The sequence below is a fragment of the Astyanax mexicanus genome, chromosome 16 (genome assembly GCF_023375975.1).
Source record: "Astyanax mexicanus isolate ESR-SI-001 chromosome 16, AstMex3_surface, whole genome shotgun sequence".
NCBI classification, from domain to species: domain Eukaryota; kingdom Metazoa; phylum Chordata; class Actinopteri; order Characiformes; family Acestrorhamphidae; genus Astyanax; species Astyanax mexicanus.
Window position 1 is genome coordinate 41,974,423 of NC_064423.1, and position 230,012 is coordinate 42,204,434.

At 38.9% G+C, this 230,012-nt stretch overlaps 1 protein-coding gene and 1 long non-coding RNA gene across 3 annotated transcripts; one reads left to right on the forward strand and one right to left on the reverse strand.

Moving 5' to 3' along the window:
- Positions 1 to 31,789: 31,789 nt before the first annotated feature.
- On the forward strand, positions 31,790 to 166,455 carry ccdc102a (coiled-coil domain containing 102A). 2 transcript variants are annotated; one of them, XM_022667390.2, is made up of 10 exons: positions 31,790 to 31,927; positions 65,986 to 66,148; positions 91,812 to 92,577; positions 105,556 to 105,773; positions 107,525 to 107,633; positions 111,509 to 111,625; positions 112,853 to 113,062; positions 145,452 to 145,622; positions 149,503 to 149,606; positions 163,595 to 166,455. In XM_022667390.2, exons 3-10 carry the CDS (start codon positions 91,897 to 91,899, stop codon positions 163,731 to 163,733), a joined length of 1,749 nt encoding a protein of 582 aa, XP_022523111.2. In that variant the 5' UTR covers positions 31,790 to 31,927; positions 65,986 to 66,148; positions 91,812 to 91,896; the 3' UTR covers positions 163,734 to 166,455. The 2 variants fall into 2 exon arrangements, with proteins under 2 accessions (XP_022523111.2, XP_022523112.2); XM_022667391.2 differs by lacking the exon at positions 65,986 to 66,148.
- Positions 153,520 to 185,982, reverse strand: LOC125782182 (uncharacterized). The gene is made up of 4 exons (XR_007424768.1): positions 185,895 to 185,982; positions 185,174 to 185,291; positions 183,692 to 183,824; positions 153,520 to 153,554 (listed from the first exon to the last, which is right to left on the reverse strand). It is a non-coding gene; the product is annotated as an uncharacterized LOC125782182 (long non-coding RNA).
- Between the last annotated feature and the right edge of the window lie 44,030 nt (positions 185,983 to 230,012).

Here is a 230,012-nt window from a genome sequence, read left to right on the forward strand (position 1 = left end):
TGTATTAGATTGTCATGGTCAGAACAGAATAGCAGACAAGCGCAGATACTGATAAAAACAAAGTATGTTTATTATAATAATAAACAGATGTAATCAGGGTCGATACAGAAACAAGGTTGATCACCAGTAGACAGAGCAATGAAGACAAAACCATACCATAAACGAGAGACAGTCCAGAGTTCATACACAAGCAATCCAGTATCAGAGATAATCCAAGAGGCGGTGGTGAAAGTACAGTCCAGGTCATACACAAACAATCCAATATCAAAGGCAGAGGCAAAAATCGGCGTCGGGAAACAAAAAGCAAGGTCATACACAAAGTAAACTGAGACAAGAGATAAGTAACGCTTTGTACGAGGATAACCTACAATACGCGGCGTGGTAGTCTGTTTGGCGTGCACCTTTATAGTGCCAGTAATCAGTATTCGGGGCTTCCTGGTGGAAGCAGGTGAGGTGTCACGTGATCAGGTGAGTGCGTGATGTCAGCGGGTGGTGCATTCTGGGTAGTGTAGTTGTTAACCTGAGAACCTCCGTTAGAGCTGGGTGTGGAAGGGACAGAGGAGCTAACAGCACCAGACGTGACATAGATCTATTTTTTGCATACGTTTTAACATTTTGCCTCCTATCTTTTAATAATTAAATCTTAATTTGATAATTTTATATTAGCTATGCTTAACTTTGTTTCCAAAAGCAGTGTGTAAGACTGGTGGAGGAGAACATGATGCCAAGATGCATGAAAAAAAACTGTGATTAAAAACCACCAGAATTATTCCACCAAATATTGATTATTTCTGAACTCTTAAAACTTTATGAATATGAACTTGTTTTCTTTGTATTATTTGAGGTCTGAAAGCTCTGCGTCTTTTTTGTTATTTCAGTCATTTCTCATTTTCTGTAAATAAATGCTCTAAATGAGAATATTTTTATTTGGAATTTGGGAGAAATGTTGTCTGTAGTTTATAGAATAAAACAACAATGTTCATTTTACTCAAACATAAACATATAAATAGCAAAATCAGAGAAACTGATTCAGAAACTGAAGTGATCTCTACATTTTTTTTACAGAGCTGTATATTTCACAGAGCTCAGTATTTCAGAATGTCCATCTCGTGCCTGGCCCCGCCCTCTTCCCGCCTCGCTTCCTCTTTCTCTGCTCTACTTTCTCTTTCTGTAGGCTCTCTCATGCTCCTGTGGTGGGGAATTAGTCAGTGTGATGCTGTGGTGTCTGCGGTGGCTCTCCAGTCCGTCACCGTCAGCTGATGAATGGGTGGGGGCTTAGCCCTGACCCCAGAGCAGATGGCCCCGCCCCCTCCATGCATTATTAACACCCAATCAGGAGGAGGTCAGTGTATAATCAGATGTGAGGTCGTGCTGATTACAGGGGGGGAGTGTGTGAGGGGGTGGTTTACGGGGTGTTGCGCCGCTGATGAGCTGGTGAAAGCTGGTCCCGGGGGAACAGAACCAGTGCTGTTGCTGATTAATAGCCCAGAGTAAATGGTTACCAGTGTGCAGAGTGGCCTTACTGGACCATTAGAGACTATAAAACAGTATACTAACAATATTAGATACATATTAAAAAGCTATATACCATAACCTGCATCACTGTATCTGTTACTCTATATACTTTATTATTATTCTCTTTATTTTTTCCCTGTTCTTCAATACTCAGAACCCACAGGATAGATCTATAGGCGAGCCGTCAACCCTGTGCACTGTGCAGCTTGATTTAAGGCGTGTCAGTGTGTCTTTCCTATCGTAATGACGGGAAAAGTACACCATGTGCATCTCGGAATGCAAAGCAAAAGTCATGTACTACTTCTCTTATTTAATCATGGGTGTGGTTAAAAATTAGGGCGTAGCATGAAATAGACCAATCAGAGTGTCATTTTAGGAGCTCATCATTCTCTTTAAGAGTAGATCAGGTGAGCTCTGTCTTTGGTGGATTGCTATTTTAACGGTGCAGCTACCTGGACGTGTCCAACAAACTCTTCTCAGCAGAGGAAACTGAGCTGCTGGTTGACGCTGTGAAGGAGCTCCAGCAGCTCATTTACGGAAACAGCAATGTTATTTTATTTACTATTCTGTTTATTGTTGATGTGAAAGTTGGTCTGTGTTACCGAGATAGCGATGAACGTCTGACTGTTGGCGTCTGTCTAGGTTGTAGTCAGTCAGTGGAGCTCCTGTGTTTTCTGTTACCAAGATAAACAAGCAAAACTCCAGAAATTTACATTTAAATGAGTGAAAATAGACTGTTGTATTCTGAGTTTAACTAAAGATTGTTTGATTGGTTGATTGATGTTTTTTTTACAGTGATTGGATGCTATTAAAACAGGAGTAAACCTGTGTGGAGGTGCTTTAGAAGCAGCGTTCGTCTGATTGTCTGATTATGTAACCTCAATCAGATGTTTGTTGTCTTGTTCCTCCCTGTAATGAAGCCGTGTCAGAACGAGAGAACCAGGCCAAACAGGAAGTAAGGAAACAGAACGAGGAGATAAAAGACTCTATCTCCTACAAATGCTCACTTTTATTATTCACTCAGCAACAGTAAAAACACTTAGAAAACTGAGTTATAACTTAAATATATCCATAAATATATATTCTGTACACTATAATGTATATACAAGTGTTTGTGGACACTACTGTATTTTTTGCCTAAAGATATAATGAATAGATATACTGACCACTCATTATTTCTTCTGAAATCAAAGCAATTAAAATGTCTCCTGCTTTTGTTGCAGTAGCTGTCTCTACTGTCCAGGGTGATTGTATTCACCTATGTCTGTCATTATGACCAATTGTTTAGATGATATATTGTTGCAGAAATAAGTAAGATAATCTTAATGTAATTTTTAGATCATCATAATGCAAATAAACAGTTTTGAGATATTAACTTTTAATAAATAAGAATTTTCAGGCACTGGATCTTGAAAATACTAAATATACCCACTAAACAAAGACATGTTGAAATAGTGTCTTTTCTAGATCATTTTTGCATGTCCAAATTGTGTCTTCTGAAGGTGCAGACTGTGACGCCAGATGACGTATTTTTTCCAAATCAGGTCATTGTGGATCTTTTCCATGTAAAATTTATGGATAATAACAATGTTTATATGTTACAAATTAAAAAAGAAATATACTGTTTAACAATGTCCATTTCCTGCGCCTGTCCCCATGACGTCCAAAAAAAAGTTATCTATTGCGACTTTCAAGTGTTTAACTGCATCTTAATGTCCACAAGCTTCTGTCCATTCACAGGGTTCTGCCCATTCACAGGCACCTGCCTATTCACAGGCTTCTGCCCATTCACAGGCTCCTGCCCAGTCACAGTCTTCTGCCCATTCCCAGGCTTCTGCCCAGTCACAGGCTTCTGCCCATTCACAGGCTTCTGCCCATTCACAGGCTTCTGCCCATTCACAGGCTCCTGCCCAGTCACAGTCTTCTGCCCATTCCCAGGCTTCTGCCCATTCACAGGCTTCTGCCCATTCACAGGCTTCTGCCCATTCACAGGCTTCTGCCCAGTCACAGGCTTCTGCTCAGTCACAGGATTCTGCCCAGTCACAGGCTTCTGCCCATTCACAGGCTTCTGCCCATTCACAGGCTTATTATAGTATACACAGTTTTAATACTCTTGATTTAAGAAGAACAATTTCAGAAGATTTTAGCAGGTGTTCCAATACTTTTGTCCACAATGTTTAGCCTAATGATCACAGTGTGCAGCTGCAGTCAGACAGCTGTCTCTCTGTATCTGTATCTGTGAAACCATTTGCTATTTTCATTCAACCCAAAAACACCCAACAAACGCAACTTTCAGGTCTTTTGTTTTTCTCACGCAGTGATATATATATACAGTATATAGACACAGACCTGTGAGAAAATATTTCCCTCCCTACAGGTTTCTTTTGATATTTTTTGTCATTTTTTTGATTATCAAATTAACTTTAATATCCGGCAAAAATAACCTAAATAAACATGAAAAGCATTTTCTAAATGATGATTTATTTATTAAGGGAAAAAAAACTAGAACAGATGAGAACTTAGTCACTTTTTCACTTTTGTCTCATGATTTTGTCTTTGATGTATCGGTTTATTATTTTTCTGATTTTTGTCCATTGCATGTATTATGACTACTCTCTAGATTTTGGTCCTATAGTATTAAAAATCATCTACTATTTACTGCAAGTTTCTGAATCTCCAGATCTATTCCTGATCTATTAAATTCTTAAAAGTGATTTTGTGTTTTAGTTAAAACAATTAATATTATCAAGTTGAGTAAATTTACCGTCCAGAACAACTTAATAAAATGAGTTCAAAGAAATTCAACCTGAAAACTTAAAAATTTGATTTCAACCAACTTTTAATTATACTGCCAGTGTCAATGCACTTTCTACAGTGTTGGTTCATACAGCTTTCCTATAGGCTCCTGTCACCTTAAATTTGCATATTGGGCGTACTCCTTTAGCATCTTTGTGTTTTCTGTTTCCCAAAGTTACCTTATCCTAGTTGTGCATTAGTGTAATATATATGTGTTGGTTGCCAGGTCTTAGTGTTGTAGGCTGTGAGAGCAAGTTACCTTTATTCTGTATTCCTATTGCTCACAGTATGTTGGTTTGGAGCTACAGTGTTTATTCCTGTGCTGCTGCAGAATAATACTGTCAGTATTGTTGAGAACTATATTAGATAACTATATAAAAAAAACTAAATTCTTTAAACCCACAATACTTGAAAAAGTTGTGTAGTAGTTAATTAAACTATTGTTGTGTAAACAAAACTAAGTAAAGTTGAATGAATTTAAAATGTTATATATTTAAAACTTACTTGAGTTAAGGTGAATAAACTCAAATATGTAACATATAAATGATGACTTGACTAAGTTAAGTTGAATTAATTTAAAATGTTATATATTTACAACTTAACTGATTCAAAGCAAAATGATGACTTGACTGAGTTAAGTTGAATGAACTTAAAATGTTATATATTTACAACTTAACTAAGTCAAATGTAAATGATAAATCGACTGAGTTAAGTTGAATTAAATAAAAATTCTATATATTTACAACTTAACTGAATCAAAGCAAAATGATGACTTGACTGAGTTAAGTTGAATGAACTTAAAATGTTATATATTTACAACTTAACTGAGTCAAATATAAATCATAATTTGACTGAGTCAAGTTGAATGAACTTAAAATGTTATATATTTACAACTTAACTAAGTCAAATGTAAATGATAAATCGACTGAGTTAAGTTGAATTAAATAAAAATTCTATATATTTACAACTTAACTGAATCAAAGCAAAATGATGACTTGACTGAGTCAAGTTGAATGAACTTAAAATGTTATATATTTACAACTTAACTAAGTCAAATATAAATGATAACTTGACTGAGTTAAGTCTTCAGTTTCGTTGGTGTATACAGTGCCAATAAAGACATTCATTCATTGAATGAACTGAAAATGTTATATATTTACAACTTAACTGAGTCAAATATAAATTATAATTTGTCTGAGTTATAATTTGTAAGAGTTATTTTTTTCAGGGTATAGAAAATGTGTTGGATGCTATTGGATGCACTATTAACACTCTTATACCCCTATCACATAATCTGCAGCTACTGTGTATAGAGAATATTGGAGTTATTATGGGGTGTACTGTATTATCACAGGAGGAACATTAGGAACCTCTACAACTTTTTACATGCTGAGACATCCGGCATGTTGCAGCTTTACACATGAATTACACACTACTACTGTATGTTTAGATCAATCAATATTACCCTAAATTTACCATAATTTATCTTCCTTCTGAATAGAATCTAGTAAATCCCTCGTTTACTATAATACTGATCCAGTCTGTCTTACAATCCGAAAAAAAAAATGTTTCATAAGTGTCTCTTAAAGCTCCAATGTTTCATCACCTCACAGTCATAACAAAACCACGTATCTCTCATGTGCTGTTTTTTATAGGAAGGGGTTTCTTGTGTTTACTGTTCGTTATTTCTCAAGGTTTGGTTTGTGTTTCAGCTGATTTCCAAGAACTAAAACCAAACCATCACTTAAAGCTCATCACATCCTGCCACAACCAATCAGAAACTAACCAAACCCGTCACTTACGAATACGATTTTAACCCCAGCGCAGCATCAGGACCGACTCATAACCAAGAAAACAGCAAGAGAAATGAATCAGATTCAGCAGGAGAGAGTGTATAAACTCAACAGAGCTCTTTATATAACACTTCTCCTGATATCTAATAACAGAAAGTGAGATCTGATCTGAGGCTCTCTCTATTTTAAGACTGTCTGTAAACAGAGTGAGCTGGTGTATAGTGCCCCCTGCTGGCACAGGGTACTGAGGACTGGCTACTGAGGACTGTATTCCTTTTTTATTGTTTTATTGTTTTATTTTATAGCAATAGCAGCTATTCCTCCTGAGGTCCAACCAACATGTCATACATAACAAATATATAAAAAAAGTTCTATACAAATGAAGAAATAAACAAAACAAAGCAAAAAGCAACAGAAAAAAAGACAGTTACAACCTATAGTTATACTAGATACTAGATTTACACACATTCATACACAATACATACACAAAATAATGGTAGTGGGATTAAGACACTTTTTAATGAAACTGAATAACTGGTATGATTGCTAATTACTATTTTAAATCCATCCCTTATAAGCCCCATTCTGCATGTAGACAGATATTCATCTACCGTCCATAACATTTAGATAATGCCTTTTTAATACTTTTTTTAAAGCTTGTATTTGTTTCAGCTCTTGGTGGTTTAAAATATTTTTTGTTGAGTGTCTCATAGTATTAGTTTCTCAAATCTCTTATTTTTTTGTAATTGATCATAAAAGACCACTGGATATTTGGATATTTTAGATCAATAGTGTTCTTTATGAGTCCCACAAGGTTTGCTCTAAACTTGTCTTTAAAGGCCCTGTCCCACTACGATTGCGTCTAAATATCCACTAAAGTACGTCCAAATTTCAGTGGACGCACTTTAGTGGATATTTAGTGGATATTTCGACGCAATATGGACGTAGTTTAGTGGATATTTGGACGGCACCGTCCAAGTGGACGTAGTTTAGACGTTGCCGTCCACTTTAGACACAAAAGCGGTTTTGGTACCTCCCAAAATTTTCGGAATAGACGGCGACTAATATGGACGTAATTTAGTGGATATTTAGACGGCACGTACAGTGGACGTCGACGTCCATAAAAATATTTTTGCCGCCTCCTCCTCCTCCCGGTCTGGTCCAGCACATGGAGGAGTATGTTCTGCTGCTGCACCATCACTGCAAGGAATCTGTGGTCCATGGTTGTGTAGAAGAGAATAGATGTGCTCTCTCTTGTAGCTGAAGAAGAAATGATGATTTACTAGAAAAAACAACCATATATAGTTGGAAGTCGACGTCCAAAGAGTGGAAGTCGACGTACAAATTTGGAAGTCGGCGTCCAACTTCAATTTAGACGGAATATGGACGTAATTTGGACGCACTGCGTCTATATTTTGGACGCAGCGCGTTTACTCAGTGGACGCAGTGTTTTCTGATAAATTTGGACGTACTTTAGTGGATATTTAGACGCAATCGCAGTGGGACAGGGCCTTAACCTTCAGCCATTCTTTGGTCAGAAAAACTGCTGAAAAACATGAAGATCTACTGCCCTGAATAAATAATAATAATAAAAATAAAAATAATAATAAACTCTATTTATACAGCACCTTTCACACATTTAAACGCATCTCAAATTGCTGTACATACAAACAAAAACCCAGTAACAAGCAAAATAAAACAATTTAGATTATTAAGTAAAATCAGGTATTTGACCACTAAAGGTACACTCTGTAGGAAATGAGAGCCAGGGTGTGAAACAGCTACAGCAATCCAATTTCACAACACCACAGAAAGCAGTCTGCCCCGCCCACTCCTCCCCAGACACTACGCTACCTCGGGTTGCCAAGTTGGGCCAGGATGAATCTACACAATCCAGTGAAAGACACGTTCAGTATCTTCTACCATGTCATATTATAAACCGGCTCATGTGAACTTTATCCGTAGCTAGCTAAACTAGCCTCGTGCACCGCTAGCTGCGTTAGCCTAAGCCAAGCTTAACTACTGCTTAGCTTAGCAAAGCCAGTTTAGACTGGTAGGAGAGACAGAGAACGAATAGGGACTCTTCTAAAATCTGTATATAGAGTTATCTATATGCTAAACAGCTAAATACTAGCTATTAGATAGATAGATAGTTGCTAGGGGTGGCCATAAGTAACGTTTACCATTAATCATTTTGGACGTAAAACAAATCACTCAATATATAATTAAACACATTCAGAACTAAACTGAGTCACTATAGAGATTAACTATCAGTTAATGGCGTATATTCAGGAGGAGTTACTCATTACTGCCGAGTTATTAATCAGATGTGACACGGCTGCTCCCCCGTTGTGACTGATTGCAGTTCAGGTTATTATGTGTAGCATATTCAGATCACTTTAGCTAACTTTGCTAACAGATCTATCTCTCTCAGATACCCTCTGACTTTTAATCCCAGCTGCACACAGATCACTGATATGAATGTGAACACATTCCTTCTTTGGTCACTGAGCTTTTTTGAGACATGCTGAGGCTTTTTTTAAGCTGTGTAGCAGCTGAGGTTTAACTGAACCAGCCCTGCTAGCTTCCATGCTGCAGCACCGACCGCTGTAGTATAGTGTGGGTGCTGGTAACCTCGGGGGTGGAGTTAGTGTTGGGTAAGAGCAGCACGAGGAGACAGAGGACAAAACTGACACAAAACTCAACAGAAAAATAGGAAAGTACTGCTGAAGCCCTGCTGACAAAAGCTGCCAGTGCTTTTACTCAACATGTTTCCTTAATATCTGATGATACATCCTGATCATTTTATCATTTAATACTGAAAATTAGTTACATAGTGGTCCTTTAAGATAAGACAATTTATTTAGGATCAAAATAAACTTGTCTGGCTCAGGTAAGTGGCGGCATCCTGGCGAGGATTACCAAGACAACTGTCCCTTGCCTACAGTCAAGCATGGTGGTGGTAGCATCACAGACATCCCAAGTTGCAAAAGTTGATTTTTTTTTTTTATTTGACAAAAAATGACAGTAACAATATCACAAGAAATTGCACAAAATCAAAAACATTTCATATCATATTACAATAATTATTAATATTGCCTCTGCCATGATCTGCTTTCTCTCACTCTCTGAACAAATCCCGTCCGGGAGGGGGGAAAACACTGCCCGCCCACACTAAAAACTGATTGGCTGTCTTGCAGACTCTTTGCAGAGAACAGGCCAATCAGAATCCCTGTCTGTTTTCTCTCTCTCCTTCCCACACGCGATTCGAGAAAAAAGGCACATGCCTGTGTGCGCGTTTGGTTCTGAATTCCGGGAGATTACATGTGACTCGCGGGCATCCGGGAGCCACTGCCGAAATGCGGGAGACTCCCACAGCTTCAGGGAGACTTGGTTTGTCTGGCATCACAACATGATAACAACTCCAAACACAAACACACATAACGAACGGTCTCGTCTTGTCTCGTCTCGGACTCCAAATCCTCTGTCTTAGGTGAAGTTCATTAAAAATGTAACATTTTTTCTATCATTACTGAACATCAACAATTCATTCAAACAAACCCAATCAGTCCTTTTACTGTGTGTCTAAAATCCGCACACTGATTGGCTAACAATAAAACAAGCTCCTCCTGCTTTCATTTAGTATCCAATCAATGCACTTTTAATTTTAAATAGTCTGATATTACAGTAAGTTAAATGTGCTCTTTTTTACACCTGCTCGCTGGAGTTATACTCTTTGTTTATGTGAATCATTGTGAATTTGGGGACCACCATTAATTTTTCAGACATCTAGAAAGAACTCACAAGCAGAAGTAAGTGCAAACTAGCGAGATAACTAACGTTAGCAGCAGGCTAGCTAAAATACTAATGTTATCGGGGAGAGAACTAAAGTTAGCAACAAGCTAGATATAACCTTAGCGATGAGATAACTAAAATACTAATGTTTTCGGGGAGAGAACTAAGGCTAGCCACAAGCTAGCTAATCTTAGTGACGAGCTAGCTAAAATACTAATGTTACCTTCTATATTACTAAAGCTAGTGACAAGCTAGCTAACCTTAGAAAAAAGCTAAATTACACACTAATGTTACTGGGAATTAAACTGAAGCTAAAAAAAAAAAAAAAAAAAAAAGGAAGAGCATAGAGTTAACTCTGAAGTGATGTCGTCATTTTGAGATCACGAGCTCTGTACATTTTATTCTGTGTACATTGACCTCCTAAACACCACTGGATCCTCTGAATTATGAGATCGTTTAAGAGTAGTAATGAGAAAAATGCTAACTTTAAGCTAATGCTAAACTGACGTCACAGCACAGCAGCAGCGAATAACACCGGACTGGATTCTGCACAACACCACTGAACTCCGGTCAGATCACGATCGCAGATTCTTCACAGAGGATTATTAAAGCATTTAAACAGGTGAAAACTCTTATATTCTGTTATGTTAAAGCAGTGTAGCCTGTGTTAGAGATTTAAAACGGTAGATAATAAGAGAAAATGAGCTTTAGCTGCTCAGTGCTTCTTAGTTCAGAAGTAGTGCTTCTGAAGTAGTGCTTCTGTTTAGTATTTAATTACGATCATTAGTTTATACTAATTACAGCACAGCTGATCCAAATAATCAACTAACTAATCAACTAACTATCTGCCCTCGCTGATAAGCTGAGTGATAAAGCAGTCTAAAGAGTCTAAAGCTACGGTGGCCGAGAAAGCCCAGCGCAGTGCAAATTGAAAAGCGCTGCAAAAGCACAAAACACATCCATCAAAATTACAACACAGGCACAGCAAATAGAAAAACGCGCTGCAAATACAACCACAACACAATGGAAGTGAGTCACAACACAACGGAATTTTCCCGGGGGACCTTAAAAGATGCTGTACCAGCTGTATACAAAGGACAATAAGTGGCAAACAAGCTTCTGAAAAGTAAGTTATGTTTATTAAAAGTTCTGCTTCACAAAACGCCTTGTTTGCCACTTATTGTCCTTTGTACACATAGTGAAGTCCGAGACGTTACTGAAGACGCAGCTTAGCTGGTACAGCATCTTTTAAGGTCCCCCGGGAAAATTCCGTTGTGTTGTGACTCACTTCCGTTGTGTTGTGGTTCTATTTGCAGCGCGTTTTTCTATTTGCAGCACGTTTTTCTATTTGCAGCGAGTTTTTCTATTTGCTGCGCCTGTGTTGTAATTTTGATGGATGTGTTTTGTGCTTTTGCAGCGCTTTTCAATTTGCACTGCGTTGGGCTTTCTCGGCCACCATATAAAGCCAGGCGGACACTGTGCGATTTTTGTAATCGGATGCGTTCTGGAGAGCTCACACTGCACGTTTGAATCGTTTGTCGTGTATGACCAACGCCTGCAATTCATCTGCACACACTGTACGCTCCGACTGACCTGCTGCGACGGGGGAGCTTACACTGCACGTCTAAACGCAGCCCGTAGGCGGAGCTTTCTTTGCGTACAAACTCTCGCTTGCAAAAGAAAAAGAAAAGCAGCTTAAATAAAATAAAATGATTTTATTTTTTATTCTGTTTATTGTTTATGTAAAAACTGGTTTTGCAACACTGAATATTAAACAAGCAATCGATTATTCACACTGGATAGGGACCCTCATTTACAGTGCCGCTGAGCATTAACAGTTTAAAAGGGATTAAAAATATATATAAAAAATAGAAATAAAAACTGACATTTATTGTAGACGAATAAAATATATACGTAAAAAAGGAAAAAGAGGACCTTTTAAAAAGATCATAAAAATTGACATAAAAGGTAAAAAAATTATATCTTATTTATCTTTTCAAAAACTCCAGCTATTGACTGAGAATAAGCATCTGTTGAAATTATTAAACAGCAGAATGCCTGTGTCTGCTATATTAAGCTATAAGTCTGTGTACCGAACATAAATATAAATCCTTATAACTGACAGAAATAAACATGACTAATAATTATTTATAGTTACTGTGCAGATTTTTGGGAAAACAGGTCGTGACGTTAAGAAATCGGCCCGCAAAACAGCTCACACTGTGAGACAAGCGACCAAAATTTCTGGCATGTCAGAAATCCCTGGTCGCGTCCGACTGCTCATTCGCAGCTCGTATGGGCAATTAATCGGACATCGCTTCCCCTCTCACACTGCACGACAAACGACGCACGATCAAGCTAAAATTCGGCCCGATCATGAAATTCAGTCGCATCCGACCAGATCGGGCTTAAAATCGGGCTAAAATCGCACAGTGTCCGCCTGGCTTTACTGTGGCTTCATGTAGTAAAACAACGAGCCAGAAGAATGACACACAACTTCAGTGGTCTATATTACTGGGAGGTGAACTGAAGCTAAAAAAAAGAAGGAAGAGCACAGTGTTAATAAGGAGACGCTTAGCCGTCACTTTGAGTTTGGTTGAGTCAAGTTTCACATGTCATTTAGAAAGTTTGCTTTAGTGGCTTTAATTCGCAGTACAGCTACCGGTTCTCAGTAAAGAAAAAAAATGGATCATAGAAACCAAACGCCACTTGTTCTTGAAAATGTTTTATGGGGTGGTCTGAAAAAATACTGCCTGAAAGGTCCAAATTATCATGTGGAATAATAGTTAATTAAAACCGATTTATTTTATGATTTGTTGTACTTTTTTACATCAAATAATTAAAAGTAACTATATAACTTTTACTCAAAGTAAATTTTTAAATTAAGTACTTTTTACTTTTACTCGAGTAGATTTTTAGATAGGTATTTTTACTTTTACTTTACTAAATTTTAGTGAGTTAAAACTCATTTAATTCCCCTTAATTTTAGAAGAAACGTTGACTAAATGATCAGGTGTTCCAAAACTTTTGTCCACATAGTTTAGCCTCATTATCACAGTGTGCAGCTGCAGTCAGACAGCTGTCTCTCTGTATCTGTATCTGTGAAACCATTTGCTATTTTCATTCAACCCAAAAACACCCAACAAACGCAACTTTCAGGTCTTTTGGTTTTTTTCACGCAGTGATATATATACAGTATATAGACACAGACCTGTGAGAAAATATTTCCCTCCCAACAGATTTCTTCTGATTTCCCTTGTTTTCATACTAACATTTTCCTGATTATCAAACAAACTTTAACATCAGACAAAGATTACCTGAGTAAATATAAAAAGCAGCTTCTAAATTATGATTTCATTTATTAAGGGGAAAAAACAAAATCATTGACATCTATCAGCCACCTTTTCACTTTTGTCTCATGATTTTGGCTTTGATTTATCTGTTTAATCTCTTTCTGTTTTTGTCCGTCGCCTGCATTATGACTACACTCTAAATCAGAGGTCCGCAATTAAGTTTGGTCGCAGGTCAAATATTTTCCAAGCCATTACGTGGCCACAAAAAATGTATATTTTTTGTAAAATGAAGTGTAATGGGATGGAGCTACTAGTAGCTCTCCAGCTCAGAGGGTTGTTGAACCCAATGGCAGAACAGTTGATCTTAAAGCAGGTAAACCCAAGAAGAAAGGAAAAATAAATAAATAAATAAACACACCGCTCCTCACACAGGATCAAACCCGCGTCGTCAGGGTCGCGCTCCAATACACTACCACTGTAGTGATAAATAGAGAGCCCAAGAACGGGCAGAAACTAAAGTCATGCTGAGCGTGACAGAAGTGAACTGAAGCTAGCGACGAGCATGCTAACCTTAGCGATGAGCTAGCTAAAATACTAATGCTACCGGGGAGAGAACTACAGTTAGTGACAAGCTAACTAACCTTAGCGATGAGCTAGCTAATCTTAGCAACAAGCTAGCTAACCTTAGTGACAAGCTAGCTAAAATACTAATGCTACGGGGAAAGAACTACAGTTAGTGACGAGCTAGCTAACCTTAGCAACAAGCTAACTATCCTCAGTGACAAGCTAGCTAAAATACTAATGCTACCGGGGAGAGAACTACAGTTAGTGACAAGCTAACTAACCTTGGTTATGAGCTGTTTAAGGGCAATTTGTGATTGTTTTTTTTTTTTACATTTTAGAATAAAAATGAATATAATATGAAGTTAAATATTTAGTTTTAAATCTTAATCTGGTCTCAGTCTTGGACTTAGTCTTGGTTTTTCCCAGACTCGGCTCTAGCGGTTTTGACTACAACACTAGTTTAAATATCCACTATAAAAACTTGCGTCTTTAGAAGAACAAGTGTGATTAATCGCAATTAATCACAGAATATTGTTTTGATTAATCTAATAAAATGTTTTAATCGATTGACACCACTAATAATAATATAAAAGACTTGCAGAAATGTGAGGAGTGTGCTCACTATTGGGAAATACTGCATATGTACTGTAATCGCTGATTGTGAACTTTTAAACAGTAGTGTGGTGAAACTCGATGGTGTTTGAGGAGCAGATTTGGAGATGAAGCTGGAGTTTTGCTGCAGAACAGATTGCACTATCGTCAGCAAATGTTCTCTGATCTGCAGCTTCTGTTCTAACACAGTGAACATGGTGAACACAGTGAACATGCCCCACATACTGTACGATCTGCATAAGCAGCCACTTCCTTTTGAAGTGCAAATTTGAAGAGAGGAAATGCAGTGAAGAGTCTGAGGTTTTTACTGTCTGCACTCTGAAAACACGGCTTTATAAAGGTCACCTTTGTTCTACTTTCTCAATGGATAACCTGCTTTACTTTAACTTTTACATTTAAAGGGAACAAATTCTACATATTTTACACAAGTTAGAAAACTGTAGGTCTATGTTCTATACAAAACATGAAACTGAAGTTCTTTAAACTAAATCACTCTCACATAAAAATAAAGATCTCACTAGCTCTATTCTTACCAGAATGTGCCGTTTAAGGGCTCTGTCACTTTTATGCAAATGTGCTGCTGAGCGTTCACCATACGTTAGAGTAAGTTTGTAAATGGCAACTAACAAACAAGCTAGTTTATGCTTAACTGCAACAGAAGCACAACACTTATTATTTGAAAGTTCTTACATCTCCTTCTTACATCTGCTGACTTACCACAGACAGTAGTTACAGATCCCTCCCTCAGACAAAGTCTGCTTGCTAATCCTGCTGTGTACTGTCTGAGGTTCTCACCCAGCAGACAGAAATGGAAACATTTCTTCAACTGATCTAGTGGGCGGGGCTCTGGAGGGGTTGACCGGTGAAGGGCGGAGCCAGGGTGCTTCTATGCAGTTTCTGATTGTCTTATTGTAATACTTTTAGCATTAAAATTAATACGTACTTAAATATATACTAAATATACTATTTTGGAACAACTTACTGCAACTTAAGAATATTTAAATAGTAATTAGGCTATATTTAAACAAAACATAAAAGCATTAGGTTGTGCTTTTGAGTGCTATTTTGGGGTATCTTCTGTGAAGTTAAGTAGATTTGTTCTACTTTGAATATTGAAGCCCATTTTGTGTATACCTTAATGTTACTGAAAAAACACATACAGCTCTGGAAAAAAATAAAAGGCCACCTAAAAATGATGAGTTTCTTTGATTTTACCAAATTGAAAACCTCTGGAATATAATCAAGAGTTAAATGCATGATCACAAGCCATCAAACCACCAAACTGAACTGCTTGAATTTCTGCACCAGGAGTAAAGCAGCATAAAGTTATCCAAAAGCAGTGTGTAAGACTGGTGGAGGAGAACATGATGCCAAGATGCATAAAAACTGTGATTAAAAACCAACCAGGGTTATTCCACCAAATATTGATTATTTCTGAACTCTTAAAACTTTATGAATATGAACTTGTTGTTTTCTTTGCATTATTTGAGGTCTGAAAGTTCTGCATCTTTTTGTTATTTCAGTCATTTCTCATTTTCTGTAAATAAATGCTCTAAATGAGAATATTTTTAATGAGAATTTGGGAGAAATGTTGTATTTTATAGAATAAAACAACAATGTTCATTTAACTCAAACATGAACCTATAAATAGCAAAATCAGACAAACTGATTCAGAAACTGAAGTGCTCTCTTCATTTTTCTTTCTAGAGCTGTATATTTGCTTAAAATAAATTATTTTCATAAAGTATATTACATAGAAAATGTACTTAAATTGAACATACGTTTAATGCTCTTAAGTAAACTTCCTTTTACCTCCAGAAGATGATTACTAACCAAAAAAAGTGTTAGATGTGAAGTAGCTGAACACATGCTTTCATTACAACATTAGAAGGGGAAGTTTATAACATTATTTCTGAGATAACAGGGCTGTAATATTGATTATTGCTGATTAATCTCAGAGGTTAAAGGGTTAATATGGGATGTGGGTGTCGGGGGAGTTAAAGAGGAAGGTGAAGTTAATATCAGAGAGTCAGTGGGAGTTAATGGACTGGGTGCAGTGTATAGTACTGGGCTGGTCCGTGGTGTTTTGCAGAAGCTGCAGTGCTGATGAATTGGTCTCGGTTCCTGTTCCCAGTGGGTGTGATCCAGTGGCAGATGCTCCCGTCCCACTAACCCAGTTAAACCAGCAGCAGCAGCAGCAGCCAAACCTGCAGTTATACTGGTAATGTGATCCATCTCACCTTTATAACACTAATAATTTAGTGTGTGTGTGTGTGTGTGTGTGTGTATCTGGGCGTTTGGATATGGAACTCCACACTTCTGTATTTTCAGTAGGTGGAACCAAGCCTCAACATCCTCAAACTCACACACACACACACACAAACCCAACTTTTACATCAACAATAAACAGAATAGTAAATAAAATAACATTGCTGTTCCCGTAAATGAGCTGCTGGAGCTCCTTCACAGCGTCAACCAGCAGCTCAGTTTCCTCTGCTGAGAAGAGTTTGTCGGACACGTCCAGGTAGCTGCACCGTTAAAATAGCAATCCACCAAAATCAGAGCTCACCTGACTCTTAAAGGGAATGATGAGCAAGAGACACTCTGATTGGTTTGTTTTATTAGACGCCCAAAATTAATTAATTAATTAACACTCATGAATAATTAAGAGAATTAGTACATGCCTTTTGCGTGAACGTTTTGAACTGCACAAGGTGTACTTTTCCCGTCGTTCTGATAGCAAAGACACACTGACACGGCCCCCTAAATCTCGTCTATAGATCACTAAAATAGGGCCCTTTAAGTTTAACTAGATTACTGAATGTGGACAAATGTTTTGGGACACCTATACATTACACCTAATACAGGTGCTTTTAGCCATCTTTATAACAGGCTTTTTAATTGTTCAATTTTTACTACTGTTTTGTTAATTTAATATGTTTATATAATATATTCCCTGAATGTATATAGTTTTGGTAATGCTTATTCAAATGTATATACAGCTCTGGAGAGCACCTAAAAATGATGAGTTTCTTTGATTTTACCAAATTGAAAACCTCTGGAATATAATCAAGAGGAAGATGGATGATCACAAGCCATCAAACCACCAAACTGAACTGCTTGAATTTTTTGCACCAGGAGTAAAGCAGCATAAAGTTATCCAAAAGCAGTGTGTAAGACTGGTGGAGGAGGACATGATGCCAAGATGCATGAAACCAACCAAGGTAATTCCACCAAATATTGATTATTTCTGAACTCTTAAAACTTTATGAATATGAACTTGTTTTCTTTGTATTATTTGAGGTCTGAAAGCTCTGCATCTTTTTTGTTATTTCAGACATTTCTCATTTTCTGTAAATAAATGCTCTAAATGAGAATATTTTTATTTGGAATTTGGGAGAAATGTTGTCTGTAGTTTATAGAATAAAACAACAATGTTCATTTTACTCAAACATAAACCTATAAATAGCAAAATTAGAGAGCTCTATTAATTTTTTTCAGAGCTGTATTTTAATTGTAATGCCATTATAAACAGAAAAAAAATAATATTAACCTATAGGCATTAGTATGAAGTTGTTCCGTATTATGTTCCAAAACAATTGGACACTTTGGGAAAATTACGGTCCACTAACATCAGTCAACAACTTTTGGGTAGTGAACCTCTTAGTGAGAAATTCATGGCATTGTTCATTTTCCATTTGACTTTAACTAAAGCCTACTTGTCTTTACACTATATGGACAAATGTATTGGGACAAGCTGTGTTTGTGCATTTGCACTTCTGTGTCAGCAATAGGTTAGACCTAAAATAGCTGAAGAAATGTGTTCATTTGGATGTATAATGTACTTGACCCTTATAAGGTATGCCACAAAAAAACTACAAATACTTTTTATTATTATGAATACGTTATTTTTATTATGAAGTTTTTTAAAAACAGCAGAGATATATTTATTTATGCTGGTTCTGTTGGTTCTGTTCAGGGGAAGTGATGTATGGGTGGCTGATGGTGATTTAATGGTGTATTTAAAAGTGTATTTTAATTACAGGCCCTTTACCGCACGCCAGTGAGCTGCTGGCTGTCATTCAAACTGCAGGGGTGACGGGAAGCCCGACTCACTCCAGATAAACACTCAGCAAAATCACCATCAGAGAAACACACTCACACACTCGTATTAGCTTAGCTCAACTGCTAATGTTTCTCTCATGTTTCCTCTTTCCCATCAGCCTGCCTTCATCAGCAATCTGCCTTTAAACAGTATGAACATGGCCTAATGATCCCACTGATCCATTGGGCGTAACATAAATTATACCACAGTTAGCTCCGACCCTGCAATGTGATTGGATGAGAGGCGTTTTATGAGGGACATTATAAGCCGGTGATGCACTGTAACCGAAGCTTTCCATGTATCACTCAACCACATACAGGTAACCTAGCAACAATGCAGCGCTTACAAAACAAATTCAAACCAAATGCAATGTCATTATAGACCACTGGGAGGCGCTGGATCCCATAGAGGCACAGTGCAGAAACGCTAAGCCATTCCTCCAATAGGTGGCGAAGGCAAAGGCGCGGTCCCACAAATAAATAAATAAGCCCAGCGATTTAAAATTATACATTATTACACACATTATCAGCCACCAATATCAGGTCAAAAGCTGTTATTATTAAAATAAAAGCTTAAATGTATATATTTTTCAGTTAATATGAGGTATTTTAAAATGAATGTAATGTGGACTCTTGTAATTCCGCAGGTTTAGCTGCTGGGGGCGCTGAAGTAACCAAAACTTTAATTCTTAAAAAAAAAAAAAACATTTTCTTTCAGTCAAACGAGTGCTGGACTTTAATGTACAGAGATTTTTCTCCTGAAAAATGTTTATTTGGGTGAGTAAAGCGCTTCTGTTTATTTACAGGAAGATTAGATTTCCACAATTTTGACTGAAATGGCCGATAATGCCAAAATAAATGGAACTATTTTAACTGGCGGAGTGTTTATAACAAAACCACTCGCATTTTTTCGTCCCCTTTAACTCAAAATCTTTCAATAAACAGTGAAAATGGAACTGTGGTATAATCACAATAATACACTCGAGGTGCGTGCTATAATATATATATATATATATATATATATATATATATATATATATATATATATATATATTAATATATATATTATATATTATAGCAGGAACCTCGAGTGTATTATTGCTTAATAAACCAATCAGAGTGTCTCTGGCTCATCATTCTCTTTAAGAGTAGATCAGGTGAGCTCTGTCTTTGGTGGATTGCTATTGTAACGGTGCAGCTACCTGGACGTGTTCAACAAACTCTTCTCAGCAGAGGAAACTGAGCTGCTGGTTGACGCTGTGAAGGAGCTCCAGCAGCTCATTTACGGGAACAGCAATGTTATTTTATTTACTATTCTGTTTATTGTTGATGTAAAAGTTGGGTTTGTGCTGCTGTGTGTTCATGTGTGTGTAATAAGTGGGGATGTACGCTCGGCTCGGCGCACCTGTGTTACCGAGATAGCGATGAACGTCTGACTGTTGGCGTCTGTCTAGGTTGTATTCAGTCAGTGGAGCTCCTGTGTTTTCTGTTACCAAGATAAACAAGATAAAACTCCAGAAATGTACCTGAACACACCTCCTTTCCAGAACACCACGCCCATCAGTGTAGATATATTCAGAAGATCTGCTGCTGTTTAAATGATGTTTATGTAATGTGCTTCGTCCTGATTCACTTCCTGTCCCTCTCAGCATCGACCTGCTTCAGCTGCAGCTAAATTAATGTAATATCTGGCTGGCAGCCTCACCTCTGAGTCTGTGCCTGCTTCCAATTACCGTCTCCTCGCACTGTTCCGACCACCCGCCGCCGCCGCGGGAGGGGGTGATTTTGTAGGCAGGGAGAGTGACGGGTTCCCGCTGATCAGCTGTCTGGGAGGGAGGGCGTGTGGTCGCTTTGCCAGACTGCTTTATCTGATTCACCCTCAGCTTTAACACAGTAATTCATGCCTGACATGGACACTTTAATCCAATACATACACTATGTGGACAAAAGTGTTGGGACGCCTGCTTGTTCATAGGCAAGGCAAGGCAAGTTTATTTATACAGCACCTTTCATACACAATGGTCATTCAAACGCTTTACAGATTAAAAACATGTAAAAACATGTAAAAGAATAATAGTAATTTGGGAAAATAAGTTAAGAACAAAGTTAAAAGAAAAAGAAAAGAAAATACAAGACATACTAATTAAAATAATATTCAACTAATGAAAAATTAAGAACAAAAAGCAGTACTAACAATTTGTAAAGATAAGCAAGTTACACACTGTGGGAAAAAAAATCTAAAATCAAAAGTATTCAAAGTCTCATTCCATCGATTTTTCATTCATTTTAAAATGTCTAGTTGTGTCTCTAGTATGAATAAATGCCACGTGAGCCGTTTTTTGTAAAAAAAAAAAAATGCTCAGGTGTTTCTATTTAGCCCTGCTTTAGTTCACTGAATTAGTGGTCTCTAAAGCAAGACAGGATTTCAGCTCTTGCTCACGAATATTCATACATGCAAATATATCGCCTCTGATTGGCAACAGAGAACGCCTACCTGCCTTTGCTCCCACCCACAGTGAATTTTACAGCTCAAAGGACAAAATGTTTTCAGAGATACAGTCTTAGTTATAAAGATACAGCACTAAATGCTCGGTAAAGTTTGTTAAACTTCGCTTCATCAGTCTTTAGCTAAACTAACGCTACCAAACTTTTACCTCAGACTTGGTGATTCAGTGTTTGGGCAGTTTTACCACGACCACTCTATATTATAAAATCTGTCGGGAACATTGCTCGCTTTGACCGGTGTTGTGGAGAATAGTGCTGTCTTGTCAAACTGTGCTTACCTAGTGTATATTTAATGTCTTGGTTAAATGCAGAATTAACAGGAGACCCTATTTAAACCTGCAGTTACTTACACAAGATAGTAGGGCTGTCACGATTCTCTAAATCCTCAATTTGATTTTATTTCCGATTTTAGGGTCACGTTTCAATTCGATACGATTCTCGATTTTCTTTTTTTTTTACAGCAGAGAGGTCTATGCCAGTTTTAGATTAGTCTTTGGTCAGTCATTGGTTTGATTCATCAAATTTACAATCTCTTATTTCAAAAGGTGGGCTTAAAGTGATGCAAAGTGATACAAGTGATCTGTAATACACCACATTAGGCACTAATGGTCAAATTTAAATAATTTAATTAAGATATATATGTAATGCCATCTAGTGGCTTTTTTTGGTAGCAGCGGTGTGCACTACTAAAACAGCAATGTGCAACATAACAAAATAAATAATAGAAAAATACAGGAACAGTCATGTACAAAATAATAGAACAATTAGAGCCTTAACAAACTGAACTCTATCCTACTATAACAGTTAAACATGAAAAATAAGACTCGGTCCCTGAGAATGAGAAGTTCTTTTCTTTAATAAAGATATATTATTAACTTTATCTGAGAGAAAGATGCTCCTTAAGGTACCAAAACTATTAACATATTTGAGGCTCGACAAAACAACTGTTATTTTTATATTTTCAAGTTTTTCTATAAGAAGATGAGAATGTCCACATTCTCTGGAGAAAGAGCTGCTCTTTCAGCAGTCACAATGTCCGCGGCGTCACTACAGTGTGCTGCACCGTTTGCAAAGAGCGTGCGTGTGTTTGTGTAACTTTAGGGAGGGATCGTCGATCCTCTTTTTGACTTCGAGGCTCGAGACCATGACATAATTTAGATCGATTTTGATGAAATATCGAAATCGTGACACCCCTTCAAAATAGCTAACATTAACTAGCTGCTGTAAACAGAGCTGTAAGCTCCTCCTTAGCTAACAAGACAGTGTCGACTCTAATGCACCTCGGGTTCAGCTCTGTCTGTGGGTGGTCGCGAGCCGAGGTGGGCGGGGCCATGAATACTAATTCACGGGTTGATGTAGACACGGTGCTTTTCCTGATCGACTCGTTTTTCTGAATATTTTCTTTTACTAGTTGCTGCAGAACAATGAGGAAGAGGAAGAGGAAGAGTTTCATCATGTGCAGCATCATAAATAACTCAGAGAGACCTACTGTATTTTACAAACAACAAGAACACGAGGATTTTAGCAGAAAGACACCTAGAGGCCTAGAGGCATTTTTACCTCTAACATTACTTTTATTACATTTTATACTTTAAATAGTTTTGAAACCAGTACTTTTACACTTTTACTTTTTAAGTCGATTCTTCTCCAAGAGATCAAATAAATATTGAGCCACATTGAGATGAGTCCCTTCTTAACAGTTCCAGGTTATCATGTGGCCCCTTGAGAAAATAAATATTGACTATCCCTGGTGTAGAGTGTTGAGTAAAGTGTTGATTGTAATGCATTTTTAGGTCACTTGAAAAGAGCAATATAAGCGTAGATCTATCATCCTCATACTGCTGTCCAATGACTTTTGGCACGTCAGTGTATATTGTAAATTAAATGCAGGATGAATCCAGATACAGAGTGTTAATCCAGCCTCTCTGACTGTATGAGAAGCTGAACTGTGAGTTGGATCTTCGGCTCTTTTGATTTGGGTCCAGTCGGTTCTGCTGCAGTTCACAGTTTTCCCAGTTCAGACTCTGATGACAGTTTAATGTTTGCAGTTGGACACCAGCGCGGCGCTTTCCTCTCTAAATGTTTCATCTGTTTTGTTTATTAAATTTCTTCCCTCACATAAATACAGCACAGTTTTATTGCTATTGGTGATGTCAGCTTTGTTTTTTTTTAGGGAAATGCAAATGCATTATGGGAAAACAAGGTTCGAGCCAAGAGGCTGGGGTGTAAGGAGTGGAAATATGCATTCAGAATACATTTTAATACAAGATACGTCGAATAAATTGTTGTATACTGTCAGAGTGCAGCCTGTTTACATTGTTTATTGAATATTTGGAGAATACTGGCAGAGAATCGTGAAGATAAAAGGAGGTATTGGGATTTTTGGGGTAGTTAAAATACTTAGGGGCTTTACTGTTATCCAGTTTACAAATAAAAAAAAATCTAAAAAAATTATTAAACATTATGCTTTTTTATACATTTGAAATCCATTACAATCCAGCAGTTTGTGCATTAGGGCTATAGGAGTGTTGATAAAGCGTGGACGTGTTGCATATCTTGAAATATACATTTCCGCTAATGAAAATTAATATGCAATCATGCATTTCTTTATTTTTAAGATTTAACCCTTTCAGACCTGACTTATGTTCTAGTGATGAAAAGATATAAAAAACTACTTTCTGCCTATAATGCAATAAACATTAATAATAATAACATAATATTTGTATTTTGTCAGTTTAGTGCAGATGAGTCATATGTTTAACACTGTAATTTTTTTTTATTTTATATCTCAATCTAAGTTGTTTTTTATTCTACTCACATGTTAATATATATTTATATATATTTTCACAAATTATTTCTAATTAGTATTGCATTACAGGAAACATAATGGGAAAAGGTGTTTTCTCTTACAAATTAGCCTACTAAATCAGCTGAAAAAACATTTTCATTTTGATTTGCTGGTTGAGAACCTCAGACAGTACACAGCAGGATTATCCAGTAGACTTTGTCTGAGGGATGGATCTGTATCTACTGTCCGTGGCGAGTCTGCAAATGAGGATGAGTTTTAATGTGTTTCTATCGCAGCTAAGCATGAACTACCTTGTTTGTGTTTTTCTATTTAGCACAAGCTAACACTAATGTGTGTTTAAGGTTCAGTGTAAACATGGGGCGTGGCCAACAACAGTTTATTTGCATAAAAGTCACAGAGCCCTCAGAGGCTCATTCTGAAAAAGATCGAAACTGGAAAGAATAGAGCTGGTAAGATCTTTATCTTTATGTGAGAGTGATTTTTTTTGTGTAGCCCATAGACCTATTCTAACTTCTAAAAAAATACAAGAAAAATATATCCCCTTTTAGTTCCAGATACAGACTTTATGAAAGATGTACATCTCCTCAAGGGGGAGTCTTTCTTTTATGCATTTTCTAGCTGTAACCACATGTTGAGGAATCACCTCTGATGATGAGATCATCGCCCTGAGGTCTTCAGTCTTCAGTGAGATCTACAGTACTGTGCAAAAGTTGTAGGCACCAAAGCAAATTACACTAATCCATTATCTCAGCAATATATAAGTGTTTTTACCTGAAAAAACACCATATATGATTTAAACAGATGCAAATAAATATACATACATTAAACATAACAAGGAATTCTCATTTTTAACTATAAGTATGTTTTATATCCTGTGAGCCGAGCTGAAGAACAAAGTGTAGAGATTCCAGATTTCTCCTGGATGCTCCTCAGCCAGCATGTGTTTATTATGTTCAGTTCTGTCAGCAGCTCACCTGATTTACCACATTTACCAGTAATTTACCAAACCAGCTGTTGATTAATATGATGAGAACTAGAAATAACTCTATTAAACTCAAATTAAGAGGAGAGATTAGGAGATGCCTTATGGAAAACTGTTGCTTTTTATGAAATTGCTGTTTGTATTTATTCTAATGCTGTAATGTGTTTTACTGAGATAATAAACACTTACTGCACAGATAAGAAGCTTTTTCTTTACTGAAATTCCCACAGGTGCCCAAAACATTTGCACAATACTGTATTTTCCGGAGAGGAAGTTCAGAAAAGAAAGATCTGGAAGTTAACAAAGGGAAAAATGAAATAATTCACTAATCTGACTCATTCGTTCACTAGTGCAGCAATGAGCAATAGCTGTAACTGATAACTACTCAGGTTCAGCCAGTCTCCTCCTGCACCAATCGCTTATATCATGCCCTCCTGCTGAAAGCCCTGGATTGCACTGGGTTGATTGATGCACGGCTCTTCTACAAAGTGATTCAGCAAACAAGCGTTTTACGTAAGTGCTGTTAATGAGTTTAGCAGCGATTTCAGATATAGCTGTGGATCATTGGCTGGAGGTTAGTAGGCACTAGAGATCTTTATGTAATGACGATAATGAGTAAAAATGACTGATCAAGCCCAATACGTCACTGCCTCTATGATCTGAGGATTGCAAGTTTGAGTCCAGAATTAGGCTGCTTCTCCATCAGCAGCCGGAGTCAGAGAGAGACAGAGAGTACAGTAGGTAATGCTGCTTCTCCATCAGCAGATGGAGTCTGAGAGAGAAAGTACAGTAGGTCAAGCTGCTTCTCCAGCATCAGCAACCAGAATCCAAGAGAGAGAGTACAGTAGGTCATGCTGCTTCTCCATCAGCAGCCGGAGTCTGAGAGAGAGAGAGAGAGAGTACAGTAGATCATGCTGTTTCTCCATCAGCAGCTGAAGTCTGAGAGAGAGTGTGAGAGAGAGAGTACAGTAGGTCATGCTGTTTCTCCATCAGCAGCAGGAATCTGAGAGAGAGAGAGAGAGAGAGTACAGTAGGTCATGCTGCTTCTCCATCAGCAGCCAGAGTCTGAGAGAGAGAGAGAGAGAGAGAGAGAGAGAGAGAGAGAGAGAGTACAGTAGGTCATGCTGTTTCTCCATCAGCAGCTGGAGTCTGAGAGAGAGAGAGAGTACAGTAGATCATGCTGTTTCTCCATCAGCAGCAGGAATCTGAGAGAGAGAGAGAGAGAGTACAGTAGGTCATGCTGCTTCTCCATCAGCAGCCAGAGTCTGAGAGAGAGAGAGAGAGAGAGAGAGTACAGTAGGTCATGCTGTTTCTCCATCAGCAGCCAGAGTCTGAGAGAGAGAGAGTACAGTAGGTCATGCTGCTTCTCCATCAGCAGCCAGAGTCTGAGAGAGAGAGAGAGAGAGAGAGAGAGTATAGTAAGCCATGCTGCTTCTTCAGCATCAGCAGCCAGAGTCCAAGAGAGAGAGTAGAGTAGGTCATACTTTTTTTCATCAGCAGCCGGAGTCTGAAAGAGACAGAGAGTATGGTGCATCTCCATCATCACCTACTGTACTCTCTCTCTCTCAGACTCTGGCTGCTGATGCTGGAGAAACAGCATGACCTACTGTACTCTCTCTCTTGGACTCCTAAGTGTTAACAGATCTGACCATTGCAGACTGGCAGATTATGATCTGTTCTGTGATGTAAATGCTTGCTCTGCTTGTGTGTGGGCAAAATTTTCACAAAAACAAAGTTTTATAATGTGTGATAATATTATATATAGATCAGGCTGCAGAGTCTGGACTCTATCAGATAAAACATGGTGTTCTGACTGGACAGTTAATAGAACATTGAGTTTAGAGCTGCAGATAAGAGTAATTTAGTCCAGACGGTGTTTAATTGGCTGAAAATGTGGTTTGAATGTGGGAATTTAATCATACATAGCTGCTGAACTGTCTGTGCTGTATTTTGTATTTGTATTTTTAGGAGACCACAAACCCTACCAAGTTCACACTTGTCATTCTGATGACAGTGTCGCTCTCTAAAATTAGCTAACCCTTTCACACAAAGGTCAGACAGATAAAGTTTACTTTTATCTGAAATTAAATACCTCACTAATCAACCGACAGGAATGAAACTCGGTGGGTAGTCATGCAAGATTGTGATGGATTTGTTTTTTTAAAGCACTAAAATTGCTCAAGGCTGGCATTTTTTATATATAATTATACCCCCAGTTAGTTCTGACCCTGCAGTGTAATTGCCTGAGAGGTGTTCTATAAGTGCCTTTATCAGCCGGTAATGCACTGTAACCGAAGCTCTCCATGTATTACTCCTCCCTATACAGGTAACCTAGCAATGATGCAGCGCTTACAAGCCAAACAGCGCAACTACAAACAGAGCAGCAATGGAACTATTTTAACTGGTGAAGTGTTTATAACCAAACAGACCCTATTTTCTCTTCCTCTTTAACACAAAATCGTTTAATAAACAACGATAATGGAACTGTGGTATAATCACAATAATACACTCGAGGTTTGTGCTATAATGTGTAATATTGGCACTGCTGTGCTGATCTACGACCGCAGCACAGTACCTATACAGTACCTATATTACACATTATAGCACGAACCTTGAGTGTATTATTGCTTAAATGTATTGCAGACAGTTGCAGTTCATTTTCATACATATTTTTAAATGTGTTTATTAATACTGCTCTGGAAAAAAATAAGAGACCACTTCAGTTTCTGCATCAGTTTCTCAGATTTAGCTATTTATAGGTTTATGTTTGAGTAAAATGAATATTGTTGTTTTATTCTATAAACTACGGACCTTATTTCTCCTAAATTCCAAACAATATTAAAACAATATTGTCATTTAGAGCATTTATTTGCAGAAAATGAGAAATGGCTGAAACACCTCTAACTAAGTTCCACTACCAGATCAGGAGCTTCTCTCTATATCTTTAATAAACTCCTGAAGACTGAGCTCTTCAAAGAGCACGTACTCTCCTAACACCTCTAACTAACTACCTTCTACTACCAGATCAGGAGAATCTCTCACTATCTTTAACAAACTCCTGAAGACTGAGCTCTTCAAAGAGCTCTTACTCTCCTAACACCTCTAACACACTAACGACTTCTAACCTCATTTCCTTCTTCCCCTCCTTCACTCCTCTATCCTATTATTTCCCTTTGACCTCCTCTAGGCCCTATATAAAAATGTTTTTTTACCTTTAACTTCTATTACTTTTGTACTTCACTATTGTAAGTCGCTTTGGACAAAAGTGTCTGCCAAATGTAATGTAATGTAATGAAATATTTTGTGTATAAAAAGTTCGATTTTGTAAGAGTATCCCTAATAGGTTGATAGACATGCCCATATGTTTATTGTCTGATTGTGACATTAAGCAGGACGCAGGTGAACAGTCTGATGTTTGACGTCTGTCTGATGTGCAGGACGCTGGTCCTGCTGGTGAAATTCGTGCATCATGCCGATCCGTTTCCCCGGACAGCTCAGCTCTGAGACCTGCTACACACGAAGGCCAGCTCCTGCTAAATTAATCCAATATCTCACTGGCAGAAACTCCTGAGTTTCTTTCCTGCTTCCAATTACCTGCTGCACTCCCACCGCCGGGCCTCCGACCAGCCGGGCCTGATTCTCCCCAGGCCCAGAATGGACCGGCACCCGGAGATTATACCAGGCCTTATTTCTTCCAGGCGTGGGCTGTTCTGGGGTTCCTTCAGCCTGTCAGGAACAGTTAAATCAGATGTTCAGATCTGAATCTGCTGGCGGACTTAGCAATTTGGGGGCTCAAGGCGAATTTAGCTTGGGGGCCCATCAATAAAAAAAAATATTGATCAATAAAATACTAAAAATATTTAAAATGAATAAAAAATAATTAATATAAAATAAAAACTAATTTAAAACACAATCAAAAGCTATCTAATAGTGTGCAGAATAATATCAGTTTCAGTTAGTTTCAGTTTCAAATAATTGAAACAGCTCCCCAAAACCTCAACCTATACTTTATATTTGACAATATTTGATTAACTTTACAGGTCCTCACTCATCTTAATTTATTTAACTAAACTGAGTTTTCAAATTATTTCTAGCCTCGCGCTGAATTCAGTTCCTCGCTGCGGAAGAGAGAGAGAGAGAGAGAGAGAGAGAGAGAGAGTGCGCGCAGCTCAGTGCGGCGCGGCGCAGTGCGGGGCATTTTGCCTGATTTCTCTTGTTTAAATATCAATAAATATGTGAATTTAATATTTTTTTACTACCATATATTTTACTTCACTTGATAGGATCTTATTTATTAATTTTTTTAAATGCAATGCCGCTCGTGCTTTCCATGTGACTGACGCTAAACTGTTTGATGCAGCTGTTATATTATATTATGTTATATCAATACCATTTTAACGTTTTTCGTTTCTATGTTTTGAAATTCGTTATATTATATTTTTGTCAACATTTTGGGTTTATTTTCGTTTGTTATTTTTCTAATAAAAATAATAGAATTTACATAATTTAAAGTAAGTCAATTACTTTTACCAGTTACATTTATAGTGGGGTAGCTCCGTTAGTAACTAGTAAATATAACTAATTTTTCAAATTAAGGTGCCCAACACTGGTTAACAATGAGTAAGTTTCCCGAAGCACAACGAGCATGCTTATTCTATTTGCCTGAATAACATGAAATGTTTAAAATTAATACAGACATGTAGTAAAAACGAAGACAAGCTGTAACCTAGATATAAATAATAATAGAATAATAATAATAAAATAATAATAAATAATATAATAATATGCCAATTAGGCATATTTGTAGCAGTAGGGTATTTTAATTTTCATCCCTGACTCTAATTCATTTATATACCTGATTTGATATTTTTCCATACAATCCCTGCTAAAGTTTTAGGTGAAGGAGACCCAAAGAAGGTAAGTGCATATTTCTGGAAAAACAAAAAAGTGGGGATGGTTCATAAATGACGATATGGCACCTCCTCGTCCTCCTCCTCCACCAAAACCTTCGGGTCCGGTGGTGCTGACACACTAAAAAAGCTTATCAGTTTTGAAAGAGCATCTGTTTTTAGTTTAGCCTCTTCCTTCTTTTTTCGCTCACATCCCACTTGTACACTTAATTTCACCTTAATTCTGTCTTTCACAAGCAGCGCGTTCGTGGTTCACCGACATGACCACATGGCATGGATGGAATATTCCATTTTAACGCGAAAGAGAGGGGGTGTGGACGGAATCTGTATTTCTTTGTAATTTATTGTGTTGTCTTTGTTTTAAACACACAAAAATCACCAATTATGAACTCACTATCTGTGAATTACTGTGCAAAAGGCCCCAATTACCAGCTGTAGGCCTATCGGAATTTGCAGCTAAGTATGGGGCCCCTACAGTGGGCTGCAGTGGGAGGGGCCCAAGGCAGTTGCCTAGCAATGCCTCTATGCAAAGACCGCCTCTGTGCACATGATCCTGTACTGAATGGATTTCCCCCAGTATTCCCAGTGTGTGTTACTCCCAGGCTGAGTTGGGTCCCAGCTTCTAGAAAGGTTAGCCTTTAATGTTACAGTAATAATATAAACATTTTCATAATAATGGTTTGCATCTTAGTTATTAGAATGTTTCTCACAAAATGTTCCAAGCTAGACGAAAACTAAAAATTAAAACATTGAAATAAGTGACATTAAATTAATAAAATTAAATTACATTTATTAAAATGTTCTAAAAACATCCAGAAAACTTGACAGAATAAATATTTAAAGAACTGTAATACAGTTATACTAACTAAACTTTGCTTGCTGGTTTGCACACTGACGTACTTTTATTTTTTTATATTTAGGCAGGCATGCAGAATCCTTTTTTTATACTCAAAGAAATATATACAGCGAAAATATGGGTGTGAGAACAAATAGACAGTTAAATGCTAAATTTGGCAACACCAAATTATTTACCTGGGATACAACAGCAACACCTGAGCTACAACCCGAGACACCATAGGTACCGTAGCAACTTTAAGCTGCACCCATTGCTGACACATCTATGTACAAATGTGCTTTGGTACAGTGGTGCTCCATCCTGTTCTTTAGATGAGATGAGTTATGATGTTATGATGGGATAAGTTGGGAGTTTGGGATGAGGTGGGTTGGTGATCCAGCCCATAAACAAAAATAAATATGAAATGTATTTTCCCATATTATTCTGCAATTGTTTCTGATAGATTTTAAAATAAAACAAAATACATTTGGAATGGATTTCACATATAAAGAAATACTTGCCCATGTATTGCTTTTCTGCTGTTGGTGGGAACATCCAACATCCTGATCTGATGCTGGTGCTGGTTGATGGTCACAAGCCATCAAACAAAACTGGAGCTTTTAGAATTTTTAGCCAGGAGTGGCATAAGGTCACCCAAAAGCAGTGTGTAAGACTGGTGGACAGCATGCTGAGACACATGAAAGCTGTGATTAAAAATCTGGGTTATTCTAACAATTATTGATTCTGAACTCTTCCTTTGATAAAACTTTAGTATTGTTGTTGTTTCTAAATTAATATGAACTGAATTGTTTTCTTTGCATTATTTGAGGTTTGAAAACTCTGCATTCTTTTTCTCATTTTCTGCAAATAAATGCTCTAAATTACAATGTTTTTGTTTGAAATTTGGGAGACATGTCATCAGTAGTTTATTAAATAAAACCACAGTGTTCTTTTTACTCATATGCATACACCTGCAAATAGTTAAATCAGATAAACCTTTTTATTTTGAAGTGGTCTCTTAATTTTTTTATTTATTAGTTTCACATTTGAACAGAATTACTAAAATAAAGTAACTTTTCAGTGATACTCAATTTTTGTAGATGCCCCTGTATATGTATTGGAGTTGGAAGTCGGTTATTTGACCTTCTAAATTGGGGATAAAACGGGATAAAATTAGAAATAAATTTAAGAAAAGGAAAAAATTTATTTAGCTCCGCCCATCTCACATCCCAAGCCACGCCCCCTGGTCTTCCAGCAGCACGGCTCAGCCGCTGGAAAAAATCCTGTAGGAACTCCGGAGCTGCTGCTGGAGCTGCGGGCCGGCGGAGCCGCGGAGCGGGGGAGTAGCAGCCGAGCAGCGGGGAGAGCGGGCTCCACAGCCGCTCCACCAGCCGTTCCTCCAGCTCTTCATCAGGTATGGGCTCGTTTTTACCTCAGAATGTGCATTTCTGTGCGGCTGGGTCCCGGTATTAACGGGAAAACTGCAGGGAAAGCTCGGTTAGCAGCGGAGCCGCGAGACGCTCAGCACGGCGGGAATGTGCAGCGCGCGAGCGGCTGATTGTGGGAATGTTAGCCACTTAGCTAACCTGCTAAACTTGTGGAGCGCTGCAGTTTTACCTCAGAAAAACCCGCATAAAAACGGAGTTAAACCCGGTTTATCCCCGGAGGAGCCGCGGGTCGGTGTGTTGTGGAGACGGTTAGCAGCTCGGCTGCCGGGGTGAGGCGGTCTCCGGGGTTTGGAGCAGTTCTGGAGGATTCTGAGGGGATTTCTGTGGGTTTGTGCTAATGAGCTAACTGACCCCAACCCTGAGATTTACCTTCAGATACAGCTGTATCTGATTTATTCACAGATAAAGTATAATGTAATATAGAGTAATTTCTTATGGAAGCCTATTTTCACCACCTGGAACAAATAAGGGTTCTTTACTAAGTTATAAACATGAGATACTAAGTCATAAAGATGAGATTTTAAGTCACAATTCTGAGATACTAAGTCATAAGTAAGATATACTAAATCTTAAATGAGATACTAAGTCATGAATATGAGATACTCAGTCATAATTGTGCGATACTGAGTTATACATTTGAGATACTAAGCAAAAAAATGTGATACTAAGTCATAAATAAGAGATACTAAATCTTAAATGAGATACTAAGTCATAAATATGACACACTGAGTTATGAATAGGAGATACTAAGTGATTAATATGAGATACTAAATCATAAATATGAGATACTAAGTCATAAAGAGGAGACTTTAAGTCACAATTCTGAGATACTAAGTCATAAGTAAGATACTAAATCTTAAATGAGATACTAAGTCATAAATATGACATACTAAGTTATTAATAGGAGATACTAAGTGATTAATATGAGATACTAAATCATAAATATGAGATACTAAGTCGTAAATATAAGATAGAAGACTTATCTCATTGTGGCTTACCATTTGTGAAAAATTACATATTAAGTTAGCTGAAGGAAGGATGTGCTGATTTAACCAATATGTTCAGTAACAGTTGTCTAGCTATTTTCCACAAAGTGGCCTGGTACAAAACTGTTAGTCCGCTAGTTTGCTATGTTAAAGGATGAGAAGAACCTTGAAGAACGTTTGGACATGTGGCCATGAAAATAATATATATGGCAATATAATTTATTAATAATATAAATGCATTAATAAAAACTACAGAAACGCTTCTCTGTAAACCAGTGGTCCAGTATGATATATAATATTAGTAATGCCCTCTTTGTGCTATGGTGTTGCTATGGTATCTGTGCTTATCCATGTACAGACTGTATAGATCATTGGAGTATTAACCCTAAATTCTTGGTGTAACCAATGGTGCTTTTTTACTCCTTAGTACTTGGACTGCTTGACTCCACTGTACTCTGTTTTTGCTTTTATATTTAGCATATTTTTGGTAACTGCTACCTGGAACTGAGTTCTGTTTTTAGTACCTTATCACCTGTGGTTCCAAAGAAGCAGAATATAGACTGAGACAGAATCATCACTTTACCTGATGCAAAGAGCCACAGAGAACACAGTTCCACTCCTCCACAGCTCAGTGTTTTTGGGCTTTATACCCCTCTAGCTAGTCCATGCATGGCATTACTCATGGTACCAATAGGTTCTATCTGTCCCATTCATTACTCAGGTAGAAGTTTAGACACTAATGTTTAATAAAATACTTCTGTAGAAATTAAAGTATCAAATCAAGCTTTTTACTCTTTAAGCGAAAATGTAAAAGTACTGGTTTCAAAACTACTTAAAGTGCACCCCCCCCCTCCCCAAAACACATTTTTCTAAAAGACGTAATGACTATAATGTTAAAATATTAAAATGTTAATGTTGCTAATATAATTTGGGATGCACTAGGCTATTCCTTCTTTCAGCTGCATATATGCTGATTGTAAATTAATGTATTTTAATGTATTTTATTTGGATGGAGATATTTATCTGGCTAGGGGTTTTATTGAATGATGAGAAGCCGAAATGAAAACCAGCTGATATGAAATAAGTGAGTAACGAGGCTGTTTTTAAAATGTAAGTAAAAAGTTTAGATTTAATTGTGTAAAAAGGTAAAAATAATTACTCCAGTGAAGTATAGATAACCAAAAATGTTACTTAATTAAGGAAACAAAGTATTTGTACTTAGTTACTTTACTCTCCTGGTTACAGGGACTACACAAGCTGTGTGTATGTATACTTAAAGCATTTATTAGAAGGGGTGTCCATAAACATGTGGACACACAGTGTCTGACCCGGTGCTCAGTGACGGAAGCAGGGCTTCTCCAAAACACAACATCTGTTTTCCTCCAGGCTGGGCTGTCCCCTTTTACGCCCAACTGTAAAACAAAAAGCACAGGGTATATACACACACACACACACACACACACACAGGCAGTGTTAATGGGAGGTCAGACAACTGTCATTAAGCCTCACATTTTCCGTTTTTGCAGTTACAAATTTGGAGCTGGAGCGAAATATCTGTTTGTAATAAATCCTATAATAGTCGTATGTGGAGGGTCCCTCTCTTGATTTATAGTTATCTGAGAATTTCGGGGTTTCCCTATTAAAAAAGGCAGCTCTAGACAGATTTGTGTTAATTTATGCAATGAAAGAAATAAAGAAATAGGTAATTCATTGGACATTCAGCACCTCAGTTTCGCTGTGCTGTGTATCTTTGTTTTTTTTTTTTCTTTTTTTTTTTTTTCCAGCAAAAGTTGTAGATCCCACATCTGGAGCTTTCTCTCTCTCTCTCTCGCTCGCTCTCTTGCTCTGTACTTCACCTCTGCAAGCTTTTATAGTAGAGGAACAGTCAAGGGCAGAACCTGGTTTTGTGGCCTCCCAAACCACGGACGAACGTCCCACTTTTGAATTTGGTGACCATATTTCTTCTCCCCAATATACCAAAACAGTGGATATGTAATTTTCAGTATTTACATATAATGTTTTCAAAGCACCCAATGTTTTTTGGAAAGCATTTTAAAGACTTCTTCTAGAACATGAGTATTTAGTGTTTAATCTAAAACAAACTATGGCTAGGCCTGTCACAATGATTAAGTTATTGATGTATCAATCATTTTTGATAACCTTGATATTTCATGCTGTGTATAAGTCCTTGCTTACACACTTTGCTCTTAGAAAGAACATTGCCATTGTTTTAGCCAGAATTAGCGTGCAATGAATCCAGTTTTTTGAGAAGACCAGAGTTTTCCTAATACTTAGCACAGAGTCTGTTTACTAATAAAGTCCTGTCTTTCAATAGAGCTAATCGGCTTGGTGGAAACACTCTGAAAGTAGGAGGGCCAATGTGGCGTTAAAATGGAACGCAAATAATTGTGGTTGGTGGATTGCCATGTCAGTCAACTGAGGAGCTTAAAAAGTGGCAAAAGTAAGCAGGGGAACTGCACTCCTCTGTGCTAATGTGAATAGATGTGGATGAACATCAACATACCAGAGAGTGCTGGCAGCCCTGCCTCTCCCCTACTGACCTTTCTGTATCTGGCACTTTGTGTAGTGTGTTTTTCAATTAATTAATTGACGCAGAAATTTTGAGTCGACAAATGTTTATAATCGTTGCAGCCGTAAAACAACTGTATAAAAGTGCCTGGCAGCATAAGCCACTCATGCAGGCTACACTTACATTCGGCATTTACTTTACGCAGAAGCATAAAGCAGCATTAAGTCTGGCGACCTTTCTCCTGTTAAAAGGGCAACAGTTCAAACTATTAAGTTAGGGGGCGAGGCTAGACTGATAAGAACGATAGAGAAAGGTTTAGTGGGGGAATACTAGCATGGGATGACCTACCTGATGCTGAAAGGAAACAGGAGGTTGGAAATGGCTTAGAGAGTGTGATGGATTCCATGACTTCAGGAATTCAACTACCTGTACTGCGTTTACCCCTGTTTAATTTACATTTCCACAGTTTTTGTTTGTATTTTTTGCACGGTTTGTAAATAAACACACACAGCTCTTGGTCTTAACCTACCCGGGAAACAGAGGGAAGGAAATGGAACTAAGGATGCACCAATCAAACTATGTTGTGCATTGTTAACGGTGTTTAATAAATTGCTTAAATTATGTGCGTTTTTAATTGCCTTTCCTTTAAGAACAGGGTTTGTACGGGTGCTTGAAATCCTGGAAAATGCTTGAATTTTAACATTCTGTTTTCCAGGCGTGGAAAGTGCTGGAATTTTGGAGAAAATGCTTGAAATTCTAACTACATTTACTTTACAATAAATAGCTATCTGACTAAATAAATTCGCTTAAAGAAGAAACTGCAGGGCGTGAATTAAAAAAAGGCTGTAATTTATTTTCCTTCCGCTGTTACCAAACACAATTCTGGTTGTGTTCAAGTACATATAATACCATCTCTTGCAGTGTGACGACAAAAAGCAAATCAATAATTTTGAGTATATGTATGTATAAATGCTCTCAACTCATCCCCAAGTTTTACATACTACAGTAACTCAATCAGCTCAAATGAATAGGACAAACGTGGTGAAGAACATTGGTATTTAAATTGTGTGAAACTGACACAAATAAATCCATAATTTCTGCTATTTACTTACTTAGAAGTATTTTTTTTTCTCAGTAGCGTAGAAGTAGCGTAGTCACTGTGAAGTGTGGAGAATAGTCTTACGATATATTGATTACCGCTGAATGGCAGTTTTGAGATATCACCATTTATTATTAAATTACCACAGCTGAAAGGTGCTGGAAAAACTTTGAAATGGTCCTAAAAATGCTTGCAAAAGTATATAAACCCTGTAAGAAACAAGATAAATACATTTCAGTTTTTTTATGAAGGAAAAAGTGGAAACATTTATGAAAAGGTGTGAAACAAACATATTTGTTATGGTCTATATTTAATCTGGTACATCCCTGAACTCCTGAATTCTAGTAAAATGTTGTAACCCTCTGGTTAAATGTTCGGATGTTGTTCAGTGCATTGTGGTGCACTACAGTAAAGGCATGCCAAACAAAGAATCTGACTTGTTGCCAGCCGACCGTGATTGGTTTCCCATTATCTCGGGTTAATTAACTGTCTGGTCTTGTTGTGGTCTTGAGGTCACGACCCCCTTCTCCCTTCCTGCACCTTGCCAGCCAGACGGTGGGCAGCAGATGGTAGATATCCATGTTAAACTACCCCCCCTCCCCTTCTCAATCCAACCCACCACCCCTCCCACCTCCAGGAGGAATTTGCCCGCCCCCTTTTTTCTGTTTCGTCTCTCTGAAAGAAGGAAACGGCGGATTCCCATGAGGTTGCTATGGCGACACTGCATTTTTAGAAGACTCGAATCCATCTGCCTGGTGTGTGTGTGTTTGCAAGTGTTAAAGTGTCTGTGTTTTTGTGTGTGTGAATGCGTGCTCGTGTGTAAGGGTTTGTGTAAGAGTGTGTGTAGGAGAGCAAGTAGGAGTGTGAGGTTGTGTGTTTGCAAGCGTGTTAGTGCAAAAGTGTTTGTGTGCATGGGTGTGCGTATGTGTGTATACTTGGGCTGCAATGATTAGTCAACATAATCCACAACGGCGACTAAAAGAAACGTAAACACTCCAGATAAGGGACAAGACAACAGCCGTACCCATTGTACATCAGCTCATTATACATTCAAAAATATTCTCAGCGTTCAAATCCCACATGTCGAGCTTCTGTTGTCTTCAGAGTGATAGAGAACAGCAGACAGCGACTTACCGCAAGCTGCAGCCAGGGTTGCCAGGTCCTGCAAAATATCCTCTCCAAAGTCTGTCTAAAACCTGCCAGTCAGAAACTTAAACCTTCCCTGTATCTAAGGTTTTTTTACCGACATTCACAATAAAGTACTTTTTCATTTTGACCAGTTTAAAATTAAGGTAATCGCTATATATATAAATGTATTTTCACCTGCAAGTGAAACCACAAACCTGACAGTTTGGATTACAGAGGCATTTCAAAAATTCAGTACAAAGGGAAATATTAATACTTAAAGAATAAATACTAATAAATGAATAAACAATACAGAAATAATAAACTGACTGAATGACAATGTATATTAATCCAAATTATTCAACCGAAAATGGCAAAAAAGCAGGAAAAAGGCAGAATAATTAATAGCCAACAATGACCCAACATTGCAGTATAGAGACTGGCTGCTGTTTCTTGCTCCCTTATTTCAAATCAAATGCCCTCTGTAGGATTTTGTAATTGCATTAAAGTTAATTTTGTAAATATCTTTTTTTTTTATGATGTAGACTATTTAATGTACTCAGTGGAGAGAAATGGCAAAATAAATGAAAATTTCGGGCAAAGTTTTAATTAGGTTTGGTTTTGTCTAAATGTTACATTTTGGTGTTTTAATAGCAAAATATTATCCTATTTCCTACACCCAGATACCAGTGCTGGAGATTTTTTTTTTATGAGCTTGCTGGTTAAAATATGATCGGGAGTTTTCTTATTGCTTATTGCAGAGCCTGTTTACATATATAGTCATGCCTTTTACCATACAGCCAATCATCTTTCTGGTAACATTGTAAGAAGAGGAGGGGCATACAGTTAAAAGTCCAAACTTTTTAAAAATAAAAAAGAATGCACAAATAAATACAACAATAATGATTAAAAAAATATATGTATACTGTCATTTAGGGGTGTGCCATATCATATTGTATGCAATAATATCGCCAACATTTTTGAATATCGTGAACGATATTAAACCCTAAAATATCGTGCCATATCACCCACGACTTTATTTTTTTGCTGTTTTTAACAAAAGAAAAATTCACACTGTTCTCGTTTCTCATTAAATATCTACTAGAGACAGATTATATCTGTCCAGTATCATTAATTTTACTGCAGCTCTGGACATATGTAGATATATGGAGTGCATTATTAGTATTGTGCAGTAGTGTATTCTTGAAAAAAAAACAAATTATTGTTTTGTCATATTGTCAAGAGTATCGTTGTCGCAAAAATACCATGAAATATCGTGATATTATTTTAGGGCCATATCGCACACCTCTTCTGTCAATTTTCAGATTGAGACGGCTGCCAGAAAGCTTCGGGACGGTTGTGAAAAGTTAGTCTGGAGCCCGGACTGGTACACACAGTTTATTACCCAGCACTGCTGCTTTTCTACAGAGTCTTTTTAGTCTTGTTTTACTGTAACGTCCTCTCTTGGGGAAGTAGCTTGTGTTTGGGTGGCAGGTCAGATTGACAGTTTACCTACAGTCAGTTCCTGCTAAACGCATTCCTTTCCTCCACACCCCAGCACTTTACCCCTCTCCCTCTGTTTACTCTCTCACTCCCATCACTCCGTCACTCCTCCAGCTCCCTAACTTAAACTAGAGTTCTGCTTTAGTCCTGACTGTCCGATACGGCCTGTTCTTCACAGCTTCACCAGCAGCCGATTTAAGATTTAAGCAGTGTCAGTAGAAACCCATCAGTCCTAAATTATTGACGGGGTCCTGAGTGTGAAAAACAACCCGTCTGATCTCTGATCAGCAGGAATCTGAGTCGTGCCTGATATCTGATTGCTGTTCTGCTGCGGTGTTTATCTACCACTGTGATAAATACAGCCAAAAAATCCAGCTGAGCTGAGGGTTGATGTGAAATTTGGGATGCACTGTAAGGTTCTTATTAGATTTCTAATATGCATATATTGTAATTATTAATATACTACTTATGGATGCACCAATTTTTCTGCCTATAACAAATTGTCAAGTATCTGGCGATACTTAGTACAGGTCACAATACCAACTATAACTCCTTGTGCTGTTAGCGTTGCATTTTTATAGGTTTTATTTCGGAAAAGGCATTGTTCTGTGTCCAAAATAAGAGAAATACATTTGAAAGCAGGGGAAATTTACAGTTTAAAGGTGTAATGAGCTGATGTACAGTAAATACAGCTGTTGTCTTGTCCCTTATCTGGTGTGTTTACATTTTTGGAGACATGGAGAGTGAGCCACTGGTAACTTTTGTTAGCCTGGATAAAGATGCTGTGTTCAGGTGTTTATCTACCACTGTGATAATTACAGCCAAAAAGTCCAGTTAAGTGGAGGGTTGATGTGTAATTTGGGATGCACCGTGATGTTCTCATCAGATTTCTAATATGTAAATGGCCTGGGTGATTATTAATATACTTATATTATGAATGCACAATACCAATTGTGTTCTGCCTATATCGGTACTGATGATAAATTGTCAAGTACCTGCTGATACTTAGTTCAGGTCACGATACCAACTGTAACTCAGCTCCTTGATAGGTGCCGTTACCGTTGCATTTTTGTAGGTTTTATTTCGGAAAAGACAGTGTTTTTTGTTCAAAATAAGATAAATAAATTGGAAAGAAATGCAATGTGTAATGGGTGGATGTACTTTGAATACAGCTGTTTTGTGTCTTGTCCCTTATCTAGTGTGTTTACATTTTTGAAGACATGGAAAGCGAGCCGCTACTGACGTTTGTTAGCCTGTTAGTTTGATAAAGATACTGTGTTCTGTGCCATGGTTCTGTTCCCCTCAGATTTTGCAACAGGCATGTTTACTAATGCAATCATCAGTAAGACTAACTAATATTTCTTATTTTTTGTCCTGTGCAATATAATTTCTCATATCTAAATGAACAGTATAATTCAAGCTACAGAAAAACTGCCACAATGCCCACATAAATAAATATTCGTTCCTGTATTTTCTGAAAAATGAATTTGTCAACTTGAATTTGTGTGTAATGTGCTCTATAATGAACATCAGTCAGTAACATATGTTGTGAATAACATATACTAAAATATGTGGCTAAAAATCGTCGTATCACGGTTTAGGGGTGTAAAAACATAGATATGGTATAAAAATGTTTTGATTTGCAATACTGTATCGATTTTCAAAAACACAGTATAGGTTTTTAGTTATTACTATTTAGATGTAAAGATTGGTGTCAGAAGTGGTTTGTTTTGTGTTGTGTGCTGTGTTTAAACCCCGCCCACTAGATGATAGTGTTGCATTATATTGACATTAGATCCCACTGTTCTAATTGGGTTAAAAGTAAAATTTCTTTCTTGACTTTTTTTCTATATGAAGACAGATTTTCTCTAAAATTTGATTTAATCGCCTTGCTTACAGTATTGCAATATTTTGTGGTACTTTGAATTGTAAGTTACCCCTGTATTGTATTTTGATGTGTAAGTTCCTGCCAATACACTGCACTATCACCTTTATTGAAAAAAAAATTTAACCCATTTTTTGCCTCTACTTTACTGATCAAATTGACCTACACACTCACCACCAATGCAATTTACTCCGCTCGCAATGATCCCAACACAATATATCAATACTGATATTTTTTTCCACCCCTAATCCGATCTAAGACTCAAAAACACACAATCTTTCTGCCTGGCAAAGCTCAGATTTCACATTTGTGTGGGCAGGATTTGTGCCAGCTAAAATATTAAACACTTAATGTCACACTGAGTAAAACACAGAATAAGCCTATATTTGCTGCTAATAGCTTAATAATGTTACAGTTCAGTGAATGAATGATGCTGAGATTGGCCTGCTTTTCTGTTCATGTAAGTTAAGAGTTAAGAGTATACAGCAGCAGCAGTAGTGAAGCTCCAAAACATGCCAGATGGGTACACAGTTCGAGCTCCATATTTTTGGGATGTGTAATTTTCTGGTACGAGGCCGAGTGGAGATGTGTAGCTGGCCTGGAATTTACATTTGCCCCACTGACAAAAATAATTTCATTCAAGTAGTGTAATGTAATGTAGCCTAAATTCAGCTTAATCTGTAAATTATTAGCCTGTGTCTGCAGTGTACACTTTGTGGTTCTTGGGGATTTAGTCCTTTTCCACTGTGTGCGGTATTATCAGTGAATACGTCTGTATGCTGTTGGAGGGGGAAATGACAGTGCAGTTTAATTTTTATGTAATGTATTGTAATATTACAAAATTAGGTATGTATTTTTCCTAGATGCTAGTGATGCAACATGTCAAAATATTAATAATGCAATCTGTGTATTAGGGCTGAAAACGATTAGTCGATATAACTGACAATTTTTTTAAATTTGTAACCCTAACACATTACACATTACATAAGTGCTGGAGACAGAAGCGCAATGAGAGATGGTTAAATGTCTCACACACTCAGTTTACACTTAACTTAGTCTGTGTCTCCAAAAGTGCCAAATATGTGCCATATCAGTGCCATATCAGTACTTTCCACATTTATTACAACATCTAGACAATTAAATACCTTTTATATCTCATGGTCAGCTATTTTTCTGTTGTTTTTAGAGATAGAGGACATGGCAGAAATATTAATTGACTAATCGATGAATCAAAAAAAATAATAATCAGATTAGTCGACTACAGAAATAGTCATAAGTTGGAACTCTACTGTGTATCCAATATTTATGTAAATGAAATGAAATTAGACAGATGTAATGTCTTTTAAAGAATGTTAAATCATTTTTTACATGTAAACTAATCCTTAAAAAATCAATACTGTTTTTAAAAATTGATACTATTGCTAAACAGAATCTTTTGTTTTATATTTTTTAAATATTGATATTTTATTAATGTAAAAACAAAAGTTTAATTTACTTTTTTTTTTTTTAAATATATTTTCATATTCATTCTTTGCTATGGAAAATGAGAACTGTATGAAATTGATTTCATTTACCATAAGGCTATTGGTTGTACTTGCTATGTGACTTTTGCTTAAGTGAACATTGCAATGAAATGTGGGATGCACTGTGATATTCTCATCAGATTTCTTGTGTATAAATAAGGCTGCACGGTGATTAATATAATATATTATACAATATACTAATATTAATAATTGCTTAAAGTTTTGGGTTTTAAATGTTCAATAAATCAGAGAAAAAACACATTATGGAGGACTGAAAAGGGCTGCTCAACCAGTTTCTTCTTTGTTTCCTCTCAGTTTTATTGCAGTGATGCTGCTAAAACAATATGTTGCATGTGGTACATAAAACCCATTGAATATGTCTTGCAATAATTATTATTGTGCCATGCAGAGACTGCCTAATTCCTACTTAAATTGTCCTTTTCTGCTTTTTTTTGGTCAGACCTTTTGTTCTTTACCACAAAGCTCTGCTCAGCTCCCTCCGCCTGACACCTTTATAACCTTTTAGTTTAATTGGGTGTTTAGAACCAATTAAAGAGGCTTAAAAAATAGAGACAGATCAGATCCTCTTGTGGCGTCTTGGTTGTGGCAGCCAAGGCTTTGTGTGAACTATAGCGTCTACATAGGCAAGTCAGTACTCTAAGCAGCCTGGCACTAACTAAGTTAAGTAAAGCTAAGCTAAGAGCTGGGTGTAAATTTACACAGATTTCTCTCCTGTTTATTTGGGTGAATAAAGCGCTTCCGTTTATTTACAGTAAGCTTAGATTCACAAATTTCTCCAGCACTAAGGCTGGAGCATTAGCGGCTAACCGCTCCAGCAGTGCTAGTCGGGGTTTTGGAGGAGACTACAGGCTGATAATTCTTTCTGCGCGGAAGAACTAAACTGAAATTTCTGAATAACACTGCAATTTGGGCTTTACTGCTCCTTACAACCTTGCTGGTAAAATTCATACATAAGACGCACTGGATTATAAAGTGCACTGTCGATTTGTGGGAAAATTAAAGGATTTTAGGTGCGCCTTATAGTAAAAAATATGGTTATTTGTTTGTTTGTGAAGTTTATAGTATTTGTGAATGTTGTAGTATGACTTATTTCACATAATTTGCTGTTTTAGACGTGACTGTTGTGCCTGTGCACACCGTGATGTGTTTTTTAGCCCAAACTCTACTAATCTTTCCTTTATTGGCTGGCTTGTGACATTTTCACATATTTCATTATTCACTCCATAATCTCCTAGGACACGTCTCCATGTGTACTCCTCTGTGTGCGGTGCAGAGAGAGAGTGCAGTGTTTGACCTTGCCTTTGGTCTGCTCATCTCTGAGGTCTTAGTGGGGCTTCTGTTCTTCTGTCACATTCTCCAGCTGTTGCTCTGGGCAGAAAATTGCGACATTGACTTTAGTGCAATAACTAACAATAAAGACTGACCATGGAACTGACCCAGATTTAACGGTTATAACCAAGTCCACATCACTTCTTTAATGGTGGGGGTTACGGCTGTGTGATTTATAAGCATTTTAAAAGCAATTTTAAAGACCGTTTTATTCCGTTTTTTTAGTTGTACTTGTGCTAAAGTAATAACAAGCACCACCTAGAGCTGAAATCAATTTGCTTGGTTATGTGGTTATGGCTATTTTTTGCAAGATTTGAGTATTATTAAATTGATGGTACGCTATGTATCAAAAGAGTTAGAATTTAATATATTGCAGTATATTGGGATACTATAAGTGAGGTGATGTATTGTGTTTGTTTAGGATACTTTTTTTGTAAAACTGTAAAGTATATGAACTTACACTATCATTGATAAAATCTAGTAAGTAAAAAAAGGGTAATATTTTATCGATTCAGAACAGAGCAGAACACACAGGAACCAGCATGTTAAAGGTCTACAGCATGTTAAAATCAATTTTTACAAGTAAACTAATACTTAATCAATACTGTTTTTAATCAATGCAAAATCAATGCAACATTGCTAAACAAAACATCTTAATTCTCCATATTTGAACAGATTGCAAAATTAATTACTCATTTTATATGTCAGAGCCCTCAGAATTCTATCAGTGTAGTTACTATGAGCTTGTTAATGGTGTAAAAATAGCCATTTTTTGCATGCACAACGCTATGCCCCAATCACTGGCAATGCTGGGGGGGAACGGAGGTGGACTTCAACATATTTCAATCCATGTCTCCTTTAAAAGCAGGTTTTATATTGGACATTGTGCTAAAATAACCTCCTTATATTTCAGTAAATATAAGGAAAAGTCAAAATATGAACTTCACTGCCACATAAGAGTTCTTTACAGGTTTCTGAGAGAAGCACAAGCCAATCTACTGCTTCAATCCTGAGAGAAGCATAACATTATTAGCATTAGCATTTTAAAGAACTGAATTAATCGTAAAAAACACCCAGCATTAGTTGGGACTGGTGAATAAAGCTGAGAGTAGTTTTGTTAAGCACAGCACTCGCTGATTGGGATCTCTGGCATTGTGGAGAAGGAACCTCAGGAAGGAAGTGTGATGGAATGGGGATTAGAGCACAGGGGGGAAGTGGTCTCAGGGGTCACTGACAAACCCAACGCCCCCCTCCCCGCTACGGCCTGGAAACAGTTCCATGTGCCGCCTCTCAGGAGTGACTTTACGTCACCTTTCGCCCTGTAGGAGGAGCCGGTCCAGCTGGGAATAAATGCACTACATCACTGGATTTCCTCCGCCTTTCTGCGGCCGGTTTCCCCTCACCCTGGACCCGTAAGCAGTCTGCCAGATGTACCCGGAGAGTGGTCTGTGGTTTCGGGAGGGACTGGCTGCAGTGTGCACTGCATGAGTGGTTATTAGGGGCCCTCTGTGAGTCCACACGACCCGCGGTTCTGCCCGCTCCCTTTATGGATCGCGTACATTAAAGGATTTTGGACTTTCTAGATAAAGAGGATGCTGGGCATTTTAACTGAGCCCATGTGTACAAACCAAACCGTGACTTTTTCCACTGCGGGGAAAAATGATAATTGGAGTGTAACAAAGCATCGTTGGACGATTCAACACGATTGAAAAAATTGATAAATGTGCATCGTGGGAACGTATACGATTCAATGTTCCGTGAAATGTTACACTGTTGCATTGTTTAAACACTAGAGGTTGCAATCTTGCTAGTGCAGGCCGGAGAACCAGTGGGCGTAAGCACAGGGCGGAGAATATGTCAATCTTTTTTTGCTAAAGCTTTGTACGCATTCTATAAACTGCATTATTTTGTTGAAAGTTCTTACTTGCCACGGACAGTAGGTACAGAGTCCTCCCTTAGGCAAAGTCTGCTGGCTAAGCCTACTAATTCTGTTCTTAACCATCAGACTGAAATGACGCTTTGCATAGTATGTCCACCTTATATAATGTCCACCTAATATAATTAATTTTAGGAAAACTAATATAATAAAGACATAAATCCAGCTACTTGTTACCATCTGTGTGTGACTTAATTCCAAAATAATGTGTTTGGGTCATTTGTTTGGCAATGGTCTGGTTTCCATAGGGATGATTGTACAAAATGTACAGTTTAATGCAAATTATGCTGTTGAAACATGGTAATTTTTAATCTTGAACAACACAAAAGCCAATGTGGTGGAAGAGAGTCCATTGTGAGTAACCTCTTCTTTTATAATTCAGACTGTATCCTGTCAGTCACAGAAATACGATGGAAATACGCTATTGTTCACATCGTTCACAGGGACAGTAAAAGCCGTCCTTCACCAGGCAGTATTTGGCACAGAGATGACAGATCTAGTGTGGGTTCATAAATGTAGGAATGCTTTTTATTATTGGTCCCGTTTCACCGCACAGCACAGATGAGAAAACCATGACTCCGCTTTATTTTGGGTTTGGCGTCGGCTCTGTTTTTAATAGCTGTATTACGAGACCCGCACCTTTAGATACGATCAGCTGACGGTCCCGGAGGTGCCCTCAGATTTCTCTTTAGTGACTCTGTGGTGAACTGGTGCACAGCCAGATACACCGCTCTGTCCGCCGGGATCATCAGGCTCATCCTATTACAATGCAAATTATCACCACAAATGGACCTCCTGACAGATTAAATATATCGAATGTCAGCTTCACATCAGAAATGGACCAGAGAAGACGACGTCCCACACAGGCTGAGTGGTGGAGGGGTGCCGTTACTTCGGTTTGCAGTCAGGAGTGATGATGTTCCTGGGAGAGATCAGATTGTAGTATATTTATCCTGTGGTTTCTCCACATCCGGCAATTAGTAGATTAGTTTTAAGGTTGTACTGTGTACAACTCGAATACACAAGATTAATCACAGAAAGGCTAAGAAAACGCATCACACAATATAAAACATTTTGCACAATTGGTGACTGACTAAATACTTTTCCCCCACTGCAAAATGTAAAGTGAGAGCAGTGAGGTAGTGCAGGACTGAGTCTGCCTGATTGCTGTATACGTTTGCAGTTCAGCATGCTCCTGTTGAAAACCCAGAACGCCACGTTTCTGCAAGTCTGTATCTGCTCTGATCCTCACGAGTAGGTGTGAAGGATCTGTGTGGGAGGAAGACTAAAATCATGAGCTTGTTTTAATAAAGCGTGAAAGAGTTTCTCTCCAACCAAGAGTGTCTGTGTTGGAGCCAAGGAATCAGTCTATAGCCAGAATCAAATCAAAGCAGTAACCCAAACTAACCTATTCATAAACCCAATATTATCTACTGCTCACGCACTGGAATGTTCGGTAGTATGTAAAGTTAAGGTTATACATTATATATGGCCAAAAGTGTGTGTTGCTTATTCTTTATTTCTGTGAAGGTTATTCAAAGAGGTCCAGGGGAAGACGAGTGAAAATGTTTTTAAAAATATAATCACCGAACTGAAACGACAACAAACTTTAAATACTCTCTTGATCAGCTGTAACATATGGACTACATTAAATATATAAATGGACTCAATCCCCCTTCTATAACTTGTACATTTAGATGAACTGTATTATGTAAATTTTGTGCTTTGAATATTGTGTGTTTTTGTATTTGTATATGTTCACAATAAAGGTGTTAAACTAGATTTTGGAATATTGCAGTGAGAAATTTATTGCATTTAGCAATAAAAGCATTAATGAGAACAGATTGTTAGATGATCACCCTACTTCATCACCAACTGCCAACTTATCCCATAGAAAAATAAAGTGCACCACTGCTCCACATCTTAATATTAGGGTCTTTTTACCCCCCTAGGGTCCATGATTGGCATCAGATTAGGCATGGTACCAATAGGTTCATGTTTGTTTTTATGCTTCAGAGAGTCCTATTCTATTGGCAGTACTTCTGTCTCTTCAGGGAGTAGAAAACACTGGACACTTTCTCTCCACTGCACACAAAGGACTGCCGTATTTTTCGGACTATAAGCCACACTAAAAATTCTTTAATCTTCCCAAAAATTGACAATGCGCCTTATAATCTGTTGCACTTTATGTATGAATTATACCAGTCAGGTCACGTACAGCAATATAAAGAGTGAGTTTTCAGTAAAGATTCTCCAGCAATAAGGCTAGGTGCAGCAGCATTAGCATTATAGCCACTAACCTCAGCTCTGTGTATCTGTGTATTTGACTTGTTAAAACAAGCTACATGGGACTAATTACTAGCTGCTAGTGCTGTGGTTAGCGACTTATGCTAATGCTGCTGCAACCAGCCTTAATGCTGGAGAAACTTCAATGAAAACTCACCCTTGGACAACGTATTGAACTTGAACTAACTAAAGCTTACTGTAAATAAATGGATGTGCTTTACTCACCCAAATAAATGTCTTTTAGGAGAGAAATCTGTGTAGATTAACATTCAGCGCTCGTTTGACTCTGAAAGAAAATGTTTTTATTTCTAAGAATTAAAGTTTTGTTTGCACTTCGATGTAGGCATCCTTACTAGTGTCGCTTAATGCTCTTTATAATCCGGTGTTAAATATGAAAATAGACCACAAAATAGAAGTTTATTGATGGCGTGCCTTATGATCTGATGCACTTTATAATCCGAAAAATGCGGTACACATGAAAATGGCTCAGTAATGCCCAAAAGTGTGATTTTTTTTTTCCGTCATTTTATGGCTACTGCGCTTGGGCAGATTTCCAGAGTGAGTGGAGGCTTTCCCATTAGCAAGAGCTGATTGGCTCTTTGCAGAAGAAATGACTAAGGCTACTAGAAAGCTCATTATGCAAATATTGTGCTCAGAATTTTCTAGTGCAACAGTATTATTGTGTCTCTGGAAGTGATGCATGCTTGCCGCCGTTCCCAGGCAGTGTTTATTACTAACAGCTCCCAGAGCCGGATTTTGAGTTTTGTGTACTTGTTATGATGAGTCATTTTCTTCATCTGATCCTCATTAGGACAGACGTTTGAGCAGTCTGTCTGAAGGAGGAATGAACAGTCTCGTCCCACTCCGGGTTTTTTCTCCGGATTATGTCGCCACATGGCACCTAAGAAATGACCTCAGTCCTCAGCAGATGGTCCGATATAAACCCTGTATGTCTGAGGGACAGAGGTCCGGGGCTTCCTTCCCGAAGCTGTTGAACTTGGCAGAGTGAGCTGGAAGTTTGTGGGAACCCTGAGGGAGCGTCCTACCCTTTCATTACATGTGCAGTGCAGACAGATTGACCCGGCTCTTGGGGTCAGCATGGATGACCAGTCTGGATAATTGAGGTGATTTTAGACCCATAACTGTGCAGCAGGGTCCAACTTTTCGGATCTTTTTCTTACTTATGATATATGATTGTGTTTGGAAACTCCATTTTCAGAGCAAAAATTTGGATATCATACAGTGGCATGCAAAAGTATTCTTACCTTGAAATTTTTCATGTTTTGTCACCTTTAAAAAACACAATCAAACAAATGTATTTTATTGAACTTTCTATGGTCCCTTTCTTTTGTTTTTTTCATTCATTTTAAAATGTCTGGTTTTGGTCTCTAGTATGAATGAATGCCATGTTAGCTGTTTTTTGGGGAAAAAAAAGTACTCCCGTGATTTGGTATATACATGCAGACATATCACCTCTGATTGGCTAACAGCACTGCAAGACCAGGAGGCAGCGAGATGGACAACTGTTAGACACATTTTAAAATAAAGACATTTTTACACTAATAACAGTCTTTGCAATGTCATATGTTACTTTACAACATGTGTAATAATAACCTGCTAAGTGCAGTTCAGCCACTACTGACCTTAGAGTCTCTGTAAAACGCCAAATCCACCGGAGATCCTATTTAAACCTATAGTATAAATTCTAACCATTTGTTACTTAGCTCTGAATTACTGGGTAAAGTATATAAACACTGATGTGTTATTCGCACAAATAACGCAGGAATTAACTGCATGCTGTTCCTAGCGCTGTTAGCTCCTATCTGAAGAGACAGCGTCACTGCCCGGCTTCAGCTCTGTCTGCGGGTGGTCCAGAGTCGACGTGGCCATGAATAATAATTTTTCTAAATATTCTCTTTTACTAGCTGCTGCAGACAATGGAGGTTGAGGGAGAGTTTCATCATGTGCAGCATCATAAACAACTCAGAGAGACCTGCTGTATTTCACAAACAACAAGAAAAGTGAATTTTAGCGGAAGGAGACCTTTAAGTGATGGAGGTACACAAAGTCAACAATAGTTTTCTTTTTGCCACTCTGCCCAGTTTCTCCCATGTGAAATGTGGATCTTTGCAGCTCCTCCAGAGTGACCATGGGTCTCTTTGCTGCTTCTCTGATTTGTCTGTCCTTCCTCGATCTGTCAGTTTGTCAGAGAAAACCCCACTAAAGAACAGTGAAAGATCAGTGAAAGCTGTGGTGAGGAATGTAAACTAAAGCCTTGTCCAGCTTGTTTTGTTTCTCGGAGTTAAAAATTGATCTGAGACTTTTTACAGAGAGCAGTAAGCTCCTTTGCTGCCCCCCAGATATGGATTAAAGTCTTAGATTGAGAGTCTCAGCAGCTCCGGAGCGCTGCTGGAGTGAAGCGGGAAACACTGCGCCCCCCGGTCCTTATTCTGAGGCTGATCTCTGCTTGTGAATTAATGATGGCCATTTGATACTGGTTCTGCTCTCTGGCCTTGGGCCTGAGACTCCCAGCAGAGACTGGTGCAGAGTGCAAGGTCACTTTGAATGAATGTGTGCACACAGCAGTACAGTACTGCCGGTCACTATCTGCATATTTCACTCAGTCAGCTGTAAGGCTTGGCTTTGATCTGTGTTGCTACTTGAACGCTTTACAAGGTTTTGGCAGGAGCAGCTTTCAACACTGCCCGACGTTTTGAGAATAAAGCAAGGCGTTTGGCGTTTGTGCCTAAAAACCCAGTTCACACCAGATGTGGGTAGGGTTGTATGTTGGCAAGAAGCTGGAAATACGGTGCTCATCAGGATACAGGGGTTACTGTTCATACTACTAAGAGTATTATATTAGACTGATATGCTAAATGTCATTAGACAGGAGCTTATATTATGTGCTATGACTTTTGCCATGATAAAGAACGCTGCACTGACCTGTAGGATATGTGTGCAAGTTTTCCTGCATTAAATGTTTATTTGAACTAGGGCTAATATGGGAAAAAAGTACATTGCAAATGTTGTTTTTCCGACAATATATATCACAATATTAAACAATGAAGGGCCCATGGTGTCACCAGCCCCGCCCCCATCCGTGCGCTGTCTCGCGTCTGTACCGATCAAGAGCCAGGTCAGCACCGAGCTCTCAAAACCAGAGGAGAACAGCTAAACAACAGTATTCTGCCCTTTAATCAGGCATTTAAATGACTTTTTAAAAGGTAAAAAAGATTAAAAAGCATGAATTCAGCTGTAACTGGAAATATCTGCTCCACAAAACTGTGCTGGACTGAGGAGCACAGCTTTCCACGCATGCTCACGTTTACAAGCGAGGTAACTGTATGACACTGTTCTAGCCAGACGCAGTCGTGGTGTGTGTTGTGATACTGTAAGAACTCCAATATGTTATGCTTTCAAGAAACATGATGGTTGGTGTGGTGCAGTGGATAACACCACAGCCTGCCTGCTAGCTACCACATCGTGTGGGAGTCTAGGGTTCAATTCCTAGTTTGTTTGACTGAATGCTGTGCTACACCAATAAGAGTCCTTGGGCAAGACTCCTAACACTATTTTGTCCCTCTTCTGTAATAGGAATAACCTTGTAAGTCGTTCTGGATAAGAATGTAAAACTAAATGCTGTAAATGTAAATGATCATAGTATAAAAACAGCTAAGCCTGTCACAATAGCATTTTTGTTTACGGTATATCATCCCCATTTCAAGACCATTTAAACATCACTGATTAATGATAATAGTACAGCATAACAAAGCAATTATACCCTTTTAAATACAAAGTATAAATATATATATTATATATATTTAATATTTATATAATTAATAATCATAGTTTGGGAAATGTTTACTTTTTTCTTTACCTCCTGCAGTCCACACTGTGTGTATTTTATTTTAGTTTCATCTTTTAGATCACGTGCATGGTGGTGGTGTAGTGGATTATGCCCAGTTGTGAAGTGTGTGTGCTCTATGTTGGTTCAAATTCTATAAAAAACTGTGTAGAATTTGCTTCCACATAAAGTTGTGTAGTGTTTTCCATTCTTTACATAGCATTTTTGCCAAGTGTACAATTTATTCCCATAGACATGTTGACGGACGAAGTTTTAGTATTTTTGTATTTACTCATATTCTGCAACAATAAGCTGCAGTATGAATATACACACATAAACAGATAAATTATAGTAACTGTTTTATATTGTTTAAATGCTAAGTGGGATAGATATATAGATCATCAGCAGCAGCATCAAGTCCCAATATTTTTGACTAAATCAAGCTTTTGCCTTCTGATACTATATAAAAAAACAGGTAGTTGACATCAGCACATGTGTTGTACAAAAACAGGTGGTGGGGGGAAACAAACAAAAAACAAACGGCTTGCGTTTTGCAGTGCATGTGTTGGAGGTATTAAACACATTTCACAGCAGATGTTTTGTACATAATTGTTTATTCAATCTTTGTATCTGTGTAAATTAAGATTGTATGATAGAGAAGTGTAAGTGTCTTTCTGGTGGAAAGTGCTCAGCCGGGTCGAGGTTGTCGGCAGGATGTAAGATGGTCTCAGTCTACTGCAGACAGAACAGTGATTGATGGCTGAAAATCAATAAACTGCTTACTGGGATATATGTAAATGACTCCGGGTCGATTCCATTGACAGCTCTGCCTCCAATTAGAGCCTGCTGTATTTCCATCACGACAGCTCTACTACGAGAAGGGTGGAGTGTGAAGGATACACTGCTGCACTGTAAGGGTTTATTACCAAGCCTCCTAAAGGCTTAGCTATTAGCTTAGCTTCAACTTTGACAAACTTGGAGATTTCGACACTTCTTGCGTATTAGTGTTGCAATCATTTTAACGTTTTGCGTCGATTGTGATTTAATGAACATTTGAGTTAGAATTGGTCTGTGTTCTACACAATACATGTTCATTAAGTTCTTTACACAGAATTACTCTCACTTAAAGATAAGATCTCACCAGCTTTATTCTCTTACTGGTTTTACGCTCCTTTAGAATGAGTTGTTTAAGGGCTCTGTCACTTTTATGCAAATAAGCTGTTGCTGGCCATGCCATGTATTCGCTGAGCATTTACCACAGGTTAGTGTTAGCTTGTGCTAAATTGAAAAAACCCTAACAAGCTAGAAGCACAAAACTCATTACTTGAAAGTTCTTACATCTCCCTCATCTGCTGACTTACCACAGACAGTAGGTACAGATCCCTCCCTCAGACAAAGTCTGTTGGTTAATCTTGCTGTATACTGTCTGAGGTTCTCAACCAGCAGACCGAAATGACATTTCTTCAATTGATCTAGTGGGCGAGGCTCTGGTGAAGGTTGACGGGTGAGGGGTGGAGCCAGGGTGGTTCTATGCAGGTTTTCTTATTGTGATGTCACAATAAGAGAGAAGCCAAATGGCTCATAGAATCAAATGATTCCTGACACCAGACGGATGGATGTTTTTTTAGGTGCTTATAGTGTTTATAGTGTTTAAATGATTGACTGCTGGAATTGCAACACAGCAGTGCATTTTGACCAAAATTGTTGAGGTACTGCTGAGGTAGAAAAATAAATGTGTTTCTTTATAAACTGGCTGTTTTTCCAGCTGATACCGGGCTAGGATAGTAATGTTAACTAAGCTAACTTGACCATGGCATTTGTTTGTTTGCTAAATGTGTGTAGTTTGGATTGGTTAGTTTTGGTTTTGGCTCATTTGGTGCCTGTCCATCCGTGTGGAATACAACATTACAGGACATGTGAACTTTCTTTCTTTTTTTTTTTTTTACAAAACCTCAGAGAACCTGGATTTTCAGAGCTCCAGTTCCAGACTCTTTGATCTTCATCCACAGAGTTCAGTATAACGGGCTGATTAATCCGTTCCCGTCTCTCACAGTCTGCAGGAAATTGTTGGGTTAGTTATGAGTCCGAGTTTCAGAGATTAAGCCTGGAATACTCAAACCCTGAGCATTCCTCAGCCATGACTCAGTGTCCATCTCTCACACACTCTTACACACACACACACACACACACACTATCTCCCTGTTTTTTTCTTTTTCTCATGTTCAAGTCCTTCACACGCAGCAGGAATTAGGAATGCAAAAATTATTCCAACTTATTCCCAATTTACCAAAAATAGGTGTGCCTGTAATGTTTTTTTGTTCTTATATCAGGGTTTACTAAGCAAATAAACACTTACGGCCCAGATAAGAAGCTTTTCAGTCTAGGGGCTCAATCTTACACCCTGCGGAAGACGCTTTGCAATGCTCACTGCTATCTTACACCTCACCAACAGTGCGTTCAGGTAAATTTCTGGAGTTTTGCTTGTTTATCTTGGTAACAGAAAACACAGGAGCTCCACTGACTGAATACAACCTAGACAGACGCCAACAGTCAGACCTTCATTGCTATCTCGGCAACACAGGTGCTGTGCCGAGCCGAGCTTACACCCCCACTTATTACACACACATGAACACACAGCAGCACAAACCCAACTTTTACATCAACAATGTAAAGAGAGAAGCGGATACGTCCAGTTTGGATACGTCCAGTTTGCTGCACCGTTAAAATAGCAATCTGCCAAAGTCAGAGCTCACCTGACTCTTAAAGCGAATGATGAGCAAGAGACAAAGTGGTTGGTTTATTTCATATTACCCCCAAAATTAACCACATCCATCATTAATTAAGATAATTAGAGCATGTATTTCAGGTGTACTTTTCCAGTCATTATGATAGCAAATACTTAATAACACACACTAAATCAAGCTGCACAGTGCACAGTTGACGGCTCGCCATGACAAATATAATGACAAATATTTGTTATACAAATATATAAACAGACAGGTACAGGTCTACACTTCTTTTATATCCACAGATAGACAGCAGTGTGCAGTCTAAGTTCATCTGTTTAGTAATGGAGAGAAAGCAATGCTGAGCTAAACAATGAGAGGAAACGGAGCCAGAAACATCAGACACTTAAAAAATAGGTCTCAGAGCAGCTCTGGGCAAGACAAGATAGGGATTGAATCCAGGACTGAATTAAGGAAGGACTTAGTTCACCCATTAAACAGGCTGTTCTCTCTTAAAATAGGATTTCTTACACCCTCAGGGCATTCCTGCACATAACTAAACTATGCTGCAAAACTATACATATATACAGTGTAATTAACAGCTCATACAGTGTAATTCTCAGTGTACAACCAATAGGGCCCTAAACCAATCAATCATTTAATCAATCAGACAGAGTCTAATCTTAGAGATGTGGCCCTGAAGTAGCATCACAATATTTCAGGGTATTTTTTAGTTACAGATTTTCTTAATATAACATTGGTGTAGCACTACCTGCTGAACTCCACCAATGAGAGTCCTTAGGCAAGACTCCTAACACAACATTGGTCCACCTCTGTAATAGGAATAACTTTGTAAGTCACTTTGGATAAAAGTGTCAGCTAAAATGCCATAAATGTAAAAAAAAAAAAAAAGAAGTAAAATAAACAAGTTAATATTCATAAAGTTTTAATTCAGTTTAAGTTCAGAAATCAATATTTGGTGGAATAATCCTGGTTTTTAATCACAGTTTTTTTACGCATCTTGGCATCATGTTCTCCTCCACCAGTCTTACACACTGCTTTTGGATAACTTTATGCTATTATTGTTGTTTACGACATAAATGAGTGTAATTCACAGGGCATTTTTCGATGCTGTATTGTTATCACGATATGTTGTCCACGATACTGATGATATCGCGATACAGGGATTCTGTGATATTCTATATATTACAAGACAATTCTCAATAGCTTAATGTTTGTTTATTAACTGCTCCAGAGAGTCCTATTCTATTGGCTGTACGTCTCTATAGGGAATAGAGAAGCTGTGTGTGTGTGTGTGTGTATGTGCAGTTGCACATCTATGTTCGCAGCAGTGTGTGCAACTTAATTAAAGAAGTAGCTGAATGCAGCATTCATTAGAAGGGGTGTCATGAGGGACATTTGGACATGAATAGATAAGAGAATAGAGATTTTATGAATAAAACGTTTTGTTTAGTGTACATTCAGAAGAAATGAAAGAAAATCTGTAATATTTTGTGTTTTCAAAACAGTAAACTACTAAGAATATAAAAACACCTGCCACAAAACTTAAGTACAGAATATTTAATGCATTAATTTAAACATCAAACATAAACAATTATAAAACCAGTACCTCTACAGCAGTAAAAACAAATACAAAACATTATTAGTAATTTGAGTAACTCGCTTAAAAAAAAATATCGATTAATTTTCTGTGCCTTGAGGAATCAAAATTTAGCACAGACTTTTAATGTGAAACAGCGCTCCTAGCGTTATGTCACCCACATTATTATTAATGCCTTATACTTACAAGAAATCCTAAGTTGAATTAAATTTATGAATATTTTGTGTTTTATTTATTTGTGTTTGCAATGTGGAAATGTATGTTGTACATTTAAAAATAAATCCAATTTATAGTTTATTATTAAGTTTTTTTTCTCTTGTGTAATTTTAATTGCATTTTAGGCAAGCAAATATGTTTTTTCCAATTACTTAATTAATCGAGTTGATTTTTCAGTAGAGTACTTGATTACTAAAATAATCGATAGCTGCAGCCCTACAAAATAGACTGCTTTAAAACAGAATACTGCTATTTTTACAATATGGGTTCTTCAGAAATAATTATATTGTGTGCGGTTAAATATTTCACCACCAGTATCCTGTGTGAAATGTTCAGCTCTGACAGAACAGCAGTAAACGCCCAATTAGAACAGGTGAAAATGTTCCAGAATGCAGGATAAAGAGTGCATGCCTTCTACCCGGCCTGTCACCATACAAACACACCTTTCAAAAACACAGGATAAATCCTGAGGCAGCGGAACTTCAGCAGCTCACGTACAAATGTGTTCGTGTCCATCATGCTCGTGAGCTGAATGTAAATAGTGAGTATTCTGTTAGCAGTTCTGAGTAGGTGGTATGAGGGTACCTGTTGTAGCAGGTAGCATCTTGGTTAAATAATAAAAGGATATACGCTTTATTTGTAGATTTTGTTTATACAGTGTATATTCGTTATAATAATATATTTATTATATTATAGCTGGACAATATCAAAAAAGTCAGATTTTTGATGTTAATCAAATTTTTTCCCCCGACTAAAAATCATGGTACAAAACTAAGTTTACCCTTATTTTGGTTTCACTTAAATTTCTCCTTTGGGGTTAAACTGCAACTTGCCAAATAAAAAGACAATTATATACCGCTCTAGAAAAAATGAAGAGCACCTCATTTTCTGAATCAGTTTCTCTGATTTTGCTATTTATAGGTTTATGTTTGAGTAAAATGAACATTGTTGTTTTATTTTATAAACTACAGACAACATTTCTCCCAAATTACAAATAAAAATATTCTCATTTAGAGCATTTATTTACAGAAAATGAGAAATGACTGAAATAACAAAAAAGATGCAGAACTTTCAGACCTCAAATAATGCAAAGAAAACAAGTTCACATTCATAAAGTTTTAAGAGTTCAGAAATCAATATTAAGTGGAATATCTCTGTTTTTTAATCACAGTTTTTTATGCATCTTGGCTTCATGTTCTCCTCCACCAGTCTTACACACTGCTTTTGGATAACTTTATGCTGCTTTACTCCTGGTGCAAAAATTCAAGCAGTTCAGTTTGGTGGTTTGTGATCATCCATCTTCCTCTTGATTATATTCCAGAGGTTTTTAATTGTTTGATAAAATCAAAGAAATTCATAATTTTTAAGTGCTCTCTTATTTTTTTACAGAGCTGTATAGATTAAAAATGCACCTTCAAAAGAGGGATGGGTTGAGTGTAGAGTCGACTCATTGTGTGAATATATCTCCATATATCCAGGATTAAAGTAAAATAAATGATACTAGACAGATATAATCTGTCTCTAGTAGATATATAATGGGACATGGGGTGTTCGTTCACGATATTTTAAAATTTTGACGATACTATCATGTACAATATGTAGGGGTGGGCGATATGGCTCTAAAATAATATCACAATATTTCAGGGTATTTTTGCGATAACGATATACTTGCCGATATAGGAAAACTAAAATAATTAATTCATTTCACGAATATAGTGTAATAACATAAAATAATCATAATGTTGCAAAATAAATAATATAGCATAAAATAATATAATGCAGCAAAAGATATTGCAGAATATTTAGTGCATGCATTAAAACTGCAAACTAAAACAATTATACAATAAATACACCTAAAGCTTCACAGTAAATAATAGACTACTTTTAAGACAGAACAGCCCTATTATCACGATATGGATTTTTCATATAACACGATATTTCTGTGTCACGATATATTGTATACGATATAATTTTGCCCACCCCTAACGATATGATATGGCACACCCCTACCCCCAAGTACGGTTAGCTAACAGTGTGGGCAAAACGGGCCCAGCCTGGTTAGTAGTAAGTGTTTGTTTCTGAACTGTGTTTCTGTGGAAAAGCCACTGGACCGGTTACTCTCAGAATCGTTCAGCTTCACTGTAAGAGAACGCTCATTGTGTAAATCTGTGTTTCCACTTTCTCTGCGTGTTTATGCCTGATGTTTAGATGTATTATGTGCTCTGATTGCGCGAGCCGAAGAAGGCCTTTGACCCTTGAACTCAAGAACTGAGTTCTTCTGGCTGAAGACCAAATGTGTCAACAAGGCTGGATATAAATCTGTGTAATTTGCTCCCTGACGAGCTCATTGTGTTGGATCTGAAGTGTTTACTTAATGCAAACTTTTCAACTTAAAATCCCTCCGCGGTTCTTAGCAATCGTTACCAGACTTCAAGCGTCAGGACATCTGACCCAGCTGGTCTAGTGTTCTGTACACATCAGTTTGTTTGATGCTTGGAGAGTGGTGGGGGTCTCGGTTTTGTCATTTTTGCGGCCTGCGTGCTGATCCGTGTTTACAAAGCCTCCTTTCTCCTGCAGAATTTATGTCGTGTTTGAGTTCAGGCTGTTTGATGTTTGCAGATTTCTTGCTGGCTTTATTTCAAAGCTGAACCTTAAATTGAATCCATGTCGTATACTGTACGCCGGACAGGAGCGCGGTCTGAGGCTGAAATTAGAAAACGTCTGGTTCGACTTTGTGACCTCAGGGATTTTTCCTTCCTTTCTCACAGTCCTCCTACCTCCCTCTCGGCCTCCTGTGTCATTTTATGTTTCGGCGAAGCAGCGTGGCTTTAAAAAGATCAAATCCATTTCTCTGATCTCTGTTCAAAAAAGAGAAGAGGGTTTCCATCCAACCAAGTTTTTTCGTGAATTTACAAAATGAAAAGAAAAATTGAAAGCACAATCAAATATCACAAGATAGGTTCCTTACTACACCACTACTATTCTCCCATATTATACCCTACGCTTCTTATACTCCTTTTCTACTATTCTATACTTTGCAGTTCTACTGTAATAAACTTCCTATAATTCATACTCCCCTAGATTTCCTATACTCCATATTGCTACCTTGCTCTATATACTGTATACTTTCTTTACTCCTTATTACTACTCTATACTACCCTCTTCTACTATATACAACCCCTGAACATCCTATAGCTCTTATTACTACCCCAATATAGATTATAGGGTAGTAATAATGGGTATACAGGGATACTCCCTCTATGTCTCATTACTACTCTGTACTACCTTATATTCTCCCATATTATACCATATGCTTCTTATACTCCTTTTCTATTATTCTATACTTTGCAGTTCTACCCCATACTCTCTGTACTACCCTAAACTTCCTATAATTCATACTTCCCTAGATTTCCTATACTCTCTATTACTACCTTGTACTCCCCAATACTCTGTATACTCATTATACTCTTTATTACTACCCAATACAACCCTGTCCTATCCTATTCTCCATGTACTACCCTCCCTCTCGGCCTCCTGTGTCATTTTATGTTTTGGCGAATCGGTCGTGGCTTTAAAAAGATCAAGTCCATCTCTGTTCAAAAAAGAGAAGGTTTCCAACATGTTTTTTTGTGAATTTACAAAATGAATAGAAAAATTGAAAGCACAATCAAATTAGGGCTGCCACAAACGATTATTTTTATAGTCGACTAATCACCGATTATTTTTTATGATTAGTCGACTAATTGGATCATACGTTAATTGAATATAAAACACAGTTTATCACAATAGAATGCAGCTGCTATTATACAACCAACATTAGATTTCAGCTATATGCTAACTAAAAATAAAAACAATTAAAATCATAGTTCATTAAACCTTTAATGAAATATGCAGCTTGTTGTAACAGACAATTATTTTACTGTTTAGCATAAAGTGTAAACAACTGTGTAAAATAAGGATAAGGCACTGGCATTTATGAAACATCTCAACCGTGAGGTTGTTTGAACTATTATGAAAAAAAAGTATATTAATAAAAAATGCCTCTCTGTCCAGATATTGTGTACATTACCGTACACAGGGCAGCGGTCTGCACAGATCTGATTGGCAGAGGAGAGCGTTTGGTGATTTTACACCACACATGACTGATCTGTGAGTTTACTGCACCGAAAAGCACTGAAAACAGAAGCCACTGTCAGAATGAAATCCTTCTCTGTAGTTTATCGGTTTGGGACGGCATTTGTGACGTCTGGGTCCGGATCCGGATCGCGGTCCGCCTATTAGTGACCTCTGTTTTAAAGCTATCAAGATGAGTAAGTTAAGTACTAAGTTAACACTCTGTTTACGCTAATTTTAGCAGCTAAATAGCAATTTAGCTTCTTCCTCATTTAATCAGCCACAACATGCCTCCTTTTCAGGTGCTCGTGCATCGCGGTTGTGCTGCCGAGGAAGGCAAGTTCTTCATTGCAGATATTGCATTGCACGCGTTTCACTTTTATTTTCTTGGTGATCCCACATTTTGAGTTCTGTAGCGGGGTAGCCATGAAACCAGAGCCTGTCTGTATAATGTCCTGAGATGTCGTCCACTACCTACCCCGGTTTCCACTACTGCGCATGTGCGTCCAGGACAGAAAGGCAGTCGCAGCAGTTTGGAGAGAAAAACAAAGAAAAAAAAAAAAACGACTAATCGACTATTAAATTAGTCGTCGACTATTTTAATAGTCGACATAATCGTGACTAGTCGACTAATCGTGGCAGCCCTAAATCAAATATCACAAGAAAGGTTCCTTACTACACCACTACTATACTACCACATACTCCCATATTATACACTATGCTTCTTACACTTCTTTTTACTTCTGTATGTTCTCTAGTTCTACCCCATACTCCCTATACTACCCTAGATTTTCTATAGTCCTCATTGCTGCCTAGTCCTACTCTATATACTCTATATTCTTCCTGTACTTCTTATTTCTGCCCTATACTACCCTTTTCTGCCGTATAATTGTGATACTCTGATACTGCCCTAAACGTCCTTTACTCTTATTATTACCTGGTGTGTGGATGAGTGTTGATGTGTAATGTGCTTGTGGGTAAAAAGTGTAAATTGTAAAGCGTTCTTGGGTTTCTAGAAAGGCGCTATATACGTTGAGTTTCATTCATTCATTCATTCATTCATTCATTCATTTATACCCTAATAAGTATTAAGGGGTAGTATTAATGAGTATAGGGAGTATACAAGGATACTTTCTGTATTACTGTCCTGTGCTTCTTATTAAAGGGGACATGAAACATTTCAGTTTGTACAAGTTTTCTAAGGGATTAAATATAATGGAATTTATTTGGCAGGGAATTTTTTATATAAAATGTTTACACACTAAATTATAATATATTTATGTTTGTTACGTTTGCGCTAGTGCGCCACCATTTTGCCCGTGCAGCATTGGTGACGTCACGAGGTTGGTTGGTTGAAGAGCCCAGGTACATACAGAAGTTAGCGGTCACGGTTAGGGAAAAGAGCTTGTTGTTTTTGGAGCTGTTAAACTTATAAGATTTGTTAGAGTAAAAATACATCTTGTGAATTATACTAAATACTTGAAGTGTTTCATGTCCACTTTAAATCCCTGTACTACCATATACTCTGTATACTCCCTATACTCTTTATTACCACCCTGTACATCCCTGTTTCATCCTATTCTCCCTATACTACTCTAAACTTCATATACTACCATAAACTTCCTTTACTTCATACTCGCCTCTACTTCCTATACTACACTAGATTTCCTATACTCCTTATTTCTACCTCGTCCTGCCCTATAAACTGTATACTTACTATACTCTTTACTACCCTATACAACCCATACTACTACTGTATACTCCTGATACTGCCATAGCCTTCCTTTTCTTCATATTACTACCCTAATTATATTATAGGATAGCAATAATGAGTATAGGGAATATACAGAGATACTCCCTATACTCATTATTACTACCCTGTGCTACCCTGATCTCTGTATACTCCCTATACTTATTAGGGGTGTCACAATTTCGTTATTTTATTGAAAAGAATCGATCGCAATTATGTCATGGTCTCGAGCCACAAAGTCAAAAAGAGGATCGACGATCCCCCCCTCTAAGCTTCGCAAGCACGAGCGCAACGCAAATGGCGCAGCACACTGTAGCCGACGCCGCGGACATTGTGACTGCTCAAAGAGCAGCTCTTTCTCCAGAGAATGTGGACATTCTCATCCCCTTAAACTTGTCTAGCCTCAAATATGTTAATAGTTTTGGTACCTTAAGGAGCATCTTTCTCTCAGATAAAGTTAATAATATATCTTTATTAAAGAAAAAAACTTGTCATTCTCAGGGACCGAAAAAGTCTTATTTTTCATGTTTAACTGTTATAGTAGGATAAAGTTCAGTTTGTTAAGGCTCTAATTGTTCTATTATTTTGTACATGACTGTTCCTGTATTTTTTTATTATTTATTTTATGTTGCACATTGCTGTTTTAATAGTGCACACTGCTGCTACCAAAAAAAGCCACTAGATGGCATTACTTATATGTCTTAGTTAAATTATTTAAATTTGTCCATTAGTGCCTAATGTGGTGTATTACAGATCACTTGTATCACTTTGCATCACTTATATCAAGCCCACCTTTTAAAATAAGATATTGTAAATTTCATGAATCAAACCAACGACTGACCATAGACTAATCTAAAACTGGCATAGACCTCTCTGCTGTAAAAAAAAGACAATACAACCTATCCTAGACTTCCTATACTCCTTATTACTACCCTGTTCTATCCCTATACTACCCTAGCCACCTATGAAGAGACACAGGAGCACAGTCTGAATCTGAAATTAGAAAACGTCTGGTTTGACTTTGTGACCTCAGGGATTTTTCCTTCCTTTCTCACAGTCCTCCTACCTCCCTCTCGGCCTCCTGTGTCATTTTATATATTGCTGAAATGGTGTGGCATTGAAAAGATGAAGTCCATCTCTCTGTCTGAGAAAAAGAGAGAGAGAGACTGAGAGAGAGATACGGAGAGATAAAATGGGAACTCCCTTTCACACTCCCTCAGCTCTGGTGGTAAATTTTAGTACACAGCTTTTGAGAGGTGAATTTACAGCAGAGCCTCATGGGATCCTGTTTCATGTCCATTCAAAATATGAGAGAAATTCTTCTTTGAATTGCCTGAGTTGGTGCCGACCATGTCTACACTTAAACATACTTGCTTTAAGCCAGTATGTCAATGAGCACCTAGGAATGAAGAAAAAAATAATGAAAATGTAGTACATATTGCAATACATAAAATATTTCAATTACATCTATTATTTGTTTTCTCAGAGCTAAATGAGTTAAAGATTTTATAAACTTGGAGAAAATCTTAATAGTATGTAATGTTAGTGTCTGTGCTTATTTGTAAAACCGAAACACAGAATGTTAAATATTTAAAAATGACCATCTCTGCAGGAACCAAAAAAAATATATTGTGTTCTTATCGCTTGGAAATTTAACTTTCCTTTTACGTAGATTTTATGAACTACAGCGAAAATTTATTTTAATGTGTTTTCCTAGTATTTTATTGAAAAAAAAATTGCAGTACATGGCTTTGCTTACAGTATTGTAAAGTATTGCAATATATTGTATTGTGATCTCTGTATTGTGAAATTGTATCTTGTTGCCTGATTGTCACCATTACAAAGCCTCTATATTAGAGAGGGCATTTTCTATCTTTTTATAATTTTCATATCTTTTTTATACTGTGTATATATTGTCCAGCCCTATCTATAGGTCCCCTGAAGTGTGGGCTCAGTTCCATACTAGGGTGTTAAAACCGGTGAGATCGAAATGACACAATATGTGTTTACAGCAGTTACTAGTAATAGATAGAGGAGGACCAGATGGCCTTGTGCTTAGGGTTTTTTGGGATTTTGTCCAAAAGCTTTTTGGCTCTGGCACCTGTCAGGTAACTCGTAATAGGGGCTCATTTTTAATCCGAAAGAAAATACCGTACAGTGATTTGGGAATACGACTTTAGAGAACATGGTTACTGTGCTCTATCTGTCAGTGATGGATGAGTATAGTGCTGAGTGTATTGGCACAAACAGTGGCTCCATTCACGCAGTACTTTGGCAGAAACTTACTCTTGGGAATCAGGAATATGGTCAAAAGTATTAAGACACCAACCATCATTATTTTATGATTATTATCCTGCTTTTGTTGGAGTAAATGTCTCTACTCTCCAGGGAAGTACCTTTACTACAGTTTGGAGCATTTCTGTGAGGTTTGTTGGCTTTTGGTGACAAAATCAACGTCACAGGATGTTGGGCGGTCAGTAGGGGTGTATCGATGCACTCTGCTCACGATTCGATTTTCTTGCAATATTTGGAACAAATTTTGAGTGACAAAATAAGGAGACTTTTTCTTTTTTTTATATTAAAGGGTCCCTGTACTTTAGAGCACATATATTCTTATTAAAAAATCCCTATTTTATGGCACATATCAATAATGATACAATATAAATATATATCACAATACCAATATTTTGTCCCACCCCTAGTGTACAATATGGATATGGTACATATGGATATGTTATGTGTGATAATGCTGCTGGATGTCCTGATATTGGTGTGGAATAAAAAAAAAATAATAAATCTAAATAATAATAAATTAGGATATTGAATTAAATACATTTTCTTAAATGTTTACCTCTAACTTTTTTTTTAAATCAGCAAAAATATATTCACAGAGTGGGTTATTTTAAGCTTGCATATGTTTGGTGTAAGGTAGTCTGCAGGATGCTCCGAAATTGTCCTGTTAAATTTACTGAAGTGTTCTTAGATTGATGTCAGCGGTAAGGGTGGGTGATATGGCTCTAATATAATATCACGATATTTCAGGGTATTTTTGCGATAACGATATACTTGGCGATTTAGGAAAACTAAAATAATTCATTCATTTCAGGAATATAGTGTAAGAGTATAACAGCATAATCATAATGTGGCAAAATAAATAATATAGCATAAAATAATATAATGCAGCAAAAAATATTGCAGAACATTTAGTGCATAAATATAAACTGCAAACTAAAACAGTTATACAAAAAATACACTTAAAGCTTCACAGTAAATAATAGACTACTTTTAAGACAGAACAGCCCTATTATCACGATATGGATTTTTAATATCATGATATTTCTGTGTCACGATATATTGTATACTATATAATGTTGCCCACTCCTAGTCAGCAGACCCTGACATACAGGATCAGTTTTTGTAAATAGGGTCTGTTTAATAATTCCAATAGTTGTCTTTGTGCTATTGTTGTAATATTTTATTTTTTCCTCAAGAAATCAGATTAAAAGATCCATTGTTTTGTCAAATTTGCAGGCAGCAAAGCGCAGTAGAGACCAGAGGTTGAACCAGAACTGCCCACTCATTTGGCCCCTTCTCTCAGAGTTCCAGTCTCAGACCGCCTTCATTGAGTTTACAGCGCAGCCTAAAGGACCAGAAGCAGAATTGATTATTTTCACCTGGATTCACCGTTTGACCAGTAAGTGTAATTAATGTTCCAACAGTAAAAGTGCATTTCATTGTTGTTTTATTACCAAAACATTTCCGTTTCCATCACGTTACAGTACTGGTGCTTAGATCTGTTTACTGCAGAGACAGACCAAAGTTACGCTAAGCTCCAGTTTAACCTCTGTGCTGCTAAAAAGCTGATTTCTGGGGGAAATTTCAGCCTGAATGTTGAATGTTTGTCTGTTAATCGGATCTTACAGCTGTACATTTAAAGCTTCTGAAGGATGGTCTATGTTATGTGTTTAATTATATTTTAATCTCTTCTCTGCTGTCACTGCTGTCGCGCCTTGTTTCTCTCTCTCTCTCTCTCTCTCTCTGTATTCTGTGCAGCATATGTGAGCTGTTACTGGTTTTATTTGCTTATGCTTAATTTGAGGTTGCTTCAGCTCACAGCGGACGAATCAGGCCTCATGGCTCGAGTTCAGGACGGGTTTTTTATGGTGTGTTTACTGTGATGCCAAACAAGCCTCGTTTACGCTGGGCCTGCAACAAAGAGAACTGTCATCACACACACTCGCGTTGTCCACCGACACACTCGCGCTGTCCCAAACACACACACTCACAATCCTCCAAAAATACTTACATACACTCTCTCCGACACACACTCGTGTGCTGTCTCCAAGACCCACTCTCGCACTCTCTGAGATCCACTTTATCTCCGACATCCACCTTTACTTTTTCTGACACCCACTCTCGCACTTTTTCCGATACCCACTCTCGCGCACTCTGCGATCCACTCTCGCGCTCTATCCGACACCCGCCATTGCTTTTTCTGAAACCTACTCACGCTTTTCCGACACTTACTTGCGCACTCTCTTCCAGAAACATTTACATGCACTCTCTCTGACACCCAATTGTGCTGTTTCTCGTGCACCCTCTCATGTGCTTTCTCCTAAACCTACTTGCGCATTCTACTAGCTCTCTCTTGCACGCAGGCTTCTGCCCATTCACAGGCTTCTGCCCTTTCACAGGCTTCTGCCTGAATCACAGGCTTTTGCCCGGCACAGGCTTCTGCCCATTCACAGACTCCTGCCCATTCACAGGCTTCTGCCCAGTCACAGGCTTCTGCCCAGTCACAGGCTTCTGCCCAGTCACAGGCTTCTGCCCTTCCACAGGCTCCTGCCCTTCCACAGGCTCCTGCACATTTACAGGCTTTCGCCCTTTCACAGGCTCCTGCCCGGTCACAGGTTGCTGCCCATCCACAGGCTTCTGCCTAAATCACAGACTGTTGCCCGTTTACAGGCTTCTGCCCGAATCACAGGCTTCTGCCTTGTAACAGCTTTGGAACAGCCCCACTTGTACATGTTGTAAGGTGTTCTCTTGTGAATCAGGTCAAATGCTGGGCAGCATGCTCATGGCAAGGCCAGGTGAGTTATGGCCTTATGACGGTTGCCATATCCCAGGTATCTCTGATATCCCAGCTTGAATATTGATATTGCCAGACCTGCATCAAAAAACAAAAAGTGCAGAACTACTACTCTTAACTGCTGGGTCACATTTGTGCACGATAAAAAGTGTCAAATTCACACTCTTGTTTGTTTCACATGTTTGTTCGCTCCCCATGTTAAATTAGCTTTACTGATGTGCTGTTGATACACCAGTTACTACAGTATATCCACAAGAGTATCGTCACAATCTTGTCTAGTGTATTGCCCTATTAATATTTATAGCACAGCTCTTTTATTGATTTAGAGACACTTTTTTAATATATGGCAGTATATGGCACGTGTTGCAGCTGATATTATGCTGTATATTTTGCCATTCTAGTATTTTGTCCATATTGTTGGGTGCACACACCTGCCTGCACTCCCCCAACTCTATTAATAGAGCCAGGGGTGAGTTCTTTGGGTCTGATGGGACAGCTGCTGTTGCCATAGCAACCAGGTGCATTTAGAGCAGGTGTCGCGTGCAGCATCACTATGATGAATTGGGTGCCAAGATGGCTGCTGCACATGAACTTCAGGATGGTGGGAAATAAAACTGGAGATATGATATGTACTTTATCGTCTTATAAGGTTTGTAAGGAGACTTTAGGCAAAGCAATACATTATGTTTTATATCAATGAAGTACAAATACTTTATTACTTTAAATTAACTCTGGAACACCATTGCTGTTTCTGTAAAATGAACATGGAGGGTTAAAATGGGAAATGAGAACAGTGTGAAATTTTCTTTTGCTAAAAAAATTAGAACCCTGATGTGACAATTGGGGGGGGAGGGTGGGGGGTGATATGGCACAGTATTTCAGGATATAATATCGTTCACCATATTTAAAAATGTTTCTGATATGGCACACCCCTACTGTATATTACAACAGATTATGGTGCTGGTGATTCTGTATCTTCTGTAACTGTAGATTAACCCTTATTTATACACACTAATAAAAGGAATCTGAGGGGAATCTGTTCTACACTCAATCTGCTGCAGAACAAAACCTCCACTTGAAGGATAGAGACGCATTCTGTAGGGAGTCTCTGCCCATAAAGGTGAAGTTGTTTAATACGCTCACTCACTAAACTGCAGTGTGAAACCCAAACTAAACAGACTAAATACAGTCCAGAGTTTCAAGTATTGCATTTGTTGCATATTTCAGTGTAACGGTTATTTTATACGTCTCTAAAAAAGAAAATGAGGGCAGGATATACGACATGCTGCTTTATGAAATATTGCCCCTTTAGGCAGAATAATCTTGGAGAGGAAACAGAACCTTGTTTTCTTCATCTTCCTGTGTTTTATTGGCTTTCTCCGAGTGTCTGGGAGCTCTACTCCTGCTCTACTTTCTTTATCCTCTGTCTTCCTGCCATTGTGGTCTGGTTTAGCTCCTGGTTTCCTCTCTCCGATTTTAATGTCACATTAAATTTTTTCTCTCATTTAACTCCGAGCTCACGCCTCCTGCTCCTGTTCTTGCTTGGTCGGCTGAGAAGTTCTCTAGAGCTTAATTTGTTCTCCAAATGACCAGTTGTTACAAATGCAGGTGTTTTACTTATTTACTTGATTGTTTACTTACTTGAACATTTATTTGTTTAGTTATTTATTTATTTCAGGCATAATCGCAGCCGTTTTGCAGACTCCTCTGATTGTAAGCAGGTTCTCAAGCCGAGGTCTTTGTCTTCTGCTCAGCAGGACTGTGTTTTTCCGTGGTTTGTGGGGAAAAAGTGATGAAAAGATGATTGGTGACATTACCATCTGATCGCTCCTCGCTGTCAGATGATCTGTCTGAGCTATTAAACTTGAATTACTGTTGTTTTTGTGCCTGATCTGCTTTCTAACCTCTATACACTGCTGAATTACTATTTAAAGGACTATTTAAGGATTATATTTTCTGTAAAATATGTAACTCATAATAGATCAGAATGTATTATAAGATATTAGGGAGCATGCTGAGTTGAAGTGCTGACAGCTGGTTTTAGCAGAACCCCAGTCAGTATGTTCTTATTTGCTGCTGAACAGGTAATCACTAAGCTTCAGTCAGGTTGCTGACCATAGCCAGATAATTTACCATCACCACTAGCGTAGTAGAGATGGAAATTAATATATTGTGTGTTAATCTGTGAACTTGCATAGGAAAGGAACTCTTTTCTATCCAGTGTTTGTAAATTGGACTGCTGTAGCCAATTCATACAGTCCCTCACACGTTTTACTTTACTTTACTTAAACTTTTAAGTATAATTCCGGCAAGCTAAAAATTCACTACAGGAAACAGTACATTTCAGCTCGCTGGTGTCACTCAGTCATTTTAAACTTTTAATATCTAACCACTTTCACACAGCCTGTACCTGTTTTACTTTATTTACTCTTAACTTTTATTTTTTTATTTTAGTTCTTCTCTTAGTTCTTTTTTTTATTTTTACTTCTTTTTGTTTTTTATTATTTTTTATTTTTATTTCATAGTTTTGTATTATTGCTTTTTAATTAATTCGTTAATTTTATTGTACTATGTAAATGTTAGTTTTAGCTTAATTTTAACTGTATTTTGTTGTGATAACCTTATCTTCTTTTGATCTTAATTTCTTATCAGTTAAACCAAGTTTTACTTGGCTGCATTGAAAATGAGGGTCGCCCTCATGTACTTCCAAGTCAAAATAAACTTTAATTGATTGATTGATTGATAAGGTAAAATGAGGTTTTATTTTCTCGAGAGCTCTTGCTTTGCACTTTATCATCACTCTTGTAGATAAACTGTCTATCTGTGTCTCCACTGTTATTGATAGCAGTTTACATTAGCATGTAGCTGCATTACCACATCACCAGCACTAGTCTGAATCACTTAACTTATCTCAAATATTCGCTACCTTAAAAACCCAGCTTTACATGGAGCACCCAGTGTAAATGTGGGATTCGAATTTTAAAATTAAGCTCAGAGCTAACCTGTTCAAGAGAACATAAATAGCTTAGCATCTGTCTTGTAGTCCTTCTGGGTTCTAATCTGTCTCAATCTATTAAACGCATTGTCAATGTTTGCAGCCGTTTTGATCGTTCTCTCGTAATGGAGCTTTTTTGAAGGATGCAGAATTAAGCTGCAGCATGCTGTATTTAACTGTTCTATTGTGTTCTATACCTGGCAAACCAGCGTGTGGAAATAGGACTTTCAGCAGATTTCTACTCTGTAATGAACAATACAAAGAAGAGTTTACCAGGCTGAAGCATGTGCTAGACTTGTAACACTATCTGATCACACTTCTACATCATTTTATCAGGAAATATGTAAAATATAATACGTAGTGCTCCTTTAAAGAGGACATATTCTATCTAGAGTGTAAAAAATGTTTCTGAATTTAATTTTACGAAATCACTTTTACATAAAGAGATCTCACCAGCTCTATTTTTTTTTTTTACTAGTTTTAGTCCCTTTCTAAATGAGCTATTTAAGGTGTCACTTAAAATCAGTTTTATGTATATAAGCTGTTGATGGTCACACCGCATGTTAACGCTAAGCGTTTATCACACATTAGTGTGTTAGCTTGTGTTAAATGGGAAAACACAAACATGCTAGTTCATGTTTGACTGCAGTAGAAGCACAAAAGTTTTTACATCTCCCTCATAAAGATCCCTCCCTCAAACAAAGTCTCCTGGCTAATCCTGCTGTGCACAGTCTGGTTCAAACTCTTTTAAACGATTCACAGAAAATGGATGGATTTATTTGAGCTTGGAGTGTTTATATGGGCAGAGAGAAATACAAAAGCTCCGCTTCTCTGTACGGGGAGCTTTTGATGACGCCCAGGATGGATTTTCTTGACCTCTGTCCCTTTCTTTCTTTATAACCCCTCCTCTTAGTGTCCGTGTTTACGGCAGGGGGCTGGCGTTATTCTCAGGGATGTGATCTATAGACGTTGGTATTGTTGATATTGTTGAACGCCAGGCAGGTGGAGCTCGTACGCCAGCTGTTCAGCTGCTCCATTTCCACACAAACTCTGCAGGAAACTTGTGTAAGACCCACAGAACCCCAGGGGGACTGGAGTGTTATTTCTCTGTCTGGGCCAGATTAAAGTTTTCTGGCCTGTAGAAGTGTAGTTGTGAGAAATAGGGCTGTGCGATATAACCAAAAATGTATGTCCTGATATAGGCTTTTTCATATAGCACATTTTTCTTTTAAATTCAGTGAATTATACTCAATAATTAAAAGTTTGAGAACCTTGAGCAAATTAATAAATAAACATAAAATATAGAATGATCTGCTTCTTTGATTTTACTTTTCTTAAGTTTGTTTGAGTAAAATGAACATTGTTGTTTTATTGTATAAACTACTGACGACATTTCTCTCATTCAAAATAAAAATATTGTAATTTAGAGCCTTTATTTGAAGAATATGAGAAATAGTTTAAATAGCGATAAGATGAAAAAAGTGCTTTCAGACCTCAAATAACAATACTGATGTTTTAAGAGTTCAGAAATCAATATTTGATGGAAAAAACTTATTTTTGATCAGTTTTCATGCATCTTGGCATTATGGTCTTACACATTGCTTTTGTAAAACTTTATGCCACTGCTGGAGCAAAAACCCAGGCAGCTCAGGTTTATTTCTTTCCTCTGGATCACATTTCAGAGATTTTCAATGGGGATTTTGGGAGAAATGTTTCACTAGTTTATAGAACAAAACAACAATGTTAATTGTAATCAAACATAAACCTATAAATAGTAAAGTTCAGGTTTAGAGAGGTGATAAAAAAAAAAAAGGAAGACGATTCTTCGGTTCGCCTATACAGGGTTCCTGCGTGTTATTAAAAAGTCTTAAAATGTCTTCAATTAAAGTCTGGATAATTAAGGTCTTACATTGTCTTAAATTTACTGTAAATGTGCTGTAGGTATTACATTTTTAGACGGTGCGTTTAATGCCAGTGAGAAAGCACATACTTACATTAGTCGTGAGTTACTGGGGAGAGAACTAAGGTTAACGTAGAGCTAGCTAACATTAGCAGAAAGCTAGATAACATTAGCCGTGAGCTAGCTAACTTTACTAGAGAGAGAACTGAGGTTAGCGAAGAGCTGGCTTACATTAACAGGGAGAGAACTAAAGTTAGCGGAGGTTAATAGACAACATGGCAGTAAGATAGACAACATAATAACTAACTAATAAATAAAAATTTTCTTTTATTTCCTTATGTAACGTTTGTGTATATTTGACAGAACCCTCTTCCAGCTCTCTTCATTAATATCACAATTAGAGTCACAATTATGGTCTTTCTGCCACACAAATCTTAGACTGCTACAGGAGTTATTAAATGTCCCCAAAAAGATCTTGTAAAATACTGCTGCCCTGTTTTTTGGTTTTCAGGTGATAATTCAAAAGGTTTACATAATTCATTTTGCACATTGCTGGATTTTATTTATTTATTTATTCATTTTTGTACTGCTTTGCCAAAGTATCGGATCGGGACTTTGTATCCACTGGTACTCAAAATAAAATGCGATTGGGACATCAAGCATTTAAGGATTCAAAGATTTGAGGAGACTTAATTGTCATTAACATCATGTGGTAAATGTGGTACAAGAGGTGGTACATGAGGTGGAACGAAACTGTATTCTCACGATCAAGTTTACACCCAAAGAGCAATCTAAAAATAGATACATATAAAGACAAAATAAAATAGAATAAATTAAACACAATAGTAAAATAGATAAGATAAATACACAGAATACGCAGCAAAATTAAGTCAGAAGTGCAAATTGCTATAGCAGCATGATGATTGAATGGATATTAGTAACAGTGAAAAGTGATGGTGATAAAGTGTCTCAGTGCGGGTTAAATGTGACAGTGTTGTTTTTAATATATATTTTTCTTTGGAAAGTGTCGCTGCAGTGTGTTGTTTAGGTGAAGTTTAAGAGTTTTACAGCTTCTGGAATTAAGCATTAATTAGTACAGTTTTAATGTGAAGCACAACGTTCACACACAACGTTCACAATGCACTCCACAAGATTTCCGATCTTAGATACAGATCATCTGTCTCTGTATCTGTTTTTTTCTCTGTAATAAACTTAGCCTTTCTCAGATTAAGATCTCCTCTTAACATCAACATCAAAGCGCTACACTCTCTTCTCTTTCGTTATTGATGTTCACCTTTACCTGTCCTTCTCTTCTGGTTCAGCATCCGCTGTGTTGAAACCTGGCTGTCTGTGACGGATGGCGTCAGACTGTGACCTGCTTTAGTACAGAGACAGAGAGATGCTGCAATAGCAGATCTGCTGAGAACTTTATCACAACTTTTTTTTTTGTGTTTTGTGGAAGGAAAACTGATCTTTGTCACTGTCGCAGTCTGCGGTCAGAAACCGCGAGGTGAAGACGCTCTCAGACTTCCTCTGTTCTCTCAGGCAGATCTCATCTACAAACCGCAGGAGAGCAGGACCAGGCAGAGGTGTGCTTTCACTCTGAGATCGAAGCACAGCAACTGTGTCTCTGAAGCTCAGATCAGTTTATTATTTGCACTAAACGCCTGACGGAATACGTCAAATCTGTGGTTTTCTGTTTGTGGGCTGTGCAGTTGTTTTATAGTTTCATGAATTACAAATACTTTCAAATAGGGATGAGAGAGATGGCTCAAAACTTCTTTCAATATGCATTATACTGCATTAGACTAAATTAGCGTTGCACGATATACCGTTTAAACATAGTCATTGCGATGTGTGCGTGCACAGTAGTCATATTGCAGCACGTTATGTTGCAACGTTTTGATTCTCGCAGGGTTCGTACAGTCATAAAAACCTGGAAAAGTTATGAAATTTCAAAATGGCAATTTCCAGGCCTGGATAAGTTTTGGAAAAATAAAAATACAAAGGAAGTTTTGGAAAAGTCATGAAAAAGTCATGGACATTTGCAATCTACAAGCTCAGTTTGTTCAGTAATTTAGCTTTACACGATGGAGCTCTCTTTACAGGAATTGATACATTTTATCATTGTAGTGTTTTATTAAGTACTTTTCCCTTTGTTACGATAGCGAAGACACATTGACAGGCCCTAAATTAGCTTTACTAACCTCAACTAAGCCAAGTGAACCTGCAGTTCTATGGATGATGTTGTTGGGTGTTTTGTGACCTCTTGGATGAGTCATTTCTGCGCTCTTGGGGTAATTTTGGTCAGCCGGCCGGCCACTCCTGGCAAGATTCACCACTGTTCCATGCTTCAACAGTCGCATTGTCATGAAAATTTGCCTTGAATGAATGAAAAAGTCATGAAAAAGTAAGACTTCCTCTGTTCTCTCAGGCAGATCTCATCTACAAACCACAGGAGAGCAGGATCAGGCAGAGGTGTGCTTTCAGTCTGAGATCGAAGCACAGCAACTTCGTCTCTGAAGCTCAGATCAGTTTATTATTCACACTAAACGCCTGAGAGAATACGTCAGATCTGTGGTTTTCTGTTTGTGGGCTGTGCAGTTGTTTTTTAATTTCATGAATTACAAATACTTTCAAATATGGATAAGAGAGATGGCTCCAAACTTCTTTCTAAATATGTTAGATTGCATTATGAATTAGTGCTGCACGATATAGGCTATTGTTTAAGCATCGTCATCGCAGTGTTTGCATGCACAATAGTCATATTGCAACACGTCATGTTGCAGTGTTTTAATTCTTGCAGGGTTCGTACAGTCATTAAAAACCTGGAAAAGTCATGGAATTTCAAAATAGCAATTTCCAGGAAGTTTTGGAAAAGTCATGGAAATTTGAAATTTGCAATCTACAAGCTCAGAGTTTGTTCAGTAATTTAGCTTTACACGATGGAGCTCTCAGGATTTGACTCATATTATATTATTGTAAAAAATGTAATACTCTAAATTGATCTGGTGTGTGTGTAAGTGTGTAAATGTACGTATGACTGTTTGCCCAAATATGGATTGGCACTCTGTGCTGGGTAAAATTCTGTAGTGCCTGATGCAGACAGTGGTTTCCGGTTGAGAGCAAGCTGTGCGCTATTGGCTGCCACTATAGGTGGTTGTGTGGTAAAAACGTGATTGTAAAGCCTCCTTGGGTTTCTAGAAAGGTGCTACATAAGTGTAACTTAATTCATTCACAACAAGGATAAAATAATGTAGCAAAAAAATTCCATAAGAACTAGTGTGGCATGTTTTGTGCATGCCTATAAACTACAAACATACATTTAAAAATAAATAAAGTAAATATTCTTTTAACACCAACTCGAGGCACTTTTAACACCCTCTTTTGAAAAGACCCAGTATATTTTCTGGTTGTTTAGTTGGGCAGTGTGTTGTAAGAGATCATTGCCTGCTTTTTCTTTAATGATATTTTCTTATTATTATGTTTGTATTTGAGAACTGTTGCCAGTTCCTCGCTGTCTCTAGAGCTTTCGATATTTAGTCGTTTTAAATCCCTCGTTTCTTTGTGTTCTCTGACAGAGATTATTCAGAGTGATTATTTGGCTGTGAGTTGACTGATGAGGCCTGTGGGCTGCAGTGCGAACGTCGCTATTGGCTTTACGTCAAAACCTCCAGTGTATTTCATGTGAAATGAGACGTGGCCCTCTGAGCCCATTTAGCAGCGACTGCACTGTGTACAGCACATTGTTTCAAGGTTTCTCTGTTTTATTTTCTCTTTGCCGTTTGAACGTTGGACTTTTCACTGTTTATCCTGCCTTAAGATACACTATATCCATCATTCTAGAGGACGTGGCTTGGGAAAGCACATACCCGTATAAGTTGTGAGGTGATATCTGGAGTGAATAAGTGAGGGAGATTGAGCACTGGTTAGCATGCTCATGGCAAGGCCACGAGAATTATGTTGGAGTTGGAGTGAGGCCTGATAATATGTGCAGAAGAATGGGACATTTCATTTCCAAAGTTAGGGTGCTGGAATTTGATGCCAGGTTCAAACTACACTATTTTATTCCCCTTTTTTTAGTCACAGACAGTTCTTAGTTGATCGCAAATCTGGGATCTCTCAACGTTTGCTTAGTTGTGTAGTGTAAATTACTAAAAGATGCTCGCCGAGTGACAACGAATTGCAGATGCCCTGCAAATATTAAGCAGGTTTAATATCTGGGCCAGTCGGTGACTGGGAGTCATGAGTAGGGGCTACCTGCATCAAATGGAATCACATAGAAAGAGAGAAAGAGAAACACAGAACCGAAATGCATCTTCTGCATGACCAGAGCAAAACTTTTATAAAAAAAACGAGAGTCTGAGCACTTTTTGTTTCTCCTGTTATAGCAGGAAATGACACTAAATGCTAGAGGAACTCCTCTATAAATAAAGGTGAATTGAACTAAAAAAAATAAACGTTAAAGGAAAAATTGTAACTATCTACTTCTTCTGAATATTTATTTAATTGTAAAATCTATAATAATGTATCTTACCTAAAAAAAAAACAACAAAGAAAGCATATATGTATATTTCCATTTTTCTACAGTAAATGTGAGCTTTCTGATTGGTTGGTAATCTGTTGCTGGAGTTACAGGCTAAAGCACATATTTTAAATATTTAGAACTGGAGTTTAAAACCTTTTAAAAATGATGTCTGCGGTACTGAAACCTTTAACATACTTCTTACAATTATTAGACATTTTTATATTCTGATTTTTAATCAATTGCTTCATATGTTTGATACATTTTGGACTCACTTCAAGTGGGTATTCTCCCTTATCATTGCTATTTCTTGTGTGTGTTTTTCTTTAGTTCTGACATGTTCTCATGACAAAACGTGTTTTTAGAAAGCAGCCAGGTGAGTTGTGAAAGCCACAACAACTGAAGCACTTGTGAGTTCAGTACAACCAGTCGTATAGTGTGAACAACACACAAAAAGTTCTGTATTGTGGACTAGGTATTGCATTCACAGTAGGGCTGCAACTAATGATTATTTTGGTAGTCGACTAATCTGACGATTATTTTTCCGATTAGTCGATTAGTCAACGATTATTTCTGCCATGTTCTCCATCTCTAAAAACAATAGAAATAGCGAACATGAGATTTAAATGGTTTAAATATCTAAATGTTGTTTAAACGTGGAAAGTACTGATATTTAGTGATTTTATATGTAATCTGTTGTGTTTGGGCACTTTTGGAGACTAACTAAGTTGAGTGTAAACTGTTTGAGTGAGTCATTTACCCATCTCCCATTGCTACGCTTCTGTCTTCAGCACTTTGTGTAATGCACTACTGTTACAAACTAACGATTAGTCTACAATGAAATTTGTAGTCGACAAATTTAAATAATCGCCATTGTCGATTATATCGACTTATCGTTGCAGCCCTAATTCACAGTGTGGCGTTTGTACCAGAAATGTACAGTGCAGTGCAGTGGATGGTAATTATGGTGACCGGCAGCATCTGGCTGGAATTGTCCTTGTAAACAGTTGATTGACTGGCTGAAATCCAGATCCCATATTCACCTTCAATGTACGAGACTCCACCCACATATCCCACAGGTCAGAGCAGTGTTCTTTAGCATTTTTCCATTGGAAATGGCAAGAGTAATTTAGCATGTTACAGTTTAAAGTTTCCCTCTTCTTAAACCATTTTACTCTGCTTAAAACCTGTCACTTGTCAGGTTTTTTGGAAGGATCTTTTTGTCCTACTTTCTTTTTTTCGATCTTGGAGTCTGAACAGGCCCTTTGTGCCTGTCTCCCTGTCAAATCCGCTCTGTTTTGGCATCAATTATAATGAAGTGCCAGATGTTTTCTGGGAAATGAAATATGAAGTCAAACTGTGTGGCAGTGGCGGTGGTGCCTCTGACGGTGAATGGCAGATTTATGGTTTGCGTTCTCCAGTCGGGGGTAAATGGGACCAGTGTTTAGGGAAGACAGATGTGGTTGGATGGACAGTGGGGGACTGGGTGTACTGGTCCCATCATGTGGAACATTTCTGTTACTGTTTTCTGTGGTCAACCATCATTTGGCTTTTCAGCTACATGTCCAATATTTTCTTGTGACGTTCAAATTTATTAGAATACACTGTATGTCCAAATGTTTTGGACACCCCTTTGGACACCCCTAATCCCTTTAGAAGAGAAGTATTGGCAATAAAATAGGAGCCTCTAGAGAAATTAAACAAGGACTGGGCTAGAGGGGTATAAACCCCCAGTATTGAGCAGTGGATCAGTGAAACGGTGGAACTGTGTTCTCTATAGGAAGGTATATAGCAGTCTATAATTGTATAATTGTACAGAAGTATATGGGACTATAAAGTTGTATAGGAAGATATAGGGCAGTATAGTTTTATTTAAGTGTAGGGTTTAATAGGGTAGTATGAGAAGTATAGATGGTGTTTAGGGTAGTATAGGATTGTAATTTAGGGGAGTATAGATGTAGTATAGGATTGAATAGGACAGAATGTGATTGTAGTTTTGGGGAGTATAGGATTGTTGTTTAGGGTTGTTTAAGAAGGCCTTGGGCAGTATAGATTAGTGTAGGGGAGTACAGGGTAGTACAGGATGATAGAGGGTTGTAGTTCAGGAAAGTATAAGGTAGTATAGAATGGCTTAGTATAGGGTTGTAGCTTAGGGAAGTATAGGGGAGTATAGGAAGGCATTGGGCAGTATAGATTAGTGTAGGGAAGTATAGTGCAGTATAGGGTTGTAGTTTATGGGAGTAAAGTGGTATAAAAAAGTTAAAGGGCCAGTATAGGATTGTAGTGAATGGGAGTATAACGTAAAGTGTAGTTTAGTGGAGTGAATGGGAGTATAAAGTGGTATTTAGGAAGGTATAGGGCAGTATAGGATTAAACTTTAAGGTATAGTAGGGTAGTGTGAATTATAGATTAATGTAGTAAGGTAGAGTAGTTTTGGACAGTATAGGTTGGTGTAGAGCAGTCAGTATAGGATTGTAATTTAGGGGAGTATAGGAGTAGGATAGGATTGCATAGGGCAGTATGGAATTGTAGTTTAGGGGATTATAGGGGAGTATAGGATTGTAGTTTAGGGGAGTATATGAGAATATAAAGTTGTATAGGAAGGTATAGGGCAGTATAGGATTTGGAGTTTAAGGGGAGCATAGTGTAGAATAAAAAGGTCTTGGGCAGTATAGATTAGTGTAGGAGAGGATAGGGTTGTAAATTAGGAAAGTATAGGAGAGTATAGGGTTGTAGTTTAGGGAAGTATAGGGGAATATAGGAAGGCATAGAGCAATATAGATTAGTGTAGGATGGTATGGGGGGGTGTAGAATTGTAGTTTAGGAAAGTGTTGGAGGGTATATGGGAGTATAAAGTGGTATATTTGTATTTTTGTTCATATAGAGTACATATGTTGCTTGTGTGTGTCTAAGAAGACTAGGAAATGCTGATTGTTGCGTCTTTGCCTTGTTATTAAGTTGCCTGCAGAGTTCTGTGTGAAGCGTCTCTTGCTGCTCTGGGTTAGAATTGTTTCTGGTCGTGATTTTTCAGCCTAAGGATAAGATCTTTTGAAAATGTGTTTCACATATTTTTTAGTTTGTTCTTTAGTTTCATGTACTAACATAAGCATCTTTCAGTTTCTGCACCAGTTATCTGTCTCATAAGCTCTACAGATCAGGGATAAGTATAAATTAATGTAGAGTAGTATATGTTGCTTGTGTATGTGTAAGAAGACTAGGAAATGCTGATTGTTGCGTCTTTAGCTTGTTATTTAGTCGTCTGCAGAGTTCTGTGTGACTCGATGCGTCTCCTGCTGCTCTGGGTTAGAAGTGTTAACCAGAGTGTTGTTTTGCTTTTGCATCAGAAACATTTCTGGTTTCAGGCTTCGGTCTTGATTTTCCAGCGTAAAGATGTGAAAATGTGGTTTTCACATATTCTTTATTTTGTTCTTTAGTTTCATGCGTTAACGTGAGTGGCTCCCGGTTTTTGCACCATTTATCTGTTTAATAAGCTCTACTGATCAAATATGATCACCACAGAGCAGCTATTAATAATGTTATTATTAATATAATGGTGCGTCATTGGGTCATTCAATTATAGAATTGCAAAGTGTCCTATGTGATCAGTGGAGATGAACACATGGATAATTCTTAGGGGTGTAACAAAGCATCACCACACGAGGCATCGCAATGACAAAAATTTGACGATGTACATCATGGGAAGGTGTGATTTCATTTTCTGGTTATGAAATGTTATGCGGTTGTATTGTTTAAACACAACAATTTGAAATCCTGCTAGTGCAGGCCAGAGAACCAGTGGGCGTAAGCAAAGGGCAGAGGATTTGTTAGTCATTTTTGACTGAAGCCAGATCTAGTGATGGGACGATACACTTTTTTCAGCTCCGATCCGATACCGATATAAAACTGATATAAGATTGCCGATACCGATACAAATACCGATACTTTTAGTTTATTAACAGTACTATGATTAAGGTTAAATAATGAGGCTGAAACAGACCACACAGCCCTTTTAAGAGTATCCACAGGTGCATTTAATGTAAATGCATTCAAAAGTCATTTATTTGACATTTATAGTTTCCTTTCAAATAAAATGTTTGATTTTTTATTAAATATAAAAAAAAGTAAAATATTAAATACGTTAAACATTAAATTCAGGTCATTTTTTGCAACGGTTGTGCAGGAGACTTTTATTTTGACAGGTAGCATAGAGGATTAGCTGCAATAGCTAACGGCTAACTGGCGATGCTAACTGTATTTCCGAGCTAAATTAATCACTGTTTTTTAATAACAGATTGATTTCTTAGTGCTGGTTAGGGTTGGTAGGATCTGTGGTTTGATATTAGATGTGGATTATGGCTGTAGTTCACTTAAGATATTTATTTATTACATTCACAATGCCAGAATGATTTTGCTAGCTAGGCTAACAGACTGCAGATCTTAATGGAGATGGCTAACGGCTAAGTGGCAACGCTAACTGTATTTCCGAACTAAATTAATGACTGTTTTTAATAACAGATGGGTGTGTTTGTGCTGGTTAGTGTTTGTAGATGCTGTGGTTTTATAGGATATGTGGATTATGAATATAGTTTACTCCAGTCTGTAGTTATAATACCTTCACAACACCGGAATGCAGCTGCTGTTCAGTTCAGTGCTAGCTAGGCTAACAGACTGCTGGTGTTAATCTGTTTACCTCTCAGACGCTGACTTTACGTGTACCGTTCTGCTGTACAGCGTTTCCAAAGTTAAAACTCTCCAGATAATGGCCTTTTTTTTTTTGTAGATAAACAGCTAAAGTTACTCAGTCAGCCGCAGACTGAAGCTGCTGGGGGTTCAGGGTAAACTGTGGAACTGGAATCCTGATCAGGGATGCGTTTTGTGTTAACGTTATGGCGGGTTTATTGTTCAGCTCAAGCTTTGGACTGGAATATGGATCGGTAAGTGGATCGGCAGCGCCCGCCCGATATCCGATTCGTCGGATTATGTCAATATCGGCCCCGATACCGATATTGTATCGGATCGGTCCCATCTCTAGCCAGATCCTGAGATGACAGATCCTACATGCAGCATTCACAAGCCAAAAGGAACGACAGATTTCCAATAGTGTAGTGAAGTAATTGAAATACTTTAGTAAAAATACCAAAAAATATATTTTGTTACAGTAATGAATTATTAATATTTCCTTTGTTTTTGTCCACTTAGATAAAGATACTTTCGCTCGCAATTGCCTAAATAAACAAGTGATTAATTTAGAAATAAAACCGCACAGTAGTTTTTTTTTTTTTTTTTTTTTTTTTTTACACAAGGTGCATTTATTACTGTTTATACACTTAGGAATTAAACAGAAGAATTGACATTTCAGGCATAACATTACGACCACCTCCTTGTTCCTTGTTTCTACAACAATTATTAGTGCTCAGCTTACGATTCGATTCACAATATATGAAACAATCTCTTGTGAATCCAGACTCTCGAATTAAATCGCATCATGAAAAGAGGGCACTGTTATTTTATAATTATTAATGTGGAAACAAGGAGGTGGTCATAATGTTATGTTTAAAATGTATTTGACATTTACCAGACATGCTTATCTATATCAATCTTACAAAATTAGTTTGTTTTCCACTCAGAAATTCCAGAGCTAGTTTGAAGATGCTCTGGTGCAAAATTGAAAAGATTCACATTATTATAGAATTATTATATTTTCAAACAAGATATAAGAAGAAAACAATATTGTTTCAAATAGCCCCTACATTTTACCTTTCCCTTTGTCTTAATTTGGCACAGCAGCTGAATGTTAATAAAAGTGCTTGCCTTTTTGTTTTTACCTTATAGGATGTAAAAGTTTGAGATGTATATTATCTCAATTCATCTAAAAAAATAAAAAGGTTTATTATTTAATATATATATCGTTCAGCACTAATGCACATTATCTGGTGAATAAGTCAAATCAATCAATCAATCAATCAACCTTTATTTTCACTCCGTAGATACATTGAGGGTAACCCTCATTTTCAGTGCAGCCGAGCTTACATAAAATTAAAGGGACAGAAACGTTTACTTTAACTTTAAATTGTAAAATCAAGCGAACAATATAAAATTTAATTAAGAAAAAATAAAATAATTCAAAATAAAAGGATATGCAAACAGGCTCAAATGTAGAGCAATAAAACAAAGATATAAATATGTAGAATAATAAAATATAAACACAGTTTAAAAAAAAATAAAGGACTAAAATAACCACAATTATATAAAAAAGTAAATGATGGAACTAAAATAATAACAAAAATATGTAAAAAATAAAAGGAAGAAAATAAATGAAATAAAAATGTAAAAGACCACAAATAAAAAGCAGTAACAAAACAAATAAAAGGATGAAATGAATAAAATAAAAGGGATAAATTGTAAAACATAAAATTAGATAAATAAAAACACAAAATAACTAAAATAAATAAAATAACTAAAACAGTTACAGTTGCATCATCACACGATGCAGAACTTAGATTGAATTAATAAATAAAATGTCTGTAATATCTAAAACAGCTTTTATTTGGTGTTAGAATAATGTTAAGTGTTTTTAGAGAGCTGGTTTCAGTCAGTCAGTGTTTAAAGGCTCTGTTAGAGTCTGTTTGGACATTTAGAAGAAATCGTTGAACCACATCCTCCTTTCAAAACTGCTTCAGCTCACTGATGTTTATGAGGATTTAAGCATGAGCTGCACATTTCAGATCCTGCCACAACATTTCAACAGCGTAAAAAACACAGCTCACACTCAGAGGCCCACATAGACTTTAAAACTTTGTCTATGATGACACAAATGCGGTAGATTGAACGGTAGAAGTGGACGATACGGCCTGAAAATAATATATTCTTGTCAAAATTAAAAACACATATTTTTTTTATGTCAAGATTATACTATTGCGATAAGATATACATATCATTTTATTTAATGTAAGTAAAATTTCTAAAATTCAACAGAAACAAAAAAATGATAAACTTTTGTCTATTTTAACTTTCAAAGACTTAAATTTTGTATACACTCATAATGTAACAAAATACATGCAACATACAAATTAAACGTGATTTAACAAAAAATCTACCGCACAGCAAACTAACTACCAACACCTTTGCAACCACCCAGGAACACCTTGGCAACCACCTAGTGCAACGACCTAGCAACACCATAGCAACCAGTTATCCACACCATAGCAACCAGTTAGCAACAGTGATTAGTGTGAGCCAATTTAGTTTTCTTCAGGCAATGCATTTTTCTGGTCATTAAATGTTTAAAATGCAAACACAGAGCAATCACTTAGCAGTACTATAGCAACCACTAAGTACACCTTAGCATTCATCTAACAATCACTAAGCAACACCATAGCAACCATCATGGATATTATGTCAACACCTTTGCAACCACCTAGCAACATCTTAGGAACACCATAGCAACAACCACAGACACCATCGCAACCAGTTAGCAACACCATAGCAACCACCTAGATCTAGACCTTGACCTGCGATACCTTGGTGTTTGGTGTGAGCCATGTTAGTTTCATTCAGGAAATGATTTTTTTCTTGAGAGATAATGTTATTCAGTGTTTAACATGCCATCATCTAGCAACCACTTAGCAGCATCATAGCAACCACCATGGATACCGTAGCAACACCTAAGCAACCACCTAGCAACCCCTTAGCAGCTTCATAGAAACAACCATGGATACCATAGCAACACCTTAGCAAACTACCTATAAGAATCTTAGCAACACCATAGCAACCACATCGGACACCATGGCAACACCTTAACAACCAGTAAGCAACACCATTGCGACCACCTAGATCTAGACCTTGACCTGGGTTGCCTTGGTGATTGGTGTGAGCCATGTTAGTTTTCTTCAGGAAATGCACTTTTCTTGATAGATAATGTTATTCAGTGTTTGGCATGCCATTACCTAGCAACCACTTAGCAGCATCATAGCAATCATCATGGCAAACTACCTTCCAACATTTTAGCAACACAATAGCGACCACCACAACTACCATCACAATCACTTAGCAATCACCTAACAAATTAGCTTCACCATATCAACCACAACAGACACCATAGCAACACCTTAGCAACTATCTTGCAACACCTTAGCAGACTACTGTACCTTTCAACATCTTAGCAACATCTTAACAACCACATTGCAAACAGTTAGCAACATCTCACCATGACCTGGAATATCTGATTGGAGCCATAATAGCTGTACAACCATTTTCTTCAAAAAATAAAATTTTCTGGTTAGATTATGATATTCAGTGTTTTCTTTTCATGACTATTTACATTGTAGATTCTCACTGAAGCGTCAAAACTATGAATGAACACATGTGGAGTTTTATGTACTTAATAAAAAATGAGCTGAACCTCCACAGTCACCGGACCTGAACCCAATCCAGATGGTTTGGGGTGAGCTGGAGCACAGAGTGAAGAAGACAAAGGGGCAACAAGTGCTAATAAACACCTCTGGGAACTCCTTCCTTCCTTCAAGACTGTTGGAAAACTTTTCATTTCAGGTGGCCACCTCTTAAAGCTCATTGAGAGAATGATGCCAAGAGTGCAAAGCAGTAATCAGAGCAAAGGGGGCTATTTTGAAGAAACTAGAATATAAAACATGTTTTTTTCAGTTATTTCACCTTTTTTGTTAAGAACATAAAACTCCACATATGTTTATTCATAGTTTTGATGCTTCAGTGAGAATCTACAATGAAAATAAAGACCCACAATTCCTCATGGCAAAACAAGCTGTGGAGTGTTTTTAGAGACACTGCCGATCCCAGAGCCCTGATTTAGCGTCCTGCTGACCCACAGCGACAGCAGCTACGCTCCTCCATCGCCGTGTGTGTGTGTGCATGCAATATAACTCTCTATACTCTCACACACACACACACACACACACACACACTCGTCACACACTGGGAGGAATCTGATCTCTTCCCTCAGATTTACAGTTGTCGATTGGCCGCAGTGCCGAAGCGCTAATAAAACACGCTTTCGTATGCGCTGTGTTTTATGGCGAGGCCCGGCCCGCGGTTCCTGCAGCGCTCGGTTCTGTTTGCAGCAACGAGAAGCTTCCAAACCCACAGACTCCGCCCTGCAGCTTCCTCTGGGCCTCGGCAGAACCTCACGGGGAAACGGGGGGAGGAGAGTCGAGCAGAGCCTGGGGATATTCCTGCAGCTCCTGCTCCTTCTTTTAGCATGAACAGTGTTCAGCTGGAGGAGACCCTGCCGTTGTGAACACTTAAAATGATGAGTTTCTTTGATTTTACCAAATTAAAAACCTCTGGAATATAATCAAGAGGAAGATGGATGATCACAAGCCATCAAACCACCAAACTGAACTGCTTGAATTTTTACACCAGGAGTAAAGCAGCATAAAGTTATCCAAAAGCAGTGTGTAAGACTGGTGGAGGAGAACATGATGCCAAGATGCATGAAAAAAACTGATTAAAAACCACCAGGGTCATTCCACCAAATATTGATTTCTGAACTCTTAAACCTTGAAACCCTGAATATGAACTTGTTTTCTTTGCGTTATTTGAGGTTTAAATCTTTGCGCATCTTTTGCTATTTCAGCCGTTTCCCATTTTCTGTAAATAAATGCTCTAAATGAGAATATTTTTTATTTGTAATTTGGGAGAAATGTCTGTAGTTTATAGAATAAAACAACAATGTTCATTTTACTCAAACATAAACCTATAAATAGCAAAATCAGAGAAACTGATTCAGAAACTGAAGTGATCTTTTATTTTTTCCAGAGCTGAGCAAATATACAAATAAACACAATAGACCGTATCACCATTAACTCATATTACTGAGGTAATGTCTCTTTATTGTTCAATGAGTCCATAATGCAATTATTGTAAAATGCCTTTTTATAATTGTTTAAATAAAATGAACTATGGGATGGGAAAACTATTAAAGTATAGAAAGATAGAAAGCACAACATCTTAATTTTATTAAGTTTATTTTTTTTTATCTATTCATAACTCTGGGATCTAAAGACAACTTTACATACGACTCCAAATAAACCACTTCTGACACCAAGCTTTACATTTAAGCTAATAGTAAATCTGTGCTTCTGAAAGTTTATACAGTAGTACAAATAACATTTCACAATATGATAACAATTCTGATGTCAATATAAAAATTCTCTTCCCCTCTAATTATGAAGGTTGTTTCAAGAGATGTGCCATATTATATCGTTACCAATAATATCTCCGACATTTTTGAATAGGAGAACGATATTATACCCTAAAAAAATATTACATATTATTATATATAGAGTTATCATTAGCGGCGGGCTAGTGAACATGCTAACATGTTCTACATTACAATGGAACAAAATTTAAAAAGAAAATTGATGATAAATGGGAAATGTTGAGTTTAAATTCTTTATACAATAATTTATTTTCTACTAAAGTAGTTATGACTACATTTTTGGGCCTTAAATTCTATTTATTGAGGTCATAAAAAGCATTAAATTTGACTTTTAAAATGGAGCAAGAACCCTGTATCACCCACCCCTAATTATGAGAGTTTTTCCACACTTAGTTAAGGTAAATGTCTATATGTGTATATTAGGGGTGTCACGATTCTCTAAATCCTCGATTCGATTTCATTTTCGATTTGAGGGTCACGATTCGATTCGATTCTCGATTTTCTTGTTTTTTTCTTGTTATTATTTTATGCCTCATAAAATTTAAATAATATATTTATTATTATTATTATTATTATTATTATTATTATAAATATTATTATTATTATTTATTAAGATATATATGGTAATGCCATCTAGTGACTTTTTTGGTAGCAACAGTGTGCACTATTAAAACAAGCAGTTTATCAGAGCTGTTTGTGGATGGCTGGTGAAACTGCTCATTACATGAAGCTGCAGTTCTTCATCAAACCACTAGTCGGAGCTGCAGCAGCAGCAGCACCCCGCTCTCTTCACTCAGTCACTACTTCAGTACAGCCCAGCCACGGGCTACAGAGCTCAGCCAGTCCGTTTTTACTGTTTCTGTAAACAAATAAAGGTTTTAACCCCACTAACCGGATAATACAGCTCACTACAGTTCATCTTTCAGCCCAAGCAGCTAACAGCAGCAGGTTAGAACAGCCGACACGGAGGCACTGCTCGGATTACATTATGAACAGGTCAGTTAGCGCGCTGCTAACCTCAGGATGTTTATAACTACGGAGTTTAGTGGACACACCACGGCTGCCAGTTAAGTCTTTTAAAGGCTACTGAAGACTATTAAAGGCTATTAGAGGTCATTGAAAGCATTATTGGGGGGCAGAAATCAGTACAGGCTGGTTAGATAAGTGATGTGGGTATTGTCTTATAAATATTTACACATAACTTATATCTCTCCTGAAAAGCTTTTATTTTAGTCAGAAACACGCTTGTGTTTACTTTATCTGAGAGAAAGATGTTTTTTTAATTCAATGGAAAGCAACAGGTGTAGTCAATTATAAGTTTAAGATTTTTAATCCACCTCACTGTGATCTATAGTCAGTGTTCTCAAGTCACACTGACACACGCATTTCAGCGAGTTCACACGCTCTCACCTGCGCGCACCCACCCCTCCGTTAGATACAGATACAAAACCTGCGCGCCCAACCCCCGCCCCCCCTCCCCCGTTGGACAGATAAAAACAGTGATCACACTCCCGCCGACTGCGCTCATGCAGTGGCTATCTCTATTTAAATGAATAGGATGCGCTGTGTTGGTGCCGCGCCATTTGCGTAGCGCGCTGCGCTATTTGCGTAGCGCGCGCGGGAGGGATCGTCGATCCTCTTTTTGACTTCGATACTCGAGATCGTGACCTCATTTCGATTCGATTTCGATAAAATATCGAGATCGTGACACCCCTAGTGTATATATAGTCTCATTTACATTACCTGTCTCTGCAGCTTCATTCCTAGACACATTTTTGGTTGGCTCAGACAGATTACACGCCCAATTACCCTGCGGGCTACATTTCAGGACTTCTCCCAACAAAACCTCCCAAACCTCTCAAACCTCCTAAACCTCCTGAACCTCCCCTCCTTTACTCAGAAACCATCCTTCTGTAACCATATCATACCGTACACACACTGAGCATACATACTTAAACACACACACACTTATTCTTGTCTAAATGACTGATCAGCCATTAAAATTCCTCTGCAGGTGAACCCTGGGTCTGATTTTCTCAGATTCTTCAGTCCCGTGGTTCGGCCCCCCGCCAGCCCCCCGCCTGCAGACTGAGGTTAAATGAGCTGCATGCTTCTGAGGGAGTTAAATTGCAGGGAAAATGTGTTGAAATGTTGATCCACCCAGGAAAGTGGCGCTATTATCCACATTTACCACTAACATACGGGAATGTTTTAGCTTTTATACGTGTTTAAAATCTATAAAGACCTTTTTTTTGGTGTTGGTTCTGCTGGTGCTTTAGCTTGCAGCGCGGTTGGACTGGCATGGTGTTTCACAATCAATTGATAAAATGCGTATTCTTGTTAAGGAGTTTACCCAAAACCACATCTATTTCCTGCAGTAAGTCACTTTTAAAGAACGTTCAGTTTTAGAAAGTAATTTAATCTCAGAAAGAGCACTGCTGTAAAATGTGTAAACACACCAGATAAGGGACAAGACAACACCCATACGCTGTGAACTGCGTATTAGCTGAGAATTGGCATGAACTTACAGGGCATAAACATAAAAAGTAACAGGATTGAGTGCCAGTAACAGGATTGAGTGTCAGTAACAGGAATGAGTGCCAGTAACAGGAGTAAATGGCAGTAACAGAAATGAGTGCCTTTAACAGGAGTAATTTTTTGTCATAAATATAAATTATTTGAACATGCAGTCTATAACCATTTCTTTAAAATGTTCTTAAGAGAAAATTAAATTAGTTAGTTGACTTGCTTTTAAACATGCTTTTTAAACGTCACATGACTTTTGTAAACATCTTTGGCTTAGAAACCTTGTAAAAATTAAGTAAAGCTGTCTGAGTTTGACCAGTACATGTTTTGAATAGTTAAATAAATGTGTTATTAGATTCAGAGTTGAACAAATATTTAAAAAAATTAATATTTTAATATTAATATTTAATATTTAAAAAGTTTAATTTCGGGGGAATGGCCCATAAACATATATTGTTGTAAACAAGGCATGAATATTCCAAATGTTTAACTAAAACAAGTCTATTGACAGAGTACGACACTAAAGTCTAGTGTTCACTATATGAACCACTTCTGACACCAATCTTTACTAATCTAAACTAATTTATTTAAAACATTACTTTGTTTTAAAAATCGACACAGTATTGCAAATTAAAATATTGCAAAACTTAAATATTCTTTTATACCCCTACTTATCATTAAACATAATTAATTAAATATATGAAAATATATACAGTATTATAAAACAAAATATCACAATACCTTGCATCCTTAGTGTGAATGGCATCTCGGCCTCTGATCCAAGGTTTTCTGTTCAATCTCATTTATATACTTATATAAAATCTTAAATTATAAAACAGTTCTCCAGCTCTGTATGTATGATTTTTTTCAGATTTTCCTGCTGTTCTCAGCCCTGCGCTTATTAAATCTGCTCATTAAACCTTTATTAAACTGCCTTAATTTAGTGTTTAATATGTAAAGAAAGAAAAAAAACTCTGTATAAATACAACTCAATTACTGTCCTACATAGGTAGGAAGTTTCTGAATAAAATTATAAACTTGCGGGTCTTGGCAGCGCATTGCATCACATCGGCCCGTAATCCCTCCCTCATTGTGCTCTGCAGGTCCATGCCCTGCTGGGATTCGCTGGGGGAGCAGAACTCAACCTACATTTCAGAATTTACTGTTGTCACACCGGCTCTGTTCTCCCGGTGTTAACTCAGATACGGTTCTGTCGTCAGGTTGAACTTTGTCGTGGGAAAATGGGAAAACTCAGATTCTGTGACAGCGCTGAGCTGAACAATCCAAACAGAGCCTCAACAACCCGGCAGCCCTGCTCCCTCTCTCCCAGAGCTCCACAAAACTGCCACACTTCAGCTTTAGAGAGGAACAGAACAGCAGGAACACACAGAACACAGAGTCAAACGCAGGAAAGTTTAGAATATAACAGTGTTTAACAAAGCAGGTCTGAAAACTAATGGGTGATTTAGTGATTTACCTACATTGTTTTTTTTTTTTTTTTAGTGGCCCATACTTAGTTTTCGCTATTTTCCCCCAGTTTTTATTACTATTAATAATATACAGTAATTTTTACATTATAAGGCACACTTAAAATCCTTTAATTTTCCCTAAAATCATCAGAGCTCCTTATAATCCGGTGCTCCTTATGTATGAATTCTATCAGTCAGGTATTAAGGAGCAGTAAAGACACTCCACTGAAGTACAGAGTTATACAGGAGTTTTAATAAAGTTTCTCCAGCAGTTTTAGCATTAGCTGCTAACCGCGCTAAGGGTTAGCCTTTTTTTTATCTCTCAGTTAGGGATGTGCCATATCATATCGTATGCAATAATAAAATATTGAAATATTGAAATTGTTTTTAATTCAGTTTTTTGTCATATCGCCAAAAGTATCATTTTCACGAAAATCCTATAGAATATTGTGATATTATATTATGGCCATATCGCCCACCTCTAGTGTACATGTATGGTTGTAGCTGTAACAACCTGGAATTTCCCTCTGTAGTCAATAAAGTATTTCTGATAATGCTTGTCAAATTCTGAAGCATGTATTTCAAGTAATAGAACCCTCCCAATTACCTGCTCGTCACCTGCTCGTAATCCTAACCCATGTTTCCTGTTTTCCTGCAGGAAGTCATGGTTCCGGTTCCCTTCTTCCTGTTCGAGGTGATTGCCTGTTAGCTGTTCTGTGATTGGACTAATCATCGGCTCTGTGATGAATCACACGCCCAGCCCCCACATGGCAGAAGCCGCCAAGTCTGGGGCGGGCCTGCTGTGTGGTCTGGGCCTGGGTCCGGACCGGGTCCGATCCCCGGACAGCCTGACCCACACCCCGAGCCCCACGGGTGGCACCCCCAGCTCCAGCCCCCCCCTGCTGCTGTCTCCCGGGCTGAGCTGCGACAGCGCCGGCGGGGACTGGGAGAGCCGGGAGGAGCTGCGGCTGCGGGAGCTGGAGGAGGCTCGGGCTCGGGCGGCTCAGATGGAGAAGACCATGCGCTGGTGGTCGGACTGTACGGCCAACTGGAGGGAGAAGTGGAGCAAGGTCCGGGCAGAGAGGAACCGGGCCCGGGACGAGGTCCGGCAGCTGCGGCAGCGTCTGGACGCCCTCACCAAGGAGCTGACGGGGGTGCGGCGCGAGCGGCAGGAGCTGGCGGCCGAAAACGAACAGCTTCGCCTGGAGGCCCAGCGGTTCATGGCTGACCAGAGCTCCCAGTCCATCGCCCCCGTCTCAGCACCACCGTCCAACTCCTCCACAGCCTCCTCCCCCTCCAACCAGCCAGCTGGCCCAGACAGCAAGCAGCTCGGCCAGGAGGACGAGAGGGTGGGAGACGCTCCCGGATCCCCGGAGCAGGAACCTGTCAGAGACGTGGGAAACGAGAAACCAGAGAGGCAGAAGGTAAGTCCCCCTGAGGAGCTTCAGTTAAACAGTGATTTACTGGCTTATGCTTTAGACAGAGCTGCTGTGGATCCCTAAAAAGCTTTAGGGATCCTACATTTTATTTGGGAAACCCTTAAGAGGGAGTTCACTCAGAAAAACAAAGTCAAATTTTGGAATTTCATGTTGTTTTAGTATATATAGTGACTGTGAAGTAAATTCTATAAATAATAAAGCCTCATCAGTTTAGATACTTCTAACAGTTGTTCTCAAAAACATTTTTTAAAACATGAGATCAAAGTAATATTGTGATGAATATATCCATGTTCCTGTCATAACTGGATTTGTGTTCATCTTGGTTTATAATTCATCTGCAAAGTATAATCAGTGATCAGATGGTAATTTGGCCAATCCTCAGAGCTGGTCAGATAATATTCTTCATTCAAACTCTATTTGGCAATAAGGCGTCACATGAGGCTGTAGAACCTGGTTAAGGCCAGTGCTGAAATCTGGTGGTTAGAATGTTGCCAGTCATGTATGTGTGTTTGACTTTTAACATCGTTAACCGGATACCCCTCTCTAGAGTCAATCACTCAGCCCAGTACAGTGAATATGATGAAGACATTATTAAAATTCCATAGTGTTTAATTCCTCTGGGCTTCACAAACTTTCTGATTGTCTCAATGTTTTTATTAATATCTTTGTGATAATACAACACAGAAATGCTTTATGAATCTATAAAAATTCGCCATTTTGATTGCATCTTAGTGCATCATCACGACTCAAACTAAACAAAGTCACATATAGAGAAATACGTGAAACAAGAGACACAAGACAATAGTGCAGAATAAGAGGGTACCAGTTGGCATATCTCTTTTTAAGGTGTATTGTTTAGCTGTTTTTCTGCTAATGAACTCTGCTATCTTCATATATTGTGTATTTTTTTGGGACTCTTCATGGGACATGGAGGCCCGCACTCAATGAGAAGCAAGAGTTTTGCTGCTTGAATAAAAAAAATATATATTAAAACATGTCCGCCTTGCAATAAAAGGATTAAAGCAGCAAAACTCTCGCTTTTCATAGAGTGCCGGCTTTCATGTCCCATAAAGAGATTATAATTTGTTTGGATGGCCGACGCACCATTTAACTTCAGAAAGAGCACAAGGGGAAGGTTAATTTTTGTAATTTTTTGGGACAAAATAAACCTGTGCCCGTTTTGGCTGGTTGAAGACCAGCAGCACGTCTGGTCTTCAACCAGCCAAAACGGGCACATGTCACCCCGCTGCTCATTGAGCTCCATTGGCTACCAGTTGATGCTCGCATCAAATTCAAAACTCTTACAATCGTCTAAAAGGTGATGTCAGAACAGGCTCCTTCCTACCTGCCTTAGTGTTTTATATTATATGTACTCCTAACAGTACAGTAAGTCTGTACTAAACAGTAGGGCTACAACTAATGACCATTTTGGTAGTCGACTCTCCTTGCGATTATTTTTTTTGATTAGTCGATTAGTCAGCGATTATTTCTGCCATTTCTAAAAACGATTTAAACAGCAGAACATGAGCCATATGCCATTTAAATATTTGAAAGTACTGATATATATATATATATATACGTATATATATATATATATATATATATATATATATATATATATACGTATATATATATATATATATTGTGAGCAACCTAGCTAGGAGGACCCAGTTGAAGCAGGAGTCAGAGGCAGGTTCAACAAAAAGCTCCCCGTAGGGCGTTTATTAATAAAAGGGGAAAAAGAAAAACTGTGAAAAAGTAAAGTCCCTGGTTCAGATGACCGAGGCTGTAGGAACCACCAGGCTAGAGGTTAGTCCATCCAGTGACTGGAGTTTTAGGACGGGGATCCCTTTGTGCAACGGGTCCAGATTCAGCCTTCTAAGTCAAGGAGAGACAGGAAAAAGTGTTAGTGTGGAGCTGGGGACAAGCCAAACCATACTCAACCCAGCCTCAGTAATACTGAGGCTTTTAAAGGGCAGCTCCACTCTCTGGTAGCGTCCTGATTAGTGGCTGCCAGCCGCGCCTCGTCTGCTCCTCCAGCACGCAGGTGATCAGTGCGCTGTCCTTGGTGCTGAAGGAGCGGGAGCTTTGTTGATCCTGGCCATGTGCTTTCGGGCGCTGTCCAGTGCTGCAGGAGCTGGAGCTCCGGATCTGTCTCTGGGAGACAGCGAACCTCCTCCTTGCGGGACCTTCACGCCACAGTACCCCCCCCTTAGCTGACACCACAGGGACAGATCTTCCGGGCATCTTCGGGAGAGAGCATCCGCATCCTCGTTGTCCTTGCCTGGTCGGTGCCGGACCTGGAACGAGAATTCCTGGAGGGCTAGGAACCACCTGGTCACACGAGCATTGGTGTCTTTATATTTGGAGACCCACCTCAATGGCGCATGGTCAGTCACCAGGGTGAACTGCCTACCAATTAGGAAGTAGCGTAGTTCTTCCACCGCCCATTTAATGGCCAGGGCTTCTCGCTCCAGGGCGGCGTAGCGTGTTTCAGCGGGGATGAGCTTCCGACTCAGGTAGAGGATGGGATGCTCTTCTCCGTCGAACTCCTGCACGAGGACTGCTCCCAGCCCTGTCTCAGAGGCATCTGTGTGGAGGACAAAAGGCTGGTTAAAGTCAGGGTTCCTCAACACAGGTTGGGAAGAAAGCCTACCCTTCAGGTCGGTGAATGCAGTTTGTGCTTCGGGGGTCCAGTTCACTTTCTCCGGGGCGGCCTTTTTGATCAAGTCCGTGAGTGGAGCGGCTATGGAGGCGAAGTGAGGGACGAACCGCCTGTAGTATCCTGCGAGTCCCAGGAAGGCGCGGACGTCTGTTTTCGTGCGGGGAGTGGGCCAGTTCTTCACCGCCTCCACTTTTTTTTCCTGTGGCTTTAGGAGACCTCTGCCGATCTTGTACCCCAAGTACTGCGCCTCGGACTGTCCAAGACGGCATTTTCGGGGGTTGGCAGTGAGACCGGCTTGCTGGATGGCTGTCAGTACCCGGTCCAGGTGGAGTAGGTGCTCGGCCCACGTCTCTGAGTGGACGACGACGTCATCCATATAGGCTGCGGCGAAGCTGTGATGGGGCCGGAGGATGATGTCCATCAACCTCTGGAAGGTGGCCGGTGCACCATGCAGCCCGAACGGCAGGACCGAGTAGTGCCATAGACCTGAGGGAGTGACGAACGCCGTCTTCTCTCGGTCCTCTGGAGCCAGTGGTACCTGCCAGTATCCCTTTGTTAGGTCGAGGGTGGAGATATACCGGCTCTTTCCCAGACGGTCGATGAGTTCGTCCACTCGGGGCATGGGATATGCGTCGAACCGGGATACCTCATTCAGCCTGCGGAAGTCGTTACAGAAGCGCCACGAGCCGTCCGGTTTGGGCACCAGGACTATTGGACTGGACCATGGGCTCGATGACGCTTCTATCACCCCCAGCTTATGCATTTTCTCTACCTCCTCCTCCACAGCTTTCCTGCGGGCCTCGGGAAGACGGTAGGGTCGCTGTCTCACAACGACTCCTGGAGGGGTAGAGATCCGGTGATGCAGCACTTGGGATCGGCCAGGTAGTTCCGAGAAGAGGCGGTGATGCCTGTCAATGCACTCCCGCAGTTCCTGTTGCTGGGAAGGAGACAGGTCTTCGCCCAACGGCACCTCCATGCTGGCTCGACACTCAGGAACCTGGGTGAACAAAGACACAGGCGGTGGTGGTTCAATCCATTTCTTTAACAAGTTGATATGGTATACCTGTGTCTTTTTCCGCTTGTCTGGTTGGTCCACGCTGTAATTCACTGGGCTGATCTTCTCCCGGATAGTGAATGGACCCTGCCAGCGAGCCAGGAACTTGCAGGTGGTGGTAGGTATTAAGACCATGACTCTCTCTCCTGGCTGGAATTCTCTCAAGACAGCAGGGCGGTTGTAGGTGCGTTGTTGGGCCTGCTGCGCCTGCTGCATATGTTCACGCACCAGAGGAAGCACAGAGTTGATCTTCTCCTGCATGGACTGTATGTGCTCAATCACCGACCTGAAAGGTGAAGGCTGACTCTCCCATGCTTCCTTCATGACGTCGAGCAGTCCTCGGGGTTTCCGGCCGTAGAGAAGCTCGAAGGGGCTAAAGCCGGTCGATGCTTGGGGCACCTCTCTGACAGCGAAGAGTGTGTGGGGGATGAGCTGGTCCCAATCCCGGGGTTCTTTCTCGACCACCCGTTTCAGCATCTTTTTGAGCGTCTGGTTAAATCGCTCAACCAGTCCGTCTGTTTGGGGATGCCAGATCGAGGTGGTGAGGTGCCGCACCTGAAGGAGACGACAAAGGTCACTCATAAGCTTGGATACAAAGGGCGTACCTTGGTCCGTGAGGATCTCTTTTGGGATCCCCACTCTGCTCATCAGCAGCACCAGCTCTTTAGCGATTGCCTTCGAGGTTGCCTTCCGGAGCGGCACCGCATCTGGGAAGCGAGTGGCATAGTCGACCAGGACAAGGATGTACTCATGTCCCCGCCCTGACTTCGGCAGGGGGCCCACGATGTCCATCCCGAGCCTCTCAAACGGGGTGTCGATGATGGGGAGGGGTACTAGAGGAGCCGGGGCCGGCTTGTAGGGGCTGGTAAGCTGACACGTGGAACAGCGCCGGCAGTGGTTTTTGACCTCAGCCCGGATGCCTGGCCAGTAAAACCGTTGCTGAATCCGGGCCAAGGTGTTCTCCATTGCTAGGTGACCCCCCAGCGGATGGTGATGTGCTAGGTGCATCACCTTGTCCACGTGTCGGGTCGGCACCAGGAGTTGCTCCACGGTCTCCCCATTGATTTTCACCACCCTGTAGGCACGCTGATCCCTGACCATAAAATATGGTGGAGCTGGTGCCGTGGGTCCCACGGCCCTCCCATCAATCTCGGCGATGGCCTCCCAGATGTTTTTGAGCCTGGGGTCCTCCTTCTGCTCGCGGCTAAAGCACCCCTCTCGGAGGACCTGCTGATGGAGAGAGAACAGAGGATTAGATAGTGGGTCTCTCTCACCTTCGGAGGCGCTTTCCTCGGAGGGGCTCCGGCCGCTCGCAGCCAGGGCAGGTCGGAGGGATGGCCCCCTTCTTCTCCCACTTCTGTGACCGGGCCGAAACTGTGAGGCTCTGTTCAGCTCTTCCTCAAACTGCGGGTAATCCCTGCCGATGAGGAGGGAGACGGGAAGATCGGGGACGAGGCCAATGGTGATGGGCCACTGCTGCTGGGGGCGGCCTAGGGACACCTTTGCGGTCCGTACGGTCTTTTGATCCCCATGGACACAGCTGACCTTTATGGTGGTGTAGTCTGCACGTACCCAGGGAATGGCCTCGGGACGGGCCAAGGTGACTGTACTCCCGGAATCCAGGACGGCTTGTACTCGGCGGCCATTGAGCTGGAGAGTGCAGCGAGGGATGGGTCGGGCCAGACCAGTGTGGAGTCCACAGCCTGCTAACCAGGCTTTTGCGGCTGGGGTTGGGCGATGTGGACTTTCTGGGGCTGTGTTCATGGGCTCGTCAATCGGCCCCAGCGGGGGCTCTTTGGGCCTAAAACCAGGTCTAGGACCTCTAGTGGGGTTTAGAGGGACACCAGAAAAAAGGGGCCTATCCTTCTGGGTAGGGAAAGGACCAGGGCTTCTTTTCTCTACGGGTCTTGCCATGGATAAGATGGTCTGCGCCGACTCGGTGGCCTCAACCATCCCTCTCATGGTCGGGGCTCCTTGCAGGCCTACTGCTGTTTGTAGCTCTGAAGGCAGTGTATGGAGGAAGTGGTGAGCTACCACTCTCTCCACTACACCCTCAGAGCTAGTCTGGTCTGGCTGCAGCCATCTTTTGGCTAGGCGGAGGAGCTGGGTCATTTGGGGCCTGGGGGGAGCATTGGGCTTAAAAGTCCATTTATAAAATGATATGGCTGATGCTGCCGGCCCTAGACCTACACGGGCCAGAATCTCCTCCTTTAAAAGCTCGTAATCTTGAGCTTGGATAGGGGGCAGGGAGAAGTAGGCCAACTGGGCCTCGCCGGTAAGAAAGGGGGCCAGGATGTTGGTCCACTCCTCCTTGTTCCATAACTCTCTCTCTGCAATCCCCTCAAATGTGTACAGGTAGGCCTCCACATCGTCTCCCGGAGCCAGCTTGGTCAGGAGTTGGTGAGCACTGCGACGGGGATCAGGGAGCGAAGCCAGCTGTCCTGCACGACGGGAGGAGAGCAGATCCTCCGTCAGCTCCCGGAGCCCTCGCGCCAACTCCCGGGTGACCTCCTGCTGTTGGAGGCTGGTCTCCAAGAGATGCTGGAGTACCTGGTCCATCTCTGAGAGAGTGAGAGAGAGAAAAAAGATAGAGAGGGAGAAAGACGTCTTCCCCGTTGGGGCTCTGTTCGGGAGGCTATAGAGGAGCTTCCGACAGAGAACCGGGAGGTTAAGGCCCAGACTCCAAAAATATTTGCCAAAAAAAAAAAAAAAAAAATTTTTTTTTTTTTTTATTTATTTATTTATTTATTTTTTTTTTTATAATTTATATATATTTACACCTGCCTCTCCTCCAAAAGGGTCCAGTTGCCCGCATTCTCCACCAGTGTGAGCAACCTAGCTAGGAGGACCCAGTTGAAGCAGGAGTCAGAGGCAGGTTCAACAAAAAGCTCCCCGTAGGGCGTTTATTAATAAAAGGGGAAAAAGAAAAACTGTGAAAAAGTAAAGTCCCTGGTTCAGATGACCGAGGCTGTAGGAACCACCAGGCTAGAGGTTAGTCCATCCAGTGACTGGAGTTTTAGGACGGGGATCCCTTTGTGCAACGGGTCCAGATTCAGCCTTCTAAGTCAAGGAGAGACAGGAAAAAGTGTTAGTGTGGAGCTGGGGACAAGCCAAACCATACTCAACCCAGCCTCAGTAATACTGAGGCTTTTAAAGGGCAGCTCCACTCTCTGGTAGCGTCCTGATTAGTGGCTGCCAGCCGCGCCTCGTCTGCTCCTCCAGCACGCAGGTGATCAGTGCGCTGTCCTTGGTGCTGAAGGAGCGGGAGCTTTGTTGATCCTGGCCATGTGCTTTCGGGCGCTGTCCAGTGCTGCAGGAGCTGGAGCTCCGGATCTGTCTCTGGGAGACAGCGAACCTCCTCCTTGCGGGACCTTCACGCCACAATATATATATACGTATATATATATATATATATAGAGAGAGAGAGAGAGAGAGAGAGAGAGAGAGATTAAATATGTAATCTTTTGTGGTTAGGCACTTTGGGAGACACAAAGTAAGTTGAGTGTAAACTGTGCAAGCAAACCATTTACCCTTTTATCTCCCATTGTGTTTCTGTCTCCATCACGTTGTGTAATGTGGTACTGTTACAAATTATCGATAAGTCGACAATGATATTTGTAGTCGACAAATTTAAATAATCTACATTATCGATTATATCAACTAATCGTTGCAGCCCTGCTGTACAGGCCTATATAAAAGCCCAGTCATGCAAAAAATATGTAAATAAATCATAATAATTAAAATACTGGGATATACCATGAAACCATCAGAATCTTAAAAAAACGTGATATGCATTTTTAGTCATACTGTCCAGCACTATTGACAGGTGAAATTAGCCTTAATCAGTTTTCACAAATACTGGTACCGTTTCTTTGTGATGGATCTGTACAGAATCATGACTCATTCATGATTAATGTAACATGTTACTTTTTTTTGGTGTTAAACGTGCTCTTCAAAGCAATGTAGGCACTTTATCACACAAGCTTAATAGCAGTCATTTGTATTGGTCAGATCCTTCTGTCTGAAAATCCAGTTCCCAGGCTGCTGCCATTGAGAAATGAGAAATCTGAGCCCCGTTCAGATGAATAAAGAACGAAAACAAGACTGAAAAATTGGATTTGGGATTTATTCCAGACGACTCGCGGCTCACCGGACCTCTGGAGTTACGGCACATAAAGGTGAAGATAGTCTGGACGGAGAGAGAGAGAGGGAGGACGGTGGAGCGATATAAGCAGTATATGGGTCAGCAGCAGATCTGATTTTCTGCTCGGCGCTGTGCTTCACTGGTTTCCCATTACCTGTTCCTGTTCTCCGTGTTCTGGTGGGCTTTTTCCCCCTTTTGTCCTTATTGTTGGAGCTCCATCCCCCCCACTCAGCTTTAGCCCTGGGGAGCAGCCAGGGGACTGCAGCATGAAATCCCACTCTACCCAGCTGCCCTCACTCTGGATTCCCAGCTAAACACAAGTCTTCTCTCTGCAGAACTGGCTCTTTCATAAGCTGCAAAAATATATAAGCAGGTAAATGTGGCCAAAATCTGAATTTCTTACAAAATTAGTTAGATTAGTTCAGATTATCCTCAACTTTTTAATGTGCTAAAGTACAGAGCTTCACGTGAAGTTTCGGTTTCATCTTCTCTAGCATCACAGGAGCTATCAAGCAGTTTCTGTGTCTGCACAGAGAATTAATCTATAAGCCATTTAATCAGACAAACAGACGAGACGAGACAGAACAAGTGTAATTTATTCATAATAAGTGAATAATATTGTTGTGATTCATTAATTGACACCACCTAATAACATAAATAAAATTGTATTTTAAATGTTTTTATTATTCTCAACAAAGTCGGCTTATTGTTGCATTCAAGTTAATGGGCTGTTCTCAATAAAGGCCTCATTCCATCGTTTTTTCATTCATTTTAAATTGCCTAGTTGTGGTTTCTAGTATGCGCCGGTGATCCGGTTTAACACTGCTTTAGTCCTGTGGAGGAGTGGAGCGATAGGATTTCAGCTCTTGCTTATGAATATTCATACATGCAAACATATCGCCTCTAGTTGGCTAAAAGCACTGCAACACCAGGAGGCAGTGAGACGGACAACAATTAGAAACATTTAAAAATAAAGACATTTTTACAGTAGTAACAGTCTTTGCAATGTTATATGTTACTTTACAACATGTGTAATAATGCCCTGCTAAGTGCAGTTCAGCCACTGACCTAGTCTTAGTCTCTGTAAAACACCAAATCCACCGGAGATCCTATTTAAACCTATAGTTACTTACACACAGAGGTGGGTAGTCCAGGTCCAGAAAGTAAAAATCTAGTAATGTAAAAATTTTAAATTTAAAATGGAAAAATGTATTTAAAATGTAAAAATCCTCCTCTGATCAGTCTACTTATAAATTAATGTTAAAAGACGTTATACATCCACACAGGTCTTATATATTCAGAGTGAGGAACTGGTCTGGGGCAGGTGGAATAAACTGAAGGATGGGCAGCTGCATCTGTGGTGGGTGATGGAGAATTGTAACAGGCCTAATCATAACTAAGACCTAACAGAAACGTTCACTCTGTTTCTCTCTGCTGGAGCCGAACAGTGAAGATATCAAATTATTGTCAGCGTCAAACCTGACCTTCAGCTGCCCACGCAACGTGCGTGTACCCGAGCCTGCTGGCAGAACCTCTGATCCGAAACAAAGACAACTGCTGCCTTTATACAAAAAAAACAACACACAGACTGTTTCTTAGTACGTATTCTGCATTCTTGTGAGTTTTTGCGCCCTCAAGTATCAGTTGGTGGCACTTTCTTTTGGTGCATTTTTGTATTTCCAAATACTTGGATCTCAACTGCTCCTATAAAAACCCATTAATCTGTTTTCTGTCAATCAGCTAAAAGTCAACCCCCACCAGAGCCTTGCCTACTTGTTCTAGTTGAAGAAATATAATTTGGGTCTGCTGGTTGAAAACCTCAGGCAGTATACAACAGGATTAGCCAGCAGACTTCGTCTGAGGGAGGGATCTGTACCTACTGTCAGTGGCAAGTCAGCAGATGAGCTTAAATAACTTTAAGCAATTTAAGCATAAACTTGCTTGTTCGTGTTTTGTCATTAAACTCAAGCTAACACTTATGCGTAAACATGGGGCAACAGCTTATTTGAATTAAAGTGACGGCTCATTCTGAAAGGTACTGAAACTTGTACGAATAGAGCTGGTGAAATTTCTTTTTTTGTGAGAGTGAACTTCATTAACAAGATTTTTTGTTGCCCATAGATCTAATCTTGTCTAACTTGTGTTGTAAGAGGTATAATATGGATGTATCCATATATTTAGAAGTTGATGTTTTAATTATAGTATAAGCTGGAGTTTAGATTCTCTGCCCAAGCCCGACCCAATGCCTGACCCGAACTCAGGCCGAGACTTCCCACCACTTTCCTTAATGTGGGTCGGGTCAGGCTCAAGAAAATATTCTGTGAGATAGGCGTCTGTTTTTTAATGCTATTTTTATGTAATATAAAGCTATGGTGTGATAATCACAATTTAGCAAAGTAACAAATCAAACAGTTATTTTATTTTAAAGCTGGAATGTTATAATCACGCACACGTGAGCTCCTCAACTTGTCCGAATTACGCACTTGACTTGCGTTATACAGGAGTTTCAGTTTAGTTCTCCAGTATCGCGACTGGAGCACTACTATCATTAGTCGCTAATCCCGCTAAGCACTAGCTCTTTTACTGTTCAGAGGTGAGTTAACGGCATGTAGCCTGCTGCTTACCCCGGCTAGCACTGCTGGAACAGCATTAGCATTAGCCGCTAACCACACTTAGCGATAGCGTTTTTACTGTTTAGAGGTGAGTATATCACCTATATGTAGCCTGCGTCTTTACCATGTTAAAACAAGCTACATGGGACAAACCGCTAGCTAATATCGTCCTGGCTTACAGGTACACTGTGTAGCGCTATCGGGCTAGCGCTAGCAGTTAGCTGCAAATGCTGCTATATCCAGGAAGTCTAAGAAAGTCTAAGCTTACTGTAAATAAACTGAAGCGCTTTACTCACACAAATAAACGTTTTTTTTTTAGGAGAAAAATCTGTGTAGATTAACATCCAGCGCTTGTTTCACTTTAAAAGAGAATTTTTTTACAGTTCTGTTTAGCTTTATAGGTCTCGCCACACTACAGCAAGACCCGCTGAATTTGAAGAGAAACATGGCGACTTCCCCTGTTCCTTACTAGTGTCGCATAATGCCTTTAATCTGGTGTGCTTAATAGTGCGAAAAAACAGTATTAAAAATTGTTGGGTTTAAATCGGGCTCATAATGCCAGTTTATGGGGCGGGTCACATTGGGAAGAATGTGAACTTTTTGATCTGATCTAAACTCTAGTATAGACCCAGCTACAGACTTTCCAGCTGCTGCTTTTCATTGTAAATTTACACAAACCCAACTTATACCTCTGCAGCCACAGCATCCGCTCAGCTTTACATCAGTCTTTAGTCTCTGAGTAAACAAGCACTGCCGGGTCGGCCCCTCCCACAAACTCGTTCTGTACAATCCCATTTCCTGCCACTCTCTCTCACATCTCTCTCACTCTCTCTGTCTCTCTCTCCACACAGGCATGCTCATGCTGAACGCTTCCACATGTGTAAATCCGCTCCCCTGAATACTCTCCTCTGTTGCCCTCTGGTGGCTCAGAGCGCACGTCACACCCGTGTTTAAGTTATTACAGTGATCCTGAAAGCTCCCCAGATCACAGGAAGCTGGCAGCGGGTTCTGCGTCTGTGTGGTTCTCCCGAGGCCGTCGCTTTGATATATAATCTCCGCTGTGGGGAAAAGAGAGAGAGAAGAAAGATGGGAGTTAGAATTGGAAAAGCAGCTTTTGATTACTGCACCAAAGTGCCTGTAAATTTATTTCATTCCTACAGGAAATAAGGACATCAGTGTAATATCATACAAGAGTTCAGATCCTTTGGAAAAGGCTTATAAATATAAATATATATATATATAAAAATTACAAAAATTACACTTCCTCTGGCTTTTATTGGATTACAGACTGAACACAATATATTTTCTTGCTGCATTTCAGGCCTGCAGTACATCCCAAAACTAAAGTTAGGACAGAATTGTTTTAATACTACAGGGCAGATGTGTAATTAATTAAAAAATTTTACATTTTATTACTTAAATAGAAATGTCTAATAGAAATGTCTTCTCATCGTTCAATAAAAGCCCTATCCATATAAATATCTCCATCCATATAAGGTAAATCTGATTTGTGGTTGGATGTAGAGAAGTATAAACACACAGCTCTGAAAAACATTGAAAAATAAGAGACCACTTCAGTTTCTGAATCAGTTTCTCTGATTTATCTATTTATAGGTTTATGTTTGAGTAAAATGAACATTGTTGTTTTATTCTATAAACTACAGACAACATTTCTCCCAAATTACAAATAAAAATATTCTCATTTAGAGCATTTATTTACAGAAAATGAGAAATGACTGAAATAACAAAAAAGATGCAGAGCTTTCAGGCCTCAAATAATGCAAAGAAAACAAGTTCATATTCATAAAGTTTTAAGAGTTCAGAAATGTTTTAATCAGTTTTCTTGCATCTTGGCATCATGTTCTCCTCCACCAGTCTTACACACTGCTTTTGGATAACTTTATGCTGCTTTACTCCTGGTGTAAAAATTCAAGCAGTTCAGTTTGGTGGTTTGATGGTTTGTGATCATCCATCTTCCTCTTGATTATATTCCAGAGGTTTTATATTTGGTAAAATCAGAGAAACTCATCTTTTTAAAGTGCTCTCTTATTTATTTATTTTTTTACAGAGATGTATATCGTGATATACATTTTGCGGTATTGTTCTCCCTGAGTAAAGTAGTCAAAGTAAATATTAGAACCACTGTTTTTTTTGTTTGTTTTTTTTTTCTTTCTTTCCCAATACTGTCCTAGTTTTATTTTATATGGGGTTGTATGTTTTCTGGGAATCGTAGATATAAAGAGTTTTCTCTGTAGAATAAATTTGAAACTCTGTGCGCTGCCTTGTGTTTTATTTCTGTTGAATTGTTGTTATTCCGGTGATGTCAGTCTTGGATGTTGAGTAGCTGTAGTGTTCTTGTATTTCAGTGTTTTTTAAAGGACTGTAATGTGATTTTCCCTCTTTTCCACTGTAATTAAACTCCTCTCTCTCTCTTTGATTCCCGCTCTGAGCTCGTCTCATCCTGTTCTGCTCTATTTCTGTCTGGTAGGAGCTGCAGCTGCTGGAAGCTCTGCTGAGGGCGAAGGCGGACGCTCCAGACTCGTGGGACGCCCGCAGTGCCAGCAGTCTCCGCTCGGCTCTCAGCCGGCAGGACCGGAACCGGCTGCTGTGGGACGACCTGTCCACCCTGGAAGAGGATTCCTCCAAACTCAACGCTCTCCAGCTACGCCTGGACGAGTCCCAGAAAGTCCTGCTAAAGGAGCGCGAGTGAGTTATCTCTGCTACTTCGTCCTGCAGTGGTGGATGAATAGTAGTGGATGGCTCAATAGCTAGCTTGCTGGATAAGTCATACATTAGCGTTTCTAAACAGAGCAACAGCACAAGCGGTCATGAACACATATAATTCACGTTAGGGATTATTGCTGCGAGTTTAAGCACAGCATGAGCGCTCAAGGCAAGGCAAGTTTATTTATACAGCACCTTTTATAAACAACGGTCATTCAAAGTGCTTTACAGATTAGAAAATACAAAGAGAAGTCAAATAAAAAAACATATAAAAGAATAACAGTAAAAATGGAAATAAAAACTAAAATAAGAATAAAGCATGACTAAAGCACGAATAAAGCAGAGTCGTGTAGTAAACTCATGAAGTAACAGTGTAATAATATGATTCCCATCCTTTAAAAAATGTTATCGACCCCTATTTCCACCTTTTTACTGTTTACTAAGTAATTAATTTTGTGTCCCTTTACTGTTTTTATGTCTGTATTAATATACAATATAGAAATTAAATTAAAGCCCCACTAAGTAGGATTGAGATTTTGTGCTCGTGTACTCCCCCTACATATATATATTTATATGTACTACATAAATAGTGCAAAATCCACCTGCATGTAAGCTACTTTTTCCATCAGAAAGTAAAAAGCACACGAAAATAACCATCATACGAAATACAACCATCATCAATTTGTCTCTTTTAGCATGAAATGTTTACTTTATTGTAATCAGAAGACATTTCTTCTGTGTCTACAACTGATGAAACAGCGTGTTTACAGAGTAGCACTGTTAGCCCTCACCACCAAACAAGCACAGCATGAAATAATATTAAAACAAAATCACAGTATCAGTAAAATCAGCTTTTACAAGCCCCAGACTACAATGTATATTTCAGTTTGGGGCAATTTAATGCAAGCTAAGCTTACAAACAGCCATATGCTAATGCTAATCGCAAATGCTAATTGCTGCTAGCTTCCGCCTGCTAGCCTACAGCTTTAGCAGTTAAAACAAACACTTTAACTCAACTTATACCTCATATATTTACACTCTGGATGTTTTAATAATCTTTTAACTCTCTTATTAACATTTTAAGCTCCTTACAAAACAGAAATATCCACTGACATAATCTGTCTTTATCTGCTACTATCTGAACTCACCAGAGCTTCTCCGGTACAGCAGACCAACAGCACAAAAGATTCTTTCGAATGAACGAATCCTTTGAACGAATCTTTTTAGTGAACGGATTCTAATGATTCGGTTTATCCAAAAGAGCTGCTGTGCCCATCACTACTACTTAGCTTCTGTAAAGAATTAACCAACTCCAAATAGCGGGTTTTTGTAGAACTGAAAGAACTACATACAGGTATGAAAGCAGGTCGCAGTTCCGGAAAGAGGCGCAGTTCTTGCGAGCATTGGTCGCGGCCGCCTAGTTAAACTCACAGAGTCTGGTTTGAGCTCAGAGGAGCTCCGGCACAGACACGAGAGCACCGTTATTCCTCCTATTACACCTCAATGCAGCGCTGCAGTGAGATTCAAGCTGTAATTTCACTTCAAAAAGTTCAATAATCAAGAAAATCCTACCTAGTGTGCCTTTAAATAAGTACATTGAATTTGATTTGATACAAACAGTGAAATAGCAGGTCTTCCAGTACGTTTGTGTATAAAGTGTATGTGTGTAGTGTTGCTGTAGTAGTAGTAGTAGTGATGTAGTAGTAGTAACGTGTGGTCTGTGCTGTCTGCAGGGATAAGCATGCGCTCAGCAAAAGCATCGAGAAACTGGAGACGGAGCTGAGCCAGTGGAAACTGAAATACGAGGAGCTGAACAAGAGCAAACAGGAGGCTTTCAAACAGGTACGGGTTCACTGTGTAACTGCATTAGAGAAAGTGAGGCTGTAATGAGTCAGGAACTAGTATCGCATCCTCTGACTAAATAACTCTGCACTGACCGGGGGGATATGTGGGCGGGGTTTTCACTGCACTGACCTTTTATTTTTTTTTAGTTTTTGTTTTATCAGCACATTTTATCATATTATTAAAGCTGATGTCTGTAAGTTTGGGGATTTAGGGCGATCTCCTTTCAGAGGGCATGAATCAGAGTTTCCTCTTCTGAAGTCTCCATTGCTCCACCAGCCGCTCGCGTTCAGTAAAAAATTAAGCTGGGTCCTCTTTTAGAGGCTGTACATGTGACTTTAGACACCCCAGTTTTTATAATAAATATATTATTAATTTTAGCAGGGATGGTGGTTCAGCACACTGGTACCATTAAAAACACAATATTTTATCCATATTCTTATCCATATTCTTCTTCAGATTAGAAACTAAATAATACAGACTGACATTTTAATATAAAATTAAAAAGTTGTTGGTCTTTTATCACAGCATACAATTATTACACAGTTATTATTAAATTATAAAGTTACTTGTTTTGTATAATATCATTTAGTTTTTCTCCATCTTTGATCTTCAGGTGCTCCGACCCTAATCAGCTTCTTATCAGTAGACGATAAGAAGATCGGTATGAACTGTTCTTACTGTCCCAGTGGCCTTCAAAGCCCCACATCAAAGCCCTTCCCCTCCCTTCATCTTCCTTTCTGATTAAAGTCTGCTACACAGCGTCCCCACACCGTCTCATACCTGCAGAGATTATAACCTCGAACACACACACACAGACACACACACACACACACACACACACACACACACACACACACACACACACACACACACACACAGACACACACGCAGACTGTGGGTGTGAGCGTCTGATGTACATGTGGTTGTTTACCACCAGGGGGCACTGTGAGCCCGTTTGTATGTGCACTGGGAGGGTTTTGTCTGGAATATGAATGTAGAACTGGCAACCCTGCATTATTATTATTATTATTCAGAAAGAAAGATATTTTGTGAAACAGGAAGCTGCGCTGAAGGTAGAGAGAGATGCAAACCCCATACCAAACACACCACAACAGCTTCACCGGCATTCTGAAAAACTGGAGGAATTCATATAGGGAGAAAAAATCAGATAAAATATATTTATATTGCGCTTTTTATAACTAAAGATAGCAGAACAGAGAATCAGACAAAACACTGAACAAACAACACAGAACCTCCAAAGATCAAGAGAGGAAAAACTCCCTGTATCACATGTACAATCACATGTACCATCCTGTGTACTATTACATGTATTATCACATACTATTACATTTACCATCACATGTACTCTCACAAGTCACTTTTACTCTCACACTTTCCTTGTTCTATCACGTGTACTATCACATATACCACCATGTGTACTATTATATGTATTAGTACATGTACCCTCTGTCACGTGTATCATCACACGTACCGTGTTCTATCACATGTACCATCAAATGTACTATTATATTCATTGTCACATTGTACTCTCGTGTGCCATTGCCATGTACTATCGCGTGTACCTTGTACTATTGCATATACCATCGTATGTACAATCGCACATAACTTGTGCTGTCACGTGTACCATTGCATGTCAGGTGTACTCACGCGTACTGCGTACTATTGCTTTTACCTTGCACCATCATGTATACCATCATGTGTACCATTTATATGTACTATCACATGTACCTACACATGTATGAACTTTCAAAGCTAATATATAAGGGGGAGACTCATCCTCCTCTGGTCGAGACTTCAATCAGTCTGGCTGGACAAGAGACAGGAGAACATCCATCAGGTATCAGGCCAGACAGTGCGCAGTCAGTAACTTGCCTCTTTTTGAACTGCTGCTGATGCAGCATTGCCGAGTAGCATCACAGTGCTAACACTCGGAGGAAAGCGCAGCGACTCAGTTCTGATACATCAGCTCACAGACGCAGCCTTGTGCTGATCCACACCCTAGGAGTGATGAGGAGAAGAGAGAGTGCCATCTACTGTACTGTACCCACCCAAGAACAACTGTGCTCTCTCAGGGCTCTGGCAGCTGATGGCAAGCTGCATGACTGGGATTTGAACCAACAAACTCCCTGATTTATTTATTTTTTTATTGATTGATGCCACAAAAATGTAGTATTGTGAGAATAGCATTATTCTACACCATGTGCAGAACTGTAGAGTTATTTGGGCCTGAGGTTCTGTTTCTTATGCTGGTGTTTGGTGTTTTCGGTAAAGAGCACGGTGGCCGTTAGGGACCGGCAGGAGGAGCGACGTGTGAAAAGTGGTGTTAATCTAACGGAGACGCAGCAGCCGAGACGGGCGTGAAGCTGTAACACGCAAGCTGGCATCGCTCTGCCCAGCTGTGCGGGCACACAGCCTGCGGCGCATGCTAATTGCTGAGGCTCGGTCGCTCTGCACCGGTTTTACTGGGGAAAATGGTGAGAATGGTTGTTACTGAGTAAGAGTGTAAAATAAGCTGCTGTGGATGTTTGGGCTCGGCTCGGTTTGAAGGCTGGAGAGTTAATTGAATTGTAAGGAATAAGAGAGACTGTATAGAGTAGGGTTGGACAGTATGACTGTAGAACTGTAAACCACAGTATTAAAACAGTCTAACAGTTTCTTAAAACGAGGACGGTGTTTCATAAATACGACAAAGTGTCTGACGTGCCAAATTTCTGCTCTAATGTTAATAAAGGCTAAATTAGCTCATTCATGTGCATTTAAGACGGCCACAGGATGTGCACAGTCTGAAAATTGCAATTATGATCTAATAATGGCAATTGCTGTCTAACTGTCTGATAATAGCAAGTATTGTCTAATGGTCTGATGATGGCAGATACTGTTTAATTGTTTGATAATTTCAAGTACTTTCTGATATTGGCAATTACTGTCTGATAATGGCAAAGACAGTCTGATAAATGTCTGATAGTGGTAATTATTGTAATTGTTTGATAGTGGCAATTACTGTCTGATAACTGTCTAATAATGGCAATTACTGTCTGATAATGTAAACACTCTCTGATAATGTAAATTGCTGTCTCATAATTGCAATTACTTGTCTAATGGCCTGATAATGGCAATTATTGTCTGTTAATGGCCATAACTGTCTAACTCTGTGATAGTGGCAAGTACCATCTGAAAATGGCAAGTACTGATAATGGCAATAACTTTTAGATAACGGTTTAATAATGACAATTACTCTCTGATAATGACAAATGTTGTCTGATGATGGCAATTACTGTCTACTGTCCAACAGTCTGATAAAGGCCGTTACTGTCTGATAATGGCAATTAATATTTGATAATGGCAATTACGGTCTAACTGTGATAATGGCAGTTACTGTCTGAAAATGGCAATTACTGTCTAACTGTCTGATAATTACAATTACTGTCTGATAATGGCAATTACTGCCTGACTGTCAGATAATGGCATTTACTGTCTGATAACTAAGACTTGACTCTCACTGACGTTTTTATAATCAGTACCCAGCTTAGTTAGTCAGACTGAGCTGTAATGAGCTCTAAAACGACTATTGACATGGTACTACATAAAACTACATAATACTATATGATACTACTACATAATAACACTCAGTATTTAGAATTTGGCCTAAGGTTTTTTTTTTTTTTTTTTTTTAGACAGTTTCAGCTGTAGATCTTTACAGACAGATCAAAAAACGTTCCTGAGAATTCTACACTAAGATCAAAGAACAGAGATAGAATTACTTGGAGATGTGTCCGCTGTTTGCTCTCTGAAAAGCTAAACCTCTCTCTTTCTGTCTCTCTCTCTCTCTCTCCCTCCCTCCCTCCCTCCAGTTGAATCTGCTGAAGGAGGTGCATCAGGATGAGCTCGGCCGAATGTCTGAGGATCTGGAGGATGAACTTGGCGCTCGCACCAGCATGGACAAGAAGCTCGCCGAGCTCCGAGCGGAGGTAAAAACGCTGCATAAGCATCCTGCTACCCCACACTGCTGTCCTACCCATTTCAATATTAAAGAAAAATCTGATATTTCCTTCAGATTTCACTGAAAATAATAATCTGATGTCATATTAATAATGCACTCTGTGTAGCTGATATTGAATTTTAATAAATTATAGACATACAGATAGATATAGAGCGGCACATAGACTCTAAACATGAAACAGTCGATAAAACTCAAAATTTCAAGCTCATGTAGTGTCACTATATTTATACAGCGATGCTTATAACACAGTAGCAATGCTGGGCCATGCTAATGCTGCAATGGTGGTGCTAATACCACAGTAGCGATAAACAGCAATGCTAATACCACAGTAGCAATGCAGGCCGATGCTAATGCTGCAATAGTGATGCTAATGTCGTAGTAGCAATGCTGGGTGATGCTAATGCTGCAATAGTGATGCTAATATCATCGTAGCGATAGACAGCGATGCTAATACTACAGTAGCAATGCTGGGCGATGCTGATGCTGCAATAGTGATGCTAATATTACTGTAACAATAGACAGTGATGCTAATGCTGTAATAGTGATGCTAATGGCACAGTGGTAATGCTGGGCAATGCTAATGCCTTGTTAGTGATGCTAATATTATAGTAGCAATGCTGGCCGATGATAATGCTGCAATAGTGATGCTAATATCATCGTAGCGATAGACATAATGCTAATACTACAGTAGCAATGCTGGGTGATGCTAATGCTGCTATAGTGATGCTAATATCATAGTAGCGATAGACAGCGATGCTAATACTACAGTAGGAATGCTAGGCGATGCTAATGCTGCAGTAGTGATGCTAGTATTATTGTAACAATAGACAGCGATGCTAATGCTGCAATAGTGATGCTAATGCCACAGTGGCAATGCTGGGCAATGCTAACATCTTATTAGTGATGCTAATATCATAGTAGCAATGCTGGGTGATGCTAATGCTGCAATAGTGATGCTAATATCATCATAGCGATAGACGGCGATTCTGTTAAGAGTTCAAATTGTCTGTACAAAAATATTGTTTATTCCAATTAATTCTGGCACAAGTAAACTCTTTTATATTTTGTCCAAAAAAAATACAAAAATGGTTATCCTAACAGTCCTAGTTGGATAATTAACAGTTTTGGACATATATTTACCTGTCGTCTCTCTTAACACATATTTATTTGCTGTTTTGGGCGTGTCCGTGCACAGATGGAGCGTCTGCAGGTGGAGAACGCCGCGGAGTGGGGACGGCGGGAGCGGCTGGAGACGGAGAAGCTGGCGCTGGAGCGCGACAACAAGAAGCTGCGCGCCCAGATGGAGGACCTGGAGGAGCAGCTGGCACGCAAACGCAGGCAGGCGGCCAGCGCCCTCGACACCGACCTCAAGACCATCCAGAGCGAGCTGTTCGAGAGGAACAAGGTGAGAGCAGGGGAACGCTGCTGACCGCACACCGACCGCACACTGACTGCACGCTGACCGCACGCCGACCGCTGTAACGTGAGCTCAGCTCACCATGCGGTCGACTGAGATTCACTAACAGCCACTAAATCATATCAAACGAGCGACCAGTTCACCATCACTCTGGGTAATCAATGAGTGTTGGGCCGGCTTTGGATGGAGGCGTCTCGCTTTTAGAAGAAGATAAAGACCATATGATATTAATCACACTTATGCTGGGCACAGATTGAGCTTATAAACTGCTTTTATCCCATCCATATATTGAAAACACACTCCGACACACCATTGAGTAACTCAGAAGAGACACACCAAGATACTGTATAAAATAAATAAATATATAAATAAATAAAAAAAAGGAGATCAGGTTAATTGGACAACCTAAATTGGCTAGGAAAAATGGTTGTTTCCAGTTGAGAGTATGCTATGCCTGATTGATTGGTTGAGTGATGAGTGTAAATGATTGTGTGTAGAATATGTAGGCTGTAATTGGAACCATCCTTGAGGACCTAGAAATGCAAAAATATAAGGATATATAAGTGTAATTGTAAGTTGATACTTAAGAAAGAACACGTGCCAGAGGGTCAGACTATAATTTTAACCTGAGGTTAATGTGTGTTACATTATTTTCTGTACTGTATTTAGTCCGGATAGTTTCAGTTTCACACTGCAGTTTAGTGACTGAGCGGCTAAACAACTTTACTACATCCAGTCATCATCACCTACATGGGCGGAGTCTCCCCTATACCCAACACTGATTGGTTTGTAGAATGTTACCAGTTTATCCAGGTGTTGTGCTGAATTCTGACTCTCTGCCAGAATGTGCCTCTATTCTTTGAGTGTAACAGATTCCCCCCAGATTCCTTTTATTTCTGTTTATAACTCATAATTCAGTCAATCAACCTTTAGTTTCACTGAGGATTATATTGCATGTTCAATGCAACCGAGCACTCACAACTTGAAAGGACTGAAAAAAATTAAATTAAAATTAAAATCAAGTATTTAATCAGGTTATGGAAACAGAAACAAATTAAATTGCAAAAGCATTAGAAAAAAACAAACAATTGTGATTTCATAAAAGAGATAAGAAATAAAATAAATAAGAAATAAAAGGATAAATGGACAGGCTAAAATTTAAAGCAGTCAAATAAAGACATAAATAATTTAAGTTATAAAAATTAACTAAATAAAAAAGAAAAGAAAACGGAAGATTTAAGTAGCTAAAAATAAAACTAAGATTTTAAAAAAGTAAAATGATAGAAGTCAAATAAAAAGAAAAAACAGAAAATTTAATGAAAACAGATAAAAATAAAATTAAATAAAAAGACAAAATAAGTAAAATAGTAATACTAAAATACAAAAAAATAAAAACATAAAAATAAAATAAATAAAAGGACAAAATTAATTGACTAAGTTTGGTTTACTAAGTGGTTTACTAAGTGGCTGCTATTATGTTGGCGAATGGCTGATGCAGGTGGTTGTTATGGCGTTGTTAGGTGGATGCTGTGGTGTTTCTAAATGTTTGCGAATGGTTGCTTCTTATGTGGTATGCCAGGTGTTTGCAGTTACTAAGTGGTTGCTCTCTCTTCCTTTTAACTATAGCCTCACTTTACATCCAGTAATTGGTCTGAAAATCTGAACCATCTAAAAAGTGTTTTACACTGCAAACAAACCGGATGATGGATCAGCTGATCTGGACTGAGAACACCTCTATATATCAGTAGCCCTTATCAGTATCAGCAGCACCTGTCCTGAGTGTCCCCTGTCCTCGTGACGTCCACCCGCCGCAGGACAGTGCCCGTCCTTACCCGAGCCCAGTGAAGTGTGTAGACACCATATGCTGATACGGTGCAGTGTGTGCTGTAGTGCCGTCCACGTCCGAGGACTTCTCAGGTCAACCTGAAGCTCTAATTAACAGTAAATATCAAATTATATGACTCATCTGCACCTTAAATACACTTATTTTACCTCTTTTTACACAAGTTAGACACAAATGGGTCACAAAAATGTTCTATACAAAACAAGTTTATTAAGCTTTTTGCACAAAATCACTTTTGCATGAAGATAAAGATCTTACCAGCTCTATTCTTACCAGTTTTAGTCCCTTTCAGAATGAGCCGTTTAAGGGCTTTGACACTTTTATGCAAATCTTTTATGCAAAGCTGTTGCTGGACACACCTTATGTTTATGCTGAGCATTTCCTCTCATTAGTGGCAAAAAACAAAAACTTTGTCATGCTTAACTGTGATAGAAACACATTAAAACATTTGCAGACTCGCCACAGACAGTAGGTACAGATCCCTCCCTCAGACAAAGTCTGCTGGCTAATCCTGCCGTGTACTGTCTGAGGTTCTCAAACAGCAAACCAAAATGGTCAATGTTTTTTCAGTTGATCTAATGGGCGGGGCTCTGGTGGGGGATAGGGGTGGAGCCAGGGTGGTTTAATGCCGGTGGGAAAACACTGTGGCCCACCGTGAACATCTAATCCGGGGAGAGAACTAAGGTTAGCGGACAGCTAGCTAACGTTAGTGGCGAGGTAGCTAGCATATTTACGTTAATGGTGACCTAACTATATTACTGAGGACAGAACTAAAGTTAGCGGAGAGCTTGCTAACAGGCTAAACTTACCGGTGAGTTAGCTAAGCTACCAGGAAGAAAACTAAGGTTAGCGGAGAGCTAGCTAACATACTAACTTAAGCACAGAGTAAGCTAAGCTACCAGAAGGAAAAACTAAGGTTAGCGGTAAGCAAGCTAACATACTAACTTTAGCGCCGAGTTAGCTAAGCTACCAGGAAGAAAACTAAGGTTAGAGGTAAGCAAGCTTACATACTGACCTTTACCGGTGAGTTAGCTAAGCTACCAGGAAGAAAACTAAGGTTATCGGAGAGCTAGGTAACATACTGACCTTTAACGGTGAGTTAGCTAAGCTACCAGGAAGAAAACTAAGGTTAGCAGAGAGCTAGCTAACATACTAACTTTACCTGTGAGTTAGCTAAGCTACAAGGAAGAGAACTAAGGTTAGCGGAGAGCTAGCTAACATACTAACTTTAGCGCCGAGTTAGCTAAGCTACCAGGAAGAAAACTAAGGTTAGTGGAGATCTAGCTAACATACTAACTTTTCCTGTGAGTTAGCTAAGCTACAAGGAAGAGAACTAAGGTTAGCGGAGAGCTAGCTAACATACTAACTTTAGTGCCGAGTTAGCTAAGCCACCAGGAAGAAAACTAAGGTTAGCGGAGAGCTAGCTAACATACTAACTTTAGCGCCGAGTTAGCTAAGCTACCAGAAAGAAAAATAAGGTTAGCGGAGAGCTAGCTAACATACTAACTTCAGTGGCGAGTTAGCTAAGCTACCAGGAAGAGAACTAAGGTTAGCGGAGAGCTAGCTAACATACCAACTTTAGCGCCGAGTTAGCTAAGCTACCAGGAAGAAAACTAAGGTTAGCAGAGAGCTAGCTAACGTACTGACTTTTACCGGTGAGTTAGCTAAGCTACAAGGATAAAAAAACTAAGGTTAGTGGAGATCTAGCTAACGTACTGACTTTTACCGGTGAGTTAGCTAAGCTACAAGGATAAAAAAAACTAAGGTTAGCGGAGAGCTAGCTAACATACTAACTTTAGCGCCGAGTTAGCTAAGCTACCAGGAAGAAAACTAAGGTTAGTGGAGATCTAGCTAACATACTGACCTTACCGGCGAGTCAGCTAACACACTGACATTAGCGGTGAGCTAGCTAACACTACTGGGAAAAGAACTCACATACATGTTATGTTGGCTCTGTTCTGCATCATAATGGAACAAAATTGAAAAAAGAAAAAAATATATATAACAAACAGGAAACATTAAGTTCTGATTTCCAATGCAATAAGTATAGAATAAAGAAATTATGACTACATTTTGGAGTCTTAAATTATATTTATACAGGTCTTAAAAAGCATTAAATTAGATTTTTTTTTTAATGGTGCAAGAACCCTGATCACAATAAGGGAGAAGCATCCAAACGACTCATAGAAGCAAATGATTCCTGATGATAAACTCTTTCAGCTGATTCACAGAAACAAGCAGGGATTATTATGGTGATTGGAGTGTTTATAAGGGCAGTTGAAGTATAAATATAATATATACTCATTAAAACAGTGAGTTCTGCATAAATAAAACTTTAACTTTAATCACCAAACTGGATTTATGGCATTATTTTATTTGTGCTCTATTCGTGTTTTATTTCTGCGAACGTTCGCAGGTGACACTTACTCCCCGCGTTGCTCTTATCTCTGGTGTTTCTATGGCAACAGCTGAGATGACCGATCTGCTATATCTAAACATCTAGAAGTTTTTTAATAAACGCCAGGAGGACAGTTTGTCTTCATCAGGTGGATCTCCAACAGTTCAGACTTCCTGTCTGACAGATACTGCTCATAAAGACGTGTTGAAACACTGTTCCTGACTGATTCCTTATACTGCTGCAGGATAAAGGATTTCTGCACTGTCTGTCATTAACCATTGTAACAACACCATAACAACCACTTGGCAACAATATAGAGACCATCTGTTAAAATACCACTTTACCAACCAACTGGGTTACCAGATCAACTACTTAGCAGTACCATAGCCGATAGCAATGACCTAAAATCATAGCAACCATCTAGGATCCCCTTAGCAATACCATAAGAACCACCTCCATCTAGTTAGCAGCACTATGAAAAACACAGTTGAAATCACCTGAAAAAAACAGAGCAACCACTTAACAACAATATAGCAACTGCCTTGACAAAGCATTTCAACTGTCAAACAACCACTCAGCAACACCATAGCAACCACCTGGCATACCACAAGAAACACCTAGCAACCATCCATCCTGCAACCATTTAGAAATGCCATAGCAAACACGGTAATAACCACCTGGCAGCCATTTGCCAATATAGTAGCAACCACCTAGCAACTCTTTGGTATGTTTTTAGTTGTTTTTGTATTTTTTTAGTTAACTGTTTGTTACATTTCTTTTCTTTTTTTGTTTCTTTCTTTTCTTTTCTTGTTTTTAGTTACTGCTTATTTATATTTCTTTATATTTCTTTTATGTGTTTAGTTTTATTTATTCATCTGTAGTTGAATTTGAGTTAGTTCTATTACCTTTAATTTTTTTAACCTATAATTTTATGATTCATGCTCTTAAATTCTTTTTTTTACCTTATTTGTTTTATATCTTAATAATATTTTTAAAATACATTAAAAAAAAGAATTTTCTTATCTTATTAAAATGCTGTTTTTTATTTTTATTTTTTTACTTTTTTATTCTATATGCATTTTTTTGTCAATCCCTTCTCTATGTAATTGTTCGGCCACCCTCAAAAATACAGAAAAAATATTGTGATATAATTTTAGGGCCATATCGCCCACCCCTATTAGCAACCAATTAGCATTACCATAGCAATCAGTTAGTATCACTATAGAACTACCTGAAATGCAACCACATAGCATTGCTATAACAACTACTTCAGAAACCATCGTGAAAATTTAACCATTGAAATCACCAAGGAAACTTTCTGGAAAGCTATTTGGGATAACAAATCAACCACTTAGCACCTGATATACCATAGCAGCCACACAGCATCAGCGTATAAGCAGACAGGAAGTGCTGGTGTTTCTTCAGGGAGCAGGGAGTTCTCTCCTGTGCTGTAATTTATCTTGTTATTAAAGTGAGGAGCTGAAGTGTGTGTCCGTATCCAGACCTCTTGGTCGAGCGCCAGCTGTGCCGGTTGTCCCGCCGGCCGTCCCGCGGTCCGAGAGGAGAGCTGCCGAGATTGATGAGCTTCTCTCGGGGCTGCCGGGCCGAACGGGTCGATACGGACAGAACCGGGAGAACCGGCAGCGCCGCGATGAAGACGCTGCGCCGTCACCAGACAGCAAACACGGCGTGATTTATACTGAAATCATCAGCCTGACTCTCTCTCTCTCACTCTCGCGCTCTCTCTCTTTCTCTCTCTCTCTCTCTCTCTTTCTCTCTCTCTCTCTCTCTCTCTCTCTCTCGCTCTCTCTCTCTGTGCTCGATGCTGTAGATTGATGTCCTCTGTCACTGCGCTATTCAACCCAGCATGCCCTGAAGATTGGGAAGGGGACTCTGTGCCTGTGTGAGTTTGCGAGAGTAAGAGCGAGAGAGAGAGAGAAAGAAAGAAAGAGAGGGAAAAGAAAGAAAAGGGAGAGATTTAGGGCTGCACAATATATTAGTTTGTTTGTTGTTATCACAGTGTGTTGGCCTTTGCAGTATAGCTGTTTGTTTGAAGATTTGCATTCAGTTTAAACAGAATTCACACCTGAAAGTCCAAACCAGAATGTGGACCCAGTTGTATGTTTGTGTGTGTGTTACGTTTTATTCTGTTCTGTTTTGAATCCGGTTAGTTTCAGTTTCACACTGCAGATTAGTGACTCACTGACTAAACAACTTTACTACACCCTGTTATTATTATTATTATTATGCATTTAAACAGGAATGTACAAATAAGAGATGGACTATAAAGGATAGCAATAAGTTCCAGTGTTACGGCCTGGAAAACCAGACCAGTAACACAAGCTAGGATGACATCCGCTCACACATTTCCAGCCCAGCCCAAGAAGATGATACCGTATACAACAAGAAATACAAGCCAAAGATATTTATTTTGAATTGGAAGTAGCATTTTAATCAGGGATAAGAATGCCTAAAAAATAACAAACAAACTTAAATTTCAAAGACTAACATCCAGTAATACACATAATAAAATTCCTTACTTTATAATTAGATAGGTGGTGCTGGGTTTATTCATTTATTGGTAATACACTTTAAAGCTACTGTAAACAATATTTCAAGTGTAGTACAGGCCAAAAGTTTGGACACACCTTCTCTTTTTCAATGCGTTTTATGTATTGTCATGACTATTTACACTGAAGGCATCAAAACTATGAATGATGTATGTATGATGTATTTATGTACTTAACAAAAAAAGGTGAAATAACTAAAAACATATTTTATATTTTTTTGGACATCCCAACAACACCTTTAGTAATAACTCCCAGTAATGCCACTGTAGGATCCTGTGGGATATCCTGTTGGAACACGTCAGATACATCAAATACATCCTTCCAAAAAATCTGTAGTGTAGGACTTTTTGGTCGAAAAGTCTGATCCGCCAAAAAAAGGTGTTTTCACACTGTTTACAACCTGTAGCATAGTCTAATCTCCAGAGGTTAGGCTATGTTGTGAGTTGTAAACAATGGTTCTAAATACCGGAATTCTCCTTTAAGTGTCTTTACAATTACTGGATTTCTTGCATCTTTGTCCATTTTAATGCTAGCCAATATAACATTTTGTGGTGTAGTTTTGGTTTGGATTTAAATGATAGTGTAACATACTTCATGTTTGCACCTGCATGAAACAGTGGTTTGTAGTTGTAGTTAGTTTAAAGCTGCTGTAAGTGATTTTCTGGCTAATAAATCAGATTAAACTGCACCTGAACAGCCATTTAGCTCAAATATAAGAATTACATTTGATAGTCAGGTCGGATCACATTCTCACCACAAACAGAACCACTCTGGAGTTGGGTTGTTTTAGTGCCCGATTAACGATTTAGAGTCCAATTACAAATTTCACACCTGCCGAAACGAATACAGTGCCAAATCGAACACAAGCCAATCAGAGTCTGTTTTAAAACTCTTGCATCTGGAAGGAAGGACCAGTGAGTTTTTAGGCTTTCTCGGTCACATGACCGCGTTCAGTAGCTCCTCCATTTCCACTCACAATTGTGTTTTTAACATGGATCTCCGTGGAAACCGTGGCATACCCAAAGTGTAATTACGGTGCGCGGCAGTGGACAGTAGTTTTTACGTTTATTTTTCAAACCTGCAGAATTTGTGTTGATTCCTGATTGATCAAATTTTAAGAGTGTAAATAAGTTATTTTACTGCAGAAAAATAGTTTTTTTTATCACCTACACCTGTAGCTCGTATACGGTAAAGAGCATTTTAAGGGTTTTAGCTCTATCTGGACGGTATTAGTTTCTCAGGTGTTCGTCTGTGTAAAATATTTCATACTTCTACTTTTTAGTGATAAAACTCCTGCATCTGAACTGTAATTGTAAAAACAGGAGGATCAGTGAGTTTTTAGGCTTTAGTTTTTCTCGGTCACATGACATCACAGCGTTTCCACTCCATTTCCACTCACTGTTGTGTTTTTAACATGGATCTCCGTGGAAACCGGGGCACGCTCAGAGTGTAATTACGGTGCGCGGCAGTGGACAAATATCTATTTTATTAAAGGCGAGGAGACGAAACTCAGAGATGTGCGTCGGGACGGGACTAAAATTACCGGAGGAGCACGGAGTTCAGAGAAAAACAGTAGATAATTCAGCCTGTAATTTTCTCAGAGGACGTCTGAGAAAAACACCTACATGATCGTTCTGGACGGGAATAAAATCACAGAGGATAAAAAAACCCATAAAAGAGAAAATTATCATGATCATGGAAAACCCTCTCCTTAACCAGTATCACATGATCAGTATGTAAGGAACACAAGAGCACTGCCTATCTAGGGCCCCTGTGGAATGGAATGCAGCTAATGTGAACTTGTGAACCAGGTTATCGTTTTATTAGGAAATGATTAAAATACTCTGTTATAAACTCAAAACCCTAAGCACAGACCGGTCTCTCCAGGCTGAGCTGGCTTTTTTGTGGCATTACAACATTCCTTATGTTCCCGAAGCAGCAAAAATTCATCAGACTTTCAATCAGAAAGAAATTGCCCGTAAATCATAACTTATAGGACATGGGAATTGTGGGCTGATCACTTACATGTTCTGTATGGACAAAGTGTATTGGGATTTTGCATGCATTGTTAAAGCTAAAATAGAAGTAGAAGTTGCTAAAAATAGAGGAAGTTGAAGTCTTGTCTGGACTTGTTAATACTAAGGCTGTAAGATAAATCGTATATTTCTATGATCTTTAACATGAATAAAAGAAAATTTTAAATTATAACCTACGTGCCACAGCAGGGGGAGCTCTTCACCTTTCACTATGCTCATGTTATATGACAAAACTGGAGGCAGAGCGAGGTGGAGGACCACATTGAACACGCTACAGATGTACGATATGTGATGTGATGTACGATAACGCTGCTGGAGATCCAAATATTGATTTCAAACACAATAAATTAATATCATAAATTAGTTCAAGCTTCTTGAAGGTTTTTCAGCACTTGGATGGGCTGTGAGCTGTTTTTTGTAAAATAAAAAGTGCTCCGGTGATCCATTATAACACTGCTTTAGTCCAGTGGAGGAGAGCGGGACGGGGAAGGACAATAGAATTTTAGATTTTAAAAAATTCATGCATATTGCCTCTGATTGGCTAACAGCACTGTGACACCAGGAGCCAGCGAGACGGACAACATACGATTTAGAATCGTTTTAAAATAAAGACACTTATACTAATAACAGTTTTTGCAATGTTATATGTTACTTTACTAGCAAGTATAAACATAACTATTTCATTTATCTTATGAGTAAATAATAAAAAACAGATAATGGAAAGCTCTTAATATTTATTAATTTACACTGAATTTAGCTTTTTACCGAGTTGTAGCTTGAATTCCAGGTACTTCATTAAAAATACCATTGGGTTACAGCACAACAACTATAAATGCAAAAGACAAAAATAAGTGACAGGACAGGGGCATTTCAGAGGGCCAATCAGATTTCAGCTTTTAGCAATGCCCCTGTGGCCCCGCCCCTAGAACCCTAGAATCTCCTTGTTTCTACCCTCACTGTCCATCTAATGGTCCTCCAGCAGTAGGCGGGGCTCAGTAATGCAGGGCACGGACTCTTCTCCTCTTTTCAGGACGGATTGTGGAAGACTGCGGTTGATCTTCTTTGAACTGGAGTCAAAGTCCCTCGCTTCTTCATACATCAAAGCACGGAGAGTCCGTCCACATGAAGGTCAAGGGCCGTGGTTTCCCCATCATGCTGTCGTTCCACGAGTTCTCCATGACGGCAGAGTCCTTTTTCTCTGTCCGTCTCCATCTGTACAGTTTTCTCTGTAGATTCAGAAAGTGTTCACTATCTATTTTACCCTTTCTTCTGACTCTCTCACTCTCACACGGATTTTAGCACACTTCAGCAGTGTGTCGCATTATTTCCATTCTATTCTTTTTTACTCTGGCTAATTGTTGTAGTGTTGTGCTGCTACTGACGGCGTGGTTTTGAAAATAGACGTGGTTTTCTAAAAAAACGTAACTTTTGCCACCAGTGTTTTGATTTTATTGGTGCTACAGCAGCTGTAGACACGTATTATCAACTTTTTGTTATCAAATGTTGTCTTTGTTTTAAGAAGGTGGAGGGTGTCAATGAGAATATTGACAACCTACATGCAGCAACAGAGGAAGCTCTTCCCACTGCACTGTGCTCATATTTCATAACGAGGCTGGAGGCAGAGAGAGGTAGAGGTCCACAGTAAACAAACTAGGGATGTACAATATGTAATCACGTTTTTATTGAAAGTTTTGTAGATAACATGTGTAACAATATAGTGCATTACAAAAACGGACAATGTTTTCCTATCCCTTTTAAATCCCACCCAGTCCTATACCACCCCGACCACATCCAACCCACCACTTCTAGTTCACCTTACCAACAACCATCCCTCCCCACCCAACCACCATACATATACAGCAATATATACATAAAACAGACAAAGTCTATTACTAGAAAGTGATCATGTTAAAATAAGGATATTTACATCAATAATTTAATTCAGCCATATCCTCATTATATCTGGATTTGCTCTATTGACTCTAGCTGAGTATAATTCTAAGTAAAGTCTGTAACAGAAAGCGAATGGGGCGTTGAACAATATTTTTTAACAGCTGTCAGGCTAGCCAATAAAACTTTCTGTACTCTCTTTGCCATAGGAAAGGTAGAACTATCAAGTAAAAGATGCAGAGTTGGGCTTATTGGGAAACTTGTCATTTAATGAAGTGAGAATGGGATGTACGGTATTTGATGTAATTTACAATAACACTTCTCGTTATAACAATATAGATGTGAAACACAGTAAATTAATATCCTAAATTAGTTAAAGCTTCTTGATGATTTTTTTTAGCTTTTCATTGGGCTGCATTCATTTTTTTATAGAAAATAAGTAGTTTGTGTGAGTGTTCACTCTTGACCTCAACCCCTCAAATGTGGTTGTGTTGTGGTGCTGTTGATGCAGATGGTTGTCTGCTGATAATAGGCGGTTAGGTTTTCTAAACCACGTTACATGTGCGACCAGTTTTTTGGTGTTTGTTGAAGCTACAAAATCTGTAGACATGTATCTCTTTCAACCTCAGAAAAAGCTCGGGTTTTTGTCCTTCTTTTAAGAAGAAGAGGGTGTGGGTGCATAAAACTGCAATCGGACTACGGTTTTTCCTTGCGTGAACTCATGAGTTTCTCAGCGATTTTAGTGATTTTTGAGCATGTGTTGCATCAGTAAATCTTTTGTAAAACAAGCTGTAAAAATGAACTTGGATTACATTAATCCCCTTCAAATACACATGTGAGTGCACTGTGCTCATGTTACGTAGTGAGGCTGGAGGCAGAGTGAGGTAGAGGTCCCCAGTGAGCACACTAGGGATGTAAGATATGTTGTGATTTGTGATGAGTCAGTTAGATATCCCAATATTGATGTACATCGCAGTGAATTAATATGAAAAAATTGTAAATTAGTTCTTCTTTTCCAGGATAAGCAGTAGTTTGGTGTAAGTGCTCACTGTGGACCTCTACCACTCTGCCTCGCTCTACCTTTCTCTACCTCACTCTACTATTGTCTACCTCACTCTACCTTTCTTTAGCTCTAAGCCTCATTTTACTGAACTCTGCCTCGCTCTACATTCAGTTTTTTATTGTTAATGGCGCAGATATCTGGGGTCGTTTTAGTCTGTGGAAAAACATCATGTTTTAACAATGTACAAACCTCAAATCCAAAATAAGTTTTAAAGCTCTATTTAGAGGTATGAAGCTTTTGGCAGCCTCTGGCTTACACACACATATTACAAACATGAACCAACTAAATTGTAAACTACTGTTGCTGTAATAGCAAATCATATCGGTTAAAATCGCCCAGAAAGGGCTTTTATCTCACTTTTTATTTATTAAAATCTTTCCCACCTATCAGCATGCAGCTGCATTCTCCACACTGCATCAACCTGCTGCTCTGCAGCGTCTCCCAGCATCAGTCCAGCTGCCAGCCCGTCCGTGCAGATGTTCCCCTCCTCCTCTCTTCTCTCGCAGAAGCGCAGTTGACCGCTCGCCGATCACAGTGATTAATGAGGCGGTATCGAGCGCTCATCTGTTAGGAGTTGCATGCTATGGCTCTCTCTCAGTCTGATGGAAGTGCGATTCACAGTATTGACAGACCATGTGTGAGATGTTTCTTACCACCCCGTATGTGTGTCTGTATGTGCGTAATTGTGTTTCAGCAATTTATTTTTTATAATTTTATCCCATTTTCTACCCAATTCGAGAGATTAATTACCCTTCCTTAATTATTAGTACTTTCGCTATCACTAATAATGCTCCCAACACTAAGAGCCAATCCCATTTCAACTTTTAGACCTATAACTAAGCCCAACCCCTTTGTTTTGCGCCTGTGTTCATGTCTAGCGGTAGGTTAGGGGAAGCGTTGGGGCTACATGGTCCTTCAAACTGAGATTTTTCAGAGAAACACCCTAAAAAGAGGATTATAAGAATAACAGTCAAGATGATGGAGCAAAAGAAACCAGAGAAAACCATTAATTTGAGTAGATAGATAGACAGACAGACAGACAGATAGATAGACACTTTATTTATCCCGAAGGAAATTTAGGATTTCCTTAGGAGTATTTTCCCTGTTAAAAATGACAATATATTACCATAGTTTAATGTGAAGTTTCAATGTTTTATTGCAAAAAAAGTTAAAAGCTCAGTTCATCTCAGTAGCTAGCTAGCTAACTGACTTTCCCGTTCTACCTTAAATGGCGCAGTAAAATAAAATAAAAGCTAATAAAAGTTAATAAAATTTAATTTCAGCTCTCAATCACAGAGGAATTAAGAAATGGACAATAATAATAAATGGCTGCACCACCTGCCCCCTTTCTGAAGACATACGATAAACCTTACAGTTTAACTCCGGTGTTAAAGTGACTTTGGGTGTAGCAAAACATGATGAATAGTACAAATATTTGTTGACTAGCACACCTCTGCTCTCCTGCAGCTTTCTGACATCCAGTAATTTTGTTCTTTTTGCCCAGAACTCTTTACAACGGCCGCTTCGGGGCAAAAGTTTGCCCCGATAAATTGCTTTTTTACACCGTTATCCAGGCTCAAAGTAGCTCCACACCTCTATTAGTAGAATCCGAAGAGCTCTGACATTTAAAACGAGGCGTTTAGAACTTTAAAAGTGCACAAGAAGTTTATTAAAAACAGTGTACATCCTGTTTTGCAGGTAAATCTCTGAGCGACGCCATCACTGTACTGATAATGTCTTAGTCATATCAGCGCTTTCCTCTGAGCGCACTGTGATGCTGCACTGATTGGCTGCAGTTGGAAAAGAGGAAAATATATATACATAGACTCCACATAGCCTGACTCCTGGCGTAGCAGCCGGCACCCAGTGCATTTATTTACACTGAGGAAAGTGTTTAATACACCTATAACAATCACAACTCTGCCACTGCTATAATTATATACCTTTATTGGGTCACTGAATAGTTTTCCTAATTATTAGAGTGAGGATTTCACCCTGTCCTCTTCTAAAAGTAGGGATTGGTTACGAATTAGAAATGGGATTGAGCCTTTTTTCCTCTTTTCCAACTGCAGCCAATCAGTGCAGCATCATAGTGCGCTCAGAGGAAAGCACCCGATCCCCAGCTCTGATACTTCAGCTAACAGACACCTGTAATCTTGATATATTGAATTATAAAACCCCTGTATTGGGATGTGTTCTATCTCCAGCCCTGAACTGAATGGGGCAGCTTCCCAGACATAGTTTAAACCTACGTATTTTGAAATGAAAATATATCTGTGGAAATTAAAGGCATTGCTGGTGTGTTGCATCCCTGCAGAGCGCTGCTGTGTATAGGTAATGCAGTCAGTCTCCTTCTGCTGCCTGTTTGTACCTGGAGTTTGGGCTCATCACTCAAAGCTCCAACACCACCCCCTGATTCCAGACCAGCCTTAATGCTCTACAGCGCTGTACCCAGTCTAAATCACTGTGCCTGCGCCATCCCCTGATTCCAGACCAGTCTGAAGGGGCCTGTTAGCGCAGCTCGCTGGTGTGGTGGTCAGTCTAAATGTGCCCATTAGCACCTGCTGCTGCAGCTTATTTATGAGCCACTAGAGCTAATGCCTCAGTTAGCCAGCACTGACAACATGCCATTACTGCTGATCTACAGCCCAACACTTGACCCACAGGAACAAAGGACACTCTGTGTGTGTTTGTGTGTGTTTGTGTTTGTGTGTTTGTAGAAATCATTCTTCTAGCAGAGTTTTGATGTTGTAAAGATTTACGAAATATTGAGTAGTTGCGACTCTACTTTTTATACCAGGTTGTTTTCCACTCTTGGTTGCGGTTCGTTTTATCTGATTCCAAACAACTTCTGGAACGATTCTGTTTTTGTTGAGAATGTGATCCGTTCTCAATCTGACCTGGATATCAAATATACTTATGTTTCACAGGTACTGTTTAATTTCTAAACAAACAACTGATTCAGACCTGAGAAACCACAACTACAGGTGTGAGAACACCCTTTTATTTTATTTTTATTTTTTTAGAGTTCGTTGTTGTGCAGCGCATCATTTTATTCCCTGAGGTACCTCTACTGCTGCATGATGTGCCTGCACATCACCAATAGGATGACGTCATCCTTGCTCAACTTGCTATAATTGGTCTGAAACAATGTAACGTAAAAAAAGTGCGCTTGTACACTAGGGATGTCACGATTCTCTAAATCCTCGATTCGATTTTATTTCCGATTTTTGGGTCACGATTCGATTCGATTTTCTTTTTTCTTTTTCTTTTTTACAACAGAGAGGCCTATGCCACTTTTCGGATTGTCTTTGGTCAGTCATTGTTTTGATTCGTCAAATTTACAATATCTTATTTCAAAAGGTGGGCTTGATATAAGTGATGCAAAGTGATTCAAGTGATCTGTAATACACCACATTAGGCACTAATAGTCAAATTTAAATAATTTAACTAAGATATATTTGTAATGCCATCTAGTGGCTTTTTTTGGTAGCATCAGTGTGCACATAAAATATATTAATAAAAAAAATACAGGAACAGTAAATAATAGAACAATAATAGAACAATTAGAGCCTTAACAAACTGAACTCTATCCTACTATAACAGTTAAACATGAAAAATAAGACTTTAAGACTTTTTCGGTCCCTGAGAATGACAAGTTTTTTTCTTTAATAAAGATAGATAGATACTTTATTTATCCCGAAGGAAATTTAGGCATATATATATATATATATATATATATATATATATATATATATATATATATATATATTATTAACTTTATCTGAGAGAAAGATGCTCCTTATTTGAGGCTAGACAAAACAACTTATTTTTATATTTTCAAGTTTTTCTTTAAGAAGATGAGAATGTCCACATTCTCTGGAGAAAGAGCTGCTCTTTGAGCTACAGTGCGCTGCACCATTGTTTGGGGAGGGGTCGTCGATCCTCTTTTTGACTTCGATGCTCGAGACCATGACATAATTTCAATCGATTTCAATGAAATATCGAAATCGTGACACCCCTATTGTACACTGCAGAAGACCTGGGCGATGCGTTAGTTGATCTTGACGTTGACACCTTCTGTTTTGGTTTGGACCAAACTAAAACCTTCATATTTCAGCCTTGTTCAGTTATAATTAGGAGACGATATACATGGGAAGACTGTAAGCATGGGGATTGGATAACCACAATTTTGCATTGGACTCATTGTACAAACAGTTCGAGTTTCATTTGTTCAAAACTGTTTAATTGATGTTTGTTAGAAGTAATGGTTTGTTGGAAAGTACAAGAATCACAGGCTTACTGTAAAATCTGCTAAATTAATAATGGTGTTGTGCTGTTAAAGTTAGGGGTGGAAGAAAATATCAATATTGCAATATCTGAGATGTATAGATTTATGTTGTGTTTGTGACGACTCGAACAGTTGTTTAGTAGTTGAGTCTGCGTTTTAGTCGTTTGATGTTAAGAATACCTCAGTGAAACTAACCCCTCATATATTTAGAATAAAAATATTTCCATTCGTTAGTAGTGCGTTTGTGCTGGTTTGTGGAGCAAAAATGTGCATTTGTGCTGTTATCGTTATTGAAATATTAAATATTACATTTTCTTACCTGTTATGTAACACAGCCCCTCATCTGTGGCCAAATCGCACCAAAGTGGTCTCGTTCGTTAGTGCTGCTTTTGTGCTGATTTGTGCAGCAAATATCGTTATTCAGATATCAGACATTTTATTTGCTGTTATCGTAAAGTGGTCTCGTGCATTATCGATGTTGGGTTTTGAAGGCCACAGCAATCCAATTTCAACACCGGAGAGAAAGAGTCTCACTCGGGTTGCCAGGCGGAGGACTAGGGGTGTCACGATTCTCTAAATCCTCGATTCGATTTTATTTCCGATTTTAGGGTCACGATTCGATTCGATTCTTGATTTCCTTTTTTTTTTTTTTTTTTTACAGCAGAGAGGCCTATGCCAGTTTTAGATTAGTCTATGGTCAGTCATTGGTTTGATTCATCAAATTTACAATATCTTATTTCAAAAGGTGGGCTTGATGTAAGTGATGCAAAGTGATACAAGTGATCTGTAATACACCACATTAGGCACTAATGGACAAATTTAAATTATTTAATTAAGATATATATGTAATACCATCTAGTGGCTTTTTTGGTAGCAGCAGTGTGCACTATTAAAACAGCAATGTGCAACATAAAATAAATAATAATAAAAAAATACAGGAACAGTCATTTACAAAATAATAGAAAAATTAGAGCCTCAACAAACTAAATTCTATCCTACTATAACAGTTAAACATAAAAAATAAGACTCGGTCCCTGAGAATGAAATGTTTTTCTTTACTAAAGATATATTATTAACTTTATCTGAGAGAAAGATGCTCCTTAAGGTACCAAAACTATTAACATATTTGAGGCTAGACAAAACAACTGTTATTTTTATATTTTCAAGTTTTTCTTTAAGGGGATGAGAATGTCCACATTCTCTGGAGAAAGAGCTGCTCTTTGAGCAGTCACAATGTCCGCGGCATCGGCTACAGTGTGCTGCACCGTTTGCGTATCTTAGAGGGAGGGATCGTCGATCCTCTTTTTGACATGGCTCGAGACCATGACATAATTTTGATCGATTTCGATGAAAAATTGAAATCGTGACACCCCTATTGAGGACACCTTATCGATACAAAACTCTCCCGTTCATACAGCTAGCAATGAACGTTGTTCGCTTTCAGTGAGAGTCTGTGACCCCAGCACCGTTCAGCGACAGGACCGAGAACCTACGATGTCCTGAAAGTCCTGAGTAGAGATTTAAAAATGTACAAGTGTACGTACCGTTCGAATTCTGGTTAGGACGTTTAAGTATGAAAACGAAACTGAGCAGTGGTCGTACTCGTCGTCTTTGTCAGGCTGTTCTGACACCACTGCTCTGTGTTCCAGTCTCTCTCTTTATGTGGGGAAGAGTTCGTTTTGGTCAGCAGAAAGCCGTCCTCAGTGGACTAGGATCTGCTGGAGGAGGAGGAGGGAGAGAGGAGGTGAAATGAAGGTTAACTGGTGCAGCGTTGTACGAAAACAGCGTTCGGGGAAGTGAGAATGATGAGGATATGAGCAAAATGTGCTGAAACCCCTGAAAGAGGCTGTTCTTTATGCTTAGACAGGAGGAGAGGACAGCGGTCACCAGGGAAATTGAGTGGAGGTAATGGAGGGATGAGGCGGAGAGAAGCGAGGGAGAGGTAAGAGGTAATTGGTAATTGGAGCGAGGCTGAGGTACGGCGAGGAAGGCTTGTTTTAGTTCCTGAGCGTTCAGGGTTCAGAGGTCGCGTGCAGTCAGGAGCAGGACTCGCGGTCAGAAAGAGCAGCTCGGTGCTGCTGAAGGTTTAAAGTTCGACCTCTTTCTTCCTCCTCCTCTTCCTCTTCCTCGCCGCCGCTGCAGCCGCCAGCAGCAGCTTCCCGGCTAACGCACCTGCTCCTGCTAATGCTGCAGGTGCGCAGCTTTACCCCCGGCTCCGGGTCAGCGCAGGTCAGCGTATGCGTGAGTGTGCGGAGAGATAGCGCGAGCCGCCGAACTCCAGCACAGTAAATTTTGCATACAGTGCAGCAAACCACCGCTCCATGGTGTCCTCCAGCTGAACCCCGGCTCATATATTCATGTTATACAGTATGCGTATAGTATAGCTCACGTTAAAGCATGAGAGAGGTGTGTGTGTGTGTGTGTGTGTGCGCGCGCTCGCGCATTAACACATCCATTACCTATATAGGCTGAAAATTTCAGGTGGTAATATTGCTTTTAGGAAAAGTGCCAATGCAGCAGAATGTGCTCTACGTTTATAAGAGGAAACTAGTTTCACAAACCAGCCGAACTTCCTGTTTCATTTGCAGAGAAATGGACAATCTCACAAAAAAACTAATGTATCGATTCGTGGCATCCCTTGTAAAAGAAAAGTGCATTTAACTATATATTTTTTAAAAGCATACTTAACAATGAAAAGTACATACTTTTAGCATTAAAATTAATAAAGTTACAATATTGGAACAACTTAAAGCAACTTGCAAGTGTATTTTGGCTGTAAGTAAGCTATAAATTTAAATACAACATAAAAGCGTTACTTTGTGGTTTTGAGTCCTTTTTTCCCATATATATCTGGCGGTTTTACCTACGTAGCTTGTTTTAACACGATAAATGCGCAATCCGATAATACTCACCTCTGAACGATGAAAGAGCTAGGTGCTTAGCTCAAGTAAAATTAATACATAAGGCACAGCAAATTATTATTAGGAGCACTGATGATTTTTGGGGAAATTCAATGATTTTAAGTGCGGAAAAATACGTTAATACATATGAAGAGTTTGGTTCCATTTTTATCACTTTGAGTAAAAAAGGGTTTTCTTTAGCAAGAAAGTGGTAGGCTGAAAACTTAAAATAAAAAAGTAAAATAACACAAAAAAAATCAAATCAAGATTTTAATATTTAAAGATTTATTTTTAAAAATAATTTGTTTTTTAGCAAAACGCAATAAATCCATGCCAAGTTTATTTTTTTCAAAATGTCTTATATATCCTTTGGCATCAATAGAATTTTTTTTTTAACTGAAAATGTGCAAAATACAATATTAAAAATTATAAATTGTACATCTGAATATAATAGTTTGAACATTGGGCCTAAAAACACAAATTTCAAAACATTTATTTTCGAAAACGTGCAAAATTTCATTAACGAACAAGACATTAAGACTATAAAATCCCCAAAATCACGTTACATTCATGTGCTGCAGTGTAGTGTAGTGTAATGTAGTGTAATGTAGTGTAGTGTAGTGTAGTGTAGTGTAGTGTAGTGTAGTGTAGTGTGTGTGTGTGTGTGTGTGTGTGAACTGCAGATGACAGCCGGCTTTTCCCCCCTCCTGAATGCCTCATTTTCTTTACCTTTTCAGGTACATGAGACTCTTTTGATGGCTTTTTCTTTTTTTCAATAACTGCTTCACGAACAGGCTCCTCTATACCATCAAAACCTGTTGATTTTCACGGACTTTGAGAGTGAAAAACGAAAGTGAAATTAGGCTACACTAAATACCGGCCGGCTCAACAGGGCGCGCGCTATGATGTTTACATTAGATAGCTCGTGGAGTGCTGCCCTGTGATTGGATGAGTGGAGACGTGGCGTTCTGCAGGAAATCAAGACATCTGGCGTTTGTCTCGTTTTGGAAAGAAAGAGAGAAAGCAGGGCAGTATTACACGGCGGATGTGCCGTTTTGATGAAAATTTAATATTGGCTTTTCAAGAGTGGTCACATAACATTCTGATTCTGGCTCTAACTCATTTTTTTTTAAAAAACGTCGTTTATCGCGTTTTGGAATCAAACCCTTCATATATACTCTGAGCGTTTGTGATTGAGAGATACCTCCACTGCACCATTTCTGCTTCATTCCTCACCTTCTATCTTTGCTTTTAGAGTGAATTTCTTTATCATCATGGATCATTCATCAGGCCGGGTCATGTTTTATTCATCTGACCCTCTCTTTCTCCACACTGCCTCCCTTTACCAAAACACTCACCCGTGACCCAAATTATACCCTGGATGAAAATTTAAACCTTTTAAGTACAGAACGCTGTTGCCCTGCTCCGGGTCCTGCTGCTGAATCTCTGACACTTTTCTTCTGATTTTTAAATGTGATGTCATTCACGCTCGTTCTCCTCAGTTAACTTCACTCTTTTTACTCTTCCTCTTCTTCTCCGCTCGGCTCTTCATCTCCTCGTATTAAGATATCTGGAGCTTTTCAGTCTTTTTTTTTTCGGTGTTTTTGACTTTGATCCTGTTCTGCATTTAGACCAGGAATGAGGAAAAATCCCACCACACTCTTTAGGAACTGTAGGAGAAAAAAAAACGAACAAAATGACTTATAAATAAAGCTATTTAACTTTTGCAAAATTTGATCTTCTAATGTTGAACCAATGGTAAAATATACAGTACCTGTCAAAAGTTGGGAATTCTTATTCAATGTTTTTTGACTACATACAGTGTATATATATATATATATATATATATATATATATATATATATATACATATATATATATATATATATATATATATATATATATATATATACATATATACATATAGTGAAGTGATCTATCATATAAAGGATCACATAAGGAATCATGTAGTAACTTAAATACAGTGTTAAACAAACCAAAATACTCTGTGAAGAAGCTTTAAGGTGCTCTTATCTGGAGAGCTGTTAACTTGCGTTTTTTGAGGCTGGTAACTCCTGGTCCAGATGAGTGCCAGTTCCATCATATTGTTTTTGATGGTCTTTGCGACTGCACTTAAGGATACTTTTTAAAGTTCTTGACTGACCTTCATTTGTTCACAGTCATTTATTCTTTATTTAGTTGAGTAGTTGTTGCTTCTCATAAAATGGATTAGAACAGGGGTGTCCATACTTTTCTTGTTGGGTGCCACAGACTTTGTAATAAAGCAAATAATGAAATATACCACTTATATAGTAATACAATTTCCTGATTACTATAATTTACACACCATTTAACTTAAGTTACTATCTTTATCTATTATAGACAGTGTTGTGTAAACTAAGATTCTTTAAATTGATGTTTCGATGTTTCATAATGTCTCTTAATATTATTATACTCTCATTATGGCAACTGATTCCTGACAAATTAAACATTAAACACATTTTCTTTTGAACTCTGTTTGTTTCTCGTTTCTTTGAAGTTGCCATGTTCTTCCAAAAGCTCAGGAACATTAATGTAGACATAATAAAGGAAATAAAGGAGATGAGGAGTGTTTTAGATTGGGTTTATGTGATCTCACATTATAAAAAACCTGCTTAATAGCGAGGCAACTCTTAGTTTATTAAAAAAAAAAAAACAATATGACGATAAATGTCGTGGAGACGATAGAAAAGTGTCTTTGGTGCTTCTTACCTTCTATCATCTCTATTGTTTCTACAGTAATTTCATCAATTATTTATGCAAATATATAAAGTAGGCTACGATGAAATGTAGTGGCGTGGTCACTTTGCATAAACTGGGTTTATATAAGTGATAATAAAGTAATCTTCACAAAAAAGCTTCATAATGTGGTTTTGGGACGTGGCGCTGCTTTACGTTATTTGACGGTCACGCGCAGACACGCCGGTTTGAGACGTGCTTTACGTTATTAAACTCATGAGAGCTGAACAATGGAGACGCATTGTTCTTTTAAAAAATGAGCTACTGCATCTACTCCATCTGTTTTTATTTGATATATTCACATATATTGCTGCACTAAAAGGTAGTAATTCTCATTTGTGAAAGTTTGGTTTAATGTCACTTTGAAAAAAAGTTGACAAAAAGTAAGCAATGATATTATTTTGTCATATTTTTCGAAGAATAACTGAAAACATACTTAAATGGGTTATTTCATGATATATATCGTTATTGTGATATAAAACATTCCATATCGTGATATATGATTTTTCCCATATCGCCCATCAGTAATCTACAATGCAGAACATTTTAAAATAATGAAAATTACAGCTTGTATAAACTTTTGACTTTATCTGTAATAGCTCTCTGCTTTTACTCCTCCCGCTCTGCCGTCGCTCCTCTGCTTTTACATCTTTATTCTCCGCCGGCCTCGTTCTCTCGCTCCGCTAAAAGCCGCTCAGGATGAAACGCTCTTTGTTTTAGAGGAGGAGAGCACGCAGACTTCAGAGGCTGCTGTTTTGGTTCTGAATGGTGTTTAGTTGATGTGATTTAATGTGCTTTAACATGCTTAATTAATATAGATTTAAGAGTGGGAACTGATTTTCTTCCCAGACGAGCGCCAGTCACAGCTCCGCTCCGTCTCCCGGTGGGATTAGATTTAATCAGCTGTAATCCGCTTGATTCTGCAAAACGCCATTTATCTCAGTGTTGCTCTTTTTTTATTTTTTTTAACCTTTGTAACACAAACAAATACACAGCGGATTAAAGCTGTGCTAAGTGCTGGCTGATGGATTTAGTACTTAGTATATTTAAGTATAAGTATTAGTATCGTACTGTACTAGTATATATTTTTATTTTAGTTTTAGCAGTATTGATATGTAACAAAAACTCAATTTTCTTTAAAGTGTTTTAAGTTTTAAATACAATTTTTAAGACTCTTATCTTAATACCTTATGCATGAGTGTTAAGATAATGCTTATTGCTATCTTACACCCCACCAACAGTCTTATTTTTACTCTTTCTTCCTATATCGTTTAAATAGCAGCAGATCTTCTGAATATATCTACACTGATGGGCGTGGTGTTCTGGAAATGAGGCGTGTTCAGGTACATTTCTGGAGTTTTATCTTGTTTATCTTGGTAACAGAAAACACAGGAGCTCCACTGACTGAATACAACCTAGACAGACAGGCGCTGTGCCGAGCCGAGCGTACGCCCCCACTTATTACACACACATGAACACACAGCAGCACAAACCCAACTTTTACATCAACAATAAACAGAATAGTAAATAAAATAACATTGCTGTTCCCGTAAATGAGCTGCTGGAGCTCCTTCACAGCATCAACCAGCAGCTCAGTTTCCTCTGCTGAGAAGAGTTTGTTGGACACGTCCAGGTAGCTGCACCGTTACAATAGCAATCCACCAAAGACAGAGCTCACCTGATCTACTCTTAAAGAGAATGATGAGCAAGAGACACTCTGATTTTATTGGTTTATTATTTCATGTTACACCCAAAATTAACCACACCCATGATTAATTAAGAGAATTAGTACATGCCTTTTTTTTGTTACTTTTTGCATCTTTACGATAGCAAAGACACATGGACAATAGGGCCTGTTCTGAATGGATATGTAATACATGGTTGGTGATGTGTGATTTCCACAGCGCTGTGTGTGTATTTTGAGTGTGTTTTAGTGTTGTATTTTATCTGCACCGCCCACAACTCGATGTGCTCCACATACTGAACTGTGTGATTTAGTGGGGTTAACTGTGCCGTGCAGGAAAACGCAAGTAGATCATGTCCTCTTTTTCTGTGACCCAAAAATCAATACACACCGCAGCCGGGGACACTCTGTGTGTTGTGGGTTGTTGTTGGTTGTGTGTGTGTGTGTGTGTGTGTGTGTGTGTGTGAGGGAGTGAAGAAAGAGAAAGTAAGCCTGTGTTGGGGGATTTCAGATCAAGGTATATTTGCATATGACGAGGTTCGAGATGCGTGGTTGGCATGCTAGCGTACCGCCATACATATACATGTGTGCAAATACACTTTTTCTCTACACATACACACACTTTAATGCACTGTATCAAACACACACACACACACACACACACACACACACACACACACACACACTCTCCCCGGCTGGCTGCTCGGGTGATGGGGGAGGTACATCATGAATGAGATTTGTCTGGCTACTTGATTATCCTCTTAAATTATTAATAGATTCTGGAGCTCGCTCTTTGCCTTTCGCTCCCATCCCCCTCTCCCATCACTCTCGTTTTATCTTTTTGTTCTTTGCTGTAAAGGCCACGCTTCTCGCTGAGGTTGTGTGTGTGTGTAAAGTGTGTTTAAGTACGGGTCAGAACGCAGCAGGAAGCAGCAGAGTGGGTCAGTTTACTCTGAACTACTGAAGACTCGTTTACCACTCAGCCTGTTTTATTAAGTCAAACCGAGTGATGACCCTCAGACTGCGGAGTCTACTGATGCTTTCCGCTGTAGGTCTGAACGGTTCAGAGTACCGAAGGGGAAACGTTTCACACAGAGCGTTTACCATCCGGACACTGTTAGTTAAGCTTACGTAGGGCCACAGAACTGTTCATTGGGAGGGTCTTAAAGACTGAGAAACGTTGGATGGGCATCGGGCGCTTCTGTTGGGTTGTAACCGTAACCCAGCATTGAGTGAGCTCTGTCGTTGCCATTGCTTAAGTGGTGTTTGTGTCCCTTGATGACCCACTCGTAGGCATTGTTACCCTTGTGTTGGGTGAGCTCTGACATTGGCATTGCTAACATGGGATTGACATCTTTCGACGACCCTGTCGCCAGCAAATCTAACAAGCCATCTAGTGAGCCCTGTCTTAGCTATTCCTAGTACAGCATTAGTGTTGTTTGACGCCCCGTCGCTGGTAGTTGGGTGAGCCCTTTTGTTGGCATTGCTAACGTGCCGTTTGAGTCACTCAACAATACAGTCGCTGGCACTGCTAGCATTGTGTTGGGTGAGCCCTATCATTGGTGTTGCTAGTGCTGCGTTATTGTCATTTGGCCCAGTTGTCGAGTTGTCGTCGGCATTGTTAATCCGATATTGGGTGAGCCATGTTGTTACCATTGCTATCACAGTGTAAGTGAAGTTAAATGACCAGGTCACTGGCATTGCTAACATTGTGTTGGATGAGCCCTGTCATTGCCATTGCTTAAGTGGTGTTTGTGTCCCTTGATGACCCACTCGTAGGCATTGTTAACCTTGTGTTTGGTAAGCCCTGACGTTGGCATTGCTAACACTGGATTACTGTTGTTTGACGACCATGTTGCCAGCAATTCTAACAAGCCATTTGATGAGCCCTGTCGTTGCCATTCCTAATAGAGCATTAGTGTCGTTTGACAACCCAGTCGTTGGCATTGCAAGGTGCCCTGTCGCTGATGTTGCCAAAATGCCGTTTGAGTCACTTGACGACACAGTCACTTGCATTGTTTGCATTGTGTTGGGTGAGCACTGATGTTTGCATTGCTAGTGCAGCATTATTGTCATTTGGCCTAGGTGCCAGACTTTTTTTTACAGGCATTGAATGAGCCCTGTTGTTGGCATTGCTAATGTGGTGGTCAAGGTGTTAGCCGGTATTGCTAATCAGGCATGGGTGAGCCCTGTCGTTGGCATTGTGAACACAGTGTAAGTAAAGTTGAGTGACCAGGTCACTGGTAGTGCTAACACTGTGTTGGGTGAGCCCTGTCATTGCTATTTCTAATGTGGCGTTTGCATCACTTGACGACCCATTCATCGGCATTATTAGCATTGTGTTGGGTAAGCCCTGACGTTGGCATAGCTAACACAGGTTTTAATGTTGTTTGACAAACCGTAAGCAATTCTAACAAGCCATTTCGTGAGCCCTGACGTTGGCATTAGTGTTGTTTAACCACCCAATCGCTGGCATTACTAATCCGGCGTTGGATGAGCCCTTTCTTTGGTGTTAATAACATAGTGTTTGCATCATTTGACGATCCCAGTTGCCGGCATTGGATGATCCCTATCCCTATTGACGATTCAGATCCTGACATTGTTAGCGTATCATCGGGTGAGCCCTATCAGGATCCAATTGACAATCAGTCTTTATTATATATTTACTTAATAACTGTTCTATTTTTTCTTATATCAGTCTGTCTTTAGCTTTCTAAGTTTGCCTGCCAGGTGTTCTGGCAATAATTCAATTAAAAGTTGAATCTGCATTACTATAAACAACCAGCCAAAACTGCATTTAACTCCATTTATAATTTTATCTGCATCTGGGGAAAATGCAAAAATATTATATTTTAACCAAAAAATATAAAATTCTGAACAATTCAGTATAAAACCACATATTTAATAGTTTTTTTTTCTGTGCCTTTATTACAACTTTCATTTCTGTCCAGTTTTTCAAAGAAATCCATAAGTTTGATCATTTTCTGCTCCTGCCGTCCCAGTACTCCCAGTAGTGTTCAGTGATGTTGAGGAGTCCGGGGTGGGCAGAAGGTCCACCGTTCTGAAAACAACAGATCCTTTCTCTGTTTCATCTTTCTCTCAGTGGAAGGATGGACAGAGAAGTTCTGCAGATCTGAAGTGAGAGGAGATTGATTTAATGAAAAATTTAAGTTCTGTTCATCTGAGATCTTCAGGTTTTTACTGAGCTACCTGCTTTCATTTTCTCTAGATCTTCAGATTAATGCACTACTTAGTTTTTCTTTTTACTTTTAAATAAAGTAAATTAAGGATAGGGCTGGCAATTACTTATAAAATAATCAAAACCGATATTCAAAATTCACTAATCGCCTATGTGTATTTATGACTTATATATTCTGTTAATTAGCTTATGTAAAAATACATTCCGTTTCCTGTCGTACTGTAATTAAGTTTAGTTTAATGTGTAATTCAGTACGATTTCACACCTGAAAATCTGGAAATGATTTAACATTAAGGTTGAAGTTTGTTGTTGATTCATTGTATTCTGTACTGTATTTAGTTCGGTTAGTTTTAATTCAGTTTCAGTTTTTAATTTACATCATGTCATCATCACCTACGTGGGCGGAGTCTCCCTTTACTTCACACTTTGTCAGTTTGGCAATTTACTTTTCTAGGTGTTGTGCTGAATTCTCTCTCTCTTCCAGAATGCGTATCTATTCTTGTAGTGCAGGTTTTTCCTGCAGCCTTAAGAGTGCAACAGATTCCTTTTATTAGTGTTTATAAATAAGGGTTAATCTACAGTTACAGTAGATACAGAATCATCATCATCATCTATAGTTTAATGGGTGACGATATCCTGACTCAAATTCCAGTAATTTATCTGTAAAAAGTTTGAACGTTGTACAAGTCTTTCACACTGCAAACTAACTGGATGATGGGTCTGTTGTGTCCGTTTTGTAACATTGGCCACCTTACTTCCTGTTTTCTGGAGTCATCTTTCATTATATAATGGTCTAAATTTACTAAAATTGCTGCTTGTCCAGCACTAAAAATAATCATGTTCAAAATGTTTTATCTTTATGACGTTTGCTCTTACAGTTGTACATTTTTACTGGAGGTTAACTGTGTTCTGCAGTGTTTCATGGTTGTGTCTGTGGTTAGTGGTGTTTGTTAGCTCTGCTACTCACTGATGATTGGGCTTAAAGATGAACTCAGCTGATGAACAGTATCATCTAGTTAGTGGGATTAAAATCTGCATTCTCTTTCCACTATGAGGCACAATAATCCTAATCATTTTAACGGCAGAAACAGTGAAATAAATCAGCGACATTAGAGAATAATAAGCAAATTGATTGTTCAATATTTAATGAGCAGGTGCCCAAATACCTTTGTCCACATAGTGTACCACATATGAAGTTTTTATTTTGACACTACACTTACTATATATTATTTTATGTGTTACATTGACCTGAGAATGGACATTGACCCTACACTGCAAATAATATATTGGCAAAAAAAATAGACAAAATAATGGTAATTACTTACCTAATAAAATAAGCTAAATAATCTTACACTTATAAAAGTAAAAAAGTCTTTTTAGGGGGACAAAAAACAAGATTTAGTCCATTTTACTTTACATTACTTTAGATAATTTTTTTTTGCCATTTACTATTAAGAGGAAATTTTGAATGAGTAGGTGTCCCAATACTTTTGTCCGTATGCAGTACTGTATCAGTAGGATCCAAAACTAAAAATGTATCATCATTACTGCACTTCCTGACCTCTCTCGAGCTTTTAGTACTGAATGCAAACATCATCCAGTGTTCACAGTCTTTCCGGAAGATTAGAGGCGGCGGCTGCAGTAAAGGTGGTCTAGGCGTCTCAGGTGAGGCGTTCAGGTGAGCAGGTGTCTGAAGATGTTTGGTGTAGGTATAGGAAATGCTGGAGAACGCTCAGTTCCTCATGTCTGAGTCTACAGAGATGCAGAAAGTGTGAATCGGTGTGTTTGGCTGAGTCACGAAGCTCGTGAGTCATATCTGTCTCTCTGTTCTCACTGAGAGGATGAGGGAGTGTCCCGACCAATTGGACTGAAACCACATGGGCCCAAACCATCAATTATTCATAACTGATATTCACGATCTGTTTTTCCACCACTGAGTGCTGTTTTCCCCTCCGTTTGGCTCGACGCTCAGGCTGTTCTTCATCCTCAGTGCGTGTACAGGCTGGTTTATTGCGCACGGAGGAGCCCAAAGTATCTGTAACTCATCTGGTCTGGTCTAGTTAGTAACAAAAAACTACACTAAACATTAGATTTTAAAAGAAAAAATTTTAATATAGTAGTATTCATACGTAAATAATATAGGCATTAAATGTAAAAGACAATCAAATAAAAAACATAAGAAAGGACAATTAATAATATTGGAAATATTGAATTATAAAAGTTATAAACTAAAGTTTGAAGCATAAAGAGAGGGGACATCGGTGCATGATGGGCTAGGGGTGGATGATATGGCCCTTAAATAATACTTTATATATTTTAATATAGAAGGGACAGTGGTGCCCAATATAATTAAGCAATAATACTCAAGAGGGAGTGCTATAATGTGTAATATTGGATCAGCACAGTAGTACCAATATTACATGTTGTAGCACAAACCTCGAGTGTAGTATTGCTTGTGATTATACAACAGTTCCATTATCATTGTTTATTGAAAGATTTTAAAGAGGAGGAGAAAATAGGATCTGTTTGCTGCTCTGTTTGTAGCTGCGCTGTTTGGTTTGTAAGCGCTGCATCGTTGCTAGGTTACCTGTATGTGGAGGACCAATGCGTGCATGGAAAGCTTCGGTTACAGTGCATTACCGGCTGATGAAGGTACTTTTAGTACGCCTCTCAGCCAATCAAATTGCAGGGCCGGAACTTAACTGTGGTATGATATCACAATATTTTTTTGTGTATTTTTGCGATAACTATTGTCTTGGTGACATGACAAAACTGACATTTCTAAAATTGATTTTAAGAATATACTACTGCAACAAATATTTAAGTTCTATTTAGTATAAATATAACAAACACAAATCTATAAACGGTTGTCTGTTTCTTAAACTGAAACATACCAAAATTTTTGTAGAAAATAACAAGTAATTTAACAGTGACAATCTACCACAAAACTAACGTTTAGCATATTTAGTGCATGTCACTGAAAAACAGAAATACATAATAATAAAAGCTTTAAAGAAAATCGCAATCATGGTAGAGTTTTTTTTTTTATGTCAAATTGTGTATGGTACGATATGGCACGCTGTTGCTATACACACACACACACACACGTGGTCTATAGCCTGGTTCTGTGCTGTTGAGAGTAAATATCTGGGCCTCCTCAGGCCGGGATTGGCGTGTCGGGGTGAATATGAAAGGTACAGAGTTTAAGTTTTGGCTCCGGTCTCTGATAGTTCTGGACTGTTTACAGGACAACAGAATTAACAAAACACAGAGACCGGGGTGTTCATGTCACAATAGCTTTTATTAAACACGAGAGAAAGAGGGAGCTTTATTAATATTAATATAAATATAAATATAATAGTGTGGAGCTGCTGGAGGCTGGTCCTCCTGCTGTTTGAGTAGAGCTGAGAGAGAGAGTTATACTGGGTAAACGGTCAGCAGTGGTTAGATACTGTTTAGATTACAATAAAGTGCTTCATCTGTTACTCTGCATCTCTAACCAAGTAATATAAAGTTGATTTTGTCTGTTTTATTTTCTCAGTGACTGAGAGGTTAATCGAGTTGCTGTTTTAATGTGATTTTCTAAATGTGATACTGGAGATTGTAGATTGTAGATGTTCCCATACAGAAGCTGCAGAGTGAATCTCAGTAAATTGTTTGGCTTGGGCTTTTGTCGGAGAGTAAAGAGTAAAGAACTCTTATATAACAGTGATTTACATATTTTACACTTTTCCCTCATATTTAACTGAAATATAAGGATGTTATTTTGGCAGTGTGTTCATTATAAAGCAAGCTTTAAAATTAATTAAGCTGCTCTAACTGCTATTCTTACATAAATAACTAAATTCAACTTTTCTCTTTTTAGTTTTTATACACATAATATTGTCAAGCACAATTTTGACACACTTAAAAATAAATATAAAAGAAACATGAGTCTGCACATTTAATATAAAGCTCTAAAATGTATCATTTTTTACTTATTTGTTACAACTACAAATAAAAAAGCTGAATAATCTATTTTTAGTTATGTAAGAACTAAAATATTTTATTTGAGAATTGCTCATATTTTTACTATATTTCTTAGCACTAATAACTGTATATAAAGGTGCATTTATATATATATATATATATATATATATATATATATACCGTATTTTTCGGACTATAAGGCGCACTTAAAAACTTTTAATTTTCACAAAAATTGACAGTGCGTCTTATAATACGGTGCGCCTTTTGTATGGATTTTACTCGTCAGGTTGTAAGGAGCAGTAAACACACACTCGGTGCAGCGTTATAGAGAGTTTCAGTGCTATACAGAGTCCAGAGCCGTGCAGCTCCGAGGCTGGAGCAGCAATAGCATTAGCTAGATGCTAACCGCTAAGCTAGCTAGCTTATTCACTGAGATCAGTATTATCTAAATTTTACTCGTCAGGTTGTAAGGAGCAGTAAACACACACTCCGTGCAGCGTTATACAGAGTTTCAGTGCTATACAGAGTCCAGAGCCGTGCAGCTCCGAGGCTGGAGCAGCAAATAGCATTAGCTAGCTTATTCACTGTTCAGAGATCAGTATTATCTAAATTTTACCCGTCAGGTGTAAGGAGCAGTAAACACACACTCCGTGCAGAGCAGCAATAGCATTAGCTAGATGCTAACCGCTTAGCTAGCTAGCTTTTTCACTGTTCAGAGATCAGTATTTTCTAAATTTAGCACTTTTAATACTGCTGGAGCAGTATTATTAGAGTTAGATGCTAATCGCTAAGCGTTCACCGTTCAGAGGTGAGTTATCGGCCTGTAAGTCTGTGCTGCTTTGCCTGGCTAGCATTAGCTAGATGCTAAGCGCTAACTCTCTCAGAGGTGAGTTTTATCAGCCTGTAATCTGCTTGTTTACCGTGTTAAAACAAGCTACGGGGGACAAATCGCTAGCTAATATCTCACTGTCTTACCAGAACACGCAGGATTACTCAGTGTAACGCTGTCGTTTAAGTTTGGGTTAACTTTACTAGTTTAGGTGACTAGCTAGCGTGCTAGCGGATAGCTATGCTAACGCTGGTGCAGCAAGCCTTAGTGGACATCTGGAAATCTAAGCTTACTGTAAATAAACTGAAGCACGTTACTCACCCAAATAAACAGTTTTCAGGAGAGGAATCTGTGTAGATTAATATCCAGCACTCGTTTGACTTTGAAAGAGCTAGATTTATATATACTGAGACGCTCCACCGGCAAGCGACCACCCCCGGTGGGGGAAGGGAAACATGGCGCCACCCCTGTTCACTTTGATATAGGCACCCTTTCTAGTGTCACTTAACGCGCCTTATAATGCGATGCGCCCTATGTATGGAAAAATAGCAGAAAATAGGCGTTCTTTGATAGTGCGTCTTATAATACGGTGCGCCTTATAGTCCGAAAAATACGGTATATATATATATATATATATATTGACGCTTCTCTCCAAAACAGCAACTTTACAGAAGAGAGAAGAATCCTTGTAAACTTTCAATGGAAGTCAATGTAAAAATAGTTTGAAAAAAATAGTATGAAGAAAAACTGAATTTTTTAGTAAAGATGAAAGTGTTAAACCAGAATGTTTTATATTTTCAATTAATTCAGTTGCTTTTTAAAGCTGGTGATTTTGGATGCCTGACAAATGTATATCACTAAAGATTTTCATTGACATATTTGTAACTATAACATGCAGTAATTTAGTGTGTGTGTGTTGCTCTGCAGGAGCTAGCAGACCTGCGGCACGTCCACACGAAGGTGAAGAAGCAGTACCAGGAGAAGATGGCTGAGCTGGCCCACGCTAACCGGCGGGTGGAGCAGCACGAGGCTGAAGTGAAGAAGCTGAGGCTGCGGGTGGAGGAGCTGAAGAAGGAGCTCGGCCAGGCTGAGGACGAGGTTAGTGCTTTACACACACACACACACACACACACTCACTCTTCTACCTGAGAAATAAAAGTCAATACTTCTCACACCTTTGATTACTGCCAGAACCGGACTCTGTGGAGCAGATAAACATGAACCTGTTTGCACATTGCTAATCTAATGCCAGGTCTGAACTCTCCATAAAGTCTCCAGTACTGAGCAGTAGAACTGTGTTCTCTGGAATGATGGAGCTCCATCCAAAACTTTCTCTGTTTAGTTTGTATAAAAAACGTACAGTGCTACAGCACATATCTACTGTACATCTTGTACATTTGCACCCCTGGACACTTTGTCACTTTACTGTACATCCTGTACTTTTGCACTCCTGGACACTACACTACGCACCTTACTTAAATACAATACTTGCACAGGTTTAATATTGTCATATCTGCTGATACCTTCTATACTTAAATTATTATTTTACTGCACTACCTCATATCTATGACTGATTACTTTCACACTTTGTGTAGTTTTTTTGTATTTATATATTTATGTATATATATTTTAAGTCTCAGTTTATAATTTTATAGTTTAGAGCAGGGGTGTCAAACTCATTTTGGCCGAGGGCCACATTGGCATATTGGCTGTCCTCCGAGGGCCAGATGTAACTTATAAATGTAATAAAATGTAACCAAATGTAATATATGTAAATGAATGTAATTACTCCTTAATGTTAAATAACTCTCAATATATTATTTATTCAATCAAATATTACAGTTGCATGGAAAAAATGTTTGCTTGTTGCTCTATTAACATAAATCCTTTTAATTTGTCATGTCATGAAATCCAAAAACTCCATCAATCAAGAACCAAACTATTCAAGTGAATAGAAATGACATGACATCAAGTTATATTAACTTTGAAATTATTAACTGAAATAAGGCTTAATAAATATAAAATCAAATTGTGAGCTGTTAAGAACATAGCATTTCCTCAGATTTAGCAGTTCCTCATCCAACCACTAGTGGGAGCTGCAGCAGCAGCACCACAAGTCCGCAGTCTTTACTGAGTCAGAGCTAAAGCCCAGCCACGGGCTACAGGGCTCAGCTCAGCCAGTCTGGAGCGTTTTTAAAATTTTTAAGTTCTTCTGTGTATGAAATAAAGATTTTTGTAACCGAATAATACAGCTCTCTACAGTTCATCTTTCAGCCCAATCAGCTAACAGCAGCCGTTTAGAGCATGAGTCACTGCTGGGATTACATTATAAACAGGTCAGTTATCGCGCTGCTAACCTCAGGATGTTTATAACTACGGAGTTTAGTGGACACACCACGGCTGCAAGGTTAGACTGTTGAAGGCTACTGAAGACTATTAAAGGCTATTGGAGGTTATTGAAAGGGTTATTGAGGGCAGAAATTAGTAAAGGCTGGTTAGATAAGTGATTCACGTCCTCGTACTTTGCTGCGGTGAAACTGCGACTAGCGCTGTCCCAGTGATGTTTATTAACGTCATTAAAACAGATTTTGTCAGCTATTGTCTTATAAATATTTACACATGACTTATATCTCTCCTAAAAAGCGTTTATTTTGGTCAGTAACACTCTTCGTAACACAAAAGGCATACCGGTCTTTCGCCTTGAAGCACAGCCGTCCGTCTGCATCAACTTCTCTTTTTCTGGACATTATGGGATAAACATTTATATGTCTCAATTCCACCCGCGAAGTTACACCTTCCCTCCGGCAGGGTTTCCACATCAATGACTACACTGCCGTGTAGTGGCAGTAAGCCGTAACTTTGCAGGTAATACAATCGACAAGCATTGTGGGAAATGTATTTTTTGGTCAAAGAACGCTTCTGACTTATTTATTATAGACACTAAGATATTACAAGCTCTCGCGGGCCACATAAAAAGACGTGGCGGGCCACATTTGGCCCGCGGGCCTTGTGTTTGACACATGTGGTTTAGAGTCTTATATTCCTCACTGTGCTCTTTTATTTTATTTTATAATACTTATTGTTTGTTTCTACTGTGTTGTGTAACTGCTACTGGCTGCTAAATTTCCTTCGGGATCAATAAAGTATCTATCCATCCATCCATCCATCCATCCATCCATCCATCCATCCATCCATCCATCCATCCATCCATCCATCCATCCATCCATCCATCCATCCATCCATCCATCCATCCATCCATCCATCCATCCATCCATCCATCCATCCATCCATCCATCCATCCATCCGATTATCTTGACAACACCGATCTTTTTTGCTTGTGTGTGAAAGCTATGCTGTAAATAAGGTTAACCTTTTCGGAACTAAATATATATATCATATTGTGTAAGCAATGCACACAAAAGAAGACTCTAATATACTAATATAATTACAAATGTTAAACACGGGCTTTCAAAATAATAAAAATATATATATATATATTTCACATACCGTCCCTAAAGAGCGCAATAAAAAATCAGCTCTAGTACTGCCATGTGCTTATGTCTGGATTGCTGTTTTTTGTCTAGTGTAGTGGGCGGGGCTAAGCTATTTCATTGGGTTGTAAACTCTTTTATTGGACGCAGGGTCTGAAAGGGTTAAATAGCCTTTGGGAATGTTGGTTTAGCATAGATAGCACGTTTATGATCATTGTCTACTAGAGATGCACGATGATATCAGAATTATATCGATATTGAATGATAAGTGTTTTCATTAGAATAATCACCATCAGCCATTCAGGCCAATACTTTACCAACTTTAAACTGATTTTTAATTATGTGTATTTATTGCATGCAGGAAAAAGACCAAGCAACACTGGCTGTGCTGCTTAAACATCCATTGGTTTTTATTAGTTTTCATAAATATATTGTTTTTTTATTTAACCTGCTTATTTAATAAAGAGGGTTTAAAGCTTAAGATCAGTATTTAAAATGTACTAAATACATATAAAACAGCTGAAATGTAAGGTATATAAATGTTTAATTTGTTTATTAAGTTGTAACAAGGTCTATAGTTAAGTTATAAATATGTATATCTCGGGGTTCATACACCTTTTACAAGGTAACATTTAAGCACTTTTCAAGGCCCATTTTCAAGTTTTTCCCACACCTTCCAGCTGTGGTAAATTAGTGATAAATGGTAAACTTAAAACTGCTGTTCAGTGATAATCAATATATCACAAAACTATTCTCCACACTTCACAGCGGCTATAGTACATCTATGCTACTGAGAAACAAATACTTCTAAATAAGTAAACAGCAGGAGTTATGGATTTATTGGTGTCAGTTTCACACAATTTAAATACCAATGTTCTTCACCATATGTTTACTCTATTCATTTGATTGAGCTGATTGAGTTACTGTAGTATGTAAAACTTGGGGATGAGTTGAGAGCATTTATACATACATATACTCAAAATTATTGATTTGCTTTTTGTCACACTGCAAGAGATGGTACTATATTTATGTAAACACAATCAGAGTTGTGTTTGTTAACAGCAGAAGGAGAATAAATTAAAGCCTATTTTATTTTACGCTCTGCAGTTTTTTCTTTAAGCAAACTTATTTCGTCAGATAGTTATTTATTGTAAAGGAAATGTAGTTAGAATTTCAAGCACTTTCTCCAAAATTCATGCATTTTCCAGGATTTCAAGCAACAGTACGAACCCTGACATCTTTATTGGCAAATATATACAGTACGTGTAATATTGTTTATCGGATTCGGTGCATCCCTAGTGTGTACAGCAGTACTTACTTCAGACAGCATTCACTCTGAATATGATAAAACCAGAAACTATTTAAACTATTACTCTTTTTAGAATTACTCTTTACTTCTAATGGTTTAGCTACAGAACAGTGGCACTAGGCCCTTCTCTTTAAAGGTCTGAAACTGAAGTAGTTTATCCTGTATTTGTGTTTTTCAGCTGGATGAAGCTCATAATCAGACCAGGAAGCTGCAGAGGTCCTTGGATGAGCAGGTGGAGCAGTCAGAGAACCTTCAAGTTCAGCTAGAACATCTACAGTCAAGGTATGACACCACATCATATTAGGGCTGTGATAATCATATTTGTACCATTATTACAACATGACTTTTTACAATAAACACACCCAAAAGAGCTGTGATAATATGAATAACAACACCCAGTTGCTGCAGACTGTGCTCATGTGACATAAACAAAACTGGAGGCAGAGCGAGGCAGAGCAAGCAAGAGATCCACAGTGAACCTCACACCAAACTACTTTTAATCCTGGTAAAAAAAAGTGCAACCAAGGCAAGCTTAACTAATTTTGTATCTTTATTTATAGGATTCCATATTTATATTAAAATATTTAACAGTGTTGTCACATCATAATAGTAGCAGTATTCGGTTTTGAAAGAGGTTTCTTATTTACTGTGAACTCTTAATTTGTGTATAATTGTTTGTTTGCAGTTTTTATTTAAATACCAAAGTACTAAATTGCTAAATATTTAATATAGACATTTTGCTACATTATTTAGTTTTTATTATGCCACGCAAAATCTGATTCTTGATACTGTTTAAGAAATAGAATGTTACAGATTTTTTTTGTTGGTTTCTGCTGAATGTTTGCAACTGTTCTCACATGAATTAGGGTTCTTGCACCATTTTAAAAGTCAAATTTAATGTTTTTTAAGACTCAATAAATATAATTTAAGACCCAAAAATGTAGTCATAATTCTTTTAGTTGTCTCCCGGGTAACATTAGTATGTTAGCTAACCTTAGTTCTTTCCCTGGTAACATTAGCTAGATCACTTTAGCGAGCAAAAGTTAATATGTTCGTTAACTCGCCACTGGATGTTTACAATAGGCCACTGTGTTTTCCCACCTGCACCGTCTATTTTAATACCTACTGCAAATTTACAGTATATTTAAGACGTTAAATACCCAGATTTTAATTTAAGACATTTTAAGACTTTTTAAGGACCCGCAGGAACCCTGTAAATTAAATTGCATTTAGTTTGTTGCAGTAGTATATTCTTTAAATGTATATACAAGTAATTAATACAGTGTTTCATCATATCATAATAAATATAATTATTGCCAAATTACTTTAAAATATTGCAATGTTATCAGTATATTATTCACCGCTAGATGCAAATCAATATTATTTTTAACCCTTTCTACACCTGCACTCTCACTCAGTTAAACAGCTCACCTGTGTGATGTTCTGTCTGTTACATATTCAGCCGCTCTGTTGAGCACAGCTCTGCTTTTATCAGTGACGAACAGGTTTTTCCAGGGTTTTACATCATAAGAAAGACAGCCAGGCTTATAGACAACACTGTTAGCCCTACCCCCTGCGCTCTCGCTCTCTATCTCATCATTCTGTCTGCATTCTGGCTCTCGCCTCCCCGCAGCCAATCCCGAGCCGTCTAGCCATGGGTTACCGTAGTAACAGGGAGACTTGCAGCAGCCTAACGGCCCAGTGCCCCCCACAGCTGGTGAGAGCAGCGGCGGGCGCGACGGCGTGGCGATGCCTGACGGTTCTGTTCTGTAGAGAGCTGCCCTGCGGGTCCGGGTTCACCACAAGCTTACAGGTTCAGCAACTGAGATTCAATAATAAGATCACAGCAAGGGATTAAAGGTGCAAGAAAATATCAAAATCGGATTGCGATATTAATTTTTTGCAATGCTGTATTGATTTTCGACTATCGAGCATTAGGGCTGCACAATAAATATGGACGGGGCAGGAGTAAACACGAGGTAACAGCATGGCCTCCATCCACATGGTTGGGCACGTGCTTGTAAACGTGAGCACGTGTGGAAAGCTGTGCTCCTCAGTCCAGCACAGTTTATCAGTGCAGATATTTCCAGTTACAGCAGAATTCACACTTTTAATCCCAGAAAAACAAACACTCTTATTTACCTTTTAAAAAGCATTTAAATGCTGAATAAAGGTCTGATTACTGTTGTTTTGCTGTTTTTCTTGAGTTTTGAGAGCTCGGCGCTGACTCAGCTCTTGATTGGTCCGGACGCAAGACAGTGTGCGGGTGGGGGCAGGACTGGTGATGTCATGGGCCCTGCATTGTTTAATATTGAAATATATATCATCAAAAAAAGAACATTTGCAATGTAAATGTTTCCCAAAATATCCTGCAGCCCTATCGAATATTGAGTATCGACTATTGATGTGAATACACCCTCACAAACTTTGTAAATATTATATTATATCTATTAATGGGACAACACTAAAGATGACACTTTGATACAATACAAATTAGTCAGTGTACAGCTACAGTATAACAGTAGTTCACTAGTTCCACCTGCAAGACAACCACTGCCTCGTTTAATACGTTATTGAGCATCTGTGGGGCATCCTCAAACGGCAAACTGAGGAGAGCCAAAGTCTGTGGAGCACAATTAGCTGTGCCCTCAAAGTAACTCAACATAAACGCATTAATGTCTAAACCGCTGGCAATAAAAATGAGTATATATATATTTTTAATAATATAATAATAATATATTAATGCCATTACATCCTTTTAAATAGCAAACAATTTTATTTATTCAAAATTATCGGAACATTCTTGTAACTGTATACACTTATACTGTAGGTTGTACACTGACTACTTTACATTGTATTAATATGCCATTTCTATAGTGTTGTCCTATGAAAAGATATAATAAAATAATTACACAAATGTTAGGGGTGTACCTAATTTTGTGAGGTACTGTAATTATTAGTTTGGATGTAACGATTGGTTTCAGATAGTGGTTAAATTTTGTGTTTTGTTTAAACACTATCCAATAGATAGCAGTCTTGTACTTCATTGTTAGATCAGTGTTTTTTTAACTGGATAAAAAACTTTAACTTAAAGCTAGTGTGTTTTTTTAACTATGACAGTTTACATGTTTTCTGAAATCTGCTATAAGAGTCACACTATATTGATCACAATATATTGCATTTGTATTTAATTAGAACCCTAGTATTGTATGAAGTTAAGTGGAGTGCATCCTCACCTGTTCTTTATCTGAGAGCAGAAGAGAGAGAGCGGCGTCTGAGGGAAGCGAGAGGTGTGCCGAGGTTCTGTGTAGTCACGCCAGTGTGGAGGAGGGAGGAGCCCGTCTCGGGTTGTTAGGGCGACAGATGGAGCGTAGCGCTTGTCCAAGGTTGTCATGGAAACCGGTAGAGGAGGATTTTGGTGGGGGTTGTCAAGGTGACAGGAGGGGAGGTGGATACTGGGGTACTGGAGAGTAACAGTGTTATTGTTAAGACATTATTTATTTAGCTTTTCAACTGTATTTATATAGCATTTTTATATGTTAAAATGCAGTTCAAAGTGCTGCACATACAGAGGGGTAAACAAAACACCAGAAAAAAATAGCCTTTTTAATGTGATTAGCAACATTAATCAAGAACAAAACAATAATCCAATTAAATAAAATCACATAAAAATATAGATGAATGTAAAAGAAACTGTTAATAAAACACTAATATGTGGACCAGAAAAATAACAGATACTGCTCTAAAAAATAAGCTCTAAAATATAATGTTAATTTAAAATAACAAAACAAAACAAAAGATCCACTTAAAAAAGGAAGTAATTAAAAATAAAACAAAGCAAAAAAGGAAAAAAAATACAATACAATTAAAAATATGGAGCTATTGAAATAAATGAAATAGTTTGAAAGTTCCCAACCCATCGCCTGAAGTAACGCTCCTTAAGCAGTTTTACATACTGCTGTCCTCCCATGACTTTAAATATATAAACACAATAGCTTATTAAGGAAACAAAAATACTGCATGTAGTAATTGATGCTGATTCCTCATCATCAGCATCAAACACTGTTTGTTGTAACAAGTGTTTTATCTAATCTGAGAATGAAGGTTATGTTTACGCTTCTTTATCTGAAATGAAAATCAAATCAAACAAAACCCCTTTAGGCTAGTTTTGAATAATAAAAGATAAAGAGCGCTGCACTGATTTCCAGTCATGCAAGACCAGCATTCCATCTGTTTAAAAAAGGAGACCAAAATACTGAAAAGTAAACGTCAGATTCAAATTTTAGAAATATATTTTAAATCACTGATGAAATCAGTTTTATATGAACATAAACAGTTTAGAGCATTCAACTCAAAAAAAAAAAAAAATGTGATTTGTCGGCTTGTTTTGGCTACTGCGCCTGCGCAGATCTCCACTAGCACACTGACTCTCCTCTGCTTTCTGCACAAGCAGCAATCTGATTGGCTCTTTTTGCTGAAGGGCGGGACTTTATCCTTGAACAGACGCCATCATATTAGTGTTATAAAGACTTTCCATTCATACTGCAGTAGGCCTGTCACAATAATTAGGTTATTAATTTGTGTTTTTTAGCATATACACATATATATGATCAGAACAAATAATCTGCCTTTGTGTTATAAACAAACTAAAAAAAAATAAAATAGAATTTTGTTGTTAATTTATATATATATATATATATATATATATATATATATATATATATATATATATATATATATATATATATATATAAAGGTCTGTTTAATATTTAGTTAAGCTTTCTCAGGACCCACAGTCCTTGAGGTGGTTTTACTTAATTAAATATTTATATTACATATAAAAATAAATATGAATTATTTTTATACTGGAAGACCAACAGCTGTTCTTAATGATAAAAAGATAAAAATGGTGTAATAGTATTATTATGCTAGTGTATTATCACTGTGGTACATTGTCCTAAAGTCCTTTGGGAGCCCAAAAACAGTATTTATAAAAAAAAAAAAAAAAAAAAAAAAAAAAAAAAAAATTCTATAGTGGCAATAATTTCTGGGATAATATATGAGTTTGGTTCCAAAACGCTATAAATCCATTTTTATCACTTTGAGTAAAAAAGGGTTTTCTTTAGCGAGAAAGTGGTAGGCTGAAAACCACCGTTTTCTGTTTCAAACTATCAAATACCATACTGAGGTTAAAATAACACAAAAAAATCAAATCAAGATTTTAATTATTTTTAAATAATTAGTTTTTTCGCAAAATGCAATAAATCCATGCCAAGTTTTTTTTCAAAATGTCTTATATATCCTTTGGCATCAATATAATTTTTTTTTTACTAATAATGTGCAAAATACAATAATAAATAACAGTAAATTGTACATCTGAATATAATAGTTTGACCATTGGGCCTAAAAACACAAATTTCAAAACATTTATTTTCGAAAAAGTGCAAAATTTCATTAACGAACAACATTAAGACAATAAAATCCACAAAATCACGTTACATTCATGTGCTGCAGTGTAGTGTAGTGTAGTGTAGTGTAGTGTAGTGTAGTGTAGTGTGTGTGTGTGTGTGTGTGTGTGAACTGCAGATGACAGCCGGCTTTTCCCCCCTCCTGAATGCCTCATTTTCTTTACCTTTTCACGTACATGAGACTCTTTTGACGGCTTTCTCTTTTTTTCAATAACTGCTTCACGAACAGGCTCCTCTATACCATCAAAACCTGTTGATTTTCGCGGACTTTGAGAGTGAAAAACGAAAGTGAAATTAGGCTACACTAAATACCGGCCGGCTCAACAGGGCGCGCGCTATGATGTTTACATTAGATAGCTCGTGGAGTGCTGCCCTGTGATTGGATGAGTGGAGACGTGGCGTTCTGCAGGAAATCAAGACGTCTGGCGTTTGTTGCGTTTTGGAAAGAAAGAGAGAAAGCAGGGCAGTATTACACGGCGGATGTGGCGTTTTGATGAAAATTGAATATTGGCTTTTCAAGAATGGTCACATAACATTCTGATTCTGGCTCTAACTCATTTTTTTTTTAAATGCCGTTTATCGCGTTTTGGAATCAAACTTTTCATATGGTCCTGAAAGTTTTGTTATGGTGACAGGCCTATACTATACTGCAGTCAGCTTTTTATATCTGGCTGAATGCACATCCTTATTAAAAAGAACTACCAAATTTCTACAGTAACCTGCAGAAAGAAGATGCAGGATGCCTAGAAAAACACTCCTAAGAGAGATATGCAACTCTGCATTTTACCCTATTAATAAAGCAATTACCCACAGGTTCCTGTCTCCTGTTAAACATCTAGTTTGTAACTGTAAAGACTTTGTTGGGCCGGCTGGGGTACTTGGTTGCCTCGCTGCACCTATAAAAGATCCTCCTGAGGCTGGAGCTGAGCTGCAGGCTGGCAGGCAGCGTTCGTCTGGCTAAGTCCTTCGTGAGCAGCCGTGTCGGTCCGCTCTTCTGGCAGAGCGTGGAGCTCCTCCGGCACTGCATACCCCCGGCACAGCACCCCTACTGCGCCTATTTGCTTATTTCACCACACTAAGTTGTGAACTGGATCCTCTCATCTCTGGATTCCACACTAAGCAGCTTGTTAAGACGGTCTTTCTCATGCTGTCTCAGTCAGTCTCTCGCTCTGTCTCTCTGTTCTTAGCCCTGGAGAACAGCTCAGATTATATACTCCCTCTCTCTTCCTCTCCCGTCACAAATTTGATGTCTAAATCAGTACAGCTTTTGGGCCGCTGCAGAGGACATTGGGAGGCAGTTAAGGTCAACTTACGATTCTGGATTCTGATCTGAATCTATGTCAGCCACCTATGTCCAACACTTAGCTCCATACCCTACACTAGTGGTTCTCTTAAACTGTGATACAGGTACCACTGGTGGTGCCTAAAGCATCCCAAGGTGGTACACTAGATGAGAAAAATATATATGCTGGCAGACACTAAAGATGAAAATCTGTAAAGTTTCCTGTACCTGTAATTTTCCTAACATTACATTCATTACAGGGTTTATACACTTTTTAACCAGTAGATATCCATGATTTTTTCATGGCTTTTCTATGCTTTGAAGGCAAAATTTCATGACCATATGATTTTTAAACAGTGCAGACAGACAACTAAAACTATAATATTAAAATTGATTTTAGCAGGTCTAAAATGAATCTTATAAAATGTTGACACACAATCTTTAATAATAAAATGTGTGTCAGATCCTGAGAGCTCCATTGTGTAGGGCTAAATTACTTAATTAACTCTGAGCTGATGTAACTTTAAAGCTCAAAATAGATTTTCTCAGCCGATAAATGGAAACACAAAGATTTGTAAGACCAAATTTTCTGGATACTTTTAGTTTTCTAAAACGTATCCAGGCCTCGAAATTGCCATTTTCTGATTGCATGACTTTTAAGTTTTTTTCATGACCGTACAAACCCTGAGATTAGTATTTAGTGTTTAACATGTTAGAATGTGTATGTAAGCTATATTTCAGTCCTTTACTCTCAGAACTTTAGTTTGGTCATTGCTAGAACATGGTCTAAAATAATTGAGAACCAATACACTACACCTGAGCTGAATGTGCCCCTCCCCGGAAATGTTACTATGTGCCACATCTATGCACTAACATAGTCCGCAGCGTCATTGGTCAGCTAAGCAATGTATTTCTGCATTACTGCCGTCACCAAGCACCACAATAACCACACACAATGATGTAGGCCACTTGTTCATTCTTTGCTGTAGTCTCACTGACTGCACAGAAGTTTACTCAACATTTAGTGATGTACAAAAGGCAGGTAGTGATTATTAATATTGATTTAACAGATTTAAATGTTAAAATTTAATAACCACATTTTCTAACTGAAACACTGAGTGTCACCAATTGAATCTACCTTTAGACCCAAATGTCTAAACCTCACAAACAGAAGAGGGGAAAATAAAATAATGTTTTGATTAGGGGTGGGGATTCTAAATCAATTCACAAATGATAAAAAATAATTTCAACCTGCCAACTAGTACAAAGTTCCTTCTCTTCATTTTCCTCCAAACTGTCAAAACTGTACCAAAAAAAATCCTGTATTGAAGAAAAACTTTTTTAGAATCGTAGCGCAGACTCTAAATTGTAATCCAATAATTTCAGCATAGTCATTGCAATGGTCAAATTGCAGGATGCGTAACGTCGCATAAGGTAAATTAAGCCATCCTAGTCAGGCTATACTGTGCTTGATACTAAAATCATGTATCCAACCTTCGATAGTGTATATTGGAATTGTGACATTTGTGAAAAATTCTGTATTTTTAAATACTGTAATCTCTGAAGGTCATTTTTTTAATATCATGCAGCAGTACTGAATAGATAGCGTATGGGGAAGGTGGTGGATATCAGTATGTGGTGGGTGAGTGTGTTCTGGGTCAGGGCTGCTGCAGTAGGACAGAAGCAGAGGGATGTAGGGAGTGGTGGAGTGCTGACCTTATGGCTGTGAAGGTGCTGCTGTGACTCTCTCTCACTAATGTAGCTCTTACTGTCTTCTTATCGCTCTCTCCAGACATTAGCAAGAGGCTTCTAGTGCACCCGTCTCCACTGACTGAGAGTGGAGTCATCTGCTGTGCATGTGAACATTTGTTTGTGAATGTGTGTACGTACAAATTTTCAGACCAAGTGTTTTTTCATTATTTTAAAATGTTCTGCATTGTAGATTACTACTAAACTCATTTAAACTATGAAGAAAACCATATAGAATTATTTATTAAACAAAAAAAGTATTAAACCAAATGTTTTATATTTTGCATTCTCCAAAGTAGCTCCTCTTGTTTAGATGATCAGTTTTGAACATCTCTGCTGGATTTTCTCAGTCAGTTTTATGAGGTAGAGTCTCCTGGAATTCAGGCTTTCAGTTAACAGCTGTGCTGAACTCATCAAGAGTTAATTACTTGAATTTCTTGTCTCTTAATAAAGTGTTTGTGTCTAATCCAGATTATGAGAAGCAACAACTACTCAACTAAGTAAAGCAAAAGAAATACTTTAAGAGGAAATGAAGGTCAATCAGTCAAAAAAAAGAAGAATTTCAAGAACTTTGAAAGCATCCTCAAGTGCAGTTGCAAAAAAGACCATCAAAAATGTTATGATGATAAAACTGGCACTCATCAGAACAAGAGTGCAGATGACACTCAATTGCTGCAATACATTCAGTTAAACAGATGTATGTATTGAATCTTTCATTTATTTTAAGTTAATTTATTTTTATATGGAACGAGGTGTACTAAATACTCTGAAACTGGACTTGCTCTTTTCTCCTGCAGCTCTTGACATTTCACTTTCTAATTTTAATTTCTATAAATCTTTTAAGTTGAATATTTAATTCCCTAACATTTTAACAATTACTTTAATGTTTTATTGTTTCCTCTTATTTTTATTGTCTTTTTATTATTGATGTATTGTAACTTTTTACTGTTTTCATATTTTAAACATTTTATTATATATCTTTGTTTTAAAAATCTTAATTTGTATACCCGAACTTAAATACTTAAAGAATGAGGAGGAGGAGGAGGATGATGATTAAGTACTGGATGGGATATATACAATATACCCAGCCCTATATATAAAGATATACAGTATATGTATTCTCTATGGTTATGTGCTGGGGTGGAATAGAATAAATAAGTCTGGTGTCAGACGGTAATGTGTGTGTGTCTGTGTGAGCCTGGATTAAATTGAGGATTATGCGGGTGTGTGTGGCGAGACGTGGCATTGTCTTGTCTGTGACTGTCATGTTATTTGCTGCCCGTGTCTCAGGAACGTATGAGTGTCTTCGAGGATGAGCGAATCAGAATAATAGCCACTCTTGTATTGGTTCCACTCTGGTGAGTCAGTACAATCAGGAGCGCTGGCGGACTAGTCTCGGCGTTTGATTGAGGATGCATGTAACGTTTTACGTCAGTGCTCCGAGGAGCTCAGGAGATCTACTAGTTTAGGTTTTTTTCATTTTGGCTCAGAGCCACTCTGTGGATCGCAGCTCTGGAAGCGGAAAAGCGGAAATTCTGAAATGCTAAAATATGCAGAGGCTCATAGATAACTGCCTGAAGACATGAGTCACTGTAGGCGTAACATCTTTTTCTCTCTGCTCATCTCTCCATTTCTTTCCACTCACTCGCTCTCACATGCACTCTCATTCACACTTCCTCTCGCTATCGCCCTCATACACTCATTTACCGTCTCAGTGTCTCTCACTCTCCCCTTTTTGGAGGCTTCTCGCAAGCTTCTTCCTTTACTGCCTCCTGAGTAAACATAACCTCACAGAGCATTGGCTCGATTGGAAAGCTTTTAGTCTTTTAGTGGGTTGCTGCGGTCAAAACAGCATAATGTGTAATTTAGCACCGTTTAACTGCTCACAGTTCCTGTCAGTAGGTCCCATGATGCTTTCTCATAGAGTGGTCATATATGGACTCCAGCGGCACCAGCAAGAGCAGAGATTCAGACAACCCTTTCTGATTCTCATTAAAGCATTTCCGATCAGAGATCTACTGTAGGATAAATTGCATTTACATCCCTTTTTTAATAGTTAAAATGCTGTTTACTCACTCGTTTTGTAAATGAGTTTAAATGTTAACTTTTAAATAAATTTGCTCTACAAGTGACGTGGCATACTTCAGGTGCTTTCACACTTGCATTTTGGCCACTTGTCACTGTACCACCCAGCAGTATGGGTACAACATATTACAGAGCTGGTGATTCTGTATCTACTGTAACTGTAGATTAAACTTTAACTTGTGTTTATGAACACAAATAACAGATATATGAGGGGAATCTGTTACACTCATTCCACTGTGGGACGGGGGACGGAGGGGGTGCATTCAAATCCGTTGACGTGATGGCACAGCGTAAATGCAATGTAACAGCTGTTCTTCTAACCTCTAGTAGCAAAAGCTCTAATACAGAATTTCATACGCTAAGTTCCTCCAAATCCTTGCATTTTTAGCAATCCTGAAACTACATAAAGGCCCTAATGTTTTGCCCAAAAGTTGTTGAGTGTTATCGTTTACCTGTTTTGGCCAGATCCAGATTTTTATTAAAGCTAAAAGAATAAGTCAGTAGAATTCTCTGGAAGTCGACCCGAGTTTGGATGCTTTGCTCGTAAATGTGGAAACCTAATGAAGCAAATACTAACAACAAGCAACAACTTTACAATCTTTCATAAAAAGATTGTTACCTGTTTCCCTGTTTGGTCAGATCCAGATTTTTATTAAAGCTAAAAGAATAAGTAAGAGAAATTCTCTGGATGTCAGCCTGAGGTTTCCCACTGTCATCGTAAACACAGACACCCAATCACGCCAACACCTTTACCATAGCAACACCTTAGCAACTCCCCAAAAACCACTTAGCAACTCTTTTACAACCTTTCGCAACATTTGACAATCCCGACTTTGGTTCCATCAGAGAGAGGCATCCTGAACATTACGACATAACTGGGACTGTATGTTTGGCCACCAATTAGTGTTGTTTCAACTTATCTAAATCTATCTAAACTAACCCATGGTAAGTGTGGTGCAGAAGATTAAACCACCCCCTGCAAGTAAGCTACCACATAATGTCGTCAGGGCTCACTTGTAAAAGAGATTTTTAATCTCAATGTGACTACCCTGGTTAAATAAAGGTAAAATAAATAAAAAAATGTGGGAGACTAGGATTCCAGGGTCTGGGTGACTAAATGGTGTGCTACACCAATAAGAGTCCTTGGGCTAGACTCCTAACCCTACATTTATTCACCTCTGTAATAGAAATAACCTTGTAATTCACTCTCGATAATAGGGCTGCAACTAATTATTATTTTGGTAGTCGACTAATCTGACGATTATTTTTTCGATTAGTCAACGATTATTTCTGCCATCTCTAAAAACGATAGAAACAGCAGAACATGAGGTTTAAATGGCATTTAAATATATTAATGTTGTTTAAACATGGACATTACTGATATTAAGTGCTTTAATAAGTAATCTGTTGTGTTTGGGCACTTTTGGAGAAACATACTAAGTCTCCCATTGCACTTTTGTCCCCAGCACTTTGTGTAATGTGGTACTGTTACAAATTAACAATTAGTCTACAATTACATTTTTAGTCGACAAATTTAAATAATTGACATTGACGATTATATCGACTAATCGTTGCAGTCCTACTGGATAAGAGTGTCAACTAAATGTCGTAAACGTAACGTAATGTAATGTAAATGTATACCATAATATCAACACATTAACAAAACCCTAGAAACCACTTAACAGCATGTGTGCTATGTTTCATAACACTTGACAACTTGAGTTTGGTTCCATCAGAAAGAGCTTAACTCTTTAAATTCATACATTCTTCATAGAAGTTAATCTATAAAGAAGTTTCCTTTAGTCATTCTAATTAAAGTAAATAATTATGTACATTTAGTCGCTGATCAGTGTTGTTGTTTCGCAGTATCTACATTGTCAGTGTGACTTAGTTGGGTAAGTGAGCTCCAGTTCCCATTTAAAGCTGAATGAATAAGTCAGTAGAATTCTCTGGAAGCCGGCCTGAGGTTGGACACTCTGCTCGTAAACACAGACACCTAATCGATCATCTGCGAGAGTCATCGACAGGCCTGCGGCCAGAAACCACATCTCCACCAATCCCTGTATCTCTCCATCCTTCTCTCTCCCTCCATCCCTCTTCATCTTCCCTCTCTCCAGCAGTGTTATAGAATAGGTATTTACCCGTGCAGCCGGCATATTTACCCAGCTGGCAGCTTAGCGGGCAGGTATTGTTTGATGACATGTCTGCGGAAGATGAGGATGTTGTGTCTGCATAAACCACGACAGAGACATCGAAAGTGTGTGCGCGCGCGAGAGCAGCAGATAAAGTGTGAAAGTGAGTGTTAGCTCGGTGAATTAAGTGTGCTGCTGTTCGCTCGCCACTGTTTGTCTTTGTCATTAACGTGGAGACTCGCCAGACTGCAAACACTGACGGATGGTATCGTAGCTGCAGATGAGCGCCGAATCATCGCAGAATGAAGACGCATTTCTCCAACTCTGCCCTAATAAATCACTACAGAGCTATTTTTAGCTTCTCACATTGACTCATTTGATTTGCTCTGACAGGTACAGAACCTCGGCTGCAGAAGCTCGCAGTTTAGGAATCTCTGGAGGAAGTGGTTGTTTCTGCAGGGGTTTGGTGTCCGCAACTTTACCAACTGCACCAGGTTCATCGTAGTTACCATGGTGATGGGAGGTGAAATTTTGTGGTCACTCAGATGCTTGGTGAAGAAACATGGTGGGCAAACAGAAAAGATAGTCAACAACTGCGTTCCAAAGTCAAGGCTGCAATTTCAGTAGGATTGGGTACTCAGTAGGAGTATCCTATGAAGACTAAGGAGGCTTTGTTTCTAATTTAGAAATAATTTTTAAAAACAAACTCTACAACAGTCTTCTTTTCTGACTATTTTCTGCCCAATTCTATCTTTACGTAGAGTATTTTGACCAACGTAACCGAAGGGGACGATACATGAGCAGCATTTCTTGGCTGTGAAAGAACTAATGGGTTTGTAGAATGGTATGTGCGTTAGATGTTGGATTTCGGCACAACATTGCTACTTTTTCTTCTTGTATTGTTATTTAATGGGTAACAATAGCCACACTGTTCGTTCATTGATCGTACGCAGTACTATCGCCAAAAATCATGACATGATTAAAAACAAAAACTCTATACTGTGATATTGCGATATACTTGTGGTAATTTATTTGCTGTATACTGTATTTTTTACTTTTAATGGTTTGTTTGTTGTTTATATGAATGCACTAAATATGCTGCACTTTAGTTTTGTGGTACATATTTGTTGTTACATTACTTTATTTTTGTTATATTTATACTAAATAAACGTATTTATAATTGTGTTGCAGTACTGTATTCTTAAAATCCATTAAAACATAATTTTTCATATCACTAAGATTATCGCTCTCGCAAAAATACCCTGAAATATTGTGATGTGATATTTTAAAAACATATTGCCCAGTCCTACTGCAAACTTTACTCCTATCCCCCCACCCTTCTCAGGCAGCAGCAGCCTGTCACTTACACAGACATAGAGACCGTGCTGTGTATCTACTTTTTGTGTCAAGAATCAAAACATAAAACATTGCAACATGACCTTGACTTTAGTCAAGTCCGCACTGCAGCCAAATGAAGCCACTGCTCACCCTCCACAAATCCAAACATATATCTACCTGGTTCTAATTATTTCTGTCTTATCCTCTCTCCTTCAGGTTGAGGCGTCAACAGAACCCTGGTCTTTTTGGTAAGATGAGGACGTCAGCTTCAGCGCTCTTCAGCCCTGACGACCCTGATGCCCCACCCAGCGACCCTGACGAGGAAGAGGAGGAGCTGAAGCTTCAGATACCCTGAAGAATCACAGCCCCCCAGTGAATGTACAGCCCACCCACCGATCTCTGTCCAGCATTTCAAACAGAACTATTATTTCAGAACTGGGACCAAAAACCAGACCAGCCTACACAGACCAGAAGAACTTTGATTTTAAAGCGACTGACCGTGACCTGATGCTTCACCCTGCTGCTCCCTGACGCACAGCAGTAGCTCACTATTGTTATAGTGTGCGTGCAGAAGCTTAAAAAGACTGTAGCTGAGGGAGAAGATTCTGAATGAAATTGGTGTCGAACACATTCCACTTCCGCATTATCTCCCTTTATTACTCTTCTTCTACCACCCTCCTGCATGTGGGTTTATATACTGCTCCAGTCCTGTCTAATTCTGTTATCCATTATCCCTCAGCTTCCATCCAGGCATTCCCTTCCCTGCACTGCTATATCTTATCTTTTTCACTTTCCATTTCTGTCATCTCTCTATCTCGAGTGCCCCTGCCCTGCTTTTCCATCTCAGACCACCTCTCTCTTTCTCTGTCTCTCTCTCTCTCTTTCTCTCTCAACCAGCATTATTTCCACAAGTACCGACACATAGAGAAGGTAACATTAATAATGCTTATGGCAAGCCGTTTTGGCTTAAATCTCTAAACCTATTAATTAATTAAAAGTAGAAATTAAATTAAAGATTTAATGTAATGCAGTTTTTACTAGTAGAAACTCATTGCAGATACTAGCTATGGAATATTTACTATTAATAAAATCAGATCTTCAGATCTATATAGCAATTCTGACGTTATTTGTAGTGTAATTTTGGCTAGTCACATGATAGTAGGGATGCACCAAATATTCAGGGCCTAAACATGGCAAACAGCACTTTTGCTTTTTGTCCAAGTGAGGAAAATACCAGAAAATCTATACAGATTTAGATAAAGCAAGATTATAAATAATGTCAAGTCTACATAGGGCTGGAGGATGTTCTTACATTAGAACTTGTTTTTTTTTTTTATTTAGTGTAAACATAACCTCCTCATATTATCTTTATGGAAAAGTGTTCATTTCATTTTGAAAGTCACATTAAAACAGTAATTCCATTTATTAAATTATCCTCCCAGCTCTGAAGCTATATAATTCATTTAACAGTAAAAAAAAAAATAAACCTGTGAAAAGCCTTGTTCAATACTCTTTATTTTACATGGAATTTCGCTTTCTCTTATCTAAAGTTTTTTTTTTTTGTATCTCTGCTGTAATTCTGACCAATAAAGATTGTAGTTTTTAGACTCAGTATAACTAATAATCAAAGCCCAAATTGTAGATATCTAAAATTATATTTAACAAATCTAAAAACTACACATCCTTAATATCATATACCCTAAACATTACTAGTAGTTAAAACTAAATGTATATTTGTTATGTTGATTTTTACATTCCCTGTAAATGTACAGTTGGGTCAGTGTTCTTTAAGTAATGATGGTTTATATCCTAAATATGCTTTTTGTTGATACACTAAAAATGTATCACGATAAAAACATATTGATATATTGTCCAGCTCTAATTAGGGCTGGTGATGTAAACAAAAAAAGAATAATCCTGATGATATTCAAATGCATGATCGATACTCAATTACGATTACAATTTTTAGTTCTTTCGTAACTTCAGGGTTTTTTTTTTTTTTTGCAAACAGACAGCCTTATTTAAAATAATGCACAAGCTAAATGTTTGTATTTTTTTAAGTAAACAGCCCCCTTCAACTTTACATGCTGCTTTTATATTAAACACAGTAAACATAACGTCCATATTTTGAAATTCTTAATAAATTATGAAATAAAAAAACCTAAGTAATATGAAAATCACTGCCACATGAGAGAGTTCTTTACAGGTTTCTGATAGAAGCAAAGTCTGTCTACTGAGATTTACTCTGCAGCTGATGTACAGTCTCCATTATTCCATTTTAAAAATCACATTAAACCAGTAATTCCTTAAATCAGAATAATTCCATTAACCTTACAGCCCTAGTTCTAATACAGATACACATAATTATAACTTACATAAAGACTAGACACATTTATTTTACAAATAAGTAAAAGAGCCTATATCATCACGTCAGCAAGTATCGGTTTGAAATATTGGCCGATGATTCTTTAAAGAAATAAAAAAAAGGGCCAGAAACCAATATAATTCTGATATCATTGTGCATCCCAATAATAACATTTCTGAAATAAGAGTGTCTATCAGTAAAAACATAATTATAGAAATCCAAGTTTTTACCAGTAAAATCTGAGTTAGAACTTTAGTATTATTGGTTTGATTTTAGGATAAACGGCTTGCTATAAACATGTCGCTCAGGCCTGAGCTGTGAGGCGTAAAGATCTAGAGAGTGGCTTGTGTTTTGTAACAGTCCTGCATTAATGTTTCTGATGCTTTTTCTAAGCTTTTTCTAAGTAGTGTCTCTTGCCTTGGTTCCAGTGTGTTATTCGGGGTGGACCGTGGGAGGGGGGAATCATGGAGCTCCACATAAGGGAACGTTTTAGCTTGTTGTGTTGATTCTCAGTTGGCAGAATCTGTTTAAGCAATAAGATCATCTCCTGGAGAGACCAACAGTGGGGACCAATACAGACTCATCTTACAGTGGGACATTTTTACTGGTCATATTGAAATATTTTTCTTTTTTTTTTTTTACATTAGTAATACATTTGGTCTGTATTACAGTGGTTTTGTATTTAGCATTATAAATGTTAAGTGTGTATAAATTGTGTGTCTCTGTCTCTTATTTAGGATCAAATCTAGTGATGGGCAGTATTCAGTTTTTTATTACTTTATTACTGTCTATAAATATTATTGAAGTGCTATATTGATACAGTTAAGAGAAGTCAAGTCAAGAGGCTTTTATTGTCATTACATCTGAGTACAGGTACACAGTGTGATGAAATTACGTTCCTCCGGAACCATGGTGCAACATAGAACAACAAGCAATAGACAACATAAAGTGCAGGAGTGACGACAGTGCAACATAAAATTATAAAATTATAACACTAAATAACAATAAATACAATAAATACAAAAGACGAGACAATTTAAAGACAGGACAGTGCAGTACCGATACGGTATAATAAAGTGTATAGTGGGGATAAGGTGCAGAGATGTGACATACTGTAACATATAGAACATATATAATCACAGCAGTTACTGAGGTAGAGTTTATAGTTTTTAAGACTGCTTTTACGTGGCTTCTTGTATGTCCATATGTAATTCTGTGTAATTTTAAAACCAAAAAACAACTCAAATACAGTTTCAAATACTGAACAAATAAAGTTCAGTTTGTTTTACAGGGTCACAAAATAAGTGAACAACATGCGCACTTTGAAGTCATACATTCAATAAATGTAAATCCATCATCCAGACTATTAGAAATGTCTAACTGTTGCAAATCAGGAGAGAGGAGCAGTTAAGCATGAGTCTAGTTAGCATGATGGCTAACAGTCTGTTCACCAAAGAACATGCTCAAATCTGGCTGACTAAGACCCCACTTATAAACGTTTAGATCAAGGTTAGTTTAAATAGTGTTTTTGCTACAGGGATGCGATACACTTTGTCTATATACTAGGGGTGTCACGATCTCGATATTTTATCGAAATCGAATCGAAATGAGGTCACGATCTCGAGTATCGAAGTCAAAAAGAGGATCGACGATCCCTCCCGCCCGCGCTACGCAAATAGCGCAGCGCGCTACGCAAATGGCGCGGCACCAACACAGCGCATCCTATTCAATTAAATAGAGAGCCGCTGCATGAGCGCAGTCGGCGGGAGTGTGATCACTGTTTTTATCTGTCCAACGGGGGAGGGGGGGCGGGGGTTGGGCGCGCAGGTTTTGTATCTGTATCTAACGGAGGGGTGGGTGCGCGCAGGTGAGAGCGTGTGAACTCGCTGAAATGCGTGTGTCAGTGTGACTTGAGAACACTGACTATAGATCACAGTGAGGTGGATTAAAAATCTTAAACTTATAATTGACTACACCTGTTGCTTTCCATTGAATTAAAAAAACATCTTTCTCTCAGATAAAGTAAACACAAGCGTGTTTCTGACTAAAATAAAAGCTTTTCAGGAGAGATATAAGTTATGTGTAAATATTTATGAGACAATACCTGACAAAATCTGTTTTAATGACGTTAATAAACATCACTTATCTAACCAGCCTGTACTGATTTCTGCCCCCCAATAATGCTTTCAATAACCTCTAATAGCCTTTAATAGTCTTCAGTAGCCTTTAAAAGACTTACCTGGCGGCCGTGGTGTGTCCACTAAACTCCGTAGTTATAAACATCCTGAGGTTAGCAGCGCGCTAACTGACCTGTTTATAATGCAATCCCAGCAGTGACTCCGTATCGGCTGTTCTAACCTGCTGCTGTTAGCTGCTTGGGCTGAAAGATGAACTGTAGTGAGCTGTATTATCCGGTTAGTGGGGTTAAAACCTTTATTTGTTTACAGAAACAGTAAAAACGGACTGGCTGGGCTCTGTAGCCCGTGGCTGGGCTGTACTGAAGTAGTGACTGAGTGAAGAGAGCGGGGCTTGTGCTGCTGCTGCTAGTGGTTGGATGAAGAACTGCAGCTTCATGTAATGAGCAGTTTCACCAGCCATCCACACACAGCTCTGATAAACTGCTTGTTTTAATAGTGCACACTGTTGCTACCAAAAAAGTCACTAGATGGCATTACCATATATATCTTAATAAATAATAATAATAATAATATTTATAATATTTATAATAATAATAATAATAATAATAATAATAAATATATTATTTAAATTTTATGAGGCATAAAATAATAACAAGAAAAAAAAACAAGAAAATCGAGAATCGAATCGAATCGTGACCCTCAAATCGAAAATGAAATCGAATCGAGGGTTTAGAGAATCGTGACACCCCTACTATATACAGTATTATACTAGTCATAATAGGTGTGACAAATGTACTGTTGGGAGTAGATATAATACCAAACATTAAGGCTTTAAATTAAGGCTTTGATTAGTACTAAGTAAATTTTGTCCCACAAAATATATACACAATATATTAAGAAATCAGACTTCATTATCAAAACAGCTGAAGAATGTAAACAATAGACCTTAAAAAGAGATACACAGCTTCCTTTACAAAACTATATTTTAAATAGTTCCATAAACAGACTGAAAATACTTAACGTTTAAACATTTAAAAGATATTTTTCAAAAGCTCTATTGCACCAGTAAGACTCTAGTTTAATATAATTTTATAATGTTTTTTCTGAAGCCATTACAGGCATTACAGTATTAAAATCAGCCACAATTCCCTTCTTTCTCCAGTTAACAAATAAATTCAGTTCAGTGTGCATTAATATTATCTTTCAAGCTATAGTATTAATATACTTTAAAAGGGCTATAGTTACATATCCAGAGTTTTAGGGAGTTTTAGCTTGTGATAAATAAGTGACTCGGGACCGATTCTGGGCTCGTCTGGGGGACAAGAGGAACATTTGTCTGAGCTGTGGATCGATTGTGAAATTCTGTTCCTCTTACTCTAATCACTACAGTATTAGCTTGTTATGCTAACTGGCAGGAGTTATCTAGTGGCCTGTTTCTATGGCGGTGCTGTTCTACACAGCACTGAGCAGCGCTATGTGAAAATACAGTATACTGTATTAACTGCAGCCTGATCTCATTCATAGCTCTTTAGATTCTGTCTGGGATTAAAGTGAAACTTAACGTGAAGCGTTGCTATTTAACGCATGTGTGTCTATTACACAGTGCAAACCATTCAGACAGATGGCAGGTATGGGTCACATTAAAAAGATTGCGTGAACAGCCTAAAATAAGTATCGAATTCAGTCAGAAAATCAGATTTGGGCCACTTTAACCTGCTGCATTTCTCCTGGAGAAAGCATGTATTTTTTTCCCTTTCAATTCAATACAAAATGTAATTGTCCAGTCCCGTTTACTCTTGTTGTGCTAAGCCTCAAGAAACACTGCTGAGAGATTTTAAGTGTCTCCACAGACCTTATATCTAGCGTTCGACATGTCTACCAGGTGCAAGGAGATAACAAGGGCTAAAACAAAGAAGTCTTTGGTGTCAGTACCAGGGTCAAAGGACTAATCAGTGTTATCTGATGCTGCCAGAGGGGACAGACAGAAAGGACAACCTGAAAGAGTGCTACTTTAACACAGTACACTCATCAGCCATAACATTAAAACCACCTGTCTCTTATGGTGCAGGTTGTTTTCTAAACTAATGCTCAATATTTTCTTTTTCTGCTGTATTTGATAGTACAGAAATTTTCCCAAGATTTCACCAGCAGTCTATGACCCAACATGTCATGATAAAGCATCCCATGTAAATTGTAAGCTTGGAATAAAATAAATTCTATTGTTTAGGTAAAAGCTGCCTTTGGTAGATGCGCACTGGAAAATGAGAACGGTGAATTCTTTGTAAACTAACTCCAAAAAATGTTAGAATGCAAAAATTTCCAAACCCAAAGACCAAAATACAGTCCAACCGAAATGGTTGGTCTCAGTCTTGATCAATTAAACCATGATTTGGTTAATTTTCAGTGTGAAAACTCTGGTGCAGGCGCATCATGCAGCAGTATAAGTAAAACACTATGGTGCTGGTGATTCTTTATCTATTGTAACTATAGATTAACCCTTGTTTATTATTCAGGAGAAAATCTGTTACACTCATTCTGCTGCAGGACACACGTGCATTCAAAAGGAGCTAGATACTCTCAGAGAGGCAGAATTCAGCACAAACCTGAAAAAGCAACTTGCTAAAATAAGAGCCAAGTATGTCAACATACTTCCCTCGCTCTTCTAGAAACTAATCAGTGTCAAATATAAAGAGATTCAGTTCATATCGTTGAAGACAGGATGTAGTTAAAGTTCTTTAATGGGCTCAGTCACTACAGTATTTTCCACACTATAAGGCGCACCTGATTTCAAGGCACATTATTGGACACTAGAAAGGAACAGGGGTGTCGCACCTCAGTGAAGCTGGCCCCTCATATAATCCGAAATGGAATAAAAATATTTCCATTGGTTAGTGCTACGTTTGTGCTGGTTTGTGCAGCAAAAATTAACGTTTGTGCTGTTATCATTGTTGAGATATTAAACATTATATTTACTGTTATCGTTATTGAAATATTTAACATAATAGGTCTGTTATGTAACACAGCCCCTCATCTGTGGCTAAATTGTACCAAAGTGGTCTCATTGGTTAGTGCTACGTTTGTGCTGGTTTGTGCAGCAAACCAGCACAAACGGGGAGGGGAACTGTGATTATGTTGCTTGGGGTACAGTTCAGAACAGCTTGAGACTGTTCTCAAGCCAGGTCCCCCCCCGCGGCTAGGAGTAATGAAGATGAGTGATGAAGATGAGGGTGAAGATGAGGGTGGTGATGGGGTGGAGGCGGGTGCGAGGTCGAAATCACGTAGGTGAGCACCTGGAAGGTATATATATAGGACCAGGGGGAGGAGTTTGGGAAATTGAGGCGTGGTTCATATCCCAAAATTTTGTTAATTCTTAACAACACTTAAATTATGGGCTTTATTGGGGGGCTGGGTAATGCCACCCATTAAATATTTTTTTTATCCAATAACTCTAATAACTAAATTGCACAAATATTTATTCTAATAGCACAAACCAACTCAAACACAGCAGTAGAAACACAACACCACTTTGATGAAATCTGGCTTTAGATGAGGGGCTGTGTTACATAAAAGGTAATAAATTAAATAGTTAAATATTTCAATAACGATAACAGTAAATATAATATTTAATCTCAATAACGATAACAGTAAATATAATATTTAATATCTCAATAACGATAACAGCACAAACGTTAATTTTTACTGCACAAACTAGCCCAAACGTAGCACTAACCAATGAGACCACTTTGGTGCGATTTGGCCACAAATGAGGGGCTGGGTTACATAACAGGTGAGAAAATTAAATGTTTAATATCTCAAAAACGATAACAGCACAAACGTTAATTTTTGCTGCACAAACCAGCACAAACGTAGCACTAACCAATGGAAATATTTTTATTTCATTTCTAATGATATGAGGGGCCAGCTTCACTGGGGTGTCGCCATGTTTTCCTTTTAATTCAGCAGGGTGGAGAGACCTGTAAAGCTAAGTTAAGTGGTAACCTGCACAGATTTCTCTCTGAAAACAGTTTATTTGGGTAACTAAAGCACTTCAGTTTATTACAGTAAGCTTAAATTTGCAGATTTCAACAAAAGCTGGGTGCAAGCACACTACACTGAGGAACCCTGAGTGTTCCTGGAAAGCCAGGGCGATAATAGTTAGAGGTTCTTCCCATGTAGCTTGTTTTAACGCGGTAAACATGCAGGCTACAGTCCGATATACTCGCCTCTGAACGGCGTAAGAGCTAGCGCTGTTAGCGGGTAATGCTAATGCTGCTCCAGCAGTGCTAGCTGGGGTTAGCAGCAAGCTACAGGCCGATATTATACAAACATCTGAACAGCCAAAAAATAGCACTTAGCGCGGTTAGCGGCTAATGCTAATACTGCTCCAGCCTCAAGTTTCGGTGAGGGAGAACTAAACTGAAACTCCTGAATAACACTGCATATACTTCAGCAGAGTGGCTTTACTGCTCCTTAAAACCAAACTGATAGAATTCATTCATAAGGTGCACCAAATTATTGGGGTGATTTTTAGGGAAATTAAAGACTTTTAAGTGCACCTTATTGTGCGAAAAATACAGCAATCTGCAGTGTAAAAAAATTGAGCATTTTCATACAGTGGAAAACCATTAAACTGCCGCATCCCTAGTCACAATTCAAAATATACCTTTCAGGCAATATTGAGCCCATTTTCCTTAGAAAATAGAGCATGGAAGGTTTTTTTTATATTGTACTTTAGATCATGGGGTGCAAACTCGAGCCCTCACTAAGCTGCTCAGTGATTTCCGGGTGCTGATTCAGCTCCGCAGTGAATTGTCGACTCCTCTGTGAGCTGAATCAGATTTTAAAGGCGTTAAAATGCGTGAATACATCAAACCGGTACCGTGCTGCTAGGCCTCCAGGGCTGCAGTTTGACACCGCTGCTTTAGATGGTCCATCTAAACAGGCCGTGGAGGCTTGGAGGTTTGCCTCCCTCCGTCTGTTTTATGTTCTGTACGTGTCTCTGTTCCTGAGCTACTCTTAATGGGCTGTAATGGCTCAGTTTGGCTCGGTGGATGTGAGGGGGCCACAGTAGCATTCTGGACCCAGCAGGGGAGATGAAGAACCGGAGCACTGCAGATAGGTCAGCAGAAATAGGCCATTCTGCTCAGGCTCCAGTTAGATCTGCTGCATTAAAGCTTAGTTTAAGCACAGGAGGTATTGATCGAAAAACCTGTTGTGATCTGAAGATGATGCTTTTCACACGGAAAACAAAGTACAGAGAGGGACGTATTGTTTCAGCACTGACGGAAGAGATATTTAAACAGGGTTCATACATTTTTAAACCAATACATTTCTATGATTTTTCATGAATTTTACATGCCTTCAAGGCAAATTTTCATGACTATACAGTTTTTAAAACAGTGCAGACATGGACAATAAAACCACAAATCAACCAAAACTCAAATCAAAATCGATTATAATAGGCCTAAAATGAATCTGACACAATCTTCAATAATAAAATGTGAGTCAGATCCTGAGAGCTCCATTGTGTAGAGCTAAATTACTGAATTGGCTATCGATAAACGGAAATGGAAAAATTTGTAGACCAAATTTCCATGACTTTTCCAAAACTTTTTGGGTATTTTTATTTTTCCAAAACTTATCCAGGCCTGGAAATTCCTATTTTCAATTTCCATGACTTTTCCAGGTTTTTCATAACCGTATGAAGTCATGCTTCAATAACCATGACTCCATAACATACACACAGTGTGGACTAAAGTAGGTGAAGAGATAAGTATATAATTCTCAAACTAATTATAATTAATTATTATTTAAATTTCCGATGTCTTTAAAAAGTGTACAATTACTTTTTTATGCTATTCTGTTTTCATTATGTCACTGGCATTTAATAGTCTTAAAATTACAAAAATATTTGTAATATTTGGGACAATATATCGTCCACAAAAAATTCTTGGTAACACTTTATAATAACTTTTATTAATATATTTTTAACTAATGATCAGTGGATGTGAACAAACCAGTAGTTTATCAGAATTGGAAAATTATCAAATGCTCACACATGACACTTATTTATCAGCATGGATATTCATAATAAATATGGTAGCAAATCATTAGATTATCAGAATTTTAACATTAATAAATCACTAGTAAATACGAATTTTAAACCGGACAAATATTTATCGATTGAAGTTCACGTTGCCAATGCGTTTATTAGTATTTAGTAATGTGAAAATGAAAATGTGAAAAATAACAGTTATTAATTATTAATTAATGGTATATTAATGAACCTTATTATAAAGTGTTACCAAATTCTTATCGTGACAGGCCTACCTTCAACTTAATATTTAGTTGCACACCCTTTGGAAAAAAAGCTGAAATGTAATGTAAATAAATCGCTTTCAGCTTTTTGACACATTATGATTTCATGAAGAATTCCACACAGTCAAGGCACAGAGTGCCAGATGCAGCAAAACAACCCCAAAAAATATCTGAACATCCACCATATCTGACTGTAGGTACTGTGTTCTTTTCTTTGTAGGCCTTAGTACATACATACATAAACATGATAAACATAGAATGATGTGCTTTACCAAAAAGCTCCATCTTGGACTCATCTGTTCGCAAGACATTTTGGACTACTCATGTACAGTAGTTTGGCAACCTGCAGTCAAGCTTTTTTATGTCTTAGTGTCAGCATTGGGCTCTTTTTGGTCTCCTACCATAGTGTTTTATTTAATTGAAATGTCAACAGAAAGTTTGCGGCAACACTGATGCACCCTGAGCCTGCAGGACAGCTTGAATTTCTTTGCCTATCCTGTGTTAAAACCTTTTGTAAATTTTTCTCTTCTGTCCTCGTCCAGGGAGATCAGCTACAGTGCCATGGGTTGTAAACATCTTGATTATGTTGCACACCGTGGACAAAGGAACATCAAGATCTCTGGAAATAGACTTGTAACCCTGAGATTATTGATATTTTTCCACAGTTTTGGTTCTCAAGTCCTCAGACAGTTCTCTTTTTGATTTCTATTATACATGCTTAGTGTAGCACAAAGGCACACAATGCACAGATTGACAGCTTGTCAACTTCTCTCCTTTTTATTTGGTTTCAGGAGTGATTTTTATATTTGCCACACCTGTTATTCTCCATAGGTGAATGTAAATGAGTATCACATGCGTGAAACAAAGTTATTTACACACAGTTTTGAAAAGGTGCAGATAATTTTGTCTGCTCCATTTTTTGAGTTTGTCAATCTTGGCTTTTTTTCCCAAAACATGTAACTGCAATCATTTTCTGGGAGAAATTCTTTTCCCAGGTTCATACATGTCTTAACCAAACATTTCCATTATTTTTTCATGACTTTTCCATGCCTTCAAGACAAATTTTCATGACCATACCTTTTTTTTTTTTTTTTTTTTAAACATCAGTGCAGACATGGACAATACAACCAAAAATCAACTACAACTATAATCTAAATTGATTATAGCAGGATTGTTATTTAATAACAAAATGTGTGTCAGATCCTGAGAGCTGTATTGTTTAAGGCTAAATTACTGAATTAACTCTGAGCTGATTGATGTATTTGTAGCTCAAAATAAATGTTCTCCATCGATAAACTGAAGCACAAAGATTTGTAGACCAAATTTTCACGACTTTTACAAAACTTTCTGGGTATTTTTATTTTTCCAAAACTTATCCAGGCCTGTAAATTAATGTCATTTTTAAATTTCATGACTTTTCCAGGTTTTTCATGACCGTACAAACCCTGTTTTCAAAACTTTCAGGGGTGCCAACATTTTGGATCATAACTGACGAGTGTTAATAAGGTCAAGATGTTAAATTGATAACCACGGCACATCCTCAACTTATTCCAAAAGCACTGGTCACAGCTCTAAATAAGCTGTGTGCGCATTTGCACATTTGTGTCAGCAACTAGTATAGTATAGCTGTAACAACAAATTGTGACAATCTATTGCAGTTAAAATAATATGACGGCACATGCTGTAGAAATATGAGATCAGCAGCGCTCTATTAATCAGGGCTAATCTAATTTAATGCAGTTTCCTTGTATGAACAGTAAAATCAATTTACCATCAGCTTAACCCACAGCAGCATATTCAGTGTTCTACTTTGCAGACCCAGCTCCAGACTCATGAGAGTTGTATCATCAACTTACAGTACAAGATACAGAAATGGCCTCAATCAGTTTTGCTGACCTTAACAGTACCCATTATGTTCATTAGTTTTAATTAGGGCTATCATCATATTGTACACAGTACGTTGTCACAGTAATACTGGATGGATATTAAAAAATCCATACGGTCATAATAGCTGTATTCGGTCTTGATAGCAGCACATTATTAATGTGAAGTTTTAAGGGTTTATTGTATAATCGTTAGTTTGCAGTTCATGCATTAAATATTCTACACTTTTTTTTGCTACATTGCAATATTATCACTCAAGTAATTTAAATTTGCCTCTGATAACTGTTTATTTAATTGTAAAGCTCAAATCATGTTATTTTGCACAAGTAATAACTAAGCCAGCAATCAAACACATTCTATTAACTTATTATTTTCTTACTTGAAATTAGGGCTGCAGCTATCGATTATTTTAGTAATCGAGTACTCTACTGTAAAATCAGTAATCGAGTAAATCAGTAATCGAGTAATCGGATAAAACATATTTGCTTGCTTAAAAGCAATTAAAATTACACAAAAGAAAACAAGACTTTTACTTAATAATGAATGACCATTTGGTTTCCATTTTTAGTTATATTTATCAATTCACAACATGCATTTCCAAACTGCAAACACAAATAGAATAAAGTACTACTAATAATAATTTAATAATTAGTACTTTAATAAATTAAGTTAAATTATTTTCAAAACAATAGGGCAATAATCAATAAAAAAGGCATAAATGTTATGTTGTGCATCTTAGCTTCTGAACAGCAGATGTGTTTTTAAAGTAAATAAATGATTACTTGTGGCACAGTAGATTACTCAATCTTTCTTTTAATCGAGTAACTCGATTTACTCAAGTAATGGTTTTTACCCCTACTTGAAATTGAGAATAAACGTCACTTTGAACTGGAATTTAGTTCCACGTTTGATCCTCTATTATTCCATTAAGGTTTAAGATTTTTGCCGTAGTATCGTTTCAGTGTCAGTACTGAGATATTTAGGCAGGTACAGTATCAAAAGTCATCATTTTGGTAAAGAGACGGCTATTTGTTATAGTTTGGTGCACAATGTGAACTTAAGAAATAAAATATTTATCTAAAAAGGATACCAACTGGTTTTTCACTATTAAGTTTTCATTATTAAGTTGACATTATTTAATATGATACACACTTGCATAACATTAAGAAGGAGGAGGAAGCAGAAATGTTTGGTTGAGAAGAAGGGAATTTGAAGAGGTGAGGGAAAAACTATGACTACAATGGCCCCTTGTCATTTCAGCTTAATCACTGAAGAATGCCTCAAAACATCAGCATAAACCCTATACGTTGCTAGAAAGAAATCTTCCTGTTTCCAAAATCTAGAGTTTTCAGTCACGAAAGTATAATCCAGTGTCTGAGGAGAGCTCTGTGTCATCTCTGAGTTTTCCCGTTCATGTTTACACAAGATCAGAGCCTCATATCAACACATGGGCGTGTAAATGTTTTGAATAATTAATTCCAATTTACACTCAATTTGTAAACCGACTCTACACTCTACCCATCATGTAGGTCCCTTAAAGTGTCCAAATTCCAACTGTCCAAACAGAAAATATCAGCAGATTTTAAACGTCTGCCAGCTATTAAACGCCTTATTTTCCAGTTTCCTCTGCTTTTCGGTAATCAAGGGAATCAAAACATCGAACAATGACTCTGTTCTTTTCCTCAACTTCTTCAAATTCCACACGGAAGCATGCATGGGAGCAGAGCCGATACCGGGCAAGTTACTGACATTTTTTCTATTTCTATTTTTTCTGGGATTTTCTGATTAGTAGGGGCTCTCCTCTAAGCTTAACTATCAAAGTTATAACTAAAATGAACTTATTAATTTACTACTTGAAATTAAGAATAAACATCACATTGAATTGGAATTTAGTTCCACATTTGATCCTCTATTATTACATTGATTTCTGATGTTTTGGGTTTTTGTCGTAGTATCTTTCAGTATCTGTATTGAGATATCTAGGCAGGTATTGTATCGAAAGTCATCTTTTTGGTATAGGGACAACACAATTTATTACAGTTTGTTGCACAATGTGAATTGAGGAATAAAACCGTAATCTATAAAGAAAACCAATTGGTTTTTCATTATTAAGTAAAGCTGTGTATTTATGATTGGTCTTTTTCAGGAGAATATTCAACTATTAAAATATTCCGATATCTGCAGCCCTAATATTAATCACAAAAAATATTAGCGAAAAAATACCCTAAAATATTGCAATATTATTCTAGGACCATTCTGCCTACTCTAATATTTAAGATCTTAAACGTAAAGGAATACGGAGAGGGTAGGTGGAATAGTTGACAGCAGAAGATACTTTAGTAAGAGAATGGAGAGATATACTGGTCATTGTGTTGTAATCTGTCTAATCTCGGCCGTTTGCTCTTCCGTATCATCATGGTAATGGCTGTCTGATTGGAGGGCTGCCACACAGCAGGAATTTGGGCCTCACTAACGGCCAAAGTAGTCAATGAGCCTGAACACAACCTGATCCAGCATGAGTCACCGAGGCGTATGTGCGCACACACCCACACACATGCTCGCAGAGTAATCGCTGCTCAGAGACCCCGAGCCTCGGCAAATCGCAGATCAGGGACCGTTCTCCGGCTGGCACACGTTAACTGTTCGGTTCTGTGCAAACACCTCAATCCTTCCACCTCAAACACACACTGTATAACCTCCCACCACCCGGGAGGAGACAGAGGCGCATCCGTGCCAGAACCAATTTTTTTATCCACCACCACTCTGCAGAACTCAACACTCCACACTGATAAACACTACTGCACAGATACGCCACCTTTACAGCAAATATACTGTACATAACCTTTACACACACTGCACCTTCAGTGCACAGAACATATAGGGCACATTTACTGCATCTATATTGCAAACTTATGGCATATACACTTGGTCAAAATTCATATTGTGATATCATTTAAATATGGATATAAACAGCATTAAGCCTCCGCCTTACAGTATTCTATATGGTTCTGCCCTTTGTGCTCAGCTTGAATGCAATTCAAATAAAATATTCAAAATATTCAAAATATTCATGCATTAATAATATCTTTCAAAAAACAGTATTAATAGATTCAAAAAAGGCTATACTGGAATTATTTCCACCCAGGTGAGGCAGAACTCAAATCATTCATTGTTTTGTTGTTTGAGCTGAATAAATGGTTCAGTTTTTGCTGTCAGAGGTGAGCGTATTATAGTACCCTCAGTCCAGTCCAGTAAAACTGTCTTCTAATAAGCATTTCACAATAAAAGTTGACAGAACACGACAAGCAGGCTTAAAAAAAGACCAGACCTGCGGGAAAAGTGTACTCGGACCTGGAAAACAAACAGCGAAGCCTCTCCCAGCTTGTGTGCATGCCGTTTGGCTGTCCCGTTCCACTAAGTGCTCTGACGCACTCCTAGCGATTAAAAATATATAATTTGCTGCCTGTTGAAGCATTACAGATGTTTTTCTGCTGTGCTACTTTATGGTGGTACATGAAAAATGCATATCGGAAGTGGAATTAAAACCATTATACCGGATGAACTGGTATACTGTCCATCACTATATTCAAATGTGTTTTTCTAATTTTGACACAGATTGTCTTTTGTGAACTATGTCCCTCCCCAGTTGAATTTCCATAAAAGTGTGTGTGCATTAATGTCATTACAGCTGTTGTTACTAAATGCAATCAAATCCTCACATCCATGCTGCAAAATCTAACAGACGTTGTTCCAGCAAAAGCAGGATAAACTCTCTTTAATACCCTTGATTTCAGAACATCTGTACGCACATGAAAATATTGGATAGTGGCTTTAGCCCACCATTTTAATATCAAAGCACCCTGGGTTTCATTTTTAGTTTATTAGAGCATGCGACTTTATAAAAGTGCAATATAAGAAACACAATTATTCGCTAGCATAGCCTAATATGTTAGCTTTGAGCTAAATTACTAGTCACAACATTACAATACAAAACAAAGCACTGCAGTATGCCTTAATATAACATGCTTTATTGTTACATCCCTAATCTTCTTTATTCTCTCTCTCTCTCTTTCCAGTTTCTATCAGAGTGTGACCGATGCTGACTGTGTTTTTTTTTCTGTGCTGCAGTGTGAACGGAGATGAGCTCCTAGCTGACACTCTCCTGTCTAATGTGGTGTGTCCTCGGCTGTACCTGCACTTATGGCTAATGTAGCAGGTCTTCATCTGAAACAGGCCGAGACTAAAATAACAGCCGTCCTTCCTCCTGCCCCTTCTACCACCTCCAATTATCCCTGTATCAGACTCCGCTCCGAGATACACTTCTACTCAGACACTGCAGCTCGTGATGTGCTCAGACTGCAGAAACATCGCCTAAGAACTGAACTCAGAGTATGAAAGAATTTTAATATATCTTATTCTAGTCTTATTTGAAATTTCTGAAACCCTTAACCAAAGGTCTTTTTACTGAACAGGAATCTATATAGCTAATCTAACACACAGTATCTTACAAAGGTGAGAACACCCCTCACATTTTTGTAAATATGTTATATCTTTCCATGAGAAACACTAAAGATATGATACTTTAATACCACGTCATTGTGCAACTACAGTATAACAGTGTCAATTTGCTGTGCCCTCAAAATAACTCAACACACAGCCATTAATGTCTAAACTGCTGGTAAAAAAAGTGATACACCACTAAGTGAAAATGGTAAAATTTTGCATGAAGTGTTGTTAGTTTGTGTGGCTACCATTATTTTCTAGCACCATCTTATCCCTCTTGGGTATGGTGTTCACTAGAGCTTCACAGGTTGCTGCCCTCCATGATGAAATCAGGAGGCATGTAAGACAACTTGCACTCCTCCAACTTCTGCTTGAGAGTGCCCCACAGGTGCTCAAGTGGATTTAGGATGAAATGTCTAATTAGGAACAATTTAACCATTTTACTTAGGGATTTACTTATTTTTCAAAGTATTTTGAGGGCATAGCAAATTTACACTGTTATACACGCTGTACACTGACTACTATACACACCAGTCATATCTTTAGTGTTGTCCCATGAATTTTGAAGATTTAATAAAATATTTACAAAAATGTCTGCTTAGGTTCCACTGCTTTTCTCTGGGAATCAAAGGGCATCTCATGATACAAAATCACAAAACACTGCCCACAATAACGATACTTCCATGCTTAATATATTTTAAGACAGTTCTCTATGATGCATCATGGTATTTGTTACTGAAGAGAATAAAATACTCCTAAATAAAATATCAGGAATTATGGATTTACTGGTGTAAGTTGCACACAATTTAATGACTAATATGAAACACTGTACAACAAATGTACAATGAATGGAGCTAAGACAACATTCCTCTCCATCTACGATAATTTCTGGGCAAAATATCAGTAGAGTATCCACCTCAATAATGCTTGTTCAGTTCAGATATCCACATCAACTATTTGATTTTAAAGACAAGACCTAGGATCTCGGTGTTGTCTGTGGTGGACTGACAAAAAAAACTTGTAAGAGGAGCTGGAAAGGGTACAAAAAAACAATGCTGCACAATCTCTTCCACCATTTAGTAAAAGTATGTAAAAGACAAAAACTACTAGATAAATACTCTTAAGTTGTTTCTTAGTACAATTCTAATTATTATATGTCTGACACATTTCAGGTCTCACTGTTTAAAAATGTATGAAGCTGTTTTAAAAAATGTTTTTATGCTGGTGTGTCCTGCCATGTAAAAAAATCATACTGATACAAAATGCATAGCCCAGCTTAATGCACATATACTGACTTCCACCGTTACGAAATAGCCATAAACCCCCATGAATTAAAAGTTGTTTTATTATGCTATGATAATTAAAACAAAAATACATTCATGCAAAAAATAGAGAATATCTATGACATATCAATAACGTAGCACAAATGAAAAAAATACAATATTTTGCCGTATCTGAATGTTATCAAACTCCTAGTGTTTGTTATTTCTAATTAATAGAAAGCAAGATTCTAATATGAAATGTACTTGTGCAATGCACATTCTTGTCCAGTCACTTTTCACGGTCGCACAGATGGTATCTGATGTCTGAACTACAACACACATAACCACAGCGTTTACATGCCCGTGATACTCTAACTCGCACTTGGGCTTTGATAACTTTGTCACCGTGTCAAAAATTAATGAGCTGAGGGACGAAACGCTGGTTGCTCAACCCGACTTTCATCTCTGAGCTCAACAAAAGGACACGGCGCAGTCCTGCAAGTTCCTCTAATTACAGGAGTGTGCTTTGAACCCTCTCATACACAACAGCGCTAAATGATGTTTGCAGCGCATTTGATTACCAGGGACAGATCCTAATCATATATTTGGTAGGGCTTGACTGTAGCTGGGGATAAGAGGAGGCAGAGACAACAGCTTATTTTGCTGGGTTATAGTTTCAGAGTCTCAGAGACTAAATCAGGCAGGCATGGATATCATACCTGCCTGTAAACAGAGACAAAATTTCTAGCTTTTAATTTACTGCTCCGTTTAAGAAGATTCTTCTTAAGATCTCTTGATTTCTAAAGTTTGATCTCAATCTAACAAAGCTAAAAATTAAAAGAATTTAACAGTATATGTTGGGTATTATTGCTTTAATTACTAAAAATGATCAACTATACATAAAATGCTCAAAATGCTACAGTTCAAAGCCTAGGTTGCAGTTGAGTTAGGATGGGTTCTTAATACAATGGTCCTATGAAGGCCCCCCCAAAAGTCAATTTATGCTTCTGTGTTGAATGTACGTAGTGCTGGGCGATATGGAAAAAATCATACTTCACGATATGGAATTTTTTATATCACGATAACGATATATATCATGATATGCCACATTTGAGTATGTTTTCAGTTATTCTTCGAAAAATATGACAAAATAATATCATTACTTACTTTTTTCCAACTTTATTTCAAAGTGGCATTAAACCAAACTTTCACAAATGAGAATTACTACCTTTTAGTGCAGCAATATATGTGAATATATCAAATGGAAACAGATGGAGTAGATGCAGTAGCTCATTTTTTAAAAGAACAATGCGTCTTCACTGTTCAGCTCTTATGAGTTTAATAACGTAAAGCACGTCTCAAACCGGCGTGTCTGCGCGTGACCGTCAAATTACGTAAAGCAGCGTCACGTCCCAAAACCACATTATAAAGCTTTTTTGTGAAGATGACTTTATTATCACTTATATAAACCCAGTTTATGCAAAGTGATCACGTCAATACATTTCATCATAACCTGCTTTATATATTTGCATGAATAATTGATGAAATTACTGTAGAAACGATAGGGATGATAGAAGGTAAGTAGCAAGATAGACACTTTTCTATCATCCCCACGATATTTATCGTCATACCGTACAGCACTACGCCATGGACTACACAAAATATACACCGTAACATACCGTAATGCAACCATAAGGCTTCAACTGTGATTGGTCTGCTGAGCCTTATGTTCCCCCCTACTTCTTCACGAACACACTAGTATAAACACTTACAATGGCTGAAAAGAAGAATTCTGGTGTGAAATGGACTTTGGGTGTATTAAAATGTAATAAAAAGTACTTACCTTTGGTAAATAGCCCTCCTCCGATCTCCCGCAGCTTTCTGAGATCCAGTATCTTGTGCACCATGGCCAAACATTTTACACCGTTATTCAGCTCAAAGTAACTCCACACGTCATTGGTAGAATCCGGAGTGCCCTGACATTTAAAACAAGGCATTTTAAACTTTAAAACTGCACAAGAAATTAATTAAAAACCACCATTTACATCCCATATAGTAGGTAAATCTCTGGCGCCGCCATCTTTAATTTAATCACAATAAGTAAACCGTCGAGCAGAATGAATAGTAAAACTTTTTGAGCAATGTTTATGTAATTTGTTGTTGGTTCTTTGCATTCTAATATCAACAGTAACCAGATATTTTCAGCAACAGCTGGAATTCATGCATTTCCAAGAAATTAATTTTACAATCTGCTCAAAACTATACTATCTATTCATCCGTGCTCGACGGTTGACTTATTGTAACGAAAGTCATAATTTTTTGGTATCGTAACAACACTACTGTCTTGTCCTAAAACTGGTTTGTCATTACAGGTTTTGCACTCTTCTGGTTTACAACATATCTTACAAACATGCTGCAGTTTATTTCTATAGGGGTATTTCAATCTGACTCATTCTGCCTGTTTCATGTGTGTCCCCCAGGGCTCAGTTCTTGGTCCATTGCTTCTTATTATGTACTTGCTTCTCCTGCATGATACGAGCATAATGGCTTGCAGTTTCATTGCTACACTGTTGATACTCTAATTTACATTCATTCAAAACCTTCAAGCACGAACGAAAATGGTGTAAGGGTAGGAATTGGTGTGAAAGTTTTAGATGAATGTAAATTCCAAAACCTTTACACCAATTCCTACCCCTATACCATTTTAACCCTTGATTGTTTAGAAGATATGAAGACTTGGATGACAAATTATTTCTTTAAAAAAAAGTCTGACTCTATGCTGGTTTCTTCATTAGCTAAGAATAAGAAAATCAGGAGTAGCATCATTATTACTTCCGTGACTAAAGTTAAAAATCTGAAGTTATTATTGACTATTTTGTCAGCTGTTAAACTGAACACACCAAAATCACAAACAAGACAGTGTTTTTTACCTCAAGAATACTACAAAGATTCTCCCTTTTGTTACTCACTCTGCAGCTGAGAGTTCTATTAATGCTTTTATGACCTGTAGAATTGATCACAGTAATTGAGCTCCCTGTTCTCTGTGGTGCTCTTGCTCAGAACAGGTTATATTAAGTGCAAAATTCAACATTAAGGGTTCTTAACTGTACTAGACCCTGTGATCATATTAACCTTGTCTTCAAATCTTTGGTTATCTGCATGCTATCATATATAATATAAAGTATTTTTACTTGTCTCTAAATGACATTATGGCCTGGCAAACCTGTGCAGTCTTCCCCAGTTTTGTTTCCCTTCTCATACACTTTGATCTTCTGGTACCCACCTAAATTAACTGCAGTCCCATGGTTTAGACTATGGCACTTACCAGTACTTGAGGTGGGTTTGTACCAAAGTCCTTATAGGAAAGTCCTCTGTTCACTCAGGAGACACATTTCCAACGCTGCAGGACAGTTATTTCCAATCGCAGAAAAAACGAATCCAATCTGTATGAACAGACAAAGAGCACAATACTCAAAATTGTATAAAGCAATGTGTTTCTGTTTGTTTAACACAATATAAACGTTAAAGATATAATACATGTGTATAAAACCAACAAAAATAGTGAAAGAAAAACTATATATACATACATACATATATATATATATATATATATATATATATATATATATATATATATATATATATATATATATATAGTTAATTAGCTTAACTAAGTTAGTGAACTTGACCAAATGAACCTGTCACTAGCTTTAAACATGCTTAAATGACCAAATTGGTATCAATTCATACAAAAATAAACCGTCTGAAGCTTTAAATAAAACATACTGGACACTTTTTTAACCTTTTCACTGAATAAAGCGTTTAGCAGCCTGACTAACACAGAGAACACGCAAAAAACGCAGCATTCCCGCCATTTTTCTCCTCAAGCCGGTTTTCCACTTAGTTAGCATGTTAGCTAACCTATGTTTCTTAAGGAAAATCACCTCAAATCAACCTAAAACTTTTCTCGCAGGTAAAATTTTGTTAAAATGTGCTACAGTACCTGGTTTAGACCTGTTTTTGTTCAAGTTTAAGACCAAACTCACCTGTAAATCACCGCTGAAGCGCTGCGGTAAAGAGGCGGGACTCAGAAATGAATCAGCAGCTCGAGAAACTTCTGGAAGCGAGACTAAACACTCCGCGCGCACAGCCCCGCCGCGCAGCGCCCCTACCGGCCACAACCCGCAACTACAGGCAAACCGCTTTTAAAATAAATAGTGTATTTATTAAAACTAATTATCAATCAATCAATCGATCAATCAACCTTTATTTTGACTCGGAATTACACTGAGATCAATCCTCATTTTCAATCTAGCCGAGCATTTACAAAAACAGGGACCGACATGACAGTTAATAACTTCATTTAATCATTTTAAATTAAAAGAAATTCCAAAAAACAGTAAATAAAAGTAAAAAATATAAAAATAAAAAAGAATGAAATAATAATATACATTTAATTGATAAAAGATTATATTAAAAGAAGATAAGAGATTAATAAAATAAACAATAAACAATTAAAAACTTAAAGCAATGAAAAAATTACACAGTAATAAAATTGTATTAATAATAAAATAAAAATAATAGTAATAATAATAAAAGAAACTAATTAAGATAAGTTAAAAAAAGAAAATTAAGTAAAAAAAGATCTAATATAATTATAGGATATTTTTAAAGATTTTTTTAAATATTTGATTTCAAATTATAATTCTGACCTGAAAGACATAATTTAATTTTTAATTATTTTGTTTTGTTGGTCTTACTGCAAAAAGGTCAGTACAACATTTTTTTAGTCACAATATTTGTTCCCATGACTTTTGGCACATCAGTGCATGTGTTTTGTTTGTGTGTTTGTTTGCTGGTGCTGTTGAGATGTTGATGTCCATGTTTGTAGCTGCGAGCTTTAGTTCATTATGTTCATTTAGATGCTGCTGTAATCTGCTTTTCTCATTACTGGACCAAACGGAAGTGATCAAATTAAATTGATCTGAGAGTAATGATGCTGCAGAGCCAGCAGATATTTAATTTAATCTATATGTAGAGCTGTGCGATATTGTAAAAAAATATATATTATTTAAATAAAGAGCATTTCTCAATTACGATTTTGTTTTAAATTGTTACATAACAGCTAAGAAAACATAAAATAGTAAGAACAGCAGTATTTAGAGCTATTAAATGTAGAAACCAATGATTTTTCTACATTATTTTTTTTTTAACCGTGCAAGCAAAAACTTTAATATGAATATACCAAGTATTTTGCTTTGCAGCATAGTTTAATTGTTTACATTTCATCTAAACATGGGTTAACAGATTTACTCTGAATTAACACATTATTACACATATAGATGAACGAACAGCATAACGTTTATCAATTTAATTTTCTGACCAATTAAGTCTAAATTTGAAAATAGAAAATTGATGGTGAAACCTCTTTATTTTTTAATTCTTACCATTTGGTGTGGTATAGAAGTGGGAAATGTGTTTTCATCCATTTTTCAAATTTTCTATTTTTTTATTTAGAATTTCAGAAAATATATATATATTTATATATCTTCTCTCAATCTCTTTTTTTTTCAGATTTTTCCATCTTTTAACAAAAATTCAATTTGCATTATACCATCAGATTTGTGTTACAAGCTGTAAAAATGGAAAAATCCAAATTTTCAATTCTGTTAGCAAAAGGCAAAAAAGAAAAACTTAATTTCAGAAAAACAGATAATTTTTTCTTCACCAAAGTAATTGAAATTCAGTTCAAATTAAGCCTAAAATGATCAGAAAATGAAACTGATATACGTTACACTGACCAAGAACCAATGTTAAACTTCACTTTAAAGAACTTTTTCTACATATATATATATATATATATATATATATATATATATATATATATATATATATATATATATATATATATATTTTTTTTTTTTTTTTATCTTTTTCATTTACAGTCCACATTTGAGTCCAGCAGGATGAACCCATGGCTCAGCAGTGTCTCAGCACTCAGCAAAGCCAAAGTTATCTAGATATCTGAGATAGTGGGTGGAAGCACTTACAACAATGGAAAACTCCCCATGTGACGGTCTGTACTGATGTTGTTTCAGTTCTAACCAGCTTGTAAAGCATCAGTGTGTCCTCTATAAACAGGTCTGAGCTTTTTAGTTCTTCTGACGGTTCTCCCGAGGGAGGGGAAGCATTCTTGTTGGTGAACAGCAGACTGTGTCCAATAAAATTGATGATCAGTAACTCTAGGGGTTTTATTGAACTGGCTGTGTTGTTGGTAAATGGCCAACTTTGAAAGTCATGGTGGACTGAAGCACTGAAGCAGTGTTTCTGTGATCAGGAGGGATTTAATGACCTCTACTCTACTCTACTACTAATTATTCAGTGTGCACATGGTGATATGAAAATGCAGCCTAGCAATCTTAGTTTACTGTATATTATCATGTGAATTTTGTGTTAATTTACCATATACCAATATCTCCCAAAGAAAAGTCTGCATTGCAGCCAACTTTCTGAATGATGACGAGAACAAATTATTAAAAGTATTTTTTATTTGTTTATAATTTTATTTCTAATTTTTCCCTTTTTCTCCCCAATTTACACAGCCAATTACCCAACCACTCATTATGACTCCCCCTATCACTAGTGATGCCCCAAAACACCAGGAGAGTGAAGACTAACACATGCTTCCTCCGATACATGTGAAGCCAGTTACCGCTTCTTTTCGAGCTGCTGCTGATGCAGCATTACCAAGCAGCATCACAGCGCGCTTGGAGGAAAGCGCAGCGACTCAGCTCTGATACATCAGCTCACAGACGCCCTGTGCTGTAAACATCACCCCAGGAGTGATGTGGGGGAGAGAGCGTCATCTACCCAGCCAGAGGGAGCCGGGCCAATTGATGGCATGAGCTGGGGTTCGAACCTGCGACCTCCCGCTCATAGTGGCAGCGCTTTAGACCGCTGGACCACTCGGCACCCCAAATAAAGTTTTTTTTTCCCAGAACATCAGTTACCCACTATTCTCTGTGTACCTACAAAGTGAATTAAAAGAAAAAAATGACCCCATTACAATTGTGCAAATATTTCGGAAAATCATCACACTGTCACAGATATCATATGGTCTAACTCACTACACTGTTGACTCTAAACATAAGATTAAAAGAAAAAATTATGAAACTTTGAAGTAAGTCAGCTATACTGCAGAACAAATAACATATTTATCCCCAGCTGGTTGAGAACCTTAGACAGTACACAGCAGGATTAGCCAGCAGACTTTTTCTGAGGGAGGGATCTGTACCTACTGTCTGTGGCCAGTCAGCAAATTGGCAAGATGTAAGAGCTTTCAAATAACTGGATTTCAATAAACTGGAAGGCAGTAGGCTAATCATGGCTAGGCAGTCATTGGACTCTATCTTATACCCTGCACAAGGTTCATTGCAATGTTCATTGCTATCTTAGACTCAGTCAAACATTCCTGGCCACCAGCAGCCTATTTGCATAAAAGTGACAGAGCCCTTAAACGGCTCATTCAGAAGGGACTGAAACTGGAAAGATCTTTTTATCTTTATGTGAGAGTGATTTTGTGTAAAAACTTAATAAACATGTTTTGTATAGAACATAGACCTACTGTATTCTAAGATAAATATTCTTATTTGTAATCAGTGACAAAGTGACCTCTCATCCTGATGACTGACATCTTTACCTCTGGGTTATAAAATAAGGATGTTGAGTGAGGTTTGTGGAGCGTCTCGTAAAAAATGTTTTAAGATTTAGTTGTTGTTTTTTTTATGTGAAAATGTTGCATGCAGTTTCTCAAGCATTGGGCTGAGTGCTCATCATAACCACTTTATTCAATAACGTTTTTTTGGCTGTATATCGTTTTTCTTAAGGCATCTGGTTTAGATCAGCAGCACTGTAAACAATTCAGAATCAGTACATTTCACTACAATGGAGCATTTCCCATCAAACCATGACTTTGTTTATATCTCACTGATTTAATTTTACAATATTATAGGAATTCCCATTCAGACGGCAGTCTTTATTGTCTCTGTGCAATTACAAATATTACTCTGCCTGGAAATCTGATCTACTGCTGTATAATTAACTTACATTTAGGAACCTGAGCGAGGGGTCACGTTCAGGTCACTGATGGTGATCATCTGAACTGTATGTGGAAAGCACAGAAATGGGTTTGGGTCAAAATATCAATATAAAGTGCTTTTTGTTTAAACAGTGCACAAAATATAAACAACTATTTATTCAAACACTGTGTATCAGTACAACTTTACTCAAGATTTGCTCTAAATAAACACATTAGGTGACGTTTTAATATAATACAGCCTGTGTTTTAAAGGGTAAGCACTGTGTAATTACAGAGTAAGAACAGTAAAAATCAGGTGAGGTGTGGGTTTATTAACCATTAATATACAACCGTGTGCTTTCTGTGTACTAATTAATACATGTTCTTTAAAATCTCAGCATGCCTGATTGTATTATTGAAGATATATACATTTTATTGTATTTTAGTCTTGACATTAAAAACTATATGTTTCTTCCCACTCCACCCTGACTGTTTTAAGCTGCTCCACCCTTTATAGTTTTAAAAGCATAAATCAAACTCCAATTTTCTTTTTCAAACTCATAAAATTATTAGAACAATAAATCCCTGGAGTGTGACTGGAATAAAGCCTTCATAACTGTCATGAACAAAGAGCAAAATGATTATATATTATTTTATATAAAAATTGCACCACAAATTTAAGGAAATTGCAGAAAATCTCCTGAGCTTTATTTGTACCAACATTTAAGTACGAGTATAGGACCCCATAAGTATTTTGTATATATTGATCCATAATGAACTGAAAAGTACAGGATCAGTTTAAGAAAGTTATTTAGTTTTTACTGTCTTGTTTCTGGTTGTACTTTATTTATGCATACAGTTAAAGTATCTGTAGGACCCGGTAAGTATTTTAAATGTACCGGTTCATCCAGAGAAGTTAAACCATAAGTTACCCTCTAAAATGCAGGCTGTATTATAAAGCATTACCACACATTTTTACACATATACAGGTATATCTCGATAAATTGGAATTGCATTGAAAAGTAACTTTATTTCAGTAATTCAGTTCAACTCATATGTAGAGTCATTACACACAGAGTGATCTATTTCAAGCATATATTTATTTTACTCTTTGTGATTATGGCTTGCAAGCAATGAAAACCCAAAAGTCAGTTTCTCAGTAAATGTAATATTGTAAAAGAAGATAATAATGTTATTGACACCATATGGTGTCTCACTGCACAGCTACTCAACACAAAACCTCTGCAAGGTTTCCTTAGCCTTTAAATGGTCCCTTAGTCTGGTTCAGTAGGCTACGCAATCATGGCTAGCCAATCATTGGGCTCTTCCGAATTCCAAATAAAAATATTGTCATTTAGAGCATTTATTTACAGAAAATGAGAAATGGCTGAAAAAACTAAATAATGCAAAGAAAACAAGTTCATATTTTAAAGTTTTATGAGTTCAGAAATCAATATTTGTTGGAATAACCCTGGGTTTTAATCACAGTTTTCATGCTGGCATGTCCTCCTCCACCAGTCTTACACACTGCTTTTGGATAACTTTATGCTGCTTTACTCCTGGTGTAAAAATTCAAGCAGTTCAGTTTGGTGGTTTGATGGTTTGTGATCATCCATCTTCCTCTTGATTATATTCCAGAGGTTTTCAATTTGATAAAATCAAAGAAATTATCATTTTTAAGTGCTCTTATTTTTTTTCCCCAGAGCTGTAGATACTTAAAATAAGGCACATTTGCTGTTCCCAGAGTGCTGTATCAAGTCAAGACGCTTTTATTGTCATTAAAAAGCATCAAATAAAAGCATCAAAGCATAATAATAAAAAGTTGAGTGATATATTTACATATGTAATCACATGAATAGGGTAAACATGTGGTGAAGAATATTGATTGTAAACTGACACCAAAAAATCCATAATTCCTGGTATTTGATTTTTAAAGTGTATTTTGGTCTCTTCAGTAATACAGATGCTGTGAAATATTGTAGAGAAATGTATTGTAACTTGCTTAATACATCAACCGATGCTAATTATACAGTCGCTCTTTAGAACAACTGTGGCTTTCAGCCTGAAGCTGGTGTCGTCAGACGGTGCCCAACCTTCTTTGGATGTTTCGACCCTTAACCGCTACACCCTCCAGTTGGCGGGTCAGCAGTGGTGGCCAGGTCACTGCCCTCCAGCTCCAGGCTTCCAGCCCCCCTCCTCCCTTTTAAACCAAAGCCAACAAGAGGCTCTTTCTGCTGCCTCCCCAATCCTGCGTATAGCTATCTTATGGTCCTTGCCTGATATGCCAAGTGACGTGAGAAGTGACCATACAGACTGTGCCGGGAACCCTCTACACCCCACCTCCACTGGAAACAACCATGCTTGCCACCCTTTCTCTCTACACTCCATGACAAGTTCTTGATATTTTGACCTCTTTCTCTCATGAGCCTCATCACAGCCTTCTTCCCAGGGGACAGTTAATTCCACAAGGATGATCTTCATTGCTTGCTCTGACCAGATGACTATATCAGGCCTCAGAGTGGTCTGCACAATGGATGGGAAAGTCAGCTTTCGTCCCAGGTCAACTTCCATCTCCCATCCTCATGTTCCTTGAAGAATGTTGGGTCTAGTCTTCCTTGAAGAAAATGACTGCTCCCCTGCCCTGATGAACTGCAATTTTGGTGCTTGTGGCTTGTGTGTTTGTGTTTTTTTCCTAGCCTGCTCCAAGATGTCTGCGATCACTCTGAGGACCTGGTCATGCTGCCACCTATATCTCCCCTGTGTCAGAGCTGTTTGACACCCAGCCAAGATATGGGAGAGCGTGCCCGTCTTCCCGCACAGCTTGCATAATGGATCCACCCTCAGTCCCCACCTAGCAAGGTTCACTGGTGATGGAAGTGTGTCGTAAACAGACCTCAAGAGGAAACTTATGCGGAATGGCTCCAGCCTCCAGAGTTCAGTCCATGAGACTCTCCTTTTAGGCAGGTCCCATTTGGTCCATGTTCCCTGGGTTGCTAGTTCGACAGCTTTCGCCTTCCGTGTCTCCTCTACTTGACGACGCACTTCATCCTGGACCAGCTCTCTCCTCTGCTGCACACTTGCCTTCCCCCACTGGATGAACCGGGAAGTTCCTAATCCCTGCCGCCCTGTGCAGACATTGCCAATGATGTCCCTTAGCTCCAAAGAACTTTCAGCCTGCCTGATTGCAGCATCTGCTGCCCACTTACGGCTTGCTCTTGTTGTGACCCCGGCATTTCGGACTTGCTCATCTCTAGAGTCTCGGAGGATCATTGCCACTCTGCACTTGGCCACCTTGAACTCCTCTACCACAGATGAAAGTGGAAGTTGAAGCTGCCCTGACCGGATATACAGCCCCACTGCTGTAAAACTGGGTGGGATACCGAGCCACCGCCTCAGATGTTTATTCACTCTTTTCTCCACGCCCTCCACAATAGTCATTGGAATCTCATAGACTGTAAGTAACCACATCAGCCTTGGTAGAAGCCCATGCTGGTAAATCCAAGACTTAAATTTGCCTGGTAGCCCCGACACCTCAATCCTCCTCAGCCACTCATCTGCCTGTTTTTAAGTGCTAGAGATGTTATTCCTATCACTGAGGGTGTCATCATACCACTTTCCCAGGCATTTGATAGGATTCTCTTGGATTGTTGGGATCTCTTCACCTTGGATCTGGAGTCTGACTGCATTAGTCAATCTCCCCCTCCTTATAACCATACTCCGCGACTTCCTGGGCTTGAAGGTCATCCTAGCCCACGATGCCACAGCACCAAGTGTTTTCAGAATCCACCTTGCCTGCACATGAGTATCTGTTGTTATTGTAAGGTCATCCATGAATCCTCTCAGTGGGGGTTGCCTGGCCCCTGCTGCTGTCACTGGTCCCTTGGCCTCCGCTGCTGCTGCTGTAATAAGGAGATTCATCCCCATGATGAACAGGATGGGGGAGACTGTGCATCCTGTTACAATCCCCTTCTCCAGTGCTTGCCATGCGGTGGTAAAATGTGTGGTCCGGAACCGCATCTTGAATGACCCCAGATAACTGCTGATCATGTGCCTGATTTTATCCGGGATGTGGTAGTGATCCATTGCCTTATTGATGAGGCTATGTGGCATAGACCCATACGCATTAGCGAGGTCCAGCCAAACAACAGTCAGGTTTCCCTTATTCCTCTTTGCTTCCTGGATTAAATGGCTGAGAATAGTGGTGTGCTCCATACACCCATGTAGGTTGTCATCCGCCTTGCTAAGACTGAGAAGAAGATCTTAGCTTCCACACTCAAAAGGGAGATGGTACGAAACTGGCTGACATCGGAAGATCCCTTCTCTTTCGGCACAAAACAGCCCTCTGCAATCCTCCAGGATGCTGGTATGTTGCCTTTTGCCCACACTTTCCGGAGAAGCTTCCATAGTCTACGTAGCAAAAGTGGGCATTTCTTATAGATTTTATAGGGCAGGCCACTCGGTCCAGGGGCTGATGCTGTCCTTGCCTTCTTCACCACCTCTGATACTTCCTTCCAGGTTGGCTCTCTAATCTCCAGATGTTTTGCAGGGGGTGCGACACTGGTAACCTTTGGGTGGCTGCCCAGATCTTCGTATCTGCAGGAGTCACAGTGGGCTGATCTAAGGACTTCCTCAACCTCCTCTTTGGAGCTGCTCAATGCTCCTGATCTAGCTTCCCCTAACAGAGTCTTGGTAAACCTGTAGGGGTCTTTGATGAACTGAGACCTCTTGACTTCTCTCTCCTTCCTATGTTTCCGTGTCTGCTCCGCCTTCCTCAGCCTGCGCAGCCGGTCTCGGAGTCCAGATGTAAGGTCTTTGATCCCCTCTTTTTCTTCTTGTGCAGCACTCCTAAACCTCCTGGAGAGGATGTTTAACTCTTTCCTCAAGCTCTTTATCTCAATATAATATATTGAGTATCACAGAATCACAGTATAAAGATATTGTATTATGAGATGCTCTGTGATCCTCACCCCTAATATTAAATGAAATGAAATTAAAAACAGTATTTTTAAAGGTTTTGAAGGTCAGAATGCACAGTATTCTGCTGATAATAAGGCGTGAATGTGAGATGATGAGTTGTGCTGGTTGCTGTCGGGAACAGCCGGGTGTTTATCTCAGTTTCAGATTCATAACAGAACTGCTCCGGGCTAAAAGGAGAGAAATATTATTCCTGTTTGTGTTCTGTACGAGACGCAGGACGGGACAAAATTAGCGCTTTCCACACTTCCATCAGCCCACATCTGTCCCCAAAATAACGTCCCGCTCTGCTGCTGTCAGTCTGACAGATAAAGTCCTGCAGGATCGGAGATTCTTTCACTGGCAGCTAAAACACTGTTTGTCCTCCTTTATGAAAGATGCAGCGTCTCGTCTCTGATAAACATTTCCTACATCAAAGCCCCCACCGCTTTTATCTCCACACTGTCTCATTCTCTTCCCTCTGGAGCAATACTCTCTCTCTCTCTTTCTCTTTTTCTCTGTTTCACTCTATCCCTTTCTCCTTTTTAATTATTCCTCTCTCTCTCTTTTGCTTTCTCTCTCCTTTTTCTGTATTTCTCTCTCTCACACATTTTTTCTCACTTTCTTTTCTCTCAATCTCTGTTTCTTTTTCTGTATTTCTTACTGACTTATTTTCTCTCCCTCTAGAACAATCTTCTTTTTCTTTCTTTTTCTCTCTCTGTTTTTCTCCATCTCTCTTCCTTTTTCTCTCTCTCTATCTCTCTATATTTTCTCTCTCTTAGTCTATCTTTTTCTCTCTCCTTTTCTGTATTTCTCTCTCTCTCTCTCTCTCTCACCTTTTCCCATTTTCCTATCCATGTATCTCTCTCCCTCTCTTTTCTGTCTCTCTCTCTTTTCCTTTCTCTGTATTTCTAAAACAATCTTCTTTTTCTCTCTCTACTTTTCTCTCTCTGTATTTCTACATCTCTTTTATCTCTCTTAATCCTTTCTCTCTCTCCATCTCTCTGTTTTTCTTTCTAATAGTCTCTCTTTTTCTGTATTTCTCTTACTTTTTCTCCCCACTCTTTCTTTCGTTGTATTTTTCTCTCTTAATGTCTCTTTGTCTCATTCTCATTTTTTCTGTCTCTCTTTCTCTCTCTCGCACTGTTTCTTTCACCCCCTCTCTCTCTCATTCTCACTTAATATTTAGTTGCAAATCTGTGCTGCATTGTTAATCTTTTGCACTCTTCTTTATGCCCTGGCCAGTCTCTTAACCTGACTTACCATCCTACCCTGATTAAAAATGTGTGAGTTTAATTACATCTGAACAAACTACTGAATTGCTCAGAAACGACTGAATTACTGAAGTCGAACAGCTGAGTTTTGTTTATAAGACTATTAAACCAACAGTAAGCGTTTCTGCTTTGAGGAATCTACAAAGAGGGACTATCTGTGGGTAAAAGAGGGAAAATCAATGGCTGTTGTTTTGTGTCAGGAAGCATTTCTGTCAGCAGCAGAATCAGGTGTAGAAGCAGCTCCATGCTGTGCTGAGCTGATCATGTGCTCACCTGAAAGAACCTTAAAGATGCTCTTTATGATTCTGGAGCATAAAGGTTGACTTTTGATCTCAAGCATGACTGATTCAAACATGATTAAAACAAAGAGAACTAAAATAAAAAATATGTAAAAGAACAACAAAGAATTGGAAATAAAAATAATAAAATAAACATTGTCCAGGTAAAACTTCTCATTGAATTTGATGTTTTATCTTTATATGGACTGTATTTAATACACATTTTAGCAAATAATAGAAAGCTACAAAAAATACTGTCCTCATATAAGGACATGTTTGTTAAGTCCTACTAATGACAAGTAGCTAGGAGAAAATAAACATATATATAAAATTAAAAAGTCCGGGTCTCAGGAGGATATATTTTATTTCTTTATTAAGTCAAGTCAAATTTAATTAATTTAATTCATTGCTTTTACAAAATATCAGTGACTATGAGGTTTCCTTACGTTTGTATTAGATAAGTTAGCAGTGAAAGTACAGCATGTGGCTAGCTTTACAGCAGCCAGTTTTCAAATGAAACGTAAACAGTTTAGTGCTTTTGCTAACAAATAAAATATGAGATATTTTTGCCATATCTCAAATTAAGAATTCAATTCTTGTAGAGCTTAGAAAAGATTTTTACATTCTAACCTACAGTTCAACATCCAACGTTTAGCTGCTGCAACTGGCTAATGAGAACAAGCAAACCATAAGGAAACATTGTCACTGTGCCTTTGCTATCGTAACGATGTGCAAAGTACACCTTGTGCGGCTCAAAATGCAAAAAAGGCACGTACTAATTCTCTAAATTAATCATGGGTGTGGTTAATTAATTAATTTAGGGTAAAATAAACCAATCAGAGTGTCTCTTGCTCATCATTCCCTTTAAGAGTCAGGTGAGCTCTGACTATGGTGGATTGCTATTTTAGCGGTGCAGCTACCTGGACGTGTCCAACAAACGCTTCTCAGGAGAAGAAACTGAGCTGCTTGTTCATTCTGTTGATTGCCAAAGTAGCAATACACCAAAAATGTATTTGAACACACCTCTTTTCCAGAACACCACGCCCATCAGTGTAGATATATTCAGAAGCTCTGCTGCTGTTTAAACCAGGCAGGAGGAAGGAGTGATAATAGACTGTTGGCAGGGTGTAAGACAGCAATGAGCATCACAACATGACTCAAGAAGCATAGTCTCTGTCATTTAACTGAAATTCTACATATGAATTGGCACTGATCATTAAAGGACATTTAGGCATCCAGTAGCCAGAAACAGAACAATAAGATTATTGTGGAAATTTATTGAACTGAAGTCTTATACAGCTCCTCCAGGCTTGTGATTATTACAGATGCTTCTACACTGTAAACCCATACGTTGTTTGAACTCAAATGATTTAAGTCTGTTTTACATAAAATTTGATATTTCTAAACAATACTCAACTATTTTGAGTTAGTTGAACTGAATTTGTGAGCACATATACTGTACTATTCAAACTGAGATCTTTGAGTTGAACCAACTTTTAATAACTGAGTTTAGTCTGTTACCATTAACAGCTTCTTTTTCATTGGCTTCTGTCACAATCTATTTGCATACTGGGCGTGTCCAACAGTTTCTGACAGACACTCACCATCAGTGTGTAGTGATTCCCCCCCCCGGGGCTACCTTACAAATAAATCAACTTCCCCTTTAGTTGTAATAACTTGATGTTTTAATTCATGCTAACTCAAGTTTTTATTCTCCATTACTTAACTTTTTTAATGCAACCAGTTTCCTAATTTTTTTTTAAGTAAATTCAACTTATCCAGGCTTACAGTGTACAGATAGTGGTGGAATTGGCCGACAGATGCAATTATTATTGTTTTTAATTCTATTTTAGGGTAGAAAGGGCTAAAGCAGTCTGTAGAAATATAACAGTCTTCATTGGATTCCAAACACTGAGAACTGCTAGAAATGCTAGACTCATGGTTGGAAATTGCAGTAGGGCAATGTGAGAGGCATTCTCCACCATCCCTCCCTCTCTCTCTCTTTCTCTCTCTCTCTCTCTCTGGCCAAGAAAGAAAACAATGAATTTGATTGCCATAGTGAGTGCTAATTACAGCCTTTTCCTCTTGACACCTGGTCATTAAGGCCCATGCAAAGCTTGGCACAGTAGCGCACCCCTCATACCCACCCGTATCCCCCTCTCGCCATCCCTGTGGAGACGACATAATTTATTAGTTCATTAGAAATCACTACCGACCTGTGAGCAACTGCGAATAAAGTGTAATGAAATATGAGCTATAAGCTGAGCATGGTGACGGACGCTAGCCATTCACACTGCCAGTGATATAAAAGAAACTGTTTCAGCTCCTTCAAATAATAAGACGCTCTATAAATGTCCAGAAAGGTGAGGTCTGACTTTGGTGGATTGCTATTGTAACGGTGCAGCTACCTGGACGTGTTCAACAAACTCTTCTCAGCAGAGGAAACTGAGCTGCTGGTTGACGCTGTGAAGGAGCTCCAGCAGCTCATTTACGGGAACAGCAATGTTATTTTATTTACTATTCTGTTTATTGTTGATGTAAAAGTTGGGTTTGTGCTGCTGTGTGTTCATGTGTGTGTAATAAGTGGGGGTGTAGCTCGGCTCGGCGTTCCTGTGTTGACGAGATAGCAATGAACGTCTGACTGTTGGCGTCTGTGTAGGTTGTATTCAGTCAATGACAAAAACAATGTTATGTAGAAGCAAAATCTTCTGCAAAAGTCTTTTGATAATCTGTGGAAAGTTGTGAAGCTGCTACATCATGGATGAGGACAGGTACATTCAATATTCTGGTGATTGACTTGCAGTGACATGTGATAGTGTAAGGCAATGACGTTTGACAAAGGAGTGTGCGGTGCATTCTGGGTAACGTAGTCCGGAGGTTGGATATTGGTGTCGGAGCTGAGTGTGGGAGAGACAGGTGCGATTCGGCACCAGGTGTGACATCACCAGGCTCTATATAAAAATGTTATCTTAGCAAGTTAAATTTAGTTAATCTAGTTTCAAAGCAATAAATCTTATTTCTTGGTCTGATAAGAATTTTTAGTTTTACTAAGCATCGTAAATGTAAGATTGTTTTAGGAATAATTATCTTATTCCGTCTTACTTAGACCTTATTTTCACCTTATTTTAAGTAATTTGAATTCAAAATGAACACAAAAATTCACAAGTCAAGTTATTCTGTGCATGCTTGTGTAAAAATTTAAGCTAGAAAATTTGATATTTTTGCTTGGTTTGAGTCTTACTTCACTCATTTTGAGGCTTTGCCATTGCTTATTTTAAGAATAGTTTATAAGAATTTTTGCTTACACCATTGGCAGATTGTTTTGCCTAATTTAAGCATTTATGTCTCAATTAAAATAGATTTTGTCTAGTTTTTGCCAGTGGATTTTTGCAGTGTAGCAGGAAGTACTTGGTAAAATGATTAATTTGACTTCAAATCATGTTAACGCATTAAAAAAGGGCTACTAAAATGATGTGTTTCCATTACTTTTTTTGATCTCTACTCTTTCCTGATGTAATAATGTGTTTGTGACGATTGTGTCTTCCTCTGTTGAGCTCTGTAACTCTGTTAGACTGTGTTAAACTGTGTTAAAGTGGTAGAGTGTTGAGTTGTTGGGTGGAGGGGGGGGTTGTAGTGGAGCTCCAGCGTTTGAGAGACTGATTGGTTCTGGAGTGGTTTCGAGTTCTTACAGCAGAGCGTGAGAGAATATCTGAAGAACCGCTGTGGCCCTCGAGGCGCTGTTGGGTTTCTCGGTGTCGGAGCGGTGCTGAACGATTCGGGCCCTAATGCCGCTGTGCTCCAAAGATTTACATGCCAATAATCTCCGGCTCGCCTCTGGAAAAGCTCTGAAACCTGGCGAGAGGAATCAGACACCATCATGCTGCAAATGAAACTGTGGCTGCACAGTGGCCAGGGCTGATTATGGATATGATTCAGCGGCGAGTGTTCACCTGAATAATAAGTGTGGCATCAGATGGTTTCGAGGAAAGACGCAGGTGTTGTCTGAATGGATATTTAAATGGCCCAAATGATCATTTAGTTCCAATCAGTCTTTATAACAGATGAAGGACCGCTGTGGATTCTGGTGCTACTCTGTGTTTTGTGAAGTATGCTGTTCTGTACTGTATACAGAAATCCCACCTTGCAAAAACTCAGAAAGAAAAACACATATGGAATTATTTAGCCAACAAAAAAGTGTTTCTGGATTTTCTCAGTCAGCTTTATGAGGTCAAGAGTTAATTACTTGAATTTCTTGTCTCTTAATAAAGTGTTTGAGAGCATCAGTTAAAGTAAAGTAGTGAAGAGGTAGAGTTACAGGTATACAGTGAATAGTGAATATTTGAGTAATGTTCGAATCCAGGTTATGAGAAGAAACAACTACTCAACTAAATAAAAAAAAGTAAAAAATGCTTTAACCCATTTTTGGCATTTTTGCCAATTTTCTGCCTGATTTTACACATCTAAATCTTAAAGATTTCTATTTAAGCATTACATAAAGTACTTTCATGTTAGATAATAAACATCACTACAAATTCTGTAATAGAAATAATTGAAAGAAATGTAAGTAAATCTGCAACTTTAAAAATATAATGAATAACAATTATAAAATTGGCACTTTCCTAAAAGAAGGGTTTTCTTTTTCCCATGATAAATATTATATTAAGGCCTTCGAGCTGTCCAGTGCACTAAAGCACTGTCACTATGATTGGGAGATCGCTGGTTTAAATCCCATTTATGCAGCTTGCCTTCAGCTGCCGGAGCCCCGAGAGAGCACAGTTGTCCTTGCTCTCTCTGGGTGGGTACAGTACAGTAGATGGCGCTCTCTCTTTCCTCTCATCACTCCTAGGGTGATGTGGATCAGCACAAGGATGCATCTGTGAGCTGATGTATCAGAACCGAGTTGCTGCACTTTTCTCCGAGCGTTAGCACTGGGATGCTACTCGGCAAAAAGAGATTCAAAAAGAGGCGGAGTCTGTGTTCACATGTATCAGAGGAGGCATGTGCTAGTCTTTACCCTTACTGGTTGGCGTGTGTTGTGGCATCACTAGTGTAAATTGGGGAGAAAATGGGATAAATTTGTTTTTTAAAAAGTACAGATTTGTATACGGCCCAAGGCACATTCTTGACACAATGTTTTAACACTTAAAAAAAAAAAAAATATATATATATATATATATATATGCCTTAGTTAGCACACAGTGTTCTCCCTACATTAAGGAATGTTTTATTGATGTTGGCTGGAAACTAAAAACGATAAATCCACTCTTAACGTTCCTCTGCATCTGTTACTGTAAATCAGTTCCTTACATAAATCACAGCACCAGACGTCAGATTCGGATAATTCTGACTAAACGTGAGATAAACAGTTTTAGAAGGTGTAAATATACACAGTTTAATTCTTCAGGCCCGCGCTGAGCGCTTCCTCCCTCAGCATCTGTTAAATGAAATACGCGTTGTAATTTAAAGAGCTGCTGTTATTGGCTGGTGCCGGCGTACGGGAGTATTTGTGTCTGTGTTTATTCCTGATTTGCACATTAAATGGGCGGAAGAATGGGACGCCATGCTAATGAAGCTGTGAGGCCGTCTCTGGGTGCTGACGGATACGCCGTGTATGTTGATCTGGGACTGAATGTTAATATACAGGAGCTGATCGCTGGGTTTATGGGTCCGGTTTCGCTGCAGTGCTGAAAGAACAGTAAACTGAGGGGTAATATCTCAGAGCGGAGGTTAACCCGGGCTGCTGGATCTCCTAAAACACACTTAGAATAGAAAAAAAAACCTAAATAAGTGTCAAATATGACAACTTTACAATATACAGCTTAAGAATTATGAGTTTCTTTGATTTTACCAAAATAAAAACCTCTGGAATATAATCAAGAGGAAGATGGATGATCACAAACCATCAAACCACCAAACTGAACTGCTTGAATTTTTGCACCAGGAGTAAAGCAGCATAAAGTTATCCAAAAGCAGTGTGTAAGACTGGTGGAGGAGAACATGATGCCAAGATGCATGAAATTAAAACTGTGATTAAAAACCAGGGTTATTCCACCAAATATTGATTATTTCTGAACTCTTAAAACTTTATGAATATGAACTTGTTTTCTTTGCATTATTTGAGGTCTGAAAGTTCTGCATCTTTTTTGTTATTTCAGTCATTTCTCATTTTCTGTAAATAAATGCTCTAAATGAAAATATTTTTATGTGGAATTTGGGAGAAATTTTATAGAATAAAACAACAATGTTCATTTTACTCAAACATAAACCTATAAATAGCAAAATCTCTCTTATTAAGCTCTCTTATTTAACCCTCTCATACATGAATTATCTCAAGTGATGGAAAATAATTGAAGCATGCTGTTTTCTTTCTGTAATGCATAGAAAAGGAGCTGCTAAAATTCTACTAAAAAATCTATAAAGCAAATAAATCCAATTAACTAAAATGTACTTTTTTTAATCGTTTTTTTTTTTATTTCTATTGCACTGGAAGTCTATGTCATAAACCTTCAACAGTAAAGAGTAAAAAAAAAATCATAATTAAAAAGTGTTCTACAGCTCTGGAAAAAATAAAGACACAACTTTGTTTTTTGGTTTTTTTTGTTGTAAAGAATCTAAGCTATTGGACAAGACAGAAAATCTAAATAGGCTTCACCCTCCTGGTGTTGGGGCATCATTAATGAGTGGGTTGGGTAATAAGGTATAAATCAGGTATAAATTGCGGGTGAAATGGTATAAAAAATAGAAATAAAATTATATATAAGGGGAATGAGGAGCTGGAAATGGGTAAAATGGTAAAAGGGTGGTCATAATGTTATGTTTGGTCAGTGTATGCATCACAGTCTGTAGGAAATAATGAAAACTAGAGCTCATTATGCTATTCTAATATGTGTTTTAGCAGGTTCTTCGTATCTTCTGAGTCGGGAAACTGAACAGATACTCTATTATACTCTATATCTCCTCTAGAGGAAGGTGTTGTGATGAAGACGTCGGTTCTGTTTCAGTGACCCGTTGGGTTTGAGCGTCTGAGCTGTGAGTAATATAAAGTTCAGAGCTAATAGGAGCCTCAGGAAGATTAAAGCTGCGTCTGTGTGAAACGACTGGATTACTGTAACTGTGGGCAGAAGATGTGGAGGTCACGCCGGCCTGGGAAACAGAGGAAAGCGTGACGAAGGTGTAATTTGATGGCCCACGGTATTAAAACAGAACCAGCTCTCTGACCGAATATCAGCCCAATTATTTCCCTGCCGAGGGGCTCAGGTGGACAGTAGGTACTGAGAGGATCCAACCAGCTCTGAATGAGATCTACTCTTCGCTGGATAGGAGTAGAACGGAGGTTGAGGGTCTTTAGGACACTTCATAAATAATAAATCCAAAGTGACACTAAATTAAAACGCCTGGCAACTCAACCGCAAATATTACAACTACCCAAGTGATCCACAAGATTTGTGAATGAATGACCATTTAAGCCATAAACAGGGCTTCAAGTGTTCCAGCGGTCTAAAGCGCTGCAACTATAATACTATGAGAGATCGCTGGTTCGAATCCTGGTCATGCAGCTTGCCATCAGCTGCCGAAGTCCTTTGTCCTTGCTCTCTCTGGGTGGGTACAGTAGATGGCGCTCTACTTTCCCCTCATCACTCCTTCTAGGGTGATGTGGATCAGCACAAGGCTGCGTCTGTGAGCTGATGTATCAGAACCGAGTCGCTGCGCTTTCCTGAGTTCAAAAAGAGTTCAAAAAGAGGCGGAGTCTGACTTCACATTTGGAGGAGGCGTGTGCTAGTCTTCTTAACCCTACTGGTGTTGGGGTATAACTAGTGATAGGGGGAGTCCTAATGAGTGAGTTGGGTAAGACTCTGCAGCTACAGTTTCAGTTCCTTTCTGAATGTGCTGTTTAAGGGCTCTGTCACTTTTATGCAAATAAGTTGTTGCTGGTCACGCTCCATGTTTACGCTGAGCAATTAACACAGGTTAGTGTTAGCTTGTGCTAAATGACAAAAAACAAGAACAAGCTAGTTCATGCTTAACTGTGATAGAAACTCATTAAAACTCATTATTTGATAGTTCTCCTTCATTTTCTGAGATGCCACAGAGAGTAGGAACAGATCCCTCCTTCAGAAGAAGTCTGCTGGCTAATCCTGCCGTGTACTGTCTGATGTTTTTAACCAGCAAAACGAAATAAAAAAGATTCTTCAACTGATCTAGTGGGCGGGGCTCTGGTGGGAGTTGACGGTTGAAAGGCGGAGCCAGGGTGGTTTTATGCAGGTTTTCCAATTATTGTAATGTCACAAAAATAAGGGAGGAGAATCCAGATGGCTCCCAGAAACAAATGATGCCTGACGTCAAACTCTTTCAAATGTATGAATTTTTTTAGGGGCAGTCGAGACCCAAGTGAAAATGCAAAAGCACACAAAGCGCGAATTTTGCATAATATGTCCTTTTAATAAACACATTTCTGACTTTCATTTAAAAGTAAATCACAATTTTTTATTTGATTTATTTACTTTATTTGTTTTAAGGCGAATTTTCCGTAGTATTGATTGATCACACTTAGATTGAAGTTTTTTTGCAATCACTAAATAAAATAACTAAGTGCCTCACAAACAAACTTAAAGCTTAATTGCACCTGTAGTATAGATGGCACTATAACACTACATTAAAATATATAATCAAATATATAATCTTGATCTAGAGGCACATACTGTAATCATTTTTCAAATGTATTGCAATAAGAAGAATCTTAGCAGGCACTCATCACTATTATTTTATTTTTTCTCACCAAAATGGCACTTCTTATCTTATTTATGGCACTCTAGAGGACACTTCAGTTACGCTTTTTCAATCATGACCCTTAGGGGCAGCAGAGGGGGGCAGCTGCCCTCCCTTACCCCCCTTAAACCCATCAGTGTGTGAGAATATCCACTTACATTCACATTTCTCTGCTTTATTTGTTTATTATGATCTTTTTGCCCTCGCTGTTGTTTTAAGCTGAAGCTCTGCAGTAAGAGAAACAGCATTTATTTTATTTCCTTGGTTTTATAACAGCTCTGGATTTATCCTGCTGGATTTAGCGTGGGCGGCGCGCCGTTCCTCGTGCCCCTGACTCGGATTTACAGTGCGGCCTGTAAACATCTACAGTACCTTCTCTGCATTTCGCACCCCAGCTTACATAATGCAACACCGGCCCGGCTGTTTTATTAGCCCGCGAGGAGCCGTAAAGACGCAGCATAAATGATTGGCTCTCGGCGAGGTCTTCTCGCTGCGCGCTCTGCATCACCGCTTCAGCCGTTTCTGAAGGATGTAAATGGAGGTTGTGAATCTTCTCCTTCTGAGATACATCATCATAATGTGCCCCACATTAGTGTTGATCCTCCCTGAGAGGATCTGGCACCCCGTCAGAACACCGGGCCGGTTCTGGAGAGAGCTGATAGCCCTGCCGGGTCGGTTCTGGAGCCGGAGCTCTGCTGCTGAAGGCCTCAGAAGGACCATAAATACTTATGGGCTCCACATTACCGACAATGCAGTGTAGTACCTCACAACCGTACATCCCATTAACTTCAGACCCAGCCCAAGATACAGGATGATCCCTTTTTCCTCTGTTTGGATCTCAGCGCCGGGTTCAGGGATGAGCCGCCAAAACTGAGGAGGCATCCCAATTGTATACTAATTACTGAAAATTTGTAATTAAGTAAAATTACCTTTACTTTGCTAAAATTCTACTCAAGTAAAAGTAAATGTACCCATCTAAAAATCTACTCGAGTAAAAGTAAAAAAGTACTCAATTTAAAATTTACTTTGAGTAAAAGTTACATAGTTACTTTTAATTATTTGATGTAAAAAAAAGTACAACAAATCATAAATTAAATAAATCGTTTTTAATTAGCTATTATTCCACAAAATAATTTGGACCTTTCAGGCAGTATTTGTTCAGACCACCCCATAAAACATTTTTTTAAGAACAAGTGTTATAGGTTTCTATGATCCATTTTTTTTCTTTACTGTTAAAAGGTTATGGTCATATATGTGACTATAAACCATATTTTTATTGTTTTACAGTTCAGTGTTATTTTTTAACTTATTATTGCTATGCTTTAACTGCTATTTACATGTTTTTTTTAACATTCAAGCAGATTGTTTAGTGTTAAAAATACTCACCACAACGTGTTTTCTCAGGTTTGATGTGGAAGTTTTGAAAGCTGACAGTTCTGTCCAGTGGGGCACATTTTGTATTGTATGAGGAAGTTATTGCCTCATTATTCCACGCGCGAGCATCCGTGTGTCGGCGCATCCGCGACAATTTTTTTCTTTTAATTCAGACAATTTTTTTTCCCCAGCATTTTATTTTTTACTGAGTAATGAAACGTTTTTCAATGTAGCGAAGTAAACTCTTGTTCTTTCTTTTCTGGGGTGGCCCTGATGAGTGCCAGTTTCACCATCACAGGGTTTCCAATTGTCTTTTTTTGTGACTGCACTTGAGGATACTTTTTAGTTCTTGAAATTCTTCTTTTTAAATTGTCTGATCTTCATTTCTTCTTAAAGTATTTTTTAATCTTTATTTTGTTGAGTAGTTGTTGCTTCTCATAATCTGGATTCGAACATTACTCAAATATTCACTATTCACTGTATACCTGTAACTCTACCTCTTCACTACTTTACTTTAACTGATGCTCTCAAACTTTACATTAAGAGACAAGAAATTCAAGTAATTAACTCTTGATGAGTTCAGCACAGCTGTTAACTGAAAGCCTGAATTCCAGGAGACTCTACCTCATAAAACTGACTGAGAAAATCCAGCAGAGATGTTCAAAACTGATCATCTAAACAAGAGGAGATACTTTTTAAAGAATGTAGAATATAAAACATATTCTGGTTTGTTTGCTAAATAATTCCATGTGTTTTTCTTAGATAGATAAAGAAAGCATATGAGACTCGTTCCTCATCTGTCCTCTCTCTTCTGGCTCCGTTGGGAGGAGTTGAAGAGTCTGGTGGCTCTCGGAACAAAGGATCTCCTGAGTCTGTCTGTAGAGCAGCTTTGTGACAAGAACCTGCCACTGAAACTGCTCCTATGATCCTTCATAGTTTGATTCTCCATAGTTTACATGAATTTAATATTAATCTACAATACAGAACATTTTAGTAGCCTATAGGTAAAACTTCCCAACGCCACCAACTGCACATAATCAGAGCTAAAATATAGGAGAAGATAGGAGCAGTGTGATCTCTGATTCAGTGTTTCTGCAGTAGGGATTGAGGAGAGGAGCTCGGCTCGTGAATCACGGCTGTCAGCATTCCCGCGGCTCCTCCACGCCGCCGGCGCTCATGCAGAAAGAAATCAATGTGTGATTTAATAAACGCCTCAGGTCTCTCCGAGGCCAAAAGGTTCTGTATACAGACTGCAGGGATTACAGGAAAGTTCTCAAGCCTGAAAAAAAAACAAATACAGAAAAGAAATATACAGACATGGGGCTGGGAAATAATTCAATATCAATATTTATCACGATATAAACATTTTAAACACATTTCCTATATTTCAGTATCACTCAGAACCGCCTGAGGGCTGCATTAAACCAGAAGGATTTAGGAACAGCTGGAGTTTTGACCATACAGATATAATAAACACATCATATCAAACAGCAGAACTTAATCTACTCTATATAACCAGCACAATCAATGACCATTTAGCCTGTAGCATTTAGGAGTCAAGTAATGGAGTAGAAATAGTTCATTACATTACTTCAGTATAAATATAGGTTATCTATACTTTACAGAAGTTATTATTTTTACATTTTCACACAATTATCTGAACTTTCTGCTCCTTATATTTTAAAAATAGCCTTGTTACTCCTATTTAATGTTTAGCTCGTTTTGATTCCGGCTTCTCATCATTCAATAAAAATGAACAAGACACAATACAATAAATATGTCTGGAATAAATCGTTGTGCAGTAATTGTATTTTTTTAAAACAGCTGAATACAGTATGTTCTGTATTTATTGTTACAGCTATTTCTTATATGTGTACATATTGCAGTTTCCTCTTTTGTGTTAAATTATTACTGAGTGAATATTATTTAACATAAATGGTTGTTACTGTAACAACTGCAATTTCCCACTGGGATCAAAAAAGTATGTCTAATCTAATAATCTAATCTAATCTAAAACCCCTATCCAGATAAATATCTCCATCCAGATAGAGTGAATCTGATTGTGATTGGATGTAGAGAAGTACAAACATATACCATTCCCACTCCCTATTGGTTTATACTGTGATCCATCACACCTGCACACGTCCAGCCCTGTACTTTGGGGAGGGGGATAGTGTAATGCATTGTAGGACTCTGTGGGCGTGGCCTAAGCTTTTGATCTTAATGGCTTAATTTTTTTCCCCCTTACGTTACTTATACTTTTATACTTTAAGTTTTGAAATCAGTACTTTTACTTTAAACACTTTTACTTGAAGAGTAAAAAGCTTGAGTTGATTCTTCTTTAACTTCTACAGAAGTATTTTATTAAACTCTAGTATCTAAAATATACTTCTACCTACAGAGTAATGAATGGAGATACTTTACACTTTCACACGCTTCTCCATCCAGCAATATGATGGACAAGTCTACAAGGGTTAGGTTTGTTTGTTAGGAGAATGGTACTGGTCTGACTGCATTGTAACAGGTGTAAAGTTTGGTAGAGGGGGGATCATTATGATTATGGTGTTGGATTGTTTTTTTTAAGGAGTTAGGCTCCGCCCCTTAGTTCTAGTGAAAGAAACTGTTAATGCTTCAGCAGACCAAGAGATTTAGGACAATTTTACACCAATTGTGCACACCTTTTGTGAACACCGTCTCTTCCAACATCAGTGTCTGACCTCACAAATGCGCTTCTTGAAGAATGGGAAAAAAAATCCCATAAACACCATAAACAAACTCCTAAACCTTGTGGAAAACCTTCTCAGAAGAGCTGAAGCTGTTATAGCTGTAAATGATCGACTCACATCATATTAATCCCTCTGGATTAAGAATGGAATCATAGGTGTGAGAAGGCAGACAACTAAATACTTTCTGCAAAATTGTTTATTGTAAAAATGTTTCCCCACCGGAATGGCAGTCATTAGGTCACTTTAGCAATGCTTTTAATTATGTGGCACTATGGACGGAGGCAGCATGTACACAAGGCTTTTTAAAAACAGATTAGATTTACTGTAAATGGATCATGTGCTCGGAAACGTGCTCTATTACAGACACTCAGACTGTGATTTAAATAATAAAGGTGTGAATTCTGTCACACACGGCTCAGTGACTGATCAACACCTGAAAGTTATTTTAGGGTTTCATTGTGGTTGGTGAGAAACAGAGTGTACAGTGTCGTAATTAACAGATGACGTTGATCCAGGATCACAGGAACATCACTAAAATAAGATTGTGGTGGTGAGATGAATTACTGAAAGCACATTATACCACAGTTAGCTCCAGCCCTGCAGTGTGATTGGCTGAAACATTCTAGGAATTATAATATTGGTATTACACTAAACACCAGACACTGCAGGGTTAATACAGCAATAATGCTGAAGGAATGGAAAGGAAGCGATGTCGGTAGATAGGTAGGTGGGTTGGTTGGTAAGTAGGGTGACCGGTGGGTAGGTATATACCTATAGATATGTAGCTGGGTAGGTATGTAGTTTTGTAGGTAGATAGATGAGTAGGAAGATATGTACTGTAGATGAGAAGGTAGGTAGTTAATAGGTAGGTATGTAGGTAGGATGGTGGGCATGTAGGTAGGTAGCTAGGTGGGAAGGTAGAGAGGTAGAGAGATGGGTAGGTAGGTAGGTAGGTAAAAAAGTAGGTAGATAGGTAAAGAGATGGGTAGGTAGGTAAAGAGGTAGGTAGATAAAATAGACAAAAAGTAGGTAGGTAAAGATGTAGGTAGGTAGGTAAAGAGGTAGGTAGGTAGGTGGGTAGAGAGGTAGGTAAGTAAATAGGTAGGTAGGTAGGTGGGTAGAGAGGTAGGTAAGTAAAGAGGTAGGTAGGTGGGTAAAGAGGTAGGTAAGTAAAGAGGTAGGTAGGTAGGTAGGTGGGTAAAGAGGTAGGTAAGTAAAGAGGTAGGTAGGTAGGTAGGTGGGTAAAGAGGTTGGTAAGTAAATAGGTAGGTAGGTAGGTGGGTAGAGAGGTAGGTAAGTAAAGAGGTAGGTAGGTAGGTAGGTGGGTAAAGAGGTTGGTAAGTAAAGAGGTAGGTAGGTAGGTAGATGGGTAAAGAGGTAGGTAAGTAAATAGGTAGGTAGGTAGGTGGGTAGAGAGGTAGGTAAGTAAAGAGGTAGGTAGGTAGGTAGGTGGGTAAAGAGGTAGGTAAGTAAAGAGGTAGGTAGGTAAAGAGGTAGGTAGATAAAATAGACAAAAAGTAGGTAGGTAAAGATGTAGGTAGGTAGGTAAAGAGGTAGGTAGGTGGGTAAAGAGGTAGGTAAGTAAAGAGGTAGGTAGATAAAATAGACAAAAAGTAGGTAGGTAAAGATGTAGGTAGGTAGGTATGTAGGTAAAAAGTAGGTAGGTAGGAAAAAAAGTAGGTAGGTTGCTTGGTAAGTAGGGTAATAGTGAGTAGGTATATACATGTAGATATGCAGTTAGGTAATTTTGTAGGTAGAGAACTAGTTAGATAGGTGGGAAGGTAGGTAGGTGAGAAAGTAGAGAGGTAGGTAGATATGTGGGTAGGTGAGAAGGAACAGGTACTGTAGGATTGATGTACAGTAGCTTGGTATGTAGGTATGTAGGTAGGATGGTGGGAAGGCAGGTGAATATGTACAGCATGTCAGTATGGTATTGGGTAGATCTATAAGAATACATAGATATAGCTAGAAAGCTGCATTTAGTAGATTACTTTCCATAAAATAATTCTCAAATAAAGCATTGTAGTATTGACCGAAGGTCCTAGAGTCCTAAAATTAGTCTTGTAATAAAAATGACAAAAGTACATTAGAACCATAATAAACTCTCAAATACAATAAATACATGTTTTTGTATTTCTCCCAGCACTGTGCAGATCTGAGTCAGAGTGAGGGAATCACGCAGGACTGAGAGAGAAGTTGAGATGACCTTCAGAAGGCTGGAGAAGGTCACGGAGAAGTTGGCACCGCCCGGCACAGATCCATCAAGCCTTGTTTTACAGAGCTCTTGCTAGAAAACCAAACCTGATGGCTAAACTCTGTCCAGTCCTATTCTGGCCACGGTGACAGATGGCGAGAGGCCACAGCCAGAGCGCTGTTTGCTACGGAAATATAAACATAACTGTGGCTCTGCAGCGCCGATAAAAACACATTTAAACTGAGCTTAGAGGCCCTTATTCATCTGCTCCGCTCTCCGCGGCCCCGAGGAGGCCGAGCGAGGGCCGGCGAGCCAACGCCGAGCCAACGCCGAGATGAAAAGTAAATAAAAAACGCTCTTTCCAGATGGCAGAGGGACAGAAAGAAATTCATATAGGCTTTTATTTCATCGCTTGCCAGTCCAGCTCCAGCGACTCCCCTCCTAATCTCCTCCATTTTCATCTGAATCTGCTTCCTGCTCGACTCTACGGGGAAATCTGAAAACGTCCTCTGGAGAAATACCTCCAGGCTCGCTGTGGTCAAGAGACCAGAGACACTATTGATATTGATTTAGCGATGTGAAAGCTGAAGGACGGAAAGTGCCTCCTCCAGACCTCCGTGATTCTCCTCTGAGGAGAATACCATACTTCCCTTTTAGCGCTGAAGTGGAGAGTATAATCTTTTACTCTTGATGTGATTAGTTCTGACACGATCCTGACGAGACTGGAGTGTAGGCCTAATATATCAATTAACAGAGCAGATTATGGATATGTTTGCACACATTCACCAATAAAACACATCAGTACAACATTGGGTAAACAAATTAACTAAGTAACTAACAAAGTAACAAATTAACTAAATAACTAAGTAAGTAAGTAACAAATTAACCAAGTAACTAACAAAGTAAAAATTAACTAAGTAACTAACAAATTAACTAAGTAACAAAGTAGGTAATAAATTAACAGAGTAACTAACAAACTAAATAAGTAACAAAGTAAGTAACAAATTAACTAAGTAACTAAAGTTAGAGAGCCAGAAGGTAACATAGACATGAGGGCAACCTGAAACATTAATCACTTACTGCAAGCGACAGGACAACAGCATCAAAATCTGTTTACCATAATTCCCCATCTCTATTAATGCTGTAATGCCTGTTTTATTTCTTTCTTTATTTTATTTTGATAGTATTGTATTATTATTAGTATATTTATTAATTAGTGTGATTGCAGTAATGCAATCACAGTATTGTTCTTCTTAAGTCTTATTCTTATTAGTGTGATTGCAGTAATGCAATCACAGTATTGTTCTTCTTAAGTCTTATTCTTATTATTAGTGTGATTGCAGTAATGCAATCACAGTATTGATCTTCTTAAGTCTTATTCTTCTTCTTCTTCTTCTTCTTCTTCTTATTATTATTATTCCACCTGTTTTTTGTCCGGTTAACTAGTGCCGCAGTTTTCGAAATATCGACTTCGTTCAAAAGAGAAAACGTGCGTCCTTATCGGGAATGGTGGGCTTGTATACAGCTTTCCGATCGGACTTACGTTTTTCGTAAAAACTTCGTAAGTACGCATTTTTTCGCGCATTGAAAATGAATGGGCAGAACTTTGCACGCCCGTGGACGTCGCAATTTTTGAGATACGAAGATGAAACCAATTGAGGACCTGTAGAACTTATTGAGCTCTTTCCGAAAATACGCGTTACGAAAAGTTACGACGTACGGATTTCGTACGAATGTCGTACGAAGTGGCCCCATTGGAATGAATGGGGCCAATCGGAGGACGGCAGCTAGATCGAAGGACAGGTAGCTAGAACTCCAGTACTGTGTGTAATGGAGCAGCTATGGGATAAAACAGCATTAGGTCAAAAGTTTGGACACCCCGGCCCCCCAGTACTGTGTGTAATGGAGCCACGGGTCAAAAGTTTGGACACCCCAGAGCCCCAGTACTGTGTGTAATGGAGCAACTGGTCAAAAGTTTGGGTACCCCGGTCAGCTCTGCAATCACACTCGCAGTTTCTGTAGGAACTGCAATCTAGTTATTATTATTATTATTATTAGTGTGATTGCAGTAATGCAATCACAGTATTGTTCTTCTTAAGTCTTATTAGTGTGATTGCAGGAATGCAATCACAGTATTGATCTTCTTAAGTCTTATTCTTCTTCTTCTTCTTCTTCTTCTTATTATTCCACCTGTTTTTTGTCCGGTTAACTAGTGCCGCAGTTTTCGAAATATCGACTTCGTTCAAAAGAGAAAACGTGCGTCCTTATCGGGAATGGTGGGCTTGTATACAGCTTTCCGATCGGACTTACGTTTTTCGTAAAAACTTCGTAAGTACGCGTTTTTTCGCGCATTGAAAATGAATGGGCAGAACTTTGCACGCCCGTGGACGTCGCAATTTTTGAGATACGAAGATGAAACCAATTGAGGACCTGTAGAACTTATTGAGCTCTTTCCGAAAATACGCGTTACGAAAAGTTACGACGTACGGATTTCGTACGAATGTCGTACGAAGTGGCCCCATTGGAATGAATGGGGCCAATCGGAGGACGGCAGCTAGATCGAAGGACAGGTAGCTAGAACTCCAGTACTGTGTGTAATGGAGCAGCTATGGGATAAAACAGCATTAGGTCAAAAGTTTGGACACCCCGGCCCCCCAGTACTGTGTGTAATGGAGCCACGGGTCAAAAGTTTGGACACCCCAGAGCCCCAGTACTGTGTGTAATGGAGCAACTGGTCAAAAGTTTGGGTACCCCGGTCAGCTCTGCAATCACACTCGCAGTTTCTGTAGGAACTGCAATCTAGTTCTTATTATTATTAGTGTGATTGCAGTAATGCAATCACAGTATTGTTCTTCTTAAGTCTTATTCTTCTTCTTCTTATTATTATTATTATTATTATTATTATTATTATTATTCCACCTGTTTTTTGTCCGGTTAACTAGTGCCGCAGTTTTCGAAATATCGACTTCGTTCAAAAGAGAAAACGTGCGTCCATATCGGGAATGGTGGGCTTGTATACAGCTTTCCGATCGGACTTACGTTTTTCGTAAAAACTTCGTAAGTACGCGTTTTTTTGCCCATTGAAAATGAATGGGCAGAACTTTGCACGCCCGTGGACGTCGCAATTTTTGAAATACTAAGATGAAACCAATTGAGGACCTGTAGAACTTATTGAGCTCTTTCCGAAAATATGCGTTACGAAAAGTTACGACGTACGGATTTCGTACGAATGTCGTACGAAGTGGCCCCATTGGAATGAATGGGGCCAATCGGAGGACGGCAGCTAGATCGAAGGACAGGTAGCTAGAACTCCAGTACTGTGTGTAATGGAGCAGCTATGGGATAAATCAGCGTTAGGTCAAAAGTTTGGACACCCCGGCCCCCCAGTACTGTGTGTAATGGAGCCACGGGTCAAAAGTTTGGACACCCCGGCCCCCCAGTACTGTGTGTAATGGAGCCACGGGTCAAAAGTTTGGACACCCCCGAACGGCCAGAGCAACCTAGCGTGCATAGCTGATTGATGTATTTGCACGTTGCGTAGCAACGTGCAAACACCATTTAATCAAATTTATGCATATACATCACCTAGCAACCACCTAGAAACACCATAGCAACCACCCCGGATACCATAGCAACACCTTAGCAACCGCCTAGCAACACCATAGCAACCACCTAGCAACCATCTAGCAACACCTTAGCAACCACCCCAGATACCATAGCAACACCTTAGCAACCCCCTAGCAACACCCTAGCAACCACCTAGCAACCACCTAGCAACACCTTAGCAACCACCCCGGATACCATAGCAACACCTTAGCAACCGCCTAGCAACACCCTAGCAACCACCTAGCAACCACCTAGCAACACCTTAGCAAACACCCCGGATACCATAGCAACACCTTAGCAACCGCCTAGCAACACCCTAGCAACCACCTAGCAACCACCTAGCAACACCTTAGCAACCACCCCGGATACCATAGCAACACCTTAGCAACCGCCTAGCAACACCCTAGCAACCACCTAGCAACCACCTAGCAACACCTTAGCAACCACCCCGGATACCATAGCAACACCTTAGCAACCGCCTAGCAACACCCTAGCAACCACCTAGCAACCACCTAGCAACACCTTAGCAACCACCCCGGATACCATAGCAACACCTTAGCAACCGCCTAGCAACACCCTAGCAACCACCTAGCAACCACCTAGCAACACCTTAGCAACCACCCCGGATACCATAGCAACACCTTAGCAACCGCCTAGCAACACCCTAGCAACCACCTAGCAACACCTTAGCAACCACCCCAGATACCATAGCAACACCTTAGCAACCGCCTAGCAACACCCTAGCAACCACCTAGCAACACCTTAGCAACCACCCCGGATACCATAGCAACACCTTAGCAACCGCCTAGCAACACCTTAGCAACCACCTAGCAACACCTTAGCAACCACCCCGGATACCATAGCAACACCTTAGCAACCGCCTAGCAACACCTTAGCAACCACCTAGCAACACCTTAGCAACCACCCCGGATACCATAGCAACACCTTAGCAACCGCCTAGCAACACCCTAGCAACCACCTAGCAACCACCTAGCAACACCTTAGCAACCACCCCGGATACCATAGCAACACCCTAGCAACCACCTAGCAACACCTTAGCAACCACCCCGGATACCATAGCAACACCTTAGCAACCGCCTAGCAACACCCTAGCAACCACCTAGCAACACCTTAGCAACCACCCCGGATACCATAGCAACACCTTAGCAACCGCCTAGCAACACCTTAGCAACCACCTAGCAACCACCTAGCAACACCTTAGCAACCACCCTGGATACCATAGCAACACCTTAGCAACCGCCTAGCAACACCTTAGCAACCACCTAGCAACACCTTAGCAACCACCCCAGATACCATAGCAACACCTTAGCAACCGCCTAGCAACACCTTAGCAACCACCTAGCAACCACTTAGCAACACCTTAGCAACCACCCCGGATACCATAGCCACACCTTAGCAACCACTTAGCAACACCTTAGCAACACCATAGCAGATACCAGCCAGCACTGCAATCACACTCGCAGTTTCTGTAGGAACTGCAATCTAGTTATTATTATTAGTGTGATTGCAGTAATGCAATCACAGTATTGATCTTCTTAAGTCTTATTCTTCTTCTTCTTCTTCTTCTTATTATTATTATTATTATTATTATTATTATTCCACCTGTTTTTTGTCCGGTTAACTAGTGCCGCAGTTTTCGAAATATCGACTTCGTTCAAAAGAGAAAACGTGCGTCTATATCGGGAATGGTGGGCTTGTATACAGCTTTCCGATCGGACTTACGTTTTTCGTAAAAACTTCGTAAGTACGCGTTTTTTTGCCCATTGACAATGAATGGGCAGAACTTTGCACGCCCGTGGACGTCGCAATTTTTGAAATACGAAGATGAAACCAATTGAGGACCTGTAGAACTTATTGAGCTCTTTCCGAAAATATGCGTTACGAAAAGTTACGACGTACGGATTTCGTACGAATGTCGTACGAAGTGGCCCCATTGGAATGAATGGGGCCAATCGGAGGACGGCAGCTAGATCGAAGGACAGGTAGCTAGAACTCCAGTACTGTGAGTGTATGGAGCAGCTATGGGATAAAACAGCGTTAGGTCAAAAGTTTGGACACCCCGGCCCCCCAGTACTGTGTGTAATGGAGCCATGGGTCAAAAGTTTGGACACCCCGGCCCCCCAGTACTGTGTGTAATGGAGCCACGGGTCAAAAGTTTGGACACCCCCGAACGGCCAGAGCAACCTAGCGTGCATAGCTAATTGATGTATTTGCACGTTGCGTAGCAACGTGCAAACACCATTTAATCTAATTTATGCATATAAATCACCTAGCAACCACCTAGAAACACCATAGCAACCACCACAGATACCATAGCAACACCTTAGCAACCGCCTAGCAACACCTTAGCAACCACCTAGCAACCACCTAGCAACACCTTAGCAACCTCCCCGGATACCATAGCAACACCTTAGCAACCGCCTAGCAACACCTTAGCAACCGCATAGCAACCACTTAGCAACACCTTAGCAACCACCCCGGATACCATAGCAACACCTTAGCAACCGCCTAGCAACCACCTAGCAACCACCTAGCAACCACCTAGCAACCACCTAGCAACACCTTAGCAACCACCCCGGATACCATAGCAACACCTTAGCAACCGCCTAGCAACACCCTAGCAACCACCTAGCAACCACCTAGCAACACCCTAGCAACCACCTAGCAACCACCTAGCAACACCTTAGCAACCACCCCGGATACCATAGCAACACCTTAGCAACCGCCTAGCATCACTCTAGCAACCACCTAGCAACCACCTAGCAACACCTTAGCAACCACCCCGGATACCATAGCAACACCTTAGCAACCGCCTAGCAACACCTTAGCAACCACCTAGCAACCACTTAGCAACACCTTAGCAACCACCACGGATACCATAGCAACACCTTAGCAACCGCCTAGCAACACCCTAGCAACCACCTAGCAACCACCTAGCAACACCTTAGCAACCACCCCGGATACCATAGCAACACCTTAGCAACCGCCTAGCAACACCCTAGCAACCACCTAGCAACCACCTAGCAACACCTTAGCAACCACCCCAGATACCATAGCAACACCTTAGCAACCGCCTAGCAACACCCTAGCAACCACCTAGCAACACCTTAGCAACCACCCCGGATACCATAGCAACACCTTAGCAACCGGCTAGCAACACCTTAGCAACCACCTAGCAACCACCTAGCAACACCTTAGCAACCACCCCGGATACCATAGCAACACCTTAGCAACCGCCTAGCAACACCCTAGCAACCACCTAGCAACCACCTAGCAACAGCTTAGCAACCACCCCGGATACCATAGCAACACCTTAGCAACCGCCTAGCAACACCCTAGCAACCACCTAGCAACCACCTAGCAACACCTTAGCAACCACCCCGGATACCATAGCAACACCTTAGCAACCGCCTAGCAACACCCTAGCAACCACCTAGCAACCGCCTAGCAACACCTTAGCAACCGCCTAGCAACACCTTAGCAACCACCTAGCAACCACCTAGCAACACCTTAGCAACCACCCCGGATACCATAGCAACACCTTAGCAACCGCCTAGCAACACCCTAGCAACCACCTAGCAACACCTTAGCAACCACCCCGGATACCATAGCAACACCTTAGCAACCGCCTAGCAACACCCTAGCAACCACCTAGCAACCACCTAGCAACACCTTAGCAACCACCCCGGATACCATAGCAACACCTTAGCAACCGCCTAGCAACACCCTAGCAACCACCTAGCAACCACCTAGCAACACCTTAGCAACCACCCCGGATACCATAGCAACACCTTAGCAACCGCCTAGCAACACCCTAGCAACCACCTAGCAACCACCTAGCAACACCTTAGCAACCACCCCGGATACCATAGCAACACCTTAGCAACCGCCTAGCAACACCCTAGCAACCACCTAGCAACACCTTAGCAACCACCCTGGATACCATAGCAACACCTTAGCAACCGCCTAGCAACACCCTAGCAACCACCTAGCAACCACCTAGCAACACCTTAGCAACCACCCCGGATACCATAGCAACACCTTAGCAACCGCCTAGCAACACCCTAGCAACCACCTAGCAACCACCTAGCAACACCTTAGCAACCACCCCGGATACCATAGCAACACCTTAGCAACCGCCTAGCAACACCCTAGCAACCACCTAGCAACACCTTAGCAACCACCCCGGATACCATAGCAACACCTTAGCAACCGCCTAGCAACAACTTAGCAACCACCTAGCAACCACCTAGCAACACCTTAGCAACCACCCCGGATACCATAGCAACACCTTAGCAACCGCCTAGCAACACCTTAGCAACCACCTAGCAACCAGCTAGCAACACCTTAGCAACCACCCCGGATACCATAGCAACACCTTAGCAACCGCCTAGCAACACCTTAGCAACCACCTAGCAACACCTTAGCAACCACCCCAGATACCATAGCAACACCTTAGCAACCGCCTAGCAACACCTTAGCAACCACCTAGCAACCACTTAGCAACACCTTAGCAACCACCCCGGATACCATAGCCACACCTTAGCAACCACTTAGCAACACCTTAGCAACACCACAGCAGATACCAGCCAGCACTGCAATCACACTCGCAGTTTCTGTAGGAACTGCAATCTAGTTATTATTATTATTATTATTCCACCTGTTTTTTGTCCGGTTAACTAGTGCCGCAGTTTTCGAAATATCGACTTCGTTCAAAAGAGAAAACGTGCGTCCATATCGGGAATGGTGGGCTTGTATACAGCTTTCCGATCGGACTTACGTTTTTCGTAAAAACTTCGTAAGTACGCGTTTTTTTGCCCATAGAAAATGAATGGGCAGAACTTTGCACGTCCGTGGACGTCGCAATTTTTGAAATACTAAGATGAAACCAATTGAGGACCTGTAGAACTTATTGAGCTCTTTCCGAAAATATGCGTTACGAAAAGTTACGACGTACGGATTTCGTACGAATGTCGTACGAAGTGGCCCCATTGGAATGAATGGGGCCAATCGGAGGACGGCAGCTAGATCGAAGGACAGGTAGCTAGAACTCCAGTACTGTGAGTGTATGGAGCAGCTATGGGATAAAACAGCATTAGGTCAAAAGTTTGGACACCCCGGCCCCCCAGTACTGTGTGTAATGGAGCCACGGGTCAAAAGTTTGGACACCCCGGCCCCCCAGTACTGTGTGTAATGGAGCCACGGGTCAAAAGTTTGGACACCCCCGAACGGCCAGAGCAACCTAGCGTGCATAGCTGATTGATGTATTTGCACGTTGCGTAGCAACGTGCAAACACCATTTAATCAAATTTATGCATATACATCACCTAGCAACCACCTAGAAACACCATAGCAACCACCCTGGATACCATAGCAACACCTTAGCAACCGCCTAGCAACACCATAGCAACCACCTAGCAACCATCTAGCAACACCTTAGCAACCACCCCAGATACCATAGCAACACCTTAGCAACCGCCTAGCAACACCCTAGCAACCACCTAGCAACCACCTAGCAACACCTTAGCAACCACCCCGGATACCATAGCAACACCTTAGCAACCGCCTAGCAACACCCTAGCAACCACCTAGCAACACCTTAGCAACCACCCTGGATACCATAGCAACACCTTAGCAACCGCCTAGCAACACCCTAGCAACCACCTAGCAACACCTTAGCAACCACCCCGGATACCATAGCAACACCTTAGCAACCGCCTAGCAACACCCTAGCAACCACCTAGCAACCACCTAGCAACACCTTAGCAACCACCCCGGATACCATAGCAACACCTTAGCAACCGCCTAGCAACACCCTAGCAACCACCTAGCAACCACCTAGCAACACCTTAGCAACCACCCCGGATACCATAGCAACACCTTAGCAACCGCCTAGCAACACCTTAGCAACCACCTAGCAACACCTTAGCAACCACCCCGGATACCATAGCAACACCTTAGCAACCGCCTAGCAACACCCTAGCAACCACCTAGCAACCACCTAGCAACACCTTAGCAACCACCCCGGATACCATAGCAACACCTTAGCAACCGCCTAGCAACACCCTAGCAACCACCTAGCAACCACCTAGCAACACCTTAGCAACCACCCAAGATACCATAGCAACACCTTAGCAACCGCCTAGCAACACCCTAGCAACCACCTAGCAACCACCTAGCAACACCTTAGCAACCACCACGGATACCATAGCAACACCTTAGCAACCGCCTAGCAACACCTTAGCAACCACCTAGCAACCACCTAGCAACCACCTAGCAACACCTTAGCAACCACCCCAAATACCATAGCAACACCTTAGCAACCGCCTAGCAACACCTTAGCAACCACCTAGCAAACACCTAGCAACACCTTAGCAACCACCCCGGATACCATAGCAACACCTTAGCAACCGCCTAGCAACACCCTAGCAACCACCTAGCAACCACCTAGCAACACCTTAGCAACCACCCCGGATACCATAGCAACACCTTAGCAACCGCCTAGCAACACCCTAGCAACCACCTAGCAACCACCTAGCAACACCTTAGCAACCACTCCGGATACCATAGCAACACCTTAGCAACCGCCTAGCAACACCTTAGCAACCACCTAGCAACCACTTAGCAACACCTTAGCAACCACCCCGGATACCATAGCAACACCTTAGCAACCGCCTAGCAACACCCTAGCAACCACCTAGCAACCACCTAGCAACACCTTAGCAACCACCCCGGATACCATAGCAACACCTTAGCAACCGCCTAGCAACACCCTAGCAACCACCTAGCAACCACCTAGCAACACCTTAGCAACCACCCCGGATACCATAGCAACACCTTAGCAACCGCCTAGCAACACCTTAGCAACCACCTAGCAACACCTTAGCAGATACCAGCCAGCACTGCAATCACACTCGCAGTTTCTGCAGGAACTGCAATCTAGTTATTATTATTATTCCACCTGTTTTTTGTCCGGTTAACTAGTGCCGCAGTTTTCGAAATATCGACTTCGTTCAAAAGAGAAAACGTGCGTCCATATCGGGAATGGTGGGCTTGTATACAGCTTTCCGATCGGACTTACGTTTTTCGTAAAAACTTCGTAAGTACGCGTTTTTTTGACCATTGAAAATGAATGGGCAGAACTTTGCACGCCCGTGGACGTCGCAATTTTTGAAATACAAAGATGAAACCAATTGAGGACCTGTAGAACTTATTGAGCTCTTTCCGAAAATACGCGTTACGAAAAGTTACGTCGTACGGATTTCGTACGATTGTCGTACGAAGTGGCCCCATTGGAATGAATGGGGCCAATCGGAGGACGGCAGCTAGATCGAAGGACAGGTAGCTAGAACTCCAGTACTGTGAGTGTATGGAGCAGCTATGGGATAAAACAGCATTAGGTCAAAAGTTTGGACACCCCGGCCCCCCAGTACTGTGTGTAATGGAGCCACGGGTCAAAAGTTTGGACACCCCGGCCCCCCAGTACTGTGTGTAATGGAGCCACGGGTCAAAAGTTTGGACACCCCCGAACGGCCAGAGCAACCTAGCGTGCATAGCTGATTGATGTATTTGCACGTTGCGTAGCAACGTGCAAACACCATTTAATCAAATTTATGCATATACATCAACTAGCAACCACCTAGAAACACCATAGCAACCACCCCGGATACCATAGCAACACCTTAGCAACCACCTAGCAACTGCTTAGTAGTGACCTACCAACCACTTAGCAACACCATAGCAACCACCCTGGATACCATAGCAACACCTTAGCAACCGCCTAGCAACACCATAGCAACCACCTAGCAACCATCTAGCAACACCTTAGCAACCACCCCAGATACCATAGCAACACCTTAGCAACCGCCTAGCAACACCCTAGCAACCACCTAGCAACCACCTAGCAACACCTTAGCAACCACCCCGGATACCATAGCAACACCTTAGCAACCGCCTAGCAACACCCTAGCAACCACCTAGCAACCACCTAGCAACACCTTAGCAACCACCCCGGATACCATAGCAACACCTTAGCAACCACCTAGCAACTGCTAAGGAGTGACCTACCAACCACTTAGCAACACCATAGCAACCACCCCGGATACCATAGCAACACCTTAGCAACCGCCTAGCAACACCCTAGCAACACCTTAGCAACCACACCGGATACCATAGCAACACCTTAGCAACCGCCTAGCAACACCCTAGCAACCACCTAGCAACACCTTAGCAACCATCCCGGATACCATAGCAACACCTTAGCAACCACCTAGCAACACCTTAGCAACCACCCCAGATACCATAGCAACACCTTAGCAACCGCCTAGCAACACCTTAGCAACCACCTAGCAACCACTTAGCAACACCTTAGCAACCACCCCCGATACCATAGCAACACCTTAGCAACCGCCTAGCAACACCCTAGCAACCACCTAGCAACACCTTAGCAACACCTTAGCAACCACCCCGGATACCATAGCAACACCTTAGCAACCGCCTAGCAACACCTTAGCAACCACCTAGCAACCACCTAGCAACACCTTAGCAACCACCCCGGATACCATAGCAACACCTTAGCAACCGCCTAGCAACACCTTAGCAACCACCTAGCAACCACCTAGCAACACCTTAGCAACCACCCCGGATACCATAGCAACACCCTAGTAACCACCTAGCAACACCCTAGCAACCACCTAGCAACCACCTAGCAACACCTTAGCAACCACCCCGGATACCATAGCAACACCTTAGCAACCGACTAGCAATACCCTAGCAACCACCTAGCAACCACTTAGCAACACCTTAGCAACCACCCCGGATACCATAGCAACACCTTAGCAACCGCCTAGCAACACCTTAGCAACCACCTAGCAACCACCTAGCAACACCTTAGCAACCACCCCGGATACCATAGCAACACCTTAGCAACCGCCTAGCAACACCTTAGCAACCACCTAGCAACCACTTAGCAACACCTTAGCAACCACCCTGGATACCATAGCAACACCTTAGCAACCGCCTAGCAACACCCTAGAAACCACCTAGCAACCACCTAGCAACACCTTAGCAACCACCCCGGATACCATAGCAACACCTTAGCAACCACCTAGCAACACCTTAGCAACCACCTAGCAACACCATAGCAGATACCAGCCAGCACTGCAATCACACTCGCAGTTTCTGTAGGAACTGCAATCTAGTTATTATTATTATTATTATTATTAGTGTGATTGCAGTAATGCAATCACAGTATTGTTCTTCTTAAGTCTTATTCTTATTATTATTATTATTATTCCACCTGTTTTTTGTCCGGTTAACTAGTGCCGCAGTTTTCGAAATATCGACTTCGTTCAAAAGAGAAAACGTGCGTCCATATCGGGAATGGTGGGCTTGTATACAGCTTTCCGATCGGACTTACGTTTTTCGTAAAAACTTCGTAAGTACGCGTTTTTTTGCCCATTGAAAATGAATGGGCAGAACTTTGCACGCCCGTGGACGTCGCAATTTTTGAAATACGAAGATGAAACCAATTGAGGACCTGTAGAACTTATTGAGCTCTTTCCGAAAATATGCGTTACGAAAAGTTACGACGTACGGATTTCGTACGATTGTCGTACGAAGTGGCCCCATTGGAATGAATGGGGCCAATCGGAGGACGGCAGCTAGATCGAAGGACAGGTAGCTAGAACTCCAGTACTGTGTGTAATGGAGCAGCTATGGGATAAAACAGCAATAGGTCAAAAGTTTGGACACCCCGGCCCCCCAGTACTGTGTGTAATGGAGCCACGGGTCAAAAGTTTGGACACCCCGGCCCCCCAGTACTGTGTGTAATGGAGCTATCGGTCAAAAGTTTGGACACCCCAGAGCCCCAGTACTGTGTGTAATGGAGCCACGGGTCAAAAGTTTGGACACCCCAGAGCCCCAGTACTGTGTGTAATGGACCCACGGGTCAAAAGTTTGGACACCCCAGAGCCCCAGTACTGTGTGTAATGGAGCAACTGGTCAAAAGTTTGGGTACCCCGGTCAGCTCTGCAATCACACTCGCAGTTTCTGTAGGAACTGCAATCTAGTTATTATTATTATTCCACCTGTTTTTTGTCCGGTTAACTAGTGCCGCAGTTTTCGAAATATCGACTTCGTTCAAAAGAGAAAACGTGCGTCCATATCGGGAATGGTGGGCTTGTATACAGCTTTCCGATCGGACTTACGTTTTTCGTAAAAACTTCGTAAGTACGCGTTTTTTTGCCCATTGAAAATGAATGGGCAGAACTTTGCACGCCCGTGGACGTCGCAATTTTTGAAATACTAAGATGAAACCAATTGAGGACCTGTAGAACTTATTGAGCTCTTTCCGAAAATATGCGTTACGAAAAGTTACGACGTATGGATTTCGTACGAATGTCGTACGAAGTGGCCCCATTGGAATGAATGGGGCCAATCGGAGGACGGCAGCTAGATCGAAGGACAGGTAGCTAGAACTCCAGTACTGTGAGTGTATGGAGCAGCTATGGTATAAAACAGCATTAGGTCAAAAGTTTGGACACCCGGGCCCCCCAGTACTGTGTGTAATGGAGCCACGGGTCAAAAGTTTGGACACCCCAGAGCCCCAGCACTGTGTGTAATGGAGCCACGGGTCAAAAGTTTGGACACCCCCGAACGGCCAGAGCAACCTAGCGTGCATAGCTGATTGATGTATTTGCACGTTGCGTAGCAACGTGCAAACACCATTTAATCTAATTTATGCATATAAATCACCTAGCAACCACCTAGAAACACCATAGCAACCACCACAGATACCATAGCAACACCTTAGCAACCGCCTAGCAACACCTTAGCAACCACCTAGCAACCACCTAGCAACACCTTAGCAACCTCCCCAGATACCATAGCAACACCTTAGCAACCGCCTAGCAACACCTTAGCAACCGCATAGCAACCACTTAGCAACACCTTAGCAACCACCCCGGATACCATAGCAACACCTTAGCAACCGCCTAGCAACCACCTAGCAACACCTTAGCAACCACCCCGGATACCATAGCAACACCTTAGCAACCGCCTAGCAACACCTTAGCAACCACCTAGCAACACCTTAGCAACCACCCCGGATACCATAGCAACACCTTAGCAACCGCCTAGCAACACCCTAGCAACCACCTAGCAACACCTTAGCAACCACCCCGGATACCATATCAACACCTTAGCAACCGCCTAGCAACACCTTAGCAACCACCTAGCAACCACCTAGCAACACCTTAGCAACCACCCCGGATACCATAGCAACACCTTAGCAACTGCCTAGCAACACCTTAGCAACCACCTAGCAACCACCTAGCAACACCTTAGCAACCACCCCGGATACCATAGCAACACCTTAGCAACCGCCTAGCAACACCCTAGCAACCACCTAGCAACCACCTAGCAACACCTTAGCAACCACCCCAGATACCATAGCAACACCTTAGCAACCGCCTAGCAACACCCTAGCAACCACCTAGCAACCACCTAGCAACACCTTAGCAACCACCCCGGATACCATAGCAACACCTTAGCAACTGCCTAGCAACACCCTAGCAACCACCTAGCAACACCTTAGCAACCATCCCGGATACCATAGCAACACCTTAGCAACCGCCTAGCAATACCTTAGCAACCACCTAGCAACCACCTAGCAACATCTTAGCAACCACCCCGGATACCATAGCAACACCTTAGCAACCACCTAGCAACACCTTAGCAACCACCTAGCAACACCTTAGCAGATACCAGCCAGCGCTGCAATCACACTCGCAGTTTCTGTAGTTTTAATTGTACTGCGAAAAGTTGGAAACTGCTTTAAGCTTTTAACTTTTACCTTTTATTATTTTATTAATCTCTTGTTTTGATCTTAATTCCTTATCAATTAAACCTCAAGTTTTACTTTTAATATTATTTATTTTTTTATTTTTTTATTTTTAATTGTACTTCGTAAAAGTTGGTTTTACAGGGTCGTTGCAACAAGAAAAGCAAACCTACCTATTGCTGACGGTAACCAGCCAGCCAGGTTCGTCATTCCTGCAGTCAGCAAAACATGAAACATTGAGACAGATAAATTAGATAAATTAGGCCAGAAGGTAACATAGACTTGAGGAGAACCTGAAACATTAATCACTTACTGCAAGCGACAGGACAACAGCACCAGAATCTTAGTTTACCATATTTCCTTATCACCATTAACCCCTGGATCTGCACAGGGCCGTTACAACAAGGCAAACAAACCTACCTATTGCTGACAGTAACCATCTAGCCAGGTCAGTCCTTCCTGGAGTCTGCAAAATATTAACCCTATATGTTAATAAGTTATTCATCAGGAAGCCAAAAAAAGAAGAGAGGAAGAGGAGGAAAATAAAAACAAGACAGTGAAAAGTGATAATTTACACTGGATAAATTCGGCCAGAAGGTAACATAGACATGAGGGCAACCTGAAACACTAATCATGTTCATGGAGGTCTTTTTATACAGTATACAGTGCAGATGCCAATAGCTAAAGTCCACACAAATAAACCTCAAACCAAAGAGAAGGAGAGGAAGATCAGAAAGACAGAGGAGAATGAAGGAAAGGGAGGATGGGGAAATCTGAACGTGACCTCTGGAGAAATACCTCCAGGCTCGCTGTGGTCAAGGCCAGAGACACTATTGATATTGATTTAGCGATGTGAAAGCTGAAGGACGAGAAGAGCCTCCTCCAGACCTCCGTGATTCTCCTCTAAAGTCCTGATGGATTTCGTTTCATGCGTCTCGTTCTGTGTAGAGATGGAAGTGTACGATCTTCTCGTCTGGATGTGATTAGTCCTGACAGGTTCAGAACGAGACAGGAGTGTAAGATATCAGCTAACGGTTCAGACAGAGCAGATTATGGACACGTTTGCACACATTCACCAACTAAACACATCTGCTGCACATTTACTGTAATTGTGTTAGTGGAGGGGGGTCTTTTTCCATGGTGTGGATGCCAATAGCCAAAGTCCACACAAATAAATGCAAAATCAAAGTGAAAAAGGGGGAGAAAGATCAGAAAAAAAGATGGAGCAGAATGAAGGGAGGTTTACACTAGAAAACGCAGTGTTAGATATCACGTTGTTGAAGTCAAGACCGCTATGACCAAGTCTGATTTAAGACTAAGATTTTTTAAAAACATTTAATAATTGTTATTCATTGTACTTTTATTATAATTAACTATACATTATATATAAATTACTTTAAATAATATAGAGAGCAAAAGTTCAGTTCCTAATAAATGTTACCAGGCCATTCCACTGAATGGGAGCCATGTGCTTCTTCTAACTCTTGTTGTAACTTTTTTTTAAATATATATTCTTTAACTCTGAATATAATAACACATATATTTAACTGTTTAAAATATATACTGGTCAAACTCAGGCAGCTTTATTTTTTTGTAATTTTTACAAGGTTTCTAATCTGAAGATTGTTACAAAACTCATGTGACATTTAAAAACCCTGATAAAAGCAAATCCACTAATTCCTTTAAGTTTCTCTCATAACAGTCTTTATTTTAAAGAAATGTTTGACTGCATGTTAAAAATGTATATTTATGACAAAAAATCACTCCTGTTACTGGCAGGTATTTCTATTACTTTGTATGTTTTGAGTAACAGGAATGAAAGTAACAGGAATGAGTTTTTAGCATAGAATTAACAAAAACATAAAGATAGCTAAATGGCGGCTAACCAATAAGATGTAAGAACGAATGTAGGTAACAGGACTGAGTGTTGAGATTGAGCTCCTCAGTCATCATTACAATAAGATCAAATATACAGAAAAAAACTAAAACGAATTCTGCTCTTCCAATGATCTTCAGTAGAACCAGCTGATGATGTCACTTCCTGTTGTAGATGTGACTTCCTGTTTTAAAATGTTCCAGATGTTTCGGCTGATCAGGGTAATTTGTTGCGGCAAAAGGACTGAGTGAAACCACAACACAGGGACACAAATAAAATGTGTATTTTAACTTAAATATTATGTATTTATTATGAAAAAAAAACACATATTTGGAAAAACACAACAATGCAAAAATACATCTCTGAAGGATTTTAATAAATATATTTCATGGTAAAGTTTATAGATAGAGAGTGGGGGACAGGTAACAAATGCTATTTGTCCAATATATTTTAAGTATCATTTTTAAGTGGTCCTTTTTATCAGAGCTGTATAAGACACAATAAATGTAATGAATATATACTTAAATAAATAAAGGGAGTTTGCAAACATACAATGAAGTGTCTAGATGTGCAAAAAGTGCAGTTTAGTGTCCAGATGAGCAAATAGTTCAAATCAAGACCGTAAATCAGCATATGATATTCCTTATTGTTATGTTACAAGTTCAGTATGACTCTCCAATTTGGTATTATAAAAATATCTGTAATTTTTTTCGACTGTATTCAGTGGAGCTTTTTCTGTTCTCACTGAATATAAATGTATGAATAGTTTTAAATGCTGAAACGACTCTCTCCCCGTTTTTATCTTTCAGTATTCGCTCTGCAGCGAGCGCTGTTTATTATGTAACTGTGTTCTGTATAAAAGGCCAAGGTTAATGAATTGTTTTGTATCTGAGGGATTCAGTGCAATTTTTCTAAGCAATTTGGGTTTGAGGGCTTCAAAGCATTTATTCTTCTCTCTCTCTCTTTCTCTCTCTCTTTCTTTCTCCAGGCTGTATTTGCTTTTACCGTCTTTTGTATCAGTGTAATGGATAGATTTCTAAATAGCTACCACAATCTGGCCTCACATTTACAGGAAGTGAGAGTCATACATCCAAACACTGAATCACAAATCAACCGTGATGTTTGTAAATGAATAAGCATGATGGGTATTAGCTTTCTGAGCCAAACAGAAGATAAT

Coding starts and splice junctions, on each gene's coding strand:
- ccdc102a (XM_022667390.2), top strand. CDS start 91,897: ATGAATCACACGCCCAGCCCCCACATGGCAGAAGCCGCCAAGTCTGGG. Junction 92,578..105,555: donor AGAAACCAGAGAGGCAGAAG/GTAAGTCCCCCT, acceptor TCTGTCTGGTAG/GAGCTGCAGCTGCTGGAAGC. Junction 113,063..145,451: donor AGCTGTTCGAGAGGAACAAG/GTGAGAGCAGGG, acceptor GTTGCTCTGCAG/GAGCTAGCAGACCTGCGGCA.